This window comes from Vulpes lagopus, chromosome 4, assembly GCF_018345385.1.
Source record: "Vulpes lagopus strain Blue_001 chromosome 4, ASM1834538v1, whole genome shotgun sequence".
Lineage (NCBI taxonomy): Eukaryota > Metazoa > Chordata > Mammalia > Carnivora > Canidae > Vulpes > Vulpes lagopus.
Window position 1 is genome coordinate 6939506 of NC_054827.1, and position 288358 is coordinate 7227863.

Consider the following 288358-nt stretch of genomic DNA (forward strand, 5'->3'; position numbering starts at 1 on the left):
ATTAGTGCTCTTCCCTGCTGCACCAAAATGTTAGAAGTAAAAAAATAAGTGAACAAATAAGTAAATAAACAGACAAAGTTTTGAGGCAGCCAATTGATTCACATCATCATTTAAGTTCTCCAGGTCTCTCAAATGTAAAAGGCAAAGTCCATGCACTTTCACCTAAGATACAAGTAAGGTGATATTCAAAATATTTATCAGCTAGTACAAAGTGGACACAAGGTCCTCAGTGCTCTTACCCTGGCCTCCCCTTCAGCCTGTGTTTGGTTGCTTTCATGTAACCACTTTGTGCATCAACAATGTAGATTCCATCTTATTTTGGCCCCCGAAAGATTCAGAGCTTCAGAGCCCATCTTATGGCCCAACTTTAGTAACAATATGGCCTATCAAAGCATGCATTTCAAAGCACAAATCTTCTTTGTTATCATGCAACTTCTGTCCATTTATCCTTAGTCAAAATAGTAATCCTAAATTATACATATGCATACATTTCTGTTTTGTATATCTATATATTTTATGATATATACATGATATAAATATGCTTAGGATATAAACATATAGAGGGGTGCGTGTGTGTGATGTTGAGTGTCCCAGAGCTCCATCTAGCATCTCTTCTCCATTTACACTCTCTTGGAGGTGTCAACCTGTCTCATAGTTTTAAATGCCATCTCTAAGCTGATAACTTCCAAACATGATCTCTAGCCCACAACTCTCTCTCCTGAACATCAGCAAAACAGCATCAACTGATGCATAAAAATCCTGGAAGAAAGGATTTTTTAAAAGAATCTATGTGATAACCCATTTTGATAAGGTCAGTATTAAGTAAGTATTACTGGAGTTACTCAAATTCCACATTTCTAGTGAATGCCAATGCTTGCTTGCATTGCTTTTAAAAAATGTGTTTATTTTAAAGATAAGATCACATCATTCCACAAAATAATATTTATGTCACACATATGACAAACAGTAAAAAAAATGCATTTTGTTGGATTTTAATGACTGTGTTTTTTTTAAGAATGCTTATGTTAATTTGTGAAACAAGAGACAATAGGAGCAAAATGGAGACACTTGTGCTAAATTCATGTCACCAAACCAAGATTTAGTACCTAATCTAACTAGTTCCAATCTGTCGCAAGATTGTAATTTTAAGATAGTAAGTCTAGAATTTCCTGGTCAGCACTAGTGAGGTAAGACACCTGATAGACCCCTCCTTCCTCCACAGAAAGATGTGGTCATCCACTTTTTCCTTGTCCCTATTGCCCTCTGCCTTTAAACTCTCCCATTTTATACAGCTCTTGGGAGCTCTTTTCTATCTTTCTGTCAACTAGATGGGATGCTGCTTGATTCATGAATTGGTGAACAAAGCCACTTTGATCTTTACATTTATTTGGTTGAACTTTGTTTTTTAACAGACTCTTTCCTTCAATAATTACATAAAGTTTGTTTCAAAAATAGAGTGGGTAACTACATGCCTTGTATGTGACAAATATATCAACATTTATTTATTGTATTTTTCTTATAAAATTCTTAAGTACTTTTACCAAAAATTAAATAAGTTTGGTTTAAATATATAGTGTATTTTTTCCTTTTTTTTAATTTTAATTTCAGTATAGTTAATGTATAGTTCCATACAGAAACATATTAGTTTCAGATACATAATATAGTAATGCGATAATTCTATTACTCAGTGATTATCATAAGTATGCTCTTTAATTCCATCACCTGCTTCCCTCATCTCCCCACTCTCCACACCTCTGGACACTATCTGTTTGTTTTCTATAGTTAAGAGTCCATTTTTTTGGTTTGTCTTTTTATTTCCTTTGTTTTGTTTCTTAAATTTCACATATGAGTGAAATCATATGGTATCTGTCTTTCTCTGACCTATATCGCTTAGCATTACATTCTCTAGACTTATCCATGTTGTTAAAATGGGAAAATTTCATTCTTTTTCATGGCTGGATACTTTTTCATTATGTATACATACCACACCTTCTTTATCATCTATTGATGGATACTTGGGTTGCTTCATAATTTGGTTATTATAAATAATGCTGTAATAAACATAAGGTGCATATTTCCTTGTGAATTAGTGTTTTCATATTCTTTGGCTAACTAATGATTACTGGATCATATGGTATAACTGATAAATCAATTCAGTAAGGTCACAAAATACAAAACCAATGTATAGAAATCTGTTGCATTTCTGTACACTCATAAAGAAGCAATAGAATGAGGAATTAAGAAAACAGCATATTTTAAAATAAAAATATTAGCTTTTTAAAAACCAAGTAACAGTCAGTGTTCAATTATGGAAGTAAGGCCTCCATGAAATGTGGGATAGGGCTCATTTATAAAAATTACACCTCACATAACTGTGGAAGGATAGGGAAAGTGGGGACCGGGAGAGCAGTTAAAGGATCAAATACATAGTCACCAACCAGTAACATGAAAAGTTAAAACATGCACTCCACCAGGTGGGAGTGAGAAGGAAGGCAGGCAAGTAGGGAAGCCTAAGGTGAGCCATGCCTCTGTGTTGTTGCCACTCCGGAGGGATGCTGCTGAGCATCTGGTGGTGGGTGAGGTGCTGGTGTTGATCAGTGGGACCAACAGTCAGGAAGAAGAACAGGACGTGTAGTAGAGGAAGCAAGAATGAGCTGGAACCTAAGAGCTCCTCTGCGGCTGTCACCACATCTAACCACAATGACTTTACTAGAGATTAAAAATCTCCTGCTTCACTTTGACCTTCCCAATCTCACACAAATACCACTTTTTTGCACACTCTAATCCAGAATGACCATGAAGCACCCTCCATCCCCTTCCAATCCAATTCTCCTTTTCTTTTCCCCTGAGATACTCATTCTATCAGTTATTTTGATGAGGGAGCAGGGCTAGCTAACCACAGCTGATATCCTACAAACAACCCCCACCCAGGGTGGGATATGTCTGACATTCTTCAGGAAGTTTCCAGTTGTCTTCATGTTAATGTCCTGCTAGAGGAAAAATCAGTCTAACTTGACAATGGCAAGGCCTCCAGTATCTTGTAGGTTCTCCTTAGCATATAAAAATCTTGTTGGAATCTGCCTTTTGCTTACCTCCTCCAACTCCTGGGATATAATCAGCCACCCCTCACAGGCCCTGGGCAGCTGCTCTTCTTGCCCACAGGTCCTATCCCTGTGCTTTAATAATGTCATCATTTTGCACTAAAGACATCTCAAGAATTCTTTCTTGGTCATCGGCTCCAGGCTCTTGACCTCACCTATATTCCAAAACTTCATCAATTTCCCTTAGTACCTGAGGATACTTACAATGAATATATTCCTCCAGCCTTCCTACCAGATACACTCTCCAGCCATCTTGCTGCTATTCTTTCCTATTTGTGATCATCTGTCTGTCTTTATCCAGCACTTTCCATATCACTCCCTTGCCCCATGTTTATCTTTTTCAGATACTATATACTATGAAGATTGTTGCACAGTATTTTTGTAACCATGGGTCTTCTTTCTCTGCATCTGTCTAAAACATTTCTATTGCTGAATCTGACCAGTTGTCTGCATTCTATAGGCTGAGATAAAGCTAAAAAATCAGTTTGATGTCTTACTCAGAGAGGGTCTCAGGACCTTCAATCTCCTGGATTTTTCCTTTGTTATCTCTTTCTTATAAAGACTAACAAAGACTATGAACTTTCTTATAATGGCACAGCAAGCAGCATGAGTTTCACGTTTGAATCAGTTCCTCTTTCCCCACAAATCCCATGAGGGCAAAATAGAGGCAGATCTAAGTGGAAGCAGTATATACAGTAAATGTGTATCACAGTTGAGATGAAGAAACCACAATCCTTTATAATGGGATGCAAGCAAATAGGCCCAACATTTGCCCTGGAGGGAGATGTTATCTTTATTATACTAATTTGCAAACAAACCAGCCCTCTGCTTTAGAGAGAAAGACTATCTCTATCCTCTAAGGCTGTTTGCTATACAAATATCACTGAAAAGATAATCTTGAATAAGAGCTGTAGTTATCACTTTAAAAAAATACAAAGAGGTATACTTAAGCCAATAGTACAAATAAAATGGAATCCTGAACAAAAAAATTACTCTAAAATAAGGTTTAAAAGGAAGAAAAATGAACAAAGACAGTATACAAAGCAAATATCAATATGGTAGACCTAAATCCAACAACGTCTGTGGTTCCATTGTCTAAATGGAATTATAGGTGTCTAAATACACCAATTAAAAAAGGTAATAAAAAACACACCTGTATGTTGTCTACAAAGAATCCATATTAATAAGAAGATGCATACATAATAAATAAGTGAAAGAAGTATATCATGCAAAACTAAGCATAAGGAATTTTCAGTGGCTGTACTAAAATCAGACAAAGTGAGGTCACAACAATTTGTAATAATAAAGGATCTAATTCATCAATAAGATGCAACAGTCCTAAATGTGTACACATTCAGTATCAGAGCTTCAAAATACATGAAGCACAAACTATAAAAAAACAAAAAAACAAAAAAAACCCTGAAAATTGAAAATGATTCTGGATGTAGAAATCCTAAGAAGTCTAGCAAAAGCTAATAGAACAACAACAAAAAAAGAGTTTAGTAAGTTCATCAGATGTAAGATTACAAAACTCAGTTACACTTAGCACTTACTGTAAAGCTATAGTGATATAGACAGTGTGATATTTTAGTATGGATAGAAACATAGGTTAATGGAACAGACTGGGACTCTCATACATGGCAAGCTGATTTTTGACAAAGATGCCAAGGTACTTTTTTTTTTTTTAAGATTTATTTATTTATTTATTCATGAGAGAGAGAGAGAGAGAGAGGCAGAGACACAGGCAGAGGGAGAAGCAGGCTCCATGCGGAGAGCCCAATGTGGGACTGGATCCTGGGACTCCAGGATGGTGCCCCAGGCCAAAGGCAGGCACCAAACTGCTGAGCCACCCAGGGATCCCCTGCCAAGGTACTCTGATGGGGAAGCTCTTTTTGAAAAACAGGAGTAGAAGAACTAGGTGTGCAATTGGGAAAAAAGATGACCCTCAACAATTACCTTAAACTTTATGCAAAATTTGACTTGAAATTAATCATAAACATAAATAAAAAGGCCACATCTTTTAAAATTGTATGAAAGAAGCATAGAGGTAATCTTCAGAGTCTACCGTTTCTTAGAAGGGACACCAAGAGTCCAAAATAAAAGGGAAAAAATGATAAATTGGAATTTGTAAAATTAAATTTTTCTGTTCCTCAAATACAGTATTGACAAAATAAAGGAATAACCCTTCTGCCATGTACAAGATTAGGCTGGCTAAGTCCCAGGTTCTACTGTCAGCAAGCTGGAGACCCAGTAGAGCCAATCCTAGTCAATCTGAAGGCCTGAGAACCAAAAATTCTAGCCCTAAAGCCAGTGGCTCAGGGTCCAAGAAGAGCTGAGGTCTCAGTTCCAGTGGCAGGAAAGACCTGTGTCCCAACTCAGCAGCCAGGCAGGCAGGAGATGAGCCCCTCGGCTTGCATCACTTGAGGTAAGATCAGCCTATTTCTTCTATCCAGCCCTGGGACTGACAAGATGAGGCCCAACCACAGCAGGGAGTGCCATCTGCTTGGCTCAGTTTACCAATTCTCATGTTAATCTCCTCCAAAAACATTCTCCCAGACACACTGGAATGTTTGACCAAATCTCCAGGAACCCTGTGGTCCAGGCATGCTGAATCCTAAACTATACCAAGTGTGGTTGCTGAAGGGGAATGTACAACTACATTGGAAAAAAGTTGGGCAGTTCTTTGCCAAGTTTCCGTGTACTTACCTTACAACCTAGCGATTACACTCCTCTTCCTTTACCAGAGAAACAAAGATACAGGACCACACAAAAACTTGTACATAAGTGATCCTGATCCTCACATCTTTATGATTTCAAAAGATTTGTATGGTCAAAATATAGGACCAAACCACATACATGCTGGCACATAGATGATATTTATTTACAATAACAGAAAACTGGGAATAATCCAAATGTCTATCAGCAAGCAGAGGGCTAAAAAGTTGTGTTATATTTATACAAAGGAATACTTCTCAGCAGTAAATAGGAATGAGCTGCTGATGCATGCAACCACACAAACGAACATCAAAAATATGAAAATAATGAAAAATTAAATGAAAAAAAAATGAAAGACTGAACAAAACCCTGTTACAGAAGAGTACATGCTGTAGAACTCTCATTTAAATGAATCTCTAGAAAGATAAATATATGGTGACAGGAAACAGCAACGATTGCCTTTGCCTGGGGCTGAAGTGAGAAAATGATTTGGAAAAGACTGAGAAAACATGATCGGAATAATGTAAAGATCCTACATCTTGATCATTGTAGTGGTTCCCAGGTGTATATATTTGTCAAAACTCACCAAAATTTACCCTAGATGAAATTCAGTACATTTTATTGTATGTAAATGACATCTCAGTAGCGTTGATTTAGAAACAATAGAATGCACAAAAATGTCAGGATTTAAGACTGATAAAATAGTAAATTGTCTTGAATGAAAACAAGACCCAGAGGCCCAGAATGATTGGTAGCAATAGAGAAAAAGGACTGTGATTTATTGAGTACCTACTAGGTATAAGGCATTCTGCTAAGCACTAGAATGTGTTATTTTATGTTTTTTAAATTAACCCAGAGCGTAGTACTATTAATCCATTTTAGGTGAGGAAACTAATACTTAGAGAGTTTATGTTCCTAGACAACGTGCCTGTTCTCACACCCAGTTAAGTGGTAACACCAAGCCCCAACTCCAGCCACGTGGGACTCTAAACTACTCTTATATTTTTCTGCCATCTTCATTTTATTTCCTGAAGAACAGGAATAGAACCATCAAGAAGAAGAAAAAAAAAAATCTTAGAAGGATATTATATTTAGAAATAACAGTGTACAATTGAGAAACTAAGATTACATTCCACATATTTTTGGTATTGCTTAAGGATTGCTAAGAGTTTGGAATCCCTTGCTAAACATTTGCTCTCTGTCTCAGCTGACACAAACAGATGAGACATACACAACACAAAGAAGTGTTGTAGTACAAACTCCAGACCTCAGAGTTCCAAAAGGAAAGTGATTTACCGCAGAGCCCATTAAAGCTGCCCGCAGTTGAGCGGCATGCATGTGGCGGGGTGGTTTCCATGCCTCAGATGCTCCTCGGGTTTCAGGGCGACAATCTAAACCACAGGGAGCCGGAATTTCAAGTTGGCCCTCTCCAGTAGCTCTACCCCCATTGATTCAGTGGTGGCTGCCTTGGGGTCATGAACTGACTAAACCCAAAGGCCTGAATTCCTTTGTTAACCCTGAACCCGCCCCAACTTCCTGAAATTCCTTCAGGTCAGTGAATTATCTAGAACCAGGATTGACCTTCAGAGTTGTATGGAACAGACCTGAATCTAAAATTAAGCACAACCTTGCTATTTTTCCTCTAGTTTCTAATAGAATATGGCTGCCCAGTGTTTTATTACTATTTAGAGTAGAAGACTAAATATATATATTATATATAAATATATATAATCTTGTTCTTCCCATTCTATTACTGAACTCTAGATAATTTCAAAATTAATTATCTCGCTGATGAAACTAGAATGTTGACATTAGAATATTGTGTGTCATAACTGTAGGTATTGTTAATTTGGTTTTAACCAAAAGAATTTTGACTTCTCTTACTGGACAACTACTTGTTTATTAACGATAGTAGAACATGAGGTCTTTATGGCATTTTTTTTTAAATATTTCTATGAGGAAAAATCATTACCCCTTCAGAAAATTTCTGGTTAAGTTTCCAGTGAAAAAACACCCATTTTAAAACAGATTTATTATATTCAGATCCACAATGGGCTATGAAGAAAATTCTTCTCTCAGATCTTTGAACACTGAAGTGCCCCAGGCTCAGGCCCTGGTCCTTTCTGTTTATACTCACTCCGGGTCCGGACTGATTTCATCTCCTCTCCTGCCTTTCAGTGCTGTTTGTAGGTAGACACCTCCCACATTTGTCATTCTCCCACTGAATTGTATATCTAACTACTCATTTAACCTCTCCTCCAGTTTCTGCAAATAAACATGATCTCACCAACTCCACCCAAACATACTCATCAGTATTCTTCACCCCATGACTTGATTGCAAGTCTGTCTTCCCAGTTACTCAGCCCCCAGACCTGAGTTGTCTTTAATTCCTTGCTATCTTTCAAACCCCCATCTAACGCATCAGCAAAAAAACCTTTTATCTTTACCTTCAATATAGATCCAGAATCCAGCGGTTTTTTATTATCTCCACTGCTAGATCCTAATTCAAGTGGCCATCTTCTCTCGCCTGAATTCTTCAGAAGCCTTTTCTGGGGTTTTCCTGCCTTTCCCCATGCCCCGCTGTAAGATTCTACATGGAGCAGCCATCTCCATCCACTTAAAGCAAAAGTAAGATCCTATAACTCTTCTGAAACCATTTCAAGGCTCACCCAGCTCAGTCACTATAAAAGCCAAAGTGAGGATGGTGGTCAAAAGGCCTACGTGATCTGTATGCCCTTCTTTGTCTCTTTTATCACACCCTCTATGTCTGCTTTCCTGACCACTCTGCTTCTTCCTTTACTGTTTCTCAGATACCCACACAAGTTCCCACTCTTGGACTCATTCTAGCTCGTTCTCTTGCCTAGAAAATTTTTTCTCTAGAATTTCTCTTAGAAAGCCTTCACTTGCTTCAAGTCTGTTCCCAGACATAACCTGTTCATGAAGGCCTACACTGATCATTTATTAAAACTGTAAATCACATCTCCCTGGCACATCTCATTTCCGTTGTCCTGCTCCATTTTTTCTTTGCTACACATCTCCTTCTAAAACGCAATGTAATATTTTGTATGCATTGCTAATTACTGGTTTCCCACTCTAGAAGCTTCACCAGAGCAGGAACTTTTGTATCTTTTTGTCTCTGCTGTACCCAATGAGGTGAAGACAGTACTTTACATAAGATAATAGCTTATTGAATAATTGAACAAATGAAGTATGAGATATAGAATTTCCACTCACTCATTCGACAGATTTATTGAGTGCCAAAGATGTGCCAGTCCCTGTACCAGCCATTGCCATACAGTAGAAAGGAAAAGATCCATGTTCCCACAGAGCTCACTCACAGTCTATCCAGAAGACAGTCACTTTAGAAATATTCATACAAACAAGTGCCTACATGAAAACTGAGGAAAGTGCTGTGAAAGAAAATGACAATGTGGGGATCCCTGGGTGGTGCAGCAGTTTGGCACCTGCCTCTGGCCCAGGGCGCGATCCTGGAGACCCAGGATCGAATCCCACGTCGGGCTACCGGTGCATGGAGCCTGCTTCTCCCTCTGCCTATGTCTCTGCCTCTCTCTCTCTCTGTGTGTGACTATCATAAATCAATAAAAAAAAAAAAATTTAAGAAAATGGCAATATACTATAAAATATCATAATAGAGAGAACTAGCTGAAATTGGAGGTTCAGAGAAGACCTTGTTAAACAAGTAACATATCCTATGAAAGTAGTAAGGCTAGATTCCTACATAGAAACTCTTAATAGCAATTGAGATGTTAAAGAACGTAAAAAAAATATTGATGGGAGTCTTCAAAATTGAGAAAGATTGAAAAATGGTCAAGGCAGGTGGAACATAATTAATAGTTAGGAGAGCAGCATTAGATGTGACTAAAGAAGTCAGCATGGACTAGATCACACCAGGCTTTATTGGCGGAAAGGGTTTTGATTTCATCCAAGGTGCAAAGAGAAGACTTTGAAGAGAACTAAGCGAAGTAACAATATAATGATGTTTGGTCCTTTGCACTATTAGGCTACCTGTTGTGGGTTTTGGAATGATTTAGAAAAGAACAGAGTTAGGGACACCTGGATTTAAAAAATTGAAAAGAATAGAATTAGAAGTGGGAAGGCTAGCCAGAATGCAATGATATTAGTCCTAGTGAGAGATGACAGTGGGACATATGAATGTGACCTGGGTGCTGACTATAGAGAAGAAAGTAATGAGATGAATATAAATTATATTTTAAATTAAGACAGTCATGGGTTCGATGTAGAAACAGATATGGCTGCCCGGTTTCAGTCCTAAGCAAATGGATGGATACAGGTAGATACAAATGTTGGGGTGAGAAACAGATAATAATATAATGAATCATTGACCACCTTCGTAGGGAGATTGGGATTAAGCAGATGATAGCAAAAAAAATTAAGTCCATTGTTTGAATTTAATCAGGTTCATTTTTGTGATCATCCCGTATTTTATACATTTTGTCCCATATTGTCCTAGAAGGCTCTGAAAGAGTGCCTGAGTCCCACAGTTTTGCACGGAATGAACAATGGGCTAGATACTTCAGGCACGGAAAGCTTATGAGATGGTTGTGATATGCATCATCCTGAGTATCTCTTTTCGTCCTCACACCAGTAAATATAGAGTCCATCTTCCTCAGTTCTCATCTTCAGGGTCTCAGCTTGGAAAAATCTCCACCTGCTCCTCTTTTATTTTGACTGTTGGTTGTGACTTTTTTTGAATCTGGGTAGACCAGATGGGACCAGGCAAGGAGCAAGGATTTGGCCTACAGCAAAGCTTGGGAAGGAATGCAAATATCCTGAGCCCTGGGAGAACAAAGCCCACCGCAGAATGTCAATGTGGATGAGTCATCGACATGGCAAGCCTGGGCACAGGACAAGGATAAGTATTCTAGGGGTCCAAACTTGGCAGGGGACACTGAGAAACGGAGAAAGCATGCAGCTGTGAAAGGTGTCCACACAACAGGACAGCCACAGGCGTGTTCAAGAGTTCAGATAAAGGTTGCCACCTCATTGTTTTGGAAAAACACTCTGAGGATGCAGTTTGGGAAGCTAGGGTTGTTAAGAGGTCCATCTGATGGAACAATCAGAATATCTTTTTTTTTTTTTTTTTTTTTTTTTTTTTATTTATTCATGATAGTCACACAGAGAGAGAGAGAGAGGCAGAGACATAGGCAGAGGGAGAAGCAGGCTCCATGCACCGGGAGCCCGACATGGGATTCGATCCTGGGTCTCCAGGATCGCGCCCTGGGCCAAAGGCAGGCGCCAAACCGCTGCGCCACCCAGGGATCCCAATCAGAATATCTTTGCAGAGCAGTTTCATCACTAGTGTTCAGTGCCCTTCTTGAACTCCTGGGTGAGACCAACAGATGTGCACCAGATGAAGCCGAGCCAAGCCCGAGGCAGTGACGTGTACAGACTGTTGATTATGGTATAGAATGATTCCTCTGGCGAGCCTTTACTCCCATCTACTCCTGGGTCGAGCAGTTTCTTGTTGCCTCTGCTCCATTGTTAAGTTTGACACCCCCATAGACTGGTAGTCTCATCATCGTCTTTTAGAGTTTGAAGACTCCACCAAATGAGTATGTAACATCCTACTTGCTTTTCTCTTACTTTTAATCATAGAAGTTACCTAAAAGGGTGACTACTGTATTCAAGTCCTTGAAGAGTCATTAGTGAGAAATTGAAACAAATGTAAAGATCCAGAAAGACTGTACACTTCCGTTTCAAATTCCTCATGTCTATTTCTCATTGACTTTGTGTGCTATCAAATCACAATGACTTAGGCTCCCCGGAACCATTGAGAAAAGTATTGTGTGTCATCTAAGCTGGGATGTATTTAAAACACTGCATTATCACTTTGCTAAGATAAGATCTTTTTTTTTCCTTTCACATCTCAAGCTAGATGTAGTCAGATTCTTCTACAAATTCCAAAGAACATTGCATAATACCAGATACCATGAGCATGCTTCAAAGCCAAGAGTGAATGATGTCTGGAATTTATGTCCCTGCCAGTTTTACACATCTTGAAACAATATAGTTCCTAGCAACAGAGAGATTAGCTGTCACAGTCTTTAAGTGGCAATTTGGTACAAAAGGACCATGGTTTTTCCACATACCCCTATTCCATCTCCAGTATCTTGCCCTTGTGTATGGTGGGTATATTGTCAACACATTTTACTGTTTGTCAAACATTTCTTCTAAGGTAGTAACACATGTGTTTAATGTAATAGTATTACAGGTATTTTGTGCTAGGGGTACAAAATAATATTAAAATTAAGCAAAAAACAGGGGCACCTGGGTGGCTCAGTCGGTTAAGTGGTTAAGTGTCCAACTCTTGATCTCAGCTCAGGTCTTGATCTCAGGGTCACAAGTTCAAGCACTGTGCTGGGCTCCACACTGGGTGTGGAGCCTACTTAACAAAAGAATAAGCAAAAGCAAATTTAAGGCAAAGGAAAATAAGTTATAAGATAAGATAAAACTAGGAATGAAGGAAGCACAAAATGTAATACCCTGGAGTCCAGTACTCTTGGCTTTAGCTTTTTCTGGAAGCCAATAAGAATATGAGAGCATAATGAGTTGTATTATTTCTAAATATCTCCTTAGTGTTTATAAAATAAATAAATACTTATAAGATATCTATCAAGTGTTTATAAGATAAAAACAATAGTAACTCGGGTCAGGCCTACCCAACTATTCCCAGTACTGCATCAGGAGGCACAACTTTCCCTTAGGTCCTCATTGATAGGGAACTGCAAAATGTAGTAAACAATATTCTTAACAAACCTCCACAAGAATCACATTCACAAGAAGCCTAAGAACTAGGCTCTTTCCCCCAGGACCCATTTCAATCTCTTTTCCGTGCCTCAGGCAAAGCCATCTTGTAAAACTAAGATCTGCTGATGTTGCCCTGGTGCTTAAATTCCTTAAGTGGTTTTCCATTGCTTTTGGAATAAAAATCAAAGTCCATAAGGTTACAATCAGGGTCCTACATATTCTGGCCCGAGAACGCTCTCTAAACTGCACCTCAATTGAGTCAATTAAAGTCATGTTCCTACTTTATGGGCCCTCTGAGACCAAGGTATCTCTGCTCCAGGAAAGTTATCTCACTTTGTAACTCTCTGTAATTCATTCATGTGATATTTTTTTTTTCTTTCAAGATTTTATTTCAATTCAAGTTAATTACCATATTGTGTATTATTAGTTTCAGGGGTAGAACTTAGTGATTTGTCACTTGCATATAACACCCAGTGTTCATTACATGATGTGCCCTTCTTAATGCCCATCACTCATTTACTCCACCCCCCCCCCCCACCTCCTCTGAGCAACTCTCAGTTTGTTCCCTAGAGTTAAGAGTCTCTTGTGGTGTGCCTCCCTGTCTTTGATTTCTTGATCAATGTCTGTCCCTGCACCATAAGCTTCAGGAGACTGGGTTCCATGTTTGGTTTTGTTAATAATTATTTTCTCTGTGCCAACCATATTCCTGGCTCAATAACAATTTGAATGAATCATGGATGGATGGATGGATGGATGGACGGATGAATAAACAAAAGTAACGAGTAAGTTTTTGATCCTTCAGATCCAAAGAAGAGTATCAAATCAAAGTATAGTTTGAGGAGGGTGACTGGGTCCAATTGAGGCCATTCAAACATGTAACTCTGATGTTATAACTTAAGGATAGAATTTTCTTGATAGAAAAAGTGATTTATTGATACAGATATTCCATCACATATGTGGTTTTTTTGTAAGGATTAGAACTTAAAACAATTTTAGGAGCTAACAGAAAATTCTAGGTAGGCTGCATCTGTGTAGGGCTGCAACTAGTATGAGACCAATGTCTCTATAGATCAGAGTAGCTGGCAGTCAGGAAGAAAAGCTAGTCGTTAGTGGGCAAGAGCCAGGGCAAACCAGTCCATGGAATTGAAATTAAAATAACATAAACTGTCTGACTCTCACTGGGAGCTGAGATAGAGTCAATTATTTGCTTATCGATTTTTTTAAGGATAGATTTTAAAATCAGTAGAAAAGAATGAAATACATATCTGTCAGCCAATCCTCTGAAAGTATTTTGTTCACAACCAAAATGTAAATAGGTGCTGAGCAACTGTCAATTTAGAATATAATCTCTAACATATTTTAAGTGTATTAACATAAAACATTACAATGTTTTAACATGTGTTAAATATTAAATGTTAGGTTTTGATTGTCACTTCACTTGGGTGATTATCTATGACTCTCAATTGAGTGAAAAATATTACTATGTAAAGACACTTTGATTTAAATGTCCCACCTGTAATATGGGGGTGGGGGTCAAGATATACTGAAAAGGATCCTAGGAGGTTGTTTCCAAAGTGGGGCTCATTATTTCAGAGGATAACATGTAAAGGGAAATAATAAGTTGTAATTATATAAATGACAGATGTCCCCTTCTAGCTGCATCGGTACAATTCCTTTCAGAAGTAGGATTTTATCAGGTGAATAACCTCAGTTCATGTTAAGAGAAGTATGTATTATGGTGACCTAAGGGCAAATTCAACCTGAAAAATTTGTAATGTTCCGAGTTTGGTTTCAACCTCCAAATGTCTTTTCCTGGAAATCTTACCAACTTTTCTCAACTGTTTATGAATTATTATCATTACAAGATAAAAAAAAAAAGTTGACATTTGTAACACTTGCCACTCTTGGTGGCTTGAGAAAAGTCCAAAAACAGTTGAACTCATTTCCAGTTAACTAAAAAAGTCAAGAGAAAGTCCAAAAAAAAAAAAAAAAAAAGAGAGAGAGAGAGAGAGAAAGAAAGAAAGAAAATAAAAGAAAGAAGAAGAAAGAGGAAGAGGGTACTTCATATATTTCACACAGTGGGGATTCGATGAAAGAATTATGAGTTGAGTGTAACTGACTTGTGCAGTTTGCACATGTTGTATAGTAAAGATGTCTTAGCAGTTGAAACTTAATAGATTTAGCGAAATGGTAATACCTTCTATGGCCTAGATTGCTTACTGAGGCAGGACTACATAAAGTGACATTGGAGAGAGGAATTTATCTAAAAACTGTAACTTTGTCCTGGGTCACCGAATTTCCGCATGATCTTGCAAAACAAGGGGAAAAATGATTTTGTATAACTATAAACTTTCTGACCTGTGATGAAGTGTAGAGAAGGTATAAAAATGAAAGATGAAAATAGAAGGGAATCAAAAAACTACCGGGATGAAGTCACTTTTGCTAGGAACTGTGAAAAGAAGCACACACACTTCCAGTGTGCTTCCAGCCATTTCATTTACAAACAGCAGAACCACTTTAAGAAAAATGTGCTTGTCTCTGTTGTCTTCCTGCAGCCTCTCTGTACTTTCTGCATCCCATCTCGCTGAGATATCGCTGAGCGTCAATATCGCTGAGAACTGGGATGATGCTCCCTTGGATGAATGGATGGTGAGTAGGGAAGGAAGCTCAGAGGTGAACATAGTCCCTCTGCTCTATAACTGCCATCTGTGTGTCAGAAACAGCATGGTTTGGGATTTTTCATTACCTGAAGGTGACAAGGTAGCCTGTTCCTGTTTCACAGATGCCAGGAGAAGACACAAGACTTCTGGGTCAGTGGCCTAAGACTTGGTTACTCATGGCAGAAGCATCCAATCCAGAGCTTCAGGTTGGTTCATGTTGGTTCTCATCCCAACCTCGTTCCACGAGAACGTTGCAAAGACCTCAGCATGCAGCCTGCACACTCATGAGTGTGTTCCCAGAGAGGAAAACTGAGTTTTAGAGCAAGAGCAGGCAGGCTGGCTCTGTGTCTAGGAGGAAACATCTTCTCATCCCTCAAAGTTGCTCAGGACAAATACAATCCTGAGGGGTGGCCCCAGATAGAGGGTGATCAGCACTTTGCATTTCTTACAGGTATAAGGAGTACATTTAGGGACACTTGTGGCCAATGGCAGGTTGCCTCTCCCAACACTGGGACAAAGGCCCAGTCCTGCCACTCATAGGGCTCAGCTACTCTTCAGGTTACACACCTCAGGCCCTAAATCCATAGGGCCTAGGTGTAAACCCCAGTTTTACCAGTTATTAGCTTCAAACAAGTTGTTTAACCACTTTGTGCCTTAGTTTGTCCATCAATTATTAGGACAATAATAAAGCCACTTGCTGGGATTAAATGAGTTGACACATGTATTACACTTAGAACAGGTCCTATATACACAGTAATTACTATTTCTGTTTCAATATGTGTTTTTGCTTTAACTTTCCAGTTACCCTTTGGATAATTTCATATTTTTTCATTCTAATTCCTCAACCAGGATTTCATGAGAAAATTAAGCCCTCATGCCCCCACACCTGCATCATAAGCAATGCCTTAACTTCTCTCCTATGATTCTTAGAATGCTAGCTATCGACCCTCCTTTGAAGAATTAAGAAAATGATGACTTGTGTTAGTTTCCATGTTCTATCCTTCAGATTGGAATCCCAGGCTTAAAATGTAATTTTTGAGGTCCCTGGGTAGCTCAGTGGGTTGAGCGACTGACTCTTGGTTTCTACTTGGGTCACAATTTGGGGGTCCTGGGATCAAACTCCAAATCAGGCTCTGAGCTCAGCGGGACATCTGCTTGAGGTTCTCTTTCTCTTTTTGCCTCTGTCCCTCCTCCTCCTGCTCATGCTCTCTCTTTTTCTCTCTCTCTAAATAATTAAATTATTTAATTAAAATAAATCTTTTGAGAAAAAAAGCTAATTATTTTTTGCCCTTAATGGACAGACCTCACTCTAGGCTACCACATAGCTCCCTGGCCAGCCCACAGGGGCCACAGCTCTTCTAGTCAGTGGTGCTCCTCTGATCAGGGAACAGTCTAGTGCTGTTGGCCTCTGCAGCCTGTCCCATTCATCACTGTGTGGCTGGGCCTACCACCAAGTCTGACACCAGTTGATACAGCAAAATGATTTATTTAATCAGTCAATGAAGGGTGTAGCCAGGATCCTAATCGACAGCTTATCCCCCTTCCCCAACTCTTTTTCTTGAATTTGACTCATAGTATGAATGACTTTAAAGGGCAGCTCTTTTATCTCTTCCGCTTAGTTCTGTAAGAAGTAAACTGGAAGATGAGGTACATTATCTGCAGATAAATACACTTCCCAAGACAGTTTCTTTTAGAATACCCTCAGCTAACTTTTGCAACAAAGCTAACAGAAGATAGTTTATACATATCCATGAGATTTTGGAAAATATGCTCCAGGCACATTGCTTTCTGGTGATAAAGATTAGAAGATCTAGGAAAACAGTGTGTTGACAGATCCTAGATGGTTTCCTTCCAATATCATATATCTCACATAGACTTTCAGGAAATCCTGGATCACATTCAGCGCAGACTTGGATGTTCTGACATGAGACCTCTACGCTTCAAATATCAGGCTGTCAGAAGACAGATTTCCATTCCATTGCACAGGTTTTGGCACTTGACAAATTATTGGTCCTGGGAGCTAGCCCACTTCCATCTGAGGTTGGCCACAGGCTGTCTGAAAATAACGTAAAGTATTTCCTCAAAAAAAAGATCTTTTTAAGATATTTGGACTCAGATAAATTCCAGTGGAGACCCCAGAATTCTGACTATATTAATTTCATCTTGAAAATTTTTAGGACATTTTATTCTATGTCAATGATAATTCTTGCAGATAATGCACCTAAATTCTGAAGCAAACCAATGCCAAAACATTCTTAGAGAACATTTCTGAGCTCAGTGCTGAGCTAGTAGGTGTATGGGAAGTTCAGATATATTTGATCTGCCTTCAAGGAGCTTACCTTCAGGAAGGCTTCCCCTCATACCCACCCATGCCTGTTCCCTCCATTTGGCTAGAACTTCTACCCTTTCCTAGAGAAGGTTTACCTTGATTATAGATCAACTTCTAAAAAGAAGGCAAACTCACTCAGCAAAACTAACTAATCACATGTTTCAAAATAACCAAGTAAGTTCCTCCTTAAAATCATTGTGGAATTTTATTGGATTCCTACCTAATTTAACCGCAAACCCAAACTATGTTTCTTCATTACATTTCTGAAATTAGTTACAGTAATTGCATGATCTTTTCTGCAGGTTAGTTTTATTTCTCCAACTCCCTGTGTAGTCCAAAACTGTTTTGGCTTTCTTTTCATCTCTTAAATTTTTATATATTGCAAACTAAAACTGCACTGCTATTAAACTGGACTTTACTTTCTCCTACCTGGGAATATCTCCTGACCAAAAGCCATTGTTCTATAGCAGTATGCTTAAATATAATTTCCCCAACTATTGGATCCATTAAATATAAACTTCATTTTTAATTTTCATGACCCAAGGAAATGAAATGCATTTCCCAAAGCTCTCATGATTGTGCAGTAAAGAAAAAGAATCCGGACTAATTAACTCTTGTTCACAGAAGGCCTCTTCAAACAAACAAACAAACACATGAATGAACAATGTGAGCTTCTAAATGCTGTGGTAGAAATTCCACTGCAGATGTGGTAAATGGCAAGACTTGTCTAAGTTCAACCGCCACCATTCCTGCTGCCATTACCATGGTCACTGGCTGGGGAGGAGTCAGGAGAAAGATCAGTAATGTTACTGTATTTGTTGAGAGTTTCCCAGCAACTCTTTCTTTCCTCCCCCAGCTGAAGAGATTCTATTTAAAATTAAAAAAAAATTTTTTTTTGAGTATAGTTGACACTGACACGCAATGTTAAATTAGTTTCAGGTGTGCCACATGGTGATTTGACAACTCTATATGTTATGCTGTGCTCACCGTAAGTGTAGCTCCCATCTGTCACCATACACACTGTTACAGGATCATTGACTATATTCCTTATGTCTTTTATTCCGTGATTTATTTACTCCGTAACTGGAAGCTGTACCTCCCACTCCCCTTCACCCAATTTGCCCATCGCTTCATTCCACTCCCTTCTGACAACCATCAGTTTGTTCTGTTTATAGGCCTGATTCTGCTTTATGTTTGTTTATTCCTTTGCTTTTGTAGATTCCACATATGAGTGATATCATGATATCTGTCCTTCTCAGTCTGACTTCTTTCACTTAGCGTAACACCCTCCAGGTCCATCCATGTTGTTGCAAATGGCACAACTTCATCCTTTTTCCATGCTGCAAAATATTCTGCTATGCACACCCCAGCATGTGTGTGTGGGAACACACACACGTGCAGGTAGTATGTAGTATGTGTATGCCATATATTCCTCCTCCATTCGTCTATCAGTGGACTCTTTGGTTGCTTCCATATCATGGCTATCGCAAATAATGCTGCAATAAACATAGGGTGCATGTATCCTTTTGAATTCATGTTTTCATTTTCTTGGGGTCAATACCCAGCCCAGAAGCTCACTTTTATGCACACCTCCACTACCAACTATGAAAACACGGAGAAGGCAATCTGCATTGCATGCCCTTATCTGCCTTTCTTCATAATGTTAGAAAAACTTGATCAAGCCTAAAATTCCATCATCATTCACCTAAGGAATTTTAAACCAGCAAAGGATGTAAATTGTCCGAGATTAAAGCTAGCAGACTTGTATGGATTAAAATGCATTTGTTACACTAATATAATACAAAAAGGTATGATGTACATTCACCAGTTTGTTTTTCCCTATTTTAAGTATGGTGAACTTGGGGCATCTGGGTGGCTCAGCTATGGAGCATTTGCCTTTGGCTCAGGTTGCGTGATCCCGCAGTCCTGGGATTGAGTCCCACATCGAACTCCCTGCAGGGAGCCTGCTTCTCCCTCTACCTGTGTCTCTACCTCTCTCTGGGTGTCTCTCGTGAATAAATAAATAAATAATCTTTTAAAAATAAATAAATAAATAAGGTGAACTTCAAGTACATTTCCAAATGTATATATTTACCCCTCCTAGAATTTACTAATTGAGTTAAATTGTCTGGCATAAATTCCTCCTTCCTTCCTTCCTTCCTTCCTTCCTTCCTTCCTTCCTTCCTTCCTCCCTTCTTTTCTTCCTTCCCTCCTGTTTCCACCTCTCCTTCCTTCTACAAAGAGCAAGCTGTGAAAATATTCTAAGCACTGCATTTATCCCTAGAAATTTGCCAAAAATTTTAAAAAAATAAAGGAATAAGAAATAATTTTTGCCCTCAAGAAAACAGGCAGACAGCCAAAGTGCTAAGGTTTTCTGCCATAAAAGGTATAGTTGCAATTAATATTCTCTCACACAGAAATTTTATAGGTTCTTTGGCTCAAAAGGAAATGACACATCAAGTTAGGTACTTTCCTTTTGCTATATATAGCAGTTAGTTTTTACTGCAAAAAAATTAATGGGAAAGTAGAAAAGTAATGGAAAACACTTTTTATAGCTGACTTTGCAGAACATTACATCATAATTTGATTAATGCACCTAGTTAACATTTAACTGTCTTAAGAGAAATATTTTTCTTGTTTACAGCCCACATTGCTTCCTTCCCTCAAGCTTAATTTAATGCAAAAACTCCCACTGATATAATTGTTAATGCTTGAGAATTTTTGTTTCTGTTCACAAAGCATGAGATACATTTTTATGTGTTGTGTACTATATATGTTGAAGCAGCAATAACATTTCTCATAGCCTTGCAAAAATAAAACTAAACCAGTGTGGTGATTTCAACAGCAAAAATCCTAGATTTAATTAATAACAAAGAACTACTCTTCCAGAGATTAAGTGAAGATTTTATTTAAGTCCAAACTCAGCAAAGAAAATTGGGTTCTTAATTGTTATTTGGTTATCTGTCATGTAGGCTCCTAATGACTTCATTTTATTATCTGGTAGCAAAATTTTACTGAAAGTAATTTTCTGATTGACTTGCATTCTATGGCATATGAATTATTAAAAAATAAAAGTTAATTAATCAGACTTTATTGTAACCAGCACTGTGCATATTGCAATCTCTAGCAGCAACATCTATGTAAAAAGATGTTTCTCACAGACTGTTTCAAACAGATTACCTGGCTTCAGCCCGGGTTTTATATGCACGGGGAATACACTACTTCCTGAAAGATAAAGATTCCTTTTTTATAATGGAAACAAAGGTTTTAGTATGTTTGAAAGTTTTTGACAACCTCAAATTTATGACTTGTAATAATCAATGAAAAATTCATTATTTTGTGGAGGAGTTGGATTGCAGATTTTATCTTCCTGACAAAGAACATTATCAACTCATTTAAAAATTCATATATGCAATTAACTGCTATTAACCAATGTTTACTGAACACCTACTCTATAAGAGGTTTTTTTCTGTCTTCAGGATTCCTAAAACATATTCCTTTTAGAGGATCATTTGAAACTACTCAGGAAAACAAACAAACAAACAAACTACTCAGGAGAGCATTCTTACCTTTAAATAATAACGCTATGGTCAGCTGAAACAAAGAAAATATTGAAGGGTAAAAAATTATAAGAAACATGAGGACTAGCCTTTTTTCATTTTTTTAAAGGACATTAGTTTAACTGTTTATATTTGAAAATTCTATAGTCTCTCTTTTATTGGCCAACATCACACATGTGGGTTTTAGTTAAAAAATAAAAGATGAAAAAGGACCCAGTTAGCTAAAGTTGCTCTTCCACCAGTAGAGTGGATTCTCATATATAAGTAAATAGCATTCTATAATCTAGATATTTTCACTGAGATATCTAACATGTTGCAGGCTTCATTTTATCTCTTCAAAGAGAGAGCAGGACTCAGGGGAAAAAACAGCTTATAAACTCAAGATATAAACAAAACTACATATTCAGGGATCCCTGGGTGGCGCAGCGGTTTGGCGTCTGCCCTTGGCCCAGGGCGCGATCCTGGAGACCCGGGATCGAATCCCACGTCGGGCTCCCGGTGCATGGAGCCTGCTTTTCCCTCTGCCTATGTCTCTGCCTCTCTCTCTCTCTCTCTCTCTCTGTGTGTGTGTGTGTGTGACGATCATAAATAAATAAAAAAAAAAAATTAAAAAAAAAAAAAACAAAAAAAAAAACAAAAAAAAAAACTACATATTCATTTAAGAATACACACACATAGGGGGCACCTGGGTGGCTCAATCGGTTAAGTGTCTGACTGGCGATTTTGGCTCAGGTCATGATTTCATGGGTCGTAGGAACCAGCCTCCCATCAGGCTCCATGCTCAGATGGGAGTCTTCTTGAGATTCTCTCTCTCTCCCTCTCCCTGTGACCCTCCCCTTGCTAGTGTGGGTTCCTGCGTTCTCTCTGTCAAATAAATAAATAAATCTTAAAAAACAAACTCATTAAGAAAAAGCATGCACACATGTCTATTTCATATATTTGTTTAGGGGAATAGGCGTATCATTTTTGTATACTTGAGTACTCACCATGACCTGAGTACTGCTCTGCGTGCTTTTCATATATTATTTTGCCTTTTCTTCACAGATATAGCATACAATTAATAATCATCCTCACTTAGTAGACAAAACAATGAATGCTATCTAAGATATATGTGTTTAGAAATAAGGAGACTTGATCTTCTCAAATGGTTCAGATGTGTGTGTGTGTTTGCATGAGTGCATGTATGTGTGTATTGATGGTGAGTCTACAGGTATTTGTTATAATAGAGTTTCAATTTTTCAATATTTTGACATTTTTCTTGGTGACGATTTGGAGAAAAAAAATGACAGATGTGAACATTACCTAAATCCTATTCCCTTCCCTTCCCACCAGCAGTATATAAAAGTTCACATTTGTCAATATAATGGGTTTTAAGAGATATTTCACTGTTGCTGTGATTGCAGAGTCCTGATCCTGTATTTGAGCAGATGTTTATTATTTTTGGAGGTTTGGGAAAATAAATTAGAATAGTCACTTAGGGAGGACAATTTATCAACATATATTAAAACTTTAAATTTTCATACCCTGTGACTAAGCAGTTAGTTCTCCCTCCTGGTATTTTCCCTGTGAAAAAAATAATTCATATCCACACAGAGGTATGAACCCTGGATGCTCACTGGAGCATTCTTGGTAATAGAGAAAAATTGGAACTAACACTACTGCCCATTAATAATAGCATGGCCAAAGAAGAACACCTATGTTGTGAATTCATATGTACTAACATGTTCTGTAATCATAGTGAAGATTGAAAGCTGAAGAAAAAAATGTACTAAATACTCTACATTTTAAAGGACATCTAGGCAGCAGTCAGCCATTTCCCTAGGGCTTCTGGAGAAGGGGCCAAAACTTCCTTAACACCTCTTCGACTGTGGCCATACTCTCCCATCCTATTCTAGGGATATACCTAGTTGATATATTATATGGTGTTTAAGCAAATGTAGATGAGTTGCCCTACCAGGAGAACAGCATTTTGGTCAATAGCTTCACTTCACCACAGTGACTAGAAGAGAGAGACTTCTCAAGATTCTCAGTCCCCAAGAGGCACAGAAGCTGGATGCCCATGCACACTCCCTAGAGCTGGCCATAGATGGTATATTGGGATTAACAGCTTTGCCAAGAAGGCCACAACATGGGAGGGAAAGAGGCAGTCCCAGAAGGGTGCTTGTGAGCGCCTTGTGAGCAGCAGGATAGGTCGAGGTGGTGAGTGCAAACACCAGTACCTAGAGGAGCCACTCAAAAGTCAAACCTCTCATGAGAATGATACTCCACATAACGTCCATGTACAAGGAGTATAAAGCAGGGTGACCAGCCAATAAGAAAATAGCAACTTTGCTCACTTGGGTAAAGAAGTGTTTGCTCTTTTCTCTATTCCTTCTCCCTTCTCAAAAACAGAAGAGGAGCTAGCACAAAAAGTGGAAAAAATGAAGAAAGAGCAGACCATAATGCTTCCAACTTTACGATATTAGGGAAACTTTAGTATTGGGATCAGCTGACTCTCCTGGCTATCTCTTTGAATTTGGTATTTGGCAATGGTTTTAGGCCAAGGTACTCAACTGGGTTCATGTCAAACTGTGCACAGCCTGCTCTGCTACTGTCACACACACCACCCTGAGAGACCCAGGCCCAGTACCTAGATCTCACCTCCCCATCTCTGTCTTCAAAGTCATGAAAATAACACACATGTTAGAAGGGAATACAAAGTTTAATTGCCTACTATATTTAATTCCACGTGTATTTAACTTTTCTGACTTTTACGTCACAATTTTGTTTTAAAAAATTGGCTTGCACAAAGAAAAACCTCTGAACTGGGAGCCAGAAATTATGGCTTTTAATTCTAGTCATACAGCTTGGAGGAAAAGTTATTTAAACTTCTTAGCCTCATAATCCTATCTCTAAAGATTAAGATTTGTCCAGATCAGTTAATCTTAAATTTTCTGAATCATGAGCTACTATGAAAATCATTTGAGCCTTTATCATTCTAGTATCCAAAAACTGTGAATCGCAAACAAGAAGGATGTTCAGATACAGATACACAAACTGAGAAAATGGTATTTGAACAGGCTGTGGACTCTCATGCTGATCCCAATAAAGAGCCCTTAGACAATCTACTAGAATTTTCTCAGCTTGACTTCTTCACAAAATTCATAACTTTTGAATCAATCAAGGAATTTTTCAGGAGAAAAAAAAAACAAACTTTTCCATGTACCCTAGACATTGGATAGTAAATAATTGAATAAAAGGGTACGATGAGCCCTAGTCTTGTTATGAGGTTTCCATGGTTTAAGAAATGTTGTAAAATAAAATTTGTTTCCAGTGATCTTTAAGATCAGGAGATGACAAGATTTTTTGTTGACAGTAAAAAGTTAAGTTTTCCAGGCCATGGAGTCCATCGCAACACTCAGCTGTGCCATGGTAGCATGAAAGTAGTCATAGACAATATGTAAACACATGAGCATGGCTGTGTTCCAATAAAACTTTATTTACAAAAATAAACAATGGGTGCGATTGGGCCTATAGGTTGCCGGCCTGATTTTGATGGTCAAGTCATCGTTAAACTTCTCATTCAGTTTTTCCTATTAATCTTATTAATAGCTTGTCCTAAAATTGAGGTATAACAACATTAATAGTCTAATTTTTGTCCTAATTATTTTTGTCCTAATATTGTGGTATAACAATATCTATAGTCTCTCTCTTTTTTTTTTTTTTACAGTATCTATAGTCTAAATTCATTATCTTCACTATACAAGTGTATAGTTGGGAAAGCATGTGAAAAATAAATCTCTCTTATTGAAAAAAGTGTATTGTGCTTTTTAGATGTGTTAAAGCTATAGACTCCATGAATTTAGTGATTCTTTGACAAATATTGCATCCAAATTTCTTTTATTCTTTGTTTCATGAAAGTACATTCAAATATAGCTTTGCTGCCAGGCATTACTAACGTGAAAAACCGACATTAAGAGTTAACATGATTCTGTCGACTTGGTTAATCTAGATTTATAATTTTTAAAAATAGGTAGGTAGTCAGTGAAAATTTTACAGCCAGACACACTAGTAGTTGTGGCATCTGTTCTATTGCTTAGACCTTTCAAAGTGGTAAAGAGTACTTTCAACAGCTTAGAGGAGAAAATAATCATTCCAGGTAACTCTTCTATGTTTCAAATACTTTCCGTGAGTAAAGGGTAAATGGGATGATAAATGGGATGGAAATTTTAAATATACAGCATTAGAAACCCCACCCCAAGTCACGGTAGCTGGATTGGAGTTGGTAGCATCAAATCCAAGGAGTTACTTATTTAAGGTTACTTAATTTTTTTTATAATTCTGTCGTTAAAGAACACTGCATTTTTCTGAGAGTGACGATAAATGACAATGTAAATTATTTGGGTTTTCGGAGGATTTTGCAGATTTAACACTGTGTTCTGGTACTTGACAACTCTAAGATTCATATCTAAGGGCTAAAGAGTTGATGTCTTTCATGGATGGTGGTTTTACAACATTGATTAATTATTTCTATTTGATGCTTTATCTTGAGATAAAGATTTTGAATGTCAATTGAAACTCCGGTCAGTGGCTGCTAAAGAAAGCTTAAACCTTAAATCTTCCTTTTCTTATATAGAGTACTTTGTAGTAGTAGTTTAAATAATGTCTTATGTAAGGTGTCTTGGATGAGTAAAAATCTCCTTCATCCGTAGATACTTTATACTCAGTATTCTTTTTCCAGATCTCACAAATCTGCTAAGAACTTTCCACTAACTTTTTTTTTTCCTTTTCTCCCTTCAAGAATTTAAACTGTTATTTTTCTGGGATCTTTCCCCAAAGCTCTAAATTTTATAAGTCATCTCTCTTCCTGTTCCTTAATTTTCTTTATTTCTCTCTTTGTTACATTGTGCACCTCTGTTGCTCTCTGTAGTATTGATTAGAAATGAAAAGTAAACAAAAACTAATACAGCTACTAGAGAAATTTATTGGTCTGCAGTCTCTTGACTTTCCTGTTTACCTTATTATTTCTTTTGTAAATGATCCTAATATTTCTTCCTCCCTTTTAGGTTTAGCTAATTCAACATTTCTTATTCTCCAACCTGTGAAAGCTCATTACTAGGTTTCTGAGATTAGCAGTTTCTCTACACTCTACTAAAAAAATACTTCTTATTGACTTTCTGGTGTTTGATGGGCCTGTTTTACATATGGTTGCCTCACATTTGTCTTTATCGCAATAGAACAATTTATACCTAGATGTTCAAGGTAGCAATCAGTGGCAATGTTTTCATTTATTTTAGGCATATTTTTAATATTGAAAAATAATTTGACCCCACCATTGTCATCACAGTGGTACACAAGATCAAACTTATTGACAACTGTCTTTAGTACTCTAATTGTGCATAAGAGAGACATGACAAGTTGTGCCATGGATTTAATTTCACTTCAACCTTCTTTTAGAAGAGCTTCTCTACTCACACGGAAAAAGAATGCACATCTGTGTGCACATACATGAATTAGGTAATTTCATGCACAATCCTATTTTGTATTTCGGTATTGCCTTCCCCATTTTACACGTAAAAATGTTGAAGCCAAATAGTTAAGTAATTTCCCCAAAGTCATAAGAACTCTAGGTAGTGGATCCGTGATTCAATCCCTTATAAGCCTGCCTTTAAAATACCACCCTGTTTCAAATATGTCTCTGCCTCCTTAAAGAGAAAGATCTATACCATGTAGGAAAAAGGTCTCAATACCTTTATTATTGGACACTTAGAGACAAACATGGCTAAACTCCCTTTTTCACAGTTTCCTAACTCCCTCCCCCAAAACACCCAAGAGATTGAGATTATTTGTTAATCTAAGAGGTCTTTATTAGACATCTATGTACTACTAATATCACATAAGAAGATATGGAGAAACGTAATGATGAAATACAGGCTCTAACCTGAACAATTTCCATTTGCTACTTCCCACCTCGTTAAGACTTTTGTTTCTTCAGCTGTAAAATGAGTAAAATCATAGTACCTACCTCATTATCTTCTATTTTACTGATGAGGAAACTAAGGCACAGAAGAGTTAAGTGGCTTTCCCAAGGTCATGCAGCCAATCAGTGACAGAGCTGTGATTCGAACCCAGGCAGTCTGGCTTCATTGTGTGTGGGTGCAGCTGCTCTGTTACGCTGCCTGCATGATCAATAGATGTTTCACCAGAAAGCTGCTTGACATTGGTTTCCACACAGGTGGGGGATAAGCTCTCCTGTTTCTCCACTAGTGAATCTGAGAGCTTTCGGTGTCACTGTGAGAAGGGGAAAACTAGAAAACTATGTCAAACCCCTTGGTGTTAGTCTAGGAAAACACAAGGACCTAGAAAAATACTCTGTAAGTCTCTTTAAGCAGGTTTAAAATGAAATAAAATTACCTACCTTCTATCTTTTTTAAAGTGGAAACAATAAATAACTCTGATTTCACAGAGCTGTTTTGAGAATCAAGTTAGATCACACAATTCTATAATGGTTTAGGCACAGGATAGATGCTTAAAAAAATTTTGCAGAGATGTTTTTGCATTTCCTGCTAGGAGAGATCCATTCATATCTTCCAAGAATGAGGGAGAAAATACACTTCTTGTTCTAAATTTGAAATGGTTTGTTAAATCACATTAAAACCAAATCTTACCCTGCACTGATATAATAGAATGTGTATCACATTTACTGCTCCACCCCCATCCAGGATGCAGTACCTGGATCACTGTACCTGACTGAGGATAAGAGGTTAAGGAATGCATTTGTGATGGCAAGCGAAATTACAAATTGATTAATATTTTTACTTCTAATTTTATTTTGGAGTATGAAAGCTGAAAGGAACATTCTGGGCAAAAGGAAATAAAAGTTTATACCTATAGAATTCCTAGTATAAAATGTACTGTGTAAAACATGAGGCATTTTCTCAAGTGTAAACTTACTTATTCTTTTTACAACAGTCCTTGTAAACATTGTCAGCAGACACTGAGTCAAGCTTTCTCTAGGACTTGGAAATAAGGAAAACTGCATTGTCCCTGACAGGGTAGCTATGAAACCAGCTCATAACTACTCACTCATCTGCCAGACCTCTAGGACTAGACCTGCTGCAGAGAGGGCAGCTGACTGAGAAGGATGGGAGGTTGTACAGATGTGAAAACAAGAATAACTTCTACTTGATGAACACTTACCCAATGCCAAGCAGTGTGCTAAGTATTTTTCATTCATTTCCCAACAGTGTAAGAAAGTGTCAGAGTTGGAACTTGATACTAGGTCTGTCTGACACTGACCTGGGGATTACTGGAAGCCCAGCAGCACTGTCAGCAGTTCCTGACCGACCTCTGTCTCGGGGAGGGGATGGCCTATTTTAGCCACAAGGAGTTCGGATGAATATTTGATACCTTTTTTTTTTTTTCTTTTTTGGCCATCCAGTATCTAAACTCTGTTTCTAGGCTTGGGATATCTATATCGCAGGTGTCTTGGTAGGAGGCTCAGCCAATTGGAAGCACCTACCAGCCCCTAAAAGGACAGAGAAGAAGCAGTAGAGACACTGTTCTGGCTACAGAACACAGCTGTGGCACATCAAGTATAAAGGACCCAGGGTTGGAGATGCACCGGTGGCCCCAGTGACCGGTGCCAACTATAGCATAAGCAGCATAATTCTGCTCACCGAGTTCCCTAGTACAGCTCTGGCACAGCCTTAATCTCTTCTTGCTCATTTTGTAATTCTGGCTCTCCCGTCTTTGCAAGATCCTGTGAGTTAGCCATCAGCCTTTCAATAAATTTTCTTCTTACTTCTACTATAGTGCTGACAACACAAGCATCATTGTTCAAGGAATCTCTATAGGGATTGAATTGACTTGTCTTCGCCTCCTTCACTAAAAGCTTAGTTTTAAATTCACTCACCTTGTTCTTCTCACAAAGCAAATTTTAGATCATAATTTGGTTTTAGTCAACTGAAAAAGAATGAAGTAGTCATGCTCACATGAGAATTCTCATTCACCAGAATGGTTCTGCTTGTCATGTTGAAACAGTGATCATCTGGCTTTTTCATAGTGCCAGGAGTTTGGTCAATATGAATTTGCTTTTAAAAGCTAGATTCACCCTACTGAGCTAATAACTCATGCACCCGAGGGCCAGAATGAAAAGATTTTGGTAAGTTCATCAATGTCTACCAATATAGTCTATTTGGACAAAATCCTCTCATTTCCCAACGTTGCTGTTGGCTCAGGCTAGCCTTTCTCCAAACTTTTCCATCATGTAGATGAATATAAACAGATTTATATGGAAAAAAATACCTGGTAATAGAACGGTCCCAAAAAAAATGACAATTGAAAGTTTCAAAATGCATAATTTGCATATGGCACTAGTATTGGAAATTTACCAAATTGTTAACAGTATCAGAAAATTCCAAGATCAAAACTTATTTTAAAACAAATGATGGGGGCACCTGGGTGGCTCAGTGGTAGAGCGTCTGCCTTCAGCTCAGGTCATGATCCTGGGATCCTAGGCTCAAATCCCTCATCGGGCTCCCCATAGGGAGCCTGCTTCTCCTTCTGCCTATGTCTCTCTCTCTCTCTCTCTCTCTCTCTCTCTCTCCCTGTGTGTGTGTGTGTGTGTCTCTCATAAATAAATAAAATCTTTAAAAAAATAAATAAAACAAATGATGGAAGATAGGATGGGGAGGTAATCTCTGAATTCTGTGTGAAGGTATATGGAGCTAGATCCCTCATGTCTGAGGGATCCATGGTTAGAATTAGGGAGGGTTCCCTTAGCAGGTTACAGAACAAGAATAATCTGACAGCAAAATTGGTGGATAGAACTCAGCCCAGGTTTTTCAAAGAGCCGCAAATAGAGAAAGGAGCTCCAGCTCACGTGAGTGGGTAAGGGAGATAATCTAGGGCAAACATCATAGCTAAGCCTTTATCAGTTCCCAGAAACAGGGTGCAGAGATGCACAAAATCCAATGAATGAACCTGAGAGTGAGTGGACAGATCAAGAGGAAAGTATATGTGAGGAAACACTAGAGATGAGAGGCCAAGCTTGGAACATGGACCAAAACTATTAGGCAATGGGTTTTTAGCAAAGGGGATAGAAAGAAGGTGGGTTTTGTAGTTTCCATCAATCTCATTTACAGTATTTGTAAAATTTGAAACTGTTTAATATCATGTACAGAACCAATGCCTCAGATCTCTCTTGGAAATCTGTTTTAAAATCTCCCAATCAGGAAAGAGCCCTTGGCTTTAGTCTTGGCAATGATTGTATGGAAATGACACCAAAAGTACAAGGAACGAAAGCAAAAATAAACAAGTAGGGCTACATCAAACTGAACTGCTTTTTCCCAGCAAAAGAAACAGTCAACAAAATGAAGGCAAGCCTATGAAAATGGGAGAAATATTTGTAAACCACATATCTGAGTAAGGCGTTAATTATCAAAATATGAAAGGAATTCATACAATTCAGCAGGAAAGAAAAGCACATGATCCAAGTTAGACGTGGGCAAAAGACCCAAATACATATTTTTGTCAAAGAAGATATTCAAATGGCCAACAGGTAAATGAAAAAGTGTTCAGCATCACTCATCATAAGGAAATGCAAATCAAAACCACAATGAGATGCCACCTCACGTTTGTTAGCATAGCTGTCCTCAAGAAGAAATAACAAGTACTGATGAGGATATGAAGAAAAGGAAACTCTTGTGTACTGACGGTGGGAATGTGAATTGGTTGCAGCCACTATGGAAAACAGTATGGAAGTTCCTCAAAAAGTTGAAAATAAAACTACAATGTGATCCAGTATACATATCTGTAGGGAACAAAATCACTATCTCAAAGAGATATCCATACCCCCATGTTCATAGCATTATTTACAAAGCCAAGACATGGAAAAAACCTAAGTGTCCATCAACAGATGAATAGAAAATGTGATATGCATACATACCACGTGGTATGTGTGTGTATGTACATAAATGTTATGTATATATACATATATTACAATAAAATATTATTCACACATAAAAAAGAAGGGGGTCCTCACCTTTAAGACAGCATGGATGAACTTTGAGGCCATTATACTAAAAGAAATAAGTTAGAGAGAGAGAGACAAATATGTATGATCTATTTACATGGGGAATCTAAAAACAAAACAAAACAAAAAAACAAAAACAAACCCAGACTCATTAAAAGAGAGAATAGATTGGTGATTTCCAGGGTAGGGAATTGGAAAGTAGTAGTCAAAGAGTACACACTTCCAGTTATAAGATGAAAAAAATTCTGGGGATGGAACGCACAGCATGGTGACTACAGTTAACAATACTGTATTGTATATTTATTTGAAAGTTGCTGAGAAAGTATATCTTAAGAATTCTCATCCCAATAACAAAAAATTATAATTATGTGAGGTGCTGGATATGTTAACTAACTTTATTGTGATGATAATTGGCAGTTATATAATATATCGAATCATTCCATTAAATTTACACAATGTTAGATGTCAATTACATCCTAATAAAGTTGGAAAAAAGTAAATCACAATAACAACAAAGAAATAAAACCTCTTAAGATTTTTTTTGTTGTTCAAATTGACCGAAAATACCTGGTATTTTTTGAGTATTTCTGTTTAAAAGTGTTGAAATTTGAGATGCATTATATAATCTCAGCTGGTTCAATCTCTAAATGAGAGCAATCAAACTAGTAATATGAATTCTCAGGTCCTCCCCCAATAAGATTGTATGCATTCTGCTTTCCTGATATAAATGCTAAATTAAAACCACTTTGGGTAGCTTATCTTTTGTTCAAGTTAAAAAGATATCAAGGACCTCATTCTCTGATTGAATTTCTGCTAAGAAATTTGTTGTTTTTTACCCATCACAGAATCAGGAAAACTTTTCCTTTCAGCCAGGGCTGATCTTACATGTTGTGCTTTGTTATTTAAAACAGCCGACCAAGACAGCCCAATATTTTATATCAGTGCCTTTAACAATGTATGAGGGTGTGCTCAGATGGTATTGTCACACAATTTTAAGACATCATCCATCTTTAAGAATCGTCCTCCTAAATCTGCACCAGCTCTCTCAGGTCACTGTAAAACATACATTTTCAGATTCACAGCATCTTAAAAGCTTCCAAGAGTTTAAACTTTGAAAGCTTTTAAAATGGTTTATTGATCTAACATCTAACGCGCCTGTTGGGAAAGTCTAATTTATGTTTCCCAGTTATGATCCCATTGTCTGTAGTAATCTATATTCTTCTGTCTATTGTAATCTATATTCTTCCAAAGTTTGACAGCTTTATCTTCCACCATACTTAGTACCTTCACTTACTCTATCATTTCAGACATAATCTACCTAGCCAAAACCAAACAAGTAAATAAATAAATATAAAGGGGAGAGAGCAAATTATTTTTGGGATATTTCTTTTATAATTATTTTACAAACGTATAATTATTTCTTTTATTCTTTGTTTTAGCAAAAGTAGACACTAACATAAATTTCCTACTCAATATACTCTCATAGCATCAATAAGACAACTCACTTGCTGCAACTAATCAAGTTTTCCTAAAATCTTGATAGCTGATGCCGAATTTAGCTTCATATAAAAAGAACTGAACTGTTTGAATAACTTATCTTATTTCAAAAACATTGACATAGGACAACTAATTGTACTCCATCACTCCCGGGGAATAAAGAACCACTGTCAAGGTGCAACTCAGGTCAATAAATTCACCCAAGAGTAATAGTAGCCCTTCTGATTTTACTTTTCAGTGTTTTAGTTGCTTTATATCCATTTGCAAATTTATATATTTTATGTCACTTAAAGAAGACATAGAGATAGATAATACCTTTAGAATGAACTGCCCCATTCATATGAATTAGATAAAGATAGAAGTCGGTGACAACACAGATCTGGCAAAATAATAATAAATATGATGTCAGAATTACCTATATTTCTTTATCCAGACTGTATTTGTCATGGAGTCTCTAAACACTGTTTTTAGAACCTCCTTCTCATCACTTATTCTTTAAAAAAAAAAAATATTTTATTTAAATTCAATTTGCCAACATATAGTATAGCACCAAGTGCTCATCCCATCAAGTGCCCCCCTCAGTGCCCATCACCCAGCCATCCCATCCCCCCTACCCCCTCCTCTTTCTCTAAACCTTTGTGTGTTTCCCAGAGTCAGGAGTCTCTCATGGTTTGTCTCTCTCTCTAATATTTCCCCACTCAGTTTCCCTCCTTTCCCTTATAGTCCCTTTCACTATTTCTTATATTCCATGTATGAGTGAAACCATATGATAATTGTCTTTCTCTATTTGACTTATTTCACTCAGCATAATACCCTCCAGTTCCATCCACGTCAAAGTAAATGGTAGGTATTCATCCTTTCTGATGGCTGAGTAATATTCCATTGTGTATACATATATACCACATCTTTATCCATTCATGTGTTGAAGGACATCATCTCACTGTTTATTCTTAAGAGATACTTGTCACTGGTGACATGAAGCACATACAACATGCTAGAGAAATATAATGCCCAAGTGAAATTGTTAAAATGTTGATTGCTTTATCGAGTCCTGTGCCTTTCTTTATGTTTTATTTATAACACATTCCACAACTTACACTTACTTATGTTTCTGTAGTAGTTGTGTGTCTTTCTTTTGACTATTAGCTGCATGAGATTACACTGATTTTGCTCACCGTTAAACCTCATATAATGCCCCCGGTAGCTGACACAGACTAGGGTCCCATTAGTACCTTTTGAATGAACAGTCAACAGGAGCAGATGTTTGTCAGACATGTTTCTCATGGGTCTGTTGTGAAACCAGTCCATTAGCCTTCCAGTACCTCTGGGATATGCCAAGAAAGAAAAAGTATGAGGAGACAGAGAATATGAGCTTATTATTTTGTGATACTGCACAGCCGTATGGCAATTTCATAGTGCTTTTCCCAAACTTCCTCCCCACCAGTGGTCATTCTCTCTGCCACTATCATACACATGCATACAAAATAAGTGGGGCTGGACATGCTGCAGGAGTTACTCCTTTGTTGATATGAACAATAAAATGTGAAATAATGACTAGATTACAACCCTAACATGGTCAACTGGTTTGTTTTATGATAAAATTGAGTCATTACGCTAAGAAAATGAATTGTTTGTCATTCTAACCCCCTACTCAGCATTAGTAGATTTTAACTCTGGTCATTTATTAAAATACTAATTACTGATTAGTGATTTCTAATTAAACTTCATGACATTACACCATGCCCACAAAGCACCATCCTACTAATCCTGGCTTTCAAACTATCTATAGCAAAGAAAGCCTACTTGGCACTATTTGGTCAGTTAGCACTGGAACTGAAATGTAGTTTTCATTCTTATATTGCTCAGTCTCCATCTTGTTATTATCAGAGTTGGGGGGACATGTTCTTCCTATTACATATCACAGCTGCAATGATTCACAGATAAATAGAGCAGTAAACTAAAATGCAGTCCAAACACTGTTGGAAGTCATATAGAAAGTGTGTCAGGAATTTTACACAAATTTTAGAACATTTTTTATAATGTAGGAGTTGGATAAAAATGCTGATGTTTCTAATATTTCTAGGCTAATATATAATATATATTAATCTTGAAGTGCATAAAGAAATACTTTGCGGGGGGGGGATTATAAAGAAAAGATACACCAGAAAGAATAGGTTTCATTGGTAACCACTCTTTTGTAAACTAATGTGTTCAGGGGGGATAATGGGTGACCACTAATGACTTGGTTTCTTTACCTGGTAATGTAACAAGATTCCAGAGTAAGTGTACAGAAAAAAATGTCACAGCTGAAATTCACTCATGGCCCAATTCAAAAGAAAGACATTACAACCAATTATTTAAAACCCAGAATTTTCAGAATGTCATCCATGTGGCTAGTTGCAGTTTTTGTTTGTTTGCTGATTTATAGATGAATGACAAAACTGTGGTATTATGGAGAAGAACCAGAAAACTCTTTTGTGCTACACAGAATCTCATTGATTCTCTCCATCATTCAGTAACTGGATCATTCATTTTAAAGCATATATTTACTGAATTCTTAACATTTGAAGGGCTTAAAATAAGTTGCATATTTTGCATTTACAGAAAGTTAATGTCCCCAAATTATAACGATTTGGATAATAATGACTATCAAGAGTAAGATGCTAAGCAGAGTCATTTGAAAAACATAATCATGTTTAATTCAACTTCTCTAGGAAAAGTGATATTTCGCAGTAAGAATGTAACCTATTATTTTTAAAATAAGTTTGTACTAAAAAAATAAAGCTTCTATTATTAAGTATTCCTTTTGCTGAATATAATGTGTCATTACTTTAAAACTCTCTTATATCCATATTTGAAAGTTGGAAACGGAATTTCTTAGTTTTTTAAAAGATTTTCCAAGATCTCTTCACACCTACAACCCAGATTGTGGTTTCCGAGTGTTACTTTCAAAAAAAAAAAAAAAAAAGGTTTAAATCTAGGCTTAAGAGTATAAAAATTCAATGACTTTGGATTAGTTTTTTAAAAACATTAATTGATATCAGCAAAAGAGAAATTAATAAGTTAAATTTATTGAAAAATTTTACATAATTTAAACATTGAAAATCAAGTCATTTTTCCTAAATCATTTTATTTAAATCTTTATATTCTCAAATATTCTCTTAGCTGTGATAGTCATTAAACTCAAATATTAAAATAAACCAAATTAAGAAATATAATTTTCAAAGTAATAAAGTATATTCAATCATGTTATTCTCACTAAAAACAATGCATTAATTGTGCTAGTGAAAGCAAGGAAGTGTTTGTACTATTACTAAAAAATTCAATTTTATACTTATTTTATCTTTTTAACATTTCTGAGTTATGAACTTTTTAAAAAAATATGTAATATGTTGTATTACTACATGTACATCATTTTTTATAAATAACTAGCTATATATTGGTAGTGCTTGTTGAAAAATGGTACTGATAAGGGTGAGGAATCAAAAAAATTGAAATATCAATTCCAAATCAGCATGTCCTATGTTGTGTGATTGTGCGTCCTGTCTGAGATTTCAAGAGAGAGCGGGGGTAGAGGCTCTGTAACTACCCACCAATCCTTCTAAACAACCCCCCACCCAAATCAGCAGGAAATTATTTTTGTGCCATGCCTGTAATTGTCACATTATCAAGTCAATGTGGGATGCTTTAAGGTATAATTTAGAACAGAGAGGAGACAGAACCAGCAACTGCCTAGATAGGGACCTTGGCTTTCTTATTATTACTATTCCACTTCTCAATCTATGTGATGAGATATCCTCCTTGAAGAGGGAATTAACTGACACTGAGATAGATCGTTTCTGCCTCTTGGCAGAGTGAGAATACAAGTTGGAGGGGAAAAAGCCTGCGGAGCTCCGTTTCCATATATGAAAATATGGAAACAGCAAAATGGTCTGGGCATGCCGTTAAATAGGGATTCTTTCACAGAAGCACTAGAAAAAAGCACTAATCTTGGGAAGACAGTTGTGTCAAATTATCCAGAGAAGGAAAGCAAGAGTCCATGGAGTATCTACACACCTCTGCCTACCACCCCGGCCGGAAGAGACTTCAAGAGGCTTTGGGAGCAAAATAGTCAAAGGGGCACATCACCTGGTTTTCTCCCTTCCACATCCACTTTTTTCCTACATGTATTTAAAATGCTTTATGGAAAAGATTAGTCAAAACTTTTCTTGAAACAAATGTTTAATCCTTGTGCAGCTGAGGCAAATGAGGTGATATCCAGGAAAGACAGAGAAGGGGAATGGCTCCCCCCCACCCCAATCTGTAGGAAGCATAAGGAAGAGCCAGTAGCAGCAATGGCAGTTGAGCTGGAGAAACCATGGAGTCTGTCTCCCTGACCACTTTTCCAGCAGAGCTAGATTCACACCCCAAGAGGCTGGGGAAAAGGGAAGGAGAAAGGGGAAGAGGGAGATATCATGATGACCATGGAATTGAATTACTGAAGAGATTTCATCAATTCACTAAATGATTCTAGTCTACCCCCAACAGCAAGAGTCTAGAATAGTGATGAGGAAATAACAGCCCATTGATCTTCTGCACAAAACACAAAAACTAATTCAGAATAAAAGATTAGATTCCTGTTGCTTCACAATGGTGCACAAACATTAACCTTTAATTTTTCATTAAAACCAGTGTGAATTTTCTCACCAACATAATTCTAGTTTATTATAGGTAACATACGGCATAAAGCTATTTTTTATTTTGAGAAGAGAAATGTGTTCTATAATTTTTTGTTTTTCCTGATTCAGCGTAATTTTTTTTAAAAAGTTGTTCAATATCTAGCACCCACTTCTTGGCTTCTAAGTACCATTCTCATATAAAAAGAACCAGAGCTGTTTGGAGAAATGGCAAATTCTGTGGCTGGATAGGGAAAAATTCAAGGTGAACCTGGTCCATCTTCTGGTATCAGAAGTAAGGAAGTATTTAAAAAGTGTGGAGGTCGGGATCCCTGGGTGGCGCAGCGGTTTGGCCCCTGCCTTTGGCCCAGGGCGCGATCGTGGAGACCCAGGATCGAGTCCCACATCAGGCTCCCGGTGCATGGAGCCTGCTTCTCCCTCTGCCTGTGTCTCTGCCTCTTTCTCTCTCTATGACTATCATAAATAAATAAAAATTAAAAATAAATAAATAAATAAATAAATAAATAAATAAATAAATAAATAAAAAGTGTGGAGGTCTGTTGAAAGGAAGGAGAACCCACTGGCAGGAGCTCCCAATGGCTAAGGAAGGAATAGTTTGAGTAACAAATAGATAATAGTCTTGGATTGTTTCTTGCAGAATAAAGTATGCATCCATGTGTCTATGTCTATGTAGTACATCGTTGAGTAAATAAATAAGTGAGAAGGGACGTAGAAGAAAATTCTATGAAGAAAAATTCAACTAATAAATATAGAAGGAATGAGGGAAGTACAAAATCACCACTAGGCAGGGATACCTGACTGGTTCAGTTGATGGAGCATGTGACTCTTGATCTCAGGGCCATGAGATCTCAAGCCTCACGGTGGCCATAGTGCTTACTTTAAAAAAAAAAAAGAAAAAGAAAAGTAAAAAATCACCATTAGGCAAATATGTTAGTAATGATTATTGGAGATGAAAATCCACTAATACATGCTAAAAATTAGTGAGTAAAAATGGTAGGAAATGCAGAATATTACTGTCATTTCAAAGAATCTTCTCCCAAATATCCAGCAAGTATGAAGGGAAAATAGTAGTTCTATAATGGAGAAACCCAGTAGACACGGTCCTACCCAGTAGTCCTAGTTAATTTCACCAGCAGTGAGACATGGCAAGACCACGTTCTCCCTGAGAAGGACCCCCAATCACTTCTGTGTTGTTTTTGATAAAAATATATAACAAAAATGTGGTCATGAGAAAACATCAGATAAATCCAAACTGAGAGAGACATCCCACAAAATAACTGACGTTTCACCAAGAAATCAACCTTAACTCTAGAGAACAAAGAACTGTCACAGATGGGAAAATAGGAGACAACACAAGTAAATGCAATGTAGGACCCCGGATTAAATGCTAGAGCAGAAAAGGAACATTGGAGGAAAACTGGTAAAGTTCTAATAAGATGTGTAATTTAACTTTGGATCACTGTTAATACCTTAGGTTTTGATCAATCATTGTGCTATGACTAACGTTGCAAACCTCAGGGCAAGCTGAGTGAGGGGTGATGTGAGAACTCTGCACAATTTGCAATTTTTAAAGATTATTTCAAAACAAAAAGTTGTTTTTTAAAGGGTGCTCGTCCCTTGTTTTGGCATTTATAGCCAATCTATATAAAGAAAATTTATCATGATGAAAAGCAATTTTATTAAGTACTGTGGAGAGAATCGATAAATGAAGAGCATTTCAAAAGTGATTTAGCAATGCCTTGGACAATGCAAATTGTATACGGAAGCTAACAGCCGAAGCGCTTCTAGAATAATCTCAATAGAAGAATGAATGTTGACCATTTTCCTCGAGCAGTAGACAGGAAACCATCCATGTGTATACAAAAGTGAAATAATTAATAAAGATAGCTGATGTTTATTGAATCTTATTTGCCAGGCACATTAAGTCTCCTAGCAAGCTGATGAGTTAAAACACCCGATCTGACCTCTTCAAACAGCCGAATCACTTCCACAAGGTTACACAGCTAACAAGAAGCTGGGCTGTGATTTTAACGCAAACTGATGAAGCTCTAACCCAGCACCCTTGACCATGAGGCTACGTGATACACCTTGAATCTCTGAGCTCTGAGTCTATTCTGGGGCAGAAACGCTAGGCTTGCATTTTACGTCTTGCTGTGATGACTTAATGAAGACCAGCCCGCGTCCAAGACTGCAGCAAGGCCTCCAGTTTACGTCTTGGAGAAGCAAGGAGTGATCACAGATCACAGCCTGGAGTTCATGGTCACCGGACACTAACCCCCTCGGCTAAATTGAGGAGAACACTCTGATGTCACAGGTAGGCTGTGACAGCAACTCAACCCATCTGAGCAATGGGGCCCCTCCCGGGAGACCTAGATCCAGTCCAGTAGTAGAGGGTCTGAACCACATTCATACAGCAGACAAGGGCACGCTCAGAGGTCCCAGACACCCTCAGAGGCCGCTCAGCAGACGTGGGTTTGCGTTTCATAATTGCATTATTTGGAGCTTTGTTCTATGTACCGTATAAAAACCTCAACAGTCCTAACTTCTGGTCCCTGAAATTTCTAAGAGTATGGGGAGCTTCCAGAAATGCAGCCTATAACTTCAGTCTTGTGTTTCAGCACAAACACACCATTCATTTGTGAGAAATCTGAGGCAAAGAAATACCTGGTTCTCGTCACTACAAAAAAAGAGCATCTAAAAGCAGCAAAAGGGCAAAGTGTCCCATGAAATAACGCTGCCTTGTTCTGCTGTGATCACATTGACTTTCTGATGTGGGCAAACTTCGCTGACTGTGCCTAACCTTGTGGGATAGGAGTATCTTTTTAAATCTGAAGTTCTGACATTTGTTTCAAATTCATAAAATGAAAAGTAAGAGGGGGGTTTCCAGTCCACAAATGTGGGGGAAGGAGGAAATGAACATGAACACTTAGCCAAAAGTGATCCGAGCATTCCTAACCCACTGAACTAGAAGATCTTAAAAGAGCTAACCTCTAAGACATGCAGTACCTAGTGGTGACAGCCGGCTTGGAGAAGTCATAAGAATACTAAGCCAAGTGTTAATTCCCTAATATTCCCACCGTCTAAATCTCCGGTGGAGGGAGTGGGAAGGGTCACTTCTGACTATTGAGGGACTTTCTTTCTAGCAGTTTCTGCCAAAGATTGAAATAAGAGTCACATGATTTCTGGTTAACATAATGAACTTCTGTGAACCTCAAAAAAAGCCGTTGCAAGTTCACTTCAGTTCGGTGATCTAACCGAAAGTGACTTTAAATAGGAAATTTTAATTTTAAATTAATTTTAATTTAACGACCAGTGGAGTGTATTTCCACAGACTCTTAAGAGTTTTCTGTGGAAATACACTATCCTCTTCACTGTTTCATTTGCTTTTATGAAAAAAAAGTATGATATTTGAAGAACAGAGAGTCTGAGTTAATTGGACAAGCATATATTTTCTTCCTCTTTTCTTTGATGGGTTGTAAAGATCCCCAGCACCCCCTACCCCCACCCCCTTGACTCCAGAATCTCTGAGACTCAGTGCTAATTAGCTCAGTGCCTCTGGGCAAGTCATTTAACATCTTTGGCCTCTCTGGTTTGTTATCTGCGAAATGAGTGTGTGTGAGTAGATCAATTCTCATAGAGAGTTCAGTTTTGGAAAAAAACAAGGTTCTAAATTTAAATTTCATTTTTACAGAAAACAGATACTGACATTTTAGAGTTTATAGGAATGTATTCTCTCAGAGTGTTTCATAAGTTTTGAACTACAGCTCTGTTTCTCTTTTATCTCAAGTGGTTAAAAAAGAATTCTACAGATAACTTGAGACTGGTGTTAATCAGTTTACCCACATCAATAATTGCTGAAAGAAAAATAAGTTTGAATGTCAAGCTGGAATTTGGAAGCTCTAGGTCATATTGACTGTTTTATTTGTCTCTGGCAGCCCAGTTTTGTACCATTCTGTATGAATAAAAAGATCTTTTCCTCAGGGTCTTTCTTGAGCTCCAAACTCATGATTAATGAAGCCTTGTCCTGAGACTAACAAGAAAAAAAAAAGAGATGGAGAAAGTATTTTATTTATGATTGAACCACAAAGCGTTATTCATTAGATATGCCTGCTAAAATCGTTTGTCTCCTCACATTTCATCAAACTAGTCTGAATATGAAAGTCTTTGCCCTTCCTCCCTATCTTTGTCCATTTTTTTCTATAATCCTCTATCTTAATTGGCTAAGAAAACAAAAACATGTGATTGGATCTAATGTTTATCAATTCAGAGGACTTGATTCTCTCTTTACATATGACAAACTAACAACAATGGCCTGAAAGGTTTGGTCTGAAAGGAAGGGACTTGAATCTGTGGCTCTGATTTTCTTTTTTTTTTTAATAAAATCATTACCAGATAATAAATCAGACTTTTTTTTTTTTTTTTACATCTACTTGACCAAGAAGAGTTAGACGCTCTCATGGTCTTTGCAAGCTCTGAAGAAACAAGATATTCCCAGCAGTTTACTTGGACAAATGACTTCTGATTAGCATAATCATTTCTTAGACATCACTTTTAAATCCTGGGTCAGAGAGAGCAAGCCAGCTTCGTTCAAACTTTTGCTGAGCTGTGGAGCTGTGTTGCTGTTATTGAACCAAACTCAGAGACTAGCCTAATTAGTCTGCAGGAGCTGTAGGTCATGGAGAGCAATTAACTTGGCTGGCCGAGTTGTCAGGCCAAAACTGTACCTCCTCTTTATGAGCTTTAAAAGAAATCTATGTAAAATATCTTTTGGTCCTAGTTTCTCTCCTATCCAGTCATGATAAACATTTGTATGTTTTTGATTCTTTTAAAAAATTATGTAAATGATTTATCCTACAAATTAGCCACATATGAGATTGAAGCCCACACACTATGTGGGGGGTACAGTGAGTCATGCTTTGCACAAGGTCCGACGGGAGGGAACTAGAGCTAGGATAGGCGCATAGGGTGGGCATAGGGTTCGGGGGGGATGGCTGGCAAACTAGAACATAGTGAGCTCCTACACAGGGCACTTGCTTTGTTTTCATTTCTGAGGCTTGTCTCTGCAGTTCTTTCTCCATGTGGATACTGACAATACCTATTATATGATTATGGAATTAAAGTTATGTCTCCTATAAAATAAAGTCAAACCTTGTGACCTTGAAGTTTGATGTGTCACAAGATGTGTGGCAAAATACATTCAGCAATAACCAAAGTGCTGGAAACCCCATAGGACGGGAGTTGTATTGCATGGCGGGGTGTCTGGGCTTTGGAAGTTATTGTGTAATTATTTGTTGTTGGTCTCCAGAGCATATGTTTCATGTATTCCTTCCTTTTTACCCAGAATGTCATTTTTGCCCGGGTGGTGAAAACGATGGTCCTGTGGGAAGGGGGGTTTGGGCAGTTTTCATTGGAATTTGATGAGTGTCAGTAAGCAGTTTGTCTGAAAGCAGTTCATATAAAAACAAACTACTTAGTAGCTGTGCCACCACTGCTCAGAGAGGTGACGGTATATTGACAATCAAAAAACAAATGCATGGACTAATAGCAAATGTTCTCCCGAGAAATGGTCTTTCTGAGATTTCCCCACACCTCCCTTTATATTGGAGCATCAGAAAAACAAAACAAAACAAAAGCACAAAACAAAACAAAACAAATGACAGTGAGTCAATTGTCATCAACGGTTGAACTAAAAGTAAAAACTTGGGTTCATCATGTAGGAAAAATCAGGTAAAAGGTAGAGCAGGTTTATACTTGGATTCGAATTGGCAGGATGACCCAGGAGGTCATCGGGAAGTAGTGGGGAGTGCTTGGTTTGTGCCTGGGTTCACATTTGTCCTTCTCCGTCCTTGATATTAGAAGCAGGAGAATCATCTTTGTAGTCTTGTTCCTTTCTCTCTCTACCTGTCCATCACCGGTTCTAATTTTGCCCTCCAACTATTTCTTGCTTGTGATAGCTCTTTGCCTGGATTTCCGAGCGCTATACTGGTTCCAGGGCACATCATCATGTAACTGAACTGCTGCAAGGGTCTTGTTACTCCTCCTTCCATCTAGAATGTTGTCTCCTTCAAATTCATCTTCCAAACAGGCACTGGCTGACAAATAACAGGCAAATGCCACAATGCCAGGGTATCCTCGCTTAAGACCTTTGCTTGATGACACGTGATCTGGCCTCTGTCTTTGTCTCTTGCTACTCTGTGTCCCAAACATCGACCAAATTTAAGAATATTTAGCACCTATGTGCCAGGCATTGTGCCATGTGTTATAATTGCTCCGAAACATAGCATGGGGCCTTCGACAAGAGGAGAACTTCATAAATATTTTACCTCCTAAATATTTTTTGAACAAACTGCCCTTACTCTACACCCACTGACACCATGCAGCCTGTGTCAGAATCTTGTCTGGATGCTGCAACTGCTTCTTTACTCTTCTTCCGTTACTCACCTTTCATCTAATCTCCCCCTTCTAAGGCCAAAAGGATCTTTTAAAAATACAAACCTGATCTGGGCACCTGGGTGGCTCAGTGGCTGAGCATCTGCCTTTGGCCCAGGTTGTGATCCCAGGGTCCTGGGATCAAGTCCCACATTGGGGTCCCCTCAGGGAGCCTGCTTCTCCCTCTGCCTGTGTCTCTGCCTCTCTTTCTGTGTCTCTCAGGAATAAATAAATAAAAATCTTTAAAAAAAATACAAATCTGATCATGTCATTTCCAAATTGAAAATTTAGCAGAAGCTCCCCAACAAATCCAAAATAAAGGTAAAACTGTTCATCTGGTTCTGGAGACCCTGCATGCACTCTTCTCTCCTCTTCTCCCTGTCCTGACCACCCTGCACCCCCCACCATACAGAATATTCTATTACTCAACTGGCCCCTTCCTCCTCTCCTTTGTCAAATGCTCCTTATCCCTCAGGTCTCAATTTGGACATCAATTTCTCAGCCTGGCAGTCCCTGACCCTCTTGACTGGGTTAAATTATTTTCCCCTGCATGACCATAGCATTGCTCCACAGCACGCATCACACTTGTAATTACTTGTCTCACGTCTGTAACTTCCTCGGAGAAGCTCTCCCTAATCCCCTTAACAAGTGGAAGTGTCGGTATTCAACATTCTCTTAGGTCATCGCACTTCTCCTTAGCATGCAACACCGTTCGATAATTATTTGTTGAGTTGAATTGAAAATATATCTCTGGTCCTCAAGGAACACTGCGGCTGGGCTCTGGTGGTACCTATAGACCCCCAGCTCACTTGTCCTCCTTCTCCAAGTCCTCAGCTCACCTGTCAGCAACTTCCGGCGCCTTTGCTAATCAGACTGTACACCACCCCGACCTACATCAGATCCCCGTTCTCAGTACTCTCACAGTACCGAGTATGCATTTCTGTCACTGTGCTTCCTGGGAACGTGTTACGGTCTTAGACAGTAGTTTCTTTGAAATGAGGGATGACGCCTTATGCATGTTTTATATTCCAGGGGTTCGGGGGCCCATACACGTTGGCACTTGATGAATACTTATTGAGTGACTAGATGGATGATTCCATGTGAAATAGGAATTAGATGACTGCCTGTTTCCCAGCAGTGTACCTTCTTTAACACAAATGAGAAGCAGCTCAGTGGCAAACCTGCGTGGACTCAACAGCGAGGACCAGTTTAGGCACCCCTCACGCATTTCCACCCTGGGCTTTGACAATTTATGGACACAACCCTAGCTTGAGTTGTAGAAAAAAAAAACAATGACATTATATTTCTCTTAATCCTAAATTTGTACACTGAGAATTCTAACCATTGGATAGATACACGTGTGTGTGTGTGTGTGTGTGTGTGTGTGGCAGGATCATGGTCCCCCAAAGACATCTAGGCCCAAATCTCCAGCGAATATGTTACTAGATACAGTAGAAGGGACTTTACAAATGTAATTAGGGTGAGGCTCTTGAGATGGGGAGATTATCCTGGATATCTGGGCGGGCCTAGCATAATCACAAGGGTTCTCATGAAGGGGAGGCAAGAGTGTTAGAGTCGGAGATTTGAAGGTGCAGTGCTGCTTTGACGATGGAGGAAAGAGTCTGGAGCAAAGAAAGGGAAGTGGCTTCTAGAATGAATTTTCCCCAAGAACCTCCAGAAAGAACACAGCCTTGCTAACACTAAGTTTTAGCCCAGTGAGACTTATGACTAATAGGACTATAAGTGTGTGTTTTTTAAAGCAGGTAAATTTGTGGTAATTTGTTACAGCAGCAATAAGAAATGTGTGTATAAATGATATTTATTTGTGTATACATTGCAAGTATTTGCCAGCGCTCCTTTCACCTCGCTTAAGAGTCGAAAGGAAGGAGGCCCTCGGGTGGCTCAGTTGGTTAAGTGTCTTCCTGCAGCTCAGGTCATGATCCCTGGGTCCTGCGATCGAGTGCTGCGTCATGTCAGGCTCCCTGTTCAGCAGAGGGTCTGCTTCTCCCTCTCCCTCTCTGCTTCCCTCTGCTCATGTGCATTCTCTCTCTCCCTCTCTCAAATAAGTCAAGAAAATCTTTTTTTAAAAAAGAGTCTAAAGGAAGTGACAATAACGAACCATACACAGATCACATCTTTACAACTATGGGGTGTTAGGTGAAATATGGCACCCTACACCTTAGCACCCATGATTTCCTTGTCAAGGATTTTACTTCACACACACGCACGCACACACTTTTCCCAGAGGTCCAAAATTATCAATACTGACGACCTGGTCATCTGCCTGTATTTCAAGAGGATTTGATTTTGTGTTGTGTAAATAAATTTAAACAATAACTGTCCAGAAGAGAAGTAAAATTGTGGGAGTTTTAAAACATGTCATTTGATCTCTCACTGTAGCTTACTTACATCTATATTCTCGATGTAGAAGTGGAGAGGATTCGAGCATGTTTTACAAAAACAAACAAAATAATGATAGAGATGTCAAAAATAAATTTTCCAGACCTAGTAAAATCTTACGAGATTTTAGCAATTTGGGATATTTCAGTCTCAAAGATGAAACCTCCCCCTGAACCTCCATGTATTGCCCTCATGTTAGAATTCTATGCTAATGAATACAATTAATCTCTTTTCCATCCAAGATATTTTACTTTCAAGTAGTCAAAATATTTGGGATTATGTGTTTTACAATACTGAACAATAGACTCTTTCCCCTCCTTTACTCATTTCAAAGTAGCTGTTTCAAAAACAACAATAATTACATTGGTTAAGTATTTCCCCATTATATCTAAATCATCATGATTGCTTTTATTGTCAGAAATAAAACCACCCCCCTCACTGTCAACCAGTCATAGTCTCCCAGAAAAAAGATTACTTCCAAATTCTGCTAATTACATAGTGCATATTAAAAATAACAAAGGTAATGAATATTGACATTGTCGTCAGTTGGCATACTCCAAAAAAAATTGAAATATACTTAAAATCACAACCAATCTGCACTACTTAATCATGGGTTGTGGATTGTTGTTGCTTTTCCTGGCACAACTGATTCTTTGTTGCATAACAAGAAATGTGCAGAAAATTCGTATGAACCATTTATCATAGCTTCCTTCAAGTGTTATTTTTTAATATGCTCTTCCAGGAGGATATGTGGTGAAGACCACAGAAGACAAATATTAGAAATGGGGCTTTTTTTTTTCCATAGTTTTCTCAAAAAAGAGATTAGTGTTGAAAATATTCATCTTTTAAGATATGTTGGTATTTTAGGTCAGGAAGTCTGAGGTTAATCTTATTTTTCCCCAAGGGTTTATGATAAAAATACAAGAGATAACTATCTTGATAATTTTTCTGGTTTTGCAAGAAATGGATTTATATTCCAAAATTATGTTAAGAAAGAAATGGCCCTTTAAATGTAGAGAAATAAATGAAAAAATTGAAACTCAAGTAGGTGATATAATTTGAAATATATACACATAATCTTCCTTGTCTTAAGGGTAGGACCATATAAATAGGTCTCAGATGTTTTACGATACCAATTTATAATGACTATATTCAGTAATATTATTAAGATTTAAGATACGCCCATGGTGTTCTAAACAAACCGTAAAAATTATAACATTTCATAGATGAACATTTCAGCATTCCCTAAAAGCCTTACATGTATTCTGTATCAAATATGCTTGAGAAATTCTTGATATAAAATACCCTTTAGATATTTTCACTACAGGACTTATCAGAGCTTTAAAAATGTTAATGAGTATAGTAAATTTCCAAAAATAAAAAATAAAAAAGGAAAGATGTAGCATGCAGTGCCTCCTCAGCTAGGAAAATCAGTCCTGGTTCTCTTCATCCTATAATCCTGACCTCCTGCATCAGGTAAGGGATTCTAAGTTGAAATGATGTTATTCCGAAGCATACCCCAAATCTCTAGGAAAATCTGTTAGTTTTCTTTTCTCCTCCTACCAAGGGTCCTAGCTGCAGAGAAGATTGAATTGAATCATGGATTTAAACTGAAATTAACTTCAGTGATTTGTTGACCTACCCAGCATTCATTCATCTTTATATGGATTTAACTCATGATTTTTAGAGGTACTGCTTCTGCTTTAATCACCTCTTATTCACCCCAATGGTGAGGGAGGATTCCCACCCTTGGGTTACGGGGATGGCCAAAGACATGACACACAACACTGGACAGAGGAGCTTGGCATTTCTTGGTCACAGTTCCTCGCAGTCATCTGAGGAGGACACTGCAAGTCACACAGGGCCATGCAGAGGTTGAGGCCAGTGTCCAGAGGGTAAAGTGCCTTTTCATTTCTTGCAGGAGGATGGGATTAGCTCTTTTGAAATTCCACAGCCTGGTAGGAAGCTAAAATCCACTACCCGGGGATAAGCAGGAACTGTACCCGGGCCACTTGCAAAGAGGTGTTGTTTGGCTAGGGGCCTTCCCTGCAGAGCAGTGGCAGGGAGGGGTCTTGTGGGTTCAGCTATCCCAGGCCACCTGGTTTCAGACGTCAGGCAGCTCATGATATCAGGTGCTCCCTTAGACTTTACACCACAGCCTGTCTTACGCCTACTCAGTGGGTGTGGTTTAGGTAAGTCTTATCCAACACCTAGCACCAGTTAAGGGTGTCTGCCCTGGGTTTGAGTTTACCATGGCCCTGTCCACAGGGATTAATTCAGGATTGACTTTATTGCCCAACCGGAGCTAAGGATTTTTGAATGGGGAAGAATGGAATGTGCTGTTATCCAATGCAGCCTCGAGCAGTAAGAGTGATGAGAGCCTGATGCTTTCAGGGGCTATGATGCAGACCCTGATAATCAAGCCAACGGGGACAAAGAAGGGGGCCTAGAAATGGCAATAGATAGTCTTCCGACCTCTCCTCATCTGGATCCGGCCATGCCTGATGCCTCCCTTCCTCTGGACCTTCTCAGCATGTGAAACATCCTTTTCCATTTTATGATTAAGGCAATTTGAGTTGAATTTTGTCACTTAACATTTTTAATAGTCCTGACTGATACATGACCTATATTGAATGATGCCTGTCAGCTGTGCTGAATGACTTTGGTAAGGACCATTTCTGCTAAGTTACCTCCGGTCATATTACAGAATTTTGCAATTTCTTCCTTCATGACCAAAATTATGGGTCTTCTTCAAAGTCACCTCGGTGACTAACTCTTCATGCAATGTTATTGTTATACAAGATGGATCAGCATTTCTACTACTCTACAGTAAGCCATCTTTGATGGCCACGTGCACAAAAATAAGAACACAATGAAAAAGAAATGAGGGGTAATTATTAACATGGAGCAAGTCTATTTTAGAAGACAGATATTGATGGGGTCAATTCAGAGTCATTCTATCTCAATCTATTTATAATTTGAATAAATATTACAAAACCTTTTAAAGAACTCTCATCTCAATAATATGAAATTAGAAATTAATTTTTAAACTCAGAGCAAGCAGTTGGTAGTTTCTGTTAATAAAGAAGAAGGACTTGTGTAAAAGTGAAGTGCAAATAAATGTGATGATTATTGCTCAATGAATAACTTTGAAACATAAGGAAATCAAACGGTAGAACTTGTGTCTCTAACTTTTAATATTTTCTTAAGGAAAACATTAGGGGAAATATCAACAGCGTTTACACACTCTTTGGTATTTTCATCCAGATAAATCCTGCAGCTCATCGCCACTGAGCAGTGATTTGCAGCAGCCAAGCTGCTGTTAACATTTACACTTGCTTGATGAGAAAATGCCGAAATACTCAGAAGTACACTTATTAAGTAAAAGAAATGACAGTGCACACTGGCTGTCTCCAAATGTTGACAGGAGACACAGAGGTAAAGGAGGCCAATGATTTCAAAATGCTAAGTCGTCCCTGAAAAGAAGATGAAGCCAGCTTTCGAATGCTTCCAGATACATCCTCATCAATGTGGTTTATCCATCACAAACAGGTTTTATAAATATAAAAGGAAAAATATGCCACCGGAAAGCAGTTGAGGCGACTGTGGATTTAGAGTCACATGATGTCTGATCTCTACTGTTGGCCCATATAGATGCCCGAGGGCACGAATTACTCATTCACGCCCCTTGGCCTCTGCCCAGTACAGGCCCAGAGCCAGTAATGTAAGCAATATATCTAGCTGTTAATTTAGCCATTTAGTTGATAGATATAAGAGAATTTCGAAGGAAGGCTTTAAAGTTACTTGGATATACCTTTTCAGTGTACTGGGGAAGATCTGCAATAAATACAACATATAAAACTTTCTAAAGACATTTGAGGCATCGGAAGACTAATTCATTATAGTCCCATGAAAGTGTGGCAAGCGGGAGACGAGTGTAATGTCTTTCAAGCACTACGTCTAGACGAGAGCCATATATTTAGTGTAATCCAAGGAGCTGTATTACGGGGGAAGACTGAAACACCCCAATGTGCTTCTGCTGGGCTGCGTCTGCATTTCTTTGACTCCATGTATCGGAGCCCCAGAAGTTAAACAGGCAGAGAGGGAGAAGACGTGGTGTAAGGAATTCCGTGCTAATGCCCTGTGACAGCCATCTACCATCAACCAATCCGTGAGCAGTTGTTTTTTTTCCCTTTACAGACCGGAGTTTCCTAAAATAGACTAACCCTACTTCTCTTTGAGTACAAACGTTAGTCTATGGTGTAACATCCAGGAGGCATGTTCCTAAAAATCCTCTGGTTTCATGAACTTTTAAGCCAGTACTTCTAATACGTAAAGTAAAAATGCACCTGCTGTATGAAGCTTGACTGGATTGTTTCAAGCAAAGAGCTGATGGGAAGGTACTGTGTATGGGTTGGATTGCTATATTTTATTACAACATATATACAGTATAAAAGAGGCAGCATTTTAATAGTAGCACTGTGTTTCTTCAACTGCTCCGAAGACAATTTAATTTTATATTTTTGTTGTAGATAAGATTTGCACATTTAATTTTTTATGTCAATATTTCTCTTGGATGAACGTTTATATTTTTCTCGAGTAAGGCTATTGTCAACTTGGAATCAGAGCCAAGAGTCTTTCTGTGTTTAAATGTAGATCAGTATTACTATGGTGCAAATGGCTTCTTCCCAACTTAATTATGCTGAAGCTGCAGATAAATGTGTATGTCGGATCTACGGATTTGCAAATACAAAGCAGGGGCTCCCTCTGCATAATCATCGGTGCATTGCTTTTGTTTTTAGATTTTATAATACAGATAACAAAGCCAACTGCTTTTTTAAAATCAAAGATAGATCCTTGGAACAGGAGGCTACTTACATGTAATACCATGATATTTCCTGACCACTCAGTAAATTTGAAATGATGGTAGTATTGGCCGTAGTGAATGTAGTTTTAAGAAAACAGTCTATGGGTAGGCCACAAGGAAAAAGTTATATGATAGTATTAAATATTGTGATTGCAAATGAAAAAAATACAGCAAAGTGACTAAACTTAAAATACACTGAACATGTAATGAGGTACGCATTGTTTGTGCTACATTTTGGGCCATTAAGGAGAGAAAATGCAAGAAGATTCTGAATGTATTGTAAGAGTGAGAACAGTACCTTCATTACATGACCCACCTAGTGTCCCCACCAAATGGGTGACTTCTCTGAATGACTCACCCAGTGGTGTAGCTCTCCATGCACTCACCATCAACTCCAAAGGCAGATTCTTGTTTTCATTTCTACAATCCATCCCTGCCTCAACACTGCAGCATCCAGTCCTGTTGGAGCTTCTAGCCTGCCTCCTTGCTCTATGGATTTCAAACTCAAGACTGGGACACCAACCATTGCCTTAGTTTCCAGCCTGTTTGGCCTCCTCCACATAAACCTGACTTACAGGACCTCACAGTATCACATAAGCCAATTCCTCGAGGTCTCAGTCAATCATCAATCAATCTCTCCCACACTCAATCTGCTCTCACTGTCATAATAAAATGTCTTAGGTGGGGTGGCTTAAACCACAGAAATTTATGTCTCACAGTTCTTGGGGCTGGAAAGTCCAAGATTTAGGCTCTGGAAGGGTCTTCCTTGAAGACTTTTCTGGCTTTCAGACGATGTGTATGCCCAGTACCCTCACATGCAGAGAGGAAGGGAGAGTAAACTCTCGGGGATCTCCTCTTTTAAGGGCACTAATTCCATCTTGAGGGCCCTCATGACCTCATTTAGACCCAGTTACCTCCCCAATGTGTAAATATCATCACACTGGGGGTTAGGACTTCATCATATGAATTTAGGAGGGACTCAATTCAGCCCATAGTGTTTCTCTATCTATGTATCATCTATTTGTCTACAGATTCATACTATATTGGTTCTGTTTCTCTGGAGAAAACCAGTGAAGCATCTTCTCATCCCTGGAATCTAACCTCCAAATGGTTCTCTCTGGCCAAATCCTGCTTTTGGGTCACTCACGGCTCATTGCCATTTCATCCGTCCCTCAGCTACAGGGAGACTTCCAATCCTCAGGCCACTCTATTCTTATGAATCATCGCGCCCCTACTAGCTTCAGTTTTGACTCTCAGCTGAGCACCTGATGCCACCTTTGTAACTTCCTCAGAAGTCATCCCTTGTGTAGGGGCGCCTTGGTGTAGCAGTTGGCTGAGTTTCCCACTATTGGTTTCAGCTCAGGTCATGATCTCAGGCTCATGAGATTGAGCCCCCTGCTGGGCTCTGAGCTCAGTGCTGAGCCTGGTTCAGATTCTGTCTCCCTCTATTCCTCTGCTCATGTTCTCTCTCTCATAAAATAACTCTATCTAAAAAAAACCAAAACCAAACCAAACAAAACAAACAAACAGAAAAGCCATCCCTCATGTTACGTCAGTCTTTAATCATAGAAGTTATTGATGGCCTTCTTGGGCTCAGCCAATCAATACTCTTCTCATGTAAGATCTTCCTGTCTTTTGACCCTACTAATTTGGTGGATTACGCTATATATCTAGACATCCTGTTGGCTGCATCCATGAAGAATGTCAGGATTACTTTTACCACAGGGAGGTCACGGATCTCTCCATTTTATTTTACTTGGGTTTTGATCAGTTGTCTCATTGAAGAAATAACCCCTCTCCTGAAGAAAAATGCTCTGTTGGCTGATGATGACAGTCAAATGGCAGAGAAATGGGTTAATAACATTCACAGAGAAAGTGGCAGACATGTTGAGGCGGGAAAATCTAGTTAACAACAATGCTCCTTTTATCTTTAATGAGTGGCAGCAAAAATTTTATTCAGCCCATAGGAATGATGATGCAGAGACGCTGTACCCTCTATCCTGTCCTACAAATTAAGCAAAAGATACACGTGCTTTCCTGTAGAATAAATCCTGTGGTAGAAGTACCGTCTCATATTCCTTAAAATACATTCTCAATGGACACGATGTCTAGAGACACAGCCTGGTCAGTGGACAGCATACTTGACAAGCAACAGTGGGCTGCAGTAATACTTCTGATTCTGGCTAATTTGCTGTGTTTTCTAAGGGAAGTTAGTTAACTTCCTTAAAATTCAGTGTCATTACTTGTGAAAGGATTGGATTTGATCATTTCTAAGGTCTCCAAGAGCTCTAAATTTCTATTCTAGTCTAATGAGATTTAAATATTTAAAGGCCTTACTTCTGACTTTTTAAAAATTGTAAAATTACCAGGCAGCGCTTTCTGTTGCCAAAAAGAAGTTTCTTTGTCAGCATTTCAGGATGCTTAGACATAAACCTTTATGGCCTCTACCACAAAAAAAACTGGTAATTTTGCAGTCATTTCACTGCTTCTAGTCTTCCTAAAGTCTATGCCATATTATCCATTATTTTAGTGAGACTAGTATTGAACAATATAAACAAATCTTTAGAGTTGGAATGTATTTTGCCTGTTTTTTTCCCTCTTAAATTGGATGTTACAGTATTTTATGCCAGATTATTCATATCAAACTCAAACAATACAACTGTAGTTATAGGAAATCTACTAACGTCCTGTATTTATAAGAGCAATTTAAACTTATATTGAGAGTGATGTTCATTCACTTTACCATTTTAAGATTCTCCAGTGAAGATTGACATACTAGTACTGTTAATATATGGCACATTTCAGCATTTCCTGTTAGATTTATGGAATAACATACTATAAAAAAATTCTCAATACAAAAAAAAGAATATTTCTAATCTTAATCAATAGACAGTTACTACAAGCAATGTTTACTGTGGTCATATTAGACAAGTATGTTGAAATTAAGGTTTTAAAAGTCTGTAACCAGGGGGATCCCTGGGTGGCTCAGTGGTTGAGCCTTTAGCCCAGGGTGTGATCCCGAGGGTCCCGGGATCGAGTCCCCCATTGGGCTCCCTGCTTCTCCCTCTGCCTGTGTCTCTGCCTCTCTCTCTTTCTCTGTGTGTTTCTCATGAATAAATAAACAAAATCTTAAAAAAAAATGTAAAAGTCAGTAACCAGAACAGAATATGAATGTCACATAAAACAAATAAAATTTATTTTTTCTTCTACTTTTTTCCCTACCTGTCAAATAAAGGGCTTAGGTTAGATGATTTGAGATAGAATATTTTTGAGTCCATGAGGAAAGGAGGGTAATGAATGAATGATAATGGAATTGAAGGAAGACCCTGAAAGTGTCATAGGTGAAGAGAGAGATAGGAAACACAGCTTAGATATGTCCTGACTCATCTCTTGTTTAAATGATAGAGATAAAATGAAAATTAAAACTCTACATGCATAGTCCTATATTTTAACTACTAGCTAAATGTGACTATTAAAATTTAATTTTAAGTAGATTTAAATTAGATAAAATTTAAAATTCATCTCCTCAGTCACATTAAATGCATTTCAAATGCTCAATAGCCATATGTGGCTACCACTTTAGACAGTTCAGATACAGAACATTTCTACCATAACAGAAAGTTCTGTTGGTTACCAATGAGTCTGGATAATGATAAACACAGGGACAGTGAAATTCAATGCCTGTTTGCCTGTAATATCGACTACATCTTGGTTAAGAGAAGATAGAAATAACTTTTGACTTTATTTTAAAATATATAATGAAATATGTTTGCTGAAGAAGTAAGAATAACATATATATTCTTCTCCATGCGTGCTGAGAAAAAAAGAAGGGAGTGTGGAAAATTATCAACCAAAATAAAAGTCACAGAAGGAGAAAAAATATGGGAGAAATAGTATATATGTTAAGATTGGATTCATCTACAGGAAATGTGCACACACACACACACACATACACTACACATATTGATTTAGATATGGAAGGTGTTTATTTTGTACTCATGTTAATCGCATAAATGTCCAAAAATGTCCAGAGCTGGTGTGGTTACTCAATTGAGAGCTATCCTGTGAGGTTATCTGTCTCACCATTCAGCCATCCCTAAGGTATGGACTTCATCCTCATGGTCTAAGGAAGCATCCATATATCAGGCTCAATGATGACAGAAGGATAAAGAAGAGGAAAGGTCATCCCCCGCTGACTTCTAAGGAAGACTGTGGGAGACTGATTCACATTATATCCTACTGGCCAAATTTAGTCACATACTCACACTTAACTCCAGAATGGCTAGGACATGTAATATTTATTGCAGCCAGCCATGTGCCCACCCAAAAAGTCTATTCACTCTGAAGAAAGGGAGAAGAGATGTTGAACACTGGCATGGATACTAAACACACAAGACATGTTTTTTTAAAGGCTAAGATATATCAGTAATTATAATAAATAGTAATGGATTAAACTTTTATATGAAAAGATACAAATTGTGACTATATTTTCTAAACTAGCTATAAGCTCCTTGCAAGAAATACACATTGAACAAAAACATATAGAAAAGGTGAAAATGAAAGAATGGGAAAACGATACTTTGAAAATAATGATTAAAAGAAATACATTCTAGTAATATTAAAATTAGATAAAATTGGGCCATGTGGGTGGCTCAGTGATTGAGTGTTTGCCTTTGGCTCAGGGCATGATCCCGGGGGTCCTGGGATTGAGTCCCTCATCGGGCTCCCCACAGAGAGCCTGCTTCTCCCTCTGCCTCTGTCTCTGCCTCTGTCTCTGTCTCTCATGAATAAATAAATAAATAAAATATTTTTTAAAAAATTAGACAAAATAACATTAAATGCAAAAGGCATTAATGGGGATCAAAGGAACAGAGAATCCTCCATGAAATAGAAAAACTATGGGCTTGTCTAAGCACACAGCCTCAAAATCCATAAAGAAAAACAAAGAGTTATTAACAGAAGTGATAATCCCATAGTAATAGTAGATAATTTTCATACAATTGTAACAGAAAGTGATTAAACAAAAAAGACTTACTATGTTCAAACAGAAGTCTATTCTAGTAAATATATAGAAATCCTGCATACAAGAAACACAAGCTATGTATTCTTTCATTTGACCAGTTTTCCCACTAATGTCCTTGTGTGCAGTGTCCGAGACAGGAAACCACACTTACTCATTGCTCCTTGGGCTTCAGCCTGCAGCAGTTTTGTAGCCTTTCCTTATCTTTCACGAACATTACACTTTGGGAGAGTTCCAGTTAGTTATTTTGTAGAATCTCTCTCAGTTTGGGTTTGTCTGATGTTTACTCACGATTAGCTAGAGTTTATGCATTTTTGGCAAGACTATCATACTCATGTTGTGCCCCTTTCAATACCTCCCATCCGGAGTTCATAACGCCCATATGTCTTATTACTGTGGGTGTTAACTTCCATCATTTGCTTAAGCTGGTGTCTATCAGGATTTTTCACTATAAAGTTATAATTTCCTCTTTTTTAATCAAATATCTTGAGGGAGATATTTTGTGAGTAGGCAAGTATTGTGTTTCTCCTCAGTATTACCTGGTATTGTGAGCACACATTGGTGAATCTTGCCTGCAATCGTGTTTACTGTGGTATTCTAAAGGCGAGCCATTTCCTTCTCTTGCACATTTATTATTGGAATTTTTTTGTAAGACAGAGTCATTCCTTCTTTCCACCTATTTATTTATTTGTTGGTGTTACCGTGGGCTCATGGATATCTCTTTATTCTACAGGTTAAAATCTAGTTACAGTTATTATTTATGTTTTGGCTAAATTGTTACACCATGAGTCATTGAGACCTCTAAAGGCTGGCTCCTTAGCCCAATCTTTTTTTTTTGAGAACTTTCTTACTTTCTCACACCCAAGGATGCCTCAGACTTATCTTTCATTTTCCCTGCCCCGGCCATGGGACCAACCACTTTTCCAAGGAACTCTGAGAATGGTTTTATAAAAATTCCTTTCAAGTATCCATATGATGTTCCATCTCATAATGTCACAAAAAGTCTCAACAAATTTCAAAGAATCAGCATCAAAGAGAACATGTTCTCTGACAACAATCAACAAAGCCAGTATCAGGATTTTAACAAAGCAAATTTGTTGTTTTTTTCCCCAGTAATACTTATTACAGAAGGAGAGAGAGACCAAATTATTATTGGGAATAAAGCGAATATAACTATAGATACATTAGGATTTTTTTTTTTTAATTCTAAGGCAATGCTAGGAACAACTTTATGGGATTGTATTTAAAAACATAAATAGTAGTGATAACTTTCTAGTAAATAGATAAATCACCATTTTTTCTGTATAAATTTGAAAAGGTGAATGAGCAATAACTATTAGCATCACTGAAGGCAATCAAAAATAATGCTTTATCCCCCATAAAAAACCATAACGAAAGAAAAAAGTTAGACACTTTTATAGCTTTTTCCAAGTACAGTACATATATATTTTTTCTTTAATATTTATTTATTCAAGTCATCTGCCCCAGTGTATATATATTTTTAAATATGTGACAACTAGTAGGCTAGTAGGCCATTTCCAAAAATTTTAAGGATGTTTCAACATAAAAATAAGTTAATCAAATAAACCATATTGATGGATTAAAGGAGAGATCTTTTTACTTCAGTAGATACTAAAACAGCATTCACTAAAATCAATACTCATTCATGACAAAAACACCTAAGACAATAAAAAATCATGATAGATATGGGCAAAATTGTAAGTTTCCATAGGGATAGGAACGAGGCAAGATGTCCTCTACTGCCGTTACTCCAATTGGATATGGAAAATACACCATGTATATAAAACTTAAAAAAAAGAGGCAAAAAAAAAGAAGAGGCAATTCTGTCTTCAGTTACAGGCAATATTATTTTTCACACTAAACAATCAAGAATCTACATACTACTTGAATTAATGAACTCATCAACTTTCCTAGATAAAAGATCAGGATATGACTCAATAATACCCTAATAACTAGCTATTAGAATTAAAAAAAAGTAAGATTATATTAACCATGACATCAATACATCTAGCATCTACATACTATTACATGCTATTTCTAGTATCTTATAAAGGTGCATCAAGTGTATATTTTAGTTAAAGATCAAGTGCCTCTGGGTGTTATACTCTATGTTGGCAAATTGAATTTAAGTAATAATAAAAAAAAGACCAGAAGAACTGTGGAACAGATCAACAGAACCAGGAGTTGGTTCTTTGAAAAAATTAATAAGATAGATAAACCATTAGCCAGCCTTATTAAAAAGAAGAGAGAGAAGACTCAAATTAATAAAATCATGAATGAGAAAGGAGAGATCACTACCAACACCAAGGAAATACAAACGATTTTAAAAACATATTATGAACAGCTATACGCCAATAAATTAGGCAATCTAGAAGAAGTGGACGCATTCCTGGAAAGCCACAAACTACCAAAACTAGAACAGGAAGAAATAGAAAACCTGAACAGGCCAATAACCAGGGAGGAAATTGAAGCAGTCATCAAAAACCTCCCAAGACACAAGAGTCCAGGGCCAGATGGCTTCCCAGGGGAATTCTATCAAACGTTTAAAGAAGAAATCATACTTATTCTACAAAAGCTGTTTGGAAAGATAGAAAGAGATGGAGTACTTCCAAATTCGTTCTATGAGGCCAGCATCACCTTAATTCCAAAACCAGACAAAGACCCCACCAAAAAGGAGAATTACAGACCAATGTCCCTGATGAACATGGATGCAAAAATTCTCAACAAGATACTAGCCAATAGGATCCAACAACACATTAAGAAAATTATTCACCATGACCAAGTAGGATTTATCCCTGGGACACAAGGCTGGTTCAACACTCGTAAAACCATCAATGTGATTCATCATATCAGCAAGAGAAAAACCAAGAACCATATGATCCTCTCATTAGATGTAGAGAAAGCATTTGACAAAATACAGCATCCATTCCTGATCAAAACTCTTCAGAGTGTAGGGATAGAGGGAACATTCCTCAACATCTTAAAAAGATCAAGTGCCTTATTGTTAAAATCAATATATAACTACAGTGGAGACAAAGCCAAATATGATGACCAGAGATGAATTTCTAGAATACAAGAACAAACCTCAACCTTGATTTAAAAAATATAAATGTTCTTACAGTTTTAGTATTTGAAAGGCTTATTTTCAAAATTATTTTTTAAATTTCATAGTGTAGGAAATATTATTTCTCCATAATTTCATCTGCTAGGGTGTTTGCACAGCCACTATTCAATTTCAGTTGCTTAAGAAGAAAAACTCATAAAGGGAGTTAAATATCTAAAATTTAGAGTTCTTTGTTTCCTTCATTTCAATTTTTCAATACTGTGCACTGAACAATTGCACGGAGATTAGAATTATCATATAATCACTAACATTCCTCATTATATTATTTAAATTGTACAAACCACTGTCAGTTCAAAAAGTATTGAATACTCTTTCTTATGGAGCTAACATACTCTGTCAATATTTGAATTTCATTCTTGGATTCTAATTTAATCTTCAAGTTTATTGTTTTGCATATTTAACTATTTGAAAGTTTATAACAGTTTTTTTCATGATATTAACATTTAAGTCATTATTAGCTGCTACAACATTGTACTCCTGCAATAATAAACATTTTCATTTCAAAATAACAGATTTTCACCACAAAAACAACATAAGGAGAATTTTTGCTCGGAATAACATTTAGAATATTTACACATATTTGTAAATGAACATTCAGATATTCACAGTAAATCCAAATAACATGTCTTATTTGTATTACTGATGTTGTAACTCTGTGTAAGTATGAAAGAAACCTTGAGATCACAAAATTACTGATCATACTCAAGTTCAGGGATACCAGAAATAACACCAGAAGCCAGAAGCCAGAAGTTGGCTTGCAGCTACTTAATGTTCTACAGACCAATGAAATATGGTCACATGAAATATCTGGTTTGGGCCAAATATCAAAGCCAAACAAAATCTCCATACAACTCTAATAGCTAGGAATAAGTCTAACAGAAATTATAATATCATGTTGAGTAATATAAATAAGGAGTTGTGTAAATGGATATAAATCATGCTCATGGTTGAGAGTTACAATATTATAAAAATATAATTCCTTTCAAACCAATTAGTGATTTCAACTCAATTCCAAGTAAAATTCCATTTTTTTCATAAAACTTGACAATCTTATCCTGAAATTCACATAGAAGAGTAATGAAACAAAATTAAATTTTTTAAAAAAAGAACAATTGAGAGGACAAAAGAGACCCATGTATGTTTAGAAACTCGATGGAGGGCTTCAGAAGATGTATTAAAAATAAGAGAAGCATGTGTTCTCCAATAAAATTTACTGTGAAAACAGTTTTTGTCATACATAATTAAAATAGGAGATATACCTTATAATCCATTCTAAATGATGAAAGACCTAATCTGAAAAGCTTTTGAAAGAAAACATAATAGAATATCTTTATGGCAACAAGGTAGGAAAAGATTTCTTAAACATGACTCAAAAGCATAGGGTGCAGTCAGGGTGGCTCAGTGGTTTAGCACCTGCCTTCAGCCCAGGGCCTGATCCTGGAGACCCAGGATGGAGTCCCACGTCGGGCTTCTGCATGGAGCCTGCTTCTCCCTCTGCTTGTGTCTCTGCCTCTCTCTCTTTTTGTGTCTCTGATGAATAAATAAAATCTTTAAAAAAGAATCCAAAAGCATAGGGTGCTTGCATGGCTCAGTTGGTTAAGCATCAGATTATTGATTTCAACTTAGGTGGTGATCTCAGAGTTGTGAGATTGAGCCCCTTGACAGGCTCTGCACTGGACATGGCACCTGCTTAAGATTCTCCTTCTGCCTCTCTCCCCCACATGGTTCTCTCTGTCTCTCTAAAAAAAAAAAATAAGATGAAAAAAAAATTTTTTTAATTATTCAAAAGCTCAAAAGATAAAAGGGAAGACTGATGAATTTGAATACATTAAATCTTTAACCCTTCAACAATAGAGACTATACACAAATGAGAAAGATCAGTTATCCATTGGGAAAGAGTGTTTGCAATTCATGTAACTGACAATGATTAGTTGTAAGAATATGTATGGAGCTTCTACTAATTAACCAGAAAATAGTCAAACAACCAAAAAAGTGAGAAAAGGATGTGAATATGCAATCTAGTGATACACTAATGTCCAACAAATATATGAAAAGATACTCTAGCTCATTTTTAAGTAAGGGAATGGAAAACAAAACCATAGTAAAATATTTTTTCATGTTCATCAGAATGACAGGTTAAAAATATTTGATATTAACCATTGGTAAGCTTGTGGGAAAATGGGGAACTTTTATGCACTGCCCAAAGTGTAGTAATACAAACATCCAGGAGGGCAACGTGATGGTATCCTAGTCAAGTTGTAGATATGCACAACAATTGAATGGTTAGGTATATATTCTTCTAGAGAAACCCTAGCATATGTGGCAAGTGGACATATTGTGGGACATTCATGTTTATAAAAAAAATTGGACCCAGGCAAAATTGCTCATTACATAAAATGTGATCTACTTCATCAGAACAATAACATGTAGTCCTTAAAATGAATGAACCAGGGATATATGTATTAACATGGTGAAATTAAAAAAAATAGAATACTGAAAAATAAAGGCAAGCTAAATAATGATATTCACAGTCTCAGACTATTTGTATAAACTGAAAATACACAAAACATCACATGGTGCGCATCCATAAATCCTTATGCAGTAATAGTTTAAGTGTGTACACGAAATTCACAAACATTCTAATGGGCAGGATAGGAATGGAGGGAAGAGGCTGTCTGTAAAAAGTAGCCAAAACGCTATAGCTCTTGCCTTAATCATTGTTTTTTTTGAAAAATCTGAATCTATTAAATTCTTAAAGACTTGATAAAGCTCCATGGTATTTTCTTAGATGATGGTTTTCTTGTTTCCATACTCTTCTACATATCTCAAAAGATTTGCTAATAAAAATAGAGGTTGTACCATGTTCCTTAAACAAAAAAAATGATAATCGAGCCAGAACTAACATAGCTGTAATAGAAAAAATAGATGCAGGAAAAAATACGTAAGACAAAAAAATAAAATAAGATAAAAGGAATTGAAAAAAAAAGATAAAAGGAATTGTAGCAAGCACTGCACAGATTTCCTTCAAAATATCCTTAAAATGCCACCTTGGATTAATAAGGAAGGATCCCTAGGTGTGACATACAGCTAGCTGCCTTATGAACCAATCAGCAGAGAGGAGATAAAGTCATTTCTGTTGTATGTTTAGGAAAAAAAGTTTCCTATCAAAAATAAAATTCTCCTGTCCAAAATTAAAATAACAAGACCACAATGTGGCTAATAGCTTAATGAACCTAACAGAAAGGATTAGAAAGAGAGCCCTCTGAATTTTACAAGTTACCAAAAATACGTATGATGATGTAGTTGTATTTCGGTAAGACACAGAGACTTTTATTTTTTAAGAGTAGAAGTCGAGAGGCACCTGGGTGGCGCAGTCGGTTAAGTGTCTGCCTTGGGTTCAGGTCATGGTCTCAGGGTCCTGGGGTCAAGCTTTGTGTTGGGCTCCCTGCTCAGCGTGGGGTCTGCTTCTCCCTCTCCCTCTTTCTCTGTGCTCTCTCTCTCTCTCAAATAAATAAATAAAATCTTAAAAAAAAGTTAAGAGTAGAAATTGAAAGTTAAAATTGAGTTATTCTGTGAAAAGCATGATTTTAAATAAATAATCTTTGGTCATTTAAGTAGCCCATCACAATGATCTTAATTTACCATTTATTTCACAGGTAACCATGATCATTTTCTCTAGACTTTCCATCACACTTTCAACTACATAAGTTCCTATATTAGCTGGTGCCAACATCTCATTTGTTTCTAAAATCTCATGTACCCTTTTGCTACTTAGCATAGCAAATACCTATTTTTAAACAAAATGGTGATACATTATGATAGCCAAAGGGCAGAGCTTTACCTGGACAGAGATTCATCATTTTTTAATGTAGCACAGCTTGATGCGTGCACTACCATCAAGCACCCTGAAAGGTTCTTGCCAGAGATTGATGACCTAAACAATTACTGAAACTTAATAATAGCATCAACAACCGCAGGTTGATATTGCACACAAGAGAAACACTACTTTCGTTCTTGCTCATGCTTATCTTTTGACCAAGTTATATCAATATTTTGACCAGAGAAAACTGTTAGAGCTGCTAATATGCCATATTAGCAATATTCAATGGTATTGCAATATGGTATTAGCAAGAACCATTGAAAAAATAATTCACTTGCATGTATACCAAGAGGGAGAATTGCTGGGTCATACAGTAAAAATAGTAGTTCTATTTTTAATATTTTGCGGAACTTCCATACTGTTTTCCAAAGCAGCTGTGCTATTTCACATTCCCGCCAATATGGTGCAAGGTTCCAATTTCTCCACATCGTCAAATTGAAATGAGCTTCTCAAAGAGGTATCTGCACCGCCGTGTCCGTTGGAGTGTTATTCACAATAGCCAAAATAGGGAAATAACCTGAATGGCCCTTGACAGATGAATGGATAAATAAAATGTGATATATACACACAGTGGAGTATCATTTAGTCTTAAAGAAGGAAATCCTGCAAGATGCAACAGTATGGATGAACCTAGAGGACAGGAAGCTACATGGAAGAAGCCAGTTACAAAAAGATAAATACTGCACAATTCAACTTAGAAGAGATAACTAAAATACTACTCAGATTCATAGAAGCAGAGGCGAGAATGCCAGTTGCTAGAAGCCTGAGGGTGAGGGGAAATGTGGAGTTGTTCGACAACTATAACATTTCGTCTGTACAAGATAGATAAGTTCTAGAGATCTGATATACAACACGATGCCGACAGTTAACCAGACTGTATCGTATACATCGAAATTTGTTGAGAGGACAAATCATGTTAAGTATTCTTATAGCAATTTCCAAAATTAATTTGCCTGCAAATCAACTGTAAAAGGCAGAAAATGTGTGGGTATATTGAGATAGTGTTTTACTGACTATATTACACATGGGAAACGCCAAATAGGAATCTAGAAAGAAAATAAGATGATCCTGGTCATAGATGTATTTAATGTCAAATATATCCCCAGGAGTCCGTTGTTTCTGCAATTTGGGCCATCGGTGATACACATCTATGAGATAAATGTGTCAAAGAAGGTGATTTGCTGGTTTTCCTCTGTTGGTTTTTTTTTTTTTCCCTCTCCTGTAGCTGATTTGACAATTCGATGAAAATATATGTTGCTGGAAAGTGCCTCCATTTGGACTAAAAAAGATTTTTCTATGTATACAATTTAGCCAATTTCAGTAATTTCACCGCGTGGTGTTAGAAATGCTGGCCTGATCGCCGTGAACAAAGCGTTATAAAGTAAAGATACAGTTTCTGCAACAGTCCCGAAGTAGCTGAGCTGTAAATGGAAACACCATGGTTGATTCACGCTCATTTCATAACTTACTATTTATATCCTTTTCAAACCTCTTTGCCTGGACATAAAATTCGAGACTACAATTGAGTAAAATACAAATCAGTGAGTGATTTTTTAAAATTTAAATGTTGTCGTGAGCATTATCAACCATGGCAGGCCATGAGAAAGGTTATTTCTCTACCAGTGAATTAATGATAGAAGGACAACCCGTGTAAACTATTCTGCAGACAGGCCAATAATGAAAACATAGTTAAAGCCGTAAAGCTTGCCAACTACTGATGAGACTCAGGAGAAATTCCTTAACAGATGTTTCCCTGAGCAAATATATACTTTGCCTACTCTGATTATGATGGTCTTGAGAATTCGTGATTTGATTCAACATTCAGCTACTCTTCAGCAGGCTCATAAAAATATGATTTTCGCAAAGATTATATTCTAATTTTTTTTTCCTAAGAACCAATACATAACCTATTTATGGTCCTCAGTCCCATATGGCGAAGCAGTGGTCCAAAAGCACTGTGTATAACACTATAATTAAGGTGGTGTCAGCATTTTATTATGAGGGAAAGGAGGCAAAGGCTTTTTGTTTTGTTGTGTTGTGTTTTGTTTTCATTCTCTAAGCTTCTTTTAGCTGAGTGCCCACTGGCTGCGTACAGCGGTCCTCCCTGATCCACCGAGGATCTGTGCCAAGACCCCCAGTGGATGCCCAAAATGGCAGACGGTACCCACCCAAACCTGTACACACTATGTTTTCTCCTAGACGTGCATACTTGTGACAAAGCTGCTTATAAATGAGGCACAGCAAGAGGTTAACAGCAATAATTAATAATTAGAATCGAACAATTATGACAATATAGTATGATAAAAGCTCAGTGAATGTGGTCTCTCTCTCTCTCTCTCTCTCTCTCCAAATATCTTATATGATACTCACCCTTCCTGTCCTGACGTGAGATGATAAAATGCCTATGTGATGAGACGCAGTGAGGTGAATGACGGAGGCCTTGTGACTTGGCATTAGGTTCCTTTGACCTTCTGACCCAAAGTCAGGAGGATCATCTACTTCTGGACCGTGGTTGGCCGCAGGCAACTGAAAGCATAGGAAGCAGGAGCGTGGATGTCGTGGGGGGGCGGGGCTTGTCATCTCTGACCTCCGTTTTGCCTCCTGCTAGGAATTTCTGATGCCTTGCTCTTGACTGAATGATTTGTGAACAAACAGTGGAAGAGGTTTTGGGCGGGGGGGGGGGGGGGTTGTTTTGTTTTTTGTTTTTGTTTTTTTTTTTGAAAACCAGGAGATTGCTCCTGACAGTTCAACCTTTCAGGTTCATGTCTACTCATTTTAACATTCTGGAGACATCTTTCTGGAATGAGCATTAGCAGGAGAAGTTGGTTTGTAATAGCAGTAAAACAAAGCACACAGAGGGTAATGGGGGTCGCAATCCTTGAGTCCCATGACAATGCCTATCACTGGCATCTCTGTGCTTTTAATAATATCTATCTGTGTCTATCAAGGCCCTCATTATTTTAACTCTTTTTTTTAAAAAAATCTTCCATTTTCTAGTTTTTCTTGAGTTTGAGTGAGAAACATCAAAATCCACACTTACAAGTTGTGTGACCTGGGCAAGCCCCTCAATTTTAAACCTGTTGTGTATCCTTAGATGTGCATGTCTTCACATGAAAACCTCAGCAGACCGTGTGAGGATCCAGTTGGATAATCCCTGCGGGCGTTCAACTCAGTGCCTGGTGCGCAACGATCCCACCATCCCCGCCCTTACCCCCGTATGGCTCCATCTTAGTTATTACCATGGGCTCCCTTACTCTGCCATTGCCTGACACAAGCCATGGGCATCTAACTTTCTACTCCAAACCAATCCTTTTTAAGCACCCTAAACTCTTTTTTATTCAAACACCAGTGACAGATTAACCAAATCTATGACTACAAATTATCCTCCAGGCTCCACAAGGGGGAAAGTCCATGTCTGTTTTATTAACATAGTGCCTCATGCCTGGTGTGGACGTATGCACTTCACAAAATATTGGTCTTTAGAGCTATTAAATCGTTATGATATTATGTGCAGTTACATAGCTACTTGAGTGAAAATACTTGTGAAGCTGTGAATTTGATTTCTGCTGTGGTTGGTAAGTGAAGAAGACAAACTTGTTCTGATATTATTTTATTTTAACAGCTTTTGCGTGGATCTGTTATTAAAACTAGTTTTGGGACACCTGGGTGGCTCAGTCAGTTAAGCGTCTGCCTTCGGCTTAGGTCATGACCCAGGGTCCTAGGATCGAGCCCCGTGTTGGGCTCACTGCTCAGCAGGGATCCTGCTTCTCCCTCTCCCTCTGTGTGCTCTCTCTCCAAATAAATACAAAAAATAAATCTTAAAAAAAAAACCCTAGTATTAACTCACACTTTCAACAAAAGATTTTAAGCTAACACCAGGAGACTTGTTGCTGTCAAGGTGCACTAAACAAGCTGCCCAGACACAGTGAATGGCAGGGAACCAAAAACCTGCAGAAATCCTGAGACGAGGAAGACCTCAGTATGCCTCTACACCCCCCCTTGCCATGGCCTGAAAATATTAATTGCATTTAATGCCTCTCATGCACTTATTCCTGCCACTCTTAATTTACCCTTGCAGAATTTCCAGCACTTCAGGAGGCATCTCTTACCCAACTCCATTTATTTATTTTTTTAAAGATTTTATCTATTCATTCAGATACAGAGAGACACAGAGAGAGAGAGAGAGAGAGAGAGAGAGAGAAGCAGAGACACAGGCAGAGGGAGAAGCAGGCTCCATGCAGAGAGCCTGATGTGGGACTCGATGCGAGGACTCGATCCCAGGACTCCAGGATCACGCCCTGAGCCAAAGGCAGGTGCCAAACCACGGAGCCACCCAGAGAACCCCCCCCACCCCAACTCCATTTAAGAGAATAATTGCATCTGTGCACAATTAAAAAGAACAGGTAGCCGGCTGATAATATTTCCCACTTATCTTTGGACTATTATGTATTTTGGGGTCACCTTAAAATATGAATGAACAATGTCCTGTGTAATTTGGTCAGAGCCCAGGGATAATTTGGCTCCATCAAAAATTTATCAGTGGCAAATGAACCAACAAACAGGACAGCCTTTCGTCATAACAAATAGGATCACTAGCACTTATCCTAGGCTGTGCTCATGGGGTGCTTGTCATTTGCATCCTCAAATCTGGCAGGTGGCAGAGGCAATAATACTGCCTTTTATTTATTTTATTTATTTATTTAATTTATTTTTTAATACTGCCTTTTAAAAGCTGGCATGCATGTTTGGTTTGCTTTGTTGTTTTTTTTCCCACCATCTAAATATCTTCGCATGTCCCCATAGGGAAGACATTCCAATCTTTGAAGGATTTCCCTGACTTACAGGGAGGGAATTCCCAGGTGCCACCCTCCTTTACCGATGGGAGCATTCTCAGCGCTTGGAAGCTGCGGGAATCATTAAGGGAGTCTGCCTCGTGCCATTTCTCTTGCTGTCTAGCCGGTCGCCCCAATGGTCTTTGCAGCTCATCCCCAGGATGATGACCCGGGGGACCTCTGGCTCCTGCGGCCGGAGGGGCTGCTATCTGAGCACCGGCCTCCAGGGGGCGCTGCCGGACCTGCGAGCCCGGCCGGGATGCTCCGCCGGGAGGAGCCGCGGCGCCTGCTTTACCGGGCGTTGCAGGCCCTGGTTTTTACTCCCGAAAAAGGCAACTTGTTTATGTGAATGAGACGCCAGCGCTGAGCAACCCCAAGCTGAGCAACCCCAAGGCAGCTGTGTGCTCTTTCGAGGCGGCGGGGCTTGGCCCAGAGCATGCATCATCGCGGCCACCCTGCTAGCCTTAGCGGTTCTTCTCCTGCAGGTCAGTGTATTCTTTGTAATGAATGCCACGGAAATGCTGGCATTTTTGCCTTTTCATTCATTATATTTAACGTCTTTTTTATTTTTTTATTCTCGAGAGACACACAGAGAGAGAAAGAGAGAGAGGCAGAGACACAGGCAGAGGGAGAAGCAGGCTCCCTGCGTGCAGGGAGCTCGATGCAGGACTCGCGATCCCAGGACACTGGGGTCACGACCTGAGCCCAAGGCAGGTGCTCAACCGCTGAGCCGCCCAGGCGGCCCTAAGTCATTATATTTAAAATATGGCTGAGATAGTAGACCTGAACCCTTTTAATTCTGCATCAATAATAATAATAGCTTACATTTTGTCTATCTCCACATCCTGACTCCTTATAGCAGACATTGTCTAAATATCTAAATATGCTAATATCATTTAGCCTGCGCATAACCCCCGAGGAGCATTGGATGGCTTTGGAAAAATTACCAAAGAGAACTTTTATCAATGATACAGTGAAGCCGTGAACAGTATCTCTGCCACACGATCTTCTCCTTTATTTACATGTAATAACATGTAAAGAGCTCGTAAATTTGCTTTTTATGCCTACTGTATTTATTTATGTCAAAATATGTCTTAATTCCAGGATAGCTGTCAATAGGTTTCTGTGTTCAGAAGCGTTTTCCACGTGGCATCTGTGATACAAGTGAACTAGCTGCAATAATGAAGAAAACATCTGTTCAAAGGAATAAATAATCCGGCCAAAAAAGTGTGCTATTGATTACCGTGGCTGATTATTGCTGTAAAAGTGTAACAAGCAGAATGAGTGATTTGTGTAAACCACGGATCGGACCACGTCACATCCCTGCTGGACCCTCACATGGACGTCCTGGTGCAATAAAGGTGGTAGCAAATGTTCACATAGGCTACAAGACCCAACGGGTTGTGGCATCTCCCTCTCCCACCTCCTACTGGAAGGGTCTACCCTCCTTTTCCCTGCCCTGCTCCCAGCTCCCAAGAGCACACAGCACAATGCCTTTTGTGTTCGCCAATCAGCTGTGCCAATTACCGGCTTTGCAGCCTTCATTTTCTCATATGTAAACATGTAGAAGATTCAATAAGATATGTGTGTGCATATATCACTTATTAAAATCTCATAGTAAGTACCATATTAAGTGTTACATGGTATTTCCTTTGTTAGTGTGTATCCAATGGCTACTATATATAAGCCCTCAAAAAATACTCACTGTTTGGGTGCCTGGTGGCTCAGTCGGTTAAGCGTCCATCTCTCGGTTTTGACTCGGGTCATGATCTCAGGGTCATGAGATGGAGCCCGGTGTGGGGTTCTGTGCTCAGCAGGGAGTCTGCTTGAGATTCTCTCTCTCTCTCCCTCTGCCCCTCCTCCCACTTGTGCCTACATGCACACACACATGCACGTTCTCTCTCTCTCAAGTAAATAAATTAATCTTTAAACAAATATTCACTATCTAAATTAGTGAACGAAAATCTTCTCCTTGTCCTCCTAAGGAACTGTTCTAGTTGGGTGGAACATGGGCCTTAATTTTCCTGAATGTTGTGGAATAACAATGAGGATGAGAAGTAACAGGGACAGGGGATGCGTGTGACACACGTTTGATATCACTTCCCATTCTACTTGGCAATCTCCTCCACACTCCAGAGTTTGGAACAAATCTGGTACATAGTAAAGTTAGGATTTGTGGTAGCTATTGAATTCATTTATTCATCGTCTTTTGGGTACCTACCATGTTCTAGGCATTATGCTAACGCTCGGGTAAACACGGACAACCTTCCTGCCTTTATGGAACGTGCTCACAGTCAGTCAGAGTGGGAAATCCAAGTGCTTATCCCAAACTCTTTATGGATTTCTAGAGTAAATGTGATGAGCTATCTTGAACCTTCCACTTTACCCTGGAAAGTTCCAGACCCATTTGGTCAAGGCTCCCTAAGCAACACTGCAACCTCAGAACCTATGTGGGGTCTGCAAGGACAGCATAGACAGCCTCCCTAAGTCAAATGAATCATTTCCCAAAGTGTACTCCGTAGTAATGGGTGTTACTCATAAGGCACATTCCATGGACAACTGTGTATAAAGAACCATGGTTTAAGAACTTTTAAAATTATTGCTACTAAGGCTTTTCTTGCTTTGTTTCATCTTGCATGGACTCTGGGACCTTCTCATCGATATATCTGTCTAAACACCAGCTCACCTGTCCCCTACTGTGCACAACTGGGAAAATTACGAGGCCTTTCTATGCTTTAGTTTCCACATCTGTAACATGGTGATAATAATAGGTATTGTCCTATAAAATTGTTAAAGATTAAATGATGTAATTTGTATAATTGAGAGCTTGATGCATGGCGAGTACTCAACTAATGTTAATTTTGTTCTTGTTCTTGTCATATGCCTCCTTATGAACCAAGAAAGTCTTTATTCCAAGAATCGGTTTCTGTAGAAAACACTTGGGAGATACTGAACTTCGTCAGGACATTAAGCAAGCTGAAAATGCCAATTATGTTCTTTCTGGCAACTTTGAGAAACACCCTGGGTCAACAGGCACAGTCAAATCAGCTTTTGTAAGACAGACAAGTAAATGAGAATCAGCCATCCATGCTGCAGGGAGTGTTGAGGGCCATTGCAGTGACAAGGAAATCTTGTTCCAACCCGGGTGACCTCAGTGACATTACAATGGAATGTAATCACGCGTGTTCTCTGTGGCACATGGTGGCGCAGACTAGCTATATTCAAAGTTAAAAGCTCTAATATTACCAATAAGATCTCTTAGGTTTTCTCAAAAAAAAAAAAAGAAAAGAAAAGAAAAGAAAAGAAAAGAAAAGAAAATGGGAATAGAAATATCAGTAATGCAGATAGAAACTTGTCACCATGAATGCCATGTGACCAAAAGCTCTTCTCCGCATATGATTGATAGATTTACAATGAATGGCCTACATCTAAATATCATATAAAGCAATTATGCTCTTGCCTCCATCTCAAATAAGTCATTTTATATTCTTTATCCCAAAATTCCTATCCTATCAGCTTAAACAATGCATCACCAAACGTGTTGATATTAAAAAAAAAAAAAACTTGCAGACAGAAAAGACGTAGTTTTATGTTGTAATCTTCTTATTTTCTCTTCCAAATCGTTACACTAGGCCAAGAGCCAAGAGAAGAAAAAGGTCAGGGGAATAAAGGATTTTGAGAATAAAAGTCAGATGAGGATAAAAGTCAGGAATCCAGAAACACAGATACATTTCAAATCAAGACAACAGAAGTAAACATTCAAAATTAGTAGTGCTGGGGGCTTGGTTATGTGTGTTCGTAGGGTTTGCAAAGCAGGCTCAGGTTGATATTTGCACCTGGCTTACCCGATTATCCAACCTACCTTGCTGGTATGATGCGGGGCTTTCAACGTCCTCTGGTAAACTGGAGCTTGGACTCCCCGGACACCAAGATACCTCGTATGTATCTAGGTGCTTTGTATCCAAAGATGAGGTTCATCTTCTGTGGCTGAGGAAGGACACTGATGGCCTGGGCCTGGAGATATGTGGGCTTCATTATGATTCGTGATTGCCTGTGGATTTCTTTCTCCTGCTCTTCCACACCCTTTCTGTCTAGTAAAGCCTTGCGGGAGTGTATCCTCTGGAGACTTGTCATCCTTTCAAACATGCAACCCCACAGAGTCTTTGCACTCACTTAACAGAAGCATTGCTTTTCACTGCTGATTTCGAGAGTCAAATATCATGTTTTGTTCTCTTGATCCTGTAGCTCGATCACAGTAGAAGCACAATGCATAGTTAAGTGCTCTGTAGATGCACAGTCCAGTGCAGCGAAAGTCAGATCCCTCTTCTGCTTTGCTACAGTGATAGTTTTGCGTGTGTCCTATTCTGTGTCTCTATAGTTGGGTCATAGTCTGATTGTGGTGATATCACCACAACTACGTATTTTCAATTAGAAAATGTGAATTAATGTCTAAAGTTTTGTGCTATGTATCTCTTAAGGTTATCCCTTCCAGAGATTCATCTGCATCACCCAGAGAAATGTGGAGAGTGGAGGGAATCTTCTAGATTTACTCGATCAGAAGAGAAGATGTTTGGGTCCCCATGACAGTGGTACTCACAGCCCCAACACGGCTGACTGCCCCAGAGAGGATTTTGCCTCGGAAAGATGTTCTCAAGTGTCAGCTTCTCCTACACGAAAGGCCAGGTAATAATTATTGAAAACTTGACTCTAATATGTCACCTTATTTTCTTTATTCCCTGATGGAGAGGATTCTTCTCGTATCAAAGCTTGGAGGATAAATACACTTTGTCCAGAATTACAAAGGTTAATATATTAACTAATATAAGTTTGCAAGCATAAATTAAAAGGCAAAATACAGTAAAATAATGTACCACAAAATGGAAACCTTCAAACAAGAGCTCAAGTAAAAGGAAAGATACTTTTAAAAAAGTTCTTTCCTCTTCTCGTTGTCTCTTTTTCCCCCTCTCACTGAGTATTTTTTTAAGATTTTATTTATTTATTCACGAGAGACGCAGAGAGAGAGGCAGAGACACAGGCAGAGGGAGAAGCAGGCTCCCCATGAGGAGCCTGACGTGGGACTCGATCCCGGGACCCCGGGATAATGCCCTGGGCTGAAGGCAGATGCTCAACCACTGAGCCACCCAGGCGCCCCTGAGTTCTTTTTTCAAGTAATGAGTAAGTCCTTGCCTAGAAGAGATAAACAAGTATAAATAAAACAAAGACAGTGAAAGTTGGTTTATGTAAATGCACCTCTGAATCTGATTGCATTGCAAGCCAGTTGAGCTTTCTCCTGTGGTTTCCGTGGTCGATACTTTTCATGCTGTGGATGAGCATTTGCCTTTCAGTGGAATCTTCCACAATAAAATGAATCCCCCAAAGCTTCAAAGCCAATTAGCCTACAGTTACAGTCTTCATTTTTTTTTCCCTATGATTTTCTACCTCCGTTAAAAAAATACAGTCCCGGTTAACAACAACAACAAGAACAACGTAAAAGGTATGCTTACAATTTTATCAACAAATACAGTTAAGTAGCCATTCCTTTAGTTAGCAGCTGAGACTGTGACATGGGGTCAGCACACGCAGTTTGGCCCAATCACCTCGGTGAGAAGGTAAGACTCTCCCATCCTCTGGGGTGGACTGGATCTGACTTGCCATTCTGTTAAAAAATCAGCTGTTTTTGCGATGCCCAAGCTGCAGATATGTTAATGAGTCATATGCAATTACTGTTTAATTGACTTGAATACATCAAGGCTTTATTAGAAAAGAAAAATGCATCACCATTAAGTATAAGACTAAATATCAAAATCACTTCAGTTGTAAGCTAGGTGCCATTTATTTTCATGATTTAAGAATATTAAACAAAAGGGGGAAATAAGTGTCATAGACTTCAGTCTAAGGAAGTTCGAATCATCCATGTTATGAGTTTTGTATGATTCAGAAGTACGCAGTGTGAGATTTGAGTCAAGTATTTACTGCTTACAACTCTCATTAAAAATAGATAAATGGGTTTGATTGCACCTGAGTCTAAGTGTGGCAGCTCTCACTGGTGAGCCACGCTGAACATCGCGGCGTCTCTTTCCAAGTAGATTTCACCCCAATTCTTATTGAGATTTGGAAAAGCTGAAAGCAGCATTTACCCACTGCAGCTCACGTTCTGGATGCAGAATAGGTTCCTCGGATTAAATGCTCTTGAGTGAGGGACCTCTGGGTGGCTCAGTGGTTGAGCATCTGCCTTTGGCTCAGGTCATGATCCCAGGGTCCTAGGTTCCACATCAGGATCCCTGCAGGGGGAGGGAGCCTGCTTCTCCTTCTGCCTGTGTCTCTGTCTGTCTCTGTGTCTCTTATGAATAAATAAATTAATTCTTTAAAAAAAATGCTTCTCGAGTGAGATTTAGTAAGTGATAACGCTGAAACCATTTTCTTGTTCCTTTTGATGTTTTCCTGGCTAATGAGGTCATAGAAATTTGAAGATTTTTCTGCCTTGTTAATTGTCCTTCTTGTTTGTTTTGTTTGGATAGGGAGTCTTGTGAGAGGCAACAGTGACATTCACCCCTTGATACTGGACCCCTGATTCCTGTCTTCATGATTGCACCCTATGGATCTGTTCCTGATCATAGACCTCATTTGCGGTGGTTCGTCTAGACACTAACCTTCCAGTTTTCCTTAATGTAAGCCTGTGATTCTCTGTGTTTCATCTTTTCCACTTCTAAAAAAATTAGACCAAATCCTGTTTTTACACTGAGTCCCCAGTGACACAGAGTCTAGTACTAGAAGTAGCGAGGCCTATCTGGGAATGAAACAGGGATAGTTCCCCAAACAATGAGGAACTAGAAACCTCCTGCCCATAGCACAGTGACTTCTATGATCACAGTTAGCCTCTTGCAATCAAGTGCCTACGAAGGGAGGGTTTGGGCACACCAAGTGATTGCTGTGATGGCCGATGGTGGAGGAAAGCAAGAATACAGACCTCTAGCTATTTCTCATGACACTGGAGAGTGTAAAGAACAGAAAAAAAGAAAAGACCTCTGGGTTTTAAATTCTCAGCTCGAGACATGGTTAGAAAATTAAGGAACATCTATCATGATCTCTTGCAGCCACGACACTGACATGTCAAACCAGAAATCAGACAGAGTCAGTTCCTTTAATTTTCTAAATCAAACATAAATTGAATGCAAAGCTTCATCATGCCTCTTAAGTCAAAGCCTGAGCATTTATTAAGAGTAAAATTCTGACTGAAGACATTTTAGTGAATTCAGATGAACCCGACTACTCTGTATCCCTAAAGACCAGAGAAAATCTCTTTGCCAGCAGAAACAGTTCTTCCTCCACTCTAATGACACAAACTGTAGTTGCTTGGAGACCCTGTGATACCTTCCCCTTTGAAAGGATGACGATACCCTTCCCCCAACCCTGCCCCTGCTGCCCCTCATAGACACTACCCATATGACAAGAGTTGGCTCTCAGCTTGTCCCAGGGAGACAGACACAGAAGCTAACATGGAAGGCATTACATTACATATAAAAATAGATCCAGGATTTGGCTAATATGTAGTAGCAGAAAGCTAAGGAATATGTATGAGGATGGGTTCTAAGAGACCTAAACAAGGGAAATAGAAATATATCTATAGATTGGGCCAAGTATATCAATACAGGCATACCTTCCAGAGATGCACTCAAATGCCAACTCAAGCTTTCCAGTTTGGCTTGAAATGCTGGCTTGCTTAGTTTCCTGGACCTGGACTCAGTAGGTGGACTGTACTGAATGAAGGTGAGGTACCTAAAATCACTCTTGCATTATGCAAGAAAGAATTTGAAAACTTAGAAAGACAAGAATGGAATGGATTTATTTGCTGTGCCCCTAAATCACTCTATCTATAAGAACTTCTCCTGAGGAGGCTTAGAAGACCCTCCCTTTATCTAACCATTTAAAATATAAATTGGTAAACAAAATAATTAAAGACAGAAATATGTTATAAACCACTGGGGGAAAAGATGGGAAGCTATGGGGCACCTGGATGGCACAATCCGCTAAGTGTCTGACTCTTGATTTCAGCTCAGGTCGTGATCTCAGGGTCTTGAGATTGAGCCTACAAGGGGCTCCACACTGAGTGTGGAACCTGTGTAAGATTCTCTCTCTCCTTCTCCCTCTGCCCCACTTGTGTGTGCTCCCTCTCTCTCTCTCTCTCAAATAAATAAATAAATAAATAAATAAATAAATAAATATGGAAAACTATGAGCCTATACCAAAATACATAAATATAAATAAGTATTTATATAACATATATAAGTACATGTATATTACACTTCTAAAATATTCCCTATTTTAGTATGGACTCACACAAAATACATATGCTTATATACAACATACATACTTTTATACACAAAATATATAAATAAAGAAATAAGAAGACAGGGGCTCTTTGCTATAGAAGAATGATACATATGGACTGGTCAACGCAGGGGGAATGCTGCAATTGGAAAAATAACATTTTGCAATCGTAATTATAAATATTGGTACAGACAAAATCATCAATTGATGCTAAAACTAGAGGAATAGATTCTGATAAGGAGCAAAGTATTAGTATCATCTTTAATTATCCTTCTACCAATCATTTCTTAATTGCAAGGCAAAGAGTAGTAATTCAATGGAGAAATGAGGTAACACCTTGACCTGGGTGAAAAAGATGTAGACAGACATTGTGTGCCTCTTGATTTGATACCCTGAGAAGGACATCTCAGACACAATATCCTCTGTGTCATATTCTGGCTGGGAATAAATAACCTAAATCTAATCATGAGCAAACATCAAATGAACTCAAAAAGAGGAATATTGTGTTCATTTTTTTTAAAGGGTGGGGGAGGGTTGAATTTTGCATAAATGCTAATGTAATAAAACACAAAGAAAAGCCTTAGAAATGTTCCAAATTAAATGAGTCTAAAAGGACAAGACCACTGAGTGCAATACCGGATCCTAGAGTATTTATACTGAGGACAAATTCAATAAAGAGTGTTACTGGGTCGGTGTGACAAAACTGGAATAAGGATGAAACGAAAGTATTGAATTACTGTTAGATTTACTGAAGAGAGGAACTGTTCAGTTGTGACATGAGAGTATATCTTTCTTCTTAGGAAATAAGTTATTTAGTGGTAAAGGACCAAGGGGTATGCAGGTACTCCCAAATATTTAAGAGAAAGCAAATCCAAACAATAAAGCAAAGGGGAGAAAACTGTTAACAACAAAGGTACCCAAGGAAGGACATATTGTTTTATATGCTTATTTTTGCACCTTTTCTGTAAGTTGGAAATAATTTCCAAATGAAACATCTTTAAATATGCATTTCTATCAAAGGTATTCCCAGCATCTTGCAAGATGATATAATGGCTGTTTCTAGTAGGAAGCCAGAGAAGGTAGAGAATCCTGCCATGGAAGTAGGCTCTCTGGTTTCAGTGTGGATGCTTGGGTCCCGCAGTGGGAAAGACTGCTGGAAACAAAGTGCTCATGATTACAAAACAGGCAGTGGGAACAGAAAGGTCATTAGAATAATCTGCCCCATAGGTATTTTTAGTAGTTGTTAATTAACCATGGTATCTCCTGGTCGACTACTACAGTCCAACTTGATCTGAGCAAACACACACACTCTGGTGTTGCCAGCAAAAGCCTGATTGTGACATCATCAAGCCAGTAGAAGGCCACTCCATCCAACTCTGACATACATCACTTCTCAAGACCAAGAGTCCTTCAGATAAAGAGTAAGATTCCCTGAAGGAAGGACTTTGTGATTGCTCAGTCTTTCCCCAAAAGGCATAGGGCCACTCCCCATGGGATTGGAAAAGGACATTCACAGACCTCTCAGGTCTGAGCATGGACCCATTCCTGAGCTTGTATTGATACATGGGGTTGCAGAGTACCCAGTGCAGTGTACCTCTATCTTCCCTGCCTGCATTGAGAATCATTGGAGATTTAGACAATCACAGAAGTTAAATATATTTGTAATACTAGTAAATATATTGGAGAATTTTTGTCAGATTCGGTCAAGTAGATCAGGTAATATATCAATCACCAGATCTCTAACCATGGATGTAGCCAGGTCCCTGTTTTGGAGCATGACATAACCTCTGCTCTAACATACACCTTATAACGTCAGGGTGGCCTAATCAACACCCTCTTTGGAGACTCTTACCTTTGTATCTTAAAGTTTGAGCCTAAACCGAACTATTTTATGGCCTGCCTGATATCTTGACCATTCATCTGTGAGTCCCTGGAAGGATATATTGTCCAGATTTGACAATTTAACCATTTGAATGTTCACTGAATTAAAAAACAAGCTACTGGATCGATATTAAGACAAATACACAATGTTTACCTATGGAAGGTTTCAAATTCTATTTCATTTTCAGACCAGGGAATATGTGAGAAGCTATGAATCATGTCAAAGATATAAAGGGATTACTGATAATGCAAATTTTGTTTCAACCTAACAGCTGTGCAGAAAATTTTTCATAATAATGATTGCATTTAATTACATAAAGAGTAGTAAAGTCTCCACCATTTTATCTCAATAATGAAGCCGCAATTCTAAGATAATCCTGGCCTTTCTCTGCCAAGGCCAGCATGTGAGTAACAGTGAATTCAGTTCCCGGTCTTAGCTATCCTCAAAGGATAAAAAAAAAAAAAAGAATTTTTCACATATATTATGAAGATGAAAAGTATTACCTTAGGACATATTTTTTAATGCACTCTAAAGCATATATATTTAGAGACCAGTGTACAAAAATAATTAGCCCCTGAGTCATTTCTAGAGTTAACTGTAACACCTGCAACAAAAATTAAATAATATGGACAAGTCTTTTTTAAAAAAACAGTAATTTGTTATATTTCCTAGTCCCCATGCCACTCTATGAGATTTAGCAACATCTCTAACACTTTATATCTTCTCTCTCCCTTCATTTCTGGGCAGATCACTAGTTTCGTGAAAATAATTAGGGAGCCCAGCTTTGCCACGTAAACTAGAGTCTTGAGGTTAATTAAAATGGAATGAACACTGCACATATGTGGACCACCAATAAAGCCTGGGGTCAGGTAAACAGAATTCTGACATATGGTGAAAATATAAGCCAAAGAAGATAGCAACATAAATTCACTGGGGAACTTCATGTTTAGACTTTCTGTTATAATCTTCAACTGATGTTAGCATTTGACATATTATACCAATAGAATTTGTAGTTGTATGTACTACACTGATTTTATGCACAGTATTCAAACATTTCCAGACTATTTCTGTGCATTTCTAATATGTGGTGAACTACTTTTTCTGTAGGCTTATAAAAAAGAAATTGATGGACATATTTTTAAATAGGCTCACCGAGTTCAGTGGAAATGTCAGGTGTCAGCCAGCCTAATTAATTGGCAAACTTTGACAAAATTTCTATTTCAAAATTAATTACTTCCAAAAGTCATTCAAAAAGCTGGTGGTGATACCAAAACTAAACAAACAAGCAAACAAAAAATGGCCCACTTCTGGGAGGCAGTAGAATTAGGAGATCCGCTTGGAGAGTCAGAATCTGTTTCTTTGCAGGACAGTGACTTGAGCAAATCTTTTAAACTTTATGAGCCTCTGTTTTAAAAATATTAAATGGATACAAAAAACAGTACTTTGTGACTTTATGGAGTTTTTATGAGGATAACGTAAGAAATATGAATGCACTTTATACCATAAAGTACTAGGTACATGTTGGGATTTCATTATGGGAAATGTACCCCTTTCTTCCTTTAGATAAATAAGTGTTCCATTCTTAATTTGTTTTATGAAAGCAGCTTAGTGGGGGCCAGGGAGCTGTCTCTTTACAAATTCAGGAACTCTGGACCCCTACCAGGTAGTTAGAATTTTGCAATAATGGACAGAAATAGAATAATGCATGAAATTTTATAGGTTATCCAATTAATACTAGGAGGTAATTCAAGTCAGAGATGGGTGAGCATATGGAATGTCCATCCAAAGTGTTATTCATAGATACATAGAGATATATACATAGAAGGATAAGATATGCACAAAACTGAGAAAAATATCATCTCGATCATGAGTTACTTGAAAAGTTTGAAAAAACACACAAACTAAATGAAAGTTTGTAGCAGGATTGCCATAGTTAACGAAGCTAATGTAGAGTCACTAGAAGTCTGAAAAGTGTTATTCTGAACTTGTGAGCCCTGCAAAGTTTCCTATGTGGCTGCGAAATACAGTTACCAAATTGGGATGTCAAAATAAAGAAATAGAGTAAGATAATATCACGGTAATGCTGCATTTTTATCCATTCTGAAACAAGCGTTAGGGGAGAACTTGCGGGTTCTTAATGAAATTCAAGAACATGAACTCTCGAGCGTGGATTTGTAACATCTTTAGTGAGAGGTCAGTGGCTTTTCCCCTCTGAATTCCTAGTCTGTTGTACTCTGACCAACAGCTGATAGAGTTGGTGCGTGCATCCTATGTTCACACAGAACGAGCACATAAACACATAAACACACACGCTTCTTTACACACAGTTACTTCCTTTTTTAAAAAGAAGATTTTATTTATTTATTTGAGAGACAGAACACATGCAGGGGGAGCAGCAGGCAGAGGGAGAGGGAAGCGCAGGCTCCCCACTGAGCAAAGGGTCCGATGCAGGTCTTGGTCCCAAGACCCTGGGACCATGACCTGAGACGAAGGCAGATGCTTCACCAACTGAGCCACTCAGGTGCCCCACACCTTTGCTTCTTAATCAGATGGGAAAATTAAATTAATTCTCCATGGTGAAATCCTCTCTGCTCTCCAAGTGGCTACCTTTCTCATACAAACCTAAGACCAAGTGGTTACTTCCAAGATTATGCAATACTGGGTAACAGCAGTCCTTGTCTGGATAATATTGCAATTTCATTTGTGACTCCAAATCATTTGAAAAAGCTCCTCATTCCAAACAAACTTAATAATTTAATCTAGTTCATTATTAGACTTAAAACCTGAAGGAATCAGTTAGGATATTTTGGCAGCAAGTATCAGAGCACACAGTTAACAAAGGCTAAACCATAAAGCTGTGAAGTGTCACCACGTGGGAAGCCTGGAGGTATGTGGTTTGGAGGTGAGTCCAGCAACCCATCAGTGATCAAATTTTAGGTCAGCAGAACTATCAGTTGTTTGGTTTTTCCTTCATGGTCAGAAGTTGACTGTCAAAGATCCAAAACACGTCTACACATAACCAGGTTCCCAAGGAACAAAGTGGGAGCAGACATGTATATTCCTTCCTATATGTTTTCTTTTAAAGGAGGAGGAAAATCTCCCCCAGATGTCTTCCTGGACGTTCTCCCCTTCAGTTTCATCTTCTGGGACTCAGTCACATATTTACCCAGACAAATCACTAGTAAAGAGAGATGGAATGGCTGAGACAGGCTTTGACCTACCACATTTCATCCCTAGAGGTAGGTACAACATAAGCCAAACAAAATAAGAGTTCTGTTAACAGGAGTGAGGGAGAATGACTTTAAATAGGCAGTTTCCAGGGTCTACCTTCCTGGATAGCCTTGCTCTACAAATTCGTCTGAGTTCTGACTAAAGAATATGCCAAAAAAGAAAAAAAAAAAAAGATCTATACTTAAGAGTAGAGATGGGTCTGCAAGCATTTTTCTGTAAAGGGACAGATAGTAAATATTTTAGGCTTTGTGGGTCGTATAGTCTCTGCCACATATGTTCCATCATTATTTTTATAAGCCTTTAAAAATGTAAAAAAAAGCATTCTTAGCTTGCAGGGCATATAAGAACAGGCCATGGACCAGATTTGACTTTAGTGTGCTGACCCCGGGATGGACATGTGATGTGTATGGTTTAATTGCCTTTCATTCAGTTATTTGACAAAACTTTACTGAGTGTTTAATATGGTCAGTCATCAACGAAGTTCTGAGGAGACAGCCATGAATGATAGAGAATAGCTATTCATAAAGTTCCTAATCTAGTAAGATGCCCAAAATAAACAAACCTCAAATTTAAACTCCTCTTAATTTTCCCAAAGTGAAGATCCTTTAGAATATAAATTTTACATCGATAAACATCATCACAAAGTTAGTTGTGAACTGATTAATTAAACTGGGAAAATAACACTTCCTAAGGAATTACCCATATTTGAAGCATTTATGTCCAACCTACAAAGAATATATGAAAGATGCAAAGTAGGTGATGAGTGGCGTAATACACCACCCCAAAATATGCCACTATGGCATACTGATTATTTTGAGCTGAAAGCACTTGAGAAGCAGCAAATGCAGGGAGAGGCTCTCTCTGAACTCCTTTATCTACCTTAATACAGATCCTCCAAAAGGAACCAATTGTCATAAATCCCCCTCCTCGACGCATCATCAACCAGCAAAGACTGATTCTTGTCACAGGAGAGTGGCCTAGAAGTCACTTTGTCACAAACTATCACACCTCCCATCTGTTCTCCAAGGGCCCATTTATCTTTCCCAAAAACCACTTCTTCTCCCCCAAGAGACCTGCCTCCCCTTCCCTTTCTCTCTTAGAATGGTATTGAAGCCTGAATTCTAGACCATCTCAGAGGGTTCCTCATCTTCCCTGGGCACCTCTCATGCATACTTGAGGTATACCTGTTAATCAGATATCTATTTGTTCTACTCTTGTTAATCTGCCTTTTATCACAGGGATCTCAGCTAAGAACTCCAAAGGATAGAGGGAAAATTATTTTTCCTCCCCTCCACAGCCAAAACAGTATACAAATGTCCAAAAATACTGATTCAGTTGCTGGTCCTGGTGCTAAATTCCTATGAATTTCCTCTCTAAAAAAATACACACACACACACATTTTCCTCTAAAAAAATACACACAAACACATATATATAGTGTACTGGGAACACTGCAGGAACACTACGGCTGATAGCACAGATTTAGAAAGCACGGAATAGGTAATTTTAATAACAGTGGTCATCAAAAGAAAAAAAATTAATATGCTGAATGTAATAGAACTCAAGATTGGCCACTGTAAGTCAATGTTATCCAATTCTTAATGTAAGATATTAACATTACCGAGATTTCAGTACTTTCAGAGGGATTTCTTAAATACACTATGGAAAATAAACATCTTCTAGAAAAAAGAAAAAAAAAAGAAAACACTTAATCTGAGTCAGACTGACTGGGTCAGTGTTTGAAGAGCATTTCAGCCTGATTTGAGAAGTCTTTGCCAGTGTCACCCTAGAGTACCTGTTTATATTTAAGAGACTTCCTCAATCCACTGCCTTGAGGCCATCGGAGGATCATTCCATTGCTTGTTCTTTTCTTTCTTTTTCGTGTTGACTAAAGAGACACACTAAGCAGTGCTTCTAAGCAAAACAAAACAAAACAACAACAACAAAAAAATCACCAAGGCGTTTCTGAAAAGAATAAAACTGTCCTTTGGAAAACGGCAATTGCATCTGGGAACTGCGTGTTCTATCTTTAAATGCAGTCAACAAAATTGTTGCTCTCTTCGAAATGGTTTGTTTGGGATGAGTGAGCTTGCGTTCTACCAGACAAAGCCCCCAGAGAAAGTTTCCATCACCATTTCCTTTCCTTGGACCTTAGAAATTTGAGCCTGCAGATAACACACTTGCCTAAGCAGCACAGAAATGTTCCTAACTTCATGGAACTTCTGAACAGTTGTGGGAAATCGGATCCTGCCAAAACTCCCTGCGGGGGGGGTGCCCCAGAATGTTTACGGTCGCCCTAATCCTCTACAGGCACACGTTACAAGTTTGTGGCAAGTTTCTCAATAGGCCTTCCTGGTGCTTTTGTGCTGAGGAGGTTCACGGCAGTTTTGCGAGTCTCAACATCACAAAACTGCTAGAGACCGTGTATGAAGTATTCCTAATGCAGTCTTCTGCAAGTCCCGTGACTTGGTAGGTCAGCTCTAAAACCCTGCCCAGCTTTAATGATTCCCAGGTAGAAGCAGCCTGCAGGAATTGAAAAGATCATGGCTCTCCAGCCCAAAGATAGGATCTCAGTCTCAGCACTGCCACTTTATCATCCCCATGACCTTGTCGAATATTCCTTAATTAACCTGTCTGATCCTTTCTTTCCTCATCTGTCTAATGGGGATAATGCCATGAGCATCAGACGTGATACTGCTTTCATCCATGCTCTCATGTGGTGCATATTTGTTGGAGTCACGCGTTATGTGTGAGGCTCTGAGCTAGGGGCTGGGAACACTGCAGGAAGGAGCCAGGGAGCCATGGTCCTGCCTTGGGAAAGCAGAAGCGCCTGGAAACCTAAAGCATGATCCTTACTGTCGTAAGAAGAAAGATGTGTGCTGTCGCAGGTGTATAGCAATGATCGATTCTGTTTCCAGTAATAAATATCAAAAACCAGTACTCAACATTGAGCTGATGAAGAGAAAAGCACATATACACACCGGATGAGAGTTTTTCTTTAATATCTGAGGTCCCTCAGATAAAGCACATCTCTAGGAGGTGGGAGAGAAGTTAGCTTGGTTCCTCCCACCAGGTCTGATGAGTCCTTTTCGGTTTGGGTTGCTGACATCAGTGGAAAGCCACAGCTAAGACGCTGGTCTTATTGGCAGTGATGTTTGAATATGATTTAAAAAGCCAGATGAAGAATTTCAGCTATACATCAAGGGAGACTGCTGTTAGGGTATATTAAAAAAAAATTCCTCAGGGAGATTTAACAAAATGTAATAATCATATACCATATATGTTTTTTTCTAAGTATTTCTACCAAAAATAAAAGGGTGCTATTCAACTCCTAAGGCAGTGTGGAGTCGAGACATTTTTAAGTCCTCATTTAAATCTCAGAAATTATTTAAAAAAAAAATAAGTGTATAATACAGAATCTAAAATCAACGCTAAACTTTAGGTTGTAAAACTGCTATAGAATTTCAGAATTAAATTTGATCTTTTTTTTTTTTCATTTTAAAGATATTATTTATTTATTCATGAGAGATACAGAGAGAGGCAGAGACACAGGCAGAGGGAGAAAGCAGGCTCCAAGCAGGGAGCCTGATGCGGGACTTGATCCCAGGCCCCGAGGATCACGGCCTGAGCTGAAGGCAGGCGCTCAACCCCTGAGGCACCCGAGTGTCCCAGAATCAAATTTGACCTTAAAGATAGCTCCTAGATCAGGAAAGAACAGAGAAGTGAAATTTTTGTGTAAGTTCACATAGCTTTTGCATGGCGAATTTGGGATCTGAACATGAACACGTGTTAATCTATGTGCTCTTTCTCCAAAAAACTTGTCCTTTAGTTTATAAATAAGCATCATAATATAGAAAAGAATATAATAATAGCGAACACAATGAAAGAAATGAATGAAGAGTGTTGTCGTTCATGAGGAATAACAATGAAACACTACTTTGTTTTCATAACAATCTTCCTTCGTTCATTTGCTGAGTGATTCAGCACTTTTTTCTGAAGAACTACTCATTAGTCATCTCCATACGTACAGAAATAAAGACGGCACACCTCTAACTTTTTAGGATCATCCAGTGTGGAAGGAGACAGGCCCACAATCAGGCCATATATAAGGACTTTCAATACCGTTAAAGGCAGATTCGAGGTCTGAAAGGAAGCAAAACCCATGAATCATGCTCTGCTCTCTTCTGGAAAAAGGCAGAATGGGATGAGCTGGGGAACCACACAGAACTGGTGAAGCTGGATTTGTTGGGCATGTCTAGGTAGGACAGCAAAGTCCCTCAGCAACTCGAATGCAGATGAAAGATGGTGAGTGATTGGTACACATCCTCCCCGGGGGGCTGACCCGAGTTCATCTCATTAGCTTTACCAAGACAAGAACTACTCCATTCCTTGCCCCTCACTCTGTCCCCCTCATTTTACATGGTTGAATTTTTTAAAATCTATTTGCAGCATTATGGTGGGTTTTTATTTCACTATTGAAAACTATTAATTGTGTTTATATTATCCCATGCGCTCCCTTCATTGAATCCTTTCAACTCTATGAAGTGGAGAATTTTTCTCCTCTCCTAGAGGCTTTAGAGACATTAAATAGCCTGAAGTCACGAGGCTCCTTGGTGAGTATGGCCAGATTTCAAACCTAGGGAGTCGGACTCCAGAGGGTCTATCGGTATAATTCAGAGGTTGCGAACCAAGGCCCAGAGACCAAATCCCATCAACTGCCTGTTTCTGTACAGCCCACAAGCTGAGAATGGCTTTTATATTTTCAAGTGGTTGGAAGTACTACCCTTAACTGCTCTCAAACGCTAGTTGGAAATTAGCTTTTAGTGCCGACTTAATAACGTTTCTTAATGAATTCAACACAAAATTACAAGGTAAAAGAGGGCTTATGTGCAAAACTTATACTACGGTAAAGGCATTTCTATGACAACTAATGTTGTTTGAAACAAAGTAGTGTAAAGTTCCTTTATACATGTCATGTACTATTTAAAGTTAAAACAAAAAAAACAAGATCTCCATTCTCACACAAATTTGCAGTAGCTCTATTTTCCAAGTTCGAACCATGTTATTTCCAGCAGTGCTTTTCAGACCTTAATCAAAATGCAAGGGGCAAAAAAACTCTTCATATTTCAAAATTCAATTAACTGTGCAATTGAGGAGCTTCCACCTCATCTTCCCTTGGAAGTTACTAATATGCCATATAATGACATGCTAAAATCAAATATCAAGAGGAAAATATAATAGAATTCTATATGCCTCCCAGCTGATAAATATGCTCAATTAAAATCATATGCTCCTAAATTGACATTGGTGTTTGGCAATACCTGTCTGTGTGAAAAGATAGCTTCAAAGATGAAATACTTCAAGTTTAATTATGGATCAAGTTTAAGGATGAATCTGCAATTGATTTTGATGATAGCAAAAACTAAGTTTGAACCTCAATTAAGCAAAATCTTATCTCCCCCAAAAGAGGATTCCATTCTTCTCATTAGTAGACCTATATTTTTAAAAAACGAACTTAATTATCATTATTATATTTTGAATTTTATCAATACAAGAATTGGTGGACATTTGTTTTCTCTCGGAATATAAATATACCTATGTACTGTCCTCAATTTTGCTTCATGTCCTGCAAAATCTAAAATATTTACCATCTGAACCTTTACAGAGAAAGATCACCAAATAAATGTTTATTTCATACAGTTTCTCTTCCAAGGTTGTGTGCTAAATATTTTTACCTTAGATGGTAATTTCCAGTCCCATTTCAATTGTCTCCAAAACCTTTAGGTAAAAATTGCAGGGTATAAAATTTTTTTTCTTTATGAACTGTCTTTCTAAGACCTTTTTGTTGTTGTTGATCAAGATCTTTGCATCCTCTGCCATGCACCACCTCTAGAGATTCTCAGTACGTTCACATTAGCCACTCATTGTTCATTGTCCTCATTGCCACCAGAGCCTTTCTTGGACTTTCACATTTCCCTTCTCTTTTCCTGACTCCGTGACACAACCTACTTTTGGGTGCCTTATCCTCAAGTCTGTACCATTCTGTGTGGGCAGGGTTTGGGATCCCCAGGGAGGGAGGGTACTGGCTTTCCCTAATTGCCATGCTGTCCAAAGGAAGCTCTCAGGCTGTGTGAGTGAACCCATCAGTGTCCTACCATATTTTCTTCCAGACCTGAGAAATAGCTCTTCATGAGCGGGCGAGCCGTGAACAACTAGCTGGGAGGCTTTATTTTTTTAGGAGATATTAAAAGGAGGCTCAAAGAATCAAAATGTGAAGGGAAAGGGAAATGTAATTGCCATTAAGTGTTTAAAGGTAGTAGAATGAAAGGAAGTAAATGTGTTTATATTGATGGAAAAATAATGCAAAAACAAATAAGCTTAAATCACAAAAGAAATTGTTGTAAAATAGAGAAATAAACCTTCCTAATGTCAGTGCAAGAATTTCCAAAATTGTGAAGTAAAAAAAAAAAAAAAATTGTGAAGTAATGGATTGTCTTTACTTGCCTGTTGTTGTTTTTAAGATTTATTTATTTATTTATTTATTTATTTATTTATTTATTTATGAAAGAGAGTGCACATGCACGAGTGCGCACATGCCACAGTGGGTGGTGGGAAGGGGCAGAGGGAGAAGGAGAGGCTCTCAAGTGGACTCCCCAATGAGCGTGGAGCCTGACACTGGGCTTGATCTCACAACCTTGAGATCACAATCTGAGCCAAAATCAAGAATTGCTGCTTAAATTGACTGAGCCACCCAGGCACCCCAGCTTTTCCTGCCTGTTTTGATTCATAGACTATCTCCTCTGCAACCCTCCATCAGTATATGAATTACATATGTGTTGAGTGATAATAAAGCATGTGATATAATGTAATTTCCAATGACATGCTTTATTAATTGCATTCCCGCGACCAGAATCCATGGTAAATGGAACAGTCCTGCTTTACCACAAAATATCTTAAAAACCCATGGTCATTATATATATATATATATATATATATATATATATATATATATATATCTCCAACTTAAGTCCCTTCTTTCTTGTCCTTTTTTGATATCAACAGGTTTCTTCACCCAGCCTGGGTCTCCAGCACTGCCTCCTGCATCCAAGTCAGGTGTGCTCTTCTGGATCCTTCTCTGACCTATCATTTTGACATGGGTGAGTTGCAACATCTCAGGCTACCTTGTTCAGGATATACTCAGTTCTTCTTGTGGATAATTCTAATGCATGCTGGTTTTCTTTCAAATGGGTAAAAATTTTTTCATGATCATATGATTTTAAAATATGCAAAGAACATGAAGTTTAATTTCCATGTATATTACAGACAGCTATTGCTATTTTACTTTTCCTTTACATTTACTCTTGTTTTCTTTTTTTTTTTTTTTCTCATGCAAGCCTCTTTTCCTCCACATGGTCCATTTATTTCAAAAGTACAGTTAGATCTGCTTTTAGATTTTTATTTTAGTCTCTGTTCGGTTATATTACATAGCTGATCATTTTTTTTCCTACTAACCGTGTAATTGTAGGAAAGGATGGGTGGCAAAATAGTGCATTATTAAATAATTGTCCTTGTCATCAGTGCCTGAATATCAAGACAGTAGGAGACTGTTGGAAAATGCTTTGCAAAGCTATGAATATGTTGTGTATCTCAAGTTGCCAGGTGGGAAATGTGGGTTAAAAGCCAGAGTGTGTCAGATAAGAAACTGGAGAGGAGTAATCTTTAGTGTTTAATAGAAGTCCTTTCCATTGCTCAGAACAGTTAGAACGAAGAGCACCCCTAGAACTAAATTCTGTAAAGAAGGACACATGCAGAAAAGATCTTCAAGATGCCTTGAAGTTACAATGAAGTTTAAAATCATTACAGATTATTAGAAGTAAAGAAAGCCATGGCACCTGTGAACCAGAAGGCACAATTAGACTCAGTAGCGGTCACAATCTGCAAACGTTCAGGTTCTTACAGAATCATTATTGAGTCGAGCTGGAGCATCAAGCTTGAACAAGTATAGACTTTGAGAAAAACAAACACGCTACAGAAAAGCCATCTGCAATCATGAAATACCGAGGAGAGATGAAGGATTCTGAAACATACTTGGGAAATAAATGGCAGCCCGTGGTCCTCCAGAAATAATGCCAGACGATGAGGCTGATGTGAAGGAGTATGGAAATCTCAAAAGCCCTTGAACAACAGGAAAAAAAGCACACGTCAAATAGCGCGTCACAGTAGAAATTGCTACTAGAAAAAAAAGAAGCATTATGAGCAAGGATAGACCATTAGAAGATCTATTGTTATGATGGAGAACTTGCTTGTAGAGGAAGCAAGCAGAATACAGATGTAAATATGTATGAGGAAATAAACCACGTTAAACCGGAATACAGTGCAATTTTAGTTCCACTAAAGAACATAGTATACGATACACCTGGAAGGAAATAATATACTTCATCCCGAATCCTGATGCTTTTCTTTTTCTTTTTTTAAGATTTTATTTATCTTTTCATGAGAGACACAGAGAGAGAGGCAGAGACACAAGCAGGCTCCATGCAGGGAGCCCGATGCGGGATTCAATCCTAGGACCCCGGGATAGCGCCCTGAGCCGGAGGCAGACACTCAATTGCTGAGCCACCAGGTGCCCACATCCTGATGCTTTATAAGTAGCTTCTCTGACCTTGGGGAAGCATCTGTTCTTGCTCGTGCATGGCAGCCACGCATGTCACTGACAGGTGCGGTCCTTTAGGTTAAACTGGAGTCACCAATGTGCATTGGGTTTTGTGACCTCTCAGTGAAGTCATGAGAAGTGTCATGACACTTCTCAAAGGACAATAGACCGTAGTTGAAAGATAGCTAAGTAAGAACGCCCCGTCGATGTTCAGTTTTGCTCTTTTACCAGCGTATAGGACTTTGGACAACTAAATCTAAACTTTTTCACCATCCCCGCTTCCCATGTGACATCTGTGCACTCATTCCTTCAGCGGGCTGCCGTAGGAAGGCACTAGCCCACCCTCCTGCCGTCCCCAGAACTGCTAAGCCTTAGCCCTGTCTTTTTCCTGCAAGTCCTGAAGTTTCCGGCAAACCTTGAACTCAGTGATGTCCTCACAGGGTTCCATGATCAAGGAAATGGGGCCCCACCAATGAGCATGTGGAGCAAATCGGTTCATGATGCAGCAGCGGAGCTAAGGAGTGGTGGGGTCCCTTTCCCATCAGGTGGCTTCGGGGAACATGCACAGCTCAGAAAGCTCTAGCTCTGGGGGGCTGATGGCAGTGGCCACTACTGCTGGTCATCAGACAGAAGCTGGGTGGGAGCGAAGCCCCCAGCACACATTAAGCACCGGCTGGTGCCAGACCCCCCGGGGACACTCAGAAACACACGATGGTGATCATGACCATGACGAAGGGGACCGGGCCCCACAATCCATGCCCGGAGCCCTTGGCAAAGAGCCATGGCCCTAGGCCCGGGAGCCTGCTGCCCCAGGGCACGCACCGGGTCACAGGGCACTGATGGCCGAAGGCTGGGGCTTTGGGAGGACAGGAAGGGCCTGCTTTGTGACCCAAATAAAAGGCCCACGGTCTGTCACGAGACCTTATTTTCAATTTCTGCCCTCAAAACTTATTTGCATTTTTTTTCTTTCTCGTAAATGTTCTTTCTTAGGGATACTAAGTGTCCCCAAGGAAGGGGGCATGGTTTTGGGGGTTATTTGCCTCAGGAAGCCCCAGAGTTCAGGAATATAGCTTAGAAGTTGCTTTACCTAACTACCGAGGTAAGGCCAAGAGCCTCTTTATTTTCAAATAAGGTATCGATCAGGAGAAAGAAGGAGGAGGGCTAGATAAGTCCGTGGATGAGCAGAAGGAAGGAATGCTTCTCTGTGTCTCGTCAAATTTCTGTACAACAGGCAGAAGCTGCTCAGCACCCGCCACTACCTAGCCTCCCCTTCCCCCGACCAGAAATGGGACTCCAGCTGTCTTGGAGCTGACGATCAAGGTTCTCCGTTTACCTTATAAATATCTTCACTTCTCCAAGGAATGTGCAGCTGGGGAAAGCTGTGCTACCCAGTTCTGGCCGGTAAGATGCTGGAGGCAGATTTACCTGGAGAAAGCACACTCCTTCTCAACAGAGGACAAAGCCTTATGGGAAAGGCTTCTGGATCTTTCCCTTTCTTCTTGTGTGGAGTACAGGTGTGACGCCTGGAGGAGCAGCATCTTGCAAACATGAATGCAAAGGCCACACACTGAAGAAGGCAGAGAAGAAAAAAACGAGTCCTTGATGACCTTGCAGAGCTCCGGCTTTTGCAGCCCTGGGACTACCTGTCTCTGTACCATCGGGTACATCAGGCAAAGGAGCCCTTTCTGTGTGTAAATCACTTGTTTCCAGGTTTTCAGTAGCTCAGCGCCAAACATGGTATCATGCAGAGCATGCCTGATTGCTGGAATTGGTTTAAAGTCTAAAACACACAAGGCTTGGAGCCTAATTGTCATGGATAAGCTCTAATGGGGGCTTTTTGTCGCTACTCATGGATAAGCTCTAATGGGGGCTTTTTGTCGCTACTCTGGTAACAGCAGACTTCCTTGGCGGAAAAAGATGAAGCTCAAGGACTCCAGGAATCAGCCCTTATTCCTCACACAGGTGACGCTCTCAGAATCCCAAATCCACCCAAAGCATTAGAGGTTGCCCTCTCGTGCAGTTTGCCTTGGCTTTTAAAGCCGAAAGGAGTTTGCCTGGTGATCTGAGACACCAGGGGTGGCAAATGAAGAGGCATTTGTCTCAGGGGCTGGGCAGTGCTGAGACTCAGTTCCTTCCTAGGGTACTAAGTCCCTAGGGATACTGAAACCCAAGCTTTCCAAGAGACTACATTTTCTGCAATTCCAACCCTATTTGACCAAGCCTGAATCCTGCCTCATCTACTCATCTTGCCTGGACTTTGTTTCTAGAAGAATCTGCGTTGACTGCCGGCATTTCCAACTAGTTTCAATTCTGTCAGTTTCGTGCCCCACTAGGCTGCTTGGTCCCCTCACCGTCCTGTGTCACGATGGCTTATCTTTCTGTTCGCTTCCTCATTAAGTAGGTCCACTGTCCTTGTACCCGTATCTTTAATTTCCCTCTGTTTTATTCAGCTGGATGAGAAGCACAGTTGGGCCAAGGCAACACAAATCTCCTAGCTGGAAAATATGATAAAAGGGCAAATTAAGAGCTTTGTGTTTTGTTTTTCTTTCTTTCTTTCTTTCTTTCTTTCTTTCTTTCTTTCTTTCTTTCTTTCCTTCTTTCTTCTTCTTCTTCTTCTTCTTCTTCTTCTTCTTCTTCTTCTTCTTCTTCTCTTTTTAATTAGGCAGACTTTCTGCAAACTATAAAATAATCACAAGGCTTAATGCTGAAGAATCCAGAATAGCATTTCCAAAGTGTATTTCTTAGAACGCTTTTCAGTGGTCAGATTGATTTGGGAATCAGCATTCCATGGCGAGTAATTGAGACTCTTGGAAGTCCTCATAAAAGAAACTACTTTTACCTTTCTTTGTTTAACCTAAGGTTTCCAAAACCTTCATTTTTCTAGGTATACTTTTTTCAGATAACATCATGTGGGACAGAGTTTGAGAACTGCTAACCTAACAAGTGAAGTTAAATTTTTAAAATAACTAAGGGAGAGAATGTCCATTGATTTCATGCAAGAGTCAAGATGACTTGACAGTACAGTTGACCTTTGCACAACTTGGGGGTTAGGGGCACCCACACCCCCTACGCAGTTGAAAATCTGTGCACATCTTCTGACTCCCCCACAACTTAACTACTGATAGTCTACTGTTGAGCAAAAACCTTACCAATACCATAAATAGTTGATTAACACATATTTTATACATTCTATGTATTATATGCCATATTCCTAAGGTAGTTTAAAGAAACTATTATAAAGAAAATCATAAGGAAGAGAAAATACCTTTCTAGTACTTTTATCAAAAAAAAATAATAATAATCTGCGTATAAGTAAGACCTGCACGTTCAAACCCGTATTGTTCAAGGGTCAAGAGATATTTTTAAATGGTTGTAAAAAGAATATCATGAGTAGCACAGATTTGAAACCTTGAGTAGAAATGTTAGGAAGTTAGAGATCCCTCGGTAACATAGGAATCATAGGGTGGGGGCATTGATGCTTTCAGGCCAGAAGTAGACGAAAGGAGTTTACCACGGCTTTAAGTTTGTGCTCTTAATTCTATTACAGAAAATATTTTAAGGCTCCATTTTTCAACCTTCCTTAATTCGCAGACACAATCAGTTATAGTTATCGAGTTGGAAGGGTCCTGAGAAATCTCCTCGTCCCAATGCTCTGATTGTGTAGATGGTGAAGCCAGGATCCCAAAACACGGTGATTTGTCCCTTACTAGGAATACACCGATAGCTGAGCTAAAACCAAAACCATCTTTCCTCATTTTATGTCAGGGCCTGGTCACCAGACAGACAACCAGTCAGTAGATTCTCCAAGCTCAGAATCCCTCCTATGCAAATGCAGTTCACTGCGCGTCCGGGCTTCCACTTGGGCCCCTCGTGTCACTTCTCGGGGCGTCAAGAAAAGGCATAGACACAGACAGAATGATGCTCATGCTGCTTGCTGTCTGTAATAAAGTCATTTGTCTCTGATCCAGGAGTCTCACATCTTCTGCCAGAGTCTATGAAATAGTAATAGGTTAATTTATTAGCTTGTAAGTAGGGAAAAAATTAAATGCCAGGCCTGCTATCAGCCCTCTAGTCAATGCTGGGAATTATTACCTCCTCTTCTATTCTAAGTGAAACCATCTGTAGGATTTGCATTCTTTCTTTCTTTCTTAAATGTGTGCTAAAATTCACCATGAGCGCCCTCTGACACCCAAGTTTTAGTTGTGGGGAGATTTTGATGATAAATTCAATTCCATTATTAAGAGGCTACTCAGATTTTCTATCATGTCAGTTTTGAAACGTGATTTTCAAGGAATTTGTCCATTTCAGCTAAATTGTCATACACATTGTCATAAAATTGTTCCAAATTTTCCCTTCTTATTCCTCTAATATCTATGGTATTAAAAAAACAAACATACAAACAAACACCTCTCGTTTATTCCTGAGAATAGTAGATTTGGTTTTCTTTTAACTTTCTTTTTTTTTGTCCTTATCAATCTAGCTAGAGTTTGATGGATTTTATTCATCTTTTCAGATGCTTTTGGTTTTGATAATTTTCTACATTGTTCATTTTTTATTTCTTGATTTATACTCATATTTATTATTTTTGTCCTTTTGCATACTTGGGCTTAAATTGCTTGTCTTTTTCTAGCTTCTTAAGGTGGGAAGTTAGAGTGACCTTAAATCTTTTTTTTTTTTTTTTAATTTTTAAAAACTTGTTCCTTTTCTAATTTAAGAATCTTCTTGTAAGTACTACTTTAGCAGCATCCTACAAATGCTCAGAGGCTATATTTTCATTATAACTTTAGTCAAATTAAGTTTTCATTTCCTTTGTGATTTTTTAAATCTTTGATCTCTTTGACATTTAGGAGGGAGCTCTTTAATTTTCAAATTTTGGGCTTATCGAGATATTTTATTCTATTGATGTCTAATTTAAAGTCTATCATTATCCATTAATACACTTTTAAAATCAAGCCTTTAAATTTATTTAATAAGTTTCATTTCCCAGGGGCAGCTGGGTGGCTCAAACATCTGCCTTCAGCTCAGGCCATGATCCTGGGGTCCTGAGATTGAGCTCTGAGTCAGGCTCCCTGCTCAGCCGGGAGCCTCCTTCTCCGTCTCCCTCTGCCTATTGCTCCCCTGCTTTTGCTCTTTTTTCTCTCTGTGTCAAATAAATAAATAAAATCTTTTAAAAATGTTTCATTTCCCAACATATGGTTTATTTTGGAGATTTTACTATCTGCTCTTGATAAGGGATGATAAAATCTCCATTGGGCTTGTCTACTTAATCCTGTTAGTTCTATCAGTGTTTACTTTGGGTTTTTAGTACCAACATAACTTATCCTTCAGGTTTCAACTCTCAGGGCCACTATATGAAGAATTATGATGGCTTTGCTTTTGACTTTATGTCCAGTATTGCCAACCTAGTACACCTCCCTAGTCTTTCTGTGTGTATGAGTACATTGGGTGGTTGGTGGTGTTGTTTTGGAGTACTGTGGGGGAATGAACTTGAGAAACAAGCTCTCAGGATGTCATTAGTCTTTGAGAACATCAGTTCCATGTACTAAAGCTATATTGAACAAAATCCACTTCTAATCAAGCCAAATAAGGATGGGAAGGCATGGCGTACAAAATAACAATCAGAATGTCATAGGCATCATGAAACCAGAATGGATATTGGTAAATATCTTGAAGGAACATGTGCCAGAACATGCTGCTTGCCTACCCAATATCCATCCTCTCCTTCATTTTTACCAAAAGGGCCCTCATTTACTTTTTATTGGCAATACAGCCAAAAAAAGAGAAGAGAAGGGAAGGGTAGGGAAGGGAAGGGAAGGGAAGGGAAGGGAAGGGAAGGGAAGAGAAGGAGAGAAAAGAGAAGAGAAGAGAAAGAAGAGAAGAGAAGAGAAGAGAAGAGAAGAGAAGGGAAGGGAAGGGAAGGGAAGGGAAGGGAAGGGAAGGGAAGGGAAGGGAAGGGAAGGAGAGAAAAGAGAAGAGAAGAGAAGGAAGAGAGGAAAGTATAAAAAAAAAAGAAAAAAAAAGTATCCACAGCATTTTTCAGACTGTAGTATGGCAAAGACTGATCATGTGACATGGTTTAGTCAATGAAATAAGCTGAAACCTACCAGGAATTTCTATGTAGTTTTGCTTTCCTGCCATACAAGTCAGCCCTTCCTCCTCATAGCTCTCTTATTCTTCCTGCCTGGAATACAGAAGGAGATTCTATAGAGGTAGAGAATGCCATCTTGGAACTATGAGGTAACCAGGAGTTTGAAGGAGCAGAAAGACAAAGGCCAGGATGTTAATAATATCATGCCACAACACCAACCTCACCTACCTATGTCCAGACTTAATATATGAGAAAAAGAAACCCCTATTTAATGAAGCTACCATTATTGTGTTTCCCTTTTCTAATACCAAAAGAGAAAGTCTTAAGAAATCCATGCATCTATCAGAGGCCAAATTCACACTTCTGCTGGAGAGTTTTACTTTTACATTTTCTACTCTTCTAGAAAAATTTCTATAAAGAAAAATCCTAAAACTTTCTATAGTATCATGCAAGAACTCTATACAGACTTTCCCCCATTATGCATCATTTTCATAATCAGAAATCCTCCAAGTAGTGTTTCTCTCTCTTTGAAATATCACTCCTTTTTTCCTAAAATGCAGCAGTAAGTCCAAGCAACACTGAGGAAGATTATTGAAGACCCTTCTATAAAACAATTCAACTTCATACACAGTTTGAAAGAACACTCTAAGGTGAAATTCGTACAAAGGTATTTTCTTATCTGGAATCCTTACAAATATTTCTGTACCTTGCTTGGTCTTTTCTGAGCTGATGTCATGCTTACTCCTTCCCTTCTGGGGACTTTTGAATTCCTGACATGCAGTGCTAATCCATCCCTTTCACGTTAGCACTCAAACTCTGAAGCAAGTCCTGACATGCGTGTGCTGAGGAATTAATCACACCATTGATAATCAAGCTGTCACATAAATGTCTGCTGAAGCAAACCTCCACATTGAAAGTAGACCATAATTCCAGTCGGCATTTAGGAGATGGCTCTGGATGCCTTAGTTGAGTTAACGCATGAAGAGAATGCAGAGTTTCTCAACTTTGCTAATCTAAAATAGAATATTTTGTAAAGGTGGATACTTATCCCTAAAAGATTATGAAACATGTACATGTGCATGCACATGCAAGTGTGTGAGTGCAGGGTCAGGTGTACACACACACACCCACACACACACACACACACACACACACACACACCTACCTTAGCATTTTCCAGTTGCTTCATAAATGAAAACAGAGGGACAGAAAAATCTCAGGTGTCAGTATTTAGCAAGTAAGCAAATTCCAGAATTTTAAATGTCTAATTGCTTTGGGTCTGATAAACCTTTCAAGTCCAAGAGATTAATAATGGAAAATAGAGCCTGTTGTGGTTTAATCACTAGCTCAGATTGGGTCTAAGCCAACAATAATTAGATGAGAAATGCCGAAGAATCCTTCTTCAGGCTTAACAGATAAACTCTGAACCCCGTCTGCGCAAAGTGAACAATATCAAAATATTGTACTTGGTTTTTCTTAACGGGTTTTGAGACATCTACAAATAAGCTGAATTTTTCTGTTGACTTTGGTAGCTGATTAAAATTATGTGCTAGAAGTTAGGGCAAGAAGTGATCCTGTATTTGGCTGCTGAAATGGGCCCCTCTGTTCTGTTAGGAATATGAATCCATTTTACTGTATTCTAACTACTGTGTTCTCATTAAGACACCAAATACAGTGGATTGGACTCTGGCACCTCCTGAGATTTCTACTTGTTTTATCACATAGGTGGAGATGGATATGCACACAGCTGACAAGTTATCTCCCAGGTATAGAAATAAATGTGATTGAGGAGGATAGAGCATACCCAACTGTCTTTAGCAGCGCCCTATATTTATATCTGACCTTTAGCTAATGATATAACCTGCTTCTATATGGTCTGTCAAGCTCAGGATTGCAGGATTGAGAATTTTTGCTCAGACTTTGCACATCTTTGATTGCTTCATTCTAGCGAGGTCCATCTGTTGCTGTCATTCTACAGCTCTCAATTTCAGCATTGCCCAAACTTCACATCATGCCTCGACACAACCCAGGCAAGTTTGGGACATCCGCAGAGTAGATGACAAGGCATAATGGCATAATGGCAGCATTTCTGTTTTAAACTCCAGGTTCATTCTCAGGCTTAAGGCTGTCCCGTTTGTCTCTCTATAGTGGCCAGAAGGATTTAGCTTCATATCTGCTCTTCTTGTCAGCTGCCATCTCCTACTCTGGCCTTTGCTTCCACTTCTCCAAATGTCTTGCTGGCTGTACAAACACGGCCACAGGTCATTAATGTCTTCAGAGTTTCCAGTTCCTCATTATGTAAAACGAGCAACCATTAAAAATAATAATGAATCTGCAAATAAAAAAGATTTCAAGCCTCTTATATAATCTAGGTCCTTGGTCTACAATGACTGAAACCATGCCCAACCCTAAAAACTAGTAAGATTTGGGGGTACCTGGGGGTGGCTCAGTCAGTTAAGTGTCTGCCTCCAGTTTAAGTCATAATCCTGGAGTCCTGGGATTGAGACCTCTGTCAGTCTTCCTGCTCTGAGGAGAGTCTACTTCTCCCTCTGCCCTTCCCCCTGCTCATGTTCTCTTGCTCTCTCTTTCCCAAATAAATAAAATAAATTTAATTGAAAAAATATTTAAAAGCCAGTAAGATTTCTGTTTCTCAGCTCCTATTTCTTAAGGGGAGCTCCTCACAAACCTCATCCCCCACATTCTGACCCAGTGAAGGCAGATAATAATCGCCCCTTTACCTTTCCTTTAGTGGGAATCCTGCATGTTTAAAGGGTTACCTTTTTTTTTTTATAAATTTTTTTTAAATTTTATTTATTTATGATAGTCACACAGAGAGAGAGAGAGAGAGGCAGAGACACAGGCAGAGGGAGAAGCAGGCTCTATGCACCAAGAGCCCAATGTGGGATTCGATCCCGGGTCTCCAGGATCCCGCCCTGGGCCAAAGACAGGAGCTAAACCGCTGCGCCACCCAGGGATCCCTAAAGGGTTACCTTGATGCATCTTCTCACTGGAACAAAAATGGTTCCCACCAGAATTCTAATGTTTATAGTAACTGCCTTCTGGAACCTGAACCCTTTCTGTCTTTCAGTTTGACCAATAAAACAGTTTATGTTGACATAGTTATTTCAATTCTTTGCATTAATAATCTGACAGGAATTGTGGGGGAAATGATCTTCAAGGAATGGTTGGTGGCCAAAATGACAATGCCACATGAAACAAATATACATCAGTGTTAATGTTCCTAATTCTTTCCAAAACTGCCAAATACTATGAATTTCAAAATTCTTCTGTGAAGCTTTAAAGCTCACTTATCGTGATGAATTGCAGAAAATATTTAACCAAGTAAATTAGCTTCCTCAGGAAAATGGCCACAACACAGCTTTGGTATCCCTCCTTTATTTCCTTGCTAACTAAACATCTCAGAGTTATTTGAAATAGGGTCTTTTAAAGATTGGTAAGTAGAAATTTAAAAGGCAGATGATTTTATCTTATGATAGCTCTTTCAGAAAAAACAAAGTTGGCACGAGTCACATTATAAGCTTAATATCTTGGTATAAAAATTGGGTAAGGACAATATAAAGGAGAAAGGTGAGTAAATAGTCTTAGTTCACTTCTGAACCCAGATGAGAAAAATATGAAATAAAACAGTAGCTAAATAGGGATCCCTGGGTGGCGCAGCGGTTTGGCGCCTGCCTTTGGCCCAGGGCGCAATCCTGGAGACCCGGGATCGAATCCCACGTTGGGCTCCCGGTGCACGGAGCCTGCTTCTCCCTCTGCCTGTGTCTCTGCCTCTCTCTCTCTCTGTATGACTATCATAAATTAAAAAAAAAAAAAAACAAAAGAAAAAAAACCAGTAGCTAAATAAATTCATAATTGGTTAAGAATGACACAGCATGAATTGGTAGGGATTATCTTAGGAATGGTACAATGGTTTACTGATCAAAATTCTATCAATGTAGTTCATCGTAATAATGGACTAAATGAGAAAAATGAATGATCTCAGTAGATACAGAAAGCATTTAATAAGTTTCACAGCTATGTGCTGATAAAACAGAAGAAAGGCTAAGAAAACTGAGAACAAATATGATGTCTTTAACTTGATAAAAGTATTTACTTAAAAGGCTCAGCTAGATAGTACTTACTGAAGAAATTTGGAACTCACCAAAGCAAAGATATCTCTTATCACTACTAGTATTCAATATAACACTGAAGGCTCCAGCCAACATAATAAGACAAGGAAAATAATTAGGAATGATAAGAATTGGAAAGGAAGAGATAAAACTGTCATTATTTGGAAATGATAAGATTATCTACATCGAAAACCCAACAGAATGGACAAATTAGGATATCTAATAAGAGAGTTAGGTGAATTGCCACATACAAAACCAACTTCAAAGATTAATAGCATTTTTCTACTTGTCTCAAAATATTGGTTCCCCTGAAAGGTGATGAATAAAACTTAACAAAAAATAGTTTAATCTTTAAAAAGCAAGCCAACTCATCCTATGAGCCTAGCATGACCCCAATATTTATTTATGAATCATAATTATGTAGTTTATATACAAAGTAGTGTATATACCATGAGCAAGATTACCTTGGGTTCATTTTTTTAAATTAATTTATTTTATTTTATTTTATTTTATTTTATTTTATTTTTTTATCTTATTTTATTTTTTTTATTACCTTGGATTCAAATCTTGGTTCTGTTACTGCTTGTGTGAACTTAGGCAAGTTACATAACCTCTCTGCCTCACTCTTCTTGTCTGTAAAACGAGAATAGTAAAAATAATAGCACTAGCAACACTTACCACTTAGGATGTTATGAGGATTAAGTAAATCCATACTTGGAAAGAATTTATAGTACCTAGCATAAAGTTAGTGCCTCCTAAAAATTAGCTATTCTTTTAATCATACAACTAATGTATTAATACATTAGATATGATTTGCCTAAACATAAACATGTTAAAGTAAAATTTTAAAAATAAGCTTACAGAGAAGTGCTAACATTTTCCAATTGGATATATACATTTCACATTGGAGTCTAGTACCTTACGTAGAAAACCAACAACTAAAACTATAAAAGGAAAGAATATGCCGCTTAAAATATCAACCCAAACAGTGAAACAACTAGGAATTAAACTAAGGAAGAAAACACAATATCTTTACATAGAAACTTATACAATTTCTGAAGTTAAATAAGACGTTAATAAAAGTAGACGTGTTAACATTGTAAAACTATGAATGGTTTCCCAAGTATATCTACATATTTAATACATTTATAATCAATATTTCAGTGGACTTTTGGGGAGAACAGGAAACATTGTCTAAATATAACTCAAAAGCTTAAACATTCATACAAAGCTAGTATAATTATGGGAAAGCAGACTGAAAAGTAGGAGCTCATAAGACATTAAGACAGTATAATATCACAATCATAAAAAATAGTATAGAATTGGTACAGGAACAGATAGATCAATGAAACACAATAGAGAGACCAAATATATTTATATATTAAGGATGACTTTGCATATGACAATGATGACATCATAGCTAAAAGACTTGAATATAAACAGAAGTGTTTTAATCAGATTTCCCTAGGTTGTGCTGCATAATGAACCATCCCAAAGTCTCAGTTTATTTTTAACTGAAACATTTTATTTCTCATTCACAAGTTTATGACCAGGTAAGAGAACTCACACTCCATTGAGCAAAGGTAGTTAAATGGCTGGTCCTGACAATGGTGCCAAGTCTATTCCTCCATTAGGAACCCAAGGCAAGAGTAGGGTTAATGATGCTGCTTTGAAGAAGTGAGTGGATAATTGGGAACGATAATTAATTGATCACAAGAAAAGTATAAATAAAGTTGATAGAAAAAATAGAGATATTTTATGACACTGAGGTGACCTTGGATGGGGGAGGAGCATGAATCATAATGTGAAATACTGACAAATTTGAATATATCAAAAATAAAACTTTCCATTCAAAATAGAAGTTAGCTGGTCTATCATGGAATGGAAAGGGAAATTAGCATTACACAAGGGATTATATTCTGGAGTATAAAAAAAAACTCACATAAATCACTAATTTATAAACTTCAAGAGAGCAGGAATTTTGTTCATGTCCTGCCTTGATCACTGTTGTATCCTCAGTGCTCAGATAAGTGCCTGGCAATACTGACCTCTCCCTACTGTTTATTTTGCCTCAGGATTTGCTGCCCATCTATCCCATCCTCCAAAAACCGATATATTAAATTTCTATTGCCACTAAAACAAATTACAAGTTAAGTGGCTTAGCATGACACAAATTTATTCTCTAACTACTCTGGAAGTCACAAGTCCCAAATCAGCCTTACTGGCCTGACATCACGGTGGTAGCTGGGCTGGCTGGCTCCTTTTGGAGGCTTCAGAGAGACCCTGCCCTTGCCCCTTCTGGCTGCTAGAGGCCACCCACGTTCCTTGGCTCCTGGCTCCTTCCTCCACCTTCAAAGGCATCACGTGGTGTCATCACATCTCCTTTATTGACAAGTTCTGTGCTCACATTACCTTCTCTGTCTTCCACTCTCCTGCTTCCCTCTTCTCAGCGTGTGTGATTACACTGAGCCCACCTGGAGAATCCAGGCTATTCACCTCATCCCACAATCCTTAGTCACATCTGCAGGGTCCCTTCGGCCCTGTGAGGAAACAGAGTCCCAAGTTCCAAGGATTCGCATGTGAACGTGGGGAGTGGGCATGAATTGGCACACCACACCAGGGCTTCTCAACGCTGGCACTATGGATATTTTGGGCCTGCTACTTCTTTATTTTGGTGGCATGTCGTGTGCACTGCAGGCTATTTTGCAGCATCCCTGCCCTCTGCCCATGAGATGCCAATAGCACTCCCTTTCCGCTGGGTGTGACCAACTGTCCCCAAGTGGGCAAAATCACCCCGGTTGAGGATCACTGCTTCACACTGTCCTGGCGACCATTAAGTAAAGCTTATGTTGTCATGTCACTCTCCTGCATAGGATTCTTTATTGGCTCCCATTACTCTCAAAATAATATCCATACTTCTTTGTGTATCATCTTAGAACTTCCATAATCTTGGTTTGTTGACTTCTCTGGACGCCCTCAGCCCTCGCTTCCTGATCTCTTTGTCCTCTGGGTGTTCTTACAGTTCCCCTAATATGAAGTTCCCTCACATCCACATCCCCTGGCTTCAGGCATGGTTTCTTCCCCATCTGCCTGAAAATCCCCTTCTCCGGTTCTTCATGAGATGCACTTCTACCTATTATTCCCCCTCAAAATGTAGTGGAAATGTCTGGAATCCCAGGTCTCCTCGCCACATCTGCTTGTGGCATTCAGAGCTCACCTGTCAGAGAACCTGCATTCGCTTCCTCTTCCCTGCACTAGTCTGGGAGCTACCTTGATCTCTGACTTTTCTCTGTGTCCTTGGATCTAGCACCCTTCCTGCGACAACCAAGGTGCTGATGAATGAGTCAATGGTGCATTTCATGCCTCAACCTGATTACCTTCTCGGTGGGCCCAGACTGATGAAAATATTCACAAAGATATTAACAAAATCCAACTCACCATTATTAACAAAGATACTAACAAAAAAGTAACTCACTATTCTATTTCAAAATAGGAAAGGAATCAATCCTCCTATCCTCTCTCATGGAGGGAAACCCTCACAAAGGGATTATTTTTGGCTCTTCTGTGAGTGCCTAATAACGATTTAGAGATTAATTTCCCCCAAAGCAAGTTCATGCTCAGAAACTACCTTTACTTACTTAACATGATTAAATTACAAAATAAATGAGAAAAATCCCTTCTACACAGAACTGTGCAAAACAAAGCTGGAATTACAGCACCACCATCCCGGGTTCCTCGGCTCTCTGAAGAGACAGAGGGATGTCGGGGTGGTTTTGAGCATCACCTAGGAGGCCACGGCTGGTTCTGCAATTTAAATTGTGACTCTACCGGCAGAAAACTGCCCCGGCGCTTCCAGCCTTCTCAGCGGAACAAAAACCAGGGCCCTGCAAGGTCTCAACATTCAGTATATGCTTCAAACGATAAAACCATCCGAATGGTTTCTGTTGCTGTGCAGTTATTATTCTTCTGGCAGTCTAATGTTAAAAGTTTCTCTTAATGGGCAGAAACTGGAGACTCTTTGGTAAATACCACCAAAAACACCTGCACGTAATGTTCGCTAATGACTCCTTCCTCTAGTCAGAGCTCAAATTAAGAGGATGTTGAGAGAGGATGGATGGGATCGCTCTACTTGTTAAATATATTCAGGTAATTTATGTAAAACACAGAAGTTAAAGAAATTTCCCCCTTGCTACATCTTTATCATTCCGCGAAAACTCTGCCCACAGACGTTGTCAAGAGAGGGCTGAAAACAAAGTTTCATGATCCAAAATATATCAAAACTTCATACACTGAGGCAAGGTTTTCAAATTGCCTTCACTTCCTCCGTAGGGTTGAGTAAAGGGTTGCCTTGCCTCGACACCACCATCTCTTAAGTCATTGCTAAATATATTTGATTGAAGGCGAGTGTAGTGTAATCGATGCTGCTGAAAACATTTGGCTAAGGCCATGGCTTGCCTGGTTGAATCCCAACTTTGTGGCCTTGAGCAAATGACCTCACATCTCTGGGCCAATTCTTTCATTTGTGAAAATGAGGATAAGAACAGTGCTAACCTCAGAGGATTATTGTGAGGTACAAGAGTCTGTGTTTGCAGGACACTTCGAACGTCGCCTGGCACCCGGACTGCATGGGTATCTGGGATTCTTTTTTAGTATCTGGGATTCTTGTTCGTGAAAACCGAGGACTTTTGAACTAAGGCCTCCCTGAAGTGTGATGAGCTCAGCATTATGTAAGCAACTGTGCCCACCTACTATGAGCCATTGGGACCCATGTAGGTCTTTTTCTTTTTAAAAGATTTTTATTTATTCATGAGAGACAGAGAGAGAGAGGCAGAGACACAGGCAAAGGGAGAAGCAGGCTCCATGCAGGGAGCCTGACATGGGACTCGACCCTGGGACTCCAGGATCACGCCCTGGGCCGAAGGTGGCACTAAACCGCTGAGCCTCCCGGGCTGCCCCCATGTAGTTCTTAATGAAGAAATAAAATTTATTTGCTTAAATTTATTTTAAGCAAATAAAAGACCCAAATTGCAGAGCGGGTCTCCCTCCATAGTTTGAATGGAGCTCTGGATTTCACTCTTAGTAAATGGTTCTTGTGACGTTGTGGGCTTGGGGTCCCTGCATCTGCTCAAATGCTTCATGACTGTCCCTACCCCCAGGAAAAGGCATTTTGCTCTTCCTTATCCTGGGCCCTGCACACAGCTGTCCCCAGGAGTTCTTCCAGTGTTTTCTACCACTACTGCCCTGCCTGACAACTTCTGCTTTAATCACTGTGTCTTGAGTACATCACACACTCGTCTGTATTCCTCTTCGATTTCTCCTAGTTGCCTTTCCACTTGCCTACGGCTCTCCATCTTAAAGGACTGGCCCTGACTCCATCTCTTCTCTGAGCATCTCCCAGACATATGGCTTCTGAGGGATGTGTCCCTTCAACGAATTCTCTTAGTCTCTCAATCCTGTTTTGTACATAACATGAGCTCTCTTTTCCTTTTATATCTTCTAATGTCAGCGTCTCTAACTGCACTGTAATTTTGTGTGTGTAAAGGCTTCCTTACAGCCCTTCGTACCCTACAGCCTGATTCGGGGCCTCACACGGAGCAAGCATTAAGTACATTTTTATTAATGAAAATCTTTGGAAGTAAAATTCATGTTTATTTTTTAACTCCCATCCAACTCCGTTGAGTGATTTTGTACCCTTTCCAACCTGTTTTCCACTAGTGCTACGACATACCGAGGTGCCATATATTAGAGACCTGAAGTCCTGGAGAAAGCTACCTTTTCCAATGTTTTAGACATTGTTATTTCATCTATACTTACCTGTGGTGTTAGTGAAAAGAATACTGGTCTCAGAGTCAGAGAATTTGGGTTTCATATCTGTAGCTTTCTTGGTCCCTACATGTGATCGTGGAAAATAACCACTGGTTTGAAACTCAATTTCTCTATCTATAAGCCCCTAATATTATCTATCCTGACTATCACACAGGGTTATTGTGAAGATAAATACATATCCATGAATATACACAAATGACTGTACGTGTGGTTGATCTGATTTCCTCAAGGATACATCAAGATTCTTGGCTTGTTGACCTAATAAAGAAAGTATACCATAGGGCAACTTAATGTATTACCTGTTTTTGTTAATGTTTATTTTAGCAAGGACTTCTGAGAACATAAAATCTCAATTCATAAGAATGACACTAAAGATAAAAGAAAAGGTATTGGGGGTCAGAATGTTCTAATATTTTCATTTGTAAGTTAGTAATCACAGTTGAATTCAACAAATATTCGTTGAATGTTTGTTATGTGCAAAAGAGCATCCTGGGTGCTATGGGAATTATAAACAGGACACTCACTCGAATGTGTTCAAGGAATGAATCTAGTAGGAGACTGGTCTGCACCCAATTAAGTCGAACACAAGGTAGGTTTTGTAAAACCAACTTCAGAAGAAAAGAGATTCCTTCTGACTGTACCTGGGAGGCTTTTTATTTATTTATTTATTTTTATTTGAGGCTATGCATTCAACGAGAATTTAAAGGTGGGAGAATTTCAGTAAGCTCAGTTGAAGAGGAATTAAAAAGAAAAAAGGTAAGGATGACAGCCTGAGCCAAGAAACAAATACAGAAGATATTCTAAGCGCAGCAAACAGAATTTAGCTTGATTTCTTCAATTTGTAGGGCATTTTATAATTCTCAACGGGCTTTCACAGATGTTATCTGGGAATTAGAATAATCATGTGGAGGTTTGCAGGAAAAATATGTTTTATTTTACATACGAAGAAAGGGAGTTTTAGAGAAAACAAGTGACTTGTCTAAAGTCATCAGTGAATCCATCATGCTTCAGAAGATGACTCTGATGAGTGTGAAAGCCAAAGTGAGGGCCGAAGGCAGTTCAGAGGTTTCCAAAATAGTCTGAGAGAAGAGCTCCAAGAGTCTGCACCCAGGCAGGCTTGCCCACAATGGTGAGGCGACTCTTTAAAGGCACTGCAGACGCACGGTGCATGGTGCATGCAATTTGACTCTTGATTGGGTGCAAGGAAGGGTAACAACGAGAAGTATCAAGACTCAAAGGCAATCCCACATGGACAAACTCCGGCTTAGCTCTTCTGGGCACACGAGGGAAGTGTCTTAGTGTCTTCACGTCACTCCCCACTCGTCCTGAGCTCTGTGGGCAACGCTAAGCCCGATTCTAATTAAAGAGTATATTTGATCCTAATGTGCACACAGGGCAACCTGCAGAGAAAGGAGGAGTCCGTGCTGAATCATTCAGATTCAGGAAGATTGTGAGGGCTTTAAAATAGGTTCACACATTATTTCATACTCTAACTTTCAAGAGATAAAGCTTCAATTTCCCACCTCCTAACCACCCGCCCCCCCTCCATGGGCTCTACTGATAGACTGGATTCTAACAATGGAATTAGCGACGGTGTGGATGTGTCACCTCAGAGACTAGGGAATGAAGATGGGTATAGCTTTCTCCTTGCTTGGCTTTTAGATCACACCTCTGGGAGAACTCAGCTGCCCCGTCAGGAGAGCAGGCAAGCAACCCTGACCCTGCAGAGAGATCCAAAGGATGGGAAACCAAGATCTCCTGTCAACAGCTGTGCAAGTGAGCTGCCTCAGAAGTGGATCTTCCAGCTAAAATCTAGCCTTTGCATCACTGCAGCTCTGGCCAACATCCTTGCTGCAACTGCTTGAGAAATACTGATGCATCCAGGCCAGACAGCTGTCAAATTTCTGACCTGCAAAAACTCTGAAAAATAAGTGGGATAACTGACTAAGTGGCAATAAGTAATTAATGCAAAGGTAGAAGCAAATCAGGTGGATAGCACTTCCCTCCATCGAAGGGCCGAGATGGTGATGGAATTTGGGCTGCAACGAACAGGATTCTTCTAGTTAGTAATTTGGCCGAGAAGGGTGAACAACAATTAAATAAGGCGGTAAAGTACAAAGAACCCTGAACATGATCCAGCTCACCTGATCACTAATCGCTCCCCACAAAGAAAGATTTAATGCTTCTTAAATGTTTGAATCCAAGGCTCTCGCATGTATATTCTCTGGTTTAACGACAGCACCGTGACAGGCTGATTAAATCACAGAGAAATTAGCATTCTGTTTTCATGTGCTATATTTTAATCTTCCAAAAAGATTAGATTTTTTTTTATTATTTACACAATTGTATGGAGTCATTAGCTTCATGTATTTATATGTATGCAGCTCTGCGTAAGTTTGAAAAGCTTTGCATCGCCTTCCTATTTGTGTGGAGCCCTGTCTTTTACAGAGCAGGTTCAAATAGCCTCCGTCTGGGGCATCCCAAGAGAGAAGGCCTGACCAGTTTGGGTAGAGCTCACTTAGCTCAGCTATCTGAAAAATGGAAGGGTTTTTAATATAGACACAAGGGTATTTGGCATATAAAGCCACGTTTTCGAAAATACGCCGCTAACTCTGTAGGAGCAAACATATAAGCTGCTCGTTCTGAAAACCCCCTCTGAGCCCTCTCCTCCTGACCCACACCTGAACGGTGCAGACGGAACCCGAAGCCTGCAAGACAGCTACTGCGACCTTGAATTTTAGGGCCCAGTAAGAGGAAAAGATCGCAAAATGGACGTTTACTGAGTAGTTCAAGGGCAAGAGCGAACCCTCCAAACGGAAAGGTTGGAGTTTCTGAGGTCCCAGTTGCTTGGGCTCTTACGGTTTACCCGGGCTGGGTGGGCTCCACGCACTCTGGGTGGGGCGGGGCGGGGCGGGGCCAGGCCGACCGCAGTGGGCGGGGCCTGGGCGGGGCCCGACGGGCCTGAGCTGGGCGGGGCCAGGAGGACCTCAGTGGGCGGGACCTGGGCGGGGCCACACGGGGCCTGAGGTGGGGCGGGGCCAGGCTGACCTCAGTGGGCGGGGCCTGGGCGGGGCCACACGGGGCCTGAGGTGGGGCGGGGCCAGGCCGACCTCAGTGGGCGGGGTCGGGCCAGGGCCCGACGGACCTCATTGGGCGGGGCCCGACGGGCCTGAACTGGGAAGGGCCAGGCGGACCGCAGTGGGCGGGGCCTGGGCGGGGGCGGGGCGGGGCCAGGCAGCCGAGGCGGGGCCGGGTGCGCGGGAGATTTGAACGTCCTCTCGGCGCCCAGTACCTGCGCGGGGATTAGGTTGCGGAGCTGCCTTCTGCGCCTTCTGCGCCTAGCGGCCCGCAGTGCGGGTCGGGAGATGGTGGAAGGACCAGGTTGTACTCTAAATGGAGAGAAAATTCGGGCGAAGGTGCGCCCGGGCCAGGCGGTGCTGGACGTGCGGGGAAGCGCCCTGCAGAGCCTGGGAGGCCCGGCCTTGCCTCGCGCAGCCTCGCTGGCTGTGCTCTCTTCCCAGGTGAGCGGTTAATATAATTTGCTACGGGGCCGACAGGGGACGATGGAATGAAGACCCCGCCAGGTTCCCAGGGCCCAAAGTGTCATCTCTTTGCTCTGCACCAGGCTCTCTGGGGCTCCGCGTTTCCCTAACTTGACTCTGCAGGAGGGAGGAGCCGGTGCTCGCGCGCCTGCGGGACTGGCTGAGCCCGGGCTGCAGCGGGAGCTGCCCAGGCGGGGATCCATCCAAGGTGTTTTACTACCAACCACGCTGTTAACTTCCTGCAACCCAGCCATAGATGGTCTCCTTGCGTGTCTAGGTGCATTTTCTGCTGTTAATATTATCAGATCTCTCCACGTTTTTTCCTTCACCTTTTCAGCATGAAGTTCCAGCCTCTCGCCTGCCTACTATTCTGCAGTAGCACAGCTAACCTGTAATTCCAAAACTGCACATAGAAAAGTTAGCACTGACCTTCCCACTCAACTTAATATTAGCCATCTATTGAAGGGGCTGTGGAACCCAGCTCTGGTTCCCTTAAGTCAATTTGTTTCTTCTTAAAATAAATGGTAGCACAGCTTCTGGCCACTCAAGGCATTCACTGCAGATGGTGTGATATTCATTTGTTAAGATTTTAGAACTTGTACTAAAAATATTCTGATTAAGCCATCATGCCTTAAAAGCCCTTTAGATGTGTGGATGATTGTATTTCATGGACGCATGCGATGTTGTGCCCTCCTTCAATTTCTCCTGCAAAGCTCCCTCCTAGCCTTTGGTCCAGGAAGAGAAAGTGGCTTACGATGAAATTAGCATATGCTTACAACTGGAAAGAAATAAGGCTCTAAGTCTGGGAGAAAATATTTTTCAAACTTGGAAGAAGAATAAATTTTGCATCTTCTTCCAGCTGTCCTCGTTATTTATTTTGACTTGATACGTCATTAAGTGCTCTGCGCCTATTCTTCAAGGGTGGTGTTTCTCCAAATCAGGTCGGGGCACCACAGGGCTGGACCTTGAGTGTTCTCTTGGAATTTTAATGTTTCCAAAAATCACGCACTCCACAAAATTTTGAATACTCAAGTCACCTGGGGAGCGAAAACAAAGGCTTCCCCTTGCGGGGCCTACAGTATAGTTGGGAAGATGCACGGGCAGTCATTAAGCACATAACTATAAATTGATAAATTCTCTGAAGGCTCTCCTGCATGGTTCTGTAAGGACGCAGGAAGGTCAGGAGAGGCTTGGCTGACAATTAAAGTGAGGTACGAAGGGTGAGGGAATAAGCAGCACCGGGGCAGAAGGTTGGCAGACAGAACACGTCAGGCAGAGTGATGGCAAAGGAAGAGAGCTTCCGATATTGAAGGATTGAAAGAAAAGCAGTGTGACTGGCAGACAGAGAATGAGCTAGAAGGTAGGTCCTTTGAAATAAAACAGCGTTGGGGTTGCTGGGCAGGAGCCAGACCGTGGAGATCTTTGTAGACCTGGCTAGGGACTTTGTGGTTAGGGAGGTCTTCAAAGTATGGTGAGGTCCACTCATACTTGGGAAGGATCACTCTACCTGGAAAAAGAAAAATAAAAGACTGGAGAAAAGCCAACCTAGATACTGTACCCTCACTTAGGAGAGGGCTACAGGAATCCAGGGGAGGAGGGCCTGTGGTGGAGAGGAAGAGGGGACAGGGTTGCTACTTCCAAAGAAGAGGCAGTAAGGCTCAGAAATGGCTATGACATGAACGTGGTTGTGGGTCCCGTGATCCACGTCATCAGCAGTTGTGTATGTTGTGCTAGGTTTTATGCTGGCTCTGGGGGATGCAAAGACGAGTAAGATAAATTTCCTGCGGTGAGAATCCAACTTAATGTTTTAAATAGATATCACCGTACAAGTATTTAGGCCCAAATCGCAGGAACGTTTCCTTTAGGTTTGCTGTGAGTATCTCTAGTGGCAAGGCACAAAGTGCCTTTGAAGGAGGTTTACATTTCATGCAGTCAGGAGAAATAATAACCCTCTGATTCTACAGTTGAGGAATGGGAGGTTCAGAGGGAGTTTAATTAAGCCCCCCAAGATCACATGATTGTATGGGGTTGAAGCAGGAGTGAAGGGAGAGAGGGGGGCTTCCCTCTTTTGGAATCCAAAGCCTATTCTCTTAAATGTAGCTTTTCTCAGTTATAAAAGATTCAGTGGGAAAGTGGCTAATTCAGAGGCCGAAACACCATATTGCTTAATATGTAGTAGTGATTATTAACTAGGGAAGTGAGACCTTGAGTTTTTGGTTGTATCCACCCACCGTTTTTAGTTTTGTTCAATTATCAATTTCCCTGCACCGGTAATTCTCTTCCAAGGACTTCCAGTCCTATGTTTAGATTGCACAAGAGAGTGCAACCTGGTAACATGAGGGAATGCTTGCTAACTGTTGGGCACTTGTTAACATCTCTCAGAAGCGATACTAAATAGCTATACCCCTTAAATAAAAAGGCCTGCCCTGAAAGCTGTTATGTTTAATACCTTGACGTAAAAGGAGTATTAAAAACTGGAATATGTCTGTATGATTGGGATCAGGAATCTGGTTTTATGGAAACTGGATTTGAAAATCAATATGGATTTAATAATCTCTTTGTGGTTATTGGGGAAGTTGTGAATATTTTGCCATGTTTTCACTCACTGGGCCTTTGATCAAATAATAATCATCTTTATAAACAGAAGGGGTCTCTTGCATTTTAGAGGGTTGGTGGATCCATAGCAAATATAATCGAAACGTAGATTGTCACCGATCTCCGGCATGGTGATGACTGTAACAGATGATTCCGCATTTCCCAGGCACGTATGGCAGGGAGTCAAAGCTGTTTAAATGTTTTTGCTACCGGCTCGAACTCACTAGTTTTCACAGGATGGAGTTTAAAAATAAGTCAGCAACTGCATACTTGCGCTGAACATGAAAAAATACAAAAGAGAGTTAAAGAAATATTATTAACTGGGCGTTTAAAATAGCTCAGAGAATCAACATACTGAAAACCCAACCCCAACCACCCCTGACCTATGTAGCTACTCCCATCATGAACCAGTTAGTGTGCCACAGAGCTTTCCCTCCTTTTGGCCTCAGTTTGGAGTTCATAGAGAACACCCATCAGTGTGTGTCTCCTTCTGACAACTGATCCTTGTTGTGAAGAAGAAAGCCTAGCCATACCAGATCCCCAGATCCCAGCATCTGCTAGTCGTGTATGCATTATATTGTTTCTCTGAATTTTGATCCACTGTCTTGTCAGCATAAAATTATGCAACTGTGTAAGCACATTGCATAAAACTCTGCTGGAGCTTGTGGAGCCTTATGGTAAGAAACAATATCGGAATATCAATGAACATCTCTGGTTGATGAGCTGTGAAGAGTCAATCCTCCGATTTTAATTGTTGGGTGGATACAATATTTTAGTGAAATCGGTGTGTAATCTGCATATGTTTTCAATCTCCCTTCACCAAACTAGATATAAAACAGAGTTTATTTATAAGCATTCCTTTCATTGGAAATACAATCCCCTGGCCATTCTATCACTCCTTAAGATTTGATGCATGTATTCAGTATGATAGCTACTCTTGTTCATCTTTTTATGTCCGCCACAGTGTCATGAATGAGTAGGCATTCGATCAACATTTTAAATGGATGGAGAACAAAGGTTTTGAATAGTCCAAAATGATTGAGGATTTAAAACTAAAATCAGTCCGGAATCTTTCGTTATGAGTGTGTGTATTTTATTATGTATGTTCTGTGGAAATTCCTGCCACAAGAAAATAATGAAGCCACAAAGTAAGATTTCCTCCTTCCTTCCTCTTGTTCCTAGTGGGGGAAAAAAAGAAATCATAGCTCATTTCAGTGCCATTGTATGAAGGGATGAGCTAATCCCCAGAGATTCATTTTCTAGCTGGAGGAAGCTTATTTCTTTCAATCCAAAGGGGTTTTAAGTTTTTTCTAGAACATGCAGTATGATACTTACCTGGCAGGAGAGATACCGTGATGAAAAACATGCATTATATAATTCCTTACCTGTTTAGATAGATACTGGTAATGGTTTTACCTTAATGACTGACGATCATTATTATCAGCATTCAGCATTACATGGAATCGTAGAACAAAGGGTAACAATCTTACAGATGAGGAGACTAAGGGAGGGGATCTTCATGGCCACTGTAGCTTTTAATCTAACAGTGAAGTATTTGGTTTGATACAGGGAAAAGAACATCTGACCATCTTGATTTTGAATTCTAGCTCTTTTGTTACTTCCTCCTGGAGAGAGGCCTATACTCACATCTTTGCTTCTTTGGTCAGGATTCCATTAGAGGATGCGTGAAACTCTTAGCCTAGTGTCTAGCAAAGTAAACGTCCTGCTAATTGTTTGCTCCTTTTTCTCTCAGATCAGGGCTTTCTTGCCAGACCCATATATTGGAGGAACGTTCTGTTCCCTAATGAAGGGTTTGCGATCATTTGGTGCCCTCAAATTATAGACAAAGCATTTAGCCTCTGGGTAAATGCTTGAAGGCTCTGCTCTTAAAAAAACTAGTATATGTTTTGATGTATGAACCTAAAGACCTCTCTTCTGGTGCTTAAAGACCATTTTAAAATTAGGTTCTTTGATGGTTTAAATTGGTAGGTAAGTGACCTCTGATTAAGAAAAGTGTTGTTGTATTAGGGGAGAAAAAGGCATGTGGTGAAAAAAAAAAAAAAAAGGAGAGACTATGAAAGTAAATATGGTATTTTCTCTTCTCTGTGGGGAAAATAAATAGTTGCACTAGAGCTGAAACATTTATCTATGGAAAAGTCTTGCTCTGTTCTGAAAAGTTCATCTTCCTGTTCAGCCATGGATAGACAGGATAAATGGTAATCAGCTCAATAAATCATGTGCTGTCTCTGAAGATATATGTTGTTTTGACGATTTCATATTATTAAGCCACTTGAAAATGGAAAGGTGAACCCTTCTCAATCATACTTAAAATTGTGGCATAGGAGATTTTCGTCTCTATTTCAGGGGGAAAAAAAGGATGAAATGTTCAAATAACACAGTAACAGGATTATAAGGGTCAGTGTGAGAAAGTCAAGCATATACTGGGCATTTGTGTATAGTTATAGCAGAGATAATAGGCTTGTGGAAATTAATTCTTGAATTTGTCTGGGCAGCTGGAGCTTACACAAAGAGGTGATAACCCCAGATTCTGCAGAAGGACAAGTGAATATCTTGCAAATCTTAGGTTTATTGCAAAAGCCTTGGCCAGTTTATACACAATAGCTCTCAAAAAAAGGGGAGCAAATCATCACTAGTATACCAGAATTTCCTCCTAAAATGAAAAAAAAAAAAAAAAACCCAGCAACTTAAAAATATATGCGGGTGCTTGAGATGGCCAGTCAGTATTGAGATTTTTATTGTGTTCCGAGTGTATTATCCAAAGATGATGATGATGATGATGATGATGATGATGATAATGACTTTTAAAGATTCTGTTTATTTATCCATGAGAGAGACACACAGAGAGAGAGAGAGAGGCAGAGACACAGACAGAGGGAGAAGCAGGCTCCATGCAGGGAGCCCGACGTGGGACTCGATCCCAGGACTCCAGGATCACGCCCTGAGCCGAAGGCAGGCTCTAAACCGCTGAGCCACCCAGGGATCCCCAAAGCTGATTATTTTATAAATGATAGTGTGCCAGGAATCAGGTAACTTGGGTCTAGTGCCCACATGATAGACAACTGGATTAAAAGATCTTCATGTATCATTACCCTCAAAACCCAAATGAAGCGTTTAGAATCGATGTTTTAAAGCAACCATTTCAGTGCTGAGTAAACATCTCAAACAGAAACCAGGGCACGCTAGCACTGCTTGCTGGAAACACATCAGTCCCCTCCTAAATCCCTCCCGGTGAAGAATTCATCAATGGAATTCCTAAACTTTCCGACAAAGCTTGCTTTATGGGACATTCTGGTAAATAGAGTATTTTAGTCCCATCTAGCTTTTGGTCCTCATGAGAATATGGTCCTCTAATATGTAAACCTTACCCCACTGCAGATAATTAGAAAACAAGACACTGGGGGGCACCCGGGTGGCTCCGTCAGTTGAGCATCTTGACTCCTGATTTCAGCTCAGGTCACGGTCTTGGGGGTCATGAGGTCAAGCCCCACATCAGGCTCTACGTCGGGATCCCAGAGTCTGCTTAGGAGTCTCTCTCCTTCTGCCCCTCTCCCTGCTATGGGTGTGCACTTGCATTCTCTCTCTCTCAAATAAATAAATCTTAAAAAAAAGAGGACAACAAGAGACTGGAGTGTTAATAATTTTCAAAGGAGATGAAGCAGATGGCGGAGTAGAAGTTTTTGCCTAGAAACCTTGGGAAAGGTTAAGCAAGGACTAAAATGGTAGGTGGGGAGACGGTGAGCCTGGAATTTTTTTTTTTTTAATCCTTGAAGTATAGTTGATACACAGGGTCACATTAGTTGTAGGTGTACAATGTGGTGATTGGACACGTCTACACGTTCTGCTGTGAGTGAGCCTGTATTTTAAAGCTGCATATAGCCTTCGGAGGGGAAGGAAGAGGGATCTGATTAATCCCATGCATGTTTACTTAACTCCAGGCATTGCGTGAAGCTCTCAAGAATATTAGTTAAACACCATAGTCGCCGTCCCCGAGGAGCTTCGAGGCAATCAGAGGAGAAACCCAGGTCACAGTTAAATACTCGCTCGGGGTGGTAAGGACCTGAGAGTGGTTGCTGGGTTTGGTAGGTAGAAAGCCTCAAGATTATTCTGCTCCCCAGGTGGGGAAACTCTAGTGCCAGAGCGGAAGGCAATCTATATATGTGAGCAAGGAAGAGGTTATGCTAACATTTCATTTTAATTCCCAAACACCTCATCAAGTATTAAAAAAACTAATTCTGAAATGTATTCAAGCCAAGGTCGCGCAGCATCTGTAGCTGGAGCAGTGTCTGCTGCAAGGAAGTCACTTGACAGTTGCCGAGTCCGTTTCCACAGCGACGGCCTCCCTACCTGCGAGCCTTCCTCCACTTGCCCTTCTGCTGACATCTGGGTTGTAATGTGCACCGTCATCAGGCCATAAACATCTTTTTTTTTTTTTTTTCAGTATTTGTAGAACTGTAAGTTTCATGACTTTTTCAACATTTCCTTTTTTTCTTTCTGGATGTCATATTGTGTGTTATTTTAAATCATGGAGAAGAGGGTAAAGCAGTAAAAGAAGACATAGATTACACCTTCCAGGATTTGGTGTGGGGTTCTCTTTGAGGCCCTCTCAGCCAGGACGACGTATTTCACTTTTCATTGACAGCTGTGCAAAGAGATTTAATGGTCTCATGCATTTTAAGTATATCAACCTTTATATTCTGGGATTCATCCTCCAGTGCGCAACAGAATTTATTTACAAGGGCACGTGCTCCCCTTTGTCTTTTAAGGTAAGTGGTCCGAAACTATACAGTTTTGGAGGGCCATCCACTGACACTTCCGTTTTGCAAAATAGCCAAATTTCCCATGGCCGGACCTCTTAGACTTCCTAAAATCTCTGAGAGTTGACAATAATTTGGGGAGCATACAGATGTCTGCACCGGGACAGCCTCTGATGCCTTGAGGAATTAATCCTGGATATGAAAACGTTTTTTTTTTTTTTAACCTACCGCTTAGACTTGTTATAAAGGATGCTTCAGCTGTGCTGTCCATCAGCTGCCTGCGGAGCCAGGTTTCCCACAGTGGGGGTCCTGACAGACCCCGTTAGCACATTGTGGGACATTCCCCGAGAGGGATGATGTATTACCACTGAATTAAATCCCTATGTTTAGATAATGGGGCAGCTGTGGATGGTCCAGTCTCGTCCCGAACAGTGAGCAGTAGGCCTTCTGGAGTAGAAAGCTTCTCAGAAAATAATCTGGGTTTTTAGAAGGCACAGAATAAAATAAAATTTAAAAAAATCAGGGAAAATGATGATCCAAAGAAGCCCAAGATTGCGTAGACAAATACAAATGGGTACTTCCTTTTAATAAAATCAACACTGTCAACTGATGAGCATGAGGTGGATGGGAGTATGAAGGGTCCCCGCTGTGGTCCTCAACAGGGGAGTTTAATGGCATCTTCTCATGGATGTCTGTAGGATGGAACAAGGGACACCATTTGTGTGAAGCCGTTGGCCTCCACCTGTGGATAATGATTCTGAATCGGGTCAGACTCTGGCAAGGTTGACCCGTCTTACTAGGGGTCCCCCTCCTGTACGATGGTTTTCTTCTCTTCTGAGCCCTGACGACCCATCACCTCCGCATTGCTAAACCCAGCCATCGGGTGCTGGCCTTCCCCTTACTTGGTGCGTCGGCAGTGCTGGACACGGGCCGTGCTTGCAGCCTCCCTTCCTTGGCTGGGGGACAGCAGCCCCCCTTGCTTGGGCTTCCTCCCCCCCGTGGCTGCCTTCTCTCCTGTGCTGTCCCCCCTTCCCCTGACGGATTGCGTGCCCTCCCATCCCCCCCACCATGACATGGGAGCGCCCTGGCCCTCCCTTCCTGGGCCTCTTCTCTTCTTGATCCGACCTCAAAGCTTTGGAGGTCGTTTGAATGCCGATGACTAAGTAAATTCTGCAGCCTGGACCTCTTTGCCGACCCCCAGACTCATACCCAGCCGCCTGCGAGACGTCCTCCCTTAACTTACCTGGAGCCTCGCCCGACCTTTCTCTACTACCTTGTTCTACCCAGATCTTCATCGCTGCTGCTGGCACTGTCTTTCCAGGGGCTCAGCCCCAAGATCTCCCGTATAGATGTGCCAGCAGATCCTCTTGGCTTCACCTTGAAATCCATCCGACAGCCTGGCCCCCTCTCACCCCTCTGCCACTACGAGCTGGCCCAGCTCTCCTCCCCTCTCGCCTGGGTGGTGGTTCTTTGCCTGCTCCTGCCAGGAACCCTGGAGCTGGAATCCTACCCGGGCAGGGAGAGCATTTTAGGAAGTGATGTAGATCAGGGCAGCCTGGGGGGCCCAGTGGTTTAGCGCCACCTTCAGCCCAGGGCCTGATCCTGGAGACCCGGGATCGAGTCGTGCATCGGGCTCCCTGCATGGCCTGCTCCTCCCTCTGCCTGTGTCTCTGCCCGTCTCTCTGTGTCTCTCATGAATAAATAAATAAAATCTTAAAAAAAAAAAAAAGTGATGTAGATCATATTTGGCTGCTTCTTCCTCCGTGTCAGAGAAGTAGCCAGTTCACAGAGCGGCCCCTGGGGGCCACTTGGTGTGACCCCTCCCCGTGGCAGGACTGCTGTGTCCACACCTGCCCCTGATCTCTCCCCAGCCGGCGCGCTGTGCCTGCTGTGTCAGCGCGTCACCTCACCATTCCTCCACCTGGATCATGGCCCACCCGAACCCCCTTAGTCACCTGCTCAGGTGCCAGTTTCTTCCTGAGCTAGGGCTGCCTCACGCAGAATTATACCTGCTACCCTCCCCGCGCCCCCCCCCCCCCCCGCCGTCTTAATCTGTCTTTCTCATCTCGATGTCTTCTCCAAGTGTTTTAAGACCCTGTTGGTATATTTACTGCTTACTCCCCCCTGCCTGGAAGATGATGAGCTCTGTGAAGGCAGGAGGTTTTTGTTTGAAGATTTTTAAACATCTTTTATTTATTCATGAGAGACACACAGAGAGAGGCAGAGACACAGGCAGAAGGAGAAGCAGACTCCATGCAGGAGCCCGACGTGGGACTCGATCCCGGGGCCCCAGGATCACACCCTGGGCTGAAGGCAGATGCTCAACCGCTGAGCCACCCAAGCATCCCAGGCAGGAGGTTTTTAGTTACTTTTAGTTGTTAGTTTTTTGTGGTCACTGACGCATCCCTGGCATTTGAACAAGGCCTGACCCACAGGGGAAGGTGAGTAAACTTTTTTCAAAATGAACCAATCTGAAAAAAAAAAAAAAGAACCAATCCAGTGAACAGTCACGAATGGTGCACTTTGAATGGTGACGGACGGCTTCGCAGGTGTCCCTGCCCACGTTTGTCATCAGAGAGTGTCGGGCCACAGATGCAGCTGGGCGAGTGTCTGAACCGTGGGGGCCGCTGGCTGGGACTGTCGCCCCGAGCCCTGTAAGTTCTTGCCAAAGCTGCCAGTTTCGCAGCGTGAGCCGACTCCCCGTGAGGCAGCTGGGGCGCCTTTACTGCTTAGCGGGTGTTGTGCCAACCTGTCTGCTTCAGGGCTGCCTGGTCTGTCTCTGCCAGGGGCCGTGATGACACACGAGGAGGTGCGACTTACGGGGGTCAGGAGGCCTGTGTGGGGAGCAGCCCCATGGGGCGTGGGAAGGGAGAGGCGAGGTCCCTGGCCCTAGCCAGCCGGGGGTCACTGTCCCTGGGGGTCAGGCCGCGGACGGCCAGCCTCCTGGGAGCATGGCTGGGCCTGAGGCCGCTGAGGGCCACCAGGAGAAACTGGAGCCCGGTTCCAGGCTGCGGACAAAGGGCAACGTACCCAGCAGGTGGACAGTCCCCACCAGTGGGCCCTGCATGCAGGCCCGGGCCGCCGGGGGCCTCCCTCTCCCTTCCACGTCCCAGCCTCTCATGTGCCAAGGTGGAGGGACATGCCCCCCCACCCTGGGGTGACACCTGAGCACCACTGGCCCCCTGGGGGTGTACAGGGAGCTATGGGAAGCCTGGCGGGGAGCGATTGCCCACCCAGGCCACGGGCTGTGATGACTTTGTCTCCAGACAACAGGTGTTCAGGCCCATGGGCCCCCCCGGGATGGCCACGAGGTGGAGGTGGGCGCGAGTGTGCGTGTACCTTCCCAATGGGCGGGACAGAGGTCGAGCTCTAGTTATTTGTTTATTTTTTAATATTTGATTTATTCATCATGAGAGACCCAGAGAGAGAGGCGGGCCCGGCTGAAGCCACCTGCCAGGAGGCTGCTGAGCTGGGGGCGCTGGAGAAGACCCTGCACTCAGGAAGGGGGGTCTTCGAATGTCACTGGGACCTTCAGATCCCAGAGTCTGTGAACCGCCCCCCGTGTTGAGGTGGAGGCTGCGCCCAGCGCATCTCCGTGTCTCGGAGGCCGGCTGCTGTCTCAGAACACTTCAGCTACTAATTGGTTGTCCTGGAAACCTGCCGTGTAGTCTACACTGGGCTCCAGGTAGATTTATGTGGCAAGGTATGTGGCAAGTGTGCTTCTGCGTCCCTGGGCCCTCGGGCCTGCTGGGGCCACACCTGACGGTGGCTGAGGGGCCCCGGGTTCAACCCACACGGAGGTGGGATCCAGGCCCACGCTTCTGGGCACATGGTGACATGTGTGTGCATTGTGCCTTCTGCTGGGACCCGTCACGGGCTCTTTTGGTGGCATGGGCACACGTGCAAGGCTGCGGGGCCCCAGGCAGCCCTGTCGGAGAAGCTGTGCCTTGGGCTCAGGTCACCATCTCAGGGTGCGGGGCTCCCTGCTTGCTCTCTCTCCCTCCCTCTCTCTTCCCCCCCCCCCAAGTAAATAAATGAAATCTTTCAAAAAAATAAAAAAAATAAAAAGAACTGGAAGGCAGCCTCTTGTAAGTCCTCCCGTGCCTTGGTTCGTTGGTCACCCTAAGCTCACGACTGACTCCCACTTCTCATTATGGGAGGAAGGGTTGAGAGCCGGTTCCCCTGAACTTCGAGCAGTTGGCAGATTGTCGCAGATTGTCGCAGCAGCTGTGGTCGTGAGGACCATCTGTGGACTTGGGGGAAGAAGGATTGGCTGGGGCTGCGGTGACAAACGCCGCGGCCCGGAGCATACAGAGATGTCTTTCCCCAGGGTTCTGGAGGCCAGAAGCCCAAGCTCAAGGTCGAGGCCCCTGTGGCTTCCTGGCTTGCAGACCCCACTCCCTGGCCGGGTGAGGCCTGCCCAGAGCTCGCAGGCCGCAGGGCGAGCTCTCCACGGGGTCTGCTCCTGCGGGATCAGGGCCCCTCCCAGGACCTCATTAAGCCTCCTTACCTCATAAAGGCCCTGTTTTCAGACACAGTCGCCTTGGAGGTCAGAGCTTCAAGGTATGAATTTGGAGGCACAAAATCCATTCCCTCGCTGTTTTCAATCTTTGTTTTTTGGGTTTTTTTTTTTTTATATCTCTTATTTCCCTCTGTTTCTTTGAACTAAATACTATAATGTGTCTTTTTAATCAAGGGCCAATTTAGGAAACTGGAGAATAGAGTGGACATATCACCTTGCATATTTAGAATGACAGGTGTCTGTAAACCAGAAGTTTTGAGCATCCCTAGCAATGTCATTCCACCATAAGTGTGTGTGGAGGGTTGGGATGTGCTCCCAGACTCTGTCGGAAGTTGTCTTATAATTATCTCCCTGTGACCCCCATCATCACTACCTCACCCCCCTCTGCAGGCGAGATTTTATCCTGGATCTTCTGAGAATGCTTAGGTCAAGCCCAGAATAAGAAAGGTTAGAAGTAGGTGAGGATATTCCCTTAGACTAAGAGTTAATGTGTAAATGTAATTATAGATGCCTATCGTACCTTATAGACCAGCGAGGCATTAATGGTGGTATTGTGTTTTTTTTTTTTTACTATATTTTGATTGCAAATTTAATATTTGGAAACATTTCTCAAGAAAGAAAAATGATGTTACCGGCTCACCTGCTGTCCATCGAGCAAAGGAGCCTTAGCAGGATCTAAACCCACTCTCATTCCTTTCCCCGGCCCACAGAAGGGCCCATCAAGGTCCTTGATCTTTACAGTGCTCAGTGCACATATTGTGATCCTCACAGTATATTGTTTGGTTTTGCACAGTGAGGGGAGGAAGAAGTCGTGGGTTTCTTTTTCCTTTATTCCTGACATCGTGGCTGAGGTGGGAGAGAAGAGCAGGTCTTGCATTAGACGCCGGAACTCCGGGGAGCCTGGTCTTCACCACTGATGCCATTACACCCCCCAAGACCGTGAGCACTGACGCTCTTCTTTCCTTTCTGACATAAGCCTGCTTCAGAGAACTGCTTATCTTTGGGGTGCTCTCCCCCGTTTACCTGGATTTCCACCTCATAGTGTTCCTTCCTGGCTTTTGAGTTCTTCATTACAGTTATAAACACTTTGTTTTCATGTTCTATCCACTATTATTATTTTATTTTATTTTTTAGCTGTTTCAGTCTGAATGCTCTTTCAGGGACCTTGGCTGTGCTTCTGGAAACGGAAGACTATGCTATTTTTTTAATTTTAAAAGCTCCACATCGTTTTTCTCTGCTTTCTTTTCATATGTGCACAGCTATATGGTCCTGGAAGAAACTCATTTTGATTGTGAGCCAATTACTTCCTTTTCCACTTAATTTTTTTGGCCTCTCTCTTGAAATGACTACACGGTAATTTGACAAAATGTATGTAAACAGCTGATTACATTACTTGACTTGCTGGGGAGTATTCTTCTCACAGGGATGCACCTGGGCACGAAGTAATAGAAATACATTTAAGAATGAAATTATAATTTTGTTTAGAGTTTGCGTGTTTACGTGTGTATATGTGTGTGTTTTCTCCTAGGCTGCTGCACTGAATGATAATAAAGATTCCAGCCAGAATTTCTCGAGACTGTTGAATGGCTGCGTTTACAGTGGTGTGCAGACTTTGGGGAAGGAGCTCCTTATGTACTTTGGGCCCAAAGCTTTACGGTAAGATAAACCTGCACAATGCGGCTTATCTCTCTGTGTAAAGATGCGGAGAAGGCTTTTCTTGGGGTTCACCGGGTGTCACATTTAATTACGTAGAAAGTACTCCGTTTTTAAGAGAGCTCTAATACAAGAGGTTGAGATTCTATCGTGGAAAGCAATAAGCAGAAGATGAATAAGTTGTGATGTCATCGTTACTTGGAGGACTAGTCAATTTATTTCTTTTAAGAAAAACCCACTGGCAAGACGGGCTTCCAGGAGATGTTAGAGCAGCACAGCTCAGCTTGGCTCTTCCCCACTTGGCTCTTCCCTTGCGTCTTCCCCCGAGTGTTGACTGTATTCGCGACATTAGTTTCTTTATAACTGCTCCTAGTTTGGTTTCTTTCTTTTTTTTTTTTTTTTTTTTTTTTATGATAGTCACAGAGAGAGAGAGAGAGGCAGAGACATAGGCAGAGGGAGAAGCAGGCTCCATGCACCGGGAGCCCGACGTGGGATTTGATCCAGGGTCTCCAGGATCGCGCCCTGGGCCAAAGGCAGGCGCCAAACCACTGCGCCACCCAGGGATCCCTATAACTGCTCCTAGTTTGGTTTCAATGTAGCTCTAGATTTTTGTACTTTTGGGTCTTCCTTCTTTTTCTGAAGCCTTGTACAGGATTGGAAACTTACAGGATTCCAGGACTCTTCACCGGAGGCCCCAATTCTTCATTCTTCCACAGAGCTTATGGAAAGTCACGGCTAATGTGTTGGTGATGAAGGCCAACCAATCTCCTACGTTGGCTGACTTAATGCTAAGAGTGTTGAAGTGTGGGTCCTTGCCAGAGCATGGTCACCTATTTGATTTTTTGCAGCAAAATGAATAAATTTTGAAAAAATTAGTATGTCTACCAAACCTCTGTCTTCCCTGACTTTAGCCTAAGGTACGGCAAACTGTGGAGCATGGCAGTGCTCCCTTGAATCTCTCCTAATGTTTCTTGGAAGTATTGAACAATTTCACCTTAAAAGAAAAGCCCTGTTAGTGGGCCCTGCGCTTCTCACCGAAGGTGACTAATGGTCACAGAGATAATAGGACTGCATGATGGTGACTTGCTGCCCCTCATCTACCGCACGTTTAGAGAGCTTCAGAGTTTATCATCATTGCTTTTCCTTTGACATGATCTCTCTTTGTTGTCAGCAGCTGCTGTCTTTGGCCAACAGTGTCACTTGGTGGTTTTTTTTTGTTTTGTTTTGTTTTCTCAGTCAGGAGACGATAACGTTACACACGCTTCCTGGTTCGGGCAGGAATGATCTACTTACTGCAGGTTGCACTGCTGTGGTGGGAGATGGATGTGATTGAGAACTCTCCCCTCTGAACTGAGTCAGACACAACAGGATCCACGTGCAGGCAGTTGAAAACACTGATATGTTATTGATTCTCTGGAGTTAGTCGCAGATTTATTCCTGGAGGATGAGAGGGAGGTTTTTATCAAGCATTCTCCACCAGACGGATAAAGGGGGTGTCATTTCTCAGAGCAGTTCTCGGAGCTGTCAGGAAGTGTTTCCTGAAGTTCTAAACGAGGCCAATCACTTCTTTAAACTAACTAAACTAGTGCCATCCCCGGGGAGTACATACCTCTGTGCATGGATGGGGAAAAGTGCGGTGGCTTGCTTCCTTTCTATTTCCTACGGCCTGAACGACTATTTGATATAATAATTCAAGGTTGGCAGCAGATGAGCTGTTTGAATACAAACCGAGCAACCTAAAATCAACTGCATCCCCTTACACAATTTAATAGAAGTTAAAAAAAAAACACAAACATATATGTATATATATATTCCCAACCTACGATTCTTAAGAGAATGGATGACTCTGTCAAAGAAATGTGATCATTGTGTGAGGTTGCAAGTGTGTGAGCAGGAGATAGAAAGGTTGTCTTCATTCCTGACCTCTTTTTGCTACCCACCAGGCTGCTCTGCATTTTAGAGAGCACATACGTAGCAGGAACCACACTTAATGCTCGCTTATATCTATCCCTTAATGCCCAGCTTTTTATAGGTAAAATTGCCCTGGATTGTAATGCATCTTACAGGGCAGGCCATGAATCTTCCTGGGATTCATTTGTAATGGAAATAATACAGACCTAACCCTCTGCAAGAGAATCTGCCATGCAAAAACCCACACTTCAGAGAGGTACAGATTAGAGTAACTATTTCTGTCACTAAAAGATTTATCAGAGTGCTCAAGTGCTCCTAACAGTGCCATTGAATACGAAAAGTTATTGGATACGCATTTATTTTTGGAGCACAGTTGCGATGTCACGTGTGATTAATACCCGTACTTCTAAACGCTTTAGAAGAAGCTCGTCATCTGTAATAAAATGGAAATCATCTTTAATTTTTTGGCGGTGTATGGAACAAATACTCATTAGAGAAAGCTGAGACATAAGGAACAAGCAAGAATAAATCTGTCCATTCACAATCTCACTCCCAAACATAACCTCTGTTAACCGCGGAGGTATATATGCCAGGGCTGTGCAGGCACGTGTCTACAAGTCTGTTCACCCAGACACACCCACCCGGTAAGTGGCTGGTTTTCCATCAAAACGAAGCCAGCCGTTACGTCTTGGATTAACATTTAAAAGATATATTTTTTTAATGAATCTCCCTTTCCAAGACACTTTGCTATGTCCAGTTTGTGATTTATATGACTCCGATGGTTTGCAATGATCCTATTCCGAAAGTGTATCTGCAATATTTTAGAGAAGCTTTAGACGTTAACAATTTTGTAATTTACTGACGTTTAAGTGATGCAATCCTCTAAACAGATATGCATGAGACACTGTGATGGTTCTTTATAGTTTGCTAAACAGTCTGTAAGGAATCTCTCCTCGGCTCCTCAAAAGATGGTTTTACAGCTTAGATGTAGTTTTTCTGATCTGTCACATTAATGTGTTAGAAAAACTGAAGTGTGATAAAGGTTCTATATGAAATCATATACTGTAAGAGTGGCCAGTCCTGCCATCTGTCCGCCCAACGTGATCACTTGTCTTTTAGGGACAGCGTTCCTTCTGGAAGCTGGTCATCTGGCCACAATGACAGCAGACATCAAGTTGACTCTAGCACAATCTTGCTGAACCTTGTCTCTCATATGGAGTCGATTGGGTCAGTGTGGATATTCCATGAGACTGTCTCATCTGGAGCAGAAGAGGGTCAGGCTCTGTCACATAGAGAAGCTAGGGAGTGAGGCCTTCACACTTGTAGGTGGCCGCGTCACTCAGCTTGGAAGGTGGTGGAAGATAAAACCAGCTGCACAAAGCAGAGAATCCAAAAGGCCTTTTAGCTCTTCCTTCTGTCCTTTCATGAGATCCAGCTCTCTCCTACCTGTCCTGTGGCTTGATTCTTCAGCCTTCCTTCAGATTCTGTGAGCTCCTAGGTATTCCTTACAGCCTAAACCTTTTTGGGTTGGGTTTTTATCACCTGCAGTTGAAGAAAACTGACCATTATCAAAAGGCACACACTTCCAGTTAGGAAATAAATGAGTCCTATGGATGTAACGTATAACACGGGGACCACGGTCTTTCACAGTGCTCTACCGCAGGGTTGCCAGTTGCAAAGAGAGTAGGTCTTAAAAGTTCTCACCACAATAAAAAACTAAAAAAAACAAAAACAAAAAAAAACTTTAAAAAAATTTAAAAAACAAAAGAAAAACAAGAAAAAAACTTTGGTCAGTATATTTGGTGACACATGTAAACTAGGGTTATTGTGGTGATCATTTCTCAATATATACAAATATTGAATCGTTATATTGTACGAGTGACACTGATTTAATGTTATGTGTCAATGATACCTCGATTTGAGTGAAAGAAAGAAGGAAGGAGGAGAGAAAGAGAAAAGAAGACTAACAACTAAAAGTAATCTATGGGCAGAAAAGTAAACATCTTTCGTTTTTGAAATGGTAGAGTTTGAAATTTTTATTTTCCATTTCAGTAACCATGATGCTTTCACGTGTAACTGGAGAAATTTGGGAAATCTTTATGTCTTGCATTGGCTTTCCCTTCTGCACCTGATGCTTACATGATTTGGTTTGGTTTTATAGTTTGGTTTTCCTTCTTTTATTTAATAATACACATCATTTAGTTGCAATTTTTTCCTTATTTTATTTTTTAAAGATTTTATTTATTTATTCATGAGAGACAGAGAGAGAGAGAGAGAGAGAGAGAGAGAGAGAGAGAGGCAGAGGGAGAATCAGGCTCCTTGGGGGGAGCCTGATGCGGGACTCAATCCTGAGGCCCAGTATCACGCCCTGAGCTGAAGGCAGGTGCTCAACCGCTGAGCCACCTGACATCCCTTTTTCCCTTGTTTTAAAAGTAAAATATAACTCAACTATGAAACATTAAGATAGTTCCAAAAAGTCTAATGGCAAAAGTAAATACTTTATATTTATATATATATATATATAATAGTTACTACCACCAAAAGAAGGCACACTTAACAGTTTTTATAAACATCATAGATGGAACATATCAATTGGGTATATAACATATATTCATACACAATTTATATTGTATATGCATGGATCATAAACTGACATTGTATATTATAATTTTTATATAAATGAGAATTTTAATTATGTTAGACTTTTTTTACACAGTATGCATATTGTATCGGTCAGTGTCAAAACATGTACATTATTATTTTGAATAGTATTCCACTATATCCTCATTTTTTAATCAATACTGTTTAGTATTTTCTGCCACTTTTCACTCTAAAAAATAACTCTGAAGTTAACAATCTTGAGCATGTATCCTTTACCATTTCTATATTTTCTTAGGATAAATACCTAGATGTGGATTTGCTGGATCTTAGTTGGTGCTTTTTTATATCCTTTTTGAAGGTGTATAGAAATCGATCATGAGTGGAAAGCCCAGGAATCTGCACCTGGTCGCCTAGTAGAGCGTGGTCTGTGCGTGGCCTGCCTTGGCTCCGATTGTGTGGTATTTATCCACACCTCTGAGCAAGGTTATAAAAGCCTGGAAACATGTTAGCATAAAATCCATGTGCAGCACTATTGTAGTTGTGGAAGGTTAGAGACCTTATCATAGCAGATTGACCTGGTGTTGTGTTCTCAGCTGATAACTGTGATTTTAATTGTTAAATTGATTTTAAATTATCTTCCTCGTAGTTCCAACATCCAGCACATCTCTGGGCCTGGCTCTGTTGCCTGCTTTATCTCTTGACATTGAGTCCCTTTGTTGTTGTTGTTTTTAATCTTATTTTTTTTTTATGTGTCATAATTTTTTGAACCCCAGAAAGTCATATTTAAAGGAACATTAGAGGCTGAATTAAATAATGTTTAACCTCAAAAACAGTATGCCTCTATCAGGTCATTAGTGGGGGGATTTAGTGGTCGAGCTTGGTTCGGATTTTGTTTTGCTATAGTTGACTTCAGTGCACCCGTGACATCAAAAACTTCAGCCGGTCCTCCTGCCTTATGCCTCCGGTGTGGCCTGGTGTGGCTAGGCTGGTCGTCTCAGCTGTTATTCAGGGAGCAGGTTGACAATGGGGAAATGGTTCTTCTAGGCCAGGCTTCCTCTTAGGCCCTGTGCACATGGGCCTGAGGGCTGCGCTTTTCTCAGAGCTACTGACCCTCTCTTTCTCAAGACAGTCAAACTTCCTTCCATGGTTGGGTGGTCTCCCCTTTTTAGGGGGAGCATTCCCTTCCCCTTCCTCAGGGGGACAGCTGTCTCCACGTGTCACTGCATGATTCTGTGACAAAGCTGATTCCCTGCCTCCCCGCTAACTACAGATGGCCCTTGCTCTGCTCATCCTCAGCAGCAGCGTGTCTGGCCTGAGCCAGGGGCAAAGACTTCCTGCCCTCCCCGGTGGCAGCCTGTGCCTGTTGCTGCACGGTGCAAGACTTCCTGTGTGTGCAGGAGGTTTCCTCTTATTCCTTCGGGCACAGAGGGCTTTTTGTTTGTACCTCTCCCTTGGCTACAGACAGGTGCCATGCCACCAAGGGTGGCTCTTTCGGTCCCCTACCAGGACGCAGCTGGTGTATACTCGTGGAAAAGAGCTTTTACCCGTGGGCCCATGCTCTACTCGAGTCTGGGACTCCGGGAAGTGTAGACCGTTACACCAACCACGCTCAGTATTTAGAAGTTTGTGGAAAATTGTAGCTGCTTCCTTCCTACCTGTTTCCTTGGTAGCCATCTCTTCTGCCTTTATTGTGCCACAGGCCAAATAATTTGTGTGTCTGTCTGTCCACACAGAGGGGCTTGTTACTCTGGAATTTAGCTCACCTGGCTGCCTGCAACCTCAGGTCTCTCATGGGCTCAAGAGAATTTATGAATTTTGTAAATAATATGACTTTTCTCTCCATGTTAGGACAGGAGCTCTAGCTTTTGCTTTTAGCTTTTGTACCCTAAGTTGATGCAGAACTCACTATTTCTTTTTTAACATGACTAAGTCCGTATTGTTTTATAACTTTTTTCTTTGAATTCCTAGTATAAACTTTACAATAATTCCATTCAGCTATTTTACACTCATTATTAACCTTAGGTCACTTTGGTCCACTTGATAATTCTCATAAGCAATTGCCTTGTTAGCAGTGTATAGGTAGTTGTCACTAAGTTGAACCTGTGACCACACCGTGGTTTTATGCCATTGATGTTTGCTTACGACGTTCTGATCATTGTGATAGTGATGACCCGGAAGCATGTGGTTGATTGTTTAGTATCAGGTCTTATTTATTGTTTGTTTTAGGAAGTTCTTTCTAACTAGGGGAATTTTCTTAATATCACTTCAATTGTTAGTTTGAACATCATTTTTATATTAGAATTTTGGTTGCAAGTGACAGAAGCCCAACTCAAGTGAGATTGAGTAATTATTTCTTAGAAAAATATGAGTATCTTACCTGAAGATAATGTAGGTGGCGTCCAGCAGAATTGGAAGCAAACACTAAATGCTTTGAGGACTCTGCATTCTTTCTCTCCCTGAAATCCGCTGCACTCTTCCCTTCTGCAGACAGGCCTCCCTTGGCTTCTCTGCTGCCCAAGCTGGCTGACATTCCCATGGACAGTTCCCATGTTAGATCTCCTAGTACCATTGGGAAAGTGATTTCTCTGCATCCCAGATCCATAAATTCATCAGGAGAATGCTGATGAATCCAGGTACTGGATACTGATGGATCTGGCTTGACTCAGGTGTCCATTTCTGACTCAACCATGTCAAGGCATGGCCTAAGGCCCTCTGTTGGCAGGCAGTCATGGTCTACAGAGTAAATGATCTTAGGTAACCAGTTGGGTTGGGGGCTGAAGGGACCTGTGAGGGTCAAGAGTTAGAAATAAGGATCTAATAAAATTTTCTTAAACTAGGTTGATTACAATGAGTACTCTTGGAAAGTAAATCTAACTCTAGAATGTAAATGTGATATGAGCCTGTGTCCTGAGCTGTAAAGATCCGTATGGCAGTTGTTATAACGGTACAGTTGTTATGGTGCCTAAAAGTGTTCATGACACTGGTGGACACTTAATATTTTCTTAGCTTAATATAAAGGGTACTTAACAATAAACACAACATTTCTTGGGGCTCAGTGATCACCACATTTTGCTACTTAATAAAAATAAATAAGAATAAACTAAAAATGGTTATTTTTATGCATATTTTTTTCTAAATTGAATAGATTTAATAAGACCCCCCCAAAAGCATACTTAATTTGATTCAGGGTTCTCATTGGGGCTACTCCTGCATTTCATTTGGGTCTTAACCTTTGAGATTTTTTATGTGGTTGCAGTTTCATTATAGAAAGTGATTTAGAATCCACTTTATGAGCCATGCAGCTGAAAAGATTTTAGATATGATGGCTTCTGGGCATGACAGTTGTACACCTTTCACTGGGGTTGAACCTCCCTAAGCTAAATTATGGAGTACTTACAGGCACACATTTTTCCTGTCAAGAACTATGGGGCACGGAAAATGCATTTATGATTGATAGTAGGGCATACAGAGTTTAAAACCCACATTTTTAAAGTTAGACTGGTTAACCTTGTACAATACTATAACATGGTGCTTTGGAATTAGAAGCACAGTGCAGTAATATTTGCTGCCAAAAGAGCCATATTTATTAACTCAACAAAGCTAGAAGGAGATGGATTTGAAAAGCGGAACACAGTATTTCATCTTGAGAATCATTTTTGATCTTCATCATCAGAGGTCTCACAAAACCACTTTCTCTCTCTCTCTCTCTCTTTTTTTTGTTTTTACTGGACATGCTAATCAATCCTATAAAAACTGAAAGGTTATAAATTTTTCATCACTGCTTTGTGGCTTTCAAGCTAACCGTAAATATTTATAAATCCCCTCTTCCCAATACATATAAAGGTAAAAAAAAAAAAAAAAACTAAAAGAATTGAAAACAATAGCATTTTGACTTTTTCTCTTCTCTTTTGATACATGAGGTTTTGAAAAAAAAAGAATTGTTTCATTGTGTATCCCAGAGCAAAGGGGAAGAAGAGACTGTCTTAAACTGTAGAGATCATTTTGGAGTAGGTAAACACTTCCCATCCATTGTGGCTAGAGATACAGAATTTGAATGTTAGTGGCTTTGTAGAATTTATAAAAAGAAAAGAACAAAAAACAAAACAAAACTGTAGGCAATTTAAATTTAGACTCATCCCATCCAAAGCCTTTGAATCTGAGAGAAAGCTGAAACACTAGACTGTTCCATGAATAAAAGTACTTCATCTGACAAGAAAAGAAGAACAGGGTATGTTTTCTTGAGCTTATTGTCGGGCCCTATTATTTCTCTGGGAATTTATTTTATTTGTGGTTTGAAAAACTTATTGTCACATCTTCTAGTTTTATAAGGATACAAAACCATAACAGAAAAAGATACCATGTTGGCTACATTTTCTGCCCTCTGAAAGTGCCTATCTTGACTAACATTTGCTTGCTTATAATCCAAAAAGTGAAATGAAGGAACGAAAATTAGATGCACGATATACTTTCTGCCACTCAAAACTGGGTTTGATGTTGTTTCAGGATTCATTTCGGGATGAAAGGCTCCATCATGATTAATCCACTTGAATACAAAAATAAAAATGGAGTTTCTCCTGTTTTGGAAATACAGCTCACCAAAGATCTGATTTGTTTCTTTGACTCATCGGTAGAACTCAGGTAAAAAATAAGATAAGATAAGATAAGATAAGATAAAATAAAATAAAATAAAATAAAATAAAATAAAATAAAATAAAATAAAATAAAATATAAATAAAATAAAATAAAATAAAATAAAATAAAATAAAATAAAATAAAATAAAATAGTTCTGCAGCTGAAAGGCTATAGAGGTGGATCTGCAGTTTGGTTTGAAATGTGGAGAGAGAGAGAGAGAGAGAGAGAGAGAGAGAGAGAGGTTTTAAAAATGATTTCTAACTGATAAAACCTCATTTTGAGAGAGCCTTCGGATAATCTAGTTTGTTAGGGTCTTCATTGTTAGGCTATATAATTCATACCCTGATTAACAGAAAGTGTTTCTATCAAATCTCATTTTAAATGACACTTTGTGAAATTATAACTAGACTGATGATTAATGTGTTTTATATTCCTTGCTACAGAAACTCAGCAGAAAGCCAACAGAGAGTAAGAATGATGGAAGAATTAGATGTATGTTCACCTAAATTTAGTTTCTCAAGAGCCGAAAGTGAAGTGAAAAAGCAGAAAGGACGGATGTTGTGTGATGTGTTAATGGACCAGAGGGTGTTGCCTGGGGTAGGGAACATCATCAAAAACGAAGCTCTCTTCGACAGTGGTCTCCACCCAGCTGTTAAAGTAGGTTATAAGTGTTTTTTTTTTTTTTTTTTTTTTTTTAGGATAGTCACAGAGAGAGAGAGAGAGAGGCAGAGACACAGGCAGAGGGAGAAGCAGGCTCCATGCACCGGAGCCCGATGTGGGATTCGATCCCGGGTCTCCAGGATCACGCCCTGGGCCAAAGGCAGGTGCCAAACCGCTGCGCCACCCAGGGATCCCTATAAGTGTTTTTTTAAATGACCTCTCTATTTTTATTTTTTTTTTTATTTTTTTTTATTTATTTATTTATTTTTGACCTCTCTATTTTTAGATACATTTGAGGGACCAACGGGGAAAACGTAGGTCTCTGTTGGAAACATTCTCCCCAAATGGAGATTTCCAGGGTCTTTGTGTTAACTTCTCAATGGGGCCAACACTGACCTCTCCGTTTAAAATCTCCTCCTCTCACGTCATGTCCTCCATCTCCCATGACTGGCTTTGCTTTGTATTTTCCCCATACCGAGGATCACCTTCCAACATGACCTAATCTTTACTGGTTATATTCATTATTTGAAATCTGTCTCCTCCCGCTCCAATGCAGTCTCTTAGGAGCATGGTGTCTGTGTTGTTCACCGAAGTTTCCAAGCATCCAGAGTGCGGTATCTAACCCATGGAAGGCATAAAAGAAATATTTTTTGGATGTACGAATGGAAGTAAGCTCAGAACTTGCTTTTTGTACCTGGCATATTAACTTCACACTCAATACGCACTCATGTATTCCTATTTATAGCTCCTTGGACAGCAAATGCTGTTTTGGGGGAATAAGCATGGAAGTTGGATGGCAGGGACTGGGAAATAAGTGACTAGTAGGGAACTGGAAACAATGTGGAACACTTGTAAAACAGCTTTACTGGAATAAAGGGAAAACAGAGGCTGTTGGGGGGTGTCAGGATAAGGACTCGGTATTGTTTTTTCCCTTGTCCCTCAACTGGAGAGACATAAACTTACTTATATAAGAAAAAAAATAGTAGAGAGAGAGGTTAAAATTGTAGGAAAGAGGATGGTGATTAATAGGGCAAAGTTGTAAGAATGTCTGAGAGGTTAGGACCCAAAGCCAGGTAGAAGGCCACGTGTATTTCAGTTCCTAAGGAAGGAATCTACTGTAAGGCTTTTAGCTACATCCTACTAGTCTCTTTAAACTAAATCATTTTTTACATGAGTCCAAAAATACCTTTTGATTTTGTGTAATTATTTCCTAGATTGTTTTTGTTAAACCCAATCAGTAAGAAATAAGTTTTAAAAGAGACCCGTTCATGATTTTCTGGATGAGGTTCTGCTTTTTTGACCCTTGGAACAAGATGGTAACATTTCTGTAATGTGGGAGTGATGACACAGAATTTTAATAAGAACAAACTTTTTAAAACCACCTAGACCTCTATGGGAAACGTGTTGGGGAATAAAGAACCCAGAGTATTGTTACTCTCTGTGATAAACTGCTAATTTATTTTCTATCTGTATATCCAGCAGGCCTTTCATCTGGAAGATCATTTTGCCCTAATGTCTGGGAGTTTAGAAATTAAGGACAGTTCTCAAGTTTAGCTATTAGCTCCCTAGAAGTCCATGCACAATTATTGAAAAAGTATAGTTTAACATCTCAGGGTATGACTGAATAGAGTATATAAGATATGGTAAGAATAACTCCATTTCAAAAGTGCTTATGTTTTAAATTTTAAATAAAAATATATGTAATATTTTCATAATGATTATGGTGATTAGATGACTTCAGGTTTCATAGTCCCTCATAACTTAGTTTCTGCTGTATGTAGATGCCTGTGTACATTCATGTACATAAACAAGGCTAAGTCATCAGACAGGAGTTTTTCTGGCATCACCATTGGAACCACTTGCCAAATGATAATTAATTCTACAAGGGTAACACTGAGATTTATGCCAGGCTCTGCCACAAAAAAATTCTTCAGTAAGGGCTATGTCTGAGTTCTTCCAGGTGTTAACAAGTACTCTGATATTAATGTGTGTATATAAATTCATATCTTTTTAAAGCTCGATGGTGACCTTGATGGTCATCCATTCTGTGCCGATTTTTCCCTCTCTTCCTTCTGTTTTTTGTTTTTTTTGTTTTTTCTCAAATCCAGCAAGACTTTTCAAGGTGGTCAATCCCACAATGCTGGGACTTTGAAGATGTCTGATACAGAAGAGATACTCATTTAGAATTACTCGTATTTAGAATTAAAATTTATAAACAAGAATGGTATATATATATATATATATTTATCTGTAGTGATGTCACTTAAAATCACTGCTAATGACATTAAATAGATGCGTGAGAAATTGAGTTCTAGAAGATACGCATATATTTTCAATCAGGGTAGTTTTAGAGCGGGCAACTGGTATTATTTTCTTTTTACAGTAACAAATTATGAAACTGTCCTCGTTTTTCTGTTTTCAGGTTTGTCAGTTGACAGATGAACAGACTCATTACCTTGTGAAGATGATACGTGACTTCAGCATTCTTTTTTACAGGGTAAGAGTAAAAATGTTTCTACTATGTCATATGTCAACTGTCTCCCTTTGGATGGGGCCAACAATGTCAAGGCTCTTTGTACCATCTAGTGGTCAGTGTGTAGAGGTGCAGTAAGGGAGGACAACGTGTGGGTGTAAATCACCGCTAGAGATTTAGTCACGGGTCAGTCCAAACTTATCTGACAGTAATTATATTAAATTATCCTTACACTAAGTTGGCTATAACAGTTGCATTAGCATTGTAGATTCTTGTTCTATTTTTGGGCATAGGAAAGTAAAATGTAGGAACTCCATAGAGAGACTCAACCCTTTAGAAAAAACGGGCCTCAACTCAGATTTTGCTGCTTGTTATCTGTGTGGTTTAGATTATTTAGATAATTCAGGCTCAGTTTCTTCATCTGTAAAATGAGATAATGAGATTTATCTACCACAAAGACTTTTGAGAATGAAGTGTAAGTACTTACCTACCTGTAAATTTTGCAAGTTGTATATATGCATAGACATCAGCATACAGAGTTCCAAAAATACGTTTTCTCTTTTAAACAAAGTATCATAAATATGCCTGTTTTTTTTCTACACAGTCTGTTTTCTGTATTCAACATTTTTATTTTTACTGTGTTCAGAAAGGCAGGTATGATAGGAGTCTTCATTTATTGGCCTAGAGTGTTAACGAACCTCTTGCTTTACGTGTCTGTCTTGAATATTATGGCTATTTTAATATTCTATATGTTTACTCACTCTTCTAGGGAAAGGTGATTATAAACCACTACTCATTTTTGGCCCAGATTAAGTGTTGGGTATTTTAATACTTTGCTTAAATCAATAGAAGTTGTTTGTGTAATTTTCAACTTATATATGGCGAGTCATATTTCTGGGCCTTGAGATTTTTACAGTACTGACATAAACCCAAAACACTGTCCTTTTAGAAGCTTTAAATATATATGAGTAGAATAAAACTGTGACAGAGAATATCAAAATGTCCTTTGAATTAGAATGTATACCAAATAGAATATGTTCTTTGCTAGGAAGCCATTTGAATTTTTATTTTCTTTGTTAGCAAATTTGTGAGATTAAAAATGGAAAAAGCATCTTTTGTCAGGTCAACAAAAAAGAGGATCTCAAGTTTTTCACTGTAGAAATAATTTTTTTGGTTTTGGCTGTTGAAAGAAAGTGAGCAGCTTTCATGTTCTAAAAATAACCAGATTTCAAGCTAATCTAGTCTTTCTTATAAGCACATAATTATATTTAATTTAAAAAAAAAAAACTTAAAAGCATGAAGGACATTTTATATTGTAGAACTTTTACATCTCATTTAGATAAAAAGATAATGCTATGCAAAGAACAAGTTTGAATACTAGTAAGTTATAAAATAATGACTTAATTATTTCACATAAATCTTGTTTGACACATATTGCTGAATCTAGTCAATACCTTTTTCTCAGATGAAAAGATTATATGGACATATGTCCAAACATGTAAATTTCAACAAATTATTTTCAGAAATGACTTTCAGGAATGTATCTTTGGCTCCAAAGCAACACTGTCTGATAGATAATATTATAACGTTTGTTTATTTTTAGTGCCATAAAACGGGATCTGTTATCTCGAAACACTATAAGGTTTATAAGCGTCCTAACTGTTGTCAGTGCTGTTGCAAAATAACTGTGTGTCGCCTAGGAGAGAATAACAGAATGACATATTTCTGTCCTCAATGTCAAAAAGAAAATCCTCAACATGTTGACATTTGGTGAGTTATCTAATTTAATTGGAAATGATTTGCCCTAGTTCGCTAACTCAAAGGCTATTAATAAAAACATAATTCAAAGGTAGTTAAGCCCTTGGAAGGAAATAGTAAATAACCTCATCCAAAAACCAGGATAAGCTGAAGATGACAGATGGACCACTTCTGGATTCAGTAGAAAATCTCCAGCTCAGATGTTAATATCCAGCATTTCATTTTAATCTCATTTGTAAAGTGATTGGCGAGAGGTGCACATACGTCAGTAGTTGGAAAATGCAACTATCTTCAGAAGTTTTGCTTCATTTAGAAGTAATCTTATAAAACATAAGCAAGATCTCTTTGCAGAATTCATGTCTTTTTGGGGGGAAATAATTGACTGCTTACTACACATGTCTATGGTGACTCTTCCAGCTGCTGAGTACGTCTGTTCCAATTACACCTTCCAGAACGAGGGAAATAACCACAGGAAAGGTTCAGGGACCTCCTAAGATGGATCTGAGCTGTAACTCCATTGATCACCTGACCTCCATAAGGCCCTGCTCTGAATGGTGGAACACTGATGTTTTGAGTTTCTTGGAATTAGTATCTGTTTAGAGCCAGTGTCTAACAGGTCTTATTACTTCCTTTTCCCCGACACAGTTACCCTGATAAAAGGCCTTACATCCCTTTGGGAAAGGCCAGGACAAATATGAATAATATAAAGGAATATGTGATTATAAGGCAAAATAACCAGTGCAGACAGTGAAGCCTATTAATCCCTGCTACAGGAGTTCAGGGATGTTAGAGGATTATATATACATACAAAGCTGGAAAGATCTAGAAAAAGTGTGATTTGAAGTTTACTTTAAAAAAGATAGTTAGAATTTTGGCTAAATGAGAAAACAAATATTATTGAATTGGAAAGACAGAGCATGGCCACAAACCCTAACCATTCATATGCATGGCATGTTGGAGAGATGTTGGTAACACCGGCCAAGCCACAGAAAGGCTTCGAGTTGTTGGATCGTAAAAGCTAGTTTTATAGGTAGAATGGAATCAAATAGTAGGAATCATTAGTCATTCTGGGAATGGTTGATGTCCTGCCGAAATCAGTAGATTAAGGGCTTTTCAGTGGGTAGGACATGGTGAGATTAAACCTCCTAGTGAGGTTTACTGGGCCTGAGGTCAAGACCCTGGAAATGGAAAACAAAATAGGGACTTCAGTTAAAAACTTTAAAAAGTCAACAACAATTGTGACAGATGTGGTATGTAGAATAATGCAGAAAGTTTCAGACTAAATAATAGAAATTTTCACCATATGGGTCTGGGAAAGTTGAGGTCGAGTGGAACAGATGAACTTCGTATATGTGAAGCAACAGTGGACTGCTTGAAGAGATGCCACATTACAGGTGGCAGGTGAAGGCTTGATGGTTGTTGAAGTGACATATATTGAAAAGAGGTCAGTTCACAGGGAAAGTGGAGAGGGAGGAACCAAGGTCTGAGCTTCAAGGAATACCCGGAGTAGGAGGGAAAGAGTGAGCCAAGAAAACACAGTGATGTGGTTGGGAACAGGTGGCCAAGCAGGGCCGGATGGCGCCGTGGATCCTGGGGTGAGAGGCTGGGGTGATGAGTTGGAGGTGGTCTGCGGAGAGGCCGCCACCCCACCTTCCCCAGTGTGTCTGTGGCTTTCTTTCTGTGCTCCTGGCCCTTGTGATTTCCTTTTCATCTCTCCTTCTCTTGCTCTTAGCTCCTTTTCTCTGAATCTCTTTCAGCCTCTTCTTTACCTCACTGTACTGCCATGGGGTTCTGAGACATATTTAGATAATATATTTACGGCACAGATTTGTGGCTTTCTGATTTTTAAGATTATAAGTGTACATTTCTCTGACCAAATGGGTATAACACGTTACCTGGCAGACAGAGGACATTCGATAAATCTTTGTCTAGTGAATAAATTATTAATATCCTATACTTTTTTCTATGAATTGATAGCTTTTGAGGTTTAAAAAAAAAAGTTTTTTTCAAGTCATCAAAGAAATATGTTACTTACCATATAATTAAGGTAATTGTCAATTCCAAAGGTTTTTTGAAACTAGGCTTTAAAAGCTCAGGGGTTCCCTGCAAGAGGTGTGGGACACCTGTGAGCTAGAGGAGTCCTTACTGCACTGGGAATATTCTGAGCCCTTCAATCCCTCCTCCCTCCTGAGCTACTCCTGATTTATTTTTTTATTTTTTATTTTTTTTTTAAAGATTTATTTATTCATGATAGACACATAGAGAGGTGGAGACACAGGCAGAGGGAGAAGCAGGTTCCATGCAGGGAGCCCGACGTGGGACCCGATCCCGGGACTCCAGGATTGTGCCCGGGGCCAAAAGCAGGCGCTAAACCGCTGAGCCACCCAGGGATCCCCTACTCCTGATTTATATATTGAAATTCAGTTCAGCCTAAGACACCATTTGGAAAACCAGTTATACATTGGAAAATAAACGTGTACAGAAAACGTTTGAATACCGATAGTATTTACCCTATTAGAGATTTCCACAATGAAGTAGATTCCGTTCACTTTCTCCATGAGTTTTTGAACATTTTTTATATTGACTACATTTTCTCATTGGAAGTTACAGTCTTTTCAAATTAAATCGAAGCAATACGAAAAGCCTAAAATCTAAATCCCCATGTTCCTTCAATTGTGCAAAGTTTACTTAGCTTCTTCATGAAGTCCTCCCCAAATTTTGCAGTCTTTACTGATCACACCACACTTCCGATAATGTACCATCGTTGGCTCTCTATACGAACTGGCATAATTTATACAGGTGCGTATTTTTCCCTCGAGGGGAAGCTGTGCTATCATTTCTTTTTCTGTACCAGTCCATATATTATACATTCCTAAAAATTCCTTTGTTACTGCTTTTTTGTTGTTGTTGTTATTAGTGTCTGCTCTGTGTCAGCTACTGGGAATACGAAGACAAAATGAAATCCCTTCAGAGGTGGGGAGGAAATGAGGAGATGGATCATTAAAACCCCACTAGGTTTGGCAGTGGGCACCATTGTTCTAGCAGCAATGGAAGTTGAGAGGAGGAAACCCTTAGACCTGCGTGGGAAGAACTAGGAAGGCTTTCTGAGGAAGGTGGCCTTTGAGATCAGTGTGGAAGGACATAGAGATTGATCGAAGACGAGGCAGGAGCGTGCATTAGGAGAGCCCCACGAAGGGGGGGGCATCTTGTTCCTGTAAGACGACGCGTTCAGGTCTCTGAGAACCGTCTAGTTTGGGAAGTTATTAAGGATTGGTTGCGAGTGGATGAGAAGTCACTGGTGTTGGCAAGCCCGTTCTTCAGGCAGGTCTGAGCTAGCGGAGTGTGTTGAGGGGAACAGAGTGACTGTAGAGCCCTTGGGAGCTCTTGGGAGACAGGAATGAGGAAACCCTTGATAGGACAGCCTTGTTCTGGCGAGAGAGTTGGATTACACCGTTGTCATGTTGAAAAATGTAATTTAAAAGGGTTTCCTTGGAGTACAGTGAAAGACACCCAGCTCCCATGATCTCAAGCCAAAGTGGGAATGTGCGGGTCATGCAGCCCAAAGGAGTATTGGTGTAATTCACAGGATTAATATGAAAAAGCTGCCAGACCTTGAGTCTCAGGACCTGGAGCCCAGGAAGGTGACCTTGCCTGGGTTCTCTGCAGCTGGAACACGTAGGCAGATCTGAACTGCTTCCCGCCCAAGCCCCACGACAGCGAATTCCTTCTGGTTTCAGCAGAAGAAACACATTCTGGAGGCTTCCGGAATGTCATGGTGCTCCGGGGGTCAGGGCTCAGATGAGACTGAAGTAGCCCAAGTAGCAGCTGGGCAGCAGCCGGGTCGTTCGTTTTACTCAAACCTTCTTTAAACGCTCTCTTTGGTGCCCCTTTCTTTTTGTTTTATTAACAGTTATGTTGCTGCCTTTAAACAATTCTTTCTGTTTTGTGTAGACAGAAAAATCCACCGCTTTCCATGGTGGCAACTGGTCTCCACTGAGAAGTGGTTCCTTAGAGACACTGTCATCGTCCACCTGTGTTTTAGGCCCTTGGCTGCTGAGAGCAGAGCCGTGCCCCCTTGCCCACCGTGGGATCATCTGAGGCGATGGTCCACCGTGGTGGTGGTAGCGCGTGAAGAGAGGCGAGGAAAGTCCAGGAGGCAGCCTTGAGGTTCCCTTTTTTTTTTTTTTTTTAAGATTTTATTTATTTATTCATGAGAGACAGAGAGAGAGAGAGGCAGAGACACAGGCAGAGGGAGAAGCAGGCTCCATGCGGGGAGCCCGATGTGACACTCGATCCTGGGTCTCCAGAATCAGGCCCTGGGCCCAAGGCGGCACCCAACCGCCGAGCCCCCCGGGCTGCCCGCCTTGGGGTTCCCTTGACTTGGCTGAGCAGAAGACGGAAGTGAGCCCGTGGAAGAGCAGTGGGAAGCATGTGACAGAGCGACATCCAGGCCCAGGGCACAGCTCACTCACTCAACGTGTATTTGTGATGTATTCATAGAAGTCTACGTTCTGGTGGGAGGAGATCTTGAAAACAGCTGTGTGTGTCCCCGTGCCTATGAGGTGCCCGGTGACGATGTGTCTGTCACGCCCTGAGAACGCATCCCCCTCCGTGAGGGGACACACAGGGCTGGGGCAGTTCATCTTCCATGGTTTGCGTGGATAAAGCCTCTGAGACTTGAAAAGGTGGAGGAGGAGGTGCTTGGAGAAGCATGAAGAAGTCTGTTTTATGGGGAGCAAGAGGGCGAGTGTGGTGAGCGGAGGGCCTGCTTGGTGGGGCAGGGCCTGCTCGGCCCTGATGGGAGGTTCTGGGGTTTATTCCACGTGTGTGGGGGGGTGCCTCTGGGGGGTTTGGCTGGGAGAGAAGAAATGGAGACCTATATTGAAAGGTCGCTCTGGGTAGGTGGGGGTGTGTTGCCTTTAAGGTAGCTGGAAGGTGCTGGAGGGTGGTGAGCAGAGGGGTGCCACACACTGACTTGGGCTTTAGGAGGATCGTGAGGTGGTGGGTGGGGAGGTGGCTGTAGTGTGCGCAGGGTGAGGGGGTGACCTCGAGGCGCCCTCAACAGTACTGCCTGTGGCCATGGTGGCAACTTGTCGGGGGAGGAGGGGGGAAATGACTGAATATAGGATACCTCCAGAAGTTGAGGTAGGGTTGAGCCCTGGAACCTATACAATGTAGGGAACCTTCTTTAAAAAAAATAAATAGGGATCCCTGGGTGGCGCAGCGGTTTGGCGCCTGCCTTTGGCCCAGGGCGCGATCCTGGAGACCCGGGATCGAATCCCACGTCGGGCTCCTGGTGCATGGAGCCTGCTTCTCCCTCTGCCTGTGTCTCTGCCTCTCTCCCTCTCTCTCTGTGTGACTATCATAAATAAAGGAAAATTAAAAAAAATATATATATAAAAATAAATAAATAAATAGGGATCCCTGGGTGGCGCAGCAGTTTGGCGCCTGCCTTCGGCCCAGGGTGTGATCCTGGAGACCCGGGATTGAGGCCCACGTAGGGCTCCCTGCATGGAGCCTGCTTCTCCCTCTGCCTGTGTCTCTGCCTCTCTCTCTCTCTCTGTGTGACTATCATGAATAAATAAGTAAAATCTTTATAAAAAATAAATTTAAAAAAAATAAATAAAAAATAAAAATAAAAATTTAAAGCATGAATGCTGAATTTGGCCCTCCCAGGACTATTCAGAACAAGCAACGACAAATGGTCATTTATAAGCAGGGAGACGTGGGGCGGGGAGGGACCCCTCGGGCCCTGTCGCGTCCTCACAGCGCAGGCCTGGCTCCTGACCCGCCCGGGTCGCCCGTCCCCCCTGCGCCCCGCTGCCGTCCCCCCTCCGCCCCGCTGCCGTCCCCCCTCCGCCCGCTGCCGTCCCCCCTCCGCCCCACTGCCGTCCCCCCTCCGCCCGCTGCCGTCCCCCCTGCGCCCCGCTGCCGCCCCCCCTCCGCCCGCTGCCGCCCCCCCCGCGCCCCGCTGCCGTCCCCCCCGCGCCCCGCTGCCGTCCCCCCTGCGCCCCGCTGCCGTCCCCCCGCCGCCCGCTGCCGTCCCCCCTCCGCCCGCTGCCGTCCCCCCCGCGCCCCGCTGCCATCCCCCCTCCGCCCGCTGCCGTCCCCCCTGCGCCCCGCTGCCGTCCCCCCCGCGCCCCGCTGCCGTCCCCCCTCCGCCCGCTGCCGTCCCCCCTCCGCCCGCTGCCGTCCCCCCTGCGCCCCGCTGCCGTCCCCCCTCCGCCCGCTGCCGTCCCCCCTGCGCCCGCTGCCGTCCCCCCTGCGCCCGCTGCCGTCCCCCCTGCGCCCCGCTGCCGTCCCCCCTCCGCCCGCTGCCGTCCCCCCTCCGCCCCGCTGCCGTCCCCCCTGCGCCCCGCTGCCGTCCCCCCCCCGCCCGCTGCCGTCCCCCCTGCGCCCCGCTGCCGTCCCCCCTCCGCCCGCTGCCGTCCCCCCTGCGCCCGCTGCCGTCCCCCCCGCGCCCCGCTGCCGTCCCCCCTCCGCCCGCTGCCGTCCCCCCTGCGCCCCGCTGCCGTCCCCCCTGCGCCCCGCTGCCGTCCCCCCTCCGCCCGCTGCCGTCCCCCCTCCGCCCGCTGCCGTCCCCCCTGCGCCCCGCTGCCGTCCCCCCTCCGCCCGCTGCCGTCCCCCCTGCGCCCGCTGCCGTCCCCCCTGCGCCCGCTGCCGTCCCCCCTGCGCCCCGCTGCCGTCCCCCCTCCGCCCGCTGCCGTCCCCCCTCCGCCCCGCTGCCGTCCCCCCTGCGCCCCGCTGCCGTCCCCCCCCGCCCGCTGCCGTCCCCCCTGCGCCCCGCTGCCGTCCCCCCTCCGCCCCGCTGCCGTCCCCCCTGCGCCCGCTGCCGTCCCCCCTGCGCCCCGCTGCCGTCCCCCCTCTGCCCGCTGCCGTCCCCCCTGCGCCCCGCTGCCGTCCGCCCTCCGCCCGGTCCCGTCGCCCCTCCGCCCGCTGTCCCCAGCATGGTGCGCGGGTGACGGGTGCCCAGCAGCCCTGCAGCCTGGGGCAGGGGCAGAGTGCGCGGACCTGCTGGGGCCCCCTCCCCCAGGGCACCCGGCCTGGCGCGCAGCAGGTGCAGCGGGTCCGCGGGCGGCCGGGGTCGCCCACGAGGAGCCCCGGGCACCCTGCAGGTGCAGCTCCCGCTCCGCGCGCTCGGGCCGCAGGGGACACGCGGGGCCCCTCGCTTCAGGGTGCGCTCGCCCCGGGGCGGAGCCTGCAGCCTTTCGGGCCTGGACGCGCGGCGAGGGGGCGCGCAGCGCTGTGAAGGGCGACTCGTAGGTTTGGGGCGTGTAGGGGGGTGGGGCGTGAACCTTCCGGGCACCGGGCACGGACTTGCGGTGGGAAGCCGAGCGCGGCCGCTCCTGGACGCCAGGACCCCGCGTTCCCTCCCGGGCCCAGGGGGCACCTGCGGCCTTCGTGGCTTCCGTGGCTCCAGCCTCTGCCTCTGCGGTCACAGCGCCTTCTCTTGCGTGGGTGTCGCCTCCCTCCGCCTCTGTCCTACGAGGACACTGGCCTTTGGGTTCAGGGACCACCCAGAGGATCCAGGATAATCTCCCCACGTCGAGGTTTTTAATTACGGCTGCAAAGGTCCTCTTTCTTTATAAAACGATGTTTACAGGTCCCTGGCATTGTGACTCGCTAGCTTTGGAAGACTCTTAGTCCGCTACAAACATATTAAATTTCAAATTCCTGTTGCACATCCAAGTGGAGACTGGAAAGAATTTCTCAGTAGGTGATTAAGAAGTGGGACAGTAAGGGAAGAAAATGCTGGAAACCATGAACATACATGCTTGTGGTCACTGAAATCCGCAGAAGGTGAAAATGGTGAAAAATTGAAGCGTGTAGAAAGTCTGAAGCTTCTTTAAATTGTGTTTATTTAATTATGAGTAAATGCATCTTGCTGCCTTTCAGAGCAAGTTGGTCGGAGGGCAGGAGTTAGGTCAAGGACGCAGATTCTATGGAATGTCTGGGGTCCATAGGGATGAGAAGCACTGAAGAGCGTTTAAAGTCGAGATAGAAGAACCATAATGAGATGCGTCAGCCTCCCAGATTGTCTTGTGCTATTTGTTATCTCACCAGACAAGCCTGAATTTAACAACTGGCGTGACTCTACGTGAGGAGCAAATTGTTAGGGGAGACCGGGTACCTCTGCAGGTCAGAGAACTCGTGCTCTCAGATAGGAGGGCCCATCGCCTTTGCCCAAAGACCTTTTCTCAGTACGAGTGTTCGGAAGCCTGAAAGGAATCCGTGTCGTGGCCAGGTTGCTTGCCCACTGACGGGCTTTGTAGAACTCTGTATTTAAGACTAGGACTTTAGGGGATCCCTGGGGGGCTCAGCAGTTTAGCGCCTGCCTTCCGCCCAGGGTGTGATGCTGGAGACCCGGGATCAAGTCCCGCGTCAGGCTTCCTGCATGGAGCCTGCTTCTCCCTCTGCCTGTGTCTCTGCCTCTCTCTCTCTCTCTCTCTCTGTGTCTCTCATGAATAAATAAAATCTTAAAAAAAAAAAAGAGTAGGACTTTATCAGAGCTCTTAAAGGCATTTTGTATAACAATAAATAGTCAATTAAGAATTCCAGGTGGGAAATCATGATTTACGGTTGTGTCCAAAAATCAGGGTTGGTTTTATTGTTTTCTTACTAAATATTAATTAGATGTCTCATGGGAAGCAGTTTTTACCTGTAGGGAAGTAATACAAAGCTAGGTTTCTTTTTCTTCATGATAGATTAGCTGATCGATACGGTGTTTTAGTAGAGAGCGTTGAGAAATTCTAGAGGGATACGCATGTGAGGAAAATGTAAAATTTTTCTCATTGTCCTTTCTGTGTTCTAATTGCTGCCTAAGTCTTTTCTCCTATCAACCCCCCACCCCCTGTTTGGTTGAATGAAAATATCTGAATCTGGCTTTGGGACAAGTACCACTTAGCCACTTCCTTAAAACATTTTTTGAGAAATGCTTCCTAGCAGTTATGTCAACCATTTCTAGTGAGTTGAAACAACAACAACAGCAGCAAGAACACAACTCTGATTCTAAATACAAACGTTTATTTGTTATTTCTGTCTTTAATAGCAATCAGCAGGGCACAGTTGGAAATGTCGTATTCTAGAGTGTTAGGGCTGGTACACATTTGGGTGTTAATGGTTATAATAATTTCTAAAATACGCAGAACACGTAAGAACAAGACCAACAGTCAACTGTGTTAATGAGGAACTTTGAACGCTCTTTTGTAGCAGGTTGCCCAGGAGAGACACTACAATCAGGTGGCCGTGTAGCAGGGGGGACCATGTGGCTGGGAAGTCTGAAGAGCAGTGGGCGTGCGTGGTCTGTACGCTGCTCAATAGGCCGTCTTCGAAGACGTGTGATGCTTGCCTGACTTCCAGGCCTACCGGTAAGCCTGAAATTCTGATTCTGAGTGCATTCCGCTTCAAAGAGGGCTAATTATACAAAGGTGTATATCTTGTTCCATCTTGATATTTCATAAGTAAGTAAAATGCTCTCTTTCTGAAAGGTTTAAAGGAATTGCCAGCCTTTGCATGTAAACCACGCTAATATTCTGTTGAGCCCCCCTTTTTTTTTCAACAGGGAAGGAAGACATGCTTGTGCTAAAAGAGTATGTGCCTTTGTATCTCAAAAAACCGAGATGATCACATCTGTTCTCTTCTATTTCTAATGAATTATTCAATAAAGCCTTTGTTTTATGCAGATTTCAGCAACTTTTAAGTTTGTTATTCAGTCCAAGTGCTTCGTAAACTGAAAGGGAGGATTTCTGTAAGAATATCGTTGCAGGTGGAATAGAAAAATGCTGAATTTTTTCTCTTCTTTATCCTTCCTACCCCTTGTTATTAAAATCTTTACCCAGACAATTGTACTGATTTCATTGAAATCCTTCAAAATAACTCTTTACAGCTCCCAATTTCATGTGTTCGGAGAAAGTAAAACCTCCGAGAGAGCCCGTGATTAAGAACCAGCTCATTGACGCAGCTTCTATTGTGTTCCCAAAGTGTTCTTTCTTCCTTCAATTAGAGATGAGAAAGTTCATTCTTGACTTGCGGACCCCACATTGTGCTAGCTGTCACACTGGGTTTTGTTCTCTGGGCCAGAGAGGCGGGCCTGGCTCCGCTCACAGCTTTGCTGGAAGGGATGGCACCTCCTGTTTCGGGATCTTTCGGCAGAAAGCCCTCAGAAAAACCACAGTCTTAGGTCTCCACCTTCATTTCAACTGAAATGCCTTTTTGCATCTCATTAACTATTTTCTTGGTGTTTTTCTAAGTACAAAAGACTACAATTTAGAACATATTACAGTACTGATTCCAAAATCCTGGGATGCTTTGTTGAAACCTTTTTTTTTTTTTTTTGAAGATTCTATTTATTTATTTGACAGAGAGAGAGCACAAGCAGGGGAAGTGGCTGACAGAGGGAGAGGGAGAAGCGGGCTGGGCAGGGGGCCTGACGCCGGCTCCATCCCACGACCCAGAGATCATGACCTGAGCCGAAGGCAGATGCATAGTGGACGGACGGAGCCACCCAGGCGCCCCTATTGAAACATTTTTAATTGATCTTAAGTCTTTGTAATTCAACTTTGCTTAGTTTTACTAAGCCTTTCCCTTTACTGTGTCATTCACAGAAACATTACTGATCATCTAGAGTCGGGTCTCTAACCGCTGATCTAAAGCTTCATGGCATAGCACGTCCTAATATGCTTTAATGTTTAAAGGCATGCTTCAATATGCTGCCTCATAGTAACAAAACTGATAGCTGAATGACCTTTAAATGGTTAAACCCAGGAGGAAGCAAATACAAATCTTTGTTAAACCCACCTCGGAGCCTCTCTGAGTTGTTGAAATTTTGCTCTTTATGTAATACTTCGTTTCCTAGCAAGAAGTTGGCTAACCCTAAATTGTCCAAACTGTGTATTACCTTCTAGGTATTCACTATCATGGGTGAGTAAGTTTTAATTATATCAAAAGATGTTTCAGGACGCCTGGGTGGCTCAGTGGTTGAGCCTCCACCTTTGGCTCAGGTCATGATCCTGGGGTCTTGAGATCGAGTCACACATCAGGCTCCCTGCATGGAGCCTGCTTCTCCCTCTGCCTGTCTCTGCCTCTCTCTCTGAGTCTCTCATGAATAAATTCTTTAAAAAATAAAAAATAATAAAAAAATGTTTCAGGTAGTCAATATATTACAAATACATATTACAAATGTATATTTCAGATAGCCAATATATTATTGGAACACTGCTCAATTACGTCTCTCCCCTCCCAGACTTAGCCATCAAGAATGAAGACAGTTCTATTGGCTTTACCAACTTAGTGAAATACCCTTGTAATAGCTTTGGAAAACCGAGTACAGAAGTGAAGATCAACAGGAAAACAGCCTTTGGAACTACAACCCTCGTCTTGGTCGATTTCAGCAATAAATCCAGTGGTCTGGAAAGAAAAACAAGCCAAAACCAGATACTGGATGGAGAATTTCAAAACCCTCCTCGGACTAACATTTGTTCTAGTGATGATCCACTTCACCCTTCCAAGGAGAGAACAAACCGTACCCCTCAACCATCTGACAAAGTAAACGTATCGCCTGTGGTCTGCGCTCAGTCTAAATTATTTAGTCCAGCGTATAAAAAATTGAAAACAACCCACTCCTCATCACCAGACCTCAAAAGTGGTCACCCTGGGTTTTCTAACAGGTATGATAACTTCTAACCTTGATCCTGAAAGGTATATGCTTTCAGTTTTAAGAAGACAGGAAGCCATCCGCTGCTAAAGAAATGACATAGAGTTTGAAAGGTAAACCAGACCTGCAAAGGTGATTATGATAGCTTATTTCCCTCACTTCCTCTAGCTTAGAATGTTCAAAAGGGGAAGAGAATGAAAACAGAACCTTCCACCGCTATTTGTAAAAAGTGATTTTATTCTGACTGCACCTGTCTACAGTTCAATACGGAATATTTGGAAAATATTGGAAAGTGTAAAGAAAAGTGTTTAAATCCCCCATAATCCCACCTGATATCAATCACTGCTGTTAACATTCTTTCTTTTTCTTTTTCTTTCTTTCTTTCTTTTTTTTTTTTTTTTTAATATTTCCTTCCAAAGAAAGATCGTTCTTCTAAAAGGGAGACTTAACTCATGACAGTTTAGCAAGTGTCTTCTCAAGGGAGGGATTGGAGATACTTTTAGTGACAATGCTGCTCAAGAATGTGGCTTTATCTCAGTAGCCCTTTTGGGGGTGAGGCTGGTGTTGGTTTCAGCCCACAAGGCCCAGAGAACACGTGTGCTGCTTTTGTATCAACTTGAAACGTTGTCCTTTTGATGAGTAAATACTAGCAGACCAGATATGTTTCCTGTTTCGAGACTATGAGCTTCACATCTAGGAGAAGCCCCTCTTCCCCCCAGTTGCTGTCACCACAGATACTGCAGTGTTAATAAACAGTGTCACCCCTTCTCCTAGGACTCTTGGCAGCGCCTGAAACTACCTGTCCATGCTGCCTTGCTTAGACCCTCTCTCTGGGCGTCCTGACTCTCACAACCTGATATTAGGCTTCCCTCAGACAGAGACATCATTCCACAGTTTTCTTTTCCTGGCTTCTTTTGTTTCTTTTCCTTCAGAAAGCAGGTGCCTTCTACATTTCTACAGGAAGTGGAGGTGGAGGGTCTTTTTCCCATGCATCTTTCCTCACCAGTGGGAGACAAGCAGAAAAGAGTTGGTGTGAGTGGGATACACAGTGATCGTGGGGTACGGGGCAGCAGGTTGCATTACTAGCTTCTCCCCAGATGGGCTGTGTCTTTGTTGAGGGGAAGATTCTTCCCTCAGGCAGCAAGATGGGGGACCAGCCCAGCCCAGCCTCTAGGAACCTTTAGAGCTTATTTCGTAATTCTGAGTCAGTGTGTGGTCAATAGATGCCTTTGTCTTGAGTCTCCTACCCCAACTCTAAGTTTGCTGGCACTTAGTCTTGATGATTTATCTACTTGGCTGGTTTCTCAAAAAAATCTTGTTCCCAATCATTTATAATAACTGCTTTAACTTTTGTCCATAATACTCAGAAATGCTAGACATTTGAATTAAGCCTTGGAGGTCCAAGCGTTTACCTGACCAGATAGGGACACTACCTCTACACTTTAATCCTAACTAACGTCTAATGAACCCCAATCCAAGGTCACGAGGAGCTAGGGTCAGGAGCGTCTGAGCTGGGAGGCTCTCCTGTTAGAAAACTCACTATTGAAGTCTTTTCTGTTCCGTAGCTTCGGCGGAAAGAAGTAGACATGAGCATTTTAAAAGTGTTGTGGCATTCGTTGGACCCAGATGAAATATCTTGGCATATTTTTATTTCCTCAAGTGCTTTGTAGGAAAATCTCAGACAATTTAACTAATGAATTAGGGATTTAAAAAAACATTAATGTAACCTTAAATTTAAATGATTTCTTCATAAGCCATTAGTAATAGGGTCATATGATTAATCACGGCGCACAGCATTACTTAGAAACACTGCAGCCTGGGTATGTGTTGAATATAAGAACCCCAGGACTGAGACTCTAAAATCAATCAAGATCAACTAGCAGAATAAATGTCAAGTGATGAAATACATTCACCCAGCAGCCCTTCTGCACCCAGCTACTTTACAAGGAATAAATTGCAAATTACTGTCATTTATTTCATTTTTCTCCTTGTCTGGCAGCTACAGTGTTCATCTTGCGGACAAGATGCCGAGCAGAAGCTCACAACATAATACGAGTAAAGCAGGTGGTCCACTCAGAGGATTTATAGCCAGTTTATTTTTTTTCCCTTAATAATTATATGGTAATTAATTCACCTTTTATTCTCTTAATTACTGATCTCATCACCACATGATACGTGCTGTGGTGATGAGGCCTATTTTCAGATTGGTCTTTGGATACACTTGAATTTTATCCAGCTACTGGATTATAAATGAGATCATTGAACCGGTTCTTAAGCAGTTCAGAATGACTGCTAGAAACAGTTTTAGGTCTTTGATCCAATTACTGTAAATACAGAGCAAAACACAGTGGTATGTATTCAAGGAATATACATGGGTTTTACCTAAAGGCTTCTCCAGAGCTGAGCAGATGAGGAAATAAAACTGACAGAGTCATGACGTTGTCTCACGTCTGCTGCGTCGGGGTTGGCCGACTCACCCTCCAACACCCGGGAAGCACCGACCCCCTCGTTATGGGCCTTCCTGTCACCTGTGGGGTTTTCAGCCCCTAAAGACTCTAGAACTACTGGGGACCATCTAGGAGGTCACTGAACCTCTGTTTTATTTCTTGAAATACCACTGAGCTCCGAAATCTACATTCAGTGAGACGGATTCGTTCAAAAAATTTTAGGCAGTGTTTTTAATGTAATGAATCACCCTATCTGTAAAATAAGTTAAACCATGATAAATTGATCATTGGAAACCGTCCATATGAAAATTACAGACTTGTGCATGGTCATGTCCCCTTTCCTGATAATAGTTTTTATCTGATCTCTGTTCAATGATCTTTATTTATTAGTTAATGAGTATGTCTTTAGAACCTATTAGGCATCAAGCATTGCTCACTTCTCTTTTACTTTACCATTGGCAGGGCCAAATCCAGCCCACCACCTGTTTGTTTGTTTTTAAAGATTTTATGTATTTATTCATGAAAGAGAGAGGCAGAGTCACAGGCAGAGGGAGAAGCAGGCTCCTTGAGGGGAGCCTGATGTTAGACTTGATCCTGAGACCACGGGATCACGCCCTGAGCTAGGGGCAGGTGCTCAACCACTGAGCCACCCAGTCCCAGGCCACCACCTGTTTTTATAAATAAAGTTTTTTTTTTGGAACACGTTCCAATCCCATTAGCTTATGTATGTTCTATGGCTGCTTTTCATGTTACAACGGCAGAGCTGAGTTCTTGCAGCAGAGACTGTGAAGACCCATGAGCTAAAAATATGTGCCATCTGAATAGATTTGTCAACCCCTGACCTATTGTATTTATTAATAGGCCATTTATAATCCAATGTTAATATTCAAAGTGATGGTCCTAGTTATCCAAGTCAAACCATTTTGCGTGCTAAGTTTACCTAAGAAAATGCTCTGCTACGTCTTAGAAAGTTTTTAAATAATGATGGAAACAAAGAGGAACCAAGATGTCCCAATTAATCAGAACATTTAATTATCCTGGATAATGTTTTCTATCATAAAATTAAGATTAGCCATGCATATTTAGAGTTGATGTGATCACAGGTGGCATCAATATCCTGGTTACATTAACTCAGTGCCTCACAAGTTAATGTGCCTATGAATCACCCAGGAATCTTGTTAACATCCAGGTTCTAATGCTGCAGAGGATCTGAGGCAGGGTGGATAATCCTTGTGTTTCCAAGGCTCAACCAGGTAATGCCATGCTTCTGGTCAGCGGACCACACTCTGAGTACCAGGGAGGTGGACATTTTTGTCATTACCTTATACCAAGGAAGAAATGGAATGAAAGAAACGAGGAACCCAAGGGGGACACTGTAGTTTCCTCCACACACACCTTAATCCTACCTGCCCCTCACCGCTCCCCAGGAAAGCTTTACTAGTAAGAGAATTTAAACCTCTCTTGGGTATTCAGAGCCCTGGGGATTTCTAGGTTGAAGCAAATGGGTTAGAAAACCTTCAGCTAATTGTTATTGAAGGCAGCCACCTTCAAAATAATATAAAAAACTGTGTTTGCAGGCATGCATTTTTTTTCTGTAAGAAAGCATCATTTCACTCCTTTCTGTTAATATTCTTTAGGCCTTTTTTTCTTTCTCTTAACCGTTTTGTTTTTTTAAAGCACATTTATGATCTTCTTTGGTTTTGACATGTCTTGCCTTTTCTATGACCGTCTGCATATTTAGCTTCTCTTGAAGGTTTTTAGTATGGCCTGTCTCGGTAGAGCATTGGTGAAAAGGAGGGGATGTGAGAAAGACAAGCCTGTGCTTTCTGCTTTGCTGTTTCTGGATGGTATCACCTGATTCTAAAATACCAGCTACCGTCCCCCACTCTGAAAAAGGTAGCCACAGAGGAGTTGCTGGCAAAATATTTAACTGTAAGGATTTCCTTGGCAATGTCTACTGCATCAACAGCTTCAGAAACTACCCTCAGAATATTCGAGTTAATGTAAAGCAATGTATTTGAGCGTCTGTTTTATAAGTGATTTTAAAGCAATTTCAGCACAAACAAGACCTCATATGTCAATTATACCTGAATACAACTGGAAAGAAAAAATACCTCAAACTCTGAACATTTCAATTAGATAAGATACCTTGAGGCATCATTATAGGAACAGGTATATGAAGAATGTCGTGGAGGGAGTAAGAGAAAGGGGAAATATTTATGATTTTTAAGTATTTTTCAAGATTATTTAAGAATGATATTTTATTCCATCCTAGAAATTATTTAATAATGATATTCTAACCAAAAAAAAAAAAAAAACTGAGAAAGGATGAATCTTTTTATCATGAAAAAGTTTTAAAATAGGGATATTAAGGGGAAGGGCTTTTGGTTTTAATTAATGCGAGCTCTTTTTCTCTTCAACTGGTTTATTAAAAAGACTAATTCTTATAAAGGCATTATTAAAAATATGCAAAATATGAAAAAAAATTTTAAATAATCATGAAGCTCCTCTACCAAGAGAAAATTCTGCTTCTCCAGCTACCATAGAAGCTCGGTTTCTGACCTTTGACCACTGTTTGGAAGAATAACTTGCAGATACTCTTGATCCTAATTGTGGGGGAGAAGAAAGCTTCCCCAGTAGCTTTCCCAAATACACACTTCCACACTTTGCCACCAGCCTTTCTGAAGGCTGCTGAAATATGATTGCAACCGTTAGATGTAGCCTTGATCAAATAGAAAATTGCCTTTAAAATGGACGATAGAAAGGGTGATCTCTTTGGCCTTGTCAGAGCCATCGATGAGAGTTTGCCAGCGATGAGAAAATAATTAGAGAAGACTGTCATTCTAGTTACTTCAGGGGGCAGGGAGCAGTTGGACTTGAGAATATTTTAGAGGAGATAAAAGATGCCACCGCGTAATACTGAATAAGGGAAGAACCACATGCCACCAATGAGAAGTCAGTAAGTGGATGGACATGGACATTACAGCCATTTTTGTTCTTTAGAAATTTTAATTGTGTGCTCTGGATGCACAGGTAACTTTGGAAGTAAATTGGGATTGCCTGGGAAAACCACAAATTAAAAAGATGTCGCAGAGTGTGCAATGAGGTACAGCTGACCATGGTCCACTGTTCAGTACCATGTCTTCGTACAAGCGGAATTCTGGTGGGGGGGGGGCGGCTAGGAATGATCCCTTTAGCATGGTTACCCCGTAGTAACTTTGTAACCTGTCATTACAGTGAACCTGGAATTAATATGACAGATGGAGCTTGTATGTTAAATGCTGACAGTCCTCGCTGCAGTAAACACAACCGCCTCTGCGCTCTCCGAATTGTGCGGAAGGATGGCGACAACAAGGGCAGGTGGTTTTATGCTTGTTCTCTACCTAGAGAAGCACAGTGTGGGTTTTTCCAGGTATGCATGAGATTTTTCCAGCTTACTCTCGTGCAATTGAGGACTACCGTTATTAAAATGTAATAAATAGTTGGGGGCCACTTGGGTGGCTCAGGGGGTTAAGAGTCTGACTCTTGATTTTGGCTCAGGCTCCTGAGCTCAGTCCTCAAGTTGGGGCTTAAGATTCTCTTTCTCCCTCTGCCCCTCCTCCCTGCTTCTCTAGAGGAAAGAAAAGGAATAAATAGTGGTCTTTTTTTCCAGTTTCACCTTTAAATTTTATTTTCCTTTTCACCTTTATTTATTGTTTTATTTTATTTTAAATACTTTATTTATTCATGAGAATACAGAGAGAGAGAGAGAGGCAGAGACGTAAGCAGAGGGAGAAGCAGGCTCCCTGTGGGGAGCCCGATGCAGGACTTGACCCCAGGACCCTGGGATCACAACCTGAGCCGAAGGCAGATGCTCAACCACTGAGCCACCCAGGTGTCCCTCTTTTTCATCTGGAAATTTCAAATAGCCATTTGACACTTCAGTCCAAAGCCTGAGCGTTGAAGGACTTAAAATTCAAAGAGCTTTGTCCAAAAAAGAAAAACTAATCAAATAATAGCTGTTAGATGATTCTAGTGTGTCACATGCATAACCACAAGTACAGGTTTGTCACCCTTGGTTTATAAAGATAGAAAGATAGGGAGTGATTTACCCAGGTGGCAACTAACCCATGATACAAACACTCTTCCTAACTTCTGCTACAAAAGTTTGGTTTATGCACTGGATAGGACACAGGAGAAATAGTTTGCAGACCTTGGGTTTACAGTAAACTTTGTGAATCCGATTGCACAAGCTTGCACGCTGACAGTGTAAATATAGGACGGCTCTGCCCTCCTCACAGATCTGTGAGCGTGACCCTGGAAGTGAAGATGGGACGGGACACTAGAATCTAGAGTCCTTCCTCCTCTGGCTCACCATCTGTGTTTTTCAGGGTGTGAGCCTCTCATTATGCAATTATGTAATTCTGATGTTTAAAGATACATTTTTGTCTAACTGTTGCATCTGGTACATAACTGCAAAAAAAAAAAAAAAAAAGAAAATACTGATCTGTTTTAGTGCTGGAGCAAAATTTTGGGGGTTGAGCTTGCTGAGAGAGAAAATCTCTGTCTTCAGGGGGCTGTCTTCCTAAGAAAGTTTCCGGGGAGAACGGGATGATGACTTTGGGTCTTACCCCCTGCGAACATGTGACTCCATCCTGCTGAACTGACGCATTTCCTCCTCGAGGAGCTTTTGGGGATGTAATGGAGAAAGGATTAGGTGGCAAATTAATAATATCACAGCCTGCTCTAAAAGCTCCCGGAGGCCAAAATTTATAAGAATAATACAGTGGAATCTGCTTAAATTCATCCATGCAATTCTGCATCGGATTCTTTCCTTTCCTAAGAGATGAAGGAGTTTAGTATTAAAATCATAGCAGATCTTTGATCTTCATCGTTTTCACTAAAACAGATTGATAGCAGAAATATTGGTGATTGCTTTACAGCAAGATTCTGATCATTTCCAGATACTTGCCATAAAGAGGAAAGAATAAGCATGCCTTGAGACCAAGAGAAACTCGGAATTATGGCAGTTTTCTGTTTGACTCAAGCCCATTTGTAGGAGAGATGCGTCTTATAGGATCTAGGCTTTTCTAAGGGAAGAACTGATGGCTTGTGTCGATTTTACAACGTCAGATTAGCAGTAGCAGAGAACATGGGGTGTGCTGACCACATGCCCCCAGGCTCGGCTGTGCCTATTCCTAACCTACACCTAAACTCTGCAATCCTTCTGTTTTCACCCTATAGTGGGCAGATCTGTCCTTCCCACTCTGCGACCATGGCAAACGCTCCGTCATGAGAACGGTGTTGAAGATTGGACCTAATAACGGAAAGAATTTTTTTGTCTGTCCTCTTGAGAAGGCAAAGCAGTGCAATTTTTTCCAGTGGGCAGAAAACGGACCAGGAATAAAAATTATTCCAGGATGCTAATATTTTCTCCTTCAGTGGGATATCTGACATTTAATTTCTTCACACTGTATATAATGTTTTGTCCCTGTTTTGTTCAATGGAAAGGTTGTAGACTATCTGTGGCACATTTTATAGTTATTGCAATATTTGAGAGCCGTTCATTTTTTCTTAATGCGTGCCATCTTTCCATTCTATGGCTATGTTTTTGCCTTGATGAAGGCTCTGTGTGTTTCATCAGATGTACAGTGTATTCTGTTTATCGTGTATAATGCATTTAGTAATGACAATAAAGTATTTTTAGTGCGCTATTGGTCTCTCGTAACTTCTTTGGGGAAGCAATGATTTATTTTTATTTTATTTTTTATTTTTTTAAGGGGAGGACTGCATAGTCCAGTGAAATAGCCAAGTCTTCTATCTACAATGAGTAACCTTCTCAGGTATCACTCCTCTTCATAGCATATGATTAAAGTACTTATTTTCTTAAATGAAATTTAAGGAAATGAGATCTCCTTCATGGGAAAGGACATTTGCTTTTTTCTTTTAAATTCTATTCAACATCAAGTTCCCATTAGATGCTAGAGATAAGCCAAACACTTCGAGAATTCAACTGCATTTTCAGAGAAACCTATGGGGATCCAGAATATGAAAGTAACATTTAGGAGCAGAAGTCGTCTGTACTTCTTTAAAAGGGAAGTTGATTTCAATTTTTCTGATCTTGATTTTAATATTTAAAATTAATTTTTAAAAACAAGTCCATTTAAAATGCTTGATAATGTGCTATTTTAAAAAAGTTTATCATTTTAAATTCCATTTTTTGGTACCCTCCTCCAAAATTTAGTGGGGGTAACTATATAATCATTCACCCAAAGGAAAGGAAAACCTCACTCTTACGTCATTTCTACACGTTTGTGGTAAATTCCATTCAGAGGTGGTTCAGTCTATTAAAAAGATATTTAGAAAAGGACAGCAGAGAAGATGGCTTGACCCCACCCCCACCCCATTCTGAGTTGTCCATGCAGAGGTCTCAGAGTTATCCACATATGACATTCTCAGCAAGGCCAGAGCATATGTGATCATCTATCTGCATTTGAACTCTGCCTTGAAGAGACCAAATTGGAACCAACCCAAGATCTGTAACCCCAACCCCAAGAGCTCAACAGGACAATGACTACAAGGCAGGCCCGGAACTGGGCTGGACCACTGGTGAGCTTGACTGACCTGGTGTGAAGTTACACAGGGTGCACATGCTGAACGAGACTGCAGACTCCTGGTGCCACAAGGAGGGGAAGGCCCATCTCAAGTGAGGCCTCCATCAGTGAGAAAATTAATGCCAAGGAAATATAGGCAAATGAAATGCAATCAATTTCAGTATGATACTTTTAGATACTTACCAGATAGGAAATATGCAGGATCTGTATGAAGAAAATTCTACTGAGAAGCATCAAAGAACAGGATGGATAGATAAAACAGGATCTTGCTTGGAAAGAGTGGATGTTTGAAACATGGCATTCGTTCGACCCTCATTCTGCGTTTTGACTATATTTCCCTTCCAGACCTCAAGGAGGTTTCTGTGTCCATTGTGGGTCAAGCTCTAAGTGAACCCCACTCTAGACTCTGGGCAACCGGATGACTGGGTTCTGCACACACTCAAAGACGACACTGGAGAGCCAACCACAGCAGGCAGATTCTGGAGAGGTGAGAGGTTTGGGAGGACAGACCAGCTGGAGGTAACCTCCCATGTTTTACAGTTTATAGTCTCACCCTGAGGGCAGAACAACGTGAGAACCAAGCAGGCTGGCCAGAGTCTGACAGAAAAGGAGCCCAAAGAGGCCATGGTCAGTCTGGGCAACCACAGCCACTGGGGATGGGGAGGGGAAAGAGGAGACCTAAGAGGGGGAGCCCCGGGGTCCAGTGCTTAAACTCTTTCCTTGCCCTCGCCTGACCCCTGAACACAGAGCAGCAAAGGACAGAAGAACCCAACCAAGATCTGACCCACTGCCTGAGAGGATTCGCAGTTTGAATCCAACCAAACTAATTGCTGGCAGAGACAAAACCATCAACACGCTCTAAAGGAAAACACCAAACCCAGACCCTCCTCCACGTGATATTCAGGGTTCCACCCAAATTATGCAACGTAAGAGGAACCAGAATAACGTGACCCGGTTTCAGAGAAAAGACCAACAACGGAGACCAACTCCAAGATGACCCAGAAATGGGAATTAGCCAACACGGATTTTAAAGCAGCTATTAGGACTCTGCCCGTTGAAGGCACTGCCAACGGCCCGCGATGCCACGGGGAAGAAGCAATACAGAAAAACCGTAAAGGCAAATATCCAAATCATTATGAGATATGTTCTATTTCCTCCTGGTTTCTTTGCAATACGTGGGGCTGTCGAAAGCAAGATAGCGCAACATCGACTTGCGAGGTGTGTACCATGTGCGTAACGTGTAGCTCCAATGCTACGGTGCAGGGATGGGAGGTGGAAGGGGCTCTACGGTTGCAGCTTGTCTACATTTTATGAGAAATGGATCCATCTTATCTCAGTTGCCAGATGTCAGGTATGTAGATGTAATACCTACTACTTTCCAACCACTCTTTATTCCAGTATTTTCTCAGCCCCACCCCCGGGCCCCTCTCCCTCTGAGAACCCAGGACACACATGGCTTACTTCAATTGCTGCAGCCCCAGACCCTGTCCCCTGCTGTCTTCACAGGTGAGACCACCCAGTGAACTGGGTTATTTCAGTCGTGGAACTATTCAGTCCTGTAATTTCCACCTGGTTCTTTTGTATAACTTCTGTTTGCTGAGATTTTCCAGTTTTTTAAATTGCTGTCAAGAGAATTTATCATTGATTCTGGAAGCATTTGGAAAATCCTGGTTGGATAATCCAAACATCTGATTCGCCTCGTAATTGACACCAGCACAGTGTCTTTTCTTTCGATCGTGGCTTCCCTGGTTTGGGGCATGACAGGTGATCTTCTATTATATCCTGGATATTTGGTTATTGTGTTAGGAAACTCTAGAGACTATTTAAGTCTTTTCTTTTAGCACATTGTTGTTCCACTCAGATCGAATGTGTAGTTTCTGGTGTGTAGGGGCTTGGGTCCCAGGGACAGTGTAGGTCACGGAGCCCTTGCCATGCGGTTCTGGTCTGCATCCCCCCTGCTCTTGCCGTGGCTTTTGCTCAGTGCTCCTGGTGCCGTCCCAGGCAGAGAGGAGACTCCCTGGGCTGCCTGGGTCTTCAAAGCCACCCTCTGCAGGGGGGGAGAGGGTGAAGCCTGATGCTTTCATGTGGAGGGAAGCAGGTGTCATCCTTGTCCCAATGGCAACAACATGCATGTCCCCAGCAGCAGGACCAGGACAGGGTGTCCCGGGCTTTGGGAGCCTGCTGGTCATCACTGTGCTGACCTTCAGGATATGATTCATGGTCTCCTACTCTCCATATCTGTGGGGTTTATTTGCCTGTTTCTTGGTATTTCAGACCAAAATCGTGTGAACACGAAGGCTTCCAAGGCTGGGGGTTGGGGCGGGGCACTGAGAATGAGGGTAGGAGGTAAAGTGAGGAAGATGGTTTTAGGAGCCACTGTTTCTTGGGCCCTTCTTTTGTGACAGTTGCTGTCATTTCCCTGGAGCATTTCATTTAATCCTCTTGACCACCCATGAAATAGGCTTTATTATCGTTGTTGTTACTTCTAATTTTCCAGTTTAGGAGACCTTCGTGTAGGTGAAGTCGGAGAGGTGTCTGCGTCACGCAGGCTGTGGTTTGAATGAGGTTTGCATAGCACTAAAGCCCCCGCTCTGAAATAAGCTGTTCTCCTTTCTGTGTATTAAAGGAAAGTGCTGTTCTCAGAACCGCAGGTCTTAAATCTGTATGAATATGAAAATAATCATTATGCTAATTTTTTCCCCGAAAAATTTATCCCATGAAATGGGCAATGTTAAAACGTCTATAAATTTGTTTGAAATTTCCATTGCCTTCTATTGCTTTTAGTTAATTTGCATTAATTTTTTTAATCCATTATTTTCATGTACTTTCTAAAGGCACCTATCATTGCATACTCCAAGGCCCCGTGATTAGCAAGTTGGTGTGTGAAATGAAAAAATAAATGTTTGGATGAGTTTCCCAAAAGATGGATAACCTCTGTCTCTTTGTCTGTCTTTGCAGGACTTGCTGCCTCTTCTGGAACTTATTCCACAGAGTGTCTCATGTTATGTTACTTGTCCTATCTGCATTTCCTAATGTTCCCCTCTTTAAGGGATATCACATAACCCTTCTTTGTTTTTCACAGAATCATACCAAGCTTTGGGCCTTGCACACAGTAGAAACTCGGTAAGCATCTGTTGAATTTCATAGATAAAAGTTTAATATAATGTCAGTCTCCTGATTATATTTAACCTTGTTACTACTACTCAAATATGAATGCACTTAAATGTCATTGAACAGAGTGCTGCTGGTTTATTATGAAAGAGAAAGAAATTCCTCAGTGTCTAAAAGCTGTTAAATCTTTCTAGTAATTTAAGTGAAAATTTCTCTCTTTCTCACCCTCTCTGTGGCATTCTGTAGATATCTGTTTGCAAATGGACAGGCCCATACTAATCAGATCAAAGGGTATGTATTCCTAGAAAAGGAAAGAAAAAAGATAAAAAATAATGCTGCCTTCCTGCTACACTGTATTTAATAACATAGAGATGAAAAAATGTGACCACAACTCCCAATGCCCATGAGTTCGAACCTTGTCATTTTATAGGAAATCCCACCAACTGGTTTAAATGACTTCTTCCCTTTGAATCCATCTAGTCTCTATCCAGCACCTACTATGTGAAAAAAAAATCAGTAGGATGTTAGGTTTAAAGAAGAGCTTGCCAGTCTGTGAGATAGAAAAAGTATGAGGGATAATAGCCCTAGAAGCAAGGGGCAGAGAGTGCAGTGAGGGAGAGCTCGCACACGTCTGACGCGTGAGCTAGAAGAGTTTCGGCAGAGAGACAGCAATGGGAGTTCCACCTCGGTGAAGATGCGCACATGCAGAAGGGCATTTCAGGCAGTCGGCTCGGCATATACAAAGATATCTAAGCAACAGAACAGGGAATGTGTGGGGAATAGCAAGTAGTCCTGTTTGGCATGAAAAGTGTCTGTGAAGGAAGTGTATGTACAGGATGAAAAATCTCTAAAGGAAGCCTTACTTCCACTTCACTGCTACACATGGATTTTCTAAGATGGGCCACTTCTTTGTTCCGAGGATGTAAAAATAAGTAAGTCCCTGCCTCCCCTGCAGGAGCTGGTGGGCAGAGAGCTGGCCGGTGCACGCTGGGACCTGTGCTAGATGACCAATGCACGCTTTTGAACAAATGAAGAGGAAGCTATTCTTCAGGCATCATGGGCAACTGTAGGTATAGTGTCAAATTACTATATTCTGGAATAAGATGGAGTTCTTAAGACCACTAGTTCAAAGACCTGCCCTTTCCTCTCCCTTGACCTTGACCATGTGACCCTGAACATGATATTTTATTAAGCTTTGGCCACTGAGTGCTAAGTCCCAGTTAACTCGTCAGTGAAATCATGGAAACCGCAAGACCACCCCGCAGCACCGTTTTGAGGGTAACGTGCTGTAAGCATCTAAAGGTCTTGTTAGCCTAGCACTTGGTTAAAAAAACTCAAGTTGGTTTCATTATCTTTATGGTTTACAGTAGGTACTCTGCGTACTACTACAACCACAACTATTCTGGGAAGTTTCAGAGAGGAAAGAGCAGTGCCAGTGGTCTTACAGAGGGATTTGCATTTCACTTGTGTGAGGGCCAGAGGAAGTACATGCTGTGTCTGGGGAACAGGGAGCCCAGAGCTTCAAAAAAGGGCAGGTGTTAGGAAGGAGATGCTGGGGTGAGCTTTATGCTTCCCGTGATAGCTCAAAACCTTAGAAATAGAAAACATGAAAGAACTACGAAGAATGTTAATTCACGAAGGAAATCCAAAGTTTCAGAGAAATCCAGGCATGTATTACATTCTAGATGGAAATCCTATAAAACCAATAAGGAATGTAAATCACTGTCAATACAATTTTAGGCCTGTTTCTTGGAAAAGGAAGAAGAGCAGAAGAGACTCAGCTTTAAGGGTGCCTCTGTGGGTCTCTGTTAAGTGTCTGCCTTCTGCTCAGGTCATGATCTCAGGTTCTGGGTGGAGCCCTGCATCCTGTCCCCCTTGATCAGCAAGGAGTCTGCTTCTCCTTCTCTGCCCCTCTCCCTGCTCATGCTGTCTCTCTCTCTCTCTCAAGTAAATAGAAAAAAAAAAAACATGACTTTAAGGTCATGGAAGCACTATGTGCATAGTGTTTGTGGAAAGCAGGCCATAGGATTATACTGTGTCACCCAGAGCCACGGACCCAAACAGCACATTGGGTCCCGTTCATTGAAATCTACTTTGAAAGGGGTCAACCAAGTGCTAAGCAAGGCACGGAGCAGACAGGATGGAAGGACCCTGTTCTTGGAAGTTGCAGAAGGAAAGCCCAGAGTTTGGGGGTTGGAACACTTTCTACTTACTATTTGGATCCTGTGGGCTCCTCTCCAGGAAGAGCAGCAAGAGAGGAAGAAGACAGGACATTTGAAGGAGTCGAAGAAATGCAAACGTGATGATAGAAAAAAAAAATAGGGCTTGTGAGACAGCAAGGGAAAGAGGAAGAGCCGCCAAAAACATCAGCATGGACATGTTGCATCCGTGTTGGCAGTCAGAGATGCAAATATATGGAGAGTCGTCCAAAGAACAGCCTTCTAAATTTTTAAAAGTAGCTTTTTGGACTAAACGCGATCATAAAATGCAGAACTGCAAAGCAAATTAGCTGTGTCGTCGCAACAGCTCCTCGTCCACCATGTGTGTTAAAGCCTCTGCATCGCTCCGGCCTCCAGCATCGGCCCCTTGCTTCTTCACACGTTAATAAATACTTGTCTGCTTTTAATATGCATATATCTTTCTCATTACTGTGTTACTACATTCAGCGTGTTGGGCCGCATTTCGAAAGAATCTATTTTGCTACCAATGGCAGAAAACAATTTAGGGAGCGGAACCGAGCCAGAAGAATGTGAAATCTCAGTTATTTGAGTCGGTTATTGACTCATTAGTTTAATAACGTGTGTTCTCCAAACTTGAATAATTTAAATGCATTAGAAATGATACAGCATTAAAAAGTGCATTCTTGACATGGTAAACACTGGATCTAGGATCTGAGTTTGTAGTTATTACTTATTTAAAATAAACAAGCAAATTCCATTGAGATATGGTCTCATTTTCAGGAATGGTCTATTAGCAGGCAGCAGTGAGCACAACAATTAACCATATCAGCGCATTAAAGCCTAATGTCTAAACTCAACATAGCAGCAAACACACATCCTACCATGGCCTATTAAGTAATCAGAAATGATTGCAGATAATTAGCTCATGAACAGCTGCATAAACTCAAGTATTCCATTTTTTATCAGACATGGAGACTTCAAGGGGAAGGGAGGTTTATCAGCTCTGTCCTGAACTGGGTGGGAGTGACACCATGAAACAAAATTAGCGACGGGATGCTAACGTTTGATGGCATATGGCCATTTTAAATTTTCTTTTGATAGGACTCCTTATGTTCACATGAGTAAAGTTCCATAAGTGCAAAACATGGAAGCAAAGAATATTTCCAGTGACCCAAAAGCACTTATGAAATAAAGGTAATAGGGAAATCCATTAGTAAAATTCTCATTAATGAGTATTTTTTTTGTATTTTTAGTTCAACTTCGATTTGCATATTCACATACATCTCTTCTGAATGAGAGGATATTCAAATATATATATATATGACTATTATGTATCTCATAAATATATATATATCATAAATAGTTGCATTTGAATTAATAAATATAACTGAATAAGTATATCTTTCTTAAAAAATGAGTATTCTTTCTTGTCTTCTTTTTTTTTACTAAAGAAAACATGCTGAAGCCAGAACATGATAACTATCTTTAGAAATCTGAGGGATCGATATGACAAAGAAAGAATTATGTCTTTTCATACCAGTCCAGAAAAACAGAACTCAGAGATGTGGGAATATGAATTTAATAGAAAGGACGAAATCCCCAACATTAGACTACTTAAAACTGAACTGGGTACAGAGTGAGATGTTTAGGTCCTGCCCAGATGTCATCAAATAAAGCCAGTGACCAACCTCCACCAAGGGCAGATGTGGTTAGAAAGGACCTCAGGTGCCATCAAAGGCTCCTTCCCGTTGTCAAATCCTAGGAATTAAACCTCTAAAGGAAATGGTTTGGCAATAAAGGAGTCATTATTGTTGGTGCTACACTTTTGGGTGCTGCTTTCTGAATATTTGCATTGAAGATCTGTATGTTGTCTCGTTGTTTCTTGACAGAAGTTAGTTTTCATATTATTTATAAGGCTACCAAGGATAAGACAGATGACCCATAGATAGCTAGAGGGTAAAACACAGAATTTAAAACCATGAATTTCACTCGTAGAGAATTCGCTCCATTATATGTATTTTATATTTGTTTTCTCTGGGTATCCTCATTTCTGTATTATTATAACAAATATTTAGGGGGCTATTGCTGTGCTAGACCAAATTGTTTAAAGTCTTGAGGGGAAGGAAGCATTCAAAGCAACAGTGGCATTGAGTCCAGTGTGACAAGAGCTGTCGTGGAGAGACAGAGAGGATAAGGAGAAATAAGGAAAGTGAGCTCCCATGGCAACCTGAGGGATGCCAGGAAGACTTCCCATAGGAGGAAACACTGGAGGGATAGGTGTTTGCCTGCCACAAACAGAAGAGTCTATACAAGGTGTTGGGCATGGAGGGGGCTATTTATTGTGCTCGACCTATGGAAGACACCTAGAGCCCAAGTCAGCCACCTTGGGTAGTGGTCACTATTTTCATGTCATTCGTTCATTGCAAATTGTTGGTCACTCTCACCCCAACTTCCCAGAGTGGGTCCGCTATCAATACCAGCCATTTCCAGGAGCCCTGCTAGGAAAACTAATAAAAATGTGGGCCAACCACATAGCACCACCCTACAGCTTGGGAGACTTTCCAGCATGAAGGTCAGAGAGTTTGCTGGAAGAAGCCCTCGGGTAAGTCTTGTGCGAGTTCCAGTCTATGAACCACTGTTCTGGAATGGAATATTCACGTAGGCTTTAGAAAACATTTTAATATACTATAGTAAACTCAATATGTAAGGGGCCCCCGGGTGGCTCAGGGGTTGAGCGTCTGCCTTCGGCTCAGGCCATAATCCCGGGGGTCCCAGGATCGAGTCCCGCATCGGGCTCCCTACAGGGAGCTTGCTTCTCCCTCTGCCTCTGCCTCTGCCTCTCTGTCTCTGTGTAGAGAGAATAGATGAATAAATAAAATCTTTTTTAAAAATAAAATAAAATCAACATGTAATGCTTCTTCTTTTTTTTTTTTTTAATGTGCTGTAATAATAACTTGTTTGGAAATGGAACGGGAATGAGAGGTTGAGGAAGGAGCGGAGGATGGTCCGGCGACCTGGCTCCTGCAGCTGGTCCTGCACTTCGTGATAATAATAACAATTGCTGCTGAATAATGTGCGACCCTGCCAAGAAATGGAGCTTCTCTTGCACCTCAGAGTCTTGGGACATAAAACAAGGAGGTTGTGTCGGAAGGACCCTGAAACCCCCTTCCAAGTCTCCAACGCTGTGGCTCTGGATGGGTTTCAAGTCAAGTGTGTGCATAATTAAGTAACGTGAGGCCTCTTTGCCGATGGCCCGGCCCTGTTTGTTTTTGCTTCTCGCGTCTTGTTCAAGCCCCCGGGCCCTGCCCTCCGCTGTCCCCCCATCGCCCTAGACCTGCTCTTCCTTCGGCGGGCGCTTGGCTTCCATCAGGTACTCTTACTTTCATGCCTGGTAACGCCGAGAAGACTCCTTGATTCAAACGCCCAGGAGACTTTTAGATGAAAACGAAACAAATAGCACTCATCTCGGTGTGGAACCTCCTGGAATGACAACTGGACATTTCACAGACGATGGGAATGAAGAAGAAAAGGAACATTCTCATGGAAGTTATTAGATCTAAGAAGCTAGAGACCCGGGGAAAAGAATTTAACTGTTCTGTTGGTGCATAGGACCTAAGAAGTTCCCTTCAGCCCTCCCTCCCTCTCTCTCCCTCCCTCCCTCCCTCCCTTCCATCCATCCATCCATCCTCTCTTCCTTCCTTCCTTCCTTCCTTCCTTCCTTCCTTCCTTCCTTCCTTCCTCCCTTCCATCTTTCCTTCCTTCCTTCCTTCCTCCCTTCCTTCCTTCCTTCCTTCCTTCCTTCCTTCCTTCCTTCCTTCCTTCTTTCCTCCCTTCCATCTTTCCTTCCTTCCTTCCTTCCTTCCTTCCTTCCTTCCTTCCTTCCTTCCTTCTTTCCTCCCTTCCATCTTTCCTTCCTTCCTTCCTTCCTTCCTTCCTTCCTTCCTTCCTTCCGTCCTTCCTTCCTTCTTCCCTCCCTTCCTTCCTCCCTCCCTTCCTCGCCCCTCCCACTCTCCCACCTTCTCACTTTTAAAAATATTTTTCTGCAGACTTTTCTCTTTTTTCTTGCATAAATTAAACCATAAACTTCCCAAAAGCAAGATTTGGTTAAAAAACAAAAACAAAAACAAAAAAACCACCTTCCCTGACATTTAGTGTTAACACCTTAAACAAGTGATCGCTCAATAAAACCTTAGGGAATACAACAAAGAATCAGCCCCTGCTGCCCTATGCTCTTGGCCACGGTCTGTAAGTTGGTTTTCTTTACAATCAGGGAGCTTCTTTCCAGAATATTTTACCTGCATTTTTGCAAGAAGATACAGTGTTTGGGTTGGCCTGCCTGCTGCTTCATCTACCCACCCTCCCCACCCCGGGACTGGGGAGCTAACACAGGCCCGCACCTCCCTCTGTCTTACACACACAGGGCAGCGTGTCAGTACCCACATTTCAGTCGGGCACCTGCTCTGCACACCTCCCGGTGCCGCAGCCTCTGTGGGGTCCCCTTGAGGTCCCCTCACAGCCTGTGCGTGGTCGCTCTGAAACCACTAACCCTTCCCTGCCTCTGATAGGAAATGCCAGGGGACCTCATTTCAGCCTCGCCTTGCGATCACTGCTCTTCGGGCCTTGGGGCCCCCAAACGCCACCCTTAGTGTGGTGCTTTGCCGTCTGCGGCCACCCTAACACCCTAACACCCTGCCAGCGGTCTCATCTTGTCTCGGAGCCAAGATAGATCACTTTGATCTGCGGTCAGCGCCAGGGGTGTAACATCTTCCCAGCTCCTCGCAACTTCCAACGTCCAGGTAGCTCCTTCCCGGATCGGAGCTGCTCTCTGGGAACGTGGGCTCCCAGGTAGGGCTCCGGATGCTGCGCTCAAGGGAACGTGAACACCCATCGCCCTGGTCCCTGCCTGGGTGATTGATCTGTCACAGATCATTTCTGAGCTATTTACTGTCACCCGACTGAGTCACAGGGTTAGTCGAATTTGACTCCCGGGCTTGTTTATTCTGGGCTTTTCATCGCTTTCCCCTTTAGAAGACGGGCCTACCTCGACCAGAGGGATGCTCACAACAGCTCTCTCTACCCCTCCCCTCAGTTCTGGGGCCTCTGGAACGTTTTTCCGTTCGAGTAAATTCTATAGGGTTTTTTTTTTTTTTCCTTCCTAGATAGTCACAATTATAACCAAAATAATTTATCGAATAATTAAGTGTTTAATAAATAGTCTTTCTTCCTTCTTACGATGAATGTTCCTTGCAGGCAGCGAGGTCCTTAACACCAGTTCCCCAGCTCGAGGCCTCGAGGCCCGAAGCTTGAGGCTTGAGGCCAGCAGCCGTTGCATAAAGGGTTGTTGAGCTAAGAGTATCCAATTACCTTATTAATTTTATGGACTGTTCTTCGGCTATTACTGTAAATTCCGAAAATGCACTCCTTTGGCCTCGAACCTGGCAAGGTCTGCCACTGTGCTGACAGGTGCCCACCTCCTTGGAGGCAGATGGGTGGTGACTAAGCCTTGGAATCCACATTACCATGGAAACAGCCTCTGGTCCTACCTGTTTGCTCAGGTGGCTGAGGCTGCCCTTCTCACGCTGGAGGGAGCTGGAGGCCCAGACAGATTCGGGCTCCCCGTGCTCCCCACTTCCAGCTGCCCTTCCTTCAGGTGGGCTACAATACAATTGATTGTGATTAGAGTACTTAATCTATTCACTCTAACTGATTAAGTTACTGCTTGATTGTGTTACAGCTTCATCCATTTACTGTGATTAGATTGTTGCTGGAAATATAGGGCTACAATCAAGCTTCTGCTATTGTCAGATTCCTCAGGGTGGTTCTGAATGTCTCCACATAATCTTTTTGGCTGTTCCTTGGGGCCTGTCATTTCTGCAGATAACTAATCTCATCCATTATGTGCCGAATCTTCCTGATTTTACTCTTGGAGGGCACCTTTATCGCAAACTCCCGGGGTGACTTTCCCTGTCCTGTCACGGGGACTAACCACGTGCCTGGCTGAGAGCACCCCGGGCTTGTGGAAGCGACACCCCGGGGCCCCGCTGCATTTTCCTTTCCTACTGTCTGTCTCATGTCTCCGAGGACGGGGGACAGACACTTGCTCCTCTGCAAGGCCTCACACAGAGTAGGGGAGCTTTGCGTGAGTGTCTCATTGGGAGCCTGGGGTGGAAGTCTATTTCATTGTCTTCCAGACACTAGGGGAGCGGACCAGGCAGGAGCAGTTTGTCAAAAATAATAATAATAATGAAAAGTTTCTGATTGCTCCATGTTGCATGTCCTTGAAACGCACAGCCTGGTTTATGTCCCACCACTGACACGCAGAGACGTTTTTGCAAGGTGCGGTGGGGTCAGGTGAACGCCCAGCCACAGGGCCCTGCAGCTTTCCTGGCGGGGGGGGGGGGGGGGGGGGGGGCAGGTGCGAGACACCAGAGCCCAGCAGCACCACAGGTGGGAGCTGTTTGGCTCTTTGTTCTCATAGAAGGGTGACGGAAAAATGGAATAGGCTGCGCTCATTTATTTGACTGTACAGAAATTTCTCCTCTGGAGGAGCAATGCAAAGACTTCTTGGTTTTCGTGGAAACCAAATATCAGAGGCTTCCCAATGGCTCCTCCAGAAACGTTAGAATGTAGCCAGCCATCGTCTAAGCAATTTTCCCCCAAATGATTCAATAGAGTGTGAAGGATCCCATGGTAAAAATTAGTGACTGTGATTAATGAGTGCATTGGCTCCATAGTCCTTGTATACTGTCAAATTACTTTGATACTTGGAAGTCCTAGTTTTCCAGGATTTCTGGTGCCTTCCATTTGTGCAGTCAGGGTCCCCCACCCACGGACCCACCATGTTCTGTCTTCAGGCCTACTTCTAATTGCTTTCAAGAAGATGAGAGGTGCGGGTTTACAAAGTCAAATGTACACAAAACACATTTTTGTTTTATTTCCTTGAATATCCCTAACCTACAGAAAATGTGATCTCTTGACACAGCCCAAAGCACTCGAAAGGGAAAAACGAAAAGTACAGATAACTCTATTTTTTGGAATTTCAAAAATGACTTTTTTGGTTATAGAGGATCGTCATTCCTCAAAGGCTTCAAGTTCTTCTCTTGATCAGAATCGGTGGCCGTGCATCTCAGAGGTTGAATAAAGTTTCAGCATACCTTCCCATACCTCGCTGACAGATTTAGTAACATCTGCATTCTGAACCCATGTGTCTAACAGTCGACGGGACACTGGGGGCACAAAACGTGCTTTTGAGGAGGTAAAACACAGGTCCCCCAGTCCAGTAAGTTTCTACAAGGTACTTTTGGGATGAACTCCTACCACCCTAAAGATGAGGATCAGATTCTGAGCCTGTTTACTTTTGTACATTATTTTCATAAGATTGGTTGCCTGGTATTCCAGACCTCAGGAGACAAAAGCAGAAATGAGAGGTAGGAAAGGAGGTTGCTTGTTGGTATCCACACTTATTGATAAAAGCAAGAAAACACATACAAATGCCAGAAACTACAAAAAGCAGAGATCAAGAATTCAAAATGTAGGGACACCAAGGTGGCTCAGTTAGTTAAGCATCCGCCTTGGGGCTCAGGTCATGATCCCGGGGTCCTAGGATCCAGCCCCACAACCGGGCTCCCTGCTCAGTGGGGAGCCTGCTTTTCCCTCTCCCTCTGCTGCCCCCCCCACTTGTGCTCTCTTGCTCTCTCTCAATAAATAAATAAATAAATAAACAAATAAATAAAATCTTTAAAAAAAAGAATTCAAAATGTAAGGGGGCTTCCAACCTCATTTGGTGTTAAAATCAGGCCTTTGTTACAGCATAGAATAGTAATTTCTGCTCATAAGGTTAGCCTTGAGTTGTCAACTCAGTAAACATTTAATGGCAGATGCCCTTTAGTATACCGTGTTTATACGCAGTTTCCAATATATTTTCTGGCACAGACTCAGGAGTTCAGTTGCTTTACGTTGGGTGATGCGGTGAGATAAACTTCACAGAAACACAATGAAATTAGGTACGTTGTAGTGTGACTTTTTTTTTTATGGGACTATTTCAACAGAAGGGTATGAGAAAGTTAAAAAGATATCAAGAATAAAGCAAGTGAGCTGGCAACAGAGTTTTAAAAAAATGGATGAAGAAGCTATTGAAGATTATAGGAAAAGGTCAAGAATATAGAGCTTTGAAAAATCCAGAGGTAACGCAGTGTAGCAGCAGAATCCTGGATCTTCTGAAACTCACAGATTAAAGATTTAAGAAGGCTATCAATGAGGGAGAGGTAGTATTTGATATAGAAAATGATTAAAATATAAATAAGAGTCCCAACGTAGGCATGTGTCTGGTGAGAGCGTATTTTGGAAATGCTCCGGAGTGGATGACAGATAGGAAGGCAGAGGAGAAAATGGAGAGTTCACGTCAAGGATGACTTAACTATTTGGGGTCTTGGGAACAATACAAAATGAGAAAATTTGGAGGAGAAAAGAGCAAAATCAAATTACTGTCTAGTATAACTGGAAGGTAGACTGACTGCATTCTTTCAAGAATGAAGAATGGATGGACATAAAAAACTCCAGAAGGGAACAGAGTCAAACTAAAGAAAACAAGAGGTAGATGGACTAGGTTTGGGACCAGGACACTTGTTAAATACTGCCACCAGGATTACACGGGGAGATTCAAATTCAGGCTTCATTGCCCACCCCCAGGAAGGAAGTATGTTGTGAGTTAGGAATGAGAACTATTTAAAAAATTCTGGAAAAATGCACCAACACAAATGGTTGTACGTCAACAAGAAGGACATGCATCATGGGACCCAAGCTAACCCCCCATTGCAGTGTCTGGGACTCAGCTTCTAATAATTATCCTTCCTCTGATCTTCTAATTAAAGTATCTTCATGAAAGGGAATGATACGCACGGACTTTGACAAGATTCTGAGACGACATCGCTATCACTCTTGCCTTAGCAATTAGAATTATTTTTCCAGATCTTAATTATAAAAATGGAAATCATTGTACTTGGTGCTTTACGATAAATCTTCAAGCAACGAAAGCTGTAAAATAGAACCTGGCAATTTAAGTGATTTACTGCAGTAGCATAATCCTTGAGACATTCCTATTAACTGAGAACTTGAAATATTTTTAAGTAAAATATTCAAAGAAAAGAAGATGTCTTTAGACAAAATAAAATCAAGACACAATTGAAAAGGGTAGCTCTTTCTCCTTCCCTTTCTCACACAAATATCATCAAAATAACCCTTGATTCTATTTCATTATATAAGTAACACAACTTGGTATAATGCTGTGTATGGCATGAGGAGGAAAAATAAGCATCTAACTGCTCACTCACTGGATTATTTCTCGTCATTACAAGCAACATAGATGTAGTATATTCTATCATCATAACTCTGATATTTTATGATGCCTAAGTTTGTAATTAGATGATGATGCATTTGTGTGGAATATTGTTCTAAGAAACAAAAATGAGCAAATTACAGTAGTAAGATGAACATCTTAAAAATATGACTTCCTGGGTGCCTGGCTGGCCCAGTTGGTAAAGCACATGACTCTTGACCTCGGGGTGTAAGTTCGAGCCCCATGTGGGGTGTAGAGATTAATTAAAAATAAAATCTTAAGATAAAATATGACTTTTTTCCTCCATAAAGATCATAAATTTTAAGTATCTTCCAATACATTAATATCTTTACAGTGTCCATTTAACTGCGTTGGAAGTTATGAGAAAGGATTGTGGCACAAGGAAGCACAGACCATTTCAAAATTCATCTATATTTTGTCTTTATTGTCGATGGGAGATGGAGCTGATCCGGTAATTCTCCTCAGTTACAAGAAAATAACGAAGCCAAACACAATTTTGTGAGGAGCTATCATCTGAGTATTCTGGAATGTAGAGATGTCATTTTGGCCAACCTAACAAAATACCAGGCACAGTTCTGGACTCCGGGGGAAAGGTAAAACCCTGCCTCTCCCCATGGGCCAGAAGGAAGCCCTTTAGAGACACGATACAAAGTGCATTTTGCAGATGTTGTGATATTGATTTAAATAGCATGGTTTTGACGAAAGAGGAGACAGGTCAGAGAAACCCGTGGAGTCCCACCAAGCCTACTCAGGACTATAAGCCTCCACGGATCGCTCACCTTTCCCCGAGGTGAGCAGTGCAAATCTGGACCTGCAAGCAGGTGCTTTGTGGCCTGCCCAGTTTGGGGCGGCTCCGTATTGTACAGGGTTTGCCAACACTGGAAATTGGAAGCTGTGACCTCAAAGTCCTGACTCCTGGTTTCTCTTTTAAGACTGTATCTCATAAGGATGGATCCACATTCCGACGTGGACAGCCTCTCCACGTCAGGTGCTTGCTCGTGTTTGTCCCGGCCTCACCCCTACCGCCTGGGTCACTGAGAGCACAGATTATCCTTACACATCCTACCAACTCACCTGCAGGGCTACACATGTGGGTGTGAGGCCCCCCCTGAACTCCTGGAGGGCTAATCCCTTCATCCATTATCTCCCCAGATTTTGTTCCAAAGTCTATGCTTTTCTTCCTCAAAACATGAAGTGATGCTTTTCCCTAACCATTTGTCATGGAATGTCCATGTGCACCATTTCATGATTTCTTGTTCTTTCTCAGCCTTCATTGAGTGTCCTAAACATACTTATTTTAATGTAATGTTCAAAGTGTTCTGTTATTTTCATTTTTTTCTTTCTTTCTTTTTTTGGTGTGAATTAATCTCCTGATTTGTTTTCTTAGCTTACTGGTTGCCTTTCCAAGCTTTATTTTTGTCCTCACCTTTGCAATTTTGGCTTGCACGCTCAACCTGAATGTTGTTGGTTCTTTTGTGCCTTTTTTCTCTCTCCTTCCTCTTCCTTTAACTTCTCTCTGTGTCTCTCCCCCTTCCCTCCCTCTCTCCTGCTCACGGACAATTGCTCTCCAACTAACTGTTCTATCACTTACTTCTCTCCCGGCACACACACACTGACTCTTAAGTCCAGAACAAACTCTCACTAGCATGACTCACGGCTCCTGCACAAGTGCCCTTGGAGTCACCACAGCCCCAGTCCTTGGAACAAATGGCCCACGGTCTGGCCGCACAGCTGCTTCCCTGCCTCCCTCTAGAAGTGTATGAAAGCAGCAGTCACATCGCCTGTGGGAGTTTTCCCTAATATTTATTTTACAAGCAGGACCACTCCAAACAAGCACATAGCTGGGAGCAGTGCGCTGGGTCGGCCCCTGCTTTGATGAGACAGACGTTTCTTCTCGCGCGTCGCTCTGGAGAGGGACCAAATCTCAGTAGGATCTGCCGGTGGCTGCTGCTGGCCTCAGCTCCCATTGCCACTTAGTGTCTGCATTCCCCGTCTGGTCTGGTCCATGGCAAGGATGACCTCCTGTGGAGCTTGGTGACACCTTGCGTTTTTCGTTCGGAAATGTATCATCACTGTGCCTGAAACAGAGGAGTTGTCTCTAAGAGGGCAAGGCAGGCACCCTCCTACCTGGAGATTCCCTCCCTGCTCGTTCCCTAAGCTGCCTCCACCACTTGTCTGTCTTGTCCCGCCCTCCCCCCCCCCGCCCCAGAACATATGGACTCTCACAACCCTGCTCTATCTCCAGCTTCTGCTCTAAATATTTCATTTCCCTTTCATCTTAGCCACAGCTTCAATGAAACATGAAACACTGTTTTTTTGAAGCCCTTTTAAATGAAGACCTTTTTTTTTTTTAAGATTTTATTCATTCATTCATGAGAGACACACACACACACACACAGAGAGAGAGTGAGAGAGAGTGAGAGAGAGAGAGAGGCAGAGACACCTTCACTCCCCCTAAGTCATGGAGATCTCCTTTCTGATTTAATTGCCAAAACTTGCAGATGAGATGCTAGAAATAGCCTAGATGGGCAGCCCAGGTGGTTCAACAGTTTAGCGCTGCCTTCAGCCCAGGGCATGATCCTGGAGACCCAGGATCGAGTCCCACGTTGGGCTCCCTGCATGGAGTCTGCTTCTCCCTCTGCCTGTGTCTCTACCTCAACCTCTCTCTCTCTCTCTCTCTCTCTGTGTGTGTGTGTGTGTGTGTGTGTGTGTGATGAATAAATAAATTAAATCTTTTTTAAAAATTATTTTAAAAAAAAGAAACGCCTAGAAATGCTGGATATACCCCTGGAACCGAGAATGCTGGATAATGTAAGATACGTCTTTTTAGAAGCTTTGCTGTGTTCACAAAAACCCAGGGAGATTTCACACCAAACTCAGAATGAGTAGAGAAGGCAGAGAGATTAAGCAGATCCCCAAACCCTGAGAAATCTTTGAGAATTTTTTTTTAACCTGGATAATTAGACTCAAAGCCTGAGCAAAGGAGAGAATTTGTAGAAGTGAAGATATGAGTAAATGTAAAATGTGATGTATAAACTCAACAGCGTGACAGATAGGGCTGGAGGGAGGCTGATAAACTGGAAAATGCATCAAAAGAAATCACTCAGAGTGCAGCACAGATGTACATTATCCCACACATATCCCACACAAATAGAGTTTGAGACATTTAAGGTAGGCGAAACATGAAAGACATTGCCATATAAACTACTGCATGTTGATGATAATTTGCAATCCCATTTAGAAATATTAATATAGAAAACAGTTAAACTCAGTATTTTGTCAGTTGGCAAAATAAAGTAATTATATGAGAGAGAGAATGGCAGAGAAGAAATATTGTGAAAAATGATGAGAATTTCAAATATAGGTTGAAAGATACGGGCCATTAGATTTAGAAGCACAGGGAATTCCAAGCAGAATAAATAAATAAAAATAAACCCATATATACACATGTTATTTGGATAATTAATGACACCAAAGATAAAGAGATGTGGAAAGTATTCAGACAAAACAGACTCTCAACAAAACCTGGAACCTTATTTGCAGGCTGACCCTCGACAGCACCCACTGAAGCCAGAAGGCAGTGTAAATAACTCCTCTAAGTTCTGACAGAAAGTAACTGTCAATTAGCAATCGGGTGCCTGATAAAATTAACTTTCAAGAATGAGGGCAGAATTCGAGACATTTTCAGATAAAATCTGAGACAGGTATTCAACACGCATCTTCATCAAAGGGATTTCTTCTCTTATCTCCTCCTCTGATTTTAGTTTTATTTTTATTGAGAGAGAGAGAGAGAGAGAGAGATAGCCAGGAGTGGGAGGGAGGGACAAAGGGAGAGAGAGAGAATCTCTAGCAGACTCTGCACTGAGCACAGAGCCCAATGTGGGGCTTGACCTCACAACCCTAAGATCATGACCTGAGCCAAAATCAAGAGTCATATGCTTAACCGACTCCTATGACCAGTCGCCCCAAATATATTACATATTTTTAAAAATAGAGGGAGGGGTGCTTGGGTGGCTCAGTGGGTTAAGCATCTTTCTTGACATTGGCTCAGGTCATGATCTCATGAATCATGGGATCAAGCCCTGTGTAGAGCTCTGTGCTCAGCAGGTAGTCTGAGATTCTCTCTCTGCCCCCCCCCCCACCACTCATGTGCTCTATCTCAATAAATAAATAAATCCTTAAAAATAAGGAAATAAATAATATATTCATATCGTTCAAAATTCCAGAATACAAAAGAATGTAGAGTTCAAAGTCTTCACTCGTTGGTTTCCAGAAAATCATTTTCTCTTCAAGACAATTAATGTATACTGGGCACGTGTATGTCTTGTCTGTATATCCTTTAAAGGTTTGTGGTAAATATTTAGGTAAATGTACATATATTATTCTGCTCCCTCACTTTTATGCAACTATATGATATTCCATGATACGGATTTATATAGTCCATTTCTTATATATGAAGACAGCAGTTAATCACCTTTTACATCAGCAAAAGGGATAATAAATGTAAGATAAATTTCTAGTTAGCGGTGCTATTATAGGTTTGGAAAAAAGTTGTCCAATTTTTAAAGTGTCTTTTGTCATTGTATATAATACTTTTGCACATGCAGGAATTTTCAGTTTTAATATATTTAAATGTAACACTTTTTAATTTTATGGCCTTTGTTTTTATGTCATATTTTAAAAAGCTTTGACCTTTTAGATTATTTATACCAATTTTTTTATTACTTATATCACTAGCTTATCAATTTGGAATCAATTCATATGTAGCTCAATTGGTATGATGATCTTTAATGGTTATCATTTTTTCATTATTCTTCTTTTCCCTAACGGAAATGCCACTGTTACCACATAATACATTTCTATATATTCTGGCCTATTCTAGAGTTTTTATCTTATTCCTATGATGTCAATGTTTATAAAATATAAATTTTATATAAATATAAATAATTTTATATAAATATAAAAATGTTAATTATTTTAACATTGACACATTTTTATTCTTCCAATAAAACTTTGGATTCAATTTCTTAGTTCTAAAAAATATCTTGTTTTTATAGAAAGTCTATTAAATATTTCCTATTGAAAATCTAAATCTCTTAAAGTTATTACATTTCGGTTCTTCCAGAAATTAATGGAATTATTTTAATAGTTTTTTTTTTCTTCAAAAAGCCTTTAGAATTTTGACTATGTCACATTGATATCCTAGGTTCATTTAGAAATAATTAACACTTTTACAATGCGGAGATTTCCAAAGAACCTGGTATTTGTTATGTCTCTCTGATCAAATGTATGGGTTTTTTCTTCAGTTGCATTTTACAGTTTTATTCATAAGCACTTTGTTATAAAATTTGCCACATTAACTTTGGATGCTTTTGACCATATAATAAAAGGTCCAGGCACTTTCCACCTTTTCTCAAAATATATGCCATTCTATTCTCATGTAAAAGCAGGATGTCTTTGAATGGGAAAAGAGAGAGAGAGCTAGAGAACTAGAGGAGGAATTATTCACTTGGATAAAAACACTGAACCCCTTTTTTACTCCTCAAGCCAAATCAAATTCCAGACGGAGCAAAGGTTTCCAATATAGAGAAATAAAGATCTTTCTAATCATCATGAATAATTAAGACAAAGAAAAAGAAGGATTCAATTCACATAACACGTATCTAGTCTTTATCCAAGTCTGTCTTAAGTCAGCGAAGACCAATGGCACATTAAGAAAAATTCTAAGACTGTGTGTCTGTCCAGATGGGTCCTTTTAGTTCCTCGATCCCAACAATATTTCTAGCCAAGCGAGACCTAAAATGAAATGAACCTACTATCTCAGCGCTCTCGATCACCACCTGTCCCCATACTGTTCTTCTTTGCCAATTGAAGTGCATGGTCAACCCTAATAACCCATCTGGCGGCTTGGCTAAACTGGTAACTCTGGTTACATCGGTCTCTCTCATGTGTCAGAGTCTCTGAATCCTCACGTGATGGAATTTCAATCACACTGCCGGCCTCACGTAAAATAGACATTGGCTGGTATGCAGTGGGCTCTGAATGCCTCCCAGCAGCCACCATCCAGTCTCTTTGACGTTATTTCGTATCTCTTCCCCTGACATCAAATACACACCTCCTTCCACATGCTCATTCTCATCTAATTCCCTTCCTCTCTATGTCACTTGAGAAACAGAAAGAAATAAGAGAACTTCCAGAAGCTTCCTTTGCCACATCAGACCACCTCCCTGCATTATTTACATCTCTCCAGAGAACTTCTTCAGCGCCAGTGAATTAGCAGTACTCTTCAACTGCACAGAGGATGCTCCCCTGATAGCCAGAGAAACCCTTCAATCAGTAATTTGGAAAAGAAACATTTATTTTGATCATTTCATAAAGTTTTATTGTCCCATTATTTGAAATGGGACATATTTGAAACCACTGGCTAAATTAAATAACTTAGCATCATACTGTGTCCCAAAGTTAAAGCGTCAGTAGCTTTCTGGGTCCGTGCTATCACTTCAGCCTTGACTTTCTCAGAAAAGTATATCGACCTTGTCGGTCTTGATACATTTCCAGAGTGATTTCTGGGTGCATCTGTCTGAGGCCGATTGGGAATTACTTTCCCCAAATGGGATCGCAGCATGAATGTGATATAGAAAATTCCCTGTCACTTAGTAAAATTCTTGAAAACCGAATTTCCTACGTAGCCCTGGGGAGACGGCGTGCACGTCCCTTCCCTGGCACTCACAAATGTGCACTTCGGAGGACACGGGACTGTTGCCCAAGCCTCCTGGGTGTGCATCTGATGACCGCGCAGAGGTCAGAAGCGAGGCTGTAAACCAGTGGTCGGGGACGTGTCGCCTTAGTTCTCAGACCAGCTGTACCTGGACAGCCAATGCAGCTTTATTACTGCATAAAGCAGTAATTTGTCTAGGAGAGAGGTTTGGGGGTTTTGCGGGTTTTCTCATACTCTGCTTGGTCTGAACAGGCTCTCTTATTTTATGACGATGACTTGCTTTGGCATTCTGTCCACGAAAGCAGAACTCGGGCGGCAATATCAAGCTGGTTGCTTATTGCTCTTCTGTGACTAGCATCCCCTGACCAATCTATTTCAAAGGACAATACTCCAGGCGTAACGTGGAATGCAAATGTAACGTGGCAATTTGATTTTCAAGTAGCTCTTGGTGGGAAGCCTGGTTGAGCGCGAAGCAGCATGCCGGTCGTCTCTGCAAAATGTATTCTATCAAACCCCCTCAAGTATCTCGGAATAGAGTAACCACCCCGACTTTCTGAAAAGCAGATCATATCTCGGAGACGGAACCCGTCTCGTCCCCTCCAGCCGTTAGCCTGTGAGCTCGGGCCTGTGAGCCTGGTTTGGTGTCCTCGACTGTCCTCTGCGAGCGGGGCCAGGCCTTCCTTTCTGGCCTCTCGCTCCCCTTGAGAGATCCTTGCGGGATCTCTCTCTCTCTCTCTCTCTCTCTTTCTCTTCCTAGCGTCAAACCTGGAAGCATACATCTTATGACACATTCATGATCGGGATGATAAACAGAACTCAATGGATGTGTTCAGAGATCCTTGCACAGTGTGCAAAATAATAAATATAGGATCATCGGCAAAGTCATCACAAAGAATTTAGGGGCAAGAAACAGCCTTACCAGAGCAAAGCAGAGTTGTTTTGTTTTGTTTTTTTTTTTAATTAAATTTATTTATTTGTTTATTTATTTATTTATTTATTTATTCATTCATTCATTCATGAAAGACACACACACAGAGAGAGAGAGAGAGGCAGAGACATAGGCAGAGAGAGAAGCAGGTTCCATGCAGGGAGCCCAACGTGGGACTTGATCCGGGTCTCCAGGATCACAACCTGGGCTGAAGGTGGCGTCAAACCACTGAGCCACCCAGGGATTCCCAAAGCAGAGTTTTAATTCCTTTTTCTTTTTAAGTATTTTTTTTAAAGATATTTATTTACTTGAGAGAATGAGAGTAGAGAGAGAGAAGCAGACCCCACCCCCACCATCTCAAGGTGCAAGGAGCCCGAGGTAGAACTCGATCCCGGGACCCCGGGATCATGACCTGAGCTGAAGGCAGATGCTCCACCGACTGATCCCCCCAGACGCTCCAGAGTTGAATGCACCTCCTCATGGCCTAGCTTCCTTGCCACCCCTTGGACACCCTGGGCATACGTGTCCAGAGCAGTCACCCAAAGACAACCTCTTAGAGTAAACGCTCACTCCCTACCCTAGAAATCAGAATCATTTCTCCTCCAGGACCATCAGAATATTTGCATCTTCCTTTCTGCACATCAGAATCCACTCTCTGTGTCAGGGCTCAGCCTTCTGATGCCGGCACCCCATCATTTCTCCACATGACAGTCATCTCTGTGTGTCTGTGCCCCTCCGCCTTGTTGACATGGTCCCGCAAACCTTTCCTGGCCACCCCCCAACTGGGCTCTGGGATCACATTCCATCCCTGCTCCCTCAGCTTCCTTCTGGTTAGCTGGAGCTGCCTGGCTGCATGCACCCGACCAGCTTCTGGGACCTGCATCTCCGACTTGGGGCAGCAGTTCTCAGACTCTTTGGTCCCGGGACCCCTACACACTCTTAAGTATGACGGAGAACCACTCTGTTGATGTATGTTGCCATCTGTCGAACTTTACCATCATTTTTTTTTTTTAAGATTTTATCTATTTATTCATGAGACACACAGAGAGAGGCAGGCTCCATGCAGGAAGCCCAACATGGGACTCGATCCTGGAATGCCAGGATCACCCCCTGGGCTGAAGACAGGTGCTCAACCGCTGAGCCACCCAGGCATCCCAGATCTTTACCATCTTGAACATGAGGATGGAGCCATTTGAAAAATCAATTTCTTAATTTGAAAACAGTAAACTCATTATATGTCCACACGAAATATTTTTGTGAAAAATAACTGTATTTTTCCAAGCAAAACACTGAGATGAGGGCTATTGCTTTTGCAGTTTTGCAAATCTCATTAATGCCTGGCTTTTAAGGAAGAAGGCTGGAGCCTCATTTTGCTTTCTCCCAGTCAGTGTTACAATATGTCCTTTTAATTGAAGTCCTCAAAGAAAAGTTGGCCTCACACAGCCATGCAGTCGGAAAAGGGAAGAGTATTTTAATTGCCTTTTCAGAAAATGTTGGATTATCTTTTTTGATATGACCCCAAATCTTGACAAGTGGTAATTTCTTTAAGGCTGCATGTAACATAGAAACTGAACTTCTTTTTTTTTTTTTTTAATTGAACTTCTTTTGATAGTTCGTGATACGGGATGCAACATCCTAGCAATGAACTTCCTTTATTATGTTACATTGAAATCCATTGTTGTTGGTGTTGTTGTTTACTGTGCTTACATGAGTCTTTTTCCCCACTCCTAGGATTATAACATCATGCACTGGTCCTTTGGAAAATATTGTGTAACCGATTTATGCAGGTCTTGCAAATGTTGAAGATTTCATTATACCGTATCAAGAAATCCATTTATTATTATAAATACCGATCTCCTAACAGGAGTCTTTAAGTAGCGGGAAGCTGTGAAGTCTCACAGTTGTGGATGTAAATATTCCAAAATTTGATTTTCACATGAAAACTCAAACTTCATCATGGATAATACATACTGACAGTTGTTTTCCTTTGAAGCATTAGGCTTACTTCTTTTGTTTCCAGTAAAATGCCTATCAAATACCGAAATCCTTATAACCACAGTATGCCTGTTAGCCACTCTTTCAAATAAAATTGATCTTTTGCAAAAACATTGGCTAATTTTAGCTCACAACTCAATCACATAAGTGTTTTTCCTCAAGACAACATTGTATTTTAGTACACAGCAGACAGACCTTATACGTGATGCCCATTTTGTCATACAGAGTATTAAAAAGGCATATAGTCAAGGTTGTGACATTTCGTAATATTAAGACTATTTTCCGTTTCATCAAGGTCATTCTTAAGAGAAACTGGTCTGTTTTTTTTTTTTTTTTAAGCATGAGGTCTGACAGTAAAAAATATGATGACGATTACTATGGTTCAGTGCCACTGTCTTGATTCATGCCAACACGCTAGCTCTTTACCCATCATTGCTTTTACACCGCCACTGCGAATGTCAACACAGTGAAAAAGGCAAATGATGCCTTAGTATTATTATGACAAGTGTTATGACTTCATGGACCATGTGAAAATGTCTCGAGAGCCCCCGGGGCCCAGGTTCCACACATGAAGAGCTGGCACTCCCAGCCCTGGTTACATACTGAAAGAATGTGGAGCACTTTTTATAAATGCCTGTGCTCGAGTGCCAGGCCTAACCAACTAAGTCAGAGCCACTGACACCAGGGCGAAGGCATCATCATTATCCTTTAAAAGCCTTCCCAGGGGTTGCTGCTATCAGCAGGTTGAGAAACTTGAAGCTGGACAGTGAGCCGCTTTCAGACCTAGGTCCTTCCCCTAAGTCCCTTCTTCTTTGTTTCATTATTCTGACTCTTCCCAAATTCTTTGTTGTACTAAGAACATGTACCTGTCACTCTTCTAACTCATTTAAATCTTCTGTGAGAAAAGTTTTCAGACTTCAGATGAAGGTGATAAAAATAAAGCATCAACAATGGGGGGCCTGGGTGGCTCAGTGGGTTCGGCGTCTGCCTTCAGCTCAGGTCGTGATCTCAGGGTCCTGGGATCAAGCCCTGAATTGCGGGCTCAGCAGGGTGGGGGATCTGCTTCTCCCTCTCCCTCTGCCCCTCATCCTACTTGTTCTATCTCTCTCAAATGAATAAATAAAAGCTAAAAAATAAAACCATATCCAACATTGGATAAATGTGTTCTTAATACTTCACAATAATTTACCTTGAAGCCATTTGATTTATTGAGGGTTATTCTCTTCTTCCCTTTGGTTTTTTATTCTTTTCTTCTCTTTGGTTTTTTTTATTACTATGTGATCTTGTTCTTGGGAAAGAATTCACCATATTTTTTTATTTGCTAATAAGCAAATAATGAAAATCATTACAACCTATTAAATTCCTTCTTATTGGGCACCTGGGTGGTCAGTGGCTGAACATCTACCTTCAGCTCAGGTCGTGATCCCGGGGGTCCTGCAGGGAGCCTGCTTCTCCCTCTGCCTCTCTCTCTCTCTCTCTCATGAATAAATAAATAAAATTAAAAATAAATTCCTTCTTATTCCTAACACTGTGCTGGATTTTGAGTTTCAGTGGATGTGATACTCCGGCATCATGGGCCTAAAGGGTTAAGCTCATTGATACAAATTACATAGTAAGTTTCGGTAAGTGATGGAACTTCCTAATGAAGTTAGGTCCTAAAGCAAAGCTTGACAGTTTTCTAAAAATAAAACTGTTAATATTTCTGTTTATGCCATCCTTTCCTATGAAAAATGTTGAACGCTTTCAAAGATAACCTTTTTTTTTTTTTTTTATTCTAACCCTCTCATATCAGAGCACACGCTCTCATTCCTTCCTTAAAAACTCATAAAAGGCCAAGAGTCTCAGATGACTAATGGCTCTAAGGGAGCCGATGTCAAAAATCCATGTTTCCAGCTTCTGGGCCCAACGTCCCAGCCCCTTAGCGTCGCTGATTAAACTATTCACACGATAGCATTTGAACACTTTACTATGTGGAACTTAAGATGGGAATTGGGGAGGGGGAAGTATTTTCCTCCTTTCATACAGATTGTGGTTCTGAGCTGTTATCAAGTCGTCTGATGTAACACCAAAGTCTGGCTGCTGCTCCGAGTCAGAAAGAGAAGGAGACAATCCCTCCAGGTCAAAAGAAGAGGATAATGATTTTTTAAGAGTATATCAAGAGATTGATGACATGAAGGGGAATTTCAGGCAGGCAAAGGAAATGGCTGGAAATAAATGTCTCCGGCTTTACTGGTTCTCCACAGCTGTCTTTCAGAGCTGCCACAGGGAAACAACTTCACAGCCTTATTGACCACGAAGCAGTTAAAGCTTCCACTGGAATTTGCTAAATTAACTCTCTGGGAGCTTTCGGACAACTCGTCAAAGGTCGGGCCTGGGGTTTAACGGACTTCATAATATCTGCTTTTCTCAAATTTATTATTTTTACTCTTCTTTGCAAAGTGAGGTTTCAAATAAGTTATTTATTTTTTAAAGGTTTTTATTTATTTATTTGAGAGAGAGTGGGAGCGAGAGAGAAAGAGAGAGAGAGCTCGAGCACACACAGAGGCAGAGGGTGAGGGAGACGCAGGGTCCCCGCTGAACAAGGAGCCTGACCTGGGGCTTGATGCTGGGCCTCCGTCCTGGGGCTCTATCCCGGGCTTCTACCCCGGTGCTCTATCCTGGGGCCCCAGCATCACGACCTGAGCTGAAGGCAGATGCTTAACCACCTGAGCCACCCAGGTGCCCCAAAAACATTTAAAAATCAGTCCATCAAAGTTTTATGAGCTGGGGAAGTCCTGCGACACCAGTCCAGTTGTGTGTCCCTCTGGGACCACCTGTAGGTTTAACTGCGGGCCCGGGCTCCCGTGCTGTGCTGGGCTGCGGCCTCCCAGCGGAGCGGCCTGTGAACCTGAGCTGTCGCTCTGCGTCTGGGACACTGCCGAGTGCCACCTGGGGACTGTCCCTGGGAAAAAGCTAGACCTGCACATACTTTTGCACTTTGTTGTCTTTTCCTCCTTGCTGACGGTTACCGACTGATTCATTACCTTGTTGGGTAATTTGGTTACTGTTTCACTCACTTCTACTAACTTAATTTTTCACAGGCACTGGTGGTGTTAACTGAGCAATTTTGACATTCTGCGTGTTCAACGTTGTTAGTCATTTGAAGCATCCTGGTTTACTTCTTTTTTTTTTAAAGATTTATTTATTTATTTATTTATTTATTTATTTATTTATTTATTCATGAGAGACACACAGAGAGAGAGGCAGAGACACAGGCAGAGGGAGAAACGTTCCATGCAGAGAGCCCAATGGGGGACTCGATCCTGGGTCTCCAGGATCAGGCCCTGGGCCGAAGGCAGGCACTAAACCGCTGAGCCACCGGGGCTGCCCACATCCTGGTTCATTTCTATGTTAAAAAATCCCTTTTTTCCTTCCATGTTGCTTCTTCCTCCCTCCCTCCCTTCTTCTTTCCTGCTCTCTTGTTTTCTCCCTTATTTAGAAATTATAGAGAAGAGGCAGATATTTCTAACCATTATTCAGACTTAGCATGTTCAAGGCGTGGTGCCTAACGTATAGATACTGATTTCGTTTCCACGATCATGCTCTGAGGTAGGAAATATCATTTCCCCATCTTGCAGAGATTGACCTTCAAGGTTAGGAAAACAGGTGAATGGGCTGAGTCCGTGAGCGGCACAGTCGGACTCGAGCTCCACGGCCTCTCGCTGCACAGGGAGACGCTGAACCGTCCCATCTGTGACTCTGTCTCTAACCATCACCACACAGTAGCCTTTGAAAAAAAGGATGAAATAAAGGGAAGAAAAATGGTCATCCGTGATATTAACCTCAAAAGAGTGAAAGTGTATTCCAGACACTGGAAGCTTCCTTCCGTGGTTCTTCACAGGCTGTGGGCTGTGGTCTGTAGGTTTATCCAAAGTCATCTTAAAGTCATCTACATGTTGTGTCCTTAGCATCTCACAGGGTAGAGATTTCCAGAAGTCTATTAATATTCTATTATATCCTGTTAAACTGCTCTTCCTTAGACCTTTCAGAGTTCTCCCACTCAACGCTTCTTTCAACTTCGTGGACTTTTCTGACTTGCTGCCTTTAACTGGGTTAAAATTCCCTTCGCCTTCTTACATCGTTGGCATCTGGCGTAGATCGTCTCGGCTTCCCGCAGTCCTTATTCAGTTAGTTATTACACGGTTGTTCCTCCTTTCTCTTGATTTCCTTAATTGCCCTCCTTTGGACCCTCTTCCCATCCATCTGGAAATACAGATAAAACAGATTTCACAACAGATTTCTGATACAAAAGTTTGCTTGGGAAAAGAATTTTGGAACCACCTGTGAAAGACGGGTTGAAAGGGGATGAGTCCAAAAGTCTTGAAGCTCCAGAATATGAGTAATGCAAGGGTGAGGAGGCCGTCCTGGGGGAAAATGGGTTATAATGAGAGAAAACGGGTTAATGCAACTCGAGGCACGTCTAGCTATGTGGCCTTGGGTGGATCCCCGAGGGTCTTCCAACCTCAGTAATTAGGGCTGTCTACCGTACTTGATGTTTGCAGCATTAGATAAAATATATTCATCATGATACTCCAGAAGTTGTGGTTTCGATTTGGGGCAATTAGGTTGAAAAAGGAGATCTGGGGGCTGGAAGAGGAAAAACTATGAAAGAACTCCAACATGTTCCACCTGAGAGCTTGGGGTAATATTAACATGCCTTGAATTATTCTTGGCCTTCTAGATTTCTAGTTCGTCACAAACCATTGCCGCAAGATAGGGGTTTGAGGTTCTCATTTAGAAAAAAAAATACCATCTCTGGGGATCCCTGGGTGGCGCAGCGGTTTGGCGCCTGCCTTTGGCCCGGGGCGCGATCCTGGAGACCCGGGATTGAATCCCACGTCGGGCTCCCGGTGCATGGAGCCTGCTTCTCCCTCTGCCTGTCTCTGCCTCTCTCTCTCTCTCTCTCTCTCTCTCTCTCTCTCTGTGACTATCATGAATAAATAAATAAAATCTTTAAAAAAAAAAAATACCATCTCTGAAAATGTGTATTTCTGACAATCCTAGCCTATTATTGGCCAGATGTCTGTGTGGTCTGTGAGTTTCTACAAGTCAAAGGTTGGGGAAGAGGGGCAGGTGATTGACGGGAGAGAAAGGAGACCCAGTGAGGCCGAGGGAGGCAGGTGGAAGGTGGGAGAGGCAAAGAAACACACGGTCTTTCCTTTTGCTTCCTGCCATACGCTTTTCCTGGGTTTGCTCGAAGGTGTTCACAAACAGTATATGGATTTCCTGCTGATTATTGACCCTGCTTTACAATACCTGTATTTTATCATCGTTTGTTCCCTAATGTTGAGTAACCAAGTGATAGATTTTTAAAAAGCATTCACTCTCCAAGAGGACATTGATTCCTATTGTGCCGTGGCCTAATCCACAGATACTTGCAGCAAGGATTTCTGTTCGATGCCAGGTTCAAGTCCACCACCATTTATCTTTCCCTAAATTATTCTGACCCAAAGGAGAGATTTCGCCAATATGATACAGATAAAGCCTTTTATTACAAATAATTACTGTTTTTAAGTTTGCAGTGCTCCCTCTCTCTGCTCATGCTTTTAGCTTAGAATAACTTATCCTTGTCAGATTTCTGTAATACATTCTGCTGCCAATTTGTTAGAGTATTACATGGACCAACCAGGAAGGTTTCAGTACCAGGATGGCTTCTGCTTTGCCATGCAGTGCATGCAAAGGACTGCAGTGCAGTCCTCCTTCCATCTTTTTGGGTCTTTTCTGTAGAGTTGTCATCTACATGCTGTGCATCCCCTTTCATCTTCCAAACATCCAACTTTCAAATTATATGCAGGTTTTTCCCTTGCTGCCATGCATTCTATTTATCCTTCAGTGTATGTTTATTAAGATTTTTAAAAAGATTTTATCTATTTATTCATGAGAGACACAGAGACATAGGCAGAGAAAGAAGGGGGCTCCCTGTAGGGAGAACCTTGGGATCCTGGGATCATGACCTGAGCCAAAGGCAGATGCTCAACCACTGAGCCACCGAGGCACCCGTTACTAAGATTGTTAATGTTTGGGACCCTGGGTGGCTTAGTAGTTGGGCGTCTGCCTTTGGCTCAGGGCATGATCCTAGAGTCCCAGGATTGAGTCCCACATTGGGCTCCCCTCAGGGAGCCTGCTTCTCCTTCTCCTATGTCTCTCCCTCTCTCTCTGTGTCTCAAATAAATAAATAAATAAATAAATAAATAAATAAAATATTTTAAAAGGATTGTTATTGTTTGTTTTGAAGAATTTATGTGATGTGACTTGACTTTTCTGTTTCTTCCTGCGATTCAGTTGACCAACATACTAAACACTTGAGTCCTTTCAATTCTCCTTAAATATTCCATAAAATATCACTAGTCTTAGCTGAGCCTCGGAATCTAAATCTTACCTTTTCTTAAAAGTTGGCTTTCCAATTCAAAAATTATTGCCTGATATTTCACTGGTTTTATAGGGAGCTAAATTTAATCTTGTATAGGGTGAACTTCATCTCTCCTTAATGACTAGAGCAAGCATGTGGATTCTCTGACTACTCTTGCCATACATGGGTTAAAATTTCAGGTTGCATTAAATGTCATCTTGAAATAGCATCAGAAGATTTGGGCTTAATACTTCCATCTGCTGACCAAACAGCCCATCAGCATCTCCGGTGGCATAGGTCCTTTCTCTGTGCCACTCATATCCTTTGTCAAGTGACAGCCATTTTCCCTGTCTCCTCTGTGGTTTCCTAATATATTTGCATCTGGAAGGGAAATCACATTCTTCAGATTTCATAATTATGATAGTTCTAGTCATTTGTAACTTTATAGTTCCTTCCCTTGGATATATAACTTTGTATTTCAGAATTCCTTTCCTTAATTAATACTGAAGCAATAGCTACAAGGTAAGTTATATCAAAACTATTTATGTACTTCTTTGCCCTCTGGAGCTCACTCTTACTATCCTCCGTCCCCTGAAACCCTGGGAGATTACTGCATGTGCTTCTATCTGATTCTCTCAATTATCAATCTCAGATTAAAAAAAAAAAAAAGCCTGGCACATCATCCTGAGATAAATATTAAAAATTCTCTTATCAAAAACTATTCATGTATTCCTAAGTTTGAGACCAATAGACCAAAGCAAACAAAACTTGATTTTTATCACTGAACCATTTGGATTATTATCAGGGTAAAAATACCTTGAGAAGCATGGGTGGTCATTGAAAAATGGGAAAAGGACAGAAGGAATGTCAGCAGAAGACCTCTGAGAGACAAATTTATCCCAGAATGTCACCCGCGAGGAGCTACCCTGCAGAGATTTGGTTAAGTACAGGCAGGGGTGCCCCTAGACATGAGGGGGTGCTTTTGTTTGGCTTCTCCTTTATCCTCAAGCTGCTCCTCTGATCTACCTGGATGATTTGTTCTGAAAGGTCTGGGCTGGCCGTGGAGACATATTTACATTCCTTGGATATTCAAACTAACCACCTGTTCGCTTTCACTGTACAGATACAACCTGAGCGGAATTACTCATATTTCACAATAGAAGAATATTTCATTTTAATGAGACCAAAGAAACTGATGTAGAGTATTATTCAACATTAACATAATCTGTTACCAGAACTGTAGGAATTCAGAAAAAGAAGAGTTTATAGGGGACGAGAATTTTCCAAATAATCTTCACCCAACAGTTAGGATACATAGAGACCTAAAGACAGGTATGTTCTGACTCGGGAAAGTAGCTGTTGTAGGCAAGGAGACCACTCAAGCAACGGCCCAGAGATGGGGCTTTCATTGGCACGTGGGCAGAGGGCTTGATTAGATGGAGGCCATCATCTGAGGACAATGAAAAATTATATCCCCAAGGGCCAATTGTGTAGGATCTTGAATGGGAACCTGAGGTTTCAGGATGAGATCCAGTCATTTAATCGAGTCGCTCTAACCCTATGGAGAACTACTGAAGAGTTTTAATGCACATGAAGGTGTGTCTGTGAGCAGAGTACTCTACAGATTGAATAGGAACAAGATGGGAGCATTTGCAATAATTCGATCAGGATGACGATAGGGGGTCTAGACTAGAATGGCTACTGGTATTAAACAGAGAAGCTCAAGGCCCACTGCAAGGACCTGTCAACTCCCCTTGGTGCCTGCTAGGGAGCCACTCTGTGTCCGAGACACTGCTAAGGAAGTAAGAAACAGTTCTCCAAGAACTTGCATCCAGCATTTTTTTCTCCTTTATTCTCATTGTAAATTTTGTTGTTAGGATCAGAATGAAATGACGAATATTATAGTAAATCCCCCTAGAGAACTGAAGGTGATTGAAGAATCAATGGGTTAAAACGTGGATCCTGTCTCCAGTCTATAACTCAAGATCCACCTGTAAAACTTGATTGACAAGACTACACAGATGCTGCTTGTACTTGTATATTGGGGAGCCTTTTTATGATTTGTATATTAATAACAAAACCCCATAAACCTTGATAAGTAGGACTTCAAAATACCATAAGTGTTTGTTCATTAGTTCCATTAAATGTGTTTTATTTTGACAAAAAAAAAAAAAGCAATATTCTTTGCTGTATCAATCAGAACAAAGTCCTTGTTTTCCAATTTTTTCTCCTAATGTTAAAACACAGGATCCGATTCCCTTTCCCACAGCCTTTGCTGTGATTGCCTTTCTAACAAGGACCTCTGGGACTCTTTTGCTCCTGGGATGAGAAGTGGTTTTAGATATAGCTTTGTCTTAGGAGAAATGATCTTGTAGGCTGTTTGTTGCCTGAGAGACTGGGTATCGTCAGGGAAAAAAAAAATTATCCAAAATACTTTCCTGCCACTCATTACCTCGCTTGGCAAGAAGGGTTCGTCACTACCTGTTTGCTGTCTTATTTTTTTGTGTCAACTTACACGTAGGCAGGTGACATAATTCTATCCTGAGATCCCTTGCTACCATCTTGAACAACGGTGTTGAAGACATTACAAATAACTTGACTCTCCTGATCCACCCAAAATCATGCATGAGTCTGGAACTGCTTTGAAAACTTCTATATCAAAAAAACAAAACAAAACAAAACAAAAACTTCTATATCTTTCCGTTTGTTCTTCCAAGCTAACTGACAAAGTATACATTTAGATATTGAAAATATTACATGTGACACATGCTCTGTATAATGATTTCAACATTGACGCATCTGCTTCACTACCTTCGAATATTGAAAGCGATCTTATTTGAACGATGACAATAGTGAACATTCACCAGCACCTACTATGTACCCGGGACTGTTCTGCATGTTCTCAGAATGTTAAATTATCACAGGAACCCTAGGAAGTGGAGATTTCATTATCCCCATTCTCCAGAGGAGGAAATCGAAGGCTATCGAGGCCCAATAACTTTTCCAAGCTAAGTGGCAGAAGCAAGATGTTAAAGCAGCTAATCTGGTTCAAGAGTCCACACTCACAACTCACATCAAATAGCTCAGAGCCAAGCTGTTATCATAACTCATATCAAAATTCCAGCTTTGGTTGTTCAACGACTCTATTGTACTTCTACTGTACTAATTTTATGTCACCTCAATGGCTTAAAAATGTGACTTTTAGAAATGGACTTCAAGTTCACTACTTGGTTCATTCTCTGCCAAAAGTAGTAAGCATCAGCCGTCCACTGTGCTTTGTGCTGAAGATGCTGTGGGTGGTAACGAGGACATGCTCCACAGCCACCGGGGAAGAGGTGGCCACCGACCAGGACTCCCACGGCAGGGTAATAAGTGCTATGGTGGAGGAGCAACTGGGACATCCTGGGGCCTTGGAGCTCACGTAATGCGGGGAAGACTTCACTGTATGAGCAGGGAGATGCCTACGTATGTCGGGGAGGGAAATGACCTGATTAAATCCACCTCCTCTGAGGAAGATGTGCTGGAAGGAAATGGGATCTAGGGGAAGGAGGGAAGCCACAACAGTCCCCAGACAGGGGGAGTAAGGAAGGTGGTCTCCACTAACCTGATAGCTGTGAAGATGGAGACAAGGGGATGAACCCAAGAGAAGGGGAACAAGGACAGTTTAGATGTGGTCAATGAAGAAGAATGAGTGGGTGTGTCACTTCCAGAGTTAGGGACCATGCACCAGGATTGAGCTGGGGGGTAAGGATGTAGTGCAATGTGTTGTACACTGTTGCAGTGAGTCCTAAAGAAAATAAGCTGAGGAACCAAACAGAAATATTCTCTAGGGCATTAAAATCTTCCTATCGAAATCATACAACATGTGCTCAGACATTACATCTTACCCACCCTGGCCGAAATACTGAATCAAGGAGACATTTATCTCCCCTCTGTCCATACCAGGATGCTAGCACACTGATGAGAGTCACAAGTTTAAAGATCAGGGGAGCGTGGAAATCGTGCAGGCCTCCCTCTTACTGGGGAGATGTGGCCAAGACAGGCTGGACTAAGAGAAAATCTCTGAACAGTGTCTCTACTCCAGTAATTAGGATGGGCGTTCATCCATCTGCTTAGAATAATTTGCAAGTGGGAGGTAGACTCTGGCTTAATCCTTTTGGAAAAAAATAAATACTTTCCATCTTAAAGCCATAAAAACTACAAAACGGGTGTTGGGCAAGAAACGGTCAGATCTTGCTCTCTGGGAGGCCTCGTACCTGCTTTTCCAAGCAGGTGGCCAGATGCTGTGTGCTCTGGCATCAGTGAAGAGAGAGAACAGGCCATGCTCCCACCTGGCCTTTGAGAGTCAGGAACCCCGAGCTTCTGGAGGGACCTGTACCAGGGCAGGGAGACCAGGGCTGAGCGTTGTGCCCTGGGAGGAAACAGCCACAAGGTGAACATGGAGAGACTAGATTTGAGTCACAGGGGGCTGGATTCTTGTCAGACATCATGGGTGGCCCACGGTGACCCTTAGCGGTCATGTGGGTCTGGAACATGAGCACGTGTGAGGCATCTGGGGGGCTGGTGACAAGGGGCATCACCATCTGCTCAGCTCTAGGTGAGTCTCCATACACCCCAGGCACCCTGAGGACCTTGGAACACAAGGATCCCAATAGAGATTGAAATGAGATTCAGCTCCAGGCTGTCAGAATGGGGCTCAAACTCATTTAATTTGTCTTCAAGTAAATAACATTTCTTAGCACACAGGGGTTTTTGGACTCAAACTTACACGCACTCGAATGGAGTCAAATTTAGAGCCACATATAATCCACTTTTCCAGCACCTGCTTGTAAAAGATCATCAAAAATACAAAGTAGAGCAAAACTCACAAAGAGTCACTTAGGAAACAGTGCAAGTATAAATGCCTTCATGCTCCCCAGGTTCTCTGCATTATCATATTCTCAATGCTTGATTTTGAGGGATCAGTCAGGTTCACTATTATTACTTTTTTAATCATCTTTTTTAAAGTAGGCTCCAAAAAATAAATAAATAAATAAATAAATAAATAAAACATAAATAAAGTAGGCTCCACACCCAGTGCAGAGCCCAACATGGAGTTCGAACTCATGACCGTGAGATCAAGACCTGAGCTAAGATCAAGAGTAAGTTGCTTAACCAGTGGAGCCACCCAGGCACCCCAATCAGGTTTACTTTTAAATTGAAAATACAATATGTTAAACAACATTAAAAACAACAGTGTATCTCCCAAGGGCCCTACCTACCCCAGCAAGTTCTGTTTTTATGTATTATCATTGCAATTGTACCTTGTAGACTGTTCCATTTCTTCCTCAAAGCCTGTGTCAATGTAGAAAATAATCTTCTAAACTCAAGAAAAACTGAGTCACTAATTAGATGCAGAAAACTCTAGAGGAAAAATGCAAAAATAATAAGAGTGGCCCAGTTGTCATACGCAGCTCGGTGGAGAAGGCTTGATGGAGACGCTAAGGTGTACCACCAATTATATGAATGCCCTTCGGTTCCTGGACTGAAGTTTACTTTCTTTTGTTCCCCCTTTTTCACACCATCATGTGCTTTCAGTTCTGAAATGCCTCTGGTTCTTCAAATAACCTGGGCTTTGGAAACAGCTCAGACCTACGCTGACCAAATAACCAAACCTGCAAAATCTCCCTTTTGCATCGCCTGGTTTGCATCACCTCCTCTTCTGGGAGTAGTTGGATGGCAAGAGTACTGGATGAGTACTCACGCCCCAGTCTTGAGCTCCCCTCACCTGCCTTTGGGGGTGTTGTGGGCAAGTCACTTGGCCTTTACGAATCTCACATAGCTCTCATGAAGATGTGAACCGAAACGCTCATCCTGTCTACCTTACAAGGATGTTACGTGGATCAAAAGTGTCAAAATCTGGGCAACCATTTCAAAAACTGTGACAAGGAGCTCAACTGTAAACTGGTGCCCAGGACCAAACTGAAAATCTTAAATTTAATGGCATCGGCTTCTCCCATCTACCATTTCTAAGCAGCGTGGCCCGTGTTAAGAACTAGTTGATCCACAGAGGGCCTGCTGTGTGCGCCTACCACCGTCCGGGAGATGGTGAGTCCGCGACAGAGCACCAACTGCGGCGATCTCCTAGTTCCCTGCACAGTACCGTTGGGTAAGGGAGAGCTTTAAATGCAGCCAAGTGAGCTACTTTCTTTCTATTCAGTTTTAGAAGAAAGTACTGACCTGTTACGAATTTAAATATGAACTGTTTTGTAAACCACAGAAAAGCATTGAGCTGACTTACTGAGCCACAGGTTGCTAAGAGCCAGCTTTGTGACCCTGTTTTCTCTCTTTTTGGAATCACCACTTTCTTCTATTGTTACTCCGTATGGGCTGGGATGATTTTAGCACAGCATTTTTCCTCATCAAAATTGTTTTATTTGGAACATAAAAGCAAATTAAACAAGTCTCTTATCTTAAAATTACTTGGTGGAACCACCTGGAACTTATCTTACCTACAAAGAAATCGATTGGTTTAGTGGCTTTTTTTTTTTTTAAAGATTTATTTATTTATTTGTGATAGACCTAGAGAGAGAGAGGCAGAGACACAGGAGGAGACACAGGAGGAGAAGCAGGCTCATGCCGGGAGCCCGATGTGGGACTGGATCCCAGGACTCCAGGATCGGGCCCTGGGCCAAAGGCAGGCACCAAACTGCTGAGCCACCCAGGGATCCCTAGTGGCTTATTTTTATTTGTATTTTTTTTTTAGTTTTAATAGAAAATTTATCAGAAACATAGGTGAGATCTATTTGGCTCAAATGAAATCAGAGGGGAAGAATGACCTTGGAGAGTCTGCTGGTTTAAAATAAAAGGCAAAAAAAATAAAATAAAATAAAAATAAAAAAATAAAATAAATAAATAAAATAAAATAAAATAAAATAAAATAAGGGCTGTGGGGCACCTGGGTGGTTCATTCCGTTAAGAGTCTCACTCTTGGTTTTGGCTCAGGTCATGATCTCAGGGTCCTGGGATCCAGCTCTGTCATCAGGCTTCATGCTGAGTGAAGAGTCTGCTTGTCTCTTTCTCTCTGCTCCTTACCCCTGCTCATGCACGCACTCTGTCTCTCAAATAAATAAAATATTTATTTAAAAAGTAAAATATAAAATAAAATAAATAAAATAAAATAATAAAATAAAATAAAATGAAAATGAAATGAAATAAAATAAAATACTGCAAGTTATTTGATCCCCCTGACACGGGAGAGAGCTTGGGACCACTTAAACGAATGTACTGGAAGAGGTGCCATGTGATTTCCCAAGTTAGATCTCAAAAGCTTATGCCTTCTGTCCCATTCCTTTGACATGCTCTCTTTGAGGGAAGTTGGACTTCATGCAAGTGGTCCTGCTACCCTGAGACACCATGGTGGAGAGGCACCTTTTGGGGGATCCAGAGTGAGAAGCCCGGGGTAACTCCCAGTCCACAGGCTGGGTTGCACGCAGCCACTAGAGTGACCCCCTGGACACCTCACCCCATGGAGCCCCCAGATGACTGCAGCCCCAGCGGACATCCAGACCACAAGTGCCCGAGGGGTCTCCAGTGAGACCTGCCCAGCCCAGCCCAGCCCAGCCCTTCCCATGTTCTTGATGCACAAAATCATGAGCAGAAGAAAGCACCTCTAAATCTGGGGTTCATTTTCTACACAGCAATGTGAGCTAGAACAGCAGCCCCCAAATTAATTTCTGGTGCATCTTGGGTAGTTAGTTGGGCTAACGCACAATCCCCAAAGAGCCAAAGTTCCTACTCCTGGTTTTATGGTCACGTTAATGCCTTGGTTCCTTTGTCTGTAAAATGGGAATATCGATTCTTTGGGATTATTATAAGGTTTAAGCAAGAATACACCCTTTTAGATGAACATGTCTAAATGCATTATCAGCTTTTCCCTAAAAGCATTTAGGGAACATGTCTTAAAGCATTATCATACCAGACTTAATAAGTATAAATTAAAATGTAAATATCTTATAATAGCTATGTTATATTGGTTTTTTTGGGGGGGTCCAAATCAAAATTTTGAAGAGAGATTTAAGATATTTTCTTATTTTCCATAATAACATTTATTGTTGGACTTGAGCGAGTGGGTGGAACAAATACAAATCCAATCACAGTCCATAAACGTGAATGCCTGTTTCGAGTTTCATTTTCTTTCCCCTCTCATTGTGATATTACTCAGCTTGATGTATTATGGGTTTTAGGGGTGATTTGTATTCATCATAAAATTTTCTCTCAGTATTATTAGAGCCCATTGTGGGATGTTTAGGGCTTCCCGAAAGTCATTTATCACCGGAATTTATGATAACACCACTGTTGGGCAGCTTCTAGACACTCAGTCATATTTACACATCTGGAGAGCAACACGCCATTCGGAGAGTGACCTTGACGCTTTCGTAATCGTGCAATTGTGATGAATACTGTCGGTGCTAGAACTCTGCAGCATCCATCCTATCAAGAGTCAACGGGTATGAGGTCTTTAAAGCTACATTCCTGCTTTTTATCTGGGACTCTTTCCCTCGGATTGTAAAGGAGCTGTTTCCAGCAAGCACGGCCCTGGAGGTGGCATCGGAGCACACTCTAAATCGCTGACACGTGCCAAGGTCTTTCAAGAGCCGAAGGCTGCGTTCTTCAGCCTGGGTTTCTGGGAGTTATGAAACTTTTTATTTTTTTTTTAATTTTAAGTTTTTAAAAAGATTTATTTATTTATTTATTTATTATTATTCATGAGAGACACAGGGAGAGAGAGAGAGGCAGAGACCCAGGCAGAGGGAGGAGCAGGCTCCACGCAGGGAGCCTGTCGCGTGACTCGATCCCGGATCTCCAGGATCAGGCCCTGGGCTGAAGGTGGCACTAAACGGCTGAGCCACCTGGGCTGCCCAGTTATGAAGCATTTTAGCTAAATTTCCTTTTCTGTGCAGCGAGGGGCCTCGCTGGGCCGAGCCGCGGGGCTGGCCCCTTGAGCAGGCCTCACCGGTCTGGAAGGCTGCTTGCAGAGGGACGGGGCGCTTCTCTGGCCCGGCGGGCAGGTCGTCACCGTGTTCCAGACTCACCCGCCACCTGGGACCAGGGAGAGATGCCCCGACGTCTCATCGGCCCAGGGAAACCATGGCTGTGACCCTCACGTCGGTGCTGGCAGGTGCCGGGAACCCATGGTCGGCGTCCGCTTGCCTCCTCTCTCCTGGGGCACGAAGGAAAACCCCCAGTCGACGTTGCGGAGCGTGGAGAGCTGTTTCTGGCCACCCTGGGATGCTTGCGGCCTGCTCTCGGGGCCCTGCAGCCCCCACCCCTCCAGCCTGCACGTGCCCTTTGCTCACAACCATGTGGCACCATGTGGGACACCTTGTGCCTATTTTGGTCTGGAAAAAATACATGACAAATAATGGCAGAAGCGTGGGGCCGGTGCGGGACTACCGACTCTTCCTTTCTAAAATCGAGCCTTAGTTTTAGAAGGACAATTTCAGAAAATGAGCCAAACCCTTCGGCTCTGGGCGTGGGCTGGGTCCCATGACATCTGGGTTAGACCGCATGTCAGATGACTTAGGGCACACCAGGTTTGGGGGTGGCCAACCTTCCTGAGCCTGGGCAGATTTCCAGGACACATTCCGGGGGGGAAAATACAGGGATCCCTCCACCCGTCAGCTCCCAGGGAATACAGGTGTTTTTTTCCAGCAGCATTTCTAATAAATGTGTGGTCCCATTTGCTCTTCTCCCTCAACTGTTCCTAAGTCCCTGCTCATTTCACATCTTCTCCAGGAGCAGATTTCCTGAAGGAAGAATCAGGGAGCACGCGAGTCCCCTTTGCGCGGCAGCTGACCTAGAAAGAAGTCACACGTTTGCAAGTCGGAGGCCTAATCCATCTCGCCGTAGGTAACCAGCTGTTTCCCTCTGCGTCCCGAGGGTCTTCTTAATTCATCTTGGGGATCAAACCTGGTTACTCGGAGCTTGAGGTGTGTGGGGAAGGATGGAAAAGGGTGTTTTTAGGGGAAAATGCCACTTAACGCATGTAGAAAAAGTTACTTAGTGTTGGCAAGTGTTTCTCGGTGTTCTGCAAACTTACTTTCTTTTCCCCATCTCTTTCTTTTCCTTTTTTCAGGCCTGTTTCTGATGTTAGAAGAAGTCCCTGCTCTGTTTCCCTCTTCCCACCCAACCCACACCATCTCCCATTTCTGTTCACTTCACCCGAGTGATGAAATTGCTCTCGAGTCTGCACGACTCCAGCGGAGGCCCTGTGGATCGCTGGCTCAGGGGAGGAGGCTGGGTTGAAAATCGGGAGGCCGCTTGGCGATGGTCAGGGGAGCTGGCTTTCTTCGGCGATGCTCAAGGCCTGAGCTGAAGCACACTGAGGACCCGACGTCGTTGTTCCAGACCAAACACCAGGAGGAAGGCAAGTTAAGAGCCTCCACTGAGGATGTGCTTTTATTGAAATGTCAGTGATCAACTAAATGAGAGTCAGGGCCTAAAATTATTTATATTTGCAGAAATGCTCTGTCCAGAAAAGGGGGGGAAATGTTCAGTATGGTGCTGAAAAGGGTTCAGAAGTTTTTTTTTTTTTTTTTTTTTTTTTTAAGATTTATTTATTTATTCATGAGAGACACAGAGAAAGGCAGAGACACAGGCAGAGGGAGGAGCAGATTCCCTGCGGGGAGCCTGATGCGGGACTTGACCCCAGGACCCTGGGATCACGCCCTGGGCCCAAGGCAGACACTCAACCTCAGAGCCCCCAGGTGCTCCTGGATTCAGAAGGTTTTGGATGGAAACAGATGAACAAATCAAGCCATCTCTAGTCGTGTCTGGTGGAAGTCATGACCCTCACGGCAGAAACATTTGTCATCTTTACTTTTCGTTTGGTGTAGAATCAACAGAGCCTGAAGTTGGCCTGACGGATTTTTATTTTTTAAGATTTTTATTTTATTATTTATTCATGAGAGACAGAGACAGAGAGAGAGGCTGAGACACAGGCAGAGGGAGGAGCAGGCTCCATGCAGGAAGCCCGACGTGGGACTCGATCCCGGGTCTCCAGGATCAGGCCCTGGACTGAAGGTGGTGCTAAACTGCTGAGCCCCCCAGGGATCCAGGCCCATCGGCTTTCCAGCACACCAGGGACGAGGACACGGCGATAAAGTCCATGAGGCAGAGATCGCAAACCGGCCCACGGGGTCACGACCGGTGTCCTCGTTGGTGGGATCCTTGGGAGCAGCGTCTGCCGCCTAACGAAGCTTCCAGGGCCGTGGCCTTGGCCCAGAGACGCGGTTAGCCCTCTATCTTTTACCTGTGATTCGAACTCTCTCAATGTGGTAAAAAGGATAAAAGGGGACTCATCAGGGAAAACAAAAAAAGTGGCACATAGGAAAGCTGTTAGGACACGAATAGGGGAACACCACCCAACTGAGCTTCGCCAGATGGCCAGAAGCTGCGGGCAGTTCTCCTGGCAAAGGCCTTGAATGAGCACAAGGCACTGAAGCCTTCGCCCTCGACCTCAGGGCACAGAGACACGTTGTCACCAGGTATTAGCCAGCCTCTGTCTCAGATCCTGCCGTGAGGCAGTGAGAACTGGTCTCACTGAGGTATGACCTACAGTGTGACAATATGGAAAGAAAAAAAAAAACAACAACCAGAGGAAGATTGACTGCCATGAAGAGCACCTTCCAATCTCATGCTCCAATGTAGAATGAAGTCAAGTAGAACAGCACACGGACTATCTCAATTTATGTCTTTTCTAAAAACAAAAGTTGACTTTTGCGTGGCGATCATTCAGCAAATTTTGGCGGTGGGGTGGGGGTGCGGAGAAAAACCCAAATTCAACTATTTCCAATGACTTCTGTCTTTTACAAAGTTCTTGGACACCCAGCGATGACAAGAAGTACCTTTCAAGGCCTCCCTCAAACACTGTCACGTTTACTGGGTGACATTTTCTTCTACTTCACATACGTTATCTGACACAGCGGCGTATCAGCGATATACTACAGGGAAGATAATTGGAATCAAGAAAGCTAATCCACCTTTCTGCTTCAACTGTCAGAGGGGGAAAAAAATGAAGTTATAGCAAATACTTTTAAAAGCACAACAGTGGAGTGTCAACTTCCTGACTCAGCAACCCAAACAAAAAATGGCAAATCTACTCACAAAGCCGTAAGAACCTGCCACATCCGGCATTCAGTGGCATAATGTGCTTTCATAGTGGACTTGAATGGAAGGTGTAGGAAAGAAAAACATGACAAACTCCTTGCCCTGACCTCCCAGGAAGGATATGATGCAGTGCAGGAGGGTATACTCCCCCGTACATTCAGCTGAGCTACAGTATAGACCTAGGACTTTGGTTGAGCAGAGGCAAAGTTTCAGGAAAGTGATTTCAAGTGCAAGAAAGGCCAAGGATGTCCAAGTGAGTCTTCCAGAAGGCAACGTGCCTTGGCCACAGCATTGTAATCGGGAGCAAAACAGATCCCAATAGAACCTTAACGCAGCAATAGGCACACACCCCCATCTTCCTTAGGCCCCGAAGCAGAGATTCCTGAACATTAGACAGAAACAATCATAGTGATTGCAGAAATCTCCCGGACTGGAAGACTGAAAAAGGAGAAAAAAAAAAATCTGACTTGATGAATGTATTATTTCTATTTTATGTCATGTCAGGAAGTGAGTCTTTGAAGGTATGATTATTTTTGCTGAAGATAATCCCTGCAAGATATGTTTTCTTCTTCTTCTTCTTCTTCTTCTTCTTCTTCTTCTTCTTCTTCTTCTTCTTCTTCTTCTTCTTCTTCTTCTCTCTCTCTCTCTCTCTCTCTCTTTGGACAGGCAATCTCTGACTTGGGAACATGCCTTACCATATGTTGGACATGTTGTTCCAAAGTTTTGTCTCTCCCTGGAGACGAACTATCTAAATACCCACTGGGCTAGCAGGCACTGTGAGAAGAAATGCCCTTCTAGAAAGGTGGCCAGACACAGCTGGGGTGGTGAGACGGGGCAGCAGGGTTTGCCCCCCAAGGTTCATGTCACCGTTGCTGCTTCCTACCTGGCTGACCACAGGGGCGATGGAGTTAGATTCTGAAGGTGAGTCATAAAAGTCCAGAGTTAAATATAAAAGGAAGGTTCAAATCCTTTTATTATTTTTTACTTTGCTGTTCAAGTACTTAAAGGGAAAAAAATGCAGGAAAACATTTTTTACAAGGAAACTTGAAATTTAATATTTCACAGGCTGGGGGCAGGCTCCTGCTTACTGTTAAGACAGCACTGTGTCATCTGTCACACTTGCTCAAAACACCTGAACGGTGAATTATCACCGACTGGTTCTCAGCCTGTCATGTCTTACTACTTAATTGTCATATACTGATGCAAACAGAGACCATTTTTTTTTATCACTAATAAATGTGTTTTTATTGTAAAGCTTTAATGGGATTAACTCTACCTGTAACGGCAAGCTCAAGAAAGCAAGATCTATTTGCCTACAGGTACCAAGAGTAGTCAGTAAGCCTGCCCTCCTCTGCCCTCCCCCGCCCTCCCCAGCCCTACACTGCCCTCCGCTGCCCCTTCAAACTTTAAACTGCCCTCATCATCAGTGTCAGCTACTGCTCCATCCTCTACTTTTGTAAAATTCCCTGATGACCAGTTCCAACACTGCTCCACATAAGGGTTTTATTATGTCCTTTCTTCTTCTGTTATATGAAAATACCTGTTGATTCCCTCCTAAGGTGGAAGCATTACATCAGAACTGGAACGATGAAAAAAAAAAAAAAGAACTGGAATGATGATAGTTAACAATGAAATAGGGCCCCTTTCCATGGCACATTTCCAACCATATTAAAGATTAGCGCTCTATCCTAACACCAAGGTCATTATGAAATAATGATATTTGTTATCACATTTGAGTTATAGTAATTCACTCTGGCTGAACTTTCAAGAATGGATCTGAAAAGAGCCATGAGTAGAAGTTAGAAGATTGGGTAGGTAGCTCCTGGAATAATCTGCATGAGAGAAAACGTTGGCCAATCTAAGGAAATCCTGGTCAGTCTCGATCAGAAGAGACATGTATGGATGTGAACTATTTAGGAGGTCAGTTGGACTCTGTGGTTGATTTTATGTTTGGTGACAGACAAGAGGATGTCAAGGTCTTGAACTGGGTGAATGATGGTGCCATCTCCTCAGGCAGGAAACATGGAGGCAAGAACATATTGGATAAGAATAATGAGTTCCATTTGTACCTGAGTTTAGGATGATTGTTGAATAACCCGTGGTGTTTTCCAGTAGGTATGTTGATCTATGAGTCCAAGTGTCAGAGAGAGAGAGAGACAGAGAGAGAGAGAGATAGGCAGCAGGAGAAACAGATCAACAGTCATCAGTTTGTAGCTAAGACTTGGAGTCCTATGAGTGGATGAGATCACTGAGGAAAAGTGTGGAAGAGGGTGATAGGGCCAAGACAGAGCTTGGAGGAAGACAGATATTCAAGGTAGAGGCTCAAGAAGAGAAAACTGAGAAACATCCAGAAGAGCAAGAGCAAAACCAGGAGGGTGTCACCACTGAAGCATTTACGGTCTTTGGCACATACTTCCTTTGCTGTGCTTGGTGTGTTCATTTGTTGTTGTTTTTAAACTCTTTATTCTAGCTTTATCGAGGTATAATTGACAAATAAGGAATTGCGTATATTGATGTGATAGACGTTATGTATACATTATGGAATGATTATCACAATCAAGTTAATGAACATACCCATCACCTCATTTAGTATCATCATCACCATCTAAAAAAAAAAAAAAAAAAAGAAAAACAACTTTCCTTTGGGGGCACCTAGACGTAGGACTCTCGATTTCAGCTCAGGTCATGATCTCGGGGCAGTGGAATAGAACCAGCCAGGGCTCCCCACTGGAGGTGGAATCTGCTTGAGATTCTCTCTCTCCCTGTACTTGTCAATCTAAAAAAAAAAAAAAAAGTCCTAAATACCCCAAAACTTTACTTTGTAAGATGAGTAAGCTCTGGGAATCTAGGATCTAATGTGCAACATGGTGACTCTAGTTCTCCCCCATGGAGAAAGGCTGCTGGGTCTGGTTCCAGTGCAAACCTTGTAGGGTCAAAAACTCTCCCTTCCAACACGTGGGAGCAGTCCCCCAGTGGCCTGGGGGTGGCCTCTGACAGAGGCCGTCCTACCACACATCTCAGCTCCTCCCAGCCCACAGACACCCAATAACATCCGATCCCTGAACAACCTAGGGTGGGTTCCCTCCTCCTGAACCTCCTGGCTCTCCCACCTGGAGGGCGCACTTTTGCTTTAATGAGCTTGCTGCCTCCCTCTGGCTGTCTTTATCCCAACTCAGATTCCCAGCCAAGTCTTCTCCTGGGGAATCCAAGGCCCGAGACCTCCATTCACACGATGCAGACTCGCCCACCAGGAACTTACAAGCAATTTCTTCCTGGGATCAGGACTCTTAAAGCCTCCAGATTAAAACCCAACAAAACTCATGTCTCTTGAAAGGGTTGTTCATCAGAATTGTCCAGACTCCCAACGATACAGGGCAGTCCACATGCTCAATTGCAAGGAGTCCTTCCACTGAGCTTTGAATGCCCTCCTGCCTTCCTTCCACACGAGTCTCCCATCATCAATGACTGCTTCTCTGCCCAGACTTTTCCACTTTTCCTTTTTTTTGCTGGACCCTCCTCATTGGCTTTCTCCAGACTCAGGTTCCTCCCATCTTCGGGAAGGGCAGCCAAGCTCTGTGGGGCCCCGGATCTATCTCTCTTCCAGGTGACCAAGGGGAGGCTTACTTACTCCTTACACTCAGGGGCCTCAGTCCCTCTCGGCTCACCTCTGGCCCCTGCCCTAAGTACATCCTCCTCACAGGCTCCATTAAAGTCATCAGTGATTTCTGGGACCCTAAACTCGATGGATATGAGTCTTCCTCAATGCTCCATCCTTTTAGAAACGTGTTCTGTTTTCCTCTGGGCAGGCGGAAGGAGAAAAACAAAGTACAAACAAGAGGCTCCATTCTCCCCTCCCCTTGGAAGAGATTTCTCCCTGCCTCTTCTCAGCATTTACTTGGGAAACCTTGTAAGTACTTTCTATTCTCTTTGAAATGCATAGAAGTCTTTTGAAAACTTGATGGACCTCTTGTCAGTTTTATGACCCAGAAATGTCTTTTTTTTTTTTAATTAATTTTTATTGGTGTTCAATTTACCAACATACAGAAAAACACCCAGTGCTCATCCCGTCAAGTGTCCACCTCAGTGCCCGTCACCCATTCCCCTCCAACACCCGCCCTCCTCCCCCCTTCCACCACCCCTAGTTCGTTTCCCCAAGTTAGGAGTCTTTATGTTCTGTCTCCCTTCCTGATATTTCCCAACATTTCTTTTCCCTTCCTTTATATTCCCTTTCACTATTATTCATATTCCCCAAATGAATGAGAACATACACTGTTTGTCCTTCTCCGATTGACTCACTTCACTCAGCATAATACCCTCCAGTTCCATCCACGTTGAAGCAAATGGTGGGTATTTGTCGTTTCTAATTGCTGAGTAATATTCCATTGTATACATAAACCACATCTTCTTTATCCATTCATCTTTCGATGGACACCGAGGCTCCTTCCACAGTTTGGCTATTGTGGCCATTGCTGATAGAAACATCGGGGTGCAGGTGTCCCGACGTTTCATTGCATCTGAATCTTTGGGGTAAATCCCCATCAGTGCAATTGCTGGGTCGTAGGGCAGGTCTATTTTTAACTCTTTGAGGAACCTCCACACAGTTTTCCAGAGTGGCTGCACCAGTTCACATTCCCACCAACAGCGTAAGAGGGTTCCCTTTTCTCCGCATCCTCTCCAACATTTGTTGTTTCCTGCCTTGTTAATTTTCCCCATTCTCACTGGTGTAAGGTGGTATCTCACTGTGGTTTTGATTTGTATTTCCCTGATGGCAAGTGATGCAGAGCATTTTCTCATGTGCTTGTTGGCCATGTCCATGTCTTCCTCTGTGAGATTTCTCTTCATGTCTTTTGCCCATTTCATGATTGGATTGTTTGTTTCTTTGGTGTTGAGTTTAATAAGTTCTTTATAGATTTTGGAAACTAGCCCTGGAAGGACCACAAACACGTGGAGGTTAAGGACCATCCTGCTAAAAGATGAAAAGGTCAACCAGGCAATTAAGGAAGAATTAAAAAGATTCATGGAAACTAATGAGAATGAAGATACAACCATTCAAAATCTTTGGGATGCAGCAAAAGCAGTCCTGAGGGGGAAATACATCGCAATACAAGCATCCATTCAAAAACTGGAAAGATCTCAAATTCAAAAGCTCACCTTACACATAAAGGAACTAGAGAAAAAGCAACAAATAGACCCCACCCCCAGCAGAAGAAGACAGTTAATTAAAATTCGAGCAGAACTCAATGATATCGAGACCAAAAGAACTGTGGAACAGATCAACAGAACCAGGAGTTGGTTCTTTGAAAGAATTAATAAGATAGATAAACCATTAGCCAACCTTATGAAAAAGAAGAGAGAGAAGACTCAAATTAATAAAATCATGAATGAGAACGGAGAGATCACTACCAACACCAAGGAAATACAAACGATTTTAAAAACATATTATGAACAGCTGTACGCCAATAAATTAGGAAATCTAGAAGAAATGGACGCATTCCTCCTGGAAAGCCACAAACTACCAAAACTGGAGCAGGAAGAAATAGAAAACCTGAACAGGCCAATAACCAGGGAGGAAATTGAAGCAGTCATCAAAAACCTCCCAAGACACAAGAGTCCAGGGCCAGATGGCTTCCCAGGGGAATTCTATCAAACGTTTAAAGAAGAAATCATACCTATTCTACTAAAGCTGTTTGGAAAGATAGAAAGAGATGGAGTACTTCCAAATTCATTCTATGAGGCCAGCATCACCTTAATTCCGAAACCAGACAAAGACCCCACCAAAAAGGAGAATTACAGACCAATATCCCTGATGAACATGGATGCAAAAATTATCAACAAGATACTAGCCAATAGGATCCAACAACACATTAAGAAAATTATTCACCATGACCAAGTAGGATTTATCCCTGGGACACAAGGCTGGTTCAACACTCGTAAAACCATCAATGTGATTCATCATATCAGCAAGACAAAAACCAAGAACCATATGATACTCTCATTAGATGCAGAGAAAGCATTTGACAAAATACAGCATCCATTCCTGATCAAAACCCTTCAGGAATGTCTTTCTGAAGGAACCTGGGAGCCAGGTCTTTGAAATGTGAACATCTAGCGAGATAGCACCCCCATCTCCAGGTCTGTGTGGGAAGGAAGAGCAGAAATTCAGGGGGGGGTCCCTCGTTCAGAGCTGCAAATCTACTTCCTGTCAAAAAGCTACGAGAAGTTTGTTTTTTCTTTGGATGAAGCCGCTTAGCTAGCACAGTTGGTCATGCCAACTACCCGGCAAAATTAGGGTCAACTCTGTGTAGCCAGTGGTGCCGGCCAGCCCTCTCACTTGGGGACTAGTTATTCATCCTGAGATCATGTCTGTCCTGGGTTGTATGGGCTGTTGGAAGGCAGGCTCAAGCACACACCTTCAGGCAGCAGGAGAATGGGTCGGGGCTGGAACCCTACCTACCAAGGGGTAAGGAGCCCACTTATCATCTCGTGTGGGAACATATGTCCTTGTTTTAGGCTCAGTGAGTGTTCTTTGATCTTAAAGTGTGTACATCATATGGCACACAGCCAACCCCACGGCTCCAGCTATCCTCTGTAAGGAGGGGATGGGGTCCTTCCATTGCAGAAGAGGGGTTCATGGGGTGCCTGAGTGGCTCAGTCCATTAAACATCTGACTCTTGATTTTGGCTCAGGTCATGATCTCAGGGTCATGAGATTGAGCCCCCCTTCTGGCTCCATGCTCAGAGGGGAGTCTGTTTGAGATTCTCTCTCTCCCCTTGTACCCCCTGCCACCCCTGTGCTCACTCCTGCTCTTTCTCTCTCTAAGATAAATAAATCTTTAAAAAAAGGCTGCATGTAGGCATATTGCCCCCATGGTGGCCCCCTCCAAGGTACAGTGGGCAGAAGTGTTTGCACTTTCATACCTGCTGGCTAACATTATGATGATTTTCTCTGTTCTCCACGCGATTAGAATCTTCTCCTGAGATTGGGGAACCATGCAGCAGGTCCTGTTGTCTCAGGATCAATGGCTGGTGCATGGGAACCTGCTCAATGGCTGTACCCAAGAGGAAGATCCCTTTGCCTCTGCAACCACTTAGCAGATTGCCTGTGACATGCATCCCGTTCTAGTTTAATTTTATTCCACAATAAAAGGATTATGTTTCTCTGCTACCTTTACAGAGAGGATTTCTGTGTTGGGAAAAGATTTTGTTTTCACTGCCCCACCGTTGGTTATCACCAACCTTTCTTCTTCTCCGTTCTGTGTAATGCCACCCTGCTTTCCACCAATTGTTTGTTCTACAAATGCAGAATGAGATTTTCAGATGTGAATCGGATAACCTTAAAGCCAAGGTCTTTCTTTTTCTTCATGCCTCTTGCTTCAAATACTTCAGTGACTCATAAGATGAAATGAAAGCGGGCAGCCCTGGTGGCTCAGTGGTTTAGCTCCACCTTCAGTCCAGGCCGTGATCCTGGAGACCCGGGATCAAGTCCCATGTCAGGCTCCCTGCATGGAGCCTGCTTCTCCCTCTGCCTGTGTCTCTGCCTCTCTCTCTCTCTCTCTCTCTCTCTCTGTGTGTGTATCTCATGAATAAATAAATTAAAAAATCTTAAAAAAAAAAAAAGATAAAATAAAAGCTAGTAGGACCGTTCGCAAAGACCCAAGGTCTGCCTAACTACACCATCTTCCAGTTTCTCAAGTGTATCATATTCCCAAACCCTGGGACACTCTTCTCTCCTCAGCACCCCTACTCCATTTTGTGTGATTAACATGACTCACCATTACGATACCGACCTGTGTATCACATCTTTGGGGAAACTTAGCTGCCATTCAGGCGAGGTCAGATTTGCCCGGTACGGCTATCGGAGCACAGAATGCAGTTCTTTTGATAAACCTACTGCAGAGTGTGTTGTGGGATTATTTGATTGCTGTCTCTTTCTTCCCCATTTGACTATAAGCTCCAAGAGGGCAAGATCTTTCTGTGTTGTACTTACCATTGCATCCATATGGCCTAGGCCCGGGCCTGGCATGTGGTAGGGGTTTGAGAAATGTTACATTCATCCCGTTTCCCACTGGAATAAGATGTTTCCATTTGTATGCCACAAATGGGAAAAATATTCGGGAAGTTCAGTGTCATTTCTCTTGAGTTTTAACTATGTAGGCAGATGGCTGAGAGATGGACTCTTGTTAAAATGTGTTTCTTAGGTATTCCATTTGCAAAATCCATGTTGGCTTTTGCCTTATCTGTTGCTGTGTAGCAAAGTAACACAAAACTTAGTGGTTTCGTTTCTAAAGATTGATTGATTGATTGATTGATTGGGGCAGGGAGAGAAGGGGCAGAGGGAAAGGAGAGAGAGAGAATCACAAGCAGACTCTGCACTCACTGTGGAGCCCAGCCCAGGGCTCGATCTTGCAACTCATGAGATCATGACCTGAGCCGAAACCAAAAGCCAGATGCTTCACCGACTGAGCCACCCAGGGGCCCCTAAAACTTAGTGGTTTACAGTGGAAGGTAAACTTTCTCTGTGAAGGGTCACGCAGTAAATGCTTCAGAGCGCTCTTTTGGAATTGCTCTACTGTGCCACAGAGGCACCAAGAGAGCCATGGATAATACATAAACAGATGCCCGAGGCTGCGTTCCGGGGCAGCTTTACTGTATCAGACGACTAGACTTCCTAGGATTTCCTTGGGTCACAGAAGACTATTCTTATTTTCCTTTTATGCCACCACTTAATAACGTAAGAGCCACCCTTAGTGCACAGGCCATAGCAAAACAGGCAGTGGGCTGACCCTGGCCCGTGGGCTGCGGGGTACAATTACTTTTTGCTACCTTTAACTGTTTGGGGGCTGGGGAATTGAGACAGAGCCTGGTGGGGCCATTCCCCTGCTCCTCTCGATGTCGGCCGGGGTCACTTGCTAGCACTCAGCCTGGGATGTGCTGGCCCGGAGGGTCTGAGACAGCCTGATGCCGACATCTGGCCCCTTGGGAATGGCTGCAAGTCTGGGCCCCGCTGGCACCGTGGTTGCGAGCGCTCCATTGGCCGGCCAGAGGGGCTGCAGGTTACCCCCTCACGGTCTGACCAGGGCAAGATGTTTTCCATACCTAGAACGAGCCAGCTTTTGAGAGGAAGGAATGATGCTAATCAGCATTCACCGAGCACAATGGTGCGAGTTTCCTGGTTTCCTCCTAAGAAAGTGCTTATGCTAATGTGCACTGTCAGGTTCTGTACCGCGGTTCACTTTTCATCTGATCACCTCCTTTTTTCTTCATCCTTCAATTGCCTTTCCTTTTCAGTTCAAAACAAGCCTGCAGAGTAAATGCAGAAGCATAATCCTGTATTAATTTATGGGCCGTGGTGTGTCTTACTAGAAATGAAACGCTGTGGTCCCATGAAATCCTAATCACTTTCACAGCCAGCAGGTGCCAGAGTTAAAGCATTTCCAGTGAAGTGAACAAGAACATTAAATAAAACCAGTGCTGGGGACTGGATGCATTTAAGTCGGGAAGAGGAAAGTACCGTGCTACTGATCAAAGCCCGGCCAGGCAGGCAACTCTATTTGGCTTTAACTCAGTGGGAAAGGCAGTAACTTCAAATCCATGGTCAGATCAATTCAATTTATGAGAGACTTACCCCGGTATTTCTGTATTGCATACCAAGCAGAGAGGTTCTGAGCAGGCTTATGAAAAATCTCCTCGGTGAAAAGAGGTTTATAAAAATCATCCCCCGTACACATTCTTTCAACTATCCCTGACCCTGCGAGCCGTTCTCCCAAAGCGGATCAGAATCTCAAAAAGAAAGGAAAGGGACTCCCGGGAAGGCATCTGTGTTCAGAGTGGACAGCCCCGGCTGACCTCTCTCTGATGAGGCCGGCGGGCGGGAAGGCCCTCCTCGTTAGCCACTGGCTAGCAGTCGCCCGGCTGAAGGCGGGTTTGGGCAAAACACACACGTCCATGTGCTGGGGTTATTGTACTTCCCGACTGCAAGGACGCCTGCGAACGGTTTTTTTCTGAAAACTAAGGGCCCTGCATGAACCGTCTGTAAGTGCGTTGTGAATCCAAAATAACCGTGATCGACACATCGGTAAAAGTAATGCAGTTAAGTAATGCAATTCTGATGATCAGTTAATGCCAATCCAAGGGAACCTCTCAGAGCTGGCAAAGAATTAAAAAAAAAAATCCCCAATGGGAGAGGGATGGTCTATCCAACAGAATAATAGAATGGTGATGAGGAGTAGAACCAAACGTAAGAGCGACTCCAGAAATAGCTGGCTCAGTGCTAGGCTGGGCAGGAAATGTCTGTTCTGGGTGATGTCTAACTTAGAGCCATGGTAGGATCCCCTTGATTTCCCTGAATTTACCTGAAGGAGTCATGCAGAGTGTTGCCCATGTTTTTTGTCTTTGGTTTCATCTTGACCCTGAATGCCAGTTTTTCTTAAAAATGATTTAATTTTCTATTTTTATTTTTTTTTAAGATTTTATTTATTTCTTCACGAGAGATATACACACACACACACACACACACACACAGAGAGAGAGAGAGAGAGAGAGAGAGGCAGAGACCCAGGCAGAGGGAGAAGCAGGCTCCATGCAAGAGGAAGCCCGATGTGGGCCTCGATCCCAGGACCCCGGGGTCATGCCCTGAGCCGAAGGCAGACCCTCAACCCCTGAGCCACCCGGGGAACCCCTTAAAAATGATTTTAAAAGCAATGCGAAATTAGCTCTATTTCTGCAGCATAGAGATTTTAGAATTAAAGCATACGTGCCAGGTGCCAGCATTGACTATAGTGCCACCTGTAAGTTTTGTGGTTTTTTTTCTTAGAGTTTTTATTTATGAGAGAGAGAGAGAGAGAGAGAGAGAGAGAGGCAGAGACCCAGGCAGAGGGAGAAGCAGGCTCCATGCAGGGAGCCCCATGTGGGACTCGATCTCGGGTCTCCAGGATCACGCCCGGGGCCGAAGGTGGCGCTAAACCGCTGAGCCACCCGGGCTGCCCCACCTCCAAGTTTAACACAGGACAGAGGAACACCTTCAATCACAGGGGGACAGTCGTACAGCCAGTGGGGCCGTGCCTGGGTGTGCACAGCGAGACCTGGGGGCCGTCTGTGTGTGGTGCTGAGTCGAGGAAGGACTGGGAGTAGGGTCACACACTTGGGGGAGGAAGGCCAGGGAGGGGGCAGGGGAAGATTCCGAAGGAGGCTGCTGCAGGCTCAAGCAGGAATTCTCTGGGATGGTCGCTAGCCCAGGGGACGGGGCGAGAACTGGCACCCGAGCGACAGGTGGGGGTGCCTGTGTGTGTTTAGGGTCACTCCTTCACGCTGGGTAATGAAGTGGTGTCTAGATTTGCAAGGTGGCAGAAGGAGACCCTTCGAGGCTGTTGTATTTGATGCCTGCTGTTAGTCTCTCAGCAAGGAGTCGCTGCAGGAATATTTTATTAGCAAAGATCTCCGATCGCCCTCCGTCTTTCAAGCACTTTGGTCAGAAGCATCACACAAATAGGTCCCCTTTGAGAAACAAAGCCATCCTAGACTCTGGCGGCGAAGGGAGGCCTTGAAAGCCCTTCTCGGGTTGACAAGCCAGGCCCAGGTGGTCGGATTCGTGGGCCCGGGAGCCTGGTGGGTTTTGATTCCACCCGCCTAAGTCTCATCCCAGGACGCCTGGGGCGCTGACTTTTGACAAGGATAGAGCTAGAGCTTTGGCAGCGCTCCTGCCCATCACCCTTAGCCGATTACCGAGGACCCGCCAGGGACCGTGTTGGTGATCGAGTCACAGGCGGGTCCCAGTGTGCAGGCACTAGGCACGAAGGTGTAAAGACAAGTGAGCGTTTTGGAATAATGACATATCCAGGAAGGGACAAAAACATACCACCTCCCCTACAATGGAAAGGCATTAGAGAAGATCCCCTGGGGGACACCTGCCTCCCCTAACAACTCTCAAGAATAAGCAGATTTCTTCGGGGTTACTTCGGGAGACTAAGAACCCGGACTAGGTAATTGGGTTGACAACTGTCTTGTGCACGCCCTGCCCCCGAGCCACAGCATCACTTGATGACTCCAGAAACAAAATGTTAGCTTCCAGGCCTCTTGGCTGAAGGGCCGGGGGGCGGGGGGGGGGGGCAGGTCCCCAGTGAGAGCGACTGCATCAAAGGCCGGCCTCACTCCCTCTCACCGCCGCCTCCACACCCTCAGCTCCTGGGATTTTATGTTACTTTTGCAAGATTGGATAATTTCTGTTTCTCATTTTCTTACTTTCTTCTGTGGGGCGGGGAGGGGGGGCAAGCGCAGTAGGACAGAAGGTGTAGGGTGGCGAGGACCTGGCGAACCCCGGGTGTGTGGGGAGGGCTCCCCGCCCTGAGGCCCGCCAGGTGCCAGGCCCCGCGGTCGGGCTGCCGGTCTGTACCCCGCACAGATCCCTGGAGTGGTGGCGGGGCCGGTCCTGCCTCCAGGGGCACGGGGCCCTGTGGTGGCCCAGCAGGGGTGCAGCCTGGGGCCGGGCGCCGTGGTGGCTCTCGTTCTGCTGTGCCCCTGAGGATGCGGACAGGCAGGGAGGATGCGGACAGGCGGAGAGGATGAGGGCTGGGGGCACCAGGTCCCAAGAGGCTGCATCTGTTGAGGTTAGCTCCCAGGTGATGGCCATGGTGTCAGTGTGCAGGCCGCTTCAGGGCAGCCAGCCTCAGTTTACCCTCGGGCTTCTGTCCTGGGAACCTGCAGCCTGGGCATTAAAAGCCCCAGAACACACACTTGGATCGCAGCAGAGCTGAGGCTGAGCGGGTGGCGGTGCGGGGGGTGGTCGGAGGGAGCCGCCGCCCTGGGGTCCATCAGCCCCTAGGGGACCTGCCAACTGGCACGGACTGGCTGTGGGACTAGACCTGCTGGAGACGCCCTCACTTCCCCCACTATCTGTCCCTCCCGTGTGGGATCCCGGACACCCATCCTTCCTGTGTGGGATCCTGGATGTTTGTCCCTCCTGTGTGGGATCCTGGAGTCGAACCTTTCTGTTCTGAGTCTCGGTTGATGCTCCTTTAGTGTAACTCAAGTAGGCATCTTAAAGCGTGACAGACCAGTAAGTAAGGGAAGGAGACGATCACAGGTCCCCGGCAATGGGACCAGAAGCTCAAGTGTGGGTGGCAGCCAAGGCATGTGAAGGAAAAAGCAGACCTGGGTGGGTGGCGATGACCCGGAGACCATGTGTCCTCCCCAGAAGGCAGCCGTGTGCAGCTCCCAGAAGGACAAGGACAGAAGCAGGACTGGCTGCGATGCAGAATCAGCCTAGGCCTCGAGCAACCCCACAGAGACCCCTGAAGCCGAGATCTCCATGGCGGTGGGGGTGGGTTTCCAAGCCAAACTCCGAGAGATTCTAACCTGTTCAGAAAGGCTGGTTCCCTGGTGGGCAGTGAGGCATCCCCCGGCCGTCGTGGAAGACGGGTGGTCATGTGTTTCTGCTCTTTGTTCTCTGCCAATACCAACATCCGGATAAATGAGGAACCCAAGCAAGCTATGTCTACTTAAATGGGTTTTTAAATTTTTTCTTTAAGATTTTATTTACTTATTCATGAGAGACACAGAGACACAGGCAGAGACACAGGCAGAGGAGAGGCAGGCTCCCTGCAGGGGTTGCAGCACTCGATCCCAGGACCCAGGATCATGCCCTGAGCCAAAGGCTGACACTCATCGCTGAGCCACCCAGGCATTCCTTAAATGTTTTTATAAAGTGAACCAAATCTGGGGGAAGAGGTAAATAGTATCATATTTTTTGCATATTATTTTAAACTATCAAGGATATCAGATAATCCAAACAAATTATCCAACTGTAGATATATTAATATATATATTAATTATCCCACGAATAATAAATCCCTACTAAATGGCCTGAGGTTCCACAGCCATCATTCAAAATACAGATTTGTCCTCTGTGCCTCAGAATATCAGAATCATGGATTCGGTGACTTTATTTCCCATATCTGTAATTTCATGTACAAATTTTTAGAAGCCTAGCGTTACAGACTGAATGTGTCCTCCCCCTGGTAAATTCACATGTTGGAATGAAGCCTCTAATACAAGGTGTTGGGAGGTTGGGTCTTTGGGAAGTAATCAGGATTAGATGAGGTCGAGAGGGTTCCACTTAATTAATTAAGGAATTAGTGCCCATAAAAGACTCACGGAGAGCTTGCTGCGCTGGCCTCGATGTGAGGGTGCCACGAGGAGCCAGCCATCGGGAAACCGGGGAGCAGGTCTCAGCAGATCCTGGTCGGCCGGCACCTTGACCTTGACCCCCACACTCTGAACTGTGGAAAACAGATGTTTCTTGCTTAAGGCACCCATTTGAGGGTTATTTGCTATCGTGGCCCGAACTCCATCCCATGGTACCCTACCGGGAACGTGGAGCATTGAACGCAGCACCTTTTGTTGGAGCGCGTAATGCTTGGGGTTATGGTTTCCCTATGATCTAATTTCCTAAGAATTTCATAAATGGGATCCCCGGGTGGCTCAGCAGTTCAGCGCCTGCCTTCAGCCCAGGGCGTGATCCTGGAGACCCGGGATCGAGTCCCACGTGGGGCTCCCTGCATGGAGCCTGCTTCTCCTTCTGCCTTCTCTGCCCCCCCCCCCCCGTGTGTGTGTGTCTATCATGAACAAATAAATCAAATCTTAAAAAAAAAAGAATTTCATAAATATCTTGTAGGCTACCTCGGTGTCATGTCCGATGGAGAATCTGAGAACCTTATCATTTTCTGCCATTGCTAAAGAAGGGGGAAAAATGAATTGCCTGATTCTCAAAGAACAGAATCAAGTGTGGTGATTGCGCTTACTCATCTCCCAAATACTCTTGGTAGACTTGGGGATCTCACAGGTGTCTTCCTTTTTTTTTTTTTTTTTTAGATTTATTTCACTTTTAAAGCTAGCATCCTGCAAACCACGTTTTATACGTATAAAGTGACCATTAATGAGCTTTGATACATTATCAAAAAGCAAGATCTCCATCTATGTAAAAATAATTTTTGCAAATTCTAGTAGGGGAAGGCTTATCATGGCAGTGTCGGTGATCCTCTTAGCCACCACCCTCCCTGCCCCCGTGCTGGTCTCCTCCACATCAGGAAGGGGGACAAGTGCTGTGCCTCTTCTCTGATTAATCGGTTTTACGCGATGCGGATTGTATCGCTCCCACTGTAGCTAATCACTGCAGTGATAAAGCTTCGTTCTCGGTTACGTGTGATCATTTACGCCTGTTTCTTGTTTAATTTCCCACGGACAGACAGCGTTCTGATTTTTCCACTTTGTAAGATGAGAGCACTCATCTCCCTACCTGTTCTTTGATCTTTCTTCCCCTTTCCATTGCCCACCTTCCCTTATTGCTCCCTAATTGTACTGTCATTCTGCACGCAGACCAGGGTAGAGCGACCGTATTACATTTGTGTGTGGTCAGGAGTGGCATGGTGATTCCAGCCCTAACACTAGCTCGCTGAGCTGGGCCCTGAGTTCATTCAAGGTGTGTGTGTGTGTGTGTGTGTGTGTGTGGGTGGGTGTGTGTGGGTGTGTGTGGCTGCTGGAGAGCCAAAGCTTAAAGGATGATTCTAATCGTTGAAAAGCCACAACAGCCCTGGCGTTATTCTGTGTCTAACTCCGCGGGGTGCAGGGCAGGGCAGGTACCTGGGCACCGGCTGCTGCTTAGGCGCACCCCAAGACATGGGCTCTCTTGGCAAACGGTGATAGAGACGCTGCCCGTAGAGAGGCTCCAGCGGAGAGCGGGGTAAGCTGCTCACCTCAGCTACCTGTTCCTCTGTGGGCTGGGGCGGGGGTCACTGGCAGCTGCTGGCCCCTCTCAGGGATGCAGGGAGGTGCATGGGCCAGGCCCCACGCTTCGTCTCCATGTCCCTGGCAGATCCAGCCAAGAACTCGGGGTGCGTCGGGGTGTCTGGGCTCTTTTACCCGCCCCCCCGGCCCTCACTCAGCGTAGTTCAGTTCTCATCACCTGCAGAGCCCAGAGGCCTGCTGTGTGCACCACGGGATCCTCAGGGTTTCTTTCTCCTCAAGATTTCTTTCTCTTAACTTTCCTATTCCCTTCTTTCTTCTGTCCTGGCTCCTCTCTTCTTTCTTCTTTCTTCTTTCTTCTTCCCCTCCCTTCCTCCTGTCTTGCTTTTTATCTTCCTTTTTCCAATAAACTTTACTCAAGCTTCAGATGCAGCCCGCAGGCCAAGCCTGGCCTGCTCCACAGCGGCTACGGCTGACCTCCTGACCTGGAAACCATCATCCCCTCAACCCACATCACCTCCTTGCCAAGATTCATGCTCACTTTGCTGGACTTGGTCCTGGAGCAACTTCTGAAGACGGGATGTGTGCAAAGTACAGCCTCTGAATCTTAAGACTGATTGATTGAGCGACTGATTGATTGGAGAGAGAATGGGAGCATGAGCGGGGTGGGGGAAGCAGACTCCCCGCCAAGCAGGGAGCCCACCATGGGGCTCCATCCCAGGACCTGAGCTGAAGGCAGACGCTTAACCGACTGAGCCCCCAGGAGCCCCACACAATCTCTGAATCTTACATGTTTGTACAGATCTTGACTTCTTTTAAGATTTATTTATTTATTTATTTCAGAGAGAGCACGACAGGAGGAGGGGCAGAGAGAGGAGATAAGCAGCCTCCCCGCTGAGTAGGGAGCCTGACCTGGGGCTCCCAGGATCCTGGCATCATGACCTGAGTTGCACACCCAACCAACTGAGCCACCCAGGTGCCCCTGGACAGATCTTTGTTTGAGCCCTTGCTCTTGCATGATAGTTTGTGGTTTTGATCATTTTATTGTTTCCTGACAAATGCGAAGGTCTTGGTTGCTTCATTGTTTCCCAGCTCCCTGTGTTTTGTGGATTTAAGGTTTGCTTCTCTTTCCATGTCTTGGAAACACAGTATTTCTATTTGGAGGCTTTTCCAAAAGTTCTGAAATTTCACCATGCCCAAACCTCTATTTTTGTGGCCCCTGAAGCAAACTCTGTGAACACTTTAAACTGTGGGAAATTTATTCATGTTGAGAAATTCCCTTGCCCTGTTTTTCATTTTCTCTTTATTTTTTCTTGAACGTTTTCTGTCCTCAAACTTGTTCCCTTTTCGTATTGTCCTGCTCTTGCTTAATGATTGCTCTAGTTAAAAAAAAAAAAAATCTCACTGAAAATGTTTCTTGCACTTTTATTGTTGTCTCCCACCCCCCTGTTGTTTTATTTCCCACTGTTTCATGCTGGAATATATGATGTTCCTTGTAAAAGTGGCTTCCCTTTTGTAGACTTAGCTCAAATATCTAGTTATCCTGCATTGTCTGTTAGTCATTAAGAATGTGGCAACTGTCAGGAAGTTCACTTGGAGCTCTGAGAATGCAGCAAGGCTTGGGAACTGGCAGTCTTTCCTGCTGGAGCAGTGAGCAAGGAGCTGAGCGGCCGTAATTGCTACCTGAGAGTAGCTTGTTTAGGAGATAAAACTCTGAGCTAGCTTCCCTAGCTCCCTCTCCAAGTTTATTCAAAGTGTGCACCTCCTGTGCATGTGTGTGTGTGTGTGTGTGTGTGTGTGTACTGGGGGTGTGCTAAGGGTTTGTAAACCTTAGAAACCTTCTCAGTTATTTTACCAACAGCATGGGTTGATTTGGAAATAGCAGAAGATTGCAATTTCAGATATGCAAGCTGTGACAAAACCATAGGCAAGTCTAGAAAAGAAGGGAAAGAAATGCAATGTTCATTTTTAAAAACAAACCAAAAAAAACAAACAAACAAACAAAAAAAGATTGTATTTATTTATTCATTCATGAGAGACACAGAGAGAGGCAGAGACATAGGCAGAGGAAGAAGCAGGCTCCCTGCAGGGGCCCAATGCAGGACTTGATCCCAGGACCCTGAGATCATGACCTGAGCCTAAAGCAGATGCTCAACCACAGCCACCCAGGCGTCCCTGAAATGTTCTTTTATGGGGAAAGAACTTAGGGAGTTGGGAAGGGCTTTTACAAATTAAAAGTCCATTGGAGTAAATGAAATGCTGGGAACGTAGCCCCTTCTCATTGGCTGGGCTGTGACCATCTCTCATTGGTTGGGCATTTGGCAGCAGGAGGAGGAGACCTTCCTTTTTCCTGCGGCTTGGTGAAGTCTCCTCAACGGGCAAGGTGCTCTCTTGGGTCTGCAATCCATGAGCAGTGCTAGGGCAGGAGCGCTGCCTCTTGTGGCCTCCTACTGCATTTTAAATGAGATTTCCTTTTTTTTTTTTTTTTTAAGATTTTATTTATTTATTCATGAGAGAGAGAGGCAGAGACATGGGCAGAGACATGGGTTGAGCCCCTTCTGTGTGTAGCACCCAGGCCGATGTGGGATCACGGCCTGAGGCAAAGGCAGACACTCAATCACTGAACCATGCAGGCGCCCCCAGATTTCCTTTTATTAATTTTCCCAGGTTAACCCCCTGGTCAGCAGGAATTGTTCATGTGGGAACATGGTGGAGCGGGTAGGGAGGGTCTACATGTGTTCCTTTGTTCTTGACTCTACATTTCATGGATTTCCTGTACTGTTCCTGACATGTCTGATTTCTTCCTTTCTAGAGTTTTATGAGCACATCAGTCCTTCTTCACCAGATCTGGGATTAGTTTCCTTCACTTTCCATTTTTTGAATCACTCTTCTGTCTTCCCAATCTTGTAAAAGTCTTCCACTGTCCCCTTGCATTTTTTTTTTCTGCTTTGGATAGTGGGGGCTCATTCTGATTCTTCTTCATTTTTAAGTCATAAAGTAGCAGAGGGAGAGGCAATAAGCACGTGTTTACTTGACCGTCGTGACTTGTAAGCTCCTGAAAAGGCCTTAAACATTGAGAGGGTCTGAGAAGCCAGTCTTTGAATGACAGGCAGTGACTGAGAAATAAAGCCATCACCCATAAGGAAAACTTCACACATACATAAGTGGGCCCAGGAACATCTGTCAGTGATGTTCTCCTCACCCTGGGTTTCTTTTCTCGTAGGGGAGATTTCTCGTAGGGGAATAACATCCCGTGCAGAGGAATGCACCTTTGTCATCCCAGAGCCCCACAGTGGGGCACTAGCTACTACATGGTTTCCAGCAGCAGTGGGGAGGGCAGGCCCGGGAGCCCAACGTGGCTAGTAAAGGCATGTGATACACCAGACACAGTTGCCCAGAGGTATTACTTAAAGTCTACCTTCTTGCTTCAGTCTGGATAATAATAATATCTGCCAACATGTACTGAGCCCCTTCAGTGTGTGGCACCCCACCCTTGAGACGAGTCCTCCAAACAATCCCATAAGGTAGCTACTATCATTGTCATCATTCCCATTTTACAGGCACAGAGAAGGGAAGTTCGTTGCTCAAGTGACAGAGCCAGCGTGTGAACCCAAACTAAGTTCCGGGGTTCCTCCAAGACTGTGTGAGCGCAGGTGCATGTGTGCAGCAGAGATGCTACAGTATCCCCAAACACTCGGCCAATGGGGTGCTAGCAAGCTGTTTCTCCAGAGGGGACCACAAGCCCTAATTGGTAACGCCAGCTGACACGTGTGGTATCCAAGCTCTCACCACGGCTGGTTCCAAGGATACTAGTGATTTAAGAGTTGGCTCCACTGGTAGACGTAGCCTCTGAAAGGACACTTGCTTTAGCCTCGTTAGAACTAAACTGAGGGAGCTTAGGCTGTCTGATATTGCTTTTATTCTGACCTCATCATTGGTTTAATTTCCATTTGGTCTCCACAATAAGCAGAGCAAGAAAGGAAGACAGATGATATTGGTTTTATCTGGGAACAGAAAGAAGTAGTTGACATTTATGGTGGTTAAGGAGTTTGCACAGGTTAGAAATACGGATTGCTAGCAACTGGCACGGACTTTGTTTTCTTGTCTCCACTCTAAACTCTGATTTTCTCATAAATATTATATGTCACCATCCACATGAGAGGAACCAAATTTTAATTAAAGAAAATAAATGAGCAGCCACATCTAATGCTCAGCATAGAAAGGTCACAAGTTTAAATCAGTTGGCCAGTTATCTTTAGTGCACTGTGCATGCATTGGAGCTATAAATGCACTTTTTTTCCCGTCCCTTTAACTCAGAAGCAAATAAGTTGATCGTGGCAGCTCTAATTTCCACTGTGTCCATTTATGAATGTGGTAATTATTTTATCCTTCAAATGGATATGCCCTCTCCGAGTACTAAACTATGGCACTTTGTTGCTGACTGACCCTGGGCTGTGCAAGAAAATACCATATAGCACATATGAACCACAAACAAACAATTCACAATGTTCGTAGACCTCATTATCTCATATAACCCCTTCCAAGACAGGGGTTGAAATTACACTGAGTAATCATCAACAGCAAAAATATTCAAGAGAACAAGCAAAAATTTCACATCTGACTTTTTAGAAGCTTTTTTAAAAGTCTAAGAATCTCAAAAATTACACCCATAAAGTGATATAAATAGGTCTTAATTTATCTTCATAATTAGCATCCAATTAAGATATATATTTATGTCACCAGTTTTTACTCAAATGAATTTAATTAAACTATTAAGATACTAAATGACTTCAATTATGTCCTTAGCTTCAGATTCAAGCATCAAGCATCAGACGTAATGACACTTTAAAAAGAAGTTCAACAATGAAAAGTTATGGGTTTTAAAAGTATATTATAGTCTTTGCGATATCTCAATTAGAAATACATTATGCCTACGATTTGCCTTCTGCAACCAAAAGGAATCACTTGAGTGAGTGCTGGTGTCGGAAATAGACATATTTTCTGTTTCTGTGTATACAGCACATGTGTTTATTTTTAGCAAGTTTAGGTCAGCGACCTATAAGAGTAATTTTGAAGTCTATTCAACAATTTGAACAGGGAAAGAATCTTTATCGTTTGAGTTATCTCTCCATTATTTGGTATGTATTATTTATATAGTACAACCTGTTATAACTTCAATTATGTTACTCTCTCTTATTTAAAGAAAGGAGGTGAATATTTAGTGTTTCAGGTGGGATTCCTGAATGGAGTAAGAAATCTTTTGGAAATTATGCCACAATTAATGCGACATTTATTGCATGAACAATTTCAGAGGGCTGTCCTTGGCCTTTGTAAAACTATTCTCTGATGTTTGTGCTTGTCAAACCGCAGTCCTTGTTCTGACCTTCCGTTTACCTGCAGGTCCACAATGGTTTACCCCAAGTAGGCAAAAGACGGCGAAAAATAACAAACTCAGGGATTTCTCATTAATTACTGTTGATAGTGCCAGGTATACTGTGAAGAGTCGGAGATCTTACCCTACTTGCCAGCTAACAAGTTAGCCTGACAGTTTCATGGAACTGGCAGAGGACAAGAGATTTGGGGTCAGAGATAAAGGACTTCCTTGCTTACAGCACAGCAAGCACCTGACCTTCGCATTCAGGTCCCTACCAGGGCCTGTGGGGGCGCAGGGGGCAGGGAGGTGAGCTCAGGTGGATGAGGCACGTAGTAAGGCTGCATCACAGCTGAGGAAACTCAGCTCAGGAAACCGAAATTGTATGAGGACGTTGCAAGCAAACCTGCCTAACATTTGCCTCAAAAGAAGAGCTTCTCTTCATTATGCTCTGCGCGGCAAGTCGCCCCTTGCCTGGGAAGGGGACACGGTCTCAAATGAGGCTCTTTTGCTACAGATCCATTCTCGCAGACAACAGAAGCCAGCACCATGTTTGCCATGGGGGGGGGGGGTGGTGGTGCAGCTACCACACGTACAGTAGCTTCCTTGCTGGTTTTTGGTAGAACAGGAGGCGATCCGACACCGTAAGTACTCCGTGTGCAGGTGTTCCTACATGCTGGCCCAGCACGCACTCAGATGTGAGCCCTTCAGTACTTGAGCTTTCCTCCCCATTATAAAAAGTAATAGATGCATTTTTTTTCTTTTAGACTTCATTTATTTATTTATTATTTTTTTAAATAATAAATTTATTTTTTATTGGTGTTCAATTTACCAACATACAGAATAACACCCAGTGCTCATCCCGTCAAGTGCCCCCTCAGTGCCCGACACCCAGTCACCCCCACCCCCCGCCCTCCTCCCCTTCCACCACCCCTAGTTCGTTTCCCAGAGTTAGGAGTCTTCCATGTTCTGTCTCCCTTTCTGAAAATGACAAATACCCACCATTTGCTTCAACATGGATGGAAGTGGAGGGTATTATGCTGAGTGAAGTAAGTCAATTGGAGAAGGACAAACATTACATGTTCTCATTCATTTGGGGAATATAAATAATAGTGAAAGGGAATAGAGGAGAAGGGAGAAGAAATGGGTAGGAAATATTAGACTTCATTTTTTTAAGAGCAGTTTTAGGTTCCCAGCAAAATTGAGCAGAAAGTAAACTTCCCTTAACAGCCCTGTCCCCACACGTGGCCGCTTCCCCGACTGTCACCTCTGCAGCAGGACGGTACATTTGTGACCACTTGTGAGCCTCAATGATTCATGTTTGTCACCCAAAATCCAGTAGTTTACATGAGGGTCACCCTTGGTGTTGTCCATTGCGTAGGTGTGGACAAATGTATACTGACGTGTACCTACCATTATAGTATCATGCGGAGTACTTTTTATTTTTTTAAGATTTTATTTATTTATTCATGAGAGACATACACAGAGAGGCAGAGACACAGGCAGAGGGAAAGGGAGGCTCCATGCAGGGAGCCCGATGCGGGACTCGATCCCAGGACCCTGGGATCACACCTAAGCCTCCCAGGTGTCCCTCACGCAGAATACTTTCAGTGCCCTCAACATCCTCTAGTATCAGCCTCACCATTCCACCCTCCTTGCTAATCCCTGGCAACCATGATCTTTTCTGTCCTCATAGTTTTGCCTTTTCCAGAATGTCCTTGTTGGAATCAAACTACATATATATGGCATATTAAAATAGATTGATAAGAGAATTCTTAAGAAAGCCATCCATAACTTTCATACCCAGTAATACCTTTAACATTTTCATTAATTTCTAACCAGTATCTCTCTAGGTATCTTTTGGCCTTCTTTTTTTTTTTTTTTTTTTTTAATTCTTTCTTTCCTTTTGTCCTTTAAAGAATTCGTTGGTCATAGGTTTAACAACCTCCACAAAACTTTTCAACTACTTAGGCATATTTTATGTATCAGTCAGGAGAGGGTAGTTTTTGCTGGATTGCAATAACAAAGGCTTATTTCTATTTATTTATTATTTATTTATTTATTTATTTATTTATTTATTTATTTATTTTTAACAGTCCCTGGCAAGAACCCATTTATTTGTGAGTGATTTCATGGGGAAATGGCTATCATCATGGGCCTCTATTTGCTTGCTAAATATGATTAGGCTAAAATTACAAGGATAGAACTTATTTTGGTTATAAGGAGATTAAAAATACAGCTTTGATTGTGGTGAGATTTATATACAGTAAAACTTATGCCAATGCAAAACTGTGGGAGTCCTAGTTTTAGCAACTATGAATCAGCCTCTCACAAAGGCTTATTTCTTGTTCACAATGTGTCACGGTGTGCTGTCACGGGGGTCACTATATATGGTTACTCAAGGGCTCAGGTTGACCGGGGCAGCCACATTATGCTGTCTTACGTGAAATAAAGGAAGCCAGGAAGGTCTCACACTCTTCACTGGGGATTAAAACTCCAGAACCAGTGACATTCCTACACCAAATTGTAAGAGTCCAGGAAGAGCAATCCTAACATGTGCAGAGCTGAAGTCAGTTCATGACTTCATGGTTTATGCTGCAGCTAGTAAAATAAAAGACTCAAGCTATAGGATGAGTCATTGTTGCCCCCACTTAAATTAAAGAAAAAAATTAAATAATTAAAAAAAATGTTCCAGGGATTCATCAAAGCACACCAAGGAAGACTACGAAATTACCCAAATCTTTATTGCATATTTGCGGTTAGTTTTCTTCTTCATGTATTCTGTTAAAAAAATATCAAACACATGAGTGAAGTTCACCCACAGTAATAATCAAGAAGTTTCTGATAGTGTTGACACCAAAATCCCTTCCTTTTTCTGATGTGGTTTAATCTGAGCGAAGATAATGCGCAAATTCAAGCCCATGAAACTCCTCCTCTGCGATGTTAGGAACCTTACAGGGGAGGAAAGTTGAAAGTCTGTGAGCCGAAGAGGCAGGAACACAATTAGGTGGCGAGTGCCACGCGTGTAACTTGGGTGTCTACACAGCGTAGAAAACTTGACTAACAAATCCAAGTGACAACATTGTTGTTCTCAGAATCACTTCAAGTTGATTAAGCCATGTGTGTGCCGGGACCATTTAATTTCGCCTAAGTAGTAGCCAAGTAATAGAACATTTTCTGTAGGGTCAAAGGAAAAACCCGTGGCAGGATGGGGAAGAAGGTGTTGTAATCCTCTCTCTTACCCTTGCCCCAAGCTCCCCAGGGGCCCTGCATCTACACAATGGCACAGCTAGGACAGATGTGAAGGAAACTGCCAACTACCGTTTGCCACAAAAAGTTAGATCACGATCCATTTTTCCAACGTTCCCTTCCCAAGCACATTCTTGCTCTTACCAAGTTTTAGTGAAACCAATTCTGAGCTCCACTTGTGACTGGCTCCCAATTCTCTTTAACCTATGTGTCTCCCTTATGAATCCCAGTGAGCGCTGATAATCAAAACATCATCATCAGAGAGGTGGGCTCCCTCTCTGCACATGGTCACCTGGGACACAAAAAGGATTTCTAGCTTTTTAAAAGAAAAGACAACACCCCCGCAGCATTTAAGTAATGATATTTAAATCTAGAACTTAAAAAAATATGATTTCCAAAGCTAATTCCATTTCTGTCTTTCTACATTAGATATACAGGGAAATTATTTCCATCAGGAAGAATGAGAGTGGAAGAGAAAATACCTGGAAAAAAATAAGTGGGTTGTTTTCAATGTAGGGAAGATGTTAGAGTTTGGAGCCCATGGCCAGGAAAGAATTCTTGAGAGTTCTTTGGTGCAAAAAGGTACTTTTATTGAAGCTCAGGGACAGGCTTCCTGGGCAGAAAGCTGCCCTGGGGTCATGAGGTGTGGCCCATTGTATACTTTCAAGTTGTGAGGAGGTTAGGGGAGCATCGGTCTCTAAGGAATTTGGAAGCAAGGTCTCCAGGACCTTGAGGGGGATGGCTCTTGTTGGAAAAACCTCATTTATTACCATCTAATAAAACCTGAGTCATGAGACCCTTCAGATGTATATCAGTGGGCCGCGTGCTTGGGGGGATGATCGCCAACACGTATCTCAGTGGGTAGAGATAAAGAAGTTGCCAAAGGAATTTTTATATGTTAGAGTAGACCCACAGGATCCTGGGGGTCAGGCTAGGCTTGCCTGTTGCCCTCAGCAAAGTATTAACATAGAGGCAGCTGAGTCCCTAGAGGAATGTCACTCAGCCTTTTTCAAGGTCTTGTCTATGGGCTGTAGGTAGTGAGGAAATTAGTAATTTTTGTTCTGCCTTTGTTTCCCACATCAGTTTTTTTTTTTAAGATTTTATTTATTTATTCATGAGAGACACACAGAGAGAGAGACAGAGAGGCAGAGACACAGCCAGAGAGAGAAGTAGCCTCCATGCAGGGAGCCCGACGTGGGACTGATCCGGGGTCTCCAGCATCACACCCTGGGCTGAAGGCGGCGCCAAACCATTGAGCCACTGGAGCTGCCCCTCCCACAGCAGTTTTTATCAGCTAAATTTGCTGGAAAATGACAGGCCACAAAGATTTTCCATTTAGTTCTTCTGCTGCTACATGGCTGTCAAAAATATTAACAAATAACCAACACGCAAAACAGGGATTCCATCTGGATATAAATATACTGCAAGCTTAAATGTGCCTCCTCTCCCTGGTTCCAAGGCCCAGTATCAGATTTCAACAAATCAGTGTACCTCTTGAGAACCCCCAAAAGTAAGATTTTTCTCTTCTGCTCTACGGTGAATCTGTAGGATTATTTCCCTATTATTAGTTTACAGGCTACCATTATGTAGTCACTAATTTGTGAGTGATTTCATGGGGAAATGGCTATCTCAGATTCTCATTTGTGAAGAATCCGATTGGGTGGGCCAGTGTTCCACTGAAATGGAGGTATTTGCAATATGACCTCCAGAGGCCAAAGAAACCATAAGACCAAAGAAAAAGGCTGACAAGTGCAGCCTGACAAGACATGGTTTATTGAGGGAACTCAGGGACCGAAGTGAGTTTTGGGCAGCCGCAAGAGGTGTAGGGTCCACAACCCCACCTCCTGTTAAACCTTTTTTATAGATCTAGAGGCTGGATGATGGCCTGGGAGGAAATGTTGGAGAATCATAGTCCTCTCTCCAGAGCAGATCAAGGATGTTTTGCCTCAAGGACATACTTAAGAGTGCAGTTAAGTGAAACTATAGAGAGGGGGGTGGGGGTGCAGGGCTCCAGAAGTCTCAAGGTCACCCAGCCGTCCTCAGGGCAGACTGGTCCAAGATGGCAGGAGCTGGATTCTCACAGCTGGAGCAGAGGGTGTTTGTGAAGAGGTTCTCCAGACAGTTATACTCGGCATGGGCTGAGAACAAGTGACCTGAAAGCAATCTCAAAACTATAGCTCTCGAGCCCTAAATTATAAAGGACGCTAAATATTAAGATGGGAGGAAAAAAAAAAAACAGAGCAGATATACTACAGTTTGAAGACAATGATTATACACACAGATCTACTGTACACACAGATTTACATACACAAAATCACTATTTTTGAAGGAAAAGATGTGAAGAAGGCACACATACAACTCTCCGTCAGATAGCTGACCGAGTGCTGAGGGAAACCAAGCCAAGCTAGACAGTTTTCCGTCCCATCTCCAACTGCAATCACCAACCTCTGCACATGAGATCAGCAACACCACAGTATCAGTCAAGTCCCCTAAAACATTTTTTAGAACAAATTCTCCATACTAAGTTATTAGTAGCTCAAATGCCGGAGATTATTGTGACTAAAGAACTAAAGAACCTTCACACATGGAGAACTCCATCAGGGGAAAACAAAACAAAACAAAACAAAAAACAAAATAAAAAAAAGAAAGAAAGAAAAAACAACAACACAATGACTCATCAGAAGATTGCCCAGACTTTGGAATGCGTGCAAAACAAAACCACCTTCATTATGAACGGCATTCCTTCCTCTTCCAACTGGGAGGGAGCATTATGTAAAAGTGATAATCAGTGGTAAGAGACCCGACAGTGGAAGGTAATGAAACAGAATCAGGTCTAATCATGCTGTGACTCATCGCTATTTTGTTCTTTGGGTCTGAAAGACTTGGACACTGTAATTATTTTAAGTATCCAAATACACATTCTTTCCTCTGTCCTTAATAAATCACTATGGAAATAGATCCCCAAAGTAGCAATGTCTTGAAACACTGAGCAGAAATCCAAATATCACTTAAGATTTAAACATATACAAAATACACACATACATATTCATGGTCGGGGGATATGCAAAGCTTAAATAAAAAGATCATAAAAACCATGTCCGATACAGAAAGGGAAAGTGCTACTCCAGCACACGTTTATTTCTGCGCTTCTTCTTTTACACAAAGAAGGATGAATACGTGAGGCCTACGGTGTGATGACAGTGAGTCACCTTTCCAGCCTTTGTTTCTTTCCTCTTGAAATATAGATGCTGACGGAAAAGATGGATTAGATGCACTCTACTTTTTCTTCAGTTGGCTGATTTCTTAGAGAATTATAAACCATGAAGCTAAACTGAGTAAATGTTGGAAGTTTACCGCAAGCAGCACCTGGGGACCGAGAAAGAGGAGGTTGTCTGGGTAAACAGAGAATGCACATATATGTGACCCGTACAGACACGGCTTCCTCACCGTGCTGCTGGCTGTCCCTGCCCCGGAGTTAACTGAGCCACAGGGCAGCACTCTTCGAGCTGCCACTCTGGCCACAACAGGAGAGGCATCTCTTTGAACCTCCCAATACAGGCTGATTTGCTGCTATACACATATATGGTCTTTGCTACTATTATTTTTACTGTTTTCATACCCTTTTCTTAGTAAAAATAATGTAGGCGAGGGCTAAAAACTTTATTTCCCATGGGGCGCCTGCGTGGCTCAGTCAGTGCAGCGTCTGCCTTTGGCTCAGGTCATGATCTCAGGGTCCCTGCTCAGTGGGGAGCCTGCTTCTCCCTCTGCCCCTCCCTCTCCCCCCTTCTCTCTCGCTCTCTCTCAAATCAATACTCTGTGTCTGATCCAGTTCTCCTTGCTGAAGCGGTTTCCTGCTGCCCTAGCCATCCATGGCAATAGGGGGTTTCTTCTCCTGTCCAAACACCTGCAAGTCCCCTTCTAATGCCGTTACCTTAAAGAACCAGTCAATTTTAAAGTCATCTACAATTATATAATTGTCATTTTTACATCTTCTTAAATCCAGCTTTGAGCCTAGTTCTAAGGTTTATTTCTTAAGACGGAATCAATCAAACTGACTTATTTTAAACATAAAGCCTCCCCTCCCCACCCCATAACTTTTATTGACTTTGGTGTCTCAGTACTTAGAAAAGAATAAGGAATTCCTCAAACAAGTTTCTCAAATACAGAACTGTGGGAAGTAAAAGATCAAAGGACAGTAATAAGCAGTCTAACCTAATAAGTCATATTGATCTGTAAGCTGTCTATCTTCCCCATCTGAAAAGTCACTAATGAGAAGCAGCAGCGGTTGATCTTGAAACACTTTGAAACTATGATAGGCTCATAAGGACGAGCCTCAGATGCGCTGCAAAAATGATTCTGGCAACTTCTTTGGTTTACTAATTAGCAATACGTCTTGTACCGTGGAGCCCCAAGAAGATCTAAATGACTGAGACGTTAACAGGGTGACTGGAAAGGAAGTAGGGAAGATCCTCTGTGCCTGCCAACCCCTAATTAATAAAGGCACTGGACCAGAGTAGCCCATGTCAGCAAGTCCTGGGGCTGAAGCTACACTTCACGAGGGACCCAAGTCAGAGATAAGAACCACAAGCCAAAGACTGGGTCATGAGCAAAGGCACCCGGCCAGAGGGGAGGTGTTAGGTATATTTATGCACTTTGGGGGAAAAGGGGGTCCCGACGGATTCAACGCTTAACAAGTCCCTAGGGCCGACTCGATATAGTCCCTGTTTCCATTGCATAGAGCAAAACACACCACAATATTTTAAAGGGTATGTTTTCAACAACATTTACAAGTTCACGCAAATGCGGCTTCCAAATAAAACTCACCATAACTTCCAGTCACGTTGGCACAAATCACAGCCCCAAAGAAGTTTGGAAAATACTTCTGAATTCGGGAAATCACTTTCTGGCAAGCTATGGTTGGATCTTCTCCTTGTCTCATATACTCTACAGCTTGGTAGCTGATTTAAACAGAAGCGGAGCTTTAGTATCCCAGAGTAAACAAAGTCCAAGTTTGTTACGTGATGTTAGAAACCCCAAACCATCAAAATTGCCATGTTTGATACAACCTTGATGTAAGGTCTATCTTTTCAACTCACCCGCGCCTTCATTTCAAGTGAGGAGTGTTATTTCTGGCTCTGGCTGAGTAACTGTTACTTGGTAATAACAGCCAGAAGTCATTAAAAATAGAGGTTATGTTTCAACAAGAAACAGGGCTACAATTAATGGGGGAAATAGCGGGCATGTGCAAGACATGCAGGTGTAACCATCATCTCTCAGTAATTAATCGTACACCATGACTACGTGGCCTACTTTTATCATCAATTACCACAGTTCCTTTCCTCAGTGGCCTTACATAAATTATTTAAGTGCATCCTCAGTATTCTCGTCTGGGAAGTCAAGCAAGAAATATCCTATTTCGGGGGTGATGATCGCTTAAATGATCATCATCAAAAATGATAGAGGTGAAGGGTATGGAAGCAGACTTTCTAGAAAGCTCTTGTACACACAACATCGGACAGCATGGCACAAACACTTGTTTTCTGTCTTGCCAGACGCCTTCTCCTCCAAGGCTCTCTACGGGTCACAAATGGGAGAAGTCGCACCTTGGTAGAAAGCGCATCAGTATATCTCCATCGCCGGTGGCTGCCGCTGCTCCCGCTGTGTCATCCGCGTAGGCGCCAGCTCCGGGGACTGGCGAGTCTCCTACTCGGCTTAGGGAGGGCACGCACAGTCAGGCCAGGAAATCAAGCGCGAAGGCTAGATAGTACTTTTATGAGATGCTTCAACAGTGGGGGTTACTCCTCCCTGGCCACGGAGGATCGTTTTGGGTGAATTCTTCATCAGAACACAGAGAGCCAAGATTTTCATTAATTTCTCGATAAGGGTTCCAGGAACCTCAGCTAATGATTTGAGAATTAGGTACCAGCTGGTTAGAGGTCCAGACAGCATGGATGTACAGGGACTTTACTGCCATCCTTTGTCATCGGGTTTCTGGATTGTCTCAGTAGGGTTCAAACTGGTTCTCCCCAGCTATAATCTATTCCTGCTTTCCATCTCATGTGCCGAAATTTTACCAAGGTTCTTCCTTGTAATAAACCTTCAGTGGTTTCCTACAACTTTATGATAAGACCCAGAAATCCTTAAGCTGACTCAGGGCTCCCTGCAATGTGGCCAGTCCCCTCCACTCCCCAGCTTGGTCCAGCACCTGACATACAGGCGATTTCTCCTTCAGCCAGTGGAGCCCTGAACCCGAGCATGCACTACCCCCTGCACCTCCTTGTCCCGGAGGCTCCCTTTTCTTCCTGAGGCTCAGCGCCCCAGCATCTCTCCACTGGCCTCCCCAATGGACTGCCCCACTTACTCAGGCCACCACTGCTTTCCTTAGCTCCGAACCACTGGCTGCAATGCCTTTATTTACCTCGGCTGTGAGGGTGGGGTTGCGTGACATTTTGCACCTCTCGTTAGCACCTTGCACACACTGGTTTATACCCAATGAATATTTTTGAGATCTGGTCTTTGAGAAACACTAACCCGTGTATTTTGAATTTTAAACCATTTGTAGATGTACCAGCAGCCGTACGTCCCATCTTATGGACTACAACCATGCCTAGAAATGAAAAAAAAAAAAATCATTGTAGGTACCAGCTCTGAGGTTTATTTCCAATATAAACAAAATAATTGAGCAGTTGGTAATATAAATATCCTCATTCAATAATTTCAGGGAGAAGAAAATAAGAAGTTAAGGAATACTAAAAATTATACCACTTGCCTAAATTGTGATGTTTCAGAACCCAGTGTCAGAGCATCTTTTGGTAGACTTTCCATAGCCTTACCCTTCCAATTGCTCAGTTACTTTTCAGAGGCAATTTCAGAGAAAGCCATTTGATATAGAATAATGGAAAATTTCAACATGACACCTCGAATGTGGTAAACAATATAAAATTATCACAGAACTACATATCAAATACGGGTGCCTTCCTGGCTTGGTTGGAAGAGCGTGCAACTCTTAATCCAGGGATTGTGAATTCAAGTCCTATGTTGGCGTAGAGATTACTTAAATAAGCGAATAACAAAAACTTAAAAAAAAAACCCTACATATCAAAGATTTAAAAATCTACAAGTGACTAATCACTAGATTTTAGGGGCCTTGTGTAATTTACCTAAAAGTATATAGGTACGAAGGAAAGAATGTGTGTGTGTGTACACCTACCCACATATGGCTTTACTTGGCAGTGAAAACAGTTAAAATCACCTTCTGGCACATAAATGGGGATGAAGAAGTTAAGAACTACAGAACAGCAATGGCTGAAATGGCTGAAATTAATTTTTTAACCATAAAAAAAATCATATAAAAGGCAAATTACCAATTGTATCATGACCATAATTATTTCCTGTTTCTTTATAGGTAGATCCTTCTTGCTTTAAGAAACCAGGTGGTTTGTAAGGTCCACAGTATTTTGAAGCATCTGGTACAACATTCTGTGAACAAGATCTAAGTTTTAGTTTTTAGAAAGATTCGTTTGAGAAATTGGTAAGTAGTTACATACAATGACTAAACATTAGCGAGAAACCCAAGGGATGTCTGGTAACTGAAAGATATAAATTAAAAACCAAAGATTAGCTAAGTCTTATGTGAACAGATGGATATAATTTTATTTAATGCTTAGTCTAGTCTCAGAACTACATAATATAGGAGAGATATATCCACATTGTCTGGAAAAGACCCCCGGTTTTTTTCTCTCTCTGCATGGCTAAAGTTCTCCACACAATGGCAGTTCTAAATGAAGATTTTTGTATTAGATCCTAATCCTCAAAGGAATTAGGCACACAGCCTGACCTTTAAATTTTGCAATTTGTGCTCTGGCCAACAAAGAATTCTGAGATTTAAAGCAAAATCCATTTTAAAACCCTCTTTATTTCAAAGCTAGGTTCATGTGAACATATTCTGAGTTGGAACCTCGGAGTCCTCTATGGATTTTAAAGACACAAGAAGATCATTCAAATTCATGAATTTAGGTTGTGTATATGGATTGGTATTTAATCGAGAAACCTATCACTCCTGTCTCACTCATTCCTGTATTTGGTACCTGCCCTGACCCAGTTTTGTATACTAGCCTCTTTCAAATGCTAACCCTAGAGACGCGTTGGTTACTCAAAGGTAATTAGGATGCAGGTGGAAGAAACAGAGGAGAGACCACGGTAGCCACAGAAGGGTTCTGGATGGCAAAGACAAACTGACTTGCACTGAGAGTCCCAATGATTTAAAGATAAATGATCACCATGAACACACCAGCCACCTGATAGTACAGATGCCGTCACACAAGGGCAACATACTGGGTATACGTCACACGGGTAAAATGCAAGACATTTTTTAGAAAAATGGTTTCTAAACTTTGACTTTTTTAGACGTGGAACTTTTTGTTGCAAAGAAATCTGAGCAGAGCAGATCTGACTGACACCACCTCCTGTTGCCCACAGCAGGGCTGCCACAGTTTGAGAACTGCTGCCAGGAGCCAGTTTTCCGTCCCCTACAAGCCCGAGGAGCAGTTAAGGAGCTTCTGCGAACATCGCGCCCAGAGTCTACTTAAGCCATTGGTACAACCAGGGTGCTAACCAGCTCTTGAGCCAACAGAAGACAAGAAAGCGCAGACGGGTGTCACTTCATATTTTCTAGTGGTTTACTTTTACACACTTTTTCTTTCTAGACACAGGCAGAGAAAGGCAGGCTCCCTGCGGGGAGCCCAATGTGGGACTTGATCCCAGGACCCCAGGATCACACCCTGAGCCAAAGGCAGACGCTCAGCCACTGAGCCACCCAGGTCCCCTAGTGATTTACTTTTAAAAAATATGTCTACATACCTTCCAGTAATTTGGCTGGCAATTCCGAGCGAGCCAATCGGAATGAAGCGCTCGAGAAGCATTGGTAGATAAATCCTCGCTGATGAATCCCATACTTTCAGCAAACTTTGTGGCTGGAGATTAGGAAGAAAAGAAAACTATGATTTAGTTAAGCACTGCCTTCTACATAAAACACTTGTAGAGGCCGCGTCCTTGGTCAGCGGTCTCTCAAGGTGGGTTCACTACCCCGGGGGCCCACGGAGACTGAGAGGAACATTCAGACACGGGCGGTTTTCAGGACACCAACCGCCATGTGTCCTTCCTAAACCTGATCTGCTTGGGACCCGAGGAGTGTATACTGTGACAGTTCTCCTTTCCATCCTCCATCTCCCTTCGTGTCCATCACAAAAGAAAAACACCCCTCTCACCCACCAAGAATCTTACTGTCCTAACCGGGGTGCGGTGCCCAGCGTTGGAAGACCAAACCAAGACCCTTCTCTACTGGCTGCTGTTTTAAAGTTTGCCCTAACCCAAATTTGGATTTTTATTACAGATCTAAAGCTCTTTCAATTTTATACTCATTAAATCAGTACTGCAGTATTTGATTAACCAAGCTTCTGCAGATTTTGTGATTCATGGGACTTTTCTGATGTAAGAAATACTTCTTTATTTATGCATATCCCTTCCCACGGTGATTTTTTTTTTTCCAGCATTCTTCTGCCGTATGCCCTTAGGAATTTTTTAAAATAGAAAATTAGGCACTCTGAAAAAAAAACAAAAAAAAAAAAAACCAAAAATAAAAACAAGGGCCAACTGGGCTCCACATGTGACTAACAGATCCTTTTGCTTCTTGGGCAGTTTTTAATTATGTCTTCTGGCGAAACTGAAGGATGCCTACGTGTGGAGTTGTTAACCTAAGTCATCATTAAAAAGTATTTTTGATTATGGATCACTGTATGATTTTTGGCATACAACTTGGAAGACGTTCCAGCAAAACAACTCGGTTGCCCATCTTCTGAAGGAAGAATGCTCCTTGGTCTTCCACTGACAGAGCAAATTCAGGGAGAGCAATGCTGTTGACTCATTTTTCCATCCAGCAATTACCTATCTATAGAGAATAAACCAGTTTTTGTTTAAATCCTATTTTAAAGATGAAGAAAGTGTGAATTTAGAAGTAACTTACCTGCCAGAAAACAGATATTAAGTAAAACAGCTGGAATTTGGACGTGGGTCAGCTTTTATCTGTTCTATCTTTTGCACCATGAAGAATACAGACAAAGGACTAGTTAAAGCTTCGGTGTAGTCAAAATATACCTGACTCTCCCACTAAAAGCGTGTGCGCTGTATGTTCCAGTACTTTCCGTGCCACACCAATAGCGTTCTTAATTCGTCTGAGATCTCCTACTGCTCCTACGTTCATGGTAGTGCTACAAGAAAAGAAGTAGGGTTCGATTTATTGTGGTACTTTCAAGATAGAAACAATATTGGTTTACTCCAAGCAATGGTTTGTAGGGTAAACTCGACCGTCTTGACGTAAACAGGACAGCACATCTGTAAGGTTCACACAAATTCCCACAACCAGACAAATTAAGGAACACACAGCGCATCAATGTATCATGTACTCCAACAGCACCTCCATCCTGTTTCTTGTGGTGCATTTTAAGCTTGGCTTCCACCAGGGGTTTGGTGTGAAGGCTTTGGGTCATGCAAAGCACAGCCTATGCGGATGGCAGGTAAATGATGCTTTACCTGGCCAGGGACATATTTTCTTAGCACCTCTGGGACTCTGGGCAAGCAGAGTACCTGCTTCCATGTGACGATGCATTTTTTTTTTTTTTAAAGATTTAATTAGTTAATTTATCTGAGAGAGTGAGCAAGAGAGACACACACACACACACACACACACACACAGAGCGTGACCAGTGGGGAGGGGCAGAGAGAGAGGGAGAAGCTGACACCCTGCTGAGCAGGGAGCCTGATATGGGGCTCGATCCCAGGACCCCAGGATCGTGAGCCAGAGGCAGAGGCTTCCCGACTGAGCCACCCAGGCGCCCCCCACCCCCATGTAATATTTCTTTTTTTAAAAATTTTTATTTATTTATGATAGAGAGAGAGGCAGAGACACAGGCAGAGACACAGGCAGAGGGAGAAGCAGGCTCCATGCACCGGGAGCCCGACGTGGGACTCGATCCCTGGTCTCCAGGATCGCGCCCTGGGCCAAAGGCAGGTGCTAAACCACTGCGCTACCCAGGGTTCCCTCATGTAACATTTCTATTATTACGATGATTTTCTCTTAATGGAGAGGGAGGCCCCTGGGGTTTGGAAAGGTCCAGGTACACTAGGGGGTTCTGACCTGACAAAAGTCCCGATTCCTCTACTTGGCTCCCAGAAGGCTGATCAGTGTCACCTGCGTGGGGGGCTGAGCTCCTACCCGTCCATGATCATGGCATCCAGCGTGGTTTCTCCAAGCTCATCGGGACTCCCTCCAAAGCCCACGGTGCCATCGCACTGCTCCCTCTCGCAGGTGGCACAGCCCTGCTCCACGGCATCCAGGGGACCGCCTCCCGATGCCAGAGTCCTCCACGCTGTGAACCAGATCCCAGCAGGGCTTGTTCATACATTGATTTTTTTTTTTTTTTCAGTGCCAAAGGCAACAGAGCAGAAACGTTTTGGGAACTCATACCCCCCAAAATTTTTTTCACTTAACTCTACGTTAAATAGAATTTTAGTGTATTAAGCGCTATCGAGAAAGGATGTAGACAGAAATCACATAATGCAACTGTTTACTGTGAAGGATGTGAAGACTCTGCCTCCTGACGTAAAGTGAGGGGCGTTTTGTAGTTGCGAGTATTTCTATGCTGCGTAGAAGGGCCTCTCCTTCCATTTTCTAAGAGAGGCCGCTAAAAGGCATTTAAAAATGAACATTCATTGAATCATAGTCCTATAAACTTCTCCTGCATCATTAGGTTATAAAAAATAGAACCAAAAAAAAAAAAAAAAAGAACCAGTACTAGATACGCCTAGTGCTTTGGTTGAGGCAACACGAATCACCAAACCCGAACAGCAATTCAGGACAACCTGGGCCTCATCCACTAATCGGCACGACAGCCGCGCAGGTAAGTACTAGACAACTGTTATCCTCATCTTAAACGGGAAGAGGCAGGGGATTCCTGGGTGGTTCAATGGTTTAGCGCCTGCCGTGGGCCCAGGGCTTGATCCCCGGGATCGAGTCCCACATCGGGCTCCCTGCATGGAGCCTGCTTCTCCCTCTGCCCCTCTCTTTCTCTGTCATGAATAAATAAACAAAATACTTAAAATAAATAATGAGGAGGCAGCCCTGGAGAGGCCAAGGAAGCTCTAGACATGCCCAAGGTCAGGCGGCTGGTGGGCAGCACAGCCAGGATTTGGGCTCCGGGGGCCCTGCTGTTTGCACTACTTTGCACTGTGAGCCCCAGACACTGAGAAGGAAAAAAGAAAAAAAAGAAAAAAATCTTTGGTGCTCAGTGTCTTCCTTCATAAAGGGAGAATTATTTGAAGGGAAGGTGCTCTTACTGGTAATTTCTTTTCTTTTTTTTTTTTTAAAAGCACATTTTTTTTTAATTTTTATTTATTTATGATAGTCACAGAGAGAGAGAGAGGCAGAGACACAGGCAGAGGGAGAAGCAGGCTCCATGCACTGGGAGCCCGATGTGGGATTCGATCCTGGGTCTCCAGGATCGCGCCCTGGGCCAAAGGCAGGCGCCAAACCGCTGCGCCACCCAGGGATCCCTTACTGGTAATTTCTAAGTGTCACTCCCGGGCCTCCAGGCTGGCGGGCAGATTTCAGGAGGGGCCCCTGTCCCGGCGCACGCGGCTCTGCCCCGCCCGGGCCCCACCGCGCAGTTGCCTTCTCACCCCGTGTGCTCTCCGTCCCCGTCCCCGACCCTACGCGGCCCGTCCCCTGCGCTGCCCTCCGCCAATCCGCAGCCTGCGCCGCCCCAGAGGTTTAAGGAGCGGCCTCAAAGGTGAGGGGAAGGACACCTGTGCTTGGGGCTGGCGGCCCTTCGCGGAGCTGCAGCCCAGTTCAGGGTCCGGGGCCCAGGTTACGGGGTGGGGAGGCCGACGAGAGGCAGCCCCCCCCCCCAGGTCATGGGTGGAGAGGCCACAGGGGCGGCCCCCAGGTTAGGGGGTGGAGAGGCCACAGGGGCGGCCCCCGGGTCACGGGGTGAAGAGGCCACAGGGGCGGCCCCCGGGTCACGGGGTGAAGAGGCCACAGGGGCGGCCCCCGGGTCACGGGGTGGAGAGGCCACAGGGGCGGCCCCCGGGTCACGGGGTGGAGAGGCCACAGGGGCGGCCCCGAGGTCACGGGGTGGAGAGGCCACACAGCCCCCCGGGTCACGGGGTGGAGAGGCCACAGGGGCGGCCCCCAGGTTAGGGGGTGAAGAGGCCACAGGGCGGCCCCCGGGTCACGGGGTGGAGAGGCCACAGGGGCGGCCCCCGGGTCACGGGGTGAAGAGGCCACAGGGGCGGCCCCCGGGTCACGGGGTGAAGAGGCCACAGGGGCGGCCCCCGGGTCACGGGGTGAAGAGGCCACAGGGGCGGCCCCGAGGTCACGGGGTGGAGAGGCCACAGGGACGGCCCCCCAGGTTAGGGGGTGGAGAGGCCACAGAGGCGGCCCCCAGGTCGGAGGTCAGGGGACCCCGGGCCCGCCCCCAGGAGTCTCGCACCGAGGCCCGAGCTGCGGCAGGTCAGCAGCCGCCTGCGGGCAGGTGGGCGCGGCCGAGCCGAGCAGGGGCCCCCCCGGAGCCCCCGGAGCCCCGGCGGGAGGGTCGCCCCAGCCCCGGTCCCGGTCTCGGTCTCGGTCCCCGCAGGGCCCGCCCCGCCGCGCAGCCCCGCCGGCCGCACCTGCTTCGGTCGCGTTCCTAAAGGGCCAGGTGTTGAGGACGAGGGGCAGCAGGCCGCGGCCCAGCACGAGCGGCGGCAGCAGCAGCAGCGCCAGGCCGCACCTCCCGGCCATGGCCGCGCCCCCGCGATCCCCGCGATCCCCGCCCGCCGGCGGCTTCCTGCGGCGCGGGCCGCGCTCCCGCTGCTCTCGCGAGACCTGCCTCCTCGGGGCGGGGCGGGGCGGCGCGGCGCGGCCTGGGGGCGCTCCGGTGCTGCCCCGGCGCTGCGGGCTCCTGGCGGGTGTTCGCGTGTCTGTAGCGGTTACCGGACTGACTGCTTCCCCGGTTGTGAAGGGCGGACTGAGCCGAGAAATGAGAAATGATGCAGCCCGGGTTGCACGAGCCCGGGAACATTTCCCTTTGCTTTTCGCTTACGATCCTTTAAGTGCAAAGTTGAGGTGGACGGACACCTGGCCAGATGCGGGATGCGCCCCGGGACCCCTGGCCCCGGGGATCCGGGATAGGGGGGCGATCGGGGGCGGGGGGAGGCAGGCCCGCTAAGAGCCCAGCGTTTCTGCAGGAGGAGCTCTCGTGCTCTCGTGGTAAACCCGGAGCTAAAGAAGAGGCGCCTCTGGGCAGGGCTCCCTGGGGCGCACCTCCCGGGGCTCCCGGGGCTCCCGGCAAGGTCGCAGAGGTCCCCGCCTTCCCGCCCCCCCACCTGTGTGCTGACCACCTGTGTGGACAAAGGTGGGGTGGAGCCTTCAGGTGGCTAAAAGGTACACTGACCAATAGTAAAGAATTCGACAATGATTTTTAAGTATATTTGTTTTTAACTTATTTTGACTTATTTTGCTTATTTTTAAGTAACCTCTCCAATACATTGTGGAAAACTTCACTGGTAAACGTCTACTCCCATCTTTTTAACTAATAGGGGAGGTTTGGGGGGAATTGATACAAAAGAATAGGTGGCGCCTCTGAATTGTTCCTGGAGCAGCATTTCTGGCAAAGAGTTGTTTGGGGTGTAGGAGGGTGGAGCTGTGTTCAGTTCTTCAGGGACTGGGCTGCGTCCTGGGGACTTTGTGTGGCTGACCCACCCACTCTGCTCTGTTCCCCTCAATTTGCATCTTTATTTCAGGGAAACTCTTCCAGGGAGATGGGAAAGGAAAGGTCCCTGTGTTCTTAGCGCTGCACATATGCAGTGTTTTCGTAAATCCTCCTCACAACGGCTTCAGAATGATTTCCTTTCTGGGTGCATGCTTCATTTCAGCTTAGGGCTAAGGCCTAAAGGCGTCCTGTGGAGCTCTGATGGTCAGTTTGCAGTTGGCCACTCTCTGGGGGTGGAGCTGCAGGAAAAACAACGCTTTAGAGTATCTGGCCAGGCTTCCCCTGACAGTCAATGCTTCTGACCCTACTGAACAGCCCTCTAGATGTGAGGGGCATCCTCAAAAAAGGTGCAAAAGTCACCCTCCCAAGATCCAGAGCCACTCTCAAGGATAACCAACGGGAAGGAAAGACAATTTTCCTGAGAGCGGGCAACAGCCAGTAGGACCCCAGGCGCAAATGGGGCGCAGTTGGCATTTGTGCACAGCCGTGTCTTCGGGGCCCAAACCTGACAGGTGCCAAGCCAAGTTCTCAAGACACAAAATGAGACAAACAAGAAGGCAGCTGTACCCTGGAGAGAGAGGACTGGCTGCCAGCGGGCACCTAAAAGCAAGTCCCTGGGTCACAATGCAAAGATCTAATTCTTGAAATGCTTTTTGGCCTGGCAACCTGAATTTGGAGAGGAAGGGGCAAAGCAGCATTTTACCTTCATCATCTCTCCACCGGACACCACAGGTGGGGCCTGGGAAAGCCAGCTGACGTTGCTAAGAATTCCCGCCCTTTGCCAGCTTCTCCCGGTTTCCCCAGGGTTCTGGTTGAAGGCTGCAGAGGGAGTGGGGTGTCCTAGCTGTTCTCCCCCTGGTCCCCAGAAACTCTAGACGAGGAAAAATGATCTTCCCTCCCCGTTTAGGATAGTGCTTCGCCCAGACCCCCTTTATTCTAGGGCAGCTCCTGAATGGATGAGGTCATCTAAAGTGGTTTAAAGTTCTCCGTGGCAGCTGCTGCGATTCAAGGCTATTTTCGGCAAGCTGAATCTGCCTGTGCAGCCATAAAACACAATTTTATTCACCCAAGGCCTCACGCTGGACCTTAAACCGAAGTCCAGCGTGAGGTCGAAGCCAGGCCCCCTACAGCCAGGTTAGGACCCAGCCCGGTTTCCAAGTTGGACCTGACCAGGAAAGAGAAACTCTCAAATGAACCCTGAGAGCTCCTAATGCAAAAGCTGCGGATGGAACAGGACCGCCCCCGCCCCAGCACCCAGCACCCAGCACCTCCAGAGGCCACAGGACAGCAGCTGAGCTCGAGGCACTCACAGGTACTCACAGGGTTCCTTGTTCCCCCTTCCCTTCTCTCTTCTGGCCCCAGAGCTTTTAAAAGATAAACTGAGGCATGTTGAAAAACCTGAGTTTGTTTGACAAAACTTGATTCAAATTGGGCGGCATCTGATCTAGCGGATGAAGGGGGCCACGAGGAGCTGGACCAAATCAGAGCTTTCTACCGGGAGATGGGGGTGGGGGGATGGGCAGCGAGGAAAATCAGAGTAGGCGAAGGGGTGGGTCAACGACTTCAAGGTTGCTTTCCTCCCTGGGTGGGCAGGGGACCCTCAGCGGGTTACCGGGTGCTGCTCATGACATTCCCAATGGCCCGGTTTAAGGCTGTTTCTGGGAGAGCCCAGGCTATCATGAACTCTGGCCTTGGTGACATAGGCCATGGTGTAAACAGCTTCATATTTAGACCCGTTGCCTTGTTTCCAGCAGCAGGCATGGTGGGAATGCGGGTTTTGAGGGTTTGGGGGTGTAGGCACAGTCGGAGCCAGTAATCCCTTGGGGCTCCTTGCTAAGGGAAGCCGCATGAGCACATCCTGTTGCCGAGCATTTACACATTTACCTCGACTCTTATTAAAATATTAACTTGGTAGGAGTTGTGAGGTTTCTCAAAATCTTCAAGGCTTCATTGCTATGAAATCAAAGATGCAGTTTCAACAGCATCAGCATAGCCTGGAAGAAGCATCCCGAGGCCGGGTGACGGTGGGTGCAAGTGAAGAAAAGGTCACAAATTGGGGATTTGGGAGGAGGGACAAGTCACCTGTGCTGGTATAATCGGGATGAGGTAATGCCATGTGAAATTAAAAGGGGGTGAGGGACGCCTGGGTGGCTCAGTGCCTGAGTGTCTGCCTTGGGCCCAGGGCGTGATCCTGGAGACCTGGGATCGAGTCCCGCGTCGGGCTCCCCGCATGGAGCCTTCCTCTCCCTCTGCCTGTGTCTCTGCCTCTCTCTCTCTCTGTGCCTCTCATGGATAAATAAACAAAATCTGTAATTAGAATAAATAAAATAATAAAATGAAAGAGGGGGTGGAACAGGATAAGAAAGCAAGGAAAACATGTACTGTGTATCCACTTAATTTTCATTAGCCCCTGAACCAAGCCTTAGTATTTTTGCTACGTCAGGAGTCAGGACGTGACTTTGGTGAAAGGACGTGTCATGAAAAATGCTCCCTTGCAGCTCCTCCTTACAATGAAGTCATTTGTGTTTCTTCTGGCTGAAAGAGCCTGAGCTTTGTTACCTCCACTAAGTCCACCCTTTTCCCCAGTACTACTCTCTCCTGACTTGAACTCAAAATTCCTAACCGAGAAACGCAGCTGATCTGTTGGTTGCAGGAAGTTGGCTAAATTATACTATAGTGGAAATGTCTGAGGAAGAGGTGTCAATAGGTCAGCTTCCCCAAGAGCATTTGTATTTAGAATAATTAGTATGCTACCCCCAAAAGGAATCTGATGTATTTAGTGGCTTTTTAGCGTCGATTAAAATACCCAGTGGGTCCACTATCCTGTTATCCTAAACTTAGGGTCATGTCTGCAGCTCTGCCTTGAAGATGTTGACATGCTCTGGATATCTGGGTTCCTTCTGGGTTAATTTTTCTTTAACTAACATTTGGAGAATACTTTGAGTTTTAATCTTGGAAGTGTCCTCATGTTACGCTTAGGTCTTCATATAACCAGATCCCTATGCTTTATTTTGAGGTAACTCTAAATGAAGACAGACATCAATTGATCAATTAGGTGGTAGACCTTTAAAAAAATGGTTCAGGGTTTCCCCAGCATCCTCTCCAATTTTTCATTCTCTTAAATCATTCATTCCACATACCAGCAGAAATGCGCAGCATTACTGAGGAAAGGATTAGTTACACATTATTTTTACTTAAATTTAGACTGCATTGCATAGTTTTCTTTGGTAGGATGTTTATCAGTTGGGTGGATGGACTCCCAGGGAGATTCTCAAGACATGGATGTCAAGATGTAGGACCACCACCTATCAGCCATGGGTTACTCAGCTAGTCTTCCCGATGCCCCCTTCCTTTTTCTGAAACTTGGAGAAAATAAGAGTGTTCTTAGTCCTACGAAGTTTTGTGAATGAGGGAGGACATGGGAAAGGTAGAGTACTAGGCAGATTGAATAAAATTCTTTTGTTTAAGTGGCATCCACCCAGCATCCATCAGCTGATGTCTGGGAAGAGGCGGTCCAGAACTGTACAAAGCAGCAATTTGCGATTCAGAAAAAAAGCAATTTGCGATTCAGAAATTTCTACGGAAATTCTAAAGAGTTGGCCAGACACCTTTAATGTGTTTTAAAGTGACTCCTTAGAATTTCCCCGACTCTCTTAAGTGGAAATTAAAAATCAGGTTTTCTATCGACTTTGAGCTGCCTAAAATTTGGGCTCAGTGTTTACACATCTGGCCCATCGCTGGGTGGTGCGATTTCCGAGTGACTTAAAGACATCACCCTGCAGCCTCCCCAAGGGGACAGACTCCCATGGAAGGTTAAGGGATGTTACAGAGTCTTCCTGTGTGGGGTGGGGGTGGGGGTGCAGGAGGCTGTAGGCTCCCCTCCATTCCCTCTAAACCTCGTGGCTTTCAATTTATCAGTCTCAGAGGGATGAAGAGTTGAGTCTCTCCTGATAGCATTTGAAGCTGTGGTTCCACAGAGGATTTAACGCTGTGGTTGCAGGGAGTCTAGGTATTTCAAATCTGAGGCTTAAAAATCTAAGCCGTCCCCTCCGGCTTTTGCACTGATGCTGTGAAATCCATTTGCGAAACATGCCCACGGTTTGCTACTTGTTCAAAGCCGGAAGCGTGACTTGGCATTGAAATAATAATTTCTTTTTCAGGAACTCCCCACGGAACCTGGGTTATCTCAATACAAGTTATTTATTTGATTGGCGTTTGCTCTTGTCAGTTTCTCCAACTGTAAGTGATGAAGGTTGCTAATGCTAGAGCATCTGTGGCACTTCCACCGGGTTTCTAAGTTGAATCCGCTTTCCCGTTAATCTGGGAACACTTGATCTTACTCCCTGATTATATGTCCTGGATGAAATTAAAGTCTATTTCATTAGACAGGAGTAAGTGTGATGATTCTACAGATGAAAAAAGAAAGTTTTCTTTCTTTCTCAATTTTTTTTTCTTTTCTGGTTCATGCCCCTGAAACCGTTTGTCGAATCGATGGCAGATTCAAGTCACAGACTTGTTTTCGGCTCTTTAACCTTTAAAAGTCATCTTAGTGATGTCTAGGACCAACACTGCCTAGTGGGATGTTGGCCTATTAAGTGGTTTCTTCTCAAAATAGCTTCTATCCGATGTACTTTCAATCTGTAATATTAATACCGGGCCAGTGCGATGATAAAATTATCGTAACAGGGATATAGCAGATCCTTTTACGTCGTGTAATCTGCTTTTTATGACGACTGTAATGTCACGCTGTCTTCAGGAACGGGATCTATTATCGCACCGCAGGCCCAGGGCAACAGGATAAGCTTCGTGGCGTCTTTCTGCCGCTTCAAGCATTGGTCTGACATTGGGACCTAGTGTTGCAGGTTATTTTAGTGAAGAAATTTAACAGTAAAAGCAAAATTCTAAAACAATGATGACTTACCGTGACTACTCTCACTGGGTAAAATGAGTCTTAGGCAGATCATGATTTAAATGGAAAAACGTTCCAGGGAACAGATGTATCCTGTGAATATTTATCCAGCTCGTCGTCCCAGTGGTTCATATAAAGATTTGTAAAGAAAGATGATCTTACAAGCGACTTAGTGTTTATTTTTTCATGGTTTGGAAGCATACGTCCTCGTCAGCAGTCTCCGTGCATGTTAGCCCTTAGAGGAGATCGCCTCCCTTTTAACATGTTGGATTATCTGTTTGATGAAAGAGCCTGACGTTATATTCGTTGGTGTGTGACCTGCTCTTTTATTTCAGATATCTTTAACCTCCTTGCATGTCACTAATATTCTTTATACTGCTTTAAACCCTTTATGTTGTGAAATAGAACGTAAATCTGGAAAAGCGCATAAGACATAAACACACAGCTTAAAGAATTTTGCATAAAATGAACACCCACGTAATCACCAATCATGCCAACAAAGAAAAAGTTTTGAGCATCCTAGAAAACCCCTCACTGCTCACACAGCATCATTTTTTTTAATTTTATTTTTTTACACAGCATCATTTTTAATGGAGGTATACAATTCTTTTGTGACTGAGCACAACTTTATTTATTTATTTATTATTTATTTATTTATTTTTTAAAGATTTTATTTATTTATTCACGAGAGACACAGAGAAAGAGGGAGGCAGAGACACAGGCAGAGGGGGAAGCAAGCTCCATGCAGGGAGCCTGATGTGGGACTCAATCCTGAAACTCCAGGATCACGCTAGGCCACCCAGGGATCCCCTGGACACAACTTTATTGTTTTCTACCACCTTTTAAATTGTAGGTCTTTCTATGCCAATCATTTTTCAGACTGGAACTGTCAGGCATTACGCTGAGTTTATCCTATAGACTAGCAATGAAAATAGTGTCATGCTGGATCCTGGGTGAAGGTGAACAGTAGGAATTCGAGACTCCGGCCTGGCTCAGGTGGGAGAGCAGGTGAGTTCAGTCTATCACCAGCAGTCTGTTACTAACAGAATCAGCGCAGATTGGGAGGTTAAGCAGGTCTCCAAATTCAGGGCTAATTCAAGGAGTCAGGTGGTTGGAGGGCCTGGAGTCACACACATGAGGTCTCGCTCTGAGGCAGGGGCTTTGGGCCCTCCCACCATCCTTACCGTTTTCCTCGCAGGCACAGGATTAAGCAGCTGTGAAGGGACTAGCCTGTCACTGCATCTCCAAGCCCTGATGGCACTTGGTGGTTTAGGTGCCCTATTTACCGACGGCTCTCGTAATAAAGGCTTGGATCATACGTGTTTGAAGCCTGCGATTCATAGGTTTAGGGCTATGATCACTGTGATTGTAAAATTTTGTAGCAGCTTTAAGTGCTTGCAGTATCAAATAAGAGAAAAAATGTGGTGGTTTCAGAAAAAAGACACTTTTTTTTTGCACCAAAACAGAAAGTGTAAAACTGCTGGCATTGGTTCAGTAGCTCAGAAATGTCACAACGTATTTATTGCCTTGTGGTCACAAGACAGCTACTGTTGCTCCAGACAGATCGACATTCAAGCCAGGGGCTGGGAGGAAGGTCTGATCTCAGCAGCACCCCACTCTTCTCAGCAGGAAAAAGGAAGCTTTCCCAGCTCCCGCCTGGGGAATACTGCTTCACTCTCCTTGGCCTCAATGATGTCACTTGGCCTTTTCAGTGAGACCCAACCACACTTTTTTTTTTCCTTTTTTGTTTTGCAGTCCAGGTGTCACTTCTGGGTCGGTGTAGAACATAATAGGAATAACACATACAGAGAGAGGTCAGCTACTGAGGCAACCTTGAGAATTCAAGACCTTTGTACATTTCTAGAAACTTTTGGAAGGACTTTGGACTTCAGCAGAGTGTAAATATGGAGTTTGAGCCAATCTTATTCCGATTTCAAGGATCAAAGACACCTCATTCAAGGGCTGAACGATGACTGTGGTGCTCAGTGGGAGATTGAGAGGAAAGGGCAATTCTCACTCTGGGATAAAAATATGGTTATTTTTGAGAATCAGAGATTAAAGGAAATTGGGGGACTTACTTCCTGATGATCTGGATCTCTTCTGGGAGTAGTGGACATCACCTGCCAAGATTCTAGCAGGGTTGAGATGGAATCGGTGACCGGGGATTGGGGAGGGATTTTAGAGGATTCATTATGGGCGGTCTCATCAAGATGGCAATAGTGGAGCAGGAAGGATTGGGGAGCGCGGACCAAGAGCCCCCTTAAATGAAGTAACCTGATGTTGGTGGATCTGGAGGGTGCAGTCTTGCCTCTCCCCAGAATCCTCTCAGGGCCCCTAAGTTATAAGGTAAAAAGTGAGAATGATCCCTGACTGGAGAGCAAGTCTACTTGTCTACTTGGTTTGAGGGGAAATGTGTCAGTATTGCTGGTAGTGGCAGAGAGAGAGACAGAGAGAGACACCTCCTGTGTGTGTGTGTGTGTGTGAAAGAGAGAGAGCGCTGGAAAGCTACACTTGCAAGTGGGAGGTTTTGAGAGACTGGACTAGTGAAGGCAGATGCTCCTTTAGAGGAAGTCAGGACGAAAGAGGTGGAAAGTACAGAGGCTGGGATCCATGACCGCAGGCTGACGGGGTGCAGGGCAGATGCCCCCGCACCCCCACCTGCATCCGCACCCACACCTGCACTGTGGGAGGGGAAGCCTACTGCCTGGGCTGCTTTAGCCTTAGGATCCCCACAGGTGCGGCTTTCTTTTTTCTTTCCCCCCTTCCCTACTTCTTCCTAGCTCCCTCCTCCCTCCCTCCCGTTTCCCCATCTACCTCCCTTTCTCCTCCCTATCTCCCTCCTTCCTCCCTCCTCCCTCCTCCCTCCTCATCTACCTCCCTTTCTCCCTCTCTCCCTCCTACCCTGCCTCTTCACCCTAACCCCCCACTTTCTACTCCCTTCTCCTTCCTCACTTTCTTCTTTTCTAAAATACCTACTGGTAGTTTACTGCGCAGCAGGAATGTGCCTAGCATTAGAGATCCGCGCTGAAGTGGACCCCTGCTCCCTGGGAACTTAGCTCAAGTACTAATGGAGCCCTGGAAGCCCAAGGGCAGGGAGGGGTGCTGCAGATGGGGGGTCTGGGGGGCTGCTGCAGGGGGCCGGGGTGGGGGGCTGCTGCAGATGGGTTGTAGGGGGTGGTGTGGGGGGGCGAGGGTTGCAGCAGATGGGGGGTCTGGGGGGTTGCTGCAGATGGGATCCTGGGGGACTGCTGGGGGCCGGGGGGGGTGGCCGCTGCAGATGGGGGGCCGGGGGCTGCTGCAGATGGAGGGCCGGGGGCTGCTGCAGATGGGGGGCCAGGCACTGCTGCAGATGGAGGGTCTGGGGGCTGCTACAGATGGAGGGTCTGGGGGCTGCTGCAGATGGGGGGCCAGGGGCTGCTGCAGATGGGGGGCCGGGGGCTGCTGCAGATGGAGGGCCAGGGCCTGCTGCAGATGGAGGGTCTGGGGGCTGCTGCAGATGGGGGGCTGGGGAGGCTGCAGAGGGGGTGCTGGGGGCTGCTGCAGGTGGGGGGTCTGGGGGCCGCTGTGGGTGGGGGCTGCCACCAAGGGTGAGCTGGTGGAGGTTGAGGGCAGACTGTAGCCTTATGGGGCTTTGGCTCTGTGGAGGAGGGGGTGTTAGGGCTGGGGTCTCCTGGGGACCAGGCCTGGAGCAGCAGGCCCCTTCCCTGTGGCCCAGCCTGTCCAGCCAGGTTGCAGGTGGAGGCCCCGCCGCCTCCAGCAGTTGAGAAGCAAGCAGCAGGGAGAGGACACAGGAGGGCCCCCTCCTGCCCTGGCCTGGGTTCTCTTGTCTACACAGCCTGTTGGCTCCCTTGTCTACACAGCTCCTGAGGATGAGGGCAGCAGGGTGTCCTCTGGGTGCTCTGGGGCAGTGCGGGCCTTCCCCAAGCCCGAGCAGCAGCACAGGGGACCTCGGCTGGTGGTGAAAACAGAAAACTGACCTCTCTGTATTTTTTTTTTTTTTTCACTTAAACCCTCGCCCATCATTCACTGGCCACCCACTTGCAATGTGTCAGATGGTTCGCCCGTGTTTGAACAGCCCTCAAACACGTCCCCCTTGACAGCTGCCCTTCATGGTTGTCTGTCTGTCTGTGTGTTTTAGGTGCTGATTTTTGGTATTGATCTTGTTGTCTTTGTTATATTTTTGTCCTATTTGTATTGATTTTGTTCTACTTGTGACCCAGCTAGGAAATGAATACTAAAATCCCCAAATTGAGGAAGAATTTCCATAGCAGCTGCTCTCTACCCCTCCACGTTGGCAGAATGAGGGATCCATCAATTATCGCAAAATTTTGAAAGTCTCCAGCTTCACCATGAAGACTCTGTTGTGCTTATTTTTATGTGAAGGGAAACGCTAGCGTGGTGAGTGCCCAGGAGAGTCGTTAGGGGAAGACAGCGGTGCGCCATCAATGGTCCTGGACTGTTTCCACGTGGCACTGGACTCTTCTCTCCAGCCAAGACCCATCAACGCAAATAGGAGGGACGTGAATTCACCGTGGAGCCTGTGCAGTCACTATGAAGAGCAACTGTGCGGTCTAGTTTTCAAGACCCATGCTACCCAAACACATTTTTCTGCATTACATAATGTTATCATTTAAATATTGTCATTCAAATGTGAAGACCAGCTGTGCATTTCAGGACACAGCTGTCGGGTTGAGGTACAGATAAGCCATCTGGTGCTCGGTTCTGGGTGGTTAAATTCCAGCCGGGGATTTAACTTCATATCCAGCTGTGATAAAGTAAATTGAAGGCTGCATATTATTCTTTAGAAATCGCCCCTCTGGGATAGTCCGCAGACATAAATTTTAGCCAGAGGTGTCATTGATTGGCTCTACGCTCTCAATGATAGCCTTGGCCAACATCAAGCCAAACAAACAAACAAAAAAACAAAACTGTTCGGTCCTTTTATTTGCTGTGTGTGAAATAAAACAAAACGGTTAAGGAGAATGAAGCTTTTCAATCTTCAGATTATTTGCATACGGGGACAAATTGGCCGTGTCACCTCACTTCCTTCATCTCTGAACAACGAGAGGGAAAGCCAGGTCTGTAAAGCAGAGGTGGCGACTAGCCTCATCGCCAGAGTCCTCCCGTCTGTAGCCATGTGAATTAGGAGAAAGCAGCCCAGTTTTTCACAGTAGTCGCTGCTGTGCTCAGAGACACCCCTTTCTCAGCTCCAGCTGTGGTCAAGGGGAAGATCCTAAAACGCTGCCTCGACCTTCTGTACGTGTGGTGGATCACGAAGGCCAGAGAAAGAAAAAAACCTTGAGAAAATTAGACTGCTCCAGTGACTTCAGGCAATTCTGTGTGTGACTACCTGTGTCAGGGGGTTTAGCTGTATCGCTCTCGAGCCATCTTCACAGGAACAGACTTTTACTGTAACTCATTGCGATACTTTATACTGAGTCAGTGCTCCATAGATCATTTTATCTGAAGCAGGGAACACCGGCATACGTTGCCGACTGAGCAGGACAGAGTTAGGGTGTACATTCGTGTGTGCTGGCTGCCAACTGATTTAGCTGGCATCGAGATCAGATGGCTTCCCCTTGGTTTAAAACTAATTTACTTGGGACCCCGGGGTGACTCAGTGGTTGAGCCTTTTGGCTCAGAGCGTGACCCTGGAGACCCAGGATCGAGTCCTGCTTCGGGCCCGCTTGCTTCTCCCTCTGCCTGTGTCTCTGCCTCTCTCTCTCTCTATGTCTCTCATGCATAAATAAATAAAAAAAAAAAAACTAATTTACTTAATTCTACCCTGTGGCTTCTTTTCCCCTCTAGATGGAATTTTCTTCTGGGAGCCACAATTGCTAATTTAAGCACAGAAAAAAGCGAATGTGGGTGTGTGTAGAGCAGTTATTCAGTAAAGACCCTTTGCTTTATTTTATTTTACTTCTTTTTCGGAATGCGTTTGGAGAAAATCTTTGTAGTGGGACAATGTGAGTAACCGAAACGCAGGGAGAAGCATAGGAATGCAAACATCAAACGCATAAACACTAGTCAGGGTTCTCGAGGCAAACAGAACCGTAAGGATACAGATAAATAGATGGAGATAAAAGGGGATTTATTATAGGAATTGACTCACATGGTTATGGAGGCTGGAAATCCCACGGTATGCCATCCGCACGCTGGAGAACCAGGAAAGCCAGTGGCACAACTCAGCACTAGTCTGAAGCCAGAGAACCCCGGGGAGCCCATGGGATTAGTAAGTCCCCTCTGAGAACCAGGACCTCTGAGGTGGTAGAGCAGGAGAGGACGGACATCCCCATCCCGGTGCAGGAAGAGAGAGGGACTTTGCCCTTCCTCCTCCTGTTTGTTCTTTTTGGCCCTCCATGGATTTGATGATACTGCCTCTGTGGCTCTTAGTCTACTGAGTCACATGCTCACTTCTTCCAGAAGAACCCTCACAGACTCACCCTGAAACAATGGGCATCCCCAAATCTGGGCATCCCTTAGGCTAGTCAGGTTGACACTTAAATTAACCACCAGAGAGGACTCAGGGTTGCTGGTTTATTTTCCTTTTGATTCTATCTATCTGTCATCTATATCTATCTATCTATCCATCCATCCATCCACCCACCTATCCATTCATTCACTTATTTATTTAGAAAGAAGAGGTGGTATGGAGTAGGGGCAGAGGGAGAGGGAGAGAGAAAGAATCCCCAGCAGACTCCATGCTGAGTACAGAGCCCAAGGACTTGGAGTTCATCCTCGGGATCCCCATGAAGATCATGGTCTGAGATCACGACCTGAGCCGAAATCAAGAATCTGACTTTTAACCTACTGAGCTACCCAGGTGCCCCCCCTTTTGATTCTAAATACAGATTTTAATAATATGGATTTAAGCTCAAGACTTGTTTCTAAACCAAACTTAACTTGTTTGGTTTCTAAGATAAACCAAAATATATTGTTTCAATTGTTGAAAATATATTGTTTCGATTCATTTATAATCCTTTTTGCATATGTTTATTGGGGAAAGAATTTAAAAAGAAAAGAATTTTAGAATTGATGTCAGGATTATGTGTTCATTTGTAATTTCCAAAAATATGTATTTTAAAACCCTGCTAAATACTTTGAATACAAGATCAAGAAATCCACCCCTTACCTTGTACAGGTGCCGTACTGCATACCCCATTCCCTGGACTAAATGAGGCTGATAGCAGCTTTTGAAGCAACTTTCGCAGAGCGTGGAAGGGGTGGCCTTGAGGTCGTAGGAATCATCAGATTAAATGAACAGTGGCAAGGAGAAAAGGAAGCTGACAAAAATTCTAAGTTGACAAAGATTTGAAATGCATACAACCCCTTATTTTATTTTCAAATTTAAACTGTGGACAGTTGTTAGATTTTATTTTTTTTTAAGATTTTATTCATTTATTCATGAGAGACACAGAGAGGCAGAGACACAGGCAGAGAGAGACCAGGCTCCATGCAGGGAGCCCAATGTGGGACTCGATCCCAGGACCCCGGGGTCATGACCTGACCCGAAGCAGATGCTGAACCACTGAGCCACCCAGGCGTCCCCAGTTGTTAGATTTTAGATTAATTCTGTTCTTTTCATTTTGAATACTGTAAAAAATATTTTTCTTACATGCTTTGGTACCTCACAGTGTAGACAAATGAAAATGGAAAAATGACTGCTACTTGGTGTCAGAGGTTTCATTCTTTGACTTAGAAAATTAATTTTACCAGAATCACCAGGCTGCCCACAGGCTGTTCAGTGATGGTAGGTGGCCCTTCTTTACAACAAAAAGATGACAGACTGAGTGAGAAAAGCATAAGGAAAACTAATCGACATGCTTTGTGTCGATTATTTCTTTTGAAATAATCAAAAGAAATAATTATTTCTTTTGAAAATGGGAGATGGAAGAGAATCTCCTGAATGAGTGAATTCTAAGAGTCCTTGAAATGGATATACATGTTTCTATAATCCCTATGTTACATTATGAAACCATCTGGGGAAAAATGAGTAGTGGTGGAAATTACCCAGGGAGACTTGATGTTTATAGGGAGGGACCTGTTGTGGGGTCAGACCCTCTACAATAGAGGGAATTTGTTGTTGAATCCGCCCTGTTTTGGAGAAAAGCTTTGTTTCCAGTTAGGGAATGTACTAGCAGCTGTGATCTGACAGGGCCTAAGCATGTGAATGTGTTACGCTACGTGTTCAACAATGACCGAGATGGGGAATGGCTTCCATTTATTGTGTCCTCACTGGGAGCCCAGCGCTGTTCTAAGAATGTCATGTGTTAATTTGTTCATCCTTTCAACACTGTTATTACCCATGAGGTGAGGGGACGAGACCCAGAGGGTTTAAGGAGCTTGCCTGAATCCTCAGGACCAGTTAGTTGGTGGTGCGGCCATAATACAAAGCTATAATATCTGATTCCAGAAACTACATCCTTTTATCCTAAATTCCATTGCCTCCAAACTATTATTTGATGTTATTTTATAACATATTACAGAATATATCTGATTGGGGATCTCAGAAACAACCAGGATTCAAAATGAGCAAACATATAACAGACATGGTAGGCACTGGGTGGGGGGTGGGGGGCTCTCTCCTTAAATAACCAACCAAAGAAGTGAAGTTAACTTTCTTGAAGCCAAAACTTTTCATATTTTGCAAAGAACTCGAGAAGGGCAGTTTGGAAGATTATTAAGTAAAAGACAACAGACTCGTTTAGCTACTAAATCACTAGTTACTAAAATGGGTCCTGGAGTGGTTTTGTTGAGGAAGATTACCTCAATTATACTGAAACACATTTTTTTAAAGTTCTGAAAAATGAAGGGTAAAAGTTTCCACAAACTTACATACCCTGAAGATAGGACAAGAGGAAATGGATTTTGCTCACCAAGAGGCAGATTGGGTTAATCATAAATGAATCTTTCCAGGATTGTGTGAAATAGATCAAAGCCTTAGAGACTCACTTGGTGCTGCTTACCACAACTCTGGCATCTACTAAATGTTAACTGGATCACTAAAGTTCCTTCTAGCTCTATGAGTCTGTTGAACTTGACCAACACTTGTGCCATATCTCCCTACCCTTTAAATTGGTGCAATTTGTTTATAAGGGCAGCGATATATATATATACATACGTATATATATAATATATGTATGTATATATAATATATGTGTGTATATATATATATATATACACACACACTACATAATCATTGGGGAAATGCAAGTATTATTAGAATCCTTTAAGAGTGGGTGCTGGTGTTTAACAATGTGTTTTCAATTCCTTATGCAATATGTGAGGTGAACTTGTTACCAAAACTCAAGTTCAGCTGCCCATTGCTCAAGAGACTAGTGTTTTGTATGTTTTTAAAAGGTTTTATTTATTTATTCATGAGAAACAGAGAGAGGCAGAGACATAGGCAAAGGGGGAAGAAGGCTCCCTGTGGGGACCCTGTTGCGGGACTCGATCCCAGGACTCCGGGATCAAGATCTGAGCAAAAGGCAGATGCTCAACCACTGAGCCACCCAGGAATCCCAAGAGACCAGTTTTGATTGGAAAGGAAAACGGAAAGGAGTATGGCCCGCCAGGGGAGAAGGCGGACTCTTGTCTAAAGGCCAACTTTCAGATGTCTGTCTGGCCCAAGAAGTTAATGAGTAAAGGGAGTGCAGGGGTCTGTGACTTTTCCTGATTACATGCAGACTTGATGGTGCCAGTTACAGAAATTATCCCAGAGCTCAGAGCTTCTGCACTCGGGGGTGGTTCCTTAGTGCCCGCGAGGACTTGCACAGCAAGGTCTGGTTTCTGTTTCATGACATGCAGAAGTGCTCCTTCCTGTCTTGGAAAGAATGCACGATCTAGAAATATACAAAACAAGGTTAGTTAATCAATCACAGGGGCAAAAGGTGCTGGCTAAAGTTTAAAGACTACTGGATTGGTTGGAGGGGCCAAGGCAGCTTCCAACCCAATTAAATCTTACCAAACATGACTTATTACTCATGGGTTAACCTCTTCATGGATTAGAAGCCTCTAGCCAAGTACTAGTTTAGGTTAAGATAAAAACACACACACCTATTTTTCCTAGGAAAAATTGTAATCATCAAGATTACAATGTAATGAAAGACATAATCCCCTCTAAAGGAGAGATTTTAAACTAGAATTTTAACATATAATCTATATCTATCTATCTATCTATCTATCTATCATCTATAATCATTTTATTCCTAGTTGTTTGGAAAGAGGAACAAAAGAAAATTTTCTCTGGGGCAAAAACTAAATTATCTGAAACCATTACTTAACATTTACACAAATGATAATTTTTATGAACTATTCCTCTGTCTTAGAAGTGTTGATCTGTGTCTTTCCCTATAATCCTCATATTGCTATTACCTGAACTTTCCACATTTCCTAGGCCCGTTTTAGTATGAAAGTTACCCTATTGGTAAAAATAGGGCTCTGAGGAGCGTAAAGGAGCTTCATCATCTTTGCTTATTTTTTGGAAAATACAAAGATAGGACTTTGCAACACTGTCACCAACTCATTTGAATCTGTGTTCTATGAGGTTATAACCTCAAATATATATAACTTGCTTGATCTTATTAAACTTTTAAAAGTTATCATTACTTCAATAATTCATACTAGGCCACTGAAATTTCATCCTATCTTCCAAAGTTCTTCATCCCTTTTAACAGTCTTGATGAAATTTCAAGGTCAATTATACTTGAGGATAAATTGAAAAAAAAAAAAAAAGAAAAAAAATCCGGTCGGGTTGAAGCCTAAAGGATTAGGTTATTTAAACATGAAACATTTCTTGACAACGAGGTTATTCAATCTTAGATATTAGAAGTTACCCTCTGGATTTTTGGTTATAAACATTCTCGTTTATCTGACATGAAGTAAATGCAATAATTTTAAGACTTGGGAATGGAATAGATGACCTTAAAAACTCATTCCATGAACATAGGTATGAGATATACGTTATCAGGCATGAAGTGATTAAATAGTAACTATCTGAACCACTATTCCCAGAGTAGAAGAAATTATTTAACAGTGACAAATAGGAAGTGTCATGACACATTTGAGTGTGTCTAGTGCAAGACTTGCAGGTGACTCTTCCCATCAGAATGATTTTTGAAAGCCCAAGCCTCCCACTCTACTCCCCAGAACAATGCAGTTCCTTTGAGAAATTACAGACATTCGGGACTCTGGTTGGAAATACAGAGCTGAAGCACCCTCCGGTCATACCCAGAGCCTAATTAGGAGAGCAAACCTTTGATGTGCATTAGTTGATCTGGACTCACGTTTCAAAAATATATCCAAGCAAGTGCAAGCAAAGGCTAAGGGAAGTCAAAAGTCAAATACTTATTCCTGGTGTGTTGGCGCACAAGACACAGGACAGAGTTTTTTAGACTATATACCCTGGGGGGCCCCTGGAGGGCTCAGTCAGTTAAGTGTCTGTCTTAGGCTCAGGTAGTGATTTTGGGGTCCTGGAATCGAGCCCTGCGTGTGTGTGTGTGTGGGGGGGTCCCTGCTCAGAGGGGAGTCTCCTTGTCCCTCCCTCTGCCCCAGCTCCCCTCGCTTGCCTGCTGTCTCTCTCTCAAATAAATAATAAATAAATTTTTTTTTTTTATAATTTTTTTTTTTTTTTATTTATTTATGACAGTCACAGAGAGAGAGAGAGAGGCAGAGACACAGGCAGAGTGAGAAACAGGCTCCATGCATCGGGAGCCTGACGTGGGATTCGATCCCGGGTCTCCAGGATCGCGCCCTGAGTCAAAGGCAGGCGCCAAACTGCTGCGCCACCCAGGGATCCCAATTTTTTTTTTTTTAAAAAAGACTATATACCCAGGACTCAGTTTACATGTGTTTGAACCCATCGTATAAACTTCACAGTTTGTTATTGGGACCGTGTATTGCTAATTGCAGAACGTTTTCGTTTCTGGCTGTGGATTTGTTCATCATCTTCACAAAAGGCAAAGGGGATGTTTGGCCAGGGCACACAGCTCTATCTTGATAGCTGAAGTCTCTTCTGAATAGTCCAGGTATCCATTCTAATTAATGAATTCTGTTGAATAAAAATTAAATAATTTGAATATCACTCCTGGGCTTGAGTATTATTGTATAGATATGGATTTGGGTGCTTGGATATGCTGATGATGAGATGTCTTCAGAAAAACCTGTACAGGAAGCTCACATTTCCAAAAGTTGGACTTCATTTCCACCTCCTACCAAAAAAATAAGCTCTACTGTGACCTCTATCACTGTAGAATAGTTCGCCCGAGGGCACCTGGGTGGCTCAGTAGCATCTACCTTTGGGTCAGGTCAAGATCCCGGGGTCCTGAGATGGAGCTGCCTCAGGCTCCCTGCTCAGCTTCCTTCTCCCTGAGCCCACCCCCCTCTGGTGCTCATTCTCTCTCTCTCTCTCTCTCTCTCTCTCTCTCTGTCTGTCTCTTGCTGCCTTACTCTTGCTGTCAAATAAATAAATAAAATCTTTAAAAAATAATAATTTGGCTGTTTTTGAACTTCATACAAATGAGTCTATACAATTTGTATGCTTTCGTTTCAATGCCTTGCCTGTGAGATTCATCTATATCATTGCAGGGAGCCCTAGTTCTTTCTTTTTCATTGGTGTGTACCATCCGGCTGTACAATTTAGTATTGTAGTATTCGTTGCATTTTTCCAATCTGGAGCTAGTCGCTACTAATATAGTTCCTTGGCAGGCGTTAGCACCTGATTCTGTGGGGTGTACACCGGTGACTCATTGCTCTTGGGCATGATGTGTCAGACAGGGTACCTGTCCATTTTGCAGGTAGCTGCACATCCTCCTAAGGGGAGTTTCATTAGTAACAGGAAAACATCTGCTCAAAGCCTCTTTGTTTATAAAGTGTTTCCTTGCTCATTTGATAGGTTACTCTATCATTCCAGGAAAACCTGTGTCTTGTCAAGAAAGCTGTAGAGATACCCCACAAGTTGGACTCAAGAAAGATTTACCTATAAGGGTCTAACGGGATTATGCCAGGGGCAGAGATATAAAAAAATATATATAATTTTACCCCAAGCCCACTCTGTCAGTTTAAATTCTGTGCCCCAGAAAATGGAATACAAACAGTTCAGACTATGTTTGTCATGATCTGCAGCAATTTCCAACCCTGCGCTACAAAAAAATTAAAACACCAAACAGAAGCAAACCTCCAAACAATACAAGCATGCGAAGCTGCTTGTTGTGTGGCGCCCCTGACCTCTACGAGAGCAATTCCAGCTCTGCTCTGGGTGTCACCTCAGGGTACAGGAAGGAAAAGTCCTATGGATTATGTCTGCTTAGGAATTGCATTTGAGGAAGCATAAGGAGTTGGAAACATGGTTGTTGTTTTTTCTTAAATTAGGTCTCAGGCTCAAAATTAATGTAGCTCAAGGCCTGGAAAAACCTTAACACCTGACTCAGTAAGTGGCATCACCTTCCCCCAATAGCTCAGACTAAAAACCTGGGATCCAGCCTTGGTGTTCTTTCCTTAAACCTATTTCCAACCCATCAGCAAGTCCTAATGACTCCGAGGAAAACATTGCAACTGCAAATACTTCCACCTTCTGGTGCCCTTCTCCCTCAGGCCGTCCTCCCCTGTCCCCTACCTTGGCCACAGTGCCCGTGAGCTGCATTTCTGCTTCCTCCGCTTCCGTACAGGTTTTGCTGCTTTTGGAGCTGTTTCTGCAATTTATTATCCTGCTGCAAACAATTATTTTTTTTTGTAAATATAAATTAGATGCTGACATTCTGACATTAGAAAAATAGAAACCAAACAAAAAGCTACCTGGGTGTTCTCAGTAAACCTCGACCCAATACCTCTTTGGCCAAGAAATGTCCAGAGTCTCCATCTCGACTGCACATTGAGAATCACCTGGAAAATCTAGAAATTGTAACTGATCTGGGCATATGGCATTTTATGGCTCCCTGAGGAGGTTCAAGTGTTCCCCCAAGGTTGAAAACTATGCCTCGGGGATCCCTTCTCCTGCACTCGTCCTTCTCCCTCTCCTTCTCTCTCTGTCTTCCTACTTCAGCCCTAATTGTCTTCTCTCTGTGTTTTGAACATATGAAGCTCATGTCTGCCCCCAGACGTGGCTCGTTCTTCCCCTGGATCTTTGGATAATCTCTTCTTCCACACATTTAGATCTCTGCCCAAATGTCAACTTTACAGATGCATTTTCCTGGACCAACCTACTTAGCCACTTTCTATTTCTTTACCTTCTATATTTTCAGCATTGATGTGCAATTACGTTACTTTCCTCCTTAGTTGTTTTAGTGTTGCTCTTCCTGGGAAGAATGGAAGCTTCATGAAGGTAGACACTATGTCTTACTCACTAAAGTGTCTTTCACCTGCCATCCTGCCATATAGTTTGACGGGCACTACTCCAATTAGTTTTTTTTTTTTTTTTTTTTGAGTGGATGAAAGGGCTAATCAAGATTTGAGGATCAAGAATTCCTACAACTAGGGAATTGTAGCTTACAGAATTCTTCATTCAAAGTGCTTTTGTTGTTGTTCTATTTACGGCCTTAGACTTTCCTTCTAGAAACAGTCAAGGAGACGTTTGCTTTTATTTGCCGAACTATGTTGCTATGTTTTTATGTTCCGCTTCCTTCATGAGATACAGACCATCCGGTTAGACTTTGAAGTGAGCTGGCTGGCTCCAGGGCTAGGATTCTTCCGTAAATTCCCGTCCCCTGGGGAAACAGTGCCCCTGTTCTCTTAGAATTTCTCTTAGAGGTGATGGCATCAGTGGTGATCCCCGCCCTGTATGCTGAAGGCCGTCCCCCATCTCTTTAGTCATGTGTCCACTTTCTACCCTCTCCCTTCCTGATCCAGTGGTGCATCTGCATATAGAGGACTTCAGCAATAGATGGAGTCTTTCCACACATCTGGAAATACCTCTGGCTTACGTGTGGGTCTGGGTCACTCACACGAGGTCCCAGATGACTACATTCCAGCTCCAAAGCAAATGCTGCAAATCTTTCTCCTGAGTTAGAACTCGAATGACAGCACTTGATGCGTGTAGCTCATGGGGGGGTGGGGGGTGGGTGGGAAGCTGAAGTTTGAACTTGTTATTTGGCCACAAGAACAGCACACTCTACAGTCTATGCTACTTTTCTAAAGCTGAGAGAAATTATACTGAGAGAGTAGAAAGCTGAGAGTAACTTGGAGAAGCCCTACAACTAAGACAGAGAAAGAATACAAAGCAGAGTGAGAGCTATCTTGCATCGAGTTAGTGACCAGAAACCAATCTGGCTATTTTTAAGCACAAAGGAATTTACTGGGAAGTGAAGGGCTACTAGGAACGTAGATGTAATCACGATGATACAAAAGCAGGCATAATAATTTAAAAGAATTGAAAGTGGTGAGAGAAATCAAAGATCTTCTAAGTGTACACAGGCAATATCCTTTTTTGATGAGAATGATACTGAGTCACAAAATGTGAATTTTGCAGCATATGAGCGACAAACAGAAAACAAGGAAATGATGGAGACAGGAAGAACAAAGGAAAAAAATCCCTCTGACTATATTATACATAGCAACTCAACATTACATGAGTTCATTAATACAGAGTTCTTAAAAACGGTTTCCGCATGTAGAGAGAGGTCATCGAGGGCCAGGGGGGAGAAACTGGAGACTAGTTAGTTATGAGGAAGTGCCAACCAACAACAGTTCTCCGAAGCTACAGGGAGCTCACTATTTTAAGACCCTGTTCTGTTCACCCATTGTCAAAGTGAAGGGCGAGGCAGGCAGCTATAGGCTTCAATATTTGGTGAGGTGATGGCAAGCACATTTGAAGGGGTTGAGACTGGTAGTACCTGCCCCAGCAGGTCCTCTCTCTGTTTCTCCTCCATGAGGTGCTTTTTAAAATTACAAAAATAATATGTACAGTATATCGCATCAAACAATAGAAATGTATAAAGAGAAGTTAAATGCTCCTAACTCAATTTCCCTAAATGTGTTGGCAAGTTAATGGCTTTATGTCCATCAACGTGTTTTTAATTCCAATTATATGTGTTTATTTTGGGAAAAAGTTAAAAAGCAGAAATGAAGAGTAGAATAGCCTCCCTTCAAAAGAAGTTCATTTCAGGGGATTGTTGGTAGAAGTACAAGGACTCTAAGCTTAAATAAATTGCTTATTGACTTAAGAACAAAAGGACTTAGAAAAACCAAGTTACCTTTTTGATATTTTGTTAGTTAATTTTAAAAATATATATATTTACTGGCAATAGTCTGGAAAAAAAAAAAAAAGAAAGCTGCTAGGCAAAGCTGTGAGCTCCTTAAGGATTAGTATTATCAGAAACCCTGGCGAAGAACCTCACATGTGGTGAGGATTTTCTAAGTGTTAAATTAAAATAGAAAAAGGTAACATCTAAACCCGTTTAATGTAGCAGCTTTATTCTGATGTCAACAGAGTTCTCGTTTAACCTATGATAAATGTTATACATTTATAATGTATGTTATACATTTTTCTCCACTATATCATTAAGATCCCATATAAAGTATATTTATTCAATTGATTAATTTGTTTCATATGTTTTTTTATTTATGTATGACGATTGCATCATTTTGGAAAGTCCTGCATATTAAGAGTTTACTGTGTTTTCTATTTGTCTTATTTTATGATGCTTAAATATTTCTTAGAATTTACGTTGCCCCCCCAAAAAATTACATTGCAAATCTTCAATATTCCATTTGCATAATAGTTTTATTTATTTATTATTATTTTAAAGATTTTACTTATTTGAGAGAGAGAGCACACGCGCAGGGGGAGGAGCAGAGGGAGAAGAAGCAAGCGCCCCACTGAGCAGGGAGTCCAACCTGGGGGCTCGATCCCAAGACCCTGAAATCCTGACCTGAGCTGAAGGCTTAATGGACTGAGCCACCCAGATGCCCCTGCATAGTAGTTTTAATAGATTTTTTATTATCTTGTAGATCTTCATCACCACTTATATCAATGTTCCTGGAAGAAAACATTCCAAGGGGGGAAAAATAGAAAACATTCCAGGGGTGCCTGGGTAGCTCAGTTGGTTGAGCCTCTGATTCTTGGTTTTGGTTCAGGTCATGATCTCCTGGTCCTGAGATCCAGCCCAGCCTCAGGATCCAAGCTCCATGTGCAATCAGCCTCGATTCTCTCTCCCTCCCTGTCTCCTGCTGCACCGCGCCCCCCCCCCCCATCGTGCACACCTGCACGCTCTCTCTCTCAAATAAATACATAAAGATAAAATCTTAAAAAAAAAAAAAAGACCAAAGTCCAAATTAAACAAGGTTTAGGGACGCCTAGGTGGCTCAGCAGTTGAACGTCTGCCTTTGGCTCAGGGCGTGAACCCGGGGTCCTGGGATCGAGTCCTGCATCGGGCTCCTTGTGAGGAATCCCTTTTCCCTCTGCCTATGTCTCTGCCTCTTTCTCTCTTACGAATAAATAAATGAATCTTAAAACAAATAAGGTTTAGAATTCTAAACCTGTTTATAACCTAGGGACGGCCTACAGTGCTTCAAGTTAGGGTCCTCATTTATAGTTCCAGATACATATGAAATATATACATTAATGGCACAGAAAGGTCCCTGCTTTCAGGTACCTCTGAAAAATATCTAAATGATCCCATACAGATGGCTACAGGGTCTTCCTCATCATCCCAAGGGAGAGTTTTGCCATAGTTCTTAGTAATTGACTTTGCTCCAAACAAGCCCAAGCTGTGTTTAGCAAATCTGTAGCACACATGGGGTTCTCCTTCTTGTTCTCCTCCTTTCCCTTCTTTTTTTTTTTTTTAAGATTTTATTTATTTATTCATGAGAGACACAGAGAGAGAGGCAGAGACACGGGCAGAGGGAGAAGCGGCTCCCTGTGGGGAGCCCGATGTAGGGCTTGATCCCAGGACTCCAGGATCATGACCTGAGTCAAGGCAGATGCTCAATCACTGAGCCACCCAGGTGCCCCCCTTTCCCTTTGTTACTTCTTGCTATTCACCTAGAAATCAGGCCTTGAAGTTGGGGCTGGGGGTATAGTTATGGAGACGTGATATGCATCCTCCCTTCTCAATCTGAGGCTTATGATTTAACTTAAATAATGACCAAATCCACAGCTCAACCAATTGGTTTTTAATGAGATTCTTGCATATTTATATTTTAGTTTGTGTAGGGAATATGATTCTTGTGCATCATTAACTATGGAAAGGTTAAGGGAGAGAATATCGGAAGTGAGAGTTTAAAAATATATAAGGTTAATTGAAATTTCAGAGTCTTCTGCAGTCAAGGCAATTCTAATTCAATTTGGTGACAATAATGCTTTAGATTTGCATTAGTTATGATTTTGAAGAGAAGATTTTTTATTCTGGTTAGTTCCAATTTTGCTAACAACACCAATGACTCAGAGAAAAAAAATCTATTTCCGTTTGGAAGCAGTTTCTTTAGTAAAAATTGGAAAGAAAATGCAAGACTCTAAAGCTGGATCTTTCTTCTTCTTTTCCTTCCTAAAAGAGAGATGGCCAGTGACAAGAGCTAAAACATCTTGATCTGAAAAATAGAGCTTTAATTAAAGAACATCTCTTTCTTATCCTGCAAGAAAATAAAACGATATCTTTAAACATAATCTTAGGTAGATAGTTGAGAGGTAATAATAAAGATTGGTGTATTACTAATACTTTCTTTTTATATGCATTAAAAAAGTAAAATGGATGGATTATAGTTAAAGTACTGCTGAATGTATCACTAAATGTACATTTTATATTGGCTTCTGAATTTTCCAATGAATGCTACATGACATACAAATATGCTTCTAATTAAATTAATTAATTTAAAGGGAAACAGGCCTCTTCAGCCAATTGTTGGTGTTTCTATGACCTTATATATTATTATAGGTTTGTTGTTGTTAGTTGCTTTTTTTTTTTTTTTTTTTTTTTTTTTTTTTTTTTTTTTAGTTTTATGAATTAGGAATTTACTGTCAATGTTTGGGAAACAACTATGAATTAATACTTGCAAAAGGTGGCAGGCAGCTAAGTAGTTGATGTTATTAGTGATGCTAATAATAAATAGTGACATGACCTGAGCCAAGTTCTAACTTTGCCACACTTATTTGCTGTATGCTTAGGGTGAGTTATTTGACTTTGTTTCCTTTTCTATAAAATGTCTCCATTTACACTTATGCAAATTGGCAACAAAAATTATAGCTTTTTTTCCTGAGAATTGAGTTAAAGTATTTAAAGCACTTACAACTCACACATGCAAATGTGTTTTTATTTTTCTATTCAACAAAAGTTATCTTTGAGCCAATTGCTTTTCCCTAGTGGATGTAGCACCGTCTGCTTTGAGTTTGCCACTTCCTTCCATCTAAAGACTGAGTATATATTCTGGAAACTTAGAGAGTCAAAGGGCTTTGGTAGAGGTGCTGGCCAGAGCGGATCTGACCTTAATGTCTTTGCCTTATGTAGCTGCGTGCTGAGGTGAGCTGTCCATCATGCCAAGTGGTCACTACCATCTCTGATATGTCTCTGATACCTGTCCCTGCTCATACAGAGAAACTGCAAGGCTGTTTGAGCCTCTGCCTATCCAGACAACCTGTGTTGCCTCCGTTTCTGCTCCAGTCCCACTGCTGGCTCTGGGCTCACCCCATGGAGTAAGCCCCAGCCCCCCCCACCACATTCTCTGACCCCACACATCTATCTGGCAGTCTGCATGTGAAAATAGGATGGACTATGAAACAAATTTAGAAGCACATGTATCTATGGTATTTATCAACTTATGACTTATCATTTTGAGCAAATTTTTCCAAATTCCTCCCAAGAGGGCTGGAGACATTGAAAGCATAGCACCTGTTTGGGTTTGCCAACACTGTTGCTGACCAAACTCAGATAAACTCATTATTAAGACAAACCAATGATTCAAGAGATGAAAGTTTGGAAGAAAAGAAAGGAAAAATTTATTTCAGAGGTTGGCTGCTGACAAAGATGGCAAACTCGAGCCTTAACAACCAAACTCTCTATCAGCAGAATGAACACTAGAGATTTACAAGGAGAGGTTAGGGGTTGGGGGGTACCTACAAGGGAGCAAGCAGAGAGCCTGTGATCATAGGTGGGGGTTGAAATGCATTCAGGGTATGATCATGGACAGGAAAAGGGACATGGAGCGTGTGGTCTTCTTGGCATTCTCTTGGCATCAGGGCTTTTCTAGCCCTGTGGTTGGAATGCTCTGATCATTGCAAAACATCTTTGTCAGTGCCTCAAAAAAGTGTGATAGGACATAAGAATAATAGGTTTCAGTGACAGCATGAGTTAGGCCATCTTGTCTGTTTCTGGTTTTAACCATTGGGGTCTATAGTTGAGCAAGAGAGCTTGCTGACAAAAACAGAAATTAGGATTAGGAGACACTGTATGTTAACTAGGATTTAAATAAAAACAAAAATAAAATATACAATAAAATAAAAGAAAAAGTATATGGAGAGATACTACCAATAATCCAGGGCTCTTACTCAGTCTCAGATCTGACCACAACACTCCCCTAGACATTTGCTTTGTTGACATTGTGCCCATTAAACTAGAGAAACAGGTATGAGGGGTCTGCAGCTCTAAGAAGGGACTCCATGGTATTTAGCATCATATTGTGAGAATGGTACATTAATGGTTTGGTTAGATTTTAAAAAATCTATAGAAAGATCACTTCTGGTTAGTGACTCAGAAAGGGAAGAGAATGGAAGAGGGGGTATTTGATTTAATCCTGGAAAAAAATGGGTGCAGTTTTCAGCAAAGATAAATTTCACAAAAAACTCCCCCAAGCCCCCCGAAACTTGTTCTTGCTGCTTTTTTTTTTCATCCTCCAATTTAATAAATAGAACATGGTTTTCTGGTGAAAAGCATGTAGACTTTGGACCTGTGAGTCTCCACACTGAGTGGCTGGACAAGCTTGGAAAATCAGTCTCTCAGTTTCTGTAAAATGATCTTGATATCTGTCTAACTGGGGTCAGAGGATCAAATGCTGAAATGTACGTAAAGCACCCAAGGTCTGAGGCCTAGCACCTGCAACAACTCAATAAATGCTATTTCCTTTCCTCTTCCCCTTTCAACCCCAGGGCTTTAACGTAAAGTTTATTTGGCATGTACTGAGGACCTGGACAAAATTTCGTTTAGGAGCCAGATTCTCTAAGTAAGTACTTTATAACAATCGTCCAATTTCTCCTGGAAGGATCTATATAAAGTGCAAAAATTTTATTGGCAGTGATACCTAACCCAAATTTGTATAATCATTAAATGTAACAAAATAACTGGTGATATACAGAGCCTAAAAAGAGAAACCAAAAAAAAAAAAAAAGAGAGAAACCTATTTGGTTTCCAGGGGTTTTTGTTTGTTTGTTTGTTTGTTTTTTTGTTTTTTGTTTTTGTTTTTTTTTTTAAATTTTATTATTATTTATTTATGATAGTCACAGAGAGAGAGAGAGAGAGAGAGAGGCAGAGACACAGGCAGAGGGAGAAGCAGGCTCCATGCACCGGGAGCCCGACATGGGATTCGATCCCGGGTCTCCAGGATCGCGCCCTGGGCCAAAGGCAGGCGCCAAACCGCTGCGCCACCCAGGGATCCCTGTTTTTTGTTTTTTTGTTTTTGTTTTTTTCCTTTGAGAGCTTTGTTCGAAGGAAGTACTTCAGTAGAGCTAACAGACGATTTTGCAAGTGGTTGCATTTAGCGGAAAACATGATGTTTTTCTCTCCATTGACCTCTTAAAAATGAGGTCACTGGGTATACTCTGTTCCCCCTAATTAGGCTTTGATAACATCTAATAATTGGACAATTAAGTTCCTTTGAAGATCTTTTTGCTCTTGTTATGTAGATGCTTTCCCCAAAGCAAGAAGAATGAGATCACAAGCCTGGAGACCAACTGAAAGGCATTTACCAGTGTGGGGAGCAGAAGAGGAAACTGAGAACCCGGTCTCAGCTAAGTAGGTGAAGCTTACAGGGTTAGAATCATAAATGTCTGAACAAAATTTTTACATCAGCACGGAGTTTACATCCAGCCTTGGTTACTGTTAGGTAAGGGTTTAGGGGGAGGAACCTCAAAAGAAAATAAGTGCTATAAATGGAGAGGAAATCAAGTCACAGGTCTACAAAAAGTCTGATTTTTGAGACTTCGACTAAGGTGAAGCCCTTTGTAATTAATCTGTGCAGCGATATGCCCCAAATAAGTCTGAAATCTCAAAATGGCAAAATTTATGACACAGGAAAATCATAGTGGATTCGCCCTAAATGAGGATGTCCTAATAGAGCAAATAATTGTATCTGAATAAATTACTCATTAACGATGTCTGACACAGCACAACTGAGTATCAGCCGTAATAGGTATGTCTCAGGGAGAAAAAAAAGAGCTGTGGTTGGATTGACTTTTGACTTGGTTGTTAACATAAATAATTCAGATCCATTTCTCCTTAGCATGACTTCTTTCAACAACGGTAGGCATCTAGCTCCCCCTGTGCTGTTTGCACTGGCTCCTCTCTCAGGGATTTTCCTATAACTGAACTCTCCCTTTTATTTAAATCTGACATATTAAGTAGTTTGGAGGAGGGTTGGGGTGCACTGCTCTTGTATTTAAGTTGCCCCATTTGTGCACACTGTTGAGAGTCGGTTCGTTGTTGTGTGAATGTTACTCTCCAGGTTTGCACTTCATTTTTGCCTGCATTGGTTAACTTCAATACTGTTCTAATATTCATTCCTTGCTGGAGATTCGCCAGATGTAGGGGGTCGTTTTCTACCACGCTGTGTTTTTACTTTGGTGTCCTACACTGTCCTCCTCCTCCTCCTCTTACACATGGTACCCTTGAGTTACTGCTGTTCTTATTTTACTCATTCGGATTCTATCCTGCTTGTATGTAAGAGAATTGAGAATTCTTCGGCGGTTCTGATTTGTGATACTACATTGTTACTATTACATACACATTATTACTTTACTAGAAATATTCCCTTAATGTTAACCTTTAGAATTATGCATAAGATGATGCCTTATGCAATTTTATTCATGCCTTCTTGAAGGTCTCCTGGAAATGTCTACATTTCTTACAGTACCGTGTAGTCTGCTATTTCGTCTACGTATCCTTCCTCCCCTACTAGTTACAAACTGATTTTCCTTATGTCCTTATAGCTGGGTTGACAAACTCTAGCTTATGGGCCAAATCAAGTCAACCCCAGGCTTTTGAATAATCCATGAGGTAAGAGTGGTTTTTGCATTTCTAAGTAGTTGAAAAAAAATCAGAAGAAAGAGATATTTTGAAGCACGTGAAGATTATGTGAAATTGAAACTTCAGTGTCTGTTAATAAAGTTTTATTGGAAAGCAGCCATTCTCCTTTGTTTACATACAGTCTGTGGCTACAGTCCTGATACAATAGATGAGCTGAGCAGTTGGAACCCAGGCTGTGTATGCAGCACATGGCCTGAAGTATTTACTCCCTAGCCCTTTACAGAAAAAGTTTGCAGATCCCTAACGTGAGGTCTTAGTGTTTTTCACGGGAATGTCCATAAAGGCCTCTAGAACACATAAATAAGTTATATTAAATTGGGAGTCATTATTAATAAATTTAAGCAGTTTAGATCATGTATAAGCAACATAGGTAATATGAAAGGAGACATTTTCATTTCGATTCAAAGCTAAGTGCTAAAATCAGATATGCTGCTGCTTTGTTACTCTTGGATCAAGGGTGGTAAGCATAGGGTGTAGTTCACGTGATGATGATTCCAGCCTCTGAGATTCTGGAAAAGATTGAGGAAGTAGACACACTTGAAAACACTAAAAATGTCTTGCTTGGAAATGAAATTAAAAACTAACTTAGAAAATTCAAACACTAATTTCAAGAATAAACCAATGAAAAAAGCAGAGGGTTCATTTAGATAAGGTGAGCTCGTAAGGATTTGAAGAATAAACAGTTCTGATTTAAAACAAAGCAGGCATCGTAATATAATAAAATTCACGTCCTTACTATGGATTAGAAAAAAGAGTATGCATTGAATAAAAATGGAATACATCTGGAAAATATGAATAGGAGAAGTAAACTTTAAAACCACCCAAAATAAGAGGTATCCGGGATGAATTTTCTCTCTTCCTCTGGCAATTTTGACTCTCAAGAAGATATGACAAAAATTGAAAGAGAAATACAAGACGGGTCTTAGGCTTGCCTCCTTACCCACACTTCATCATGACGAGGCACACTAAAAATGTTAGTGATTAGGGAAGGTGAGTTACCAAAAAGATGGGTTTTCTTTTTTTTTTTTTTCTTTTCACATGTTGGTGAGTAGTTTCCAGTTTTCCTAGAGTTTGAGCAGAACTTTGGATGTTTAAAAGTGATTTTAAATACAAAATACCACTTCCTGTGCTTACCATAAATTCATAAAAGAGATGCCAGGGTTAGGATTTTTCCTGAGAAGTTCACAATTGAAGTAAGTGGCATTTAATAAGAAGTACATACTAACACGTAGACTCCCTCTTAATTGCCGGGACACTGTTTTATTTAGTAGACGTGCATTAGTGCCTACTGGTGATCAGAGTATGCATCCCTCTATTCTTCCTCTTCCCCTTGCCTGCTCTAATTAGCTTGAGAATAACTAAATAAATGTGATAAGTAACACATGCTGCAAGTGTGGCCCCAAAGTCTATACAAACCCAGAGAAGAGGAAACTCGTTCTGCCTGCAGTAATCATTGACGAGTGAGCAGATGAACTGATTCTTGAAAGACATATCCAGGGTAAGAACCAGGGATAAGCATCCAAGTAGAAGAATGACAGGCCAAATCCATGAAGGCAGCAGACTATGATGTGCTTTTAGAGAATGACATATGATATTTTATATTATTTTGGGATAAAGGAGAATAAGAGGACTTCATCCTTGAGTTACAACAAAACCATCGTAAGGGTGCCTGGCAGGCTTGGTCAGTGGAGTACGATGCTTGATCTCAGGGTTATGAGTTTGAGCCCCACACTGAGTGTGGAGATTACTTAAAGAATAAATGAAAATATTAAAAGAAAAAAAAAAAGAAAATCATAGCTGATAGCGTGAACCAGAGTTCACATGGGATATTTTTTTTACAGTCTCTACAGATTCAACTTGATGTCAACATAAAAACATGGAAATAACATCTTGCAGTAGTTCTGACATGTAAAAAGGTCCAAACTACTGGAGCTTCCATGCTTGGGAAAGGGTGATCTGCTTGCTTTCCTAAGAGCTGCTTGGTAGGCTTCCTAGGCTGGGAGTAACCGTTATCAACCGCGTGCACCATGGTGCTTCACTGTCAGGTCCTGTCTGCCAAGCTCAGGGAAATGAGGGCTGCAGGCCTTCATCTGTCTGACTTGGAAGGACAGAGTCCTTTAGACAAGGAAGCAGAGTGTTTCTGATGGGTTTGTACGATTTGTTATCCCTTGCCCGATTTGGTAATTGCTTACAACTCCTGTTTGCGCTGGCCATATAGGCAAAGTCACGGATATTTGGCTACAGAAGCATAAAAATAATGCATTTATACAACTTCGATTTAAAGATTTCTGAAAACAAGCCCCAGAAGAGCATAAACTTTGGGCAAAGACTTCCAGGTCTCAGCATCATCTCGTACTCCTCAGCCATCATTGCCAAGCCCATTTTTATTATACGGTGATCTCTTGGTACACGGACTGTGATCACCAGGAAGGCCTAAAACCTCCTGAAATCAGAACTTCTTCTGCTGTGACACGTTGACAAAATGATGAAGGCTTTTCGATAATGAAGAAGAAAGGCAAAAGAAAACATTATGCAACGCCATCTGGGGAAGGCCATGCGGAATCTGTTCTAGAAGGTTGGTGATGGAAAAATGCCCATGCACCTACTTTCATGGGGAAGGTGTTTTTTTTTTTTTTTTTTCCTGAAGAGCTGGGGTCAAATCTCAAAATACCATCTGACTGTAGAACACAAAAATGAAAACCAGCTATTGTATTCAAACCATGTGTTCAGGCTAAAAGGTAATGTTAACTGGATTTCCTGAATCCAGCCCAGCAACTTTGATACCTCCGGTGCCGCGGGAGGACTTAGAAGCCTCTGCCTCCGGAGGATCAGATGCCTTTTATCGGCGTGGGCTGCCCTTACCTGGTTTTGTTCCTGTTGAGTTCTGTGGCAACCCCTTCTGCTAAAGGGACAAAAGTTAGATATTCTTTTTTCTGTCATTTTTTTCCAGTGATGTGGCTCGATCTGTTCGTATTTCAAGAATAAATAGACATCAGGGGCCAAGAAAAGAATAAGAATAGAGTTGTGAAGTCGACCTAGCTATTAGAGAGTGTTTTTCGCTATTAGGTTGGAAGAGCACCGGCTTCAGTATCCCTTGGTCTTGGAGGCCGAGCTCTGGAGGCCTCTGACATCCCTAAGACAGAACTCAGGTGATACAAAAGAGATGTGCGCTAAAGCTCCGAAAGCTCCAATGCTGGCTGGGATCCGTGTCTTCGGGTCCCAAGCTCAAATGACCGTCACTCTCTTAGTTGCGCACAAGGTTAGACGTTAATTGATGGCTGTTCTTCTTAAAGTACGTTTGGTTTGTCAGGGAAAACCCGTCTCTGGTCAGTTTATTTTTATTTATTTCTATGTTTTATTATTTATTTATTTATTTTTATTATTTATTTTTTTATTTTTTATTTTTTATTTTTTATTATATATATATTTATTTATTTATTTAGTCAGTCAGTTTAGAGACAGAGTGAGTTAGAGGAGCCTTGGGTGGCTCCGTCAGTGGGTGTCTGCCTTCAGCTCAGGTGGTGATCCTGGGGTCCTGGGATCCAGCCCCACGTCGGGCTCCCTGCTCAGTGGGGAGCCTGCTTCTCCCTCTTCTTCTGCTACTCCCCCTGCTTATGTTTTCTCTCTCTCTCTCTCTCTCAAATAAATAAATACAATCTTAAGGGAAAAAGAAAAAAGAACTAGAGTGAGCGAGAATGTAATGTCACAGATGGGCAGCGGGCAGTGACCCTTGACCTCTTGCTTTTAGGATATGACCTGGGTCACAGGGATTCTCTGCCTGCTGGTTTCGTCCCAGTGTCCCTCTGGAAGCAAGGAAGCTGCCCCATACAAGCACGCAGCCCCTGGGATGTCCGGCCTGCACAATCTGGTCGGCGGACGCCTCTGCAGGGAGCTTCTGGCTCTGGCTGCCAGGCAGGTCTGGGATGGATTGTAAGAAGTCCCAGGGATGCATGAGCTGCTGAGACCCTGGGTGAATCCAAATGAGTTTCAGGTTCCCTCTTGTCCAAGCCCAATATTGTTGAGCTGTAAAAATGTGGGGGCTTTCATTTTTTCACAACGGCTGTTATAAATCACTGTGCCCCCACCGCCTTCTTCTCAAGGGGTTGTGGAATATATTTTGGGTGACAAGTGCAGAATATCAGACCTGCTGGTGAATTCAGATCAAGACCCAAGAGGCTGGCTTAATTTGCTTTCTTTCACCAGTCCTCTGTTCTTTCTGGGTGTCCTATGCAGCTTTGCCAGGATTTTTTTTTTTTTTTAAACTTTAAGATCTTAGTCTCCTAATATTTAAGTCTCCTGTTTAAAGGAGGCACGGTTGATCCGATCTTGTTTAACAGCAGACTAATTTCCACGCCTGCTCTGCTGTGCATGGTAACATTACCGCCAGAACTCCCACGGGTTTCTCGTTGGCGAAAGAGAAAAACAAACACTCTGTATTTCCTCCTAATGTTAGTTCTATTGTATAGGATGTCTTATTAAAAATACAAATTTTTCACAGTATTTTTACCGGTAAATTCTCAAATCACCATATTTATGTCAATCTCCTTTGAAAATAAATCATTAAAATGCATTTCCACTTTTTTTTTTTTTTTTTTTTGGTCAATATCTGAAAAATGAAATAGCACCAAGGGCCTTTCTTTCTGAATACACTTGCATCATTTGGTTTCTTTATCTGCTGACTTTTTCCTTTTTATTTTAAACATGTTTCTTCTGCTATCTAGACACACAGTTGTCACATGTATTGTAGTCAGGATAATTATTCTCCCTTTTTACCTAGTTGTCATATTTGGCATGTGATAGCAGTTTTATGTAAAGCAAGTATCGGGGATATCTGTTTTAGGAAAAGGATATCCTATTAGTGACTAGCTACCTTGGTTTTTTTTTTCCTCCCGAGCATGGGCTAGTCCTTATTTAGCTGCTTAATTATAGGCAGCATGGAATGAGAAGTAAAAATGAGATTTGAAATTGAAAAATACAGTAGTCACAGACAAGTCACTTTGCTTTGGGAGATTCTTTTCTCATCCGTCAAATAGACAGTTGTAGCACAAACCTTACGTGGCTTTTGTGAGGATTAAAAGAAATATGAAAGCACTTCGGAAATTATAAGATTATTTGCAAATAATATTTATAATACTGCTCTACAGGAGGAAAGCTTTTATTGACAAGAAACAAAGGTTTTTAGCCATTAACCGCAGTATTTAATTTTGAAGCACAAAATTTCTTATACTGACAGCTAACTTCTTCTCCATCCTTACCTTTTCATTTTTGTTTTGTTTTGTTTGCTATATGTTCTTTTCTACTTTCTGGGATTTATTACTATTATGTAACAGTGCATATATGTGACCTCTACATTGTATCTTAGTAAAAATCAGGTAATAAACAAAGTCCTTGAATATGTGTGAAAATATGGCAGTAAATATGGAATTTATGTGAAAATATGCTTTATTAAGTCCTTTTGAAGTACCTCACTCTGTGAATTCATGATGATAAACACAGTCACCATGTTTCTCAACAGCCGCAAAATATACCAGTAATCATGGTAGGATTTATATACAACCCATTTCTATATTTTTTCCTATGGTTTTGGAAAAATAAGCTTCAGGTTATTCTCTTTCAGATGATTTGAGAGGCATTTGAGAACTTCTCTTCAAGCCTCTTTTAGTTCAGAGGAGCTGGAAGCTCAAATGCCAGGGCATTTGCTAATGCCTTTATTTTATTATTATATTACATAATATATTATTAATATATTAATTATACATAATTAATATATTAATAATAATATTATTATCTATTATATTATATTATTAATAAATGGCACATGGAATGCAATCTAGTTCCCATCCTGCTTCCTCCAGGCCGCACTCTGGTGAAACTGCCCTCTTTTTTCTGAGAACACAAGCAAGCATATCCACAGCTTTTCTTAAGGGATCATAAAGAAGTTCCTTTAATTCCCTGGACCGAATCCTTTTACAGTCCAAATAAAGCAGTTAACCTAGTGATCGAGATGCAAACAATAGGGCATCTTTCCATGTGGACCATTTAAAGCTCACAGGCTCCTTGGCTTCTTGCTTCATTGTGTTTTCTCCCCGAACTTTTCACTATTGAACTTTTTTCCTTCTTTCTTTCTTTTGTACTATATCATAGCCAAACTTACAGGTAATAATTTTTTTTTAAAAGGAAAATTCAGAAATGTGGAGACTTGTCCCAGAGATGAACCACTGATTTATGTGTCCCTATGTAATGCTCACTGCGCTTGAGAGTGGTTCTGTGCGTTAAGTGTGAAACGGTTAACTATAAAATTCCCTCTAACTTGCTGCCTCTCAAAGCCCTGGGATAATGGAAATTGAAAAGAGTAGGGACAATGAAAGCCCCAGAAGATCCATACTTCCTTCCTTTCACCCCCCCCCCCCTTCATTCCTTCTCACCCCCCTGCCTCCTCTCTTCTTCAGCCTTCTGAGTTTGAGTTTGAGCTCAGCCTGGGTTGGTTCATGCCTTACTTTCTTTGGTGTGCTGCGTGATCTAAGGAAGATAAGTATTAATTGCATCATAACAAATACATGAAAATAGTGGCAGGTGTCATTTAGTGAGCAACTCTTACTAATTTAAATTTTTCTATTTTAATTTCTATTAATTTCTAGTAAGTTGAATTTAATTAAAATCTTTTAAGTGTGAGCAATTTTTTTCTTGTCATATGCTTTAAAAAAAATTACAACATCCAAAAAAACTGAGTATGCAAGTTTAGGAGGTCTCAAAAACAATCTCATGAGGTGTCACCAAGAACCAATTTATTTAGCTTTAAAAACGAATATAGAAGATGTAATACAGCATGAATGTTAACAGCATAATAAGATCTCACAGTACCTGGGTGAGCGTCTGTTGTTCCCAGATAGATGACTTCCAGTGCTCATGAATTACTTTGTCATTGACCAGCTAACAACCTTCTGTCCCAACTGGTACAAAATGGAAATAAAGAGACATAGCTGGAAAATGCATATGTGTAACTACATGGCTGGACTTCCTTTTATACCAGGTTGAAGGATTTACAGGGATCACCTGCAGTCAAGTTAGCTCCAGGGTATTTCATTTCGTGGAGAATAAACTCTCCTCTTCATGATCCCACTGCTCTTCCATCCCCTTAGTCAATATTTTCCAACCAACATGTGCTGAACATATGCTGTGTGGTAGGTACTTTGGTGGAAGCTGGACATACAGATTGAGTCCTTGGCTTGAGGAACTCATGAACCATTTATTTGACGGGACTATTTCAGTTGTAGGTAATTTATTATGGGGGAAGTTTCTGTCTTAATGACAAACATTTATTGACTTGTAGAGGCAGCGTAGCATTGTAGTCAAAAGCCTGCACTCCAAATTTTACCGCCAGAAGTGCTGAATGTTAGAAAAGTGGTTTAGTCTTTCTGAGGTCAGTTTCTTCATCTACAAAAAGTGAATAACAGCAGAATCTACCTCATAGGCTCATTGTAAAGCTTATAGGAGTTAATATTTGTAAAGCATTTAGGATAGTGCCTGGATACAAATAATTATTTAGAAATAAATAAGACGCCTTGCTTATCCTAAGGACAAATCTAACCTTAGGAATCTAGAGATTGTATTAGTCATCTCTGGTTGTGTAACAAATTATCCTCAAACCTAGAAGCTTCAAGCAAGCATTTACTTTTGCACGGATTCTGGTGGGTCAGGGCATCTGGCCGTGAGTTGGCTGTGTGTCCCTGAACAAGGATTCTCAGAGACTGCAGTTCATGTCAAGTCCGGCGTGTGGGGGATAGGGAGAACTGACTTCTGGGTCCACCGGCAGGACTACTGACAGGTCCTCACAGGCTGGGCTGTGGATGGAGCCAGCTCTGTGCCACATGGGCCTCTTCATAGATCATTTTATAACATGGCAACCATCTTCCCTCAGAGTGAAGGAGAGAGGGAGTGAGAAAAGGCACCAAAATGGAAGCCACCACTTTTTTGAGGAAGTATTACTAATCCCAGGCTACACTTGGGGTGAGCAGGGAGGATTTAAACAAGGTTATGAACACCAGGAGATGAACACCATCTTAGAGACTGCCCATCACTGAGACGGTTAACATTATTTTACCCTACGAGTGCTAAATACACTTCCGTTAATGGAGAACCCAAAGCTTCAGAAATCTCTAGAGACTTGACAGTCTTTGAGCTACTTCATTTGGGTAACTAATATGTTGTCTCTGATGCCAGACCGCTCATTAAATTTTGTACTGGTCCATTGTCTGTCTTTGAAAGATGCAAAGGCTTTTGGTTACTTTAAGGTCGCCCAATAGATGTCTTCTAGCACTGGAACCTGACTTTTTTTTTCTCTGAATCTCTTATCAAGCTGCGTACTGGGCACTGATGGTCAATCCCAGGGGAGGGCTCCAGTTCCGTGGAGAATAACAAAGATCACCATGCCAACCACCAGGAACAGAAGTCCAAATGCTTCTGATCATTGTAGCAAGCTACAATATATTGTATTGAAGTCACTAAGAAAACACAACGCAGTCAGGTACTTGAATGGAACACTTCACTTACGTAGAGAAGAGCTAGCACAAAATTAGCTTTAATAGTGATTGTCAGGCCTCTGTGGCCAGCAGTTCTCTCTCCACAGCCAACACAGGGCAACTCACCTCCACGCTTCCCCACTCACACCACCATGGAAGGACCTCATCCCCTCCACGCAGAGGACATGTATGGTGGTGACGTTGGTCAGGTGCCATGGGATTCATAGACGTAAGCCAAACCAAAGAGCCTGACACTCACCGGGAAATGAGGAGTAAATGCCATTCCCACAGGAAGTGGTAAGCCCAGTACAGGCTGTGTGGGCTCATTATCGCTTGGTAGGAAGTGTTCCAAGCCTAGGTCCATTGTCACAAGACACATGGGTGGTTAGAAGACTACATGCAGGAGGAGACTGCCTTTCTGAGCATTTCTGTTGTATATGATTATTGTTGTGCCTACTCTGACTTGTGGATTTGCCATATAGAACTCAGTTATGATTACGGCTTTTGGAAGAGCTCTCAGAGAAACTCAGACACTATATCTTCTTTGTCCTCAAGGTCCCTCAAGTATGATTCACCCTTATGATAAACCACATTATGTTTTATTTTATTTTATTTTATTTTATTTCACATTATGTTTTAAATCACTCACTGAAAACTAAACCATGAGGATGGATCACAAAATGGTGCAAAGAAAAATGTATGTTGAATCACCGAGCTATGCCATTTAAGCTAAAAAGAGGGAAATGATGTCCTAGGACAAAGGGTGCTATGATCTTATTTGGCCTTGAAGTACCAGATATATTCTATTTTGCCTAGATTAGTTCCATCAAGCATACATAACTGAGATTTTGTTGCCAATTAACTTAAGTTGTATGGCCTTTGAAAATTCTCTTTGAGCCACATGCTTTATGTGAACTATCTTTGAAATGTATTTGGAAGAGAAAGTATTTTTTTTTCTTTATGGTTGTTTTTCAATTAGAATTCCTGTGCTTATATTGTGGCTGACCTCTTTTAAAACCTTAATTTAAATAAGGAGTAAAGAATTCCACATTCTCTTGTGAGGTCCATTCTGACCGCAGTAGTCTTCATTTCTGTGTTTCAGAAAGGTGCACAGTTGTTCTGCATTGTAATTAGAGTGGCAATGAACTCTTGTTCTCTCAGAATGTCAATTCTAACGTACACTTTCCCAGCATCATTGGAACAACAACAACAACAACAATAAAATTATGGTTTATATCCCTTTCGATGAACAGAGAGAGTAGAGATATTTAATCCTAAGAGATTTGTTGCTTAAATTATTTTTTTATGATTATGTAATTTTTATTTTTTAATTTTTTTGTTTTTAATGAATATATAATGAATATAATACTAGTTTCAAGTGTACAACTTCATGATTCAACAGTAAAATACATTATGAAATGCTCGCCACTAGAACTGTAGTTACCGTGCCACCACCTAAACATGTAATAATTTATTGACTATATTCTCAGTGCTGTACTTTTCAAGTCTGTGACTTGGTTAATCTTTTTGGCCTATACAGTAAGTGAAGTTTTGTTGGAAGGAATGATTATTTCTCATCTCAGATTACACTGCCTGCATCATATCAGCTCCTCATCCCAATTCTTTCCCTTTATTCTGAACGCTTCTTTTCAAATTATCCTCTCTTCGGTTGAATCTTCAGCTTTCCCCTACCCACTGACCTCTTTTCCTTTGTTTATACACATGCCCACTTCTCCCCTGATTAAAAATGGAAAACAAAATAGAAATTTTCCATGCTATTTCAGGGAACTGGCCTAGGACACACCATTTATTTATTTATTTATTTTTAATCATCATCATTATTATTATGTTTTTAGAGAGAGAGAGAGAGAGAGAGCGAGAGAGATCCCGCACACTCGGAGGAGGGGGGTAGGGGGAGAGAGAAAGAGAGAGAGAGAGAGACAGGGAGAGAGAGAGAATCTCAAGCAGATGGCCCACTGAGCACAGAGACCATGTGGAGCTTGATCTGGGAGCCAGTGGCAGGGCTCGATCCCAGGACCCAGGGATCGTGACCTGAGCTGAAGGTGGATGCTTGAGTGACTGAGCCACCCAGGTGCCCCTACCCTCTCTTCTTCAGCCCTCAATAATCTGCCTTCTGCCTTAACTCCATAACAGTGATCCTCTTGCAGGTCACTTGTGATTGTACAATAACACAAACACCAGTCCCTTTGCAGGCTCTTCTCAGCCTCCTTGATAAGCTGGCAGTATTGAACACTTGCGCCCCTCATCCTTTTTGCAGAAATCAACCACCCTGGGTTTTTTGTTTTTGTTTTTCCTTTGACACAACTTTGATACTCCTCTATCTCTCATTGTTTTATCTATTACTATTAATTTGTCTCCTCTGTTATTTCGAAAATTCCACCCCGGGGCCACCTCTCTTGTCTCTGTAGCCTTCTATGGTGTTTATGGACACTCAGCCTAACCTGACCTTATAATGTGGTCCATGGCTTACAGGATGGCAGGGAGGAAGAGATACTGCTCAGAAATGGGGGTAGGGACTGATGATACGACTTTGGATCTCTCTTCTGTAGAGAGTATATTTTGTCGTTTGTATGAGGAAGAGCTGCATTTGGTTAGGTTGGAGCATTTTTCCTTTTCATTTATTATTGGTTTGTAGAAGTTTAAGGATGGGAAGCAGGTAGGGTAGAGTTATTGACCGGTACCAAAGCACGGCAGATACATGAACTGGCTCACTCAACACCAATCTCAGTACCCTGCTAACATTCCTTCCTGAACGGCTGGAGTTAAAAAAAAAAAAAAATCTAAAACAACCTGCTTCTTCCAGAATGTCTTCCACCTACAGCTCTTTATGGTATCTAAAGTTTGCCAATTAAATAAGTCAAGATTTTGACTCAAGTGTTTGGTTAATTTTTTAAAAATTAATTTCTGTGGGAGAGATGGCAGCTCACTCATGTACCTGACACAGATTACTGTAGGACCGGGTGTTTCTTGAGCTGGAAACTCTCATGGTACATTCTGGATTCAACCGACAGATATATGATTTAGGCAGCTACTTCGTGGTGACCAAGGCAGCAGCTTCTCAGATGGCCACTTTGACAGGGTGTCATTCGTGGATGCTCACCTCTAACTTTCAGTTTTCAGGCTTCCATGAACACCATGCATCTCTTAGATTTACTTCTGCATTTAAATTACCCAATTGGCTTAGCACTCAGGTGTATATAACAAGGAGATAACTTTATAATAGTACTATTCTTTTTTTTTTTTAACCACGTCTCCTTTTTGATTCTTTCCTACCTTTACAATATAGCAGTGACTCTATTTCCCCTGTAGGCTGTATTAATCACCCAAATAAACCAAATCACCAAAATCACTCCCCTTTCCCTCTGCTGGTTCAGTGATCTGGGGACCACCCCCCAAATGGCCAGATCTTACCAGCTGTTGCAATGTAACAATTTTTATTTTCTCAGCTGAGATCATTCCTCCCTTGGTTACTGTTTTAGTTTATAATACAGGCTAACCTGCTATAAAGGAGAAATTCCAAAGTACAGTAGTTCAAACAAGATAGTATTCCCTTCCAGAGTTGGCAGGTGGTTTAGAACATAATAGTATCTCTGTTTCATAAGATTATCCATGGGTCCCACCAATCTGGTTCTGCCTGTTTGTTCTGTAACATCTTAGGGTCCCATCTACATGGTCACAACTGGCTCATTTGCATTACAACTGTGAATTTGAGCCTATACAGATATGGAGGGGAAAGGAAGTGAGTCTCAAACATTTTTCTTTTTTAAGGGATTTGATCTGGAAGTTGCACACATCATTATGCTCACATTGCATTTACTAGAATTTAATCGGGTGAGTGGAAAACTGGAACTTATAGTTTCTAACTGGGCAGCCATGTGCTCAACAAATATTCAGTGTGTTCTATTATTAACATACAGAAGGGGATAATTGGTCTTGGTGAAACGATCAGTCTATTGTATAGTACTAAAATCTCTAAAAAAAAAAATCAAGATACTGAAGTTTCAGGGCTGGGAAGCAACAATATTATGAGTGAGATAGGAGTTCGGATAGGGAGAGATGCCACTTTCAGTCCTTGACTCCCAGGCCTGTGCATTTCAGCTTTGGGAGACAAAACCTCTTATACTGCCCATGGTTTGAAGCATAGATCACATCCTGAAGGACAGTTCCCCAACTGTCCTTGAATTAGTGTCCACTGGGAGGATAAATCTTCCCTACTGTCCATCAGGGATTCCCTGAGGGCCCTGAGATGCTCTATCAGTCCACCTCTGTGTGGTTTCAACATATCATGTGTATGTAAACCAAGGTCAGATGTTTCCTTCCTCAACCAACTGGTAGTGAATGTGTTGTAAGTCTCTGTGAGGGAGAATAAGAGTAGAGGTGGTGAGAATTCGAGTTGTTTGTCCATGCAGCCTTCTCTTACTTTTCCATAGGTAATAGCACTTTTCAAGAATGCTGATACTTGGGGATTCCTGGGTGGCTCAGCGGTTTAGTGCCTGCCTTTGGCCCAGGGTGTGGTCCTGGAGTCCTAGGATTGAGTCCCACATCGGGCTCCCTGCATGGGGCCTGCTTCTCCCTCTGCCTGTGTCTCTGCCTCTCTCTCTGTGCCTCTCATGAATAAATAAATAAAATCTTTTTTTAAAAAAGAATACTGATACTTTACCACCTCACCAACGTATTTCTTGGTCTCTTCATAAAGTGATGAACTTCTGGGCCCATAGAAGAGGGAGTTAGGGGGTGGGTGGGTGACTCATCAAAATCTAGCAGAAATTATTTATTTTCCCTATTCTTTGTATTCTTTTCAATTTGCTAAAACAAAACAAAACAAAACAAAACAAAAGGTTGGCCCCTTGCTCCATTCCTCCTGGGCCATGTTTGAGGCAGGTTTCAACCAACCAAGCAGGTAGACAGTGAGAACTTGCAGCAGGTTTTTGAGTTGGCTAAAAATAAACCAATCTCAAGATTATGCTTCTCTTTCCTTGACTTAAAATTCTCAGAATTTTTTTTTTTAAGAGTATGAGTTTCCTAGCCAGACTGCCTAGTTTTAAATCCTGGTTTTGTACTAACAAGCTGTGTGATTTGGATAAATTGCTTAACTTCTATAAGGCTTAGTCTCCTTGTCTGTAAAATAGATATAATACTTATGGATTACTTATGAGCACATTTAAAGAGGTGAGGATAGTGTATAGCACAAAACACATGCTGAATAAATGATAGCTCTTATTTTTATTGAATATAGGTCCATATCTCTTGTTTGCCAATAAAAATCCTTCCTCCTTTTGTTCTAGTCATAGCTTCCACTGTTGTTTTACACCAACCACGTGTTTCATGTTTGCTAAGCTGGACTACATCATGTTTCCTGACAAGTCTCTCAGTTTTGTGTTTGACATCTTTTTCTGACATGTCCTTTCATGGAACACTGCTTATTGGATTTCACACATTTTATGATGTTCATTTCAAGTGCCGCTGCCATCGTGAAATCTTTCTTGCCATTTCCTGTCTGCATGCAATCTTTTCTCTCAAAAAATTCCTCATTGCAGGTCATGTTTTTTTTTTTTTTTTCAGGACATCTTATTAATTACTTGACTGATTTAGAGAATTAGATACTTCTTAAGTGAGTATCTACCATGTTTAAGAAGGCCTTTTCCCTTTGAGAAAGGAGATTGCAAATTTGTAAGAGAAACGGACACATATATAGATAATTTGAACACAATGGCTCTATGTCATTAGAGTAATGGTTAGCATTATCCAGAAGCTTAGAAGATAGCTTATTTGACTCCAAATTAGGAAGCCAGTGAAGGCTTCTTTGGAGGAAGTGATACCAGATGGAAGTTGGATAAAGCCTTATGAAGCTAACAAGTTATACTCAGCAAGAGGGAAAAACAAAAACAATGTTGAGTGAAGGTTGGTGCAATTCAGAGGTGAGCATGGTTCACATGGGCACGAAGTGAGGAAGATAGGGAAAGGCAGACATTGGAGAAGTAGGATCCCAGACAACTATGTCTGAGAGAGTAAGGAGCTTGGACATATTCTTGAGTGCCATTGAAGACTTTTCAGCAGATTTTTAATTTAGATCATTCATCCTGGTAGTAGTATGGAGATGGGGCTTTGGGGCCAAACAGACCAATTAAAATATATTGCCGTCATCCAGGTGATAGATAGAAAGGGTAGGAATAGTAGGAGCAGAGGGAAAAGAAGGAGAAATTTGATAATTATTCATGAGAAAAGTAGGAAGACTTCACGATCAATTAATTATGAGAGATGAGGAAGAAGATAAATATATCTTTTAGATTTTAACAGGGATAATAGGGAAGTTGGCAGTGGGAAAGATTATTACCTAAATTTGAAACTAATATAGCACAAGACACAGAAGGGCAGGCTCAGTATATTTACTATATTGCTAATCAGACATCTGACCTTTTCACTTCCACTGAATCACAGAGATATCACCATCTGAGGTGAAATCTTGAATACAAAAGACAAAGAATATATATTTATATAGTCATATCCCACAACTCTGTGCTATGACCGGTTGTTCATTCCATCGTATTTTCTAGAGGAAACCGCTAAGGTAGAAAACATTGATAATCTTAAAAATAGAGAGAAAAGGAAAAAAAAAAAAGGAGAGGAGGGAGGAAGGAAGGAAAGAAAAAGGAACATAAAACATCCATATGGACACTGAGTTTACTTGAATTTTACAAAATTTTCTAAAAAGTCAGAATTGGCCAATATGATAATGTGAAAAGCAGATACCTAATTAGACAGTGAAAACTAGCTTTTCATTGAGAGTCAACTATCTACCCTCATTTTTTTTCAAATAATTTATGTAAATTATTCTGTACCTTAGATCTATTTTTCCGTATGTGGACATTAATGGCAGAGTGCCGTAATAGATCTGTTGGATTGAGAACCCAGAAACCTCAACTCTGTCATGAACTTGGCTGCACAAGTAACTGTGCTCTTTAATCTAATCTGTTCACAAAACTCAGTGTATTATTTATGTTCTCTGAAATCTGTATCTGTTCAACGCTCTGGTTCTGTAGTGAGATCTAGACTTCCTTGTTTTTTTTTTTTTCTTTTTCAGTTACGCTCTTGCTGAAAACTTCTGACATTTATTATCTGATTCCTATTTCTGGCTCAGAAGTATTTGCCTTCTTGTTAGAAAATGCTATAGGAAGAGAAGCAGCCCACGGGAACTGGGCTCTGATGTGGTTGGCCATGAAGTACTCAAACCAATCAATAATATAAAATTATATAAGAGTGTAAATGAAGGCTCTGGACTGAATAATTTTAATTCCATCTCTGCTAATATTGAAGGAATGATAAGGATAAAGAATGGCTAAGACTCCATTACCAGGCCATTAAGGAATCTCATCAGTAAGTTAAAGGGTTAAGACTTGATTAAAAAATAATGTGCTAGTCAACTCGAAGGGATGGAATGAAATGAAATGGAAATGGGTTATGGGGCAGATGTAATTAGAAAGCATTTTACAGAGTAGGTGTTTTATAAACACAGGTTGAATAAATGTATGAGAGAGCCTAATGTCTTGCATTCCTTTTTGCTCTGTATTCATATTAGTTTTTTTTTTTTACTGTTACTAATGTTGTTCTTGGAATGATAAGAGTTGTATCTGCCCTTAGCAGAAGGATAGCCTGCATCTCCTCCACCTCTCATCCATAATTAACACGTGAAAAATTATATGTGTGATTACATGGGTATGAAGAGGCCGGTGTTGTTCCGTGTTGGCTACCTGTCACTGAGAACTCAAACTGTTGATTGAAGAGATTACTTTCCAGTGGATTTTATACAATAAGTGAATATCGAGGAATGCTCGCCTTAAAATAAGTTTTTGAAAAGAGGAAATCCTTTCTTTCTAGGGGAAATTTATATTCACTGAGATGAAAATAGTAGTTACAGCATGATTTGCACAGCATATGACACTTTTAAACCTAAGAAAATTTTAGAAAGATGTATGATGCTTTCAGAATCCATTACATTGCATGTTAGCTGATGTGAAAATGGATGGAGGACTGATCCGAGGAGGAAATGGTGCAGACAATTTGTTTTGTGAAGATTTGTGAGATTTTTGTGTGTTTTTTTTTGTTTTTGTTTTTGTTTTTTGGTCATTTCACATACAATCCCTATGGATGTGTGGAAGGAGACAGGGTGTTTTCAAAACTGACATTCAGTAGGGGAACTGATTAGATTTTTAAATTAATGTTTAGTTCCTAAATAACTTTCCTCTTTCCAGACCACCATGTCCTTGAAAAGTTAATTTTGTTTTATCTCCGGATCCAAGAGGCTTCACACGACAATGGCAGTTGAAAGCTTCCCAGGTAAAGATCCTTCAAAGAATAAGCAACTCATGATAGGGAAGGATAAAAGTCAACAGTTTATACCACTCAATTGCTTTTAAGATTTTCATCAAATGCATCCCCTGCAGTTGAAACTTACTAGAGAAGCTTTCCAGCAGAGTTAAAATCATAAAACAATGACAATGCTACCTTTGTTTCTCTGAGCTTTCAGACAGGAAAGAGCAACCGAACTGGAACTGTGTATTAACTTACTTTCTTCGCCTTTTGGTGTCAAAACCAAAAAAAAAAAAAAAAAAAAAAAAAAAAAAAGAAAGAAAAACAAAAACCCCCCACAAAAAACTCTTACCCTGAGGTACATTAGCCATAGTTTAAGCAAAAAAAAAAAAAAAAAAAAAAGTTTTTGTTACCAACTAGGAAAATACAACTCTATTCTAGGAGTGTTTGTATTTCACGGATTCTGGGATGATGACTATGCCATGTATTGACTCAAGGACAACAATCTCTCAAAACGCAAGAAAGGAGTTCATTGCAATTTAAAAAATAAATATTAGCTTGTGACTGAAAATAATTTTTTGCTAATGCCTTTTCATCAGATGCCTAGAATTTGATTTTTTAAAATTGTGTAGATTATGGCAATGGCAATAGTATATTGTAACTTAAGCAAAAATCCAGGGAGCGGGGGCACTTGGCTGGCTCAGTTGGTAGAGCCTGTGACGCTTGCTCTCGGGGTTTGTAAGTTCAAGCCCATATTGGGTGTGGAGATTACTTAAAAAGAGTGCTAATCTTAAGAAAGAATATTAAGGGAACCGTGCTTCTCTTATTTCTGGGATGTTGCCGGTTATGACGACCAGCTGATGTTTGCTCCGGGACTAATGGTGAGTACATGAAGGCTTCCCTCCAGTCCTGCTAGTGAGTATGTTCCCTCTTGGGATAAAGGTATGCAGGGAACACACATGACAACATCCTCAAAAAGCAAAGTACAGTGTTCGGTGGTGAAGCTTCCTTACAATCTACCCTGCAGCTGCTTCACCCAAAAAGATGCAGAACTCAGTCCAGGGCTCGCTCTGTATTATGCCGTAAGCTAATAAAGGCCGGACTCCGTCCTTTCAGCTGTTCACCGAATAGAGGCTTTGCTGTTCAACTGCATCTTTGAGACTTAATTTCAAAAATGCCTTGATGTTGGCACTGAAAAGGCACTGCCGTAACCTTCACTGCGATAAACTGCACGAATCTGGCTAAATTTCAACTGGGTTAATTCCATTTTTCCTGCTTAAATTTTTCTGGATGTGCTATTTCTCATTATGCATATGAATGCCATATTCTGCTGAATGGTATTTAACATCTGTTACGTTTCACTTCTTTTTTTAAAGATTTGTTTTAGAGAGAGAGAGAGAGAGAGAGAGAGCGTGCACGCACACACACGCAGAGAGAGGGGCAGAGGAGAGGGTGAAAGGATCCTCAAGCAGACTCTGGCCTGAGCTGGAGATCACGACCTGACCCGAAATCAAGATTCGGATGCTGAACCCGCTGAGCCACCCGGGCGCCCCTGTTACATTTCTCAGATTTTAAATTTCTTCAGAGATTTTAAATCTCTGAATTTTAGGAATCGTCACCCCATTGGTTTCTGTGTAAATAGTTTTGATTAGAATTAAATTTAGAATAAGTTCTTGTGCCGTTTTATCCTAGTTCCTAGAACATGGATACATGCATCCAAGATAAGTATATCCTATTGTGGCCGAATTAATAGTGAAGCTGCAGTTAAAAAACCTCGTCAAGAATGAGCAATCGGTGCATTTGGCAGAGAGACTAAAGTACACACCATCTTCCACCCCGATGCCCTCGCCTCCGCTGCTCCTGAGGGGAGTTCACCTTTGAGGAAATGGACAAAAGAATCGACGAGGAGCTGGATGGGCCCATTCATTTTTTCATTGTCTTCTTTCAGAAATTAAAATGTTGCTTGGACTTTTATAGTTACTATGGTGACGTAGGAAATTATCTTAACTCTCCAACACTGTTTATGTCCTAGTAGATGTTTACCTGGTGCCTCAGATGCTCCCGGTCAGCAAGGCCACTAGGTTTGTCAACCGCAATGATTGCTTCTGGCATTCCTTCTCTGATAAGGTTTTATAAGCCCTCCTCACATAGCGTACCCAAATTTATGTGGCTTCTGGAAAATTTCTTAGATTTCCTGTCCCTTAAGAGTTGACTGGGCACAGGGCGGGGAGCTCTAGGGCCCTCTTCCCCAGATCTCAGCTCTCCAGACACTACAAAATAATGGAAAAAAAAAAAAAACATTTCGAACCTAATGTACGATGTGCATGGAGGCATCTTTGCACACTGCCATTTCTTTTGATCTGTAGCATAAGCAACACAAAGGCAGTGCACCTGCTTCTAAAATGTGACTTCAAGAAGAATGCTCTAGCCTCTTTCCCAAGAAGCCTGCTGCCCTGGGCACTGGGATCCGATGTTCTGTAGCTCTGGTGCAGCCTCCGAGTGGCTTCAGGGCCCAGAGCATGTAACCAGGGGGAGGCAGAGCCAGAAAGTGTTAGGGTGCTTCTCAGAAACTCATGTGAGGTCCTCCGAGACTTCCAGAAGTGGGGAGAGACTGAGGGAAGGCAGAGCTCTGTATGAGGCAGAGGTGAGCAAGCAAAAGCCAGTAGAATTGGCATTCTTACTTTTAATAACAATAATTATGTAGAAAATGTGAGCGGTCCCTGCTGCTGACATTTAGTTAACTGTCAGGGCCCCTGAAATGAGAAGAAGCCTCTCTCTCTCCCCCAACCTCTCTCTCTCGTTCTCTCTCCCTCTCATCTGTGTGCACCACCCGAGGGGAGGGTAATACTGAAGTCGCATATTTAAGGCCACGATCTCTGTGTTAAAGCAAAGGTTCTTAAACTTCAATGTGCTTCAGAAACTTCTGGAGGGCCTGCTAAAAGCAACAGGCTCCTCCTCCAGAGTTTCTGATGTGTAGGTGATAGCGGAAGGCATTTCGTGCTCCCACCAGTTTCCAGGTGAGGCTGCTGCTGCGGGTCTAGGGTCTGGTGGTGGCACTACCAAAACCCCTGCATTTACAGCAGAGACGCTCACAGGCAGTGGCAGCAGGGACCCCAGCCCACCCCCAGGATGGGCCCATCCCTCCTTCCTCATGGATCCCACTCTGCAGAGAGAACTTGGTTCCCGCAATTCCATCTTGGGAGGAGCAGAGCCAAAGACACATTGGTCACTACTATCGTTTCCATTCACATTGGGAAAGGAAATGAATTAAGGAAGTCAGAAACTCAGCTTTTGCAGGTCAAACAGAGATGGAGGGTTCATGACAGTGTTCTCCAGGCTAAAGCACCTAAATTTTCTAAGTTCGTGCTACTGAAATCTTCCATATCGAGACCTTCCTTTTTCCTTTTCTCCTCCTCCTCCTCCTCCTCCTCCCTCCTTCTTCTTCCTTCTTTTTTTTTTTTTTTTTTTTTTTTTTTGTAGTGGGCTTTCACAGGACTCTCTTAATGACATGGAGTAGGACTCACTGGGGTTA

General features: G+C 42.0%; 2 protein-coding genes across 9 annotated transcripts; one reads left to right on the plus strand and one right to left on the minus strand.

The window, feature by feature from the left end:
• The first annotated feature begins 15159 nt into the window (after positions 1 to 15159).
• Positions 15160 to 156951, plus strand: NEIL3 (nei like DNA glycosylase 3). Of its 8 annotated transcripts, none has more exons than XM_041752576.1 (13): positions 15160 to 15254; positions 72394 to 72598; positions 74434 to 74583; positions 88418 to 88512; positions 123015 to 123142; positions 132155 to 132289; positions 132728 to 132941; positions 135367 to 135441; positions 137021 to 137187; positions 146386 to 146543; positions 148418 to 148841; positions 154513 to 154687; positions 156499 to 156951. In XM_041752576.1, exons 5-13 carry the CDS (start codon positions 123117 to 123119, stop codon positions 156679 to 156681), a joined length of 1557 nt encoding a protein of 518 aa, XP_041608510.1. In that variant the 5' UTR covers positions 15160 to 15254; positions 72394 to 72598; positions 74434 to 74583; positions 88418 to 88512; positions 123015 to 123116; the 3' UTR covers positions 156682 to 156951. The 8 variants fall into 8 exon arrangements, with proteins under 8 accessions (XP_041608510.1, XP_041608511.1, XP_041608508.1 ...); XM_041752577.1 differs by lacking the exon at positions 15160 to 15254 and adding an exon at positions 50458 to 50571; XM_041752574.1 differs by lacking the exon at positions 15160 to 15254 and adding an exon at positions 68115 to 68400.
• Positions 156952 to 228144: 71193 nt separating this feature from the next.
• AGA (aspartylglucosaminidase) lies at positions 228145 to 239156 on the minus strand. The gene is made up of 9 exons (XM_041753689.1): positions 238770 to 239156; positions 236317 to 236470; positions 235200 to 235312; positions 233907 to 234019; positions 232412 to 232526; positions 231579 to 231654; positions 230651 to 230758; positions 229872 to 230005; positions 228145 to 228413 (listed from the first exon to the last, which is right to left on the minus strand). Exons 1-9 carry the CDS (start codon positions 238879 to 238881, stop codon positions 228313 to 228315), a joined length of 1026 nt encoding a protein of 341 aa, XP_041609623.1. The 5' UTR covers positions 238882 to 239156; the 3' UTR covers positions 228145 to 228312.
• Between the last annotated feature and the right edge of the window lie 49202 nt (positions 239157 to 288358).

Coding starts and splice junctions, on each gene's coding strand:
- NEIL3 (XM_041752570.1), top strand. CDS start 109,418: ATGGTGGAAGGACCAGGTTGTACTCTAAATGGAGAGAAAATTCGGGCG. Junction 146,544..148,417: donor CCTGACTTCCAGGCCTACCG/GTAAGCCTGAAA, acceptor CTCCCCTCCCAG/ACTTAGCCATCAAGAATGAA. Junction 154,688..156,498: donor CACAGTGTGGGTTTTTCCAG/GTATGCATGAGA, acceptor TTCACCCTATAG/TGGGCAGATCTGTCCTTCCC.
- AGA (XM_041753689.1), bottom strand. CDS start 238,881: ATGGCCGGGAGGTGCGGCCTGGCGCTGCTGCTGCTGCCGCCGCTCGTG. Junction 234,020..235,199: donor GCTTTTAGTGGGAGAGTCAG/GTATATTTTGAC, acceptor CCTAATCTCCAG/CCACAAAGTTTGCTGAAAGT. Junction 232,527..233,906: donor GCCAGCCAAATTACTGGAAG/GTATGTAGACAT, acceptor TCTTGTTCACAG/AATGTTGTACCAGATGCTTC.